The sequence below is a fragment of the Akebia trifoliata genome, chromosome 2, assembly GCF_017979445.1.
Source record: "Akebia trifoliata isolate Shusen 1 chromosome 2, ASM1797944v1, whole genome shotgun sequence".
In the NCBI taxonomy this organism is placed as follows: Eukaryota; Viridiplantae; Streptophyta; class Magnoliopsida; order Ranunculales; family Lardizabalaceae; genus Akebia; species Akebia trifoliata.
In genome coordinates this window covers 1777470-2010395 of record NC_141376.1, presented here as the reverse complement: position 1 = coordinate 2010395, position 232926 = coordinate 1777470, and the positions used below count along the sequence as shown (strand labels likewise).

Genomic DNA, 232926 nt, shown 5'->3' with positions numbered 1-232926 from the left:
ATCAAAAACTAATGGAAATAACCAAAATGCCCTTGTCTTTAAACTCTAGCCAAGAATCCTTATTTTCTCACAAAAGTATGTTGTCTTGTCTTCAACCTCTTATAGAAAATTTTCAAATTTTTTTATCCAAAAATACATCATCTTCTACTTCTAAAATATAATATCTTGTTCATGATGATTGAGCATTGAAAGATATAATTTACAATTGAAGATGAGAAAGAAAATAAAAATAAGCTAAAGGTCGAATTTTACCGATTCTTTTAGAGAAAACCCAAATAAAAATTAGTAGAGATTAAAGACTAGGGTGGTTAGGTCATTTTCTATTAGTTCTTTAAGCAAAACAAGGTCAAATGGGATGCCATCAATTTGAAAACATGCGTATCTCAAATATTCATCAAAATGCGGAGATGTATGTCTAAAACAATGTCATGTATCACACATCATAAATGTATCAAAACTTATAGAAGTAGGGATCTTAATTAATAAGGAGACAATCTACAAATATAATATGAATCATGATAATCGACTACCCTACATGGCACACTCAATCGACTCTCCGTGACAAGTTTGGGAATCATAAATTTGTACGTCTTGGGATACAAAACTGCACTTTTCCATTAAAAAGTGTATCCAAAGTGAACTGTGTATCTTCATGTGTACAACTCTACGATTCCCAAACTTGTCACGTCAGGAGAATTGATTGAATCTACCACGTGAGGTAGTCAGATTATCACGACTCATATAATATATATTCATGGTATCTAGTGCTTGAGCTAAGGAATTTGGATGTGAGGTTGAGAGAGAGGCTTATAATTCACAAATGCAAACATTTGAGTTGGATGTCAAAAAGGAACTAAATATCTCTGCTTGTTGATGTGAACTTCTTGTCATACCATTTCGAGGTAGTCTTCGTTTCTCTTTTATTGCCTTATCTCAAATGGCAATAACAGCAGTAAAATAATATTTTTTTTTAAGCTAAGATGGTAAAGCCGTAAATAGAAGGTAGCCACCTAACTTTTCCAAAAGTATATCAATAAGGGCAAACAGATAAATTTGTAGAAAGAGGTGGATTCATTATATCCAGTGATTCGTTTCCAAATATGGTTCTTCTGTACGTATTTAATCAAAATAAATATATGAACATAAATAAAAATAGACTTTTTTATTTGAAAATTTTCCAAAATTAAATAGTGATTAAAACCTTATCAGATTCAGATCAATTTTCTTTGTCTATTGTCACTCCATTATTCCAATCTTCTATTAGAGTAATTAGTTATGATACATTATGATAAAGTGTACTCTGATACACCATACATCGTATCGTATTTATTGAGATTAGGATAAAGTTAGTTTGATTTGGATAAAATTTCTTAAGGGTAGAGTTTATCTCTAGATGTGATTTGATTTCTATAAAAATCCTATTAGGGTTGTTGTAATTATTATCGAAAGATTCAATCAACCTTAATTTGTCATCATGGTAAGAGAGACTAGTCTCTCTTGATAGATCCGATCTAGTTAGTCCATCTTTCACCGTAGACGAACAATCACTATTTTATTCTTTCATTTCGTCAAATGATTTAAATAGGTTATCGGGGTGTTCTAGAAAATCCTTTGATCTTCTTATATTGTTTGTGATTTTGTTTTCTTCATTTCATAAATAAAATCTTCAACTCCTATTCTACAATTTTCATGTCCTTGATAGTATTCGCTTAATTTTTTTCATTCATACTCTTCACTGAAATATAATGATCAAGTCATGATATACTATCAAATGCTTTTAGGAGAAATCATGTAATCTGATTTAGTGACCACCGACTCCGACAAACTCCATAATAAACATAATGCGACAGTGATGACTTCACAAATGATCAATGACCACTGAAAGCAAAATGGATGCTCGTCAACAATATCAAACATTTAATAAATGAGATCTCAATGATCAATACTAACAAATCGTATGATTCTTATTTAAAGGAACATTCAATTGAGAGACGGTATTAGAGAAATTAGTTATGATGCATGGTGATAAGTTGTATTACCATACATCGTATCGTATTTATTGAGAATAGGATAATGTGACTTTGATTTAGATCATATTTCTTAGATATAGAGTTTATTTCTAAATAGGGTCTTGTTTCTATAAAAACCCTATTAGGGTTTCTATAATTATTATCAAAAGATTCAATCGATCATATTTTTCATCATCATCCAATTTGGTTTTTTTTGCTCTAAAATGGTTTTGAATACCTTTGAATTATTTTCTTTCTTCACAAATTAATTGCAAGAGTATAAGGCACATATAGTTGAGTATTCTTTTTTTAAGGTGTTAGTCACATTTTTTAATCCTATTTGAATATTTCTAATTGAATCCAATTGGATGTTAATAGCTTTCATGGCTGAAATCTTAAAATTTATTTGTCACTCGTAAAAACTTAACTAAAACAATTGTGATCCTCAAAGCCTTATCCCAAAATTCTGGGAGTCCGTTAAACAAATCATGTTCAACCATGTCAAAGATGGTTTTTTTCTTCATTTCTCGGACTTTGCTTTCGTTTTGAGCAATGGGTTCACATCTCTCAGTCAACTAAGACATGAAGTGTAGGGGAATATCACCTAATTCTCTCTTGAAATGCCCAAATAACATGTCCTTCCAATCAACTAAAAACTCATCTAAATCTTAACAAACTCTAACCACACTGACTAATGGTACAACTTACCCAAACCGTGCCCATAAGCCATTCAACCAAACCATGAAAACTTTTGTCTAGGCTAACTACCAGTATTATGGATCTCATCCTCATCATCATTCTTCATCTAGTGTTTCTCCAATACCTACTTAGATATTTCTCCATCACCTACTTTAAATCACGAAGGTCCTAATCTATAACCAATGCATATAATAATGGCGATCGATCGTCTATGGTACTTTAAATCTTCATTATAATCATTGAAGTCTTATCTTAGATTTGGGATCAGTTTAAGGAATCTTGCCCCTCAGTTCAATATGTCCAAAGCTAGCATATTTTAAATCTTCCCTCGCAAAATATAGAGAAACGTGCACTCTGTCAACAACATTGCAAATCTACTGACTTGATTGGTGTTACTAATCAGTATTATACTACGTAACTCAATTTTGAAGCTCATGGCCTATTGATAAAGAATAATGATTTTCTGACACCCCCACCCCACCCTACCCCACCATAGAATCATAGATCAATTGCCTCGGGACACACAAAATCATAATTTTTATTCTTGTGCATCCCAAGACAAATGATCTATGGTTTTGTGATGGGGGCGTCAGATTATCACAACTCATTGATAAAAATAAGGTCCATGCCACAAAACCTCTTTTCCACCCTATCACACTATGTGGACCAATTCAAATGTAGATCATTCTTTCACTTGGAAGCTTCCCTCATCTTTTTTTTTTTTCCTAGAATGGCTTAGAAAAATGTGAGCAAGTAGATTGCGATTACCAGATTAATTTCCCAACTACTTTTATGTAGTTAAGTAATTGAAATATTAAATTAAAAAAATGTGATCTGACCGGAAATCTTAAAATCTATTTGATTAATGTCGTTTTCACGACAGCTTTCATTCTCATTAAATCTAAGTTGGTCCAACCAAATTGAACCATGATGCATGGATCGATTGGATAAATTTTCAATCTAATTATCATTCCAATTTTAAACATTGATAAAAACTAGTTAATGCTTTTAATCAATTAATATGGCGGGGATGGACCAGGTTAAAGTCAGTTTACGGTATCCTCATTCTCAAGTAAGATTACAAGGAACGAAGCAAACTTAACAAGGCTAAAGAAACCCAAATGTTTTGTATAGGAAAGGACTAGCATGAGTGAAATATATTTACTATTATGTGAGAGTCTAAAAGGCTGAGTAAGTATGGATTGAAACCAAATCTTGAAATTGCCCCAACATTTACATTTTATCAAGGTTAATTTTATTAGAAACAAATAAAATTATAATACCACACCATAACATTAGTTAATTTTAATTTTTTTTTTAAATATTTTATTGTGGTATTTTCAAAATTGTGTCAATTAATATTTTAAATCATTAAAGGCCCTTGGAATGTAGAATTACATTCCCACAACCCTTATAATCATGTTATTTAATTTTCTAATATTACAAACAATGCCTTTTTATATTATTTTCAAAATCTCCTTAGTTAAAATTTCAAATTACACAAAGATTATTGCAATATATTAAATGATAAAATATGTTATAAAAATAGATTATCTATCTAACATTTTTAAAATAATTATATATATAGATAGTAATTGTATATAAATCCTAACATGTTATTGACTCTAATCTTTACCATTATAATGAGAGAAAGCGGAATTGGCACCAAAATTTGAGTGGCTATAAATACTTAGAGTCATGTTGAAGTAACATTGAAATTGACATTTATTCTCACATTGCTGATGTGGAGGTGCACATATACCATGGCTGCTTTTCACTCATATCTTGATGAAACGCATCTATTGTTCCATACATACACCCACATCAACAATGTGGGAATAGATGCCAATTTTAATGTTACTTTCGCATTTTCCTCATATTTAAACTCTATATAATTAAGGTCATTTTGGTTAAAAATCAAGAAAATTACAACCAATAACTCCATAATCACATTGCTTAGTCTCCAAAATTACTAAAATTTCCCTTTTTTTACTATCCAATCTTCAAAACCTCTTTAATTAATAGAATTTGGATCACGTGCACCCAAAGTGGATGATTGAAACCCTCCTCCCACACCTCAACCCATACCACATTAGCTATAATTCAAGGAAATTTTGAAAAGAGAGATTTTAGACATTAATTCCTTTGATTGTGTCGTACGTGGCATGCCTTGAGGTGTGGGAGGATGGTTTCAGTCCTCCACCCTAGTGCATACGATTTAGATTCTAATTAATATTTTAAATTACGTATAAACCTTTTGATACATGAGATCTACGGTAATAAATTTTAAAAATTACAAAAATGCTCTTACATTCTATTAAATGATACAAATTGTTGTATAGTTAAATTATCTATTTTAATTTTTAAAGTGATCTCTTCGACTAATTATATAAAAACAATTTTTATTATAAATAAATATTAATTTTTGAAAACTAGTCCGACCCAATAATCCTAAATAAAGTCATAATATTATTTGATTTGGTAATGCCAATGTAGGGTATGGGTCCATATAATTACACATGGACTAATGACTAGGGTTGGCAATGGGTCGAGTTGAGATAAAGATATTATGAAAATTTACCAAACCCAAATCTGACTCATTTAATAATCGTGCCAAAAACTTAAATCCATACCCAACACATTTATAAATAGGTATACCATCCAACCCATTTATAATTTTTTTAATAAAATTTTAATCTTTATTAGAAAAAATAAGTTACATTTCCATCATAAAAATAAAATATCATAACTAAAAGTAAGGTCACATAATTATAAACTAAGTTCAATGGTAAAACTAATGTTTTTTGAAAAAATTACAAACTTTATATAATTTTGTCCTTTACAATCATATGGCATCAAATTCTATTTTTGAATGCCATAACGTGATGTGGTTAGAAAACTCTCCTTATTAATTTAACAAGGAAAGTGTTTTTCATTATTATTATTATTATTGATTAAACAAAGTGTATTTCATTATCACATAGACATACTAGCCTTACTTAATAAGTGTCGTTTTGCCCACATGGATCACCATATTAGGAATCAAACACTACATTCCTCTAGATGTCAATGAAAAAATAGATTAAAAAAATATAAATATATATAAATAAAAATAAATAAATAACTCAGCAAGAAAAATATTTTTCTTTCTCAAATTAAAAACTAATCATTAATTATTTGAAAAATATCTTAAACCTTCTATATTTTATATAATTTAAAATATATATATAAAAAAATTATAGGAAATTCTTGTAAAAAATATGGGTAACTTAAAAAATTGTTTATATATTTAAAATTACATATTAGTGACAAAATAGTTAAACGTGTCAAAACGGATCAAGCGAGTTGATGCCCCTAACCTGAACTCAATCCATTTAATAATCATGTTATATGGATTAACACTATTATAATTCAAACCCAATTAGGCTTGACCAAAATTCACTAATTTCATATCGTTTTCGAGTTGTGTTGGGGGCTCGTGTTAAGATTGCCACCCTTACTAATGACATTGTGCACATGTATAAGGTCCAAAGCAAAGGGGCACGTGTCAAACATCCAAGTATTTCAATTTGGGTAGAAATACACTTTTTTGTTCCTAGATTTGACCAAGAGATGACATGTTTGACTCCCACGCCCACCTGTCATGCATGATTCCAAATTCTAGGTCAAAATACCAATACATCATCACGTAATCACCTACCGCACTCCCATCTCTTTGCCTTGCATCTAGGCTTTTCCAACCTTGATAGGTGGTGCTGATAACTAAGATGATGAAACATAAAAACTTAAAAAATTGAAAAAAGAACCTTTTAAGTTTAAATAAATAAACAATACAAGTTTCGTAAAGGACCAAGGGATCAGTCATCACTTCAGCACATACTTTTCTAAATCCTTAAAAGTTTACTTACATCTCAGCCGTTCATTTGATGTTGAAGTGTCAAAAATAGTTTATGATAGGCTAATGTTAAAAAATTTCCATTAATTAATATATTGAAAATTATGTTGAATTACATTAAATTAGACTACTAATTTGTATTTTGTACAACCCAAACACGCTTTTACTCGAATGCCCCAAAATCTGATGTGGAAAGTCCAAGTTGGAGAAGTCAAACTATAGAGATTTCTTAAAAGCCCAAAATGAAAGTTGATTATCTGGTTCAAGCATTGGCCCACTTAATTAACACAGAGTCGTGATAATCTGACTATCCCACGTGGCAAACTCAATCAACTTTTTTGATATGGTAAGTTCGGGAACTGTAGATCTGCACTCCTCGGGATACATGACTGCACTTCTCCAGAAAAAGTGTATCTCAAGAGAATTGTGTATCCCAAGGAGTGCAGATCTCCAATTCCTGAACTTGTCACGCCAGGTAGTCGATTGAGTTTATCACGTGGGGTAGTCAGATTATCACAACGCTAATACAAATGTTTGGTTTCTCCATAGAATGTTTGTATAACAGGAATTAGCATGATAGGTGATTCCAAGTATGGTTTTTAAACTCATCGGAGACCGAGACGTATCTTCCGAGTTAACTCGATATCAGAGTTGAACGAGACCAACTCACAACATCATTTTTTGACTGAGATTTACGAGTCACAGTTCAATTTATTGATTTGTCTCACAAGACGTCTCAAACGTATTGGAAAACTTATCCGAAACAACTTGGTATCGAAGTTGAATGAAACGAGACAAAATACCGAGTTTAAAAACCATAATTCCAAGTCAATGGATAAGAGCATCTCTTTAGTCAATCAAAATAATTCCTACAAATGGACCTGAATTCTAATGAAAAATAATTTTATAATTTAACAATACATCATATTTCTTTGATTGAAAAACACTCATCGAGTTATTGCTAATTACAATCTCTCTGTGAAATTCATCGTTCTCGCATCCTATTTAACTGAGAGTATATTGAAACCTATAACTCATTAGATCGAGTTCGTCATGATCTCTCCCAATAACATTTGATTAGATTGTGTAATTTAAATCATCTCACAATAAAGATTATAAATGATGAAACAATATATCATTAGATTAAAGATAAGGTTTTTATTCGTAAAATAAAAAAGTTGACGAAAAAGAGCTTAAAAGATAAGCGTGGCCCTACATGGGCATAGTAGTTAGGAGCATAGCCGACTTGCTTTTAGGATCAGACCCAACAGCGACACTTTGGCCGTGGCTTTGATACCAAGATTTCATGACCTTGGGGAAAAAATCATAGTCGCTGAACCACTGTTCCACACTTTTAAGTGGTATTTTCTAGAATACCCTACCTTAACATGTTTATTTACTACTAATGACAAAAAAATTGTCATACTTATTTTGATTGGATCTAAGCCAACCCGATTTTCTTTTATAAGTTGTCGGGATGTTCTTGCTTCATCGTACCCTTTGTGATCTCTCTCGATCGAGCTCTTATTAACAAGCACCCTCTTTGTCTCTCTTCCTCCTTTTTTTCCATGGATGAAAATGTCATTTTATTCTTGAATTTTTTATAATCTCCCTCTAAAATAAATGGGACGCTTTCGAGATATCCCGTGCCCTTAATTTGGTACCCTAAATGTAGTAATTTATAGTCATTTAATTTTTGATCTTTTACCATTATGGTCTTGGAACCTATTATTAATAATTCCTAAGGCCAAAATAATTGGTTAGGTGGCATTTTAGGGGAAGGATTGTATCAATTTTTTTTTTCTTTTCAAAAAAAAAAAAAGGCTAGTTTAGTGACCATATTTTCCAGTCCAAGTTCAGCTAGAGATCAACAATTATAGTGATTAGTGATTTTTGTTTAATATGGCTACTTATTGGTGGGCCAAATTAAATGGACCAAAAGCAGTTCCACAGATGCTCAAAGCCCTGATTTGATTTATACCTGTTAGGCCTTAGACACATCTGGGCCCAACCCATTTATTGTATAATTTAAATACAAAAACTAGATCTTTCTTTTCAACAATAAATTCTAAACTCGTTGAACTCTCTCTCTCTCTCCCCGTCATCTGACTCAGCCCAACCAAAAACTCCAAGGGCTTGATTAGGCATTAGGTGTTGGGCCGGGCTTTATGTCAAGAAATAAATTATTAGATTAAATAGGCTTTGTTTGGCAAAAACTGGACCCAAACAAATTCCAGTTGTAAACTAAGTAGAGAACTGAGATCTTGAAAGTGGGGGTGATGATGTTAGTGTGGTGATCGTTAATTAGGAACTTGAACTCTATCCAATAACTAAGATTTTGGGTGAAAACTGGGTCTTGATTAGATGCTATCGATCTTCAAAGATTTCTCCAACAAACATTCATCCCAATCAATCACATGAAAATACAAAACACATTTGAGAAAAAAGATTGATAAGCACGTCCACGGATTTTTGAGTCATTTTTTTAATTTGCGAAGGTCATTACATTCCTTTTCTCCTACTTCTACAAGTCATATTGTCTCTCTTTAAATAGATTTGAGCAAACGCACAAGAAATAAAAGGGTTTATTTGTAATTTAAAATATTGATTCAAGGATTTTTGAAAATTACATCATAAAAAGGATTTTTAATTTTTAAATTTTTTTTTAAGCTCACTTTGATTATGGGGTCGTGGGTTTCAATTTTTTTTTTTTTTTTTTGCTTTTACCCAAAATGACCCTGATTATATTAGATTTAACGGTGTGTTTACACTGAGAGAAAAGAAAAGAAAAAAAAAATGAGTTTCTCTTGTTTGGAATTTGGATTCTTAAGTGAGGAGAGAAAAGAAAAGCAACTAGTTTTATCTCTCTTTTCTCTTCAAATTAGGGAGATTTGAAAAGACAACAAATGGTCAGGACTAATAATAAGAACACCAAAAATTACAATTCTACCATTTTTTCTCTTCAAACTTAAGTATTTTTATTGTTAAATCAAACAAGATGGAAAGAAACTGGATTTCTTCTCTCCTTCTTTTAATGAATTTCTTTTCTATTCATTTTTCTCAACCCAAATAAAGCGTAAACATGTAAAAGTGGGGGCATGTGTGAGATCCAAATTTTAGTTTCGAACCACTTCTATTCCACCTTCTTTCATTATTATAGTAAAGATAAACATAGCATTCGCGTATCTTCAAAATATGTGTTAATCAACAATCCAGGATTTTTAGTATATCAATCATAGCATTGAGATATGCATTTTCATTTCCATCTGTCCGAGACAAATGAAATATTATTTTACAGTATCACAACTCACAATCATAGTCACAGAATTCTCCAAATTAAGGGTTAGTCGATTAATTCGACGAATTAACGAATTTATTGACAATCCCTCAATTAATCATGAAATATGGTAACATTTTTATCTTTCACTCCAAAAAATTTAGGTTTTTCAACATTCAAGCATAGAGAAGAAAAGAGCTTAAAGATAATAAATTTTCGTAAGAAATCCAATAACATATTTTGTATAATCTCCATTTTTTTTTTTATGATTATTCTTTTGAATTTATTCGAATTAACCAAATTGCACCTTTCCTGAATAATTGCCGAATCTGAATTTTATTATTATGCTCCCAAGCAGTGTTTTAAAAATCGGACCAAACTGATGGTTCAACTGGGTCGGACCAAGTTCTGTTAGTGAACCATAACCATCTGTTTTTGTGAGATTTTTTTTTTTTTTTTTTTTAAATAATAAAGTGTGGCAATTTAAAACATTTTTCACAAGTCAATAAGCCGAAATGAAGAAATTAAACCGAGTGAAGTTATTAAGTTGCGTATTAAGTTTCCAAACATATTGCAGACATGATCATTGAGTAAAATGTGGCTCCAAGACAGACAAACAGACAGCTAGACCAAAGAGATTAGTTTCATTGTCAACTACGTCCCAGTAAGTAGAAAACACTCAAATCAGCCTTCCTTGCAGCCCAAGTTCTTAGCTACTAGCCACTAAACAACATTTTAACACTGTACCACCAAAAAAAAATTGGAATTTTATCATCAGGTCATCATCCCCTTTATAGTTGATATTACTAGCAAACAAAAAGTAAATTTAAAATTATTCTTATTAATTAATATAAGATTATGAAAATCTCATTTAATAATTTATTTTTAAAAGACAGAAATACGTAAAATATAATGTTCCCTGATAAAATTGATGGTGTATATCGTTTTTCAATTCTCTGATCAAATTTATTTTTAGCTTACTCGGAACATTAAACATCTCCATTTTTTTTTTTTTTTTTTTTTTGTGTAAGATTAAGAGGGGGTTAGGCATATCCTCTTGCATCCTTACACATGATGTTCTTGACATCACTTGGCAAATCCATAATCGGCCGCTTGATTACTTTATCTATAGCAGAAGCTGAAGTTAATTCTTTGGAAAAGAGTAGCTTTAGATCTTATTATTTTGACAAGCTCCACGGAATTTCGTTAACCCCATTGATGCAGTTTACTACCACCTTGGAGTCTGTCCTAACTTGCAATGAAAGAATGTTGCACTCAACAACCATTATTATACCTTTTAGCATCACTTGCAGTTCATGGAAAGGATTGTCTTGGCTTAAAATCTCCAAAATTGTAATATATAGAAGTAAGAGCATTAACTGAGCTCCTGGCCTCCTTTGGTAATTTGTAATTCTTAAAATTTATTATCTTGGCCCAAAAATCATATATATATATATATATATGGACTTGGGATTCTTTTACAGGAAAGGATTAAACTAATTTCAATCTTAATAGTTATTTTTCAATTTGATTCCATGCTTACTATTGATATGAGCCACCCCACCCCCCCCCCCCTCCCCAAAAAAAATAAAAAAATAAAAAATTATTTACTCTTAAATAATTTAGCACTCGTGATAATCTAATGCTCTTTTTCACACACCCCCATCACAAATTGCTTGGTCAGGAGCGTATGGGGGACGTCTAAAAGAAAAGTGTCAGATTATAATTAGTTATAATCTAAATACGCAAGAGTAGTAAGGAGTCGTGGCTCATTATTTCCCCTCTTAAAGAAACATAGACTCTTTAGTTTTGGTAAATATTTGACAATCCCCTATGCCTACAAATTGGCATGTTCCTTGACCACAGTCTTTTCTTATAGACTAAAGAAAAATGACTTAAAAATCTTGATTATTTTCCTCTATATCAATCATCTTCAGTCTTTGGAGCAAGATTATAATGATGATAATTTTGATAACAATGGTGATGCTGATAAGGGCATTGAGGTCGCATTTAGGTGTGATAGCGATGTCGATGGTGATAATGATGACAGCATTGAGGTTATTTTTCAACGGTGATGATGATATTGAGATAATTTTTCATTAATTTATAAAAAAAGACATCATGTCATGTCATTAGCATGAAAATATAAGAAGGGACAAGTGTGACAACAAGGGGGAGTCTAGCTAAAATTTCTCAATCCAATTTATCACAAGTGTCCAATGATTTATCAAAAATATTTAAAAGAATTATTGGTACTTATCCTAAGATCTCTTCTCTTGAAATATCAGCACATATTTAAAGGAGAACCTTAGGTTTTGTTTAGATTGGAAATGTCCTTTCATACTTCCAATCAAGTTAAATATATAGTAAGGATATCTTTATATCTTTCAATTAAGACTATCAATCTGGCCTCACTCTTGGGGGAAAAAATGATTTAGGATCTTGATCTTGATCCCATAAAAGTGGGGTTGGCTTCAAAACTTTTTTTTGACTATTAAATTAGAATGTAGTACTTCATCCACTGAGTATATGGTATGTATGCACATATAGTTATAATTGGATTTTATAATAAAATAATTAAAATATATTATAAAACATACACAATTGACGTGGCATGTGTAGAGAATCATTGTTTTTCCTTGAGATACACAACAAAAATATATGGTTTCGTGCGCATTTTATGTCAAATAAATATATTTGAGAATCTTTTTTTAGTTAATTTATCATATAAATAATTAGAAGGCAACGTGTGCAAACACACATGTATCAAAAGGGCTAATTTGTAATTTAAAATATTGATTAATTTTTTTAAAAGTTTATACATAATAAAAGGATATATATATTAATTTTGAAAATTAAGTATTGTGATTAACTGATTATATGTGTGTTTCAATTTTCTAGGATTTTATTTTAATTACCAGAATGATAAAGTAGGGTCATGTATAATCAATCAAAATTTTGTTCTACTCCACCTTCTCTCATTATAATAGTAAGAGGATCTATAATGACAATGCTATATTTTCGTCTCTCAATACTATTTTTGAAATAATATAGTGAAAAATGTCATATTTGACACATGTCTTTCCAAATCTTTATCTCAATCTCGAGGGATTGGCTCAATGGCAATTTAGGACCGATAAACGATTAATGCCCATAGGTCGTAAGTTTGATACTTAATGTAAACATTACAAGGTCATGGTCCATGGACTAGGCAAAGTCTAGTACAGACCCAATACACTGTCTACACAGGATTGCCCGATTATCAAAAAATATAAAAATTCTTCATCTGAAAAAAAAAAAAATATCATTAATATACTTTAGATGGTAATTTGGTAAAATAAACAATTCAAAACAATAAATTTTTTAATGTTTTGGATGATAAATTGATAAAAAGAATAATTCAAAATATATTTTTTTCAATACAAAAAAACATTTTAATAAATTTTAATATATTTCAAAAATAATATTAAATATAACATTTCTTTTAGTATATAATTCAATTTTGAGAGTGTATGGCACATCATAGAATATGTTTACTAGAGATAATTCCAGAATTTAGGCCCGCCAAGATTTTTTTTTTTTTTAATTAAAAATCTGGAGGAGGATGGTGTTGGATTGTGAATGTGTTAATCCATTAGAGCAAAACTACCCTTACGAGTGGGAGTGATAAAAAGTTAGCATCTTTGATGGGTTGTAGACAACGAGGAAGAAAAGAAATAACCTTTGTCGACAAGAAAACAATTTAACAAAAAGCATTAATTACCTTTCGGAATTTTCTACTGCAAATGGGAGGTCGCTTTCATCGGTTCATAGGTCCTCTATTTAACGTGCCCACACTGCCAACTTCACTCGCAGCCACAAACGCCTCTCAGGTTTTCTACAGAAAATATAACCGTTGAAAAAGAAAAGCAGATACCGTTGAAACGAAGTCTCTCGAAACAGCTAGCCGTTAGAGACTAGCAGGACACGTGTCAAACTTTGATAAGTGAACAAGAAAATAAAATAAAATAAAACAAAAAACAATTTTTAAACGAAAATTGATTTTAATTTGAGTAGTTTTTGGGGGCAACATGGGCAGGTTTGGCGCATTTCAGATAAGGATGAGGAGGTATGGGACCCGTGAATATCTTGGTACAAGAATAGCCATGCTTTACAGCTGGTGCCACGTGTTTGCCACCTCGCTGTCTTGAGTCTCGACAGGTCTTTCTCCACGTTTTATTATTATTAATTATGCAAAAGAAGCTTCACAGATAATGGAGTATTAATATCTGTAAAGTTGGTCCTTAACAAGCTAATTTCACTTAAAATTAATAACAGGTTTATGAATAAATTACACAAATAACCCTCTCGTATATGATTAAAAATGGCGTTTTCTATTTTACTGAAGTCGTAATAACGTTATCACTTATAATATAGTAAGTATAGTAAAAAATTTAAAATAGAAAAGCAGAGGGCATTTTCGTCTTAAAAATACTCCAACAGAGACAAAAAGAAACAGTAAGGGTATTTCAGGTATTTCTTCTGACAGTCTTTCCATTGAGCGGAGAGTATTTTTGTCGTATTAGCCTTTATAGAAAGGGGAGTTAAAGAAATACTTAAACAGAGAAGAGAAGAGAAGAAAAGAAGGATTTTTGAATTGGAACTTCTGAATAATGTAACGGCTATAGAGAGGGAGGGGCCTGGTTTAGTTGGATGCCAGGCTGACAATCCGGGTCAGTGTGGGTCTACAAACAGATGATTAGCCCGGTCACATGGTTTCGTTGTCAGTGGGCCAAACCAATCGCACTCTCTCTCTCTCTCTAATAATCTCTCTGTCGTTTTCATTATTTTTATTTTAAGACGTGATCCTCTACTGTCGAGAGTAAAGTTAGAACTCAACTCTTTGGTTATATTTTAACACCACATCTGTTAATTATTTTTATCAAAAATTAACATAATTATCTTCTCATATGTCCTTATCTCATAATTAAGGCTTATTTAACATTTGAAAGTACCATTATTTAATGTTACATAGGAACCGTTGGGACACGTGATGTTTATCATCTTTATTTAATCGACTACCGGTAGTACACGATCAAGGTTTTCATGTTTATAGAATGCCCTAGCCTTCAAGTTTCATCCATAAATTCTCCAGACTCCTCTCTCTAACAGTATCATTAGCGAAGTAGAAAGAGAGAGAACGAGAGAAGTAGTAGAGCTCAGAAACAAAGCGAGAGAGAGAGAGATTTTATAGGAGTTAAGAAATTTAAAATGGCGAAAGATGTGATAGAGGAAGGACAGGCTCATCAACATGGGAAGGATTATAGTGATCCACCACCAGCACCATTACTGGATATGGGTGAGCTCAAGCTCTGGTCCTTCTACAGAGCTTTAATAGCCGAGTTCATCGCAACCCTTCTCTTCCTCTACATCACAGTCGCCACTGTTATAGGTTACAAAAAGCAAACAGATCCTTGTGCTGGCGTTGGTCTTCTCGGCATAGCTTGGGCTTTTGGTGGAATGATCTTTATCCTTGTTTACTGCACCGCTGGAATCTCTGGTCAAAACCCAACTTTTATTTATTTTTGCTTGTTTTTGTGGTCTTAAATATTTTTTGTAGAGATGGGTTTTAAATTTAATGGAGGATCTTGGTTTTCTTGAACAGGTGGTCACATTAACCCAGCTGTGACATTCGGTCTATTCTTGGCTCGGAAAGTATCTCTGATCCGAGCTGTGTCATACATGATTGCTCAGTGTTTGGGAGCGATTTGTGGAGTTGGGTTGGTGAAGGCGTTCATGAAGCACTTCTACAACGGTCTTGGTGGTGGTGCGAACTCAGTCGCTCCTGGTTACTCTAACGGTACTGCTTTGGGAGCTGAGATTATTGGCACTTTCGTGCTAGTTTACACAGTCTTCTCTGCCACTGATCCCAAGAGGAGCGCACGCGACTCCCATGTCCCTGTAAGTAGTTATTAAACACAAATGTCCGAGTTAACTCGGAAGTATACCGAGTCTGACTGGTTTGCTTGTCTTACAGGTGTTGGCTCCCTTGCCTATTGGGTTCGCTGTGTTCATGGTTCACCTGGCCACCATCCCTATCACTGGTACGGGTATTAACCCTGCTAGGAGCTTTGGAGCTGCTGTGATCTACAACAACAAGAAAATCTGGGATGACCACGTAAGCAATTTTTTTGTATCTTTCTTCTTTTCTTTGATAATCAGAGTGGTTGATATTTAGGGTCTGAATCTGATATTGGTTTTGATGAACAGTGGATCTTCTGGGTTGGACCGTTTATTGGAGCATTAGCTGCAGCTGCGTACCACCAGTACATCCTGAGAGCGGCTGCTATTAAGGCTTTGGGATCGTTCCGGAGCAACCCATCCAACTAAACTTGGAAAGAAAAAAAAAAAATCTTATTTGATATTTTCTGTGTTGTTATTTGTTGTGTGTAATAGAGAGAGAGAGAGAGGTTGTCTGATTTTTAATTAAATTGTCTTCGATTTTTCTGAGTTGGGAGGGGGGGAGTGATTTGTTTTCTTTTGTGACAGTGAGTAGTGGTAAAGAGGAGAGTATTATTGGTTTGATTAGTGGGTGGGGATGGGGTTTGAGTTGCTTTTATCACGTTTCTTTTGTCAGAAATATGCCACTATCGACTCATCAATGTCATCTGTATATTCTCCAATCAAGTTGCCTTCTTTTCCTTTCTGGGTATTAATGTTATTATTTTTATCAAATTGAAGGAGGGGACCCCTCTGAAATGTTTGACTGAATGATCAACGTTGATTCATCATCTATAATTTTTGTTGTCTAAGTTAATTTTAGAATAAAATACAAAACTGCGTTAACACTACCCATATTTCAACACTTCCCATATGACATAAACCATATAAGAAAACATTAATACCTACTTCAAAACCCCCAACACCCTCAAAGTATGAAGTTTTGCAAGCTTGTTTTCTCTAGATTACTAAAATTTGAAACCTTAAAGGACATCGAAGATATAAAAATTAATAATAATTTAACGGAATAAGCTAAAGATAGATCCGCACTTGTCTCAAATTTCATGGAAGTGAGATTCTCTTCCTCTTGCTTGTAAAGAAATACCTAGTGGGGAGTCTCCTTTGTACGTTATTTTTTTCACATGCCACATTTCATTATATGATTGTAAGATTGAATGTGATTGATATTCATAAGTGATAACCGTCGACTCACCTTTTATATTGAACGAAAAATTGGTTTTGAGTATCAAAATATCATCGACAAGCATCATCTTAGTGGGGTTGTAAAGGAAAAATCAAACAACTGAGATTAGAACTGGTGCCATGTAACTTGCGGTGTATATCTCTAGGTGTTAGTAAAACTTTTCCCCACCATAATTATTGTGGGAGGGAGGCCAAAAATATTTGTGGCACTTTTCTCTCTCTCTCTCTCTCTCTCTCTCTCTCGATTAAAAGGTTAGTTCCTTAGAACCCCCAAGTTCACAAAATAGTCAATAATAGAAAATGAAAAAATATGTTTTTTTTCCTTACTCAATGTTTGCCGAAAAGCTTGAGTCGACTTAAACCGAGTATCAAAAGTTGAGAAGTAAATAAACAACTGAAACTTTTTACGAGTGATAGCTAGAAATAGTCGATAATAGGAGATGAAAAGATAAGTTTTTTACCTCAATGTTTGTTAAAAAGCTTGAGTCGACTTAAACCAAGTATCAAAAATTGAGAAGTAAACAAACAACTGAAACTTTTTACGAGTGATAATAGGAAATAGTCGATAATAGGAAATGAAAAGATGCATTTTTTTTCCTCAATGTTTGTAAAAAAGCTTGAGTAGACTTAAACCATGTAACAAAATTTGAGAAGTAAATAAACAACTGAAACTTTTTACGAGTGAAATGTGACAAAAATGTGCATGAATCGACAAAATTATCAGATGGCATCGAATTGTGCTTGCGATCAGAGGGGTTAGTCGCAATATTCGTGAATTACACACTTTTTTATAAGGAAGTGCAATCGTGTATGTCGAGGCACTGCCTAAACTTGTCACGACTCTTTTAAATTTTCTTGCAACCTTTACATCCTCTGGCCCCAAGGCAACTGCAAAAATCAAAGATGCGATTCCTCTTAGGATCAACTTAAAAAATGTTAGAAAGTCACGAATTTAAAAAATATGTTATATTAAGTGAACATTTTATTAGATACTTCTCACTGGTATCTCGATTAAAAGCATCTATGGTTTTGACATACATCCACGTCAGAAATGTCCCCCACGATGTCAATTTCAATATAACTCCAACACGACTCTAAACAAAAGTAGTTTCAAAGTTGCCTATGATGTAATGTGCATTCATTTAGGTTAGAAATTAAACAAATTTCCTCTCAATCTATTAAAGTAATATGTCAAAGTTCCAACAAGAGATAATGTGAAATACCATAATACAAGCTATTATTGCAGAGAATTATTCTAATTATAGAATATGAAACTTCAGAGAAAAAGAATGAAATAAAGGAAAGTTTTAAAATTTTCTTCTGATCTTGTTTAGATTCAAACATTTAAGTGCTTCAATTTTCACCAATTTGAAGTTTTAAACATGAAATCTCATGAACCATTAGATTTTTTTTGATAATTGAAAACCCTAACATGTTACGCAACAAGAGCATCCAAAGATTTAGATTGTCAACCTTATAAAAGATATTAAGAAACAGATTAAGGAAGATGGGAGTTCAGATGGAATAAAAACAAATCATAGATTGATTCGATCATAACTTTGAAAAGGTTTCCGTGATGTGAAGAGTTATTTTGATTGAATTAGAAGATTCTTTTTCGTCTAAGAAGGTCAAGAACATGAGAGATATGCAATAGGTTGAACGCTTCTTCTTCGATTGTTTTCGTGAGTGATCAAGAAAGAGTGAGAGGGGGTGGGTTAGGGTTTTAGAGAGAGGAAAAAAAGAAAGGAAATCTCGATTTAGGGTTTTGATATCCTTAACACTTTGCTTGGATTGAGAGAAGTGGAGAGAAGGTAAATCCATTAAGAGAAGAGAAGAAAAGAGAAACTCAATTTCTCTCCACCATGTTTGGATTGATATGAGAGAAATTATGACAACTTTAGAATTTTAAAATGTCTTAAAGAGATCTAGGGGTAAAGTTGAAATTATAAAATATTTTAAAAGAGCTTCTCTCCTTTTCACTCTCATCTTCTTTCCACTATTTGAGAGTAAGAACATCCCCAATTCTTCTCTTCTCTCCAAACACAATATAAGTGTAGTTAGGGAGGTCGCTGCAAGATCTCAAGAGAGTGAGAGAGATTTGAGATAGCCCGAGAGATCGAGAAAGTGATAAATCAAAGAGTTAGGATTTCATTTTTCCTAGTATGAGAGAATGAGAGGGAACAAGAAACTCTTTTTTTTTTTTTTTGTGTTTTAAGTGGTTTGAGAAAGGGCACTGTAAATATTTATAACACTGTGAGGGAGGAAGATGTAAAACATGAGCAAATTTATAAGTTGCTGCTGGGATAATATCACAACGTGATCTAACAATCAGGATTAATTGGTTGATATTGGCTCCCTAACGTTGGCTGCCAATGCGACCCATAATTTATAGTTTTTTCAAGAATAATAATTTTCTAATTAGAAAATCTTCACTTGGCTGACGTGTTACGAACATGAAACCAGAGATCGATTTCCTCGGGATACACAGATGCAAATCTCGATAAAAGATGTGCATTTGTGTATCTTGAGGAAACAGATCTATAGTTTTGGGTTCGTAACACGTTAGCTGAGTATTGACGTGAAGACTTTCTAGTTAGAATATCAACATTCTTTTTCTAACTTCATATTCATACTTAAAAGAAACAGGATAAATCGACGCGGTAAAAGTACGTGGTCGATACATAGCTAACGTAGCAAGGGCAAAGAACCATGGATATTTTTATTTTTTTTGGGATACACAAGAAAAAAGATCTACGATTCCCTAACCTTGCCACGTCATCCACGTACCATTCACCTGGTGGTTTTATTATTAGTCTACTTAGTAACAGTGGGCCTGAAAGTGAAATTCTCTAGGTCCTCCTTTGCTGCCCAACCCTCCTACCTTCACACATCGGAACAGAGGATTAAATTACAAAAATAGGGTCTCAAATGTTGTTGTTACTGAATACTGATTTCTTATGGCAGAGAGAGAGAAGTTAGAACAAATCTTGATTTTGAAACTGAATGTAATAGAAAAATATTACCTAAAAAAGAAATAGTTGAGGCGCGCACAAAGCATTGTCCTAAAACGAACCCACGTATCCAAAAGGGTACTCTAAATTGGAACGTAACTTCGAACTTGATGATGTTGTGTGCTCTTACAACAAAGGTGTAAATTCACGTGAGGTGTAAATCCGAGATTTTGTATCCTCCCTGCGCGCACACGCATTAAGGTTTTCGGACCGGTGGATCCAAATTTCAATTGGAACCTTGGATTTTCCTCTTAGGCCCCCGTGAGCCTGCCCATTACTTCTATCCACTTTAAAACTATTAAAAGCACAACTATTTAAGAATTGCGAATCAATTCTTTTCATAGTTAATGTGAGACTAAAATTATTCAAGGCAAAAAACAAAACTATCAACTAAATTTAAAACAATAAAGTAAAAAACATAAAGCATAAAGCAAACATGGGATTGAAATACCCTATGGTTAATAGATTGAATTACCATATGGTTAAAACTAATTGAATATTAAAGGGTTTTCCAATTCAACCCTCTAAATTCCAACAAATATATCATGATTTCAATTTAGTTAAATAAGTTTAGTATTTTTTCTAATTGGTTATCAACTAATCCATCTTATGTAGAAAAAAAAATCAAATTGTTGGGATTTATCCTCTCAATATAGATATCCTTGGGATATGCATTGTTGCGATGCACATAAAAAATCAAGATCATAATTAATTCCTAATGGATAAAAAAATAAGATCTTATATTAAGAAAAGAAAAAATAATTGAGAGATGACATGCATCATGAAAGTTGGATTTCAACTCCATAATACTTACCATTTACCAAAAAAACAAAAAAATAACCTTAATCTAAATTCTTTACGGTGAAAGGTTTGCGAGAGGAAGACGAACCCAATTGGAGTTCACATGCATTTTCCGCAACAAACTTGAAGGACCTAAGATTTGGAGCATGATCTCAATCTTGTTGTAATTGAAATTATGCAAGCCACACTTTTAAGCTTCTCAGTGGATACCTTTAGGTGTTGTGATGTTGTACAACGTTTCATCTCCAAATTCTCAAGGAGAGGACATTTATCAGACATTTAGGAATTGAAAGATATCGTCTTTAATTTTGATGAAATATAAAGATATGGTTTTGAGACTTATAAAATGTAGGCCACTAGTAGGCATGAACATCCAAGACATCCTTTTTTTCCAACAAATCTTTCCGAATTAATGAATGATAAATTCTCTATTGAGCACACCATGTCTTGATTTTCAGATCTGGGTTCAAATGATTCTTGAACACAATCGATCTCCAATTTCTTTAAATCCAAGCATTCCTCAAAAAATGAGGGATATACATATAGTAAAAGTCTAAGTAGAACAAAAAATCAAGTTGTTGAACCTTATGCATTACTACCCAATCTACCCATACATCGAGTAGAGATTGGATGTGATGATGATTGTAGGACACTTTCCTCACCAACTTTGTAAGATATCAAATCTTTTGAGCTCAAATGGATTATCAAATTGGAAATCCAACACCACAACCCTCTCATTAAATAAAAAAAAATCTTCGTCAATGTTTTTTAACAAATGAAGTTAATGACTATCTTATTGGTTTATTTCATGAAATTTAAAAGGCTTCAAAAAAAAAGATTTTTTTTTTTCTTCAAATCTTTTGATTTGTTAATCTTTCAGAGCGGTGATAATCAAACTTAGGCAAGTGGCATACTCAATCGACTTACCTTGTGTGACAGTCTATCATAGATCTACCGTCTTCCAGATACAAAATTGCACTTTTTTATGGGGAACCGCAATTTTGTCTCCCGAGGACAACAGATCTATGATTTTCAAGCCTATCACATCAAATAAAATCTTAATTAATTTCTAACAAATAATTAACAACCTACTAAATATTTTCTCTTTCTTGTACGTTTCTAATTTTTTTTCACTTAAAATTTAAACAAAAGTAAACACCACCACCCACGTTGGACACTTCCCCAAAAAAAACTTAGAAATTTTAAAATAAATAATTGAAAAAAACATTGACTAAATACCTTGTAAAAATAAAAAATAATATTTACAAACTTCCTTCAACATCTTCCCTAATAAGTCACATCTCTCTGCATTTGCAAGACTCCGTCTCTCTGACTCTCTCAAATCTCTCTCTTATTATTCCATAAATAATCCAACCCTTAAATGAAAAAGATGGAGAAAGCAAAATTCTTAAAGGGGGCTAAGATTTTGCATTGTTTTTAAGAGGGGAGAAAGAAGAGCAAATGAGGTGCACTAATGAAAAATAAGCTATGGGAATCTGCAATTCAACATTTTTTTATTGAAAAATAAGTTTATACTGATGTGGTAATATAAACTCTCTCTCGGATAAAAGACAACGTTAACCAATCAAAACGTGCAACGTCGAACCCACGGGTAGAAATTCTAGGGAGCTTAGTTTATGCCAAAAGATGAAAAGAAAATCCTAGTTACTTGATGCAGCAAATAAAGGGAGCTGTTTGGGTGCCAACTATTTGACCAATGTTTTGATCATCGTATTTTGTCCTACATGGGTTAGAAATTTTATAATGGGCTGATTTTTGGGGACGATGATCTCTATGATGAGAAAATCATTATCACCAAAAATCTGCAAATTCAAAAATTTCTAATCCCATCAAAAGTGATTTAAAAAAATGGATGGTCCACGATTCTTTCACTCATAAACATAAGGTAAGAAGTTTTGGAATTGGCTGATTTTTGGTGAGGACGATCTCCTCATCATAGAGATCATTCTCACCAAAAATAGATTATTCTGAAACATCTAACCCATGTAGTTTAAAACGTGGTGGCCATAGTTGGCATTTGAACGGACCATAAGATAAAACTTATGATGTGTTTCATATAAAAATGGATTCTTATAAAATCTATATTAATTGATTCGTAAGAGACTTTTTCTTTTTTTTTCCCTCTTGTTAGGTAAGAAAAGTTCAAAAAAAATAAATTAGACAGACTTTTCTAACCTAAACAACATTGATTGACGAAAGATCGGAGGAAAAACATAAATTTGCCAAGATCGGTAAATATTTATTAGGCAAACATAAATTTGTCAAGATTGATACATATTTATTAAGCATCCATTCAATTTGTAATCCCTATGAAGCATTTAAGTATCCATTTGAAAATCCATATGGAACATCATCACATCTCAAGCCACTCATTTGGAGAATCAATCAAGAAAGCCACTCTGACTAATAATTTCTTAAAACTGAAATCAGGAAAAAAAAAAAAAATCTCATCAAACATTCATCAAATGTAAAATTCCAAAAACAAGAAGAACATATGTCATAATTCCCTTTCCTTGAGTACTTCCATCGTTGCCGGGCTGGGGCTGCTCTGGCTCAGGCATGGAATCAGGTGCGATATTAGTATTATTTGTGGAACTGCCTTGTTTAACATCGATACCAAATTTCATGCCCCCAAGGCAATGTCCCGCGATGTCGCAAATAAACCAGTACTTCCTTACTTTGGTTAGCATCACATGATCTTGCCCACTCTCATACTTATTTAACACACCAGTACTCGTATCGCATGATCTGTATGTGTCTTCAGTTACTTCATATGCATCATGCTGTCCCTTTACATAATTAAAAACTAACCCAACCACAATACCCAAAACAAAACAAAAAATGCAATTAATAGTGGAAAAAGAGATGACTAATCAAAACCATTTGAGAATTTATGGAATGAAGGATGGATTAATCAGAGAAAAAGACTAACCGAGTACATCTCCGACACTAAAATTGTATTTCTCGGCCCATTGCATATAATCTATCCCACTGCTCCATTCATCGTTGTCTCCTACTGTGTAGATTTCACATTTGACTCGACCTATTGATAAGAAGATTATCAATATGATGTAGAAATTGAGAAAATGAGTTCCTTCCATAGGCTTCAATGATAGAGAGTCAGACTTTTTTGTGATCAAAGCAAACCCATCAACTACACAACTAAGGGACCCCATAGTTATTTATTATAAGAAGACGTTAGCTACAAGTGTTGTTGGTTTCTTAAATGTTATATTTTGGGTCATTTAAATGGGTCAACATCTAATTCTATTTAGACCTTGTCAAAGATGAGAACATATATGAATTACATTATATATATATATATATGTACATCATGATTGATGAATCCGTAGATATGGTAAAAACTCTTCCATCTGGACCTTCTTATTAGACTGACTCTTTGATCAACTTTTCAATCAAAAACTGAAATTTTGATTGGTGTAAAACTTTGTTTTTGATGTCGGGTAATAGACACTTGGTCCACCATATATGCCCTGTTGCCAACAGGAGTGTAGGAGCCTACGAGGTTGATATGGACATGAATAGCTGGACAGTGCCGGCTCAATACAAGTTGAGGCGTAAGGGAAGCTCAAAATGAGGTTTTTTCGATATTCAATATATTTAAAATGAGGCTTTTTCAATTCCACCGTGTGACAGTGCAAGGGAGTTAGGGATTTTTTTTTAAAACACTAACGCTGGAGTGACATTAGATTTATTATGATATTTTACATTTTTGATGTGGAGGTGCACACATAACTGTTATGTAGTCTGTAGATGCTTTTCCTTGTATCTCGAGAAAATGCATTTATGGTTATGTGTGCATCCCACGTCAGAAATATAAAAAATCACAATAAATCCAATGCCACCTTAGCACGACCTTAAAAAAATAAAAGAAATTTACATACTTGAAAGTTTTCAAGGGTTTATTATTAATATTATTATTATTTTGAAGAATCTCCATTTTGTATTATGGATATGATCTATTGAATTCTATTTTATGAACTCATCTTTCTCTTAGAAGGGTTTTTTTCTTAAAAAAAATAATAATAATTGGTGAATTTGAACTATTTTTTTCTATTTATTTTTTTAATCTTAATTTCAAGTGCAGGAGGGATTAGGTTTTGAATAATGATTTTCTAACTGCAAGTCTTCACCCGGTCGATACTCAACTAACGTGGTACGGACATGAAATCATAGATCTTTTTTATCGGGATACACATCCCCATACTTAGAAAACCCACACTCTTAAGTTTTAAGAGTTTGTTCTATTTTGAAAACTAAGATTTTTTAGATATTATTATTATTCATATCTAAAAATCACCTAATTCCAATATGTAACTTAAGGGACTCTTAATTTGACTTACGAGTTTCTAAGGGGTTTTTTTAGCTTTTTATTTTTTGTTTTCACATGTTTAAAGGGACTAAGAATTTAATTTCAAAAATGGAAAATTTTCCATCGATTGGAAGTTTTCAATGGTTTATTATTTATTTATTTATTTATTACTCTAATCTCATGGGACCATCTACAAGGCTTGTGTCAAACTATGTTTACACTCATCCATTAAAATAAAAAAATAAAAAAATAAAGTGTTGAGATGGGAGGATATTCATAGGGATTCTCAATAAGAAGGATCATTATCAAACTTATAGTTTGATGGCTTTGGGTTAGAAAAGTCCATTTTGGAGAGAGATGTGTAACAAGGATGACTCAGATTAGATTGAAAAGCATTTTTTTTTCTCGTTCCTATCCGTGTACGTATTACCTTAGCATTCTATTTAATTTCTACACTCAAAGTCAACCCACGATTGAGGCTCCCCATCACCATCATCAAACTGACGGACGGTTGAGATGCTCTCTATAATTTTGATCTTCATCTCAAGGTTGAGGCAAGTGTTTTCCTATACACAACGACAACGCTACTGATTAATTAGGAACACGTGGCCATGAATCATAATTCATAACCGTGTTGCTTTTCCAATAAGATCACTCCCTCTGTCTGGCTCTAACGCTACGTACGTCAAGCAACAAAGTGAAAAAGCCAATTACACACGTGCCCACATTAATTAGCTAAATTGTGTAATCAATCAGACCATATGCATCGATCCTGACCATTAACTCGTTTGCTAATTTCTTAACCATTTACTAATCACTAAGTTGTCCATCGAAACCGGCTTGTTTGTTTTTATTATTATATATCTAATTGTGTCTGTCTAGGTATCTCCAATTAGAATGTTATTTTCCTAAAAAAACGTGTTGCAGATAATTATTGGGAAGAGTCTTGATAATATAACTCGCGCCGTAGCATACTCAATTGACTCACTGACGTGACAGGTTTAGAAATCGTAGATCTGTAGATCTGTAGATTTGTATGTTTTGAGATACACAATTGCAATTCCCCATAATAAAATATATATACCTAGGAATCATGTATCCTGAGACGTATATATAGATCTACAGTTTCCGAACTTATCAACGTCAAAGGAAAATTGGTTTTCACGATGTGATGCAGTTATGCACTTCGAGGAGTACAAATCTACGGTTCTAGCACATGTCATGTCAAGGGAGTTAAGTATGCCGCGTGGGCGAGTCATGTTATCATGACTCTCTACAATACCAGTTGTTATCAATAAAATACCTACGTATCTTTGATGTTCAAATCACATATTTCCTAAAAGAACAATATGATTTTCTTAGGGATTAGTATTAAGTTTCTAAATCACTATAAATATCCTCCCATCTCAGCCGTTCATTTGATGGAGAGTGACAACTGTCATTTGAGGTTATATATAGTTTTCCATAAAAACTCAAAAGCCATAGACTAAGTTTGCATACATTAACCACAACCTATTATACGTGTTAGTGTAATGATTTTCGGACTCCCCCCACATGGCATACTCAAAATACTCAATCTTCTAATGAGGCATGCGTTAGAACCATAGATTTTATGAAAAAATATATCCTGAGAGGCATAAAATTTATGATTGTAGTCATGCAACATCAAAAGAGTATTTTGAGTATGCCATGTCCGAAGTCAGGTTATCACAACTGGTAAATGTTATGGTCATAGTTTCTTCAAGAGAAGTATAATGATGAATGCACGCGGATTTGGTACGCGGCTGATATGGTAAAGGCACGGCAACTCACTTCTTTTTCCGGTCTATCTCGATGGAAAAAGATGTACGATTATATACCCTTACCACGTCAGCCGTGTACCAACCATCATTCCAAAATAGCGTGCATTCATCACGACTCTAAACGGAATGAACAAAACGCGTCAAGAAACTGGTCCACAGATAATCTGGTCATCAGCCACGTGGGATGGCTAGAAGTAACTTGTAGGATCTTCTCTGTGGGATCCACCATATAACATATCTGACACGTGTACATTCCATGGAGATGTACGCGAGAAGATTGATTGATTAAGTGGAAACTTCTACGTAACTGACGACGGTTTACAATATGATGATTATTTAAGTTCTTACTTCCTATAAAAAAAAAAAACAAATCAACCTTAATGAAGTTGAACGAAAGAGAAGAGTTGAAAGGTTTAGAGACGTGGAAGGAAAACTAGGACAATATAGAAGACTATATATGTGAATTACCCTAACCCAACCCTCGCTCCCATCTACTAGAATAAGACTTGTCCAAAGGGTAACTAGAAAACGTGTTCCAAACACCCAAACCAGCTGTTGCAGTGGTAACAGATTCCTTCTTCTTCCCTTCTTTAACACAGAGAAAAACAAGTTAAGTAGTTTGTTTGGGGGTAGGGTTTAAAGGATTCCTTTGTTTTGTTAATCTCAAGTCATTTTTATGCCTTGGCACATCTCAAATTTGGACTAATTATGTTGTGGCTCAAGTTGAAATCTCCTTTCACAAGGATAGGTGAGTCTGCTAAACTAAAAACTTCTTGATTCTCTTAAAATTTCATAATTTTATTGATCTAAATCAATTTTGAGCCATGAACTCATTTATCTTCTCCTTTTTAATTGGTTTCAAGATATGGAGAAGCCTTGATCCATCCTTCTTGATTATTTTACTTCGTGGGTAAAAAAAACAAAGATTAATGAATAATGATTTAAGATATGAAATTGGCTAGTTTTTTTATTTCTTTTTTTTTGGGTTAATTTGTAGGGATTGAACACATGTAATCTTCATCTCCTTTGATTTATGATGTATTGGTTTCTCTTTAATAGGTGGATCTTCAAAGGAAAGCATTACTAACGTGCAGAGCAAGTCAAACGTTAATAAGGAATACTTGGAAGCATTTAGAACAAAATCTTATATAGAAATGTGGAGTAAGGTTCAATGCCAGTTAAGAAGAACAAGTGATGAGAGACTCTCCTCTATACCTTCTTTTCTTTCATATTCCCATCTGTCCGACAACTTACTCGAACCAAAGCAAGACGACAATCTAATTGATATGATCCAAAGTTCAGATCTTCACCACCTCCTCTTGGATTACTTCGAAGTGAGCTTAGAAGCTTGCAGGATCTGTGGATTCCTGCTACAAAGCATCGATCGAACACGCACGAATTATTCCATAATTCAAAGGGTCATCAAAATATCCAAAATGGTACCTAATTTCAATGATTACACCAATGATCAATGTCAGGTTTTATTCAATGAGCTCGCTACATTCGCTAATCTCGATAACTCACTTGCCACCTCTTGCCCATTGCAATTTGGAATAATTCAAGATCGATATACGTTGATGTTGAATCGATTACTGATGACACGTAAAAAGATTGAGAGAAGAGAGAAACTTATCAGTTTATGCAAGAAGGTGTCGAGGGAAGGGTTGATATTAGTGTGTGGTGCACTTGCAATTGTGACATTAGTCCTTATGGTGCACAGTTTGGTTGGCATTGTTGCTGCACCAGGGTTCGTTACTGTTCCATTAGTTTACTCGAAGAGGAGGATCAAGTTGGCTCGAAGAGGGCTCAAGACAAGGAGGCTTGTAAGGCTTGGTGCACAAGTTGATGCAGCTGTGAAGGGTGTTTATACACTAAATAGGGATTTCGAGACGATGGGTCGGCTTGCTATGAGATTACATGATGAGATAGAGCATGGTAAGTCTATTGCTAGGTTGTGTGTGAGGAATCAAAAGAGGCAGATGTTGAAGGAGGTGGTGAAGGAGTTTCAAAGACATGAGTGTTGCTTCTTAGAGCAGTTGGAAGAGCTTGAAGAGCATGTTTACTTATGTTTTCTCACTATTAATAGAGCTAGAAGACTTGTTATCGAGGAAATAATGCTGCACAGCCATAGCCCATAGACAAGGGCATTCTTGACTAGTCAAATCCTTATGGATGGTGATGATGATGATGATGATGGTGGTAAATGGATTTCAAAACCTGATGGTGATCTGATGATAGGAAATGGGAATGATATCAACGAGACGATCCTGATTCAAACTTAAATGGAAATTCATGCAATTGTAAATCATTTTTTATGGGGTCAGAATTTTCAGATTGGGCTGATTTTTTGTGAGGATGAACTCTTCATCCTCACAAATAGTTCATCCTCACAAAAAATCTGTCCAATCCGGAGGTTATATATGACAAATTTTATTTTCCAATGTTGTCTCCCAAAGATTGTCTGCCATTGCCCTATATATAATAAATAAAAAAAATAATATTCAAATATTATATGATTTTTTCCAGTTTTTGTTTTAAATTTCTATTTTAGGGAGTCTATGTCTTTATCATTTGATTTTGGAGTTTCAGGATTGTAAAGATCCCCCAACCCTATTAAGATATCCCTTCGAATAAATATTGTATTATCCAAGTCAACCATTAATGTCAAATGCTACTCACAAATACCAAATCTTAATTTTAGCTACTATCATAATCTTTTGATCAAAATCAACTAGAGCTTTGAATTATCTTTCAAACAAGTTTGATAGTTTTTTTTTTTTTAGCTTATTGTGGGTATCCCCACTCTTCCGGTGAGACTAATCTAATGGTCACATGCATCGCTCCCTTGAAAAGTCTTAGGTGCAACTAGTTGATCGAGGGTCAATTGGACCATATGGCCCCAAGGAATTCATAGCTTCGTGGGGTTTCGAACACTTAACCTACCTTTCATGTGGAGCTTATCAAAGCTTGGCTTACCACTAGGCCAACCCCTTGAGATTTGGTTTTATGGGAAGTAGGGATGTAAATCCCCAGTACTACCTTTTAAATTCTCGATTGTAGGCAAACAATCACTATACTTCCAATGTCGAATCAAGATCAACTATGAGAGAAATAAAGCATGAATAATGTTGGGGTGACACAACAGTTCTACTGTAATTCCACAATTCTAACGTGGCTTAATATCCACGTCATCCACTTAATGAGTCAGCAGCCACGTTATCTTTTATTATTAAAAAAATAGAAATTTGGTGAAGAAGTTAAAAAAACAGATACTCGAATTAATTGTTGCTATGGTTTAGTGAAGAACAGGATTCATCGTTCATGATAAATGCTTCAAACTTCAATGGAGCTTTCGAGATTCAAAGAGAGGACAAGACGAGAACGAGAGAGAGTGGAGCTTTCATTCAATGTCATTAATAGAGTTTTCAATGGTAAAACCCAAAAGACCAAAAGAAAAGATAAAAAAATACTTGATGAGCCATAAATCCTTGAGTATTTGGACTTCAATCTAAAAAGTAAAGAGAGAAGAGGAGAAGATGTTAGCTCCTTTATCAAGTTTCTAATTTTTTTAGCTTCTTCACCAAGTTTTTATTTTTTTAAAATAATAAATGATGACGTGGTTGTTGAGTCATTAAATGAATGACTTGGATATTAAGCCACGTCAAAATTGTGAAAATCTTGTGTTACCCCAGATTATTCATAAAGCGTTAGGTCGAAATCCTTAAGGTAATAATTATGATAAATAGTCAACTCCTAGGAAAGTGTAGAAGAATGAACCTATAATACGACATATACGATGCATCTCACATATATGACTATTATACTTCAACGAAAAAACATTTACTCACAGAAATCTGGGATCCATCAATCACATGTACCCACATGTCTTGAATGGCATTCCTCATTTACAAAGTACCCTTGTATACTTGACGTGGCAAGCACTGAGCACTGTGAGGAAAAAAAAAACTCTAAAGAGGTTTTAGAGTGACCTCCAAATCGCTCCACTGCATTTTTATGATTTTTTCTTGCCATGCGAAAGGTTGATGCTCCAAATCTGAGATAATAGGGCTAGCCTGACTAACATAGTCAGGTTCCCAGCCTTATTAAGGCTATTGAGCAAGCCACGTGAAAGGGAACCTGCCTGTAGTGTAGTAGTCAGTTATCCTATATGGGGGTGATTGGCTATAGCTGATTTTTTCCTTTGACAATGTACTTTAAAATAAATAAATAAAATAAGAAAAAAAAAAAAAAGGAAACGAACTAAATTTCCTCATCATCACCCACTTTCAAAAGACTCACAATTTCTCTTTCAAAGAAATCCATCTTCTTTCGAAGAGACTTCTCTTCTTGTCGAGGTTTAAAGATTGAAAAAGTATTGAGGTAAAGGGAATATTATAAAATCCAAGGATTTTTGGAAATAGGACATTTTTGTCATTTCATCTTAGTCTCTCCAAGAACACCTCTTACATAAAAAGAGTCATGCTGCTGGAGTGACCTCAAGATTGACTTCATTTCACACTTTCCTAACATGGACGTGTGTACAAAACCATAGATGCTTTTCACTTATATCTCGATGAAAAACATATGTGATTGATGCAGATATGTGGCAAAATGCATAATGAAGTTAATATGTGAGGTCACTTAAGCATTTTTCTCAGAAAAAATAGAGATCTCAACAATGTATGTCTAAATTACAAGGGGGAAAGGTAAAAATGAAAAATAGATAACCATTATAATTTACCGTACATTACAAAATATTTCATTCATACTCATTACATGATTTCACACTCTCTGAAGAAAATAAATAGAACATTAAAGTTCAGATTCCAGAGGATAAAAGAAAGAGGATACAATCATTCTCCATGGAAGTTTTTTTTAGGTAAATTTCGGTGTAAACTTGTGTCCTTCTGGAAATATGGAAGGGAGCTCTTACAGCCAACAAAAGAGTGAAGAAAGAAAAGGAGGTCAAACCAAGACCATTTGATGAAGATAAACATGCAAGATGGCATGGACTCACCTTTCTTTTTCTTCTCCATCTTGTCTTTTTCTTGTGCACTTGAGAGACTTCCATAAAGACCCTAGAGGACTAGACTAACTTTCATGCATATATTACCACTAAGGAGAACCAAAACACACTCTCCATGCAATCTCTCTTTCTCTAGGAAAGAAAGAAAGAAGTGATGGGGATATATAAAGAACGAAAAAGATGTCGTGGAATTGAAGTCTGTGAGATTCCATTAGATACGCTTATTAGAGCTGTTGAGATGGGCAGTCAGTCCCCCCTTAAATAAACTCAGAAGCTTTAAAAACTAGTTTCCCCACAAAGGTGAAAGTTAGAGAATTTTACAGCAAAAGTGGTCGTGGCATCTCTTAACTTTGGAGTGCCACCTTAGATGAGTGAGAGAGAGAGAGATAGAGACGACCACGGTAGATGGGAAATTAAATCCTTTTTTTTTTTTTTTGAATAATATAACGGATGTCTCGATATCTCTTGATGTTTAATTAGAGAGGTTTTCATTTTGAGAGATTCTATTGCCGCACCAACTTTTGCTAAGAGCATTGCTATTCATATGTAAATCACAGGAAGGTTTGCACACATCTTGGTGTGCTCTTCATAAAAGTTGGTGTGGCAATAGAAGCAATCTTTACTTTTGGTCATTTATCGAGAGGCATAAAGCATTTAGAAAGAAACCACAACTAATTTTAGTATAATTTGGTGGAGATCCCTCCTTGCTTGAAATGTCGTGCAATTTCCTCGCTTTTCAAACTTCCCAATGTCACGCAGTTTGTTAAATCACAGTCTATCTTCCCCATTCAACAACATTAAAGTCTATTTCACCATTCAGCCCTATCTGGAGTGTTTTCCTCAATTAGAGCTTCCAGAATATTTTGATGAAACTTCTACAATGATTTGTATGATATATAATCATTTAGTGCAAAATTTCAGAGTTTTGATCATGTTGTGCACCACATAATCTTTATCGCATAAGATTTTAGGGCCCACAACACATTCTCCCACCTCCCCTCCTCTCTTACATTTGGTGGAGCTAAGAATGATCCATCACATGTATGGTCAGAACTACTCCATCCAGTAGGTGACCAACAAGAACCACCAAGATCCAAGAGCCAAGAGCCAAGAGACGGATAACCCACATAAAGGGTCATAAATTACCCTACAGGAACCATCCATAACACAGACGTAAACCATATTTTTGTTCCTGCTTGCCCCCAAGGCACAAACAGAACAGATGCCCGTTCATCTCATTCAGGATTTCACAATGCCAAACTATAGTTTTCAATTAGAAGATAACATTGAGTGAAAGTACCCATGTAAAAGAAAACGAAGGAGGATCTAAGGAACTAAATACTTTCAGGATTTACAAAGAGATCCATAAGTTATATAACACATACTGGTTTACTGTGCTTGTGTGCACACTGCTGAGAGGAGCCAGACAGTTTAGAGTGGTAGAAGCAAAACAGGGCATGGTATGAACTCCGCCAGTAGGTTTGCATCAACATGCTTTGAATGGATTGCTTCCATGCTTATCACTACTAAATCCAAATTCAAGTCATCAGCAATCTCACCTATCATCGCAGTTGGTTTTTTTCCTTCCCCAAGTCGTTCTATTAACTGGAACTCCTGGAACCCACCTAATCAAAAGAAGCCAGTTCAGGACCAAAAAAAAAAATGAGAGTTGGATCGCAAACATAGAATCCCAAATAACACCAACATGCATCTTTCAAACCATATAGAAGACGTAGAAGTTATGTCTACAACTTATGCAGTACAGTCTGAGTTAAATGCTCCTTGATTCAAATGGTTCATGCAAGTAACCAAAGATTTAAAAAGCCAAGGCATATACAAGAACTCAATAAAGCAGACCTACCTTCAGAAAGATGCCAGCGAATGTTAGATAGTTGGGTGTCGTGCTCAGTTAACGACTCTTTTGGCTTCTCATCGATAACTGCAAGAAACATTAAATTTTATATTATTTAAAACCCTGCAGTCAAATGGGTATGACTAGGTTTTCTCTACATTATGGTTCCAAGACCTTGAAAAGTGAATAATAGCTCTAAGAGGTAAAGTAAGCATACCCACGACTGTGATGTTTGCTCCATATTTCTTCGCCAAAGAGGCAGCAGTGGCTGCAGCCTGCCAACAGAGAGAGAGAGAGAGAGAAACATACTAAGAAATGGAAAATGAAGAATGAAATATCATCCAAAGATGGGAAGCACTGTCATATGTGGAAATCTGTAATCTGAGTATGACAGATGGTAGTTAGTGTATAAATGCATCAACATCACCATCATCATCTACGCCTTATCTTGCCCCCAAAACAGGGTAAATGCTCACAGATAACAGCTGAGCCAAAAAAAAAAAATTGGGGTAAAGCATTGACAATGAAGATGATTTAATATTTCTTCTTTAGTAACTCTTCTGCACTAGTTTAGATATTTTTAATAAATGATATTCTCCCGAGCCATATGCAATGCATATCCATAATACCATATCATGAGCACCTTAGGGATGTGATGGATATGATACTATGGCCCACTGTTCAGTGATCCTACTTAGGAGTTGGCATATCCCATATGTAAGAACTCAAAGCTCACCAGATGGTTGCAACCATCCAACTTTTTGTATGTTACATGGATCAATGAAGTAGAAGCTGTCATATAGATGAGTAAAAATTGGGTGAAGTGGAAGCTGTCATATAGACACAAGGAGCACCTGTCTTGTTCCCTCAGAAAGGTAAGGGTTCCGATCTGTAATTGGAAGAAGCACATGTTTGAAGTTTGTAAAAGCATCTGCAGCTAAATAAGGTTCAAAATCTTGCATCTTTGCCCTTGCTGAAAAACAATTGAAGTAGAATCCAGCAATCAATCATCATAAATAAAAATAAAAAAAGAAAGTGATCGACAATATCAAGGAAGCTCCCAATATGATATTTGAGGTAACATGAGAATTAGAATTTTATGAAAATGAATAACACCCACAGAAATTCAGTTCCATTTACTTTGGAGAGCAAAGTCTTAGTGAAAATCTAACATAAGATTATCCATTTTCAAGATCTTGCAGTAGTTACAGTAGGACTAAGTTTTTCTTTCTTTCTTTTTGATAGGTTGCAATAGAACTGATTGTTTTCAGGAATAATGAGCAACTCCCAACTCCCAACAAAAATCTGATTGTCGAAGTTGGCAAGTGCCTGTATAGTTGACAATTTTGCATCTCGGAGCTACTGATTCAAACTCAAACAGGCTTAACTAGAGATCGCAATACCAATTTCCATACTCGCCCCGGAAAAAGAAAAAAAAAAGGTTAGTTTCATCCCTATCATGAAACAAGAAGATGGGGTATTTGTGCGTAGTGCTAGAGAACCTTAAACTTGGTAAGAATGACAGTGATCAACTCAAACATGATCCTAAATTATTTTTGAGCATGTGGTGGTTTATTTCTTTATTGCTTTTTTTTTTTTTTGTGGTTTATATGTCATGACTAGGGTTTTAAAATCCCACCAGTTTCCGTCCTTTTTCCTGATATTTAATTTTGAACATTTTCAGCAGGAGGTCCAATCAGCTTCTATACCCAGGCATATACTCAATGAAGGCAGGATTTGAAGACACAAGAGTTGCAAGATTGTAGCAGAACAGTGTCATCAAAAACAATCTTTCGTAAGGTTCCTCAAAGAGGCAATCTAACAAATAGTAAAGATTCATACACCAACAAACCACGACATACTTCTCACCTGAACAAGTCCATATACAAACATATGAATGTACAATAACTAGCGGTCACTCCCCAATCAGTAGATGAATGTACCAAATTAGCATTGCATGACGTCAATGGTGACAATTGGGGTGTATGATAAATCTTCACCACAAGCACTTCTGCACACCTCCAAACCAATAATGCATGCCAGGTTAATTAATATGTAGGGATCAGATTTCTGCACACTTAATCTGCTGTCCACATGTGGCCTCAATTTCAGTGCCAACGCCACCAGCAATCAACCTCGGCCTATGCCCGTCTGACAACCAATGCTGCCAAAGAAGGCACTTTGGCCTTACTAGCCCGAAGGTGCCACCCCTACAAGGCAAGCACCTAGACCCCTTTACCAGGCCAAGGTGTCCCCCCAAGGAACCAGACACCTCAGCTCCACTTCCAGGAGAGGAATCCCCAAGGGCACTACACCTCGGCTACCGTACTACCAGCGTGTCCCCAAGATTAATGTTTAATGCCCAAAGGGTAAAGACTAGGCCAAAGACTCCCCCAAGCTCTGTAACTCGAACCCAAGAAAACCTTGCAACCTAAGTGCATCCTCGAACCTCTGTACACGAGCGAGATTGCCATCCTTGACTTAGGTAAAACTACCAAAATATTCCACCAGTCACATTGTCCCCTTAAAAAATGAAAAAGTGGGAGGGGGGGTTTAGTCATGTTATCAGACAATTCGATGTCCATCCTCGAAATATTTGAGGTGATGGGCATGCTATCAAGGGTAACACTCACTCATGCAGGGTACAGACCAATGGGTAGTTGATCATCTGTCAAGCGGCTGGCAATCACTTTTCCATCATCAGTTCCCCTTCTCCTTTATAAGAGATGGAGAACACCTTGGGGTCACTTTTTTGACTCATATGAAACTTGACACCTTAGTTTGTTTTTTTTTTTTTTTTTTGCTTTGCAATCTTACTTCCCACCTCATCTCCATCTTCTTCTACTAACTTGAATGTCAAAGTGTCATTGGCAGGCACCAAATTGGTGTCCCAGAAAAGCAACCCGCACCAGAGAGGAAAATCACTACTTGGAGCATAGGTAAGAGTCTGGGGGTCTTGCCGAGTAAGAAGATCATTTGTTGGAACGGAGTGAAGAGCTGTAGGTTTCAATAGGAAATGAAGCATCTTTCTTACATTAAATATCTCGAGGAGGACAGTGTGACCAGAAAATTAGCCACAATGTAGATTTCCCAAAATTTGGAATCAACCAAACAAAATGGATCCCTTTAAATCAGATAACATACTAGGGGAAAAAACAGATTCAGAAAATGAAAACAGAACAGAAGAGCAATTGGTTTTGCCACGTAAAGGACATTGATAGCGTTCTAGATCCATATGTGAGTTTTTTTTCTTTTTCTTTTTTTAAACCTTAGATTTAAAACGATAAAAAGAATCCACAACCTTTTACATCATCTCATTCCCATCCTCATCATTATCATCATCAAAGCCTTATTTACAATGAATTCGCATAAGATTTACCAAAGATTCAAAATTACAAACAAGCCTAAACTTCAAATATGATCGAAAACTACATTAATCTAAATAACGCAAAAAAGATCAATAAATAATCCCTAAATTCATTAATAATCAAGTAATCTTTAAAGATGCAACCTTTATACATTTTAAAAAAAAAAAAAAAATCAAACAAATATCGAAAATCCAGAAAATAAAGAAGAAATAACTGAGAGTGAGCAGTAAAGTACCACCATGTCCGATGTTTCGGAGCTTTCTAGAAAGGATCGAAAGCTTATGTGCTTTGGTCCAAACAGTAGAAGAGAAGGAAAGCGAAAAAAGGGAAGAAGAATTACAGGTAGTATTAGCAAACAAAGAAGAGGTTTTTGGAGGATTTAAACTTCCCGATGGCACTGCCAGTAAATAATGAGCAAACGCCATGGCAAAATTGGAAGAAAAAAATAATCTGCAGCAATCCAGAAGAGAGAGAAGCTCTAGTCGATGGAGAAGGGAAAGCTCGAGAAAGCGCGATCAATTTATTGGATTGTTTCTAACTGACGCATGGGGTGCGTACTGTACCACGGTATGGAATGACGGTTTTGCTACCTTACACGCAGTGCTACTGCTACATAAGCATGCGTAGAAGACGACGAGTGGAACAATCAAGCAAAAGTAGATCAGAACATTTTTGATTAACACGTGGCGCATTGTAATGCTGAGGGCTTTTTTTCGTCTCCCGAGGTGGTTATTGATGCTAATGTACGATGCAAGTGTACTATTTAGGTATCTAGACCCAATCATAACTCTGATTAGATCTAGAACCATCAACAACCTTTCCAAGATTTTTCGATTTAGTAACAGTAATGTATCGAAATTTTACTTCGCATATGATCTTGTGAGATGGTTATCTTGGAAAGATGTGTCAAACATGCAGAGAGTTGGTATATATGGATTATACTTGGACGGCAGACCCATAGTAATGCCAGTAATTCAGACATACCCCTCCATATTTTCAAATGGATGATATGCCCTTCACCTTGGTCCTCTCTAATGAAAGTAAAAGAAAAGTTTAAACTCTCGAGATGTTTCAATATTATTGTTGAGATAAATTATTCAAATTGTTATGATCAATAATTCAAATCATCGAGATCAATAATTTGTATCTCAATTTTTATGATTTGAGTTTCTTCTTTTATCGAGAAAAGGACATTAAAAAAGAAAGATTTTTACTAAGATATTGCCTCAAATCCTAAATTTTACATTTATAAATACATCCTTATTATAGAGTCTTTGAAGTAATTTTTCTTATTTTTAATCTCATCTTCTTTTTTTTTTATCCATCATTTCTAACATTGTTAAATCCTTTTGGAAAATCCTTGAGTTTTCTATCCAAAATTTCATTATCTTCTATTTTATATATATATTTTTGATAGTCAAGTATTTTTATAAAGAATAAATCATGCCCGTCTAGGCTTTGCCCAGTCCATAGACCATGGTCTTGCCTAAGGACTAGTTTCAAGGAATGTGCAATGTCCGCACGTTACACGTACCAAGTAAGTCAGGGTTTGTGTACTTGGTATCGAACTCATGACCTATGTGCATTAAACGCTTATTGATCCAAACTTGTCATATATTATTTATTTTTATTTTTTAAATTCTTGTTGTGTATGTAAATACCTTTGTGAAACTCACTTAGTGAATTGATTAAATACCTATTGGGTATTTCAAGAAACACCTTGTATGCCACACCTAAAACTTTGTTTGATAATGACAATGAAAAACAAACCTAACTAATAATTGCAAATGCAAAGAGAATAAATAGATATAAAAAGAAAGAATAAGAACACAATACCCACAACAAAAAATTTTACGTGGTTCACCCAAATGTTACGTTAACGAAGGTATAAGTATTGGAGATCGATTTTACTATGAAAAAATCGAAGTAAATTGATACAAGTAAACACCTCTATCACTCGACTTCACCTTATTCTAGATCTTAATCTTTTCAAACCTCTCAACCTCTCCTTTCTTGAATTTTCTCTCTTTCTCTAGAAAAGATTTAGACTTAAAGTTAAACTTACAACAAAAAAATCATTTTTAAAAGCATCACATAAGTGAGCCACTTAAATAAGTTACAAACCCCACCCAAATTACCTTGAAACAACCCAAAAAACATACATACTTGAATTGGCCCTAATTGTTTTGAGTTATAATTCAACAAGTATAATCCTGGAGTATGGAAGATTAAAGTAATAAATTATTAATATGAAAGATGAGGGGGTAAAAAGTAACTTTAAGAGGTTGAAAATGAGTGAGTATATATCGGAGGTGAGGATATTTAAGTTATTTTATTTGTCTTTGAGAGAAGATCAAGGTCAAGGGGCATATCATCAGTTTGAAACTACATAGGGCTATATCTCAGATATTCACCCAAAAAGGAGGGGATGTGTCTAAATAACTCCTGAAATTCTGATGGTTTTGGCAGACAGTTGGACTTGAGAGTTGTAGGACTATAGGAGTCGATAAACTGAGAAGCGTTCTGATTCAGAACTTTCCACGAACACCTCTCGCACAGAAAGATCGTAACAGATCGGTTCAATAACCATGGACGAAGACGACACAGCCGTTACATCTACAGATGTACCGGTTCAGAGCATGACGACTATCTCACGCCATTCGTTCGGCATACCTGGACAGACCAGCGAAGGGTTCTCCATTAAAATCATGGAGGTAACTTAAAAGGTTTACAAACGTTCTCACAGAATAAAAACTGTAAAATTTTGATTGATTTTGTGGTTTTGGAGATTTCAGAGTATGGAGGAAGAATACGGAATGTTTGTGTGGCCATGTAGTATTGTTCTGGCGGAGTATGTTTGGCAGCAAAAATTGCGATTTGCTGGGAAATCTGTTGTTGAGGTATCCATTTCAAGATTCTACTTATTCTGGATTACTTTATCCTCTTTTTCTCTTATAGTTGGGATAAGGCTGTTGATAATAAGAATTATGAAATCGCATTTTGTTCCAACAAAAGAAAACTAAACTGTGATCCTGGCCATTGGGGCAAGCCTGATTTAAATTGGTGAAATCGATGCATACTCTTGCCTTAACATTCTTAGGGATTGCCGCGATATTGGCCATCAATTATTGGGTAATCAATTGCATTGATTGTTATTTTGTTCTGATAATTGTTTCTACTTGGAGCAGCTTGGGGCTGGAACTTCCTTGCCCGGGTTGGTGTCCGCAAAAGTGGGGTCCTACGTCACATTGACAGACAACTCAAACAGATTGGAGGTAGTATGTACTGATGGTTCATTATCACCTCATATGAAGCTTAGAAATCTTTCTTGCGAAACTAACTCTATTTACGAATTGAGTATATTATACGTATCGTGAGGTCCACAAAGCGATGTCCTTTAAGCCTCTTTTATTTAGCTTACATTGATCAAAATGGAAAACCTCAATAATACATAAAGCGGATTACGAGTCTCACCAAAAGTTAACTCATTCCAATCCTCCTATGCTTATTTATTTTATTTTTTTGGATAAGTAATCCTCCTATGCTTATCAGAGTTGAACAACTGTGGACCATCCATATCACTATTGTATCTATCTACATATCGTGAATTTCCTTATTTGTATGGTAGACCTACTTGTGATTTATTGAATTTCTAAAAGAATAATGATTTTCTGATGCCCCCTTCTGACACACGTCCCCTGATGTGGCATGTGCTAGAACCATAGACCATTTTTCCTTGGGATACACAACTGCACATATTTATGGGGATGTGCATTTGTGTATCCCGAGGGGGGTGAATTCTATGGTTCTGGCCGATGTCACATATGGGGGCGTGTGTCAAAGGGGCGTCAGAAAATCACGACTCTTTCTAAAAAGAGCTGGTTTTTGTTGTTCTAGTTCTTGCTTTTTTTACTTGCATATAATTTCTTGGAACTGCAGGTGCTGGACAACATGAGAAGAATGTGCGACCTTAATGAACTCAACTGTAAGGTAAAATTACTTTCTCAATGGTTGGCCTCCCAATGACGTCCACCACATGTACAAGCCTCCCATTAGTGTTCCCTCTTCGTGATTTTTTCTGGAAAAGTTAAATAGGTTTCGCCACTAGCAGCCTTACAAGTTTGCTTTACAAATGATGTTGTTCGCTTGTGTAGATATTGGGTCTCACTTGGGGAGAATGGGATGCACCTATATTCAGTTTACAACCAAAGATTTTGCTTGGAGCCGATGTATTGTACGACACAAGGGGTAAGATTACTTTGTCTGCTAGGTTTGTACCCTATCTTCTATCCATGATTATTTTGATGAATATTGACATTGTTTGTGTTGGGTAGACTTTGATGACCTCTTTGCAACGGTGACATTCTTGCTTCAAAATTCTCCTGGCTCAGTCTTTATAACAACATATCATAACCGAAGGTCTTCCTTTATCCCAAGTAATCTAGTTATATTTTATCTAGATATACACTCACTCCAGTACCCATTTCACTAATTAACTGTCATTTATATGACATGCAGTGGGCATCATCTCATTGAATACTTAATGGTTAAGTGGAGCTTGAAATGCACAAAGCTTCTTGATGCATATTCATTTATGCCATCTTGCAAGGCATCTAATCTAACTGGGAACATTCAATTGGCGGAAATCATGCTGGCTGGTTTTTCAGCTTGATGTAAACCAATTGTATAACCTTAGCAATACAAAGCTTCTCAGTTACATGCAACCATTCCCTCTTTCAGATAATTCCCACTCTGATAAGTATCTAGTGGAATTTCAATTGGTTCAACGGTTAGACTCCTTCAGTGGCCTTGATTTTCGCTTGGGAGATGTCTCAGGTGGGATCCATCGAATGGTGAGCGGGGCCATTGTGTGCTTCCATGCCTTTCCCTTAGGTTTGTCCTGTTCACTATTTTTCCCTTTTTTTGGTGGGAAAGCTGGTTTTATGGACTATATCAAATCTAGTTACAAGCTTTAAATTTTTCTTTCACATGTTTTTTTTTAATTAGGTCAGAATTTAAAATGAATTGGATATTTGGATTGTCATCTGTTGATATGCACTTTTTCAGATTAATATTTAGCCTATTGGACAGCCAGTTGTGATAACTCTTCTTGTGAAATTGTTGTTGTCTTTGAAGTTATGCCCTTGATTTACGTACAATCTGTTTTTTTGTATTCTCCGGTGGGCATCTTAATTAAACAGTTGGAGATGCTGGAATGATTAGTGGTACCCGATGCTGATATCAATGTAAAAGGCGAAAGGGAGCAAATGCGGCAAGGAAGGGAGAGAAGGAAAAAAAGATTATAAACTATTTCATCTTCAAACTGAACTATCTAAATGTAACTTATATGGGCAGCTCTATTTCCCTTAAGAGGAAGAGAACAAGAATAATTCTAACTGGAAAATGGTTTCATATTTAAACGAAACATCTGAGTTTACAACTTGAATGCAGTTTTTTTTTTTTGGTTTAGAGGAACAATGATTTTTGCGGTGGAGGTTGAATGTCCATAAGAAACAATGGGGTGGCAATGTTATCTTTTGAAGGTACCATCTAGCATAGTTCATAAAGTCTACAGGTGTTGATACCACAACCAGGTTCAAAATCCACCCACAGTAGAGCAACTAATTTCATTAAAAACAGGCTTATTCCCTGGAAATTTAAAAAATTTGTATGAAGGTGCCATGTTGCTAAGTTTGTTTAAGTTTGTGAGTGTTGATACCACGATGTGGGTTCAAAACCCACCTTCACCTACTAATCATTGACCACTAATCTCAGTTGCCTAGCAAAAGAAAATTTTAGTGGATTATGTCACAAGCTATCTTCAGCCGTTTGAAAGACTCTCTGGCTCTAAATGGGGTAAAAAAAATTTAATTCTTTTGTGTCAAAGGGAGACCAACGAAGATGAGGATTGTTTCTGAGGATGCTAGTGGGCGCTGAACTATAATTCTAGTTCTCTTTGGATTTTTAAAATCTTGCCAGATCTGCCTAACCCATGCTTACCTTCTGAAGGGGAAAAACAAAAAGGAGGGGGGGGGGGGGGTGAAAGATCAAAGGCACCTTCTGGTAAATTTTGATTAATTACTTTCCTGTAAATATTTCTTGGGGAGCTGATACTATTTTTCCTTGTATTGTGTGATTCTCTCGATATCAACCATTTGGTTTGTTGAAGACCACTTGAAAGAAGTTTTCTCCTGCTTGTAAGTTTCGAAATTGAATTCTCTTTTTTTTACCATTTGCTTGTTTCAATTACGTACTAATAACCTTACAGACACAAATGCACAAAAATTGTATGCGTTGGACAAATCAAATTATTGTAATTTATGGTGTTTGAACCTCAAAAAGATTTCATGAATAAGAATTGTGTTTGAGAGAGTAGCCATTGTGTAGTACTGCTAACAATACCTGATCACCAACAAATCTAGCAGAAAAGGAAAACCAAAGACACATTTATCCAAGTACTATTTTATTTTTCTTATAGGTACTTGCATCAGACCCACACATGCAGATATGCTAATTTACAATTATGATCTTGAAATAGATTTAATCCCCACAAAGTTCACCATTTTTGGGGTCATTTATAATAGCTTTGGGTTCCATGGGTTCAATCCCAGCCTAACCAAGGATGCAGAAAATCATCATTGGCATCAACTCATCGAGTACCATGTAAGAATGGCGGGCTGCTTCAGTAAAATAAGAAGCGCGCCTCTGCCGACCTAAACCACGAACCTTAAACCCTTCGTGAGCTTAGAATTGTACAGAGCTAGAGAAGGTCTGACCAAATGCCCAATTAGACGGGACAACGTTGGGGTAGAGACGAGTCTCTCCATCGGTGGTAGTGATCTTGAAGGATATGGATTGACCATTGAGATAGGAGTTGGATTGCCAATTAGCTCCCCAGTTCCTTGACATTGTCATCCACCCAGTATGTGAACCCATGATCGACACAGACTGTATCGATCCACTCCCCGCAACGTTGCTTATCAGGACTAGTTCAAAGTAGTCTCTCCCGTTAATAGTAAACCTAACTCCGCCATGTTTCATGCATGGAACCCTGCACCATCCCAGTCAACACCATAAGAAAAAATATATATAGAAAAAGACAGCAGAGAAGATTCAATAACAAGTTGAGATATTTTTGACTGCGTGATTATTTGTAGAAAGAAACTAACCTTCGGAACAATACAGGAACGATCCCACCTCTATAAATACCGATCTTTTCCCATGCAGGCTGAGCCATATCGAAGTGCTTGAGTGGCGGATTGCACCACCCACCATTGTTATTCGGTAGAGCAAAATTTGGAGGGCAAAAATTAGTTGCGGTAATAGTCACAGACGTCCCTTTCAAACACCACTTGGAGTCCACTTGATAATCACATATGATCTGATAGCATTGCCCACAAGAGGCCCCATCATTGAACAGAGCAGTACTTAAAGCTGCCGTGCTGGTCCCATATCCCGTTGAGTATAAGTTACCATACCCACAAGCTCCCCCTATAACCAATCAGAGATTCAGCTCCATGTCGTACAGATTTGTTATTAAACAACAGAATGAACCAATATTATTAGATAGAGCAAAAGAATCACATACCCATAGTTCCTGAGGCATCGCTATCCCCGTAAAAGGTAGCATGGGCTTTGGTCCATCCAGAAGGTGAAAATGCATCGACATCTATAGATCCATAACTCAATCCAAACACGATGACCGATATAAAAACGAAGCACATCGACATTTCTCTTTAACTCAAACACAATGTAATAAGGAGGAAGAAGAAGATGGTTGAGGTCTTGGATTTGTTTACACCAAATGGCATATGTGTAGAGGCAATATCTTCCTCTTTAAATAGTTGACAGACCCTCTGATGCAACAACCTCACATGTGACAACTGCAACTAGAGAAAACTTGCATTTTTTTTTTTTAATTTATTTAAATCAACGAATGTGTCCTTCAACCATCTGTATTATCTCTGCAACTCTGAATATTTTTGGGCCTCATTCAATTATTCGCACGTTCTCTTCTCACACTCACATGCTTTGCCCAAACATAGAGCCGTGTTTGGATCAAAAACCACAACAAACCCTTTGTTTTCCACTTTTTTACTTTCATGTTTCTGTTTTATATGTTTGTTGATATCTGAAGAAATATATATATATATATCTTGGGTCTATAGAATATTTTGCTTAAATCATCTGGTACACTACACATGGTCTTCCTTTTTGACATTTCTGATCAAAAAGCTGTAAATTTAATGTCCATTCCACATGTCCCCATGACCCCATTTGACATTTACCCACCTAGGGATGGTGATGAATTGTCGAGTCACCCTCTTTTCTTATACGGTTATGTGGGATAATCTCAGGTACAACTGCTAATAATATTGCCCATTTGTATGACCTATCACCATCATTGATTGGTACAAATCAGTCCAATTGATGATATACTAGAATCTGGAAATTAGATCAATCAATCCATGCTGACCATAAGATATTTCACTAATCTTTTTTATGTGACATTAAAAATTAAGAGACTATGGGCAATGGCTAATCTAAGAGATGAAATGATAATCGAACCATCAAAAACAATGGCCACATTTACACATTTGTACTCACAACAAGCAAGTATTGTCATTTGGGTGTGAGAGTATTATACCAAGCATAGGTGTGATCATTTATCACCAATCATACAAGATGTTTAAGACCTATTTGGTTCCACTATCCTTTCAATAGAAATGATTTTGACTCTAGAAAATCATTTTGATAACTCCGAGAGGGTGGCTTAATGCCAATCGTGGGTTCAATAAGTGGTGAGAGTCCAAAGATTGTGAGTTCGATCCCCAGTATGAACAGTATTTTCTTGAGGCCACTTGCAAGGGTGCACCCACACTTACCCCAAGTATTGGCTCTGGCCCTATCTCTTTCGGTCCTTTAGTCAGACATAAGTTTAGACACCCCCATCATAAATAAATAAAATGATTTTGATAGAAATCTCTGGTGATCATGCATGGATCTTGTTTTATTGAATTAAAAAAAAAAATGAACGCTAATGTGATTCTAATGTGAGATGCCAACTTTGAGAAAGACTTGAAAATAATTTAATTTAGATAAACATATAAGAGAGAGAACATCTAGTACCACTCAACCTACCATCTTTAAAATATGTCGGTGGTCCCAAAATCATTAACCTACTTTGGACTTGTGTGATATTTACATCATAATTATTTGTTTTGACCAATACAGCTAGAAAAGATTTGAAGATCCCACATTTTGACAAAAAGAATCAAAATGAAACTGTGGAACGACATTTTTTATCATTGAGAGGAGGACCATTCAACATGATTCAGACAGATTGAACAGAAAGGGCTTACGATACAATTTAATGTGGTAGGTGGCGAGATACCGTATCAAGCCCCATTTACAATGATACGTTGATTCCATTTTCCGCATTTGACGCCTTACGTAATGTCTTAAGTCACATTCTGTACACTCGTTTTATATAATTGTCTTAGTTACAACCCGTCTCCCCCAACCAAAAATAGATAAAAAAAAATACCCCTAGTGAATGAGGCTGAAGAGTTTTCAATGTGAATCATCCCTCACATTAACATTTCGAGGTCCAATATGACTCATTTGACATTTTGAAAATATTGGTCAAGTTAATAAAATTAAAAATTGGTCGCACCCAAATATAAATGTCATTTTTTAAAAAAACTTCTTTATAAGAATACTTGAGGCACAAGCATCCTCATTAGGTTTAGGGGGTGAAAGAGGAAAAATAATAAATTTAAAATAGAATAAAAAGGGAAAAAGAGGAAAAGTAATATAAAAAATTTTACGAGTGTTGCTGGAAATAGGTAGAAGAAAAAAGATAATACACTTGAGAATATTCTTAAGAAGGAGAAGAAGGGAGAAGACAAAAGAGGAGAGATAACTCGAGATACTTTGTTTATGAGGTATAAATCTTGAGATGAAGGAGTGGAATCTATTATTGTGTTTTATTACATATATAGAATTTGTATGTGTCGTAGAAGTTAAATCGTTAAAAGAGGTAAAAGAAAAAATATAATAAAGTTCAAGATGATATCATTGGAAAAGAGGGAGAGGAAAAGAGAGGAAAGACAATATAATTAAAGAAAAAAATATAAGGAAAAATAATAAAGTATGTTTGTGTGAATCCCACTATCTGATCTCAATCTTTATATTCTCAAAACTATAGTTGAATAGGATCTATTGTTGTTTTATAATATATAAACTAGAATTGGCCATTGATGTAGGCACATGCATCCTCTTAGGGATTTAGGGGGTAGGGGTAAAAGAGTAAAGCCAATAAATTTATGAGATTATGAATGAAAAGAGGGAAAAAACATCTTAGAGATGGCATTAGAGATGGCATTAGCAAAAGTTTGTAAGGCAATAAAAACTCTTTTAGAAAGGAGTTGATGAAAAAAAGTCGATGACATGGGTAACGTGTTTAAACTTTGCCTTTCAAGTTATTCTGAACCAATCATCTTCAACAATGGCAATAGGATTAGAACTACAAAAGGACAAGGTTAAGCTGAAAAACAAATGGATTCCAAGTAAGTAAAGTTGTATAGATAAACATGAAATTTATTTATTTTGGTAAACATCCTACATATGGCTGCAACACCCTGACCCCAGGAGGAGGTCAACAGGCCACCCACCCAGTTCCGAAAGAGATTAAGCTAACCCCTTTGGATTTGATTTAACTTTGAAGTAGACTGATGCATTAAGAAGAAAACATGGGCTTCTGGCTAGAGAATAAAAATTGAGAATATTTATATCATTGGACATTTAATGTTACAAGGGAATATCAAGGTAGTGGAATTCAAGGGCTCACATACTCAATAATTTTTTATTATAAAGGGTGGATATTTTGATCATTGACGGTATTTTTGGTAAGAAATTTTTTCTCAAGGCATTTTGGTAGGAAAATAAATTCCAGTATTTATTGCACCCCTTTAGGACACATGTTAACAAAACCCTACACCACCATCACTTCCCTGCAATAACCTTATAGGGACTTTTCTTCAATTCATACCCGTTTTGAGAATTTTTTTTTTTTTTTTTAAGTCCCACAAGTGTGAAGCTCAGTGTTTTTTGACCCACCGAGTCTGCAACCTTTATTTTTATAGGTTCAACCAGTGCAGAGATTCCAGATTCCTGGTATTTCAACCCCCACTGACCTTATCATCCCACCTTCCAGAGGCACAAACCTTTAAAGAGAAAATTAATAAAATTAATGAAAGAATGTACTGCTCGGTTAGAGAAATTCTACACTAGACAAGCATCACCCTCCTCGCCTAACCTCCTAACAAAAATAAGAACATGGCAGGCCTTCCTGTTGCCTGCAACTCCCACATAAGTCACACTCATTTTAGGTCAATACATTCTATGGCGAGAATAATAAAATCTAAAATTAGGTAAAATAAGAAAAATTAAAGATCAAAGAGCAGGCATCCGACGCTTCATAGAGCAGAAACTTTGCAATAGAAACAAGACATCGACCATTTATGCATTTCCCACAACAGCTGCATGGATCGGCTCATTTGATCTATAACTCCGGCCTCTTCCACGTCCTCCCCTTCCACGGCCACGACCTGAGAAACAAACCCAGGAAAACAAAATATATTCAAAACTAAATTAAATAAATTTGCCCATGTTTGTCTGCTAATCCTAGTACTTGCCCAGCCCTCACTGACTAGAGTTCAAAAGCTTTTCAGGCACATAAACCACCGCTGAAAGAAGTACTACCTCGGCCTTGGGCAGGAGCTTCATTATAATATCCTCCTGCATCTTGCTGGGTCTCCACTGGGGGACCACCATATCCACCCCTTCCACGGCCACGAAATCCTCCACGGCCACGGCCACGAAATCCTCCACGGCCATAGCCACGACCCCTGTCCCAACCTCCATCCCCATACTCATTGGGCACAAAGCCATTCCCTGCAATAAAATACAGGTACAATGTCAATCCTTTGTTTATCTGTTGTATCTTGCCCGGAAGATACCAGTTTTTATTCACATTGGAGTTTGGCAAATGGATCATAATCTTCCCAAGGTTATGATATACAAGTGTTTATATCTCACGGCAGCTTTCCACCACCTGTAGGGGATTTTGGAAGGACCATCTTCTAAAGGCTTCCAAAGAAAAAAAAGAGGTACTGCAGTCCCACTGTACTGGTCTCTCGTCAATTTCAAGACATGAAAGTGGAACATTTTCATATACAAGTCAAAAGGAAATGATTTAAGTGCTGCTGTTTATAACACTTATCTTTCCTTTTTCTTTTTTTTCTTTTTTTTCTTTTTAACATCTATGCTGTAATCTTGAAGGGGAATTTCTTCCCTTTTCTGGTTTTACCTCAAAAAAATTCAGTCATTCATCACACACACACACACACACACATCCATTTCTTTATATATATGCACATGGAATATAATATAATTCATATATCTTGGTGCATGCAATTTCTATGGACATAAGTTAAATGAAGAACATTCAGTCAAGGACTTAGTGAATGTAGCCAGTTTCAGTGTGAAGCGACTCTTCCAAAATAACCAAATTATCAAGTAGATAGTAACAAGTAATCATCACTGACTGTAATGTGAACATACAGTTCAACAAACTGAAAGTGGACTCTCTTAAGCCCATTGAACACATACCTCTAGCCCTTCCCCGCCCTCGACCACCACGTCCCCTGCCTGGACCACCAGGCGAACCTTCTGCATTGTGAAAAGCATGATTGAGAAAATGTAAATACTGTCAACTTGAAAACAATTGGAAGCAGTCATATTATAGATTACCTCCTTCTTGATCAAACTCCGTCCATGCCTTCACCTGCTCAGCTGGTAATGGAGGCTGGTACCTACAAAAGATAACAGAGCATGTCTATGAAAAAGTCTGATCTTTGTAGGAGAATGTTCAGCTTGAACCAATAACAACGTTTCTTGGAAGCAAAAGCTATATAAATACAGAAATGAAAACGGTATCTGGGTTCTAACTCACCCAATGGAAGATGTATCCAGCTCCTTCTTTGAAAGAGTTATTGTAATCATTGAAACATGCCTTGTGGTTTCCAAGCTGTAAGAAAAACAAATCATCTTTAACATATCCTTCGAATAAAATGAGAATGTGTGCAGTGATCAACAGGCAAGCAACAAAATACACCAGACTACCTACAACAACAACTAGACAGATTTTGTGTTTAAAACAAGGTTCAAATTACTCTTACGGAAGGAGGCCTTCTTCCAGGGGTTCCCATGTATCTGTTATGTCGGTAGATCCAATCGATGTTATCTGATGAAGACCAACAATCCTTCTCTGCATTACAGGTAAAACAACTATGATACTCAGTTCAAGGAGATAAACAGAACCACAACAACAAAATGGTTTGATAACAAGCATAAGAGAGATTAAATTCAACCAATGAAATTACGTAAATGATGCATAAACTACCTTGATTAACTCCACAATCGTTATTGTCTTATTGATAGCTCTTCCCATCGCCTTGAAGACAATCTCACTTGAACCTTTTTCCTTTCAGCCATTAAATTATAACAGTGTCAAAACAAGTATGAACAAAGTGAGATATCCAATGATCTTAGGATTGACATAAGCTTAACGAACAAGCCAACTTTTGCTTGAAAACAAATGCTTAAAAATTTCAAAACATGATAGTGGTTAGCAAATGAAGTTGGATTCAAGGGGTCTGAACCTAGCAGTCATTAAAGATCAATCTTTATCCTAGCAGTCAACATATTCTTTAAATTTAGTTGTGAAGGCAGGGCCTTGATCCGAGGTCTATGGTAATTGCCTAAGTATTGTGGCATCCACCCTCTATAATCACAGTCATTGGAGAGCGCAAATTTGGATAAATCCAATTTAACAATCCAAAACAACTCCTAAAGATAACATGGATCGAGAGAGAAGCTGCTTCTAATACTCCTCAACCCATGCCCAACAAGAGTTTTATGGAGTAAGAATCATAAAGTAGTGGGTCCACAACAATACACATCATGTGTTTCACCAGCCCATCAATCAATACATCATTCTGTTAGTCAAAAAAAAAATATTTCGCATTCAGATCATCGCCGCCATGGTTTAAAGTGTATCAGTCGATATGTCTCTGTTTCGGCTGAGACCTATACGAAACATTGACCCCGAAAATTTGAACGTATCAGGTATCTATGGGTTTGTACCAGCAGATACCGTATTGGTTTTTTCATTAACCAAAACATTAAATTGAAACGATATCTTAAACCTTAATCGCCACAATACAAGAAAAAAGTCATACAGCCAATTGCTAGAACAAATCCATATGTAGCTTTTCAGAACTTATGTTCTGTAAGTTTTTTGGTAAATCAACCTGAGCACGCGAAAATAGGGCTTCAACTTGAGCGGGACGAACCCAATGGGTTCAACCAGACCTTGGGTCGGGTTTGGCACATTTAGCTAGGGTTCAGTCTGGGTTTGGGCAAACAATTTTGTTTTTGGGTTAGGGCATAGACATTGGGTTGCTCGATTTGCACAACCCCGAACTTAATATGGTTAGATAATTTTAAAATATTTGTAACTTCATTGTTTCGTTCTCATTCACAATTCACATTTCAATCTTTAATTAATCATCATCATATTTTTCTTATAATTTCATGTACATGAACTTTGAAATATATTTTTATGACAGATAATAGTAAATTTTATATTTTTATGGGTTTTGTTAACATGTGCCCTGAGGACGCACGTCAAACTGCATTAAATACACCTTGGAAATTAGCATTCGAGGATATTTTTTGTAAAAAAAAAATCTTTTGAGGGAGTTTTGGTACAAAATTCAATTTACAATGTGTATTTAATGCACTTTAACGTGTGTCCGTGGCACAGGTTAACAAGACGCTTTATATATATATCACTTATCTTCATATGAGTCGTTATCATTACTAGATTATCTAATATTAATGAGGAATAAGCCAATCAAACGCTTGGGTTAAGCATTTCATGCCTGAGGTCGGGTTGGTGTTTGTCAAGTGTGTGTTGGACATGGGTTGATCCCCAACCCACCCGAGTTACACGAAGATAGCAATTTCATCCACGAAAAGATAAAACTTTTAAGAGATCAATATATAAAAATAAAAAAAAATGAAATCTATACCTGAAGCAGACCGGTGGCGTAAGTGATATAGTTGCGCATCCTTCCTTGAGCCGTTATACGTATCTCGTTCTCATTTATTGGTGTTTCTGCTCTTGGTTTCTCCACTCTCTGGTACCGATCCATCTTCTTCACCATCCCCAAACAATAAAATTAAATAAATAAATAACAACCCATAAGGCACAAAATTATTAACACATCAAAATTCTCTTCCTCGCGCAGAAAATACAGAAACCCTAACCCAGAAAATCAAACAAGCAAATATATATAAAATTTAAAAAAAGGGATGAGGTGAGCGGTAATCAACCAATCCATCAAAAAAAAACTAGGGTTTCGCTCGATTTGCGAATGATTGTTGAAAAAAAATCGAAATAAACCATAAATGAAGATAGAGAAAACTGTGATTAGGATTAGGGTTAGGGTTTCGTTTCGGTGTTTTTCCCTCCAATTGTTTTTTTTTTTTACCTCTTTTGGCCTCTCCTCTGAACAGCCCTCTTGTCTGGCTTCGTTTCTTCTTTTCCGCCCTATTCTCTACAAGAGGTTATCCTCTTCTATTTATAACACTTCGTTAGTTCCCAAACTGCCCTAGCGAACCGCTTTTACACGGTCGAACTGTTCCCAAACCGTATGTCTAACCGCTCGTTAGGGTTTTCTAGGGTTACTGAATCGAGAATCCTTTTGGTGAAACTACCATACAAATAAAGATATTTGTATGCACCTCTAAAACTATTCAGATACCCATGATCGTAGATCAGAACCATCCAATCCAACAAACAATGTCGACCATCTTTCAATGAATAGTGTTGGTAGTCTACTTTTGGGAAAACTACACACACATGAAAAAATAATAATAATAATAAAAGGGGGGAAGAGAATCTTAATTAATTATAAAAAGAGTCATGGTAGAGTAACCTAAGCGGGGGACACCTTGACGTGGTTGCATACACATGTCCATAGATGCATTTTACTCTTATCTCGGAGAAAATGCATATGTGGGCATGCATGTGCCACCACGTCAAAATGTCCCTCGTGTGTCCTCCACTGGGATCACTCTAGTATTAATCTTATAAAAAATAACAATTTTAATTGCTAGATTGTCCAATTTTTAGTAATCGTATTATGTTATTTATTATAAAATACAATATAAAATGCTAGACTATCCAACGAGTTACTAAAATACAGGACAGTCCAATATTTTAATTCTTTTTTAGTAAAGTTTAAGAAAATTAGTATTTTCTGATAATTAATAAAATATTTAACCTTTTTATAATTTCTCCAATTTTTTACACATATTTGAGAAAAAGCTTTATTTGATAGAGCAGTCTAATTGTAAACTAAAAACATCTAATGCTAAACTTGGATTTTCACTCAAATCTTTTTTTTACTATCTTCTCCAAATTTTTACTCAAATATAGAATTTGGATAAGGATTTGAGCCTCCCTTGATTTGGGTAAACATCTCAATCTCCCTCAATTTTATATCACTTTTGAGTGAATGAGTGGAGTTTTTTTTTTACTATAATTTGAATGAGTATAGATCAGGGTTGGAGATGTTCTAAGACTCATTACTAACTTGTCTTGAATTCCATTAACTCATGTACGCTTCCAAGATATGGGATCCAACAAAGGTTCAGTACGATGTCTTATTAGTTGATTTCAATCAATTATGACCCGATCCTATGAGCTATCAAGGGAGAGTCATTTTCAATCCTCAGGTATTGAATCTTAACCAATTCGAATGTTTTTTTTTTTTTTCATTATTTGATTGTAATTTTTAAATCAAAAGCTCATGCTACATCTAGCAATCGCGTTGAACTTGAATTCAGTCAAGTGTATGTTCCAAAAATAATTTTTCTAGTCGATTATTAGGCTTATAGAAACTAAAGTCATAAGCCACAATGCAAATATGATTATAAAGAAAATCTGCCCCTTTTGGAGGAGGATAGATAATTACGACAAAGCCATCAATGACAGAATCTAACTATGTTGGGATCCTTTTGTCATTAACATTCTCCTTGTCAACAAATCAGATCAAAGAATTCATGTTCTTGTCAATTCTAAGGATTGCAAAAACTTCTTTCTATCAGTTATCTATGGAGATAATAAAAGGGTCCTGAGAAGAAGCCTATGGGAGGATATTATTGCTACTTCCAGAGTCATGAGAATGCCTTGGGTCCTCATTGGTGACTTCAACTGTGTCAAAAGCCAAGCTGAGGAGGTGGGTGGTGGAAAGGTTAACTTGGTAGTTATTGAAGAGTTCACAGATTGCTTGGACAATAGCAACTTGGTGGACATTAAGGCATTCGGGGCTAAATTCACTTAGAATGACAAACAAGAATATGGAAGGATTTAGTCCAAGCTTGATAGAATCCTCGTTAATGTAGAATGGGTAGATGAATGTAATGAATCTGATGGCATGTTCTTACCTAGTGGGCTATCAAACCACAGCCTTTGCATTGTGTCCACAGCCAAGCCTCCTACAGGAGGGAAGAAGCCTTTTAGGTTCTTCAACTATTGGGCTACTGGTAATAACTTTATTGCTGTAGTTAGGAAAACATGAAACACAAGGGTAGTGGGGCAGCCCCTATTCAGATTCAACCTCAAGCTAAAGGTTGTTAAAGTCAAATTGCGAGCTTGGCGCATGGATAAAAATCAGACCAGGGACCAAGAGCTTAGGGACACTAGAAGTAAGTTGACTATTGTACAGGTTTCTGTGCATTCCCACGCCTTCCTCCCTGGTGTTGTCCAAGAAGAAACGAGGTTGTCTAAAGTCTGTGCAACCTCTTTGAGAATTGTAGAGCCCGAACTACAATAGAATTCCAGAGTCAGTTGGCTTAAGTTGGGAAACCAAAACAATGCATTTTTCCATCACTCCTTGAAAGCAAGAAGGGTCCATAACAAGATCTTCAATATTCTTGACAGGAATGGTAATCCTATCACCAATGAGATTGAGCTTGAAAAGGCAGCTATTAAATATTTCAATAATTTTATGCCCCCCCCCCTCCTCATAGAGATCCTTCCAACTAGGCATCTCTCAACCTTCCGAGCCAACTTGATAGTTAAGACCAAGACCTTCTTGTTGATGACGTCCGTGACTACGAAATTCATTATGCCTTGTTTAACATGGACCCATTCAAGGCTACCGGGGATTGATTGCTTCAATGTTGTCAAGTATTTCTTCCATAGTGGCAATTTGTTGAGGGAAACCAATGCCACGTCCATATCCTTAGTTCCTAAGGTTGTTATGCCTATAAGTTTTTTTCGATTTTAGACTTATATCTCGTTGTAATGTCATTTACAAAATTATTTCGAAAGTCTTTAGTTATAAGATAAGTCAGGTCACTCATAATATTAGTGGGGCTGACTCAATCAACTTTCTTTAACGGTCGAAATATTGCTGACAACATCATCATTGCTCGTGAGTTGGTTAGAAACTATCATAGGAAGATCATGAGCCTGAAAGTTGCCTTCAAAATCGATATCATGAAAGCTTACGACACTGTGGATTGGGGAGTTGTCCATGCTTGCCTATCGACTTTCATGTTCCCCCAGAGATGCATCTATTAGGTCTTCAGATGTGTGACTACAATCTTTTTCAATGGCTCTTTTGTTGGATGGTTCAAAGGAAAAATAGGATTTAGGAAGGGGACCCTCTGTCTCCGCACCTCCTTGTACTCATCATGGAAGCTCTCAACCCCTTGTTTCTAGAGAAAAGTTCAGGCTGGACTATTGGATTACCACCCGAGATGTAGAAAGCAAAACATTACTCATTTTTGTTTTGCGAATGATCTACTCATTTTCTCCAAAGTCAACCGTAAATGTGCTTGGGCCATGTATGATGTTCTAAAACTCTTCAAGGAATTCACCATTTTGGAAGTGAACCTCAACAAGAGCTTTATCTTTCTGGCTGGCAAAGATAAAGGTTTGGAAGATGAGATTGCCACCATCTTAGGAGTTTGGAAAGGCACACTTCTGATCAGATACTTAGGACTCCCTTTGCTTTCCACTAGGCTCTCTTTCAGGCATTGTCAACCCCTTAACCAAGAGGATCTCTCATGTACTAGTAGATTAGAGCTTGTTAAATCGATGCTACTCAGTATCAAAGTATACTTGTGCAATTGTTTTATCCCTCATTCCAAGTATGTGAAGGAGTTGGAAATGATATGTGCACGATTCCTTTGGTCAGGGCCTAACAACTAGAAATCCAATAGCGCGATAAGTTGGAAAGAGAGTTGCAAACCTTACTTCGAGGGTGGGCTGGGCATCATCAGTATCTTGTATTGCAACTATGTTGCCATCACAAGCTATGCTTGGATGATAGCAACCAACAAGGACTCCTTATGGCTCAAATGGATAAGAACTCACATTCTGAAGGGCAAGAACTTTTGGACTTTGAAAATGCCAAAAGAGGCTTATTGGAGTTGGAGGAAAATCCTCAAAACTAGGGAGAAATTTGCTTCTCTTATCTCTTACCTCATAGGAAACGACCAATCTATTAAGCTTTGGGAGGACCTTTGGCACCCTTAGGCATACTAAATTCGAGTACTTGATTGATTTTGAAAACGACTCCAAAGTTGGTTCATATGCGAAGGTTTCTTCAATCATTAAAGATGGCAATTGAAAATTTTCATCCGGTAGAGAAGCTTCATTCTAGAGATCTCTCAATATTTCAATGACGTTCCCATCCACCATGGCATATAAGACATAGTTGTTTGGAAAAGAAAGTTCAATAGCACATTCTCGGTTAGTTCAACTGTTAGGAACTACGTGACTCACTCTAACTCGCCTATCTGGGTTTAGCTTGTGTGGAGCAAATCTAGAATTCCATGACATAGTTTCATAGCATAGCTTATGCTCAAAGGTAGGTTAAAAACCTTGAGAAAACTTAAAGATTGGGGGTTAAGAGTTGAGGCTACTTGCAGACTCTGCGGTACCCATGAGGAAGACACGAACCATTATTCAATGGTTGCTTCTTTTCTAGTCAACTATGGGTTGAAATCCTTAAGAGATGGATGCACAATCGCACCTCAGGTGATTGGGAAGAAGAGATGATGTGCGTTGCATTTAACTTCAAGGGTGACTCAACCATTCAAGATATTAAAAAAGTTATTTTCTATGCCTTCGTTTATCACTTGTGGAAAGAAAAGGTGCAACAAGATCTTTCAAAATAAGTTCAACAACCACACCACTATTATCTTTATTATTCAAGAAGAAATTTGTTTAAAGTTTGAAGATTCGTTGAAAGAGATTGAAGACTCTGACTACAATCGATACTTCCTTCAAGCTTGGGAATTAAGTACAACCTTCTCGCAGCCTAGGAATGTTTATTGCTGCTGGCCAAAGCCAGGTGTTGGCACTTGGGCTCTTAACATTGATGGCTTCTTCTCGGATACTCGATCTGGACTTGGAGCAATCATTCGAGACCATGAAGGAGTAGTGATTGATGTTATTGCAGGTTATGCGAACCTCGTCTCAATCCTTTATCACGAGATAGAGGCTATCCTTGAAGGGCTCAAGTTGTGTATTGCAAAATGTTGCCTCAACATTCGGGTTCAGGCAAACTCCTCAACGGTTGTCAATATCCTTAATGATCAAGGGAGTACTCCATGGAGTATTATCCACTTAGTTCTTTATATTAGAAGGTTTTTTCCTAATTTCCACGAGTACACTTTCAACCATGTTTGCAGGGAAGCTAACCGAGTTGCATATTATCTTACATCCTCCCAATACTCTATGGAATATTCTGAACTAGATAGCGGCACTTTCTTTTGTAACTTCGGTTCTATCATTGATCAGGATCGCAGAAGTTTTCTTTACCTGAGGTTGTAGTTGGTATGAGTTTGCCTTAACCTTGTTGACCTTTAGTAAGTTGGTTCACTAAAAGAAAAATATGGTTGGCATGGTTTACTGAAAGAAAAATATGGTTGGCATAAGTGCACATCTATTTTGAGTACACCTTTTCAAGTTATAAACCTTTGATATACACCTCCTCGTGAAGTGCAATTACTCCATCGTCTTTTGTTAGCAAACAAGCCACCACCACTTTCTATTCTTCATCTAATCTTCTTTGGGCCATGGTTCATTCATCTTCTTTTCCTTATTCTTATTATTTTCTTCTCTATCTCATTATTATTCTTTATTTTTATATTTACGAGGATTTCGTTATAAAAAAGGCAATATCATTAGTATATGAACAACTCAATCCATTTAAAAAAACAATAATTTTGTATGTCTCAACAAGGAAAAGCCATATTGACATTAACATGTCGACAAAGACAAAATAAAAATAAACTGGTTATTATCCATGTCGACAAGCACTTGTCGACATGGCTTTGGTTGTGTCGACAAGAAGTTGTTGACACATAAGAGCTTTTTTTGTTTTGTTTTTAGAACTTGAAGTTGTTAACAGGAAGTTAAACATTTTCATTGATGAACTCTTTCAAAATGTTTAGATTGAATCTTTAAGAAGGAGGAATCAATCGAAGAAACAAAAATACAAGTTGCTTGCTTGGTCTTCCATACATGAGGCATGAACAAGGATTTAGGAATTTTGTGTAAAAGTGGAGGTGCACATAAAAAAACAGAGGGATATAAAGTTTTTTTTTTTTAATGTAAGGTGTCACACTTATGTCAAATGGTAGGTGCAAAGAAAGGGATCCAAAAAAGAGAAATTATATTGGTACCCCAACACTTATTTCCCACAAGTTAACATACCCCCACTTAGAATAGGAGTTAACATCTCTACAACATTTTCTTTTTTTCTTTTCATAACACTTGTAAAAGATTAAAAAGATACAATTTGCCACTATGGATGATAAGCTGTCAAAAAGAATAAGTTTACATCAACAACGATAGTCCACTATTTTGACCTTTTGATGTTGATCTCATCTTATTCTTTCTTCGATATCTCTCCGTAAAAGTGAAGAAATTATCCAAACATAGTAGTTGCACACCACCTAATACCACTTGCACTTAATCACTTAAAAATTTACCCTTTGCACTCCATTTGGACGATTACACTCCAAAAATAATTAAAAAAATGTTGCTCTGTTTTTTCTTAATTTTTTTTCCCTTCTTCCTCAATCATGCCCACAAAAATTATTGTTGGTTTAGAAACTATGCATATTTATGCAGTTGTAGGTTTCAAAATCATTTTGCAAGAAATACATTGGTGTTCCTTTGAAAAGTTGTACAACTTGTAAAAGAAATATAAATGAATAAATAAATAACGGGTAGGAGAGTTAGAAAGAGCATTGTCCTTAATTGTTACAAAATTGAATATGGACTTGAATACTCTGCAACCCAATTATGTTAGGAACACAAAAAATATTTCACTAAAGAAAATCAACAACATACAACAATAGACCTAGTCATGTACAAGTAATTAAAAGACATCTCTCCCCTTTATTTGGAAATTACATGAAAGTGAGATAATAACATAAAAATAGAGAATACGAACAAAATTGATCGCAACAAAATAAACAACGACCAGAGATCATGAGCAAAGTGTAGCACGAGTAAAGTATACGCATGAAGATGACTAAGCTTTAAACCTTAAATGTTAGTTATTGAAGTGCACTAAGAAGGTTAAATAGTGGTTTAAAAAAAAAATCAAGAAATGAAGATTTTTTTTAAAGGTTGGCGTGCAACTAGTCGGTCCCTTAATTTTCTTTTGTTTTTTAAATTTAATTGGAGTGTAAAAATAAAAGTTGGAGCGCCAATAGAATGGTTAGAGACCCCAAAACCCTATATTCATCCTCTATCATCAGCCTTCAGCCTACGAAGTCTCTCGACGATCTTCACCCTCTTTAGCTCACTGACACCAAAGTGTTCGATTAGAACTAAGATTTCCATTCTCAGGTTCGTGTCCTCTTTTGCTTTACGATCTCTTCAAAATTTGAAATTTTTTTTTTGTCTCTCTGTTTCGGTGGTTTCTGAAAAAAAAAGTGGAGGTTTTAGGTACTTTTAGGGCTTCAAAGGTCAGATTTTTAATTTGTATTTGCTTTTAATGGCGATGTTAATTGTTTTTTGCTTTGAAAACTAGGTAGAATCTGATTTTTGGGTGAGGTCTAACTTGCGCTTCAAAGCATTGCTTCCATCAGTCCACGCTAGATTGCGCTGAGGGCGTAGTTTAAGCTGCCATGGGGACGAATGCTGATAAGAACCAGAAGAAGAAGAAGAAGATCAAGGAGAGAAAAGAATCAGTAGGGAGTGCGCAGGTTAACGACACCAGTAAGAAACATGGCATCAAGATCATCACAGATACCCGTTTCTCCACAGTACATTCAGACCCTAGATTCCAGAAAGTTCCAAGGCATCAATCGAAGGTCACAATTGATTCTCGTTTCAATCGAATGTTCTCGGATAAGAGATTCTCTTCATCTTCATCTCGTCTTGATAAAAGAGGAAAACCTAAAGAGCGGAATTCAGAAAATCCTCTCCACCATTATTATCGGCTTGAAGAGGAGGACCACCCAAAGAACAAAGATGAATTTAGCAATGACGATGATGACTTAACTGAGAAGACTAATACTGGGAATTTGCAGAAACTCGATTATAGCTTGTCGGATCCCGAATCAAGCAGTGAATCTGAGCCTTTGAAATCAAGCAGTGAATCGGGTGGTGATAGCTCATCGACTAATTCAGATACAGATGACGAGGATGCTGTTTATTCAGAGGAGGAGGCCGTGGAGCCGGTGAGTTGGGCTCGGTTTTAAAGATTTTGATACTAATTTAGTGGAGAAATACATATTGGTGTAAGAAATACAAAGATTCCTGATTATATCTCGATGCAGTGTTTTACTTTTCTATCACTAATTTTTCGTGGCCGGTTTGATATTTGATTACAGGATGAAAAAATACCTGAAATTGAACAAGAAACTTGTAGACTGGCGATTCTCAATATGGATTGGAGTCAAGTTAGGGTAAGCTCTGTTTTTAACAATTTGAATGGTTTCTATCCCCTCACTCGGGCGATGCTCATAGTTTTAATTATTTGAAACATTTTTTTCCCAACTTGATTCATAAGGGTTTCCTTTTTCAATTATATGGGTATTCATGGAGATCCCTTCAGGAGTGCTTTGGCTTTCGCATATTTGGTGAAATTCTTTAACTATTTAAAAGATGGGTTTGGATCAGATTTTCAGATAGTAGGGATGGGCTTGGGTAATGATTTGAAATTGGAATTGTTTCCCAAAGAGAAAAAGCTTGAGAGACAAATCATCAAGGTTTGGGAAATGAGGGGAAAATAATAGTTGTTTCTGATTAATTGCCGACTTCCTGCTAAATCAAACTCAAAGCAGGGTACATTAGGCATAGATATATAAATTTCATCCTGTATTGTTGCATGTTTGAAAGGCTGTGGATGTCTTTAATTTATTTTTAATGCTTGTTACTGAATCTATAAATAGTAAAGGCAGGAACCATGGAATAAGGATACTTATTTGCATACCATACACCTTACCTACCTGTTGTATGCGACATGGTTTGGGTGACCTCTCCCTCCTGACACTCTTACCAACTGGTCAGATTGCTAGTGCCTTGAGGGCAAGTGTCGCTTGGTAGATGGATGCCTGCCTCCCTTGGCCTGGTAATATCTTTATACACACATGTGACCCACCAATTCTTTCTCCATACCATTTCCCTCCATTAGACCATCCAATTAGTGGTAGGTGATATTTGTTCTTGGTAAAGTATTTTAGTTGGTGAAGTCTTGGCTGAATATTTTGTGTTGTTTTGTAGGCTGTCGACTTGTATGTATTGATGAGCTCATTTCTCCCTAAAGGTGGACAAATTTTGTCTGTGGCTGTGTATCCATCTGAGTTTGGGCTTAAGCGTATGGAAGAGGAAGCGGTTCATGGCCCCATTGGTCTGTTTGACAGTGAAAAAGAGAAGAGTGATGATGATGATGATGATGAAATTGACAGTGTAAAGTTGCGTGGTTATGAGAAAAGTCGGCTAAGGTGATTGTTTGAAAGTTGTAAGCACATTCTTTTCTTTTTGACTTTTTTCCCCTCCTCTTCCTTGAAAATGCTGTGTTTTTTATTCATTTGCAGTTTTGTGTTCTTTATGGATGTTTTCCGTTTGCTCCTCAGTGGCTATGGTTTTGTAGTGGGAAATAGGGAGGATATGTGGATGATGAAATGAGAAATTTTATTGTTTAGGACTTTTGTTTGTCCCCACTAGCAATATTAAGATTTATTTCTAGTGTTAGCATGTGTCTGACACAATGTCCAATGCAAATTCTTAGAAATTGGAGTGCGCTTGTTACATAGCCAGCATTGTGCCTGTGTCTTTGTTACTTTGATTTTAGAATAGGTTCAGCGCCTGCTGATTGAACTATAACTCTAGATGCCCCATGCTTACTTTATGAATCTTTTGACACAGAAGGAATTTTTCTTCACCAGCTGAGCATTTGAAACCATGGGGTTTTGAAAATAGAATCTGAAATGTGCACTTGTTCCAAAGCACTTTCATTGGTTTTGAAACTTGAGCCATTGACAGATTCCATGGATTTGGAAACGTTGTTATGATCCTTGTTTTTCCTGTGGTGCCTGTTTACCCTTAGTAATATGATCCCAGTTTTGGCAGTATTTTTTCATAAGTGTTGGGTGCAATTTTAGCTGTTGAACTGCTCTTGAGTTGCTCGACGCATGGCTCATCTTTCCTTCTTTAATGGGTATTGCTCAGGTACTACTATGCGGTTCTGGTGTGTGATTCAAGTGCTACAGCAGATTACCTTTACAAAACTTGTGATCGCACCGAGTTTGAAAGAACTTCTAATGTGTTGGATTTGCGATTTATTCCTGATTCCATGGAATTTAAACATCCTCCTCGTGATATTGCGACTGAGGTATTTCTTCCTATTCCTTTTTAATAAATTACAAAGTTAGGGAGTTACTATTGGCACCCCAACTTTTACTTATTACACCCCAATTTCTAAAATTATTTATCACGCTCCAATTAAAGATTAAAACACAAAAAATGCTTAATGTTTGGTAACGAGATGTTTCTATGGAACCTTGTTCCTTTTGCTGTTTTCTAGACCCTGCGGAAAGAAAGATATAGTAGAATCTTTGATGGGAAGGAACATTCATTTAGGAGACCATTTTGTGTGTGTTGGGATTTATTATTTATTGGCGTAACCAAAGTACAAAGTTTAGAGGGTTTTCTTTCGAGGATTTCCTTTTTTGGTGGACTGGAACCTAGTTAGTGATAAGAGAAGTTTATTGTTGTTGGCTTGAGTTTATCTAGATAGAGTGGAATGGAGGAACAATATTCTTTTATCTGACTCCAAATTTTTGCAATAAGACTTTGATGATGATGATGATGATTTTAGAACCACTTGCCTCAGAGAGCCCTATTCATCATCCAGTGTTCTGTAGTTATTGGTTGAAATCCTAATGTTGATGAGGGGGACGTAGTAAACCAGTAGAGAAGGGAATATCCTTTATTGACTTTGGAGAATCGGTAGTGGAGATGACTTGAAGAGAGGGGGTTCAGAGTTTCACTTGTCATGGACTGTTGTCCTTGTGGTTCCACATATTCGGAGTTTAGCCTAGCATTAGTACTTTTGGGTAATGCCAACCTTGCCACAATTTCAAATAATCAATTAATTCATAAGTTGTAGTATAAGCACTTTAATTCTTCAGTTGTTTTTTTTAAATAAATTTATTTATTTATTTTATTTCAGGCACCCACTAACTATGAGGGTCTAGATTTTCAAACTCGTGCACTGCAGCAGAGCAAAATACATCTTTCTTGGGATGAAGATGAGCCACAACGTGCAAAGACATTGAAACGGAATTTCAATGCTAATCAGGTTGGTGAATTACTTTCATATTTCCATTTGAGTTGCCTTTGCAAACTAAATGTGTTGCTGTTGTACCTCGTGATGGGCTTATTATGGTCTTCCCTTGAATTTTTAGGGAAGATAACATATAGTTCCAAGGCATTTATAAATACCAATGAAATTTGAGAATTATAAGGATATCATGTGCCCTGATAAGAAGTCTAATGTTTCATTGGTTCAAGTATCATTAGAAAGGAAAGAGGGTATCACTGACATTTTGCATGTAAACATTGCACTAAATAGTATACATGAATCTAGACATGCAAAAATGTGTTTTAGGGTGTATACAGGAAATGTACATATATACATACATATGTGCGTGCTGAAAAAAACATGTTTTAATGCTTATATATTATGATCAACTTATCATCATCTATGCCTTTTCCATTGTTTTGTGTGCATCTAGGCATAGGGGTGTCAGTGGGTGGGTTCGGACTGGGCTTGGTTGAGCCCTAACCTGGCCCTAAAGAGGCTCGGGCCTAAGTCGACTAAGCCCTAGCCTGGCCCTAACGGGCTCGGGCCAAATAAAATGACTAAAGTTCAATATTTTTAGTGCAAAAATTATATTTTTTAAATAATTTTATTATGCATTCTTGAAGACTATCCAATCAAAGTACTTTCAAAAAGAAAAAAAAAGACTATCTAATCAAAGTACTTTCAAAAAGAAAAAAAAAGACTATCTAATCAAAGTTGAAATTAGTGTGTTGTTATTAACCTATAAAGGTTATAGATGAGAGCTAAATTGTAATTAGACGATATATTTTACTTTTATTATAAAATATTATTCTAATTAAATATGTTATCCATATTTTTATAAAATTAAGTAGTTGGCTGGATTGGGCACTGTATGCCCCTAGCCCAACTCAGATTTAGCGGACTGAAAATTACTAAGCCCGGCCCTACCTTTGCGGGCTCAATATGAAGGCCCTACCCCTTGTTTTGTCGGGTGGGCCTGGCTTACCGACTGACGTGCTCTATTTACACCCCTATCTAGGCAGTATCATCTTATCATCACCTATTTTTATGCCCATTGAGGTTGGCAATGTGAAACCTATTTCACCATTTTTTTAGTGTGTGCATACACATCTTCGTATCAATCCATACCTGATGCAGGAGCTTCTGCATGTTGGGCGGGGTGACATGCAAGGTGGTGCCCTGTGATTGTAGTCACCAAGTCGGGGTTCGGGGATAAGTTGACAAGGGGAAAATTCGGTAAAATCAGGAAACATCAGAAAAAAGTCGGGAAAAACCGAGCCAGGTTAGGGCTGTGTAATCGTTCCTACTAGCAGGTGTTTTCATATTAAATCATCGAGTCTCATGTTAAACTAGAATGATAAATCAAGAATTCTCATGTTTATATCATTTTTGCATCCATCCACAACAAGTAATCACAGATTCACTAACATATTCAAGGTTTATAGTAATCAAAATATAAAAAAGACCATAATTATGTGTCGAAATTAGAATTCATGAACACATCAAATCAATGCCATTCTCATTTACATCCGCATCATTTTATGCATCATTCGTGATTTAATCGCAAAGTTCACAAGTCACATATTATTAAAAAAACCGTGATTAAATCAGTGAAGGAAAAAGTCACGATTTAATTACAACTTTTTTAGTAAGTCGGAGGCTTTGGTGACTATGCCTGTGATGGGGATGACCCACGAGGTGGGGCCCTTGATATGGGACCTTGTGATGCGGAGCTCACTAAGGGGAGGGCTTGACCATGTAATCTAGACTATTACATAAAGGAATTAATCTTATGCTCATCAGTCGTAGTTTTTTGAGAGTATTGGTTAATGTCCTGTGTCAAGACCATTCTAATTGACTTCTAAAATGATTGTGCCGATTCCATCAGCTTCGATTCCTTTCAAGAGACAACATCTCATAGTTCTGAAAAGCCGTAGCGCTCCCGTTACACGCGTAGGCCCTGACGGAACTACACTAGACACCTGTTAAGACGAGTCCTGGTATGTCGTACATATTGGCCGATCTAAGCTGACTGATATATGAATTCATCCCCAACTCCCAAATCCAACCAGTAATCTTTCAGCATCAAAGTTAATGATCTCGATTTATCCAGTTGGTGGGAAGGATAAAAGATCATATGTATTTTAATATTCTTGTTGGTTGGTGCTGGATGACCTCAACCTGATTAATTTAATATCCTTCATTTGCTGCTTTTATAATTTGGTGCTCTTGTCAGTTTAACTACTAACTTAAATCATATAATTACCAGATGTTATATATAAATTAATTGTTGCGGGTAGCCCTAACAATATTGAATTATAAAGTTTTATCACATTCTGTTGTGGCAATAGCAGAAAGAAGCACCTTCTTTCTCTCCAACTTTCAATGCTTTTTAAGGTTTGTCATACGTGATTCCTGCTCCTAAACTCTTTTTTTTTGCTGTTTCCATGTCTGCTATAGTTGGCTGAGTTGGAGTTAAAGGAGTTTTTAGCTTCTGATGATGGAGGAAGCAATGATGATGAGAGTGACGAAGCTGTGGATGGCCAATCTGAAAAAAAGCTTGATAAACGGGATAAATATCTCTCTCTCTTACAGGCCGGGAATGGTTCAGATGGAGATGGAGAGGAGGATGACCAGGACATGGAGGTAACGTTCAATACTGGTTTAGAGGATATAAGCAAGCGCATTCTTGAGAAAAAAAAGGATAAAGAGTCTGAAACAGTATGGGAGGCCTACCTCAGAAAGAGAAATGAGAAGAGGAAGGCAAGGAAGAACAGGTCCAAGGACACATCGGAAGATGAGAGTAGTGATGCTGATCAAGAAGCACCTGAACAGCCCGATGACTTCTTCATTGAAGAACCTTCCGCAAAAAGTAATCGTAAAGAAAAGCAGGGAAAAGAAATGGAAAAGGAACAAGAAGCAAGTAGAAGAGTACTTGAATTATTGTTTCCTGGTGATCAAGGGGCTGATACACATAATATGAAAGGATATAACTTGAAACTTAAAAAAGGTAAAAAAGAGAAGGAATTTCCAGCTGAGGACAAGCTACCTTCTATCGATTACGATGATCCACGATTTTCGTCTATGTTCACTTCTCCTCTTTTTGCCTTGGACCCAACAGATCCGCAGTATAAGAGGTATGTAGTTAGAAGTAATACAATCACTGGTAATTTTCTCAAAAAGAGCTTCTATTGTCACACCAACATTTGCTTATGCCAACCCCAAGATGTGTGCCAAGTCTTTGGTGATTTACATATGAATTGGGGTGGCGTTGGCAAAAGTTGGTGTGACAATATAATTTCTCTTTCTCAAAACTAGTCAATTTTCAGATCAGGTATCCTATGTATCTGTCATGTAGATTGCACAACATAACATCGGTGTAGACATGCCTTGGGTGAATCACCTTCATGCTTTTATTAGTTGGATTTTCTTATGCTGAGAGACTGAATTTGGTTGTTGCAGGAGCGCAGCTTATGCTCGGAAATTAGAAAGTAAGCGGCACAATATAGTCGAAGAAGAAATAATGGATAGAGAACAGATGAAACAACCCAGACAAGCTCAATTGGCATTGGATGGAGCTCATTCAAGGAAAGATGAGCAGCTGCCCTCTGACGAGATGTCTTCGAAGAAGAAAGCGAGGCTTGAGCTGTCATCCTTAGTTCGATCAGTTAAGAACAAGGCTCAGCAAGTTCAAGTATCTTCCCATTATAAGGCACCAAAGAAAGATGTGCCATTGCAGTCCGATGGTAGCTTGAAAAAGAGAGGGAACCATGAACTCTCATCCTTGGTTCACTCTGTTTAGAAAAAGTCCAGAACCTTACAAAGCTGAATTCCAAGTGAAAGGAAGTTTTGGCGTTCTAATTTCCTTGATATTTTGCGGAAGAGTTAGAGAGTGTGCGGCTTTTCTTGTTTGTGGTCAAGAAGGTGATGCACTGAGCTTAGAGCAAGAAAGTGTCAAGATAAACTAAAATTTGAAATTATGTTTGGTTGCTGGAACAATTATTATTGTATAAGTAATTCCTAAACTTAAAGCAAGATGGTTGAAGGAAATCTATGAATAATTTGACAGAGGATAGGGCCTCTATTCAGAGATTTTATAATATTTAATAGGAAAAATAAACGTCATCTTTTTATAGCCATGTGGTGAACTGCATTTGATCTGCATCGTTGGAGAGGTGTACACCATGTGAATGGGACTTGGGCTTTATCTCTGCCAAAAATTGGTTTGTGATTGATATAAATGAGATTTTTTTAATTTAGCATCAATTTTCTTTATTTTGTAAGGAAAAAAAATCACGTTTTTATTTATTTATTAAATTTATACTTTTATTTTTTAATTAAGTATATTGAATTAGTTTGAACTAATTTGTTGGTTTTGACTCAGTTTATCCTAATCGAAAATGGGGCACACAATTTTCCTCTTATAATGGGCATATTATATGGTAATAATAAAGTCATGGGGTTGGCCTAATGGCAAGCCGAGCCTTGATAAGCTCCTCCAGAAGAGTAGGTCAAGAGTTCAAACAACTAGTTACAAGTAGGATATTTCAAGGGGATGGTGCATTTGACCGTGGGACTAATCTCACCCGAAGGGTGGGAATACGAATACCCACGATAAGAAAATAAAATAAAATAGTCAAAGGCCAATTATGTCAAGTTCCAATTGACAATAGCTTAGCAATTGAAAGATAGGAGACTATCACTGATGATTGCTTGAGAAAATTGATTTACATAAAAGATATCCGATAATCTCAATCTACTTTCCCTCACTGCATCATATATAAGTTATATTCAAATATTGTTCAATCTATAAATATGTTATTTCTTGACTAGTCAATATTCAGCACCATAAAGTATTATCTGAGTCATTTTATTCTCTAAATAAAATTTTCTTTTAATCTTAATAATTGGGATATGTAGATCACAATACATTCGTAAAGCTAAAAAAACTTCAATTTCATATATTAATATCTGATGGATGGAATTCCATCACCCCCATTGAGATTGAAATCTCTCTTGCATCCAAGTCCTACAAACTTATCCTGAAATCTCAATCGAGGACGCTTCTCAATCAAATTTGACCCTTGATAAGCTTCTTTAAGAAACACAGTGCTTCTTGCCCCTTTATTAGTGAAGTAAAAGATACCATGTTTCTTAACCAAACAAAGCAACTACTTACATGGTAACTGATACTCAGCATGACATGCATCCAATTGAGCAGCTCATGAAGCACTGCAACCGCCCGCTTTCGAGCTTTCGGGTCGATAGGATCGAACCTCCTCGCATTCAAATAAGGTGAAGGGAATGGCAGTTTCTGCCATTTCTGGACTTCTTGTTCGAGGTATTTCATGTTGGGTCTGAAACCAGTAGGATAATTCATCTGAAAAGAAAAAGGACCATAGAAATTACCATCCCTAGAGATCTTGCTTTGCTTCTGATCTACATGAGTTGCTGCAACTACATTTAGTTTTTCTTCGTTGGTGATTGCTAGTGAAGAATCCCAGCTTTCCAAGTGAAGATAAGGTATCCCATTAACATCTTTCACTGAGAAGAATTCTGGGTACTTTGGAATCAAAGCCTTCCTGAAATCTCTGGGCAAACCCAATTCTGATTTGATGAATTCTATCTTCTCGAGTCAGACCCGACAATCCATTGACATCATTAAAAGCTTCCTGAGATTCTTCACTAAAATGGGTTTCATTAGTTCTCGAACATGAGCTTCTTCGGCCGCAATTTTTGCCGCTTTTTCTGTGAGTTTAACAAAAAATGGGGTTCTGTTTCCACCAGTGACATGAAAGATTGAAGTGTATTTTTCAATCAGTCATGAAATTCCATTTTTTAACTAACCCAACTTCTTTTTCAAGGTCTCGAAGGAAGATAGAATGAATTTTGTGGTCGAGAATGATGTTTTTTAGTTGCAGAATGAGGGATGGTTTCTTCTGAAGGCCCATTACTCTGTCGAGATCATGGACTCTGTGATAAATCTTCTTCTTGGGTTTCCCAGGTCTCCTCTCAGACGATTTATCCATGATTTGGATGCATAAAAAACCAGACTTTCGAATTGGGGTCCAAGCAAAGACCATATCGATGCTTAATTTCTTTGTGAAAGGAGACCGTAAGAAGGTTTTCATGGCTCTTCGATGCAAGTTAATAGAGAATTCTCTTTGAGACCAGTGATCGAATGCTAGGAATGCAATTTAATAACGAAAACTCAAAAACCAATCCCTTGAAGAAGAAAAGGGAAATATTTGATCAGAAACCCTAACTCAGAAGCTCAAACAAACATTGAAAAGAGGAAGAATCCAGCGATACTAAACAGTAATCAACCGATCAAAGAAAAAAAAAACAAGCACAGTTGCTTTCGATTTGCAAAGGATCTGAAAAAAGAGAAATCAACAAGAGGAGAACAAGAGAACAAGGATTAAGATATCGTTTTATACTGTTTCTCCATAAATTAGGCGACTTTCTTAGGGTTTTGATTCTTCTCTATCCTTCGTTACGATGTCCATGTAATGGTTCCCACTCCCAATGAATGATGCTCCACGAGAATTAGATATCGAAATGTCAAAGATACAGGCTATTTGCACCCACCATTTATGCTCAGTGCACCCACTTTCTTCTATGGTCGAAACCATTAACATCTAAAAAGAGAAATTATAAAAGCACTCCAATTATTTATTCGGGCCACCCACGTACAAGGACAAGCCATATTATTGGATTACGATTAAGGCAACCCAGAAGATGAAAGCAACCCAATTTTTTTTTTCTTCTGAAATGTTGATAGTTTAATGTTGACATAAAAAATGTCGACAATTATAAATATCAACACTAAACAAGATTTTTTTGTTCTATGTCAACGTAAAAATGTCAATATTTGTATATATGTCAATTTCTGTCAACGTTGATGTTTTCCGTGGGGTGCTCTAATCACAGTAAAATTAAACAAAAATTCACCACTTTTCAATAATCCAAATTGCCTTTATAAATTCGTGGGGTGCCTTTATAATTTCCCAACCTAAAATGTTTTTAAAGTGGGTACAGGGAACACAATTGATGGGTGCAAATAACCAGTCCCATATCAAAATTGTATTTAAATACAATCAGAGAAATTTGGGTAATTTAAAAAAAATAAAAATAGACTTGACTGTTGAAGTAGATAAATTTTGAGATTTCATATTAAAAAGATTATATTATAGTTGATGATTAATTAATGAATCATTGATTATTTCATGGTTTAATCGACTAAGGCTTTATTAGGAGAAGTTTCTGGAAAAGTTGAGAAAAATTTGCCACCATTATTACACTGAGAAAAGGATTGGCATTGTTTTCTAAAATCACTGTTTAGACTTTAGACTCTTCATAAGATACTGTTTGGATTTTAATTTTCTAAGTTTTTTTTTTTCAATCTCTATTTTAAGATAAAAAATGCTAAAGAAGTCTTACAACACTGAACAGCCCCTCCCCCCCAAGCACTGCGCACTAACATGGTGGTGCACAATCAGAAAGGCTTTTCCTCGAGATATGAGTGTCACACACTCAAGGAAAGTCAATAGGAATGATAATGCGGGAAACATCTTCAAGTTAAGTTAATTAAAGATGCTGTTGGAAAGACCCATCTATACAAAGACAAAAGATAATTATAGTAAGGAAACAAATGCTAATATTATAAGCTCAAAATCAGAGCTAACACTGCTGTGTTGCTTCTCTAGCTGATCTATGTATAACAATTACAAGAGCCATATTCACAACCAAAGCTTTTAAAAACCTCGCACAATCATAATAAATAATTGGCAGACAGAAATGCCTCCAATTTAAAATAATAAAAAATTTGATCCCTACTCGTATGACATAAGGTATGGCTCTTAAGTATTTCTGTATGGTAGGCTGCTGCACTAAGTAGCCCGAGGAGAGAGAGAGAGTGTAATCAAACCATGGCTAAGATGAAAAGATAAAACATCAAGAATGTGAAGCAGATGGATTTCAATTGCGATGATTTACCATCTGAAGATGGTGGTGCCCCTGAAGTACGTGAACCATTACCAGTCTCTTTTGTGGCTTCTGGTGTGTAATTAGGTTCGACAGCAGTGGCAGGGGGCACTACGGTGGTGTTCGGAGGTTGTACAGGCATTGTACTGGAACCCTCAATATCATAACCTGGGGTGGGGAGACAACAAATTAGTCCTTTGATATCACTCCAGATGCTTCCATAACTAAGCAGAGAAACAATATCTACTATAATTTTTTTTTTTATCGATAATATCTACTATAATTATACTCACAGTTAGACTCCTTCCACCTTAATACTGATTTCTCGCGATCAAAGACTACTCGCTTACCAGTCATGAAGTTCTCTGCATGAAGATCAATAACTGCACTGTAAGAAAAATATGCATGAAATGCATTTGAGGCATCATTATTAATATTTTCAATCTGTCAACATAAACAGCATAAATGAGTAAAAACAGCCCCCATGCAAATCCTCCAATGTGCATAAATTGAAATTAATCCAGAAGCACGTACATGTCTATGTTAAGTTTAGTATTGAACTAAGGGATCTAATCACCAAGTGCTATTTGAATTGGAAATACTTACGTCCAATTATATTTACATCTGGACTCTTGACAACACCCAAACAATACACAAGAAGTCCCTTCTGAAAATCATGGAACAAAAACATAATGTTATTTTAAGAAAGCTGAAGGATAGATATATCACTCTAATAATATAAGTGAAATCTTACCTCAATAGAGATGAAAACTAATGGGTCAAAAACAGGAAACTGGCTTCCACCTTTCATGATTAGTGTCACATTGGGTGCCAAAGTGCTATTTGCATCCAACCTGCATAATTTATAGAAATTGTTTAAAATCTGAGTGTTAAAAAGAAAGGAAGATACATGTATAGGTGGGGCCTTGGATAAATAACCTAAGATCATAACAGTATTCAAAAGGAATCTGGGTATCAGGTGGATGCCGCTTATCTTTGGTTTGAGAATTGAACTGCAAAAGAGCACAATGTTTCACATTCAGTAATTTGACTACAAACACTACAAGGTGATGGAAGACATACTCTTGAGTACTTACACTCTCAGAAAGATATGAGTAAGCTGGATCATTCAAGTATGTGAACGAGGTACCGGAGTCAAAAATTGCACTAAAATCAATATCAGTGAGATTGGTCCCCAAGCTTAATTGTATCACACTGATATTATATGTTGGGCTGGGGAAAAAATTCCAAGAGCAAAGATCAGAATAAACCACACTTCATTTGGTCAAAGACTCAAAGCTAATAAATACTCCAAATCCAGCACACATCCCATCAGCATTGAGCAATAAAGAAATGACCACTCACTGTAATTGGTTGAGATTAAATGGAGTTTCTTCCTGGTCTGGGCTACCTTTGTCTCCAAAGCTGATTCTTCCAACCCCATTGGGTCCAAAACACATGGAAAAGGAATCTGCAGTGAGGCCTGCACTCGATAGAATGCTAGGAACTGATGACTTATCCATGCCAAGCCCAAATAGACCATTAGGAGCCGCACCATCCAAAAATGAACCAGTCTGATCCTGACCACAACTGCACCATCCAAAATAACACTATTATATAATTAAAAGAAAACTAGATAGAAAACACAAAAATCAGAACAAGAATTGAAATAAACCGGCCAGTCAGATGAAAGTGAAAAAAGCCCATGAGAACAAAAATCCTATGTTCTTAAATAAGTTTTTAATAAATGGAACGAAAATACGAAAGTTAATTTACCCAAATGTGATTGGTGCATCAACAACTGCCGAATGATTATCATGTCCATCTGTTGTCAAGTGCAGAACATCCTCTACCAAAATTCCAGAAGATGAAGTACCATTAGAAAGATATATAACTTGATAAGGGCATTTGGTGGGTGTTCCAGAACATCTTCCTTGGTGTTTACACAAACTGCTGTTGCAGGGGACCTTTTTGCTTGTTGATGATGTAGTAGGACTGTAAATGTTGAGATCCAATTTCTGTGGCAATACGAATCGATTAACAGAAAAATAAACACAGGTTAATAAAGGTAATCACATAGAGATGGAACCGACATCAAGGAAAAACTCAAGTTTCTCCGAAACATTGAGAATCATAAGTTTGACAAGGTAGATTAACCGTGTAGAGAAGGAATAAATACTTTGCAATGCTAGGGTCTAACAATAGAATCAATGTTTATGCACAACAAGTGAGTTACCATTCAAGTATCTCGTAATACGGTATACTGAAAAAGAGGGACCACATGGGCATGAATAATTGCACTAATTGCTTACTAAATAATTTATGTAGTCTAGTGCGTAGAAAGAAAAAAAAAAACTCTAGTCTAGAAACAATTTTTGGTAACTAGTATCAAGCTTGGTACATAAGAGATGTGGTTCCATCAGAACACATTTTGAAAATGTAACAGTCCCCAATGCTAGAAATCCTTGGAATTGGCATATTTAAGCAAATTAAGGCTTGGGTGAGGATGATGAGGCTTCTGAGTAACTATGCCTCAAAATGTCAATCAACATAGTGGTCTAACATTTATGAAGATCGAGTGGAGTTGAGAACTATAGAGGTCTCACTAGTTACTCATGCAATATTCCAAATGCATGTTTCCCCTATTATCTAGAATAGGGGGCCGAGACAGCCACCGTGATACAGATAACAAGAAGTACAATACTTGCCTTGTCTCTCTCTACATAAATAATCCCACCAACCTAAAAAATCATCAAAGAAAACATCCTCAAACATAGAAGACAAAAATACAGCAAACCAAGGACAGAGACTATAACTTCTTCTAGGGCAATCCCCTTCCATCAAAGACACAACTGTTCCTTTCCTTCCGATACCCGAACAAACGACACCCCAAAGGATTCTTTCTCTATTCAAGGTAAAAAGGCATAATTGATGTGATCCATGCAATTGTTTTGTGAATAAGAAATTTATTAATGGAGACATTAGGCCTGCTTTATTATTGGAGCAAGTTGAAGGAAGAGTTTCACGTGAGTGATTCGAGCAAGTTGTATTCAAGTGGGAAGCTTTATGTAACATGTGATTGGGTTGGGAGTGATTGTTCTTCTTTGTGGTGTTTTCTTTTGATTTTTTTTCCTTTTGTTTTCCTTTTTGCTTTGTAAGGGGGCTATCTTGTCCTCCTGTTTCTTTTTTCTTTAATTTATACTAATAAAAAAAAACATTAATGGTTGGTAAACATTCTAATAATATTTTGTAGTTCCCACTAGACCCAACCATTTATTTGTAGCAGTTATGGGGCCTTACGCATGCACACTTTGAGGTCTACTTCTCCTGGATTTGGACCATCCAATTTATCATGTTGTGTGTGTGTATATATATCCGCACTCATACAAACTTAGAGATAATCAAATAACCATTTCCAGTAATTTCTTGTAGAAATAAAAAAACGGCATCAGGTAATCAAAATTCCTATAAGCAAATGATAAAACCCCCTTGACCAATCAAAGTTTAGACTCAAGAAACCCAAAAGGCCACCATTCATCTAAAAATCGACAGAAGCACCAAAAAAATTGGAAAATTCCAATTACCAACTGAGCAAGAAACAGCAATTAAATAAATTAACATACAGAGCCATTGTTTGTCGACAAGGCCTTTATGCAGCTTTTGCAGTCACATGGAATCCAAAACAAGTCGCTCCCGGTGTCTAGTGCCACCAGAAACCATAAACTCGGCGTCCCCAACGAAATGTTAGCATAATGCAAGCTGGAAAATCCCACAATATATTGAATTACTAATTAAAAAAATGCACAACGATCCTAAAAAAAATTAATTGATAATAATTAAAGAATCAATTAAGCTAATTAAGCTATTTCCCTCTTAGTTCAACAACGTATTGAATTAATAATTAGAAAAAAATGCAAAAAGATCCTAAATTTCAAACAAATTATGAACCGAATTAAAGAATCAAATAAAATGTCAACCGAATTGTTAAAAACACATACAATCCCAACGGGTTGATGCGGAATGTCTCATTTCCATTCGAGAACGTGAGGAATTGAGCTTTATCTCCAGCGAGTCCACGGCCCCGAATAATCCGATCGCGATGAGCCATGGCTGCGTAATACTCGAGACTTCCCATCTTCGGCAACTCATCAACGTTGAGGATTCCTTTAACCGAATCAGAGTATCTGTGATGGATGTCGAAGCCGAAAGTCCGGAATCCATGGCAACTCAGCGAGCTCCACGCGAAGATCAAGAGCACTAACAACACAAAAGCACTAGAATCCATGGATTGTTAGATTAGAAGAAAGAATCTGTCTGGAAAAACCGAAATCAATCGAAGATAAACCCTCGAGTGAGAGGAGAAATTAGGGTTAGGGTCTGAGAAAGAGAGAGGTTCACACCTGGGCTTGAACTGGAGAAGGTCGTCGTCGATTCTTTTAGTCAAGTGTTCTTTGTGAGGACGAAAGCGCAACGCAGACCGTTGTTAGGTCAAAAGTCGGCAATGTGGGTCCCACTTACTAGAAGGTTGATTGCGGTCATTGATTGAATATATGTGGTAGTGTAGTCCCCATATCAACACCGTTGGAGATTCCTCGAGATTTATGCTAATGAATCGTTAGGACATATATAGTGGTAAAACCGTGTGCTTATGTCATACTTTTGTCCATGTTTAACTTTGTTTGACGAAGTGTTGGCTTTTGATTTATTAATAATAATAATAGTGGATTGGGACCCACAAAGTGTGTGAAACGTGGGGACTTGGTCGACGAATACTAATTTAAATTGATCATCTGGACCGTCCATCTGTTTATCATTCGTTGGCTCCCATCAAATTCTACTCGAAAACTGCTGGAAATATACGATCAGGATTACAACATTCATGGTGGGTGAGTGTGGGACCTGTTAAAGAGGTCCACGTGGTGTAAATGATAACCAGGAGTTACTTTGCTAAAAGACTTCTGTAGATATAATGACACCTTCTAATGTCGCGTCCCGAACCCGAACCAGATTCGTTTAAAGACTAATCAGAAGTTGATACGACACTTGCGGAGTATATTTATGCTCCAATCTAAAGTCAAATTAGATCAGATCACCCTATTAAGTGATCGCAAGAGAAACACGTGACCCCAACTATATTGTCCACGTGGCATATCGAGGTACTCTATATCATCAGGAGCGTTCAGAAATCTGTTATCTTCTAACTGTTACATTGTAGACTAAATTATTATTAATTTATTTAATATCGTCTTTAATGTCTTGTACTAAATTCTTGATTTTTAATGTTTGTGGGTGTGAACGCAATTATGTCTGATAATGTGGATTAAGAAAATAATATCACATGACCACTAGTGCTTGAAAAATCTAAGTGAGGAGACAAGACGGAAATGTGTTATATCATAGAGTTAATGAACCCAATCAATGGATGAGTAGTTCTAGCAAGAACCTTACGTGTCAACTCTCTTGAATTCAGATAAGAACTCGTTTAGAGCGGCATATGGCAGAGTCAAAGTACTTAACTTAGTACCGATGATTTTTACTATTAAGAAAAAAGTAGTGACAATGATATGTGAATTCATACAAATCCTAACAAAAGATTTTCAAGTCTATTTAGGATTCTAATTACAATTATATTCTCAAATCAAATTAGAAACAGGCTAAAATAAATAAGAATTGCAATACAACACCGTTAATTTCCATGATATAAAGAATAAAATGATTCTAATCACAAAAGAATAACAAATATTAACAATATTTTTACTTAGCTAAAAAATATTAACAATATTTTTGTGAAGGAAATTACCAAACTAAGATGGCTATTTGATTCTATAAATATCAAATTGATCACATTGGTAAATAACTTTTTGATTGTTTCTCTAACTCAATTATTCTTGATTTGGTTGCTAAGTTGATAGCTAGAGGGACTTGATATAAGAAAACCTCATAAATTTGAGACTTTTAGCAAGATGAATATCTAAATCAATATCAGTATCCAAAGTTTTATCTTTCTTTTTTTTTACTTCTCTAAGAATCTTATCATGTTCTTCAGGTTTGAAAGGTGAAGGAGATAAAATCGTACAGTTGAAGGGGAAGAAAAACATTGATCCTAAAAATCTATCATCTTCTAGTTGTTAACCTCTATGTTCAATGTCTCATAAAATTCATTGATTTTTCTACCCATAAATCCATCATTCTACTCATAAAAAAATCCTATCTTGTACTTAAAGTTAAAAAGTTGAAGGAGATAGAATCTTATAATTGAAGATAATTTGTCGACGGGAAAAAATAAAGATTTTTATCTAGATTGAAAACAAGAGCATTTGGGCCATTTGTATTAGTATCTCAGAGAAGACCTAGGTTGATGTAACACAAGTGGCAGAGGGTTTCATGGAACGCTTGGATCGCCAAAAGTCCAAGCAAGAGAAAGCCTAAATGCATTAGTAGAACACGGAACACAGAGTCAGAATCATGTGACAAGACCTATTTTTTAATGAAACCATCAAGTTCTTTAAGATCCATGACTTCTCCATGTACTTTTCACTTTTAGGCATGATTTCTTCGTTTACCCCTATTGTTAGGCAATTTACCATTTTAGTAAAATTTTGTTTTATTAATAACTTTAGTATTATCTATTATCATTCTTAGGCCAAACTTACTATATTTGACAATTTTTTTATATTTATATTTTGACCATTTTCATGTTTTATTAGGAATATGGTTGTTCTTTTATAAATGCTATTATAACTCTTTAACATAGAGACATCTTTAATTCATTTAAATTTATTGAGAGTTCTCTATTTTCTAGTGTATTCCAATTCTTTCTTTTTGATATTTATGTTATTTATATCCTTTCTTTGATTCACGAATGTTGCGTCATAGGTCAAGTGGCATGTCATCAGTTTGAAGAACTAGTCCTCAAATTTTTGTTTTTGACACGAATTTAAGATTTTAGCATGCACAACAAATATGGTTCAACAAAGTTTCACCTATATGCCATGTAAGAGTGTTATTCATTCAATCTTACAAAAAAAAAAAAACCCCTCTATTTTAATCTACAAATCGCACTTCAATATGTAAATTTTTAGGATTTAAAATTTATCCATCTTCTTCTAGCTTTGTATTCTGTGCTTGTTCTCTACTTTGCTCGTAATCTTCACTAGTAATCTATTTTTCATGTTCTCTTTAGGTCTAATCTCATATCTTATTCCTGATTTTCCAATCTCTGTCTAGATTTTATTTAGAAATTAGTATGAACCTATGTTTAGATATCATCTCTTGGATTTCCATGATCTTTAATCAACCCGAAGGGTCGACTCATATGTTTTTTGTTGAACTTATATATTGTAACATCATCACCGAAGCCTTTTCATAAAGGCAGCAATTTTTTTGTTGAGCTTCTATATTGTGGCATCAGCAAAGCCTTTTAATAAAAGTACTAAAAATGAGACTCGTAACTTTTGTGTGGGGTTTTCTTTAGCAAATCCAGCAATATATATCTTAAATGACTCTGGATTAGCCACACAAACAATGCATGTCCACACCATGGCTATTTATTTTTTCTACGATTTGCAAAACAATGATTTTAATATATAAAACCAAAAAAAGGAAACATGCCCCCTTTTGTCGAATCTACATTTGCATGTGTAATCAACAATAATTTCAGTGGTCATGGTTGAGGAAAACTCTCTTTTTTTTGTGTGTGTGTGTGTGTAGTGCAACATTTTTTCAATTATTTTTGGAGTGTAATTATCCAAATGGGAGTGCAAAAGGGAATTTTAAGTGATGGAGTGCAATCGATAATGTGTGGTGTGCAACTAGTTGATCTTTTCTTTTCTTTTTTTTTTTTCTAAGGAAAAAAGAAAAAAGGAAGAATTATGAACTTGGCACCCAACTATTGCCCTGGCCCTCAAAGAATAGAGACACTCAAATCCAATGACTATAAATCACCAATCAGGTTGACCTTTGTTGTTTTGGATATAGTGGGCCAGAATAGATGCATTGTAAGCTCACAATGTTGGATATAAAACTCAGCCTGATTGACGATTTCTAGCGTTTGATCTAAATGTGGTTGAACGACTTAAACATCAGGTATAGCCATGGTTTTAACGATTTGTTCGATACGTCTTGGTATCGTCCACTAACGAGACAGGGATCGACAAGTCAAACATATCGGACGAGATTTCAAATCACAGCTCATTTTTTCATTGTTGAATGAAACGACTCAAAACATATCAGAAAACTTGTCTAAGATAACTCGGTCTTGCTCATGGATGAGACGAGACGTCAAAACGAGTTTTAAAACCATGGGTATAGTTGCTTCCCACTAGAAATTTTGTAATCGTCCCTCATGATATACTAATCCTTGGTATGTACTACAAATTTTAGTAATTTTCACATCTAGAGCAACAGGTTTTAATAATTTTCACATTAAGTAAAGCATTTCATTTTGTGCATTAGGATTATCACAGGATTCTATACCTTCGCAGGTGTAAATTGGTGTGGCCAAACAGACCCTAAATCATTTGATCTATAAAACTCAAATATACCTTATTCTAAAACTTGTAAATGAATTATTTTAATGTATCAGTTGTGATAATCTGGCGACCCCCCCCCCCCCCCCCCTTCTTCACCACAGAACTGTAGATCATTTGCATTAGGATACACAAAAATCATATTTATGATTATGTGTATCCCAAGGCAAATGAATCCATTACACTTAAAGTGTATTGGTTCAAAGGAGGTCCAGAATATAATCATCCATTAGGTTATGAATCTTATAAAAAATTCTCATTTTTTGTTGATTTATACGTAAGCAATTAATGTGCATGAAACAAGCATGATTTTTGGGGTGATTGTCAGGGCATTCACAACAACTCAACTTTTCACCCTACAAATTTATTATCTTTTGGGAAAATTAGTAAACGAGTATTAAATATTTTAACATTTATGAAAAAGAATTTATTTTTTAAAAAAAATTATCAAAATGAATTAAGTTACTGAACAGTCTAGTGTTTTAGTAATTTGTTAGACTATTCAGTACTTTAAGTGGAGATTAAATTATTGAAATGTTAAAACAAATTATTAAAACGTTGGACATTCCAAGGTTTTAATTATTCCAAGGCCTTTTTTTTGTTGTTGTAAAACAATGTATTTTTAACACATTAAACTAGTGGACTGTTCAACCACTTAATTCATTTTTGATATAAAAAAAATTTAAATAATAATAATTTTTAAAAAATATTAAACTATTTAATCCTCTTTTAATAATTTCCCCTTTATCTGTTTTATTAACTCTTGTGGGAGTAACGAAAGAATAGGCCTCAGTCACATGTTATAGTACTTTTGTCCTATATATTGGTGGATGCAATAATGACATTGTGGTCCTGTTAACACTCCCATGTTATTTTGGTGCCTTGTCCATTGCCTCGGGGCCCAAATAATCATTTATTAGTACAGGACCTAATAGACAACAACCATACATGAATTTTTCAATCAAAATTACTTATACAAATATATACATTTCACGTCACGGACTCCATGACCTTAATATTTACAAGGAAGGACAAAAATGAACTATTGACTACAAAAATACCCTGAAGTTGTGATTTTAGTGTAAGAAAACCGTTTCGCGTATGAGATGCAACATTTTAGATTGTTGGGTCGAAGTGCGTCTTATTGTTTTATTTGTTGGGAGTCAGGGATTGTTGGGAAGAAGCACTAGGGATTGAATTATTGATAGCGGAGGTAAGGTGTGCCTCTATGCATAAGAGACGCCCTTTAGACCGGGGAGGTAGAGATTAAACCAAAATGATTGGATAACTTCGTTCTTGTGAATGGCGAGAGAAGTTCCATTTGATGAATGAACTCCACATCGTGAACCAATGGATTACCTGATCTACTCGGAGGAGACCCAGAGTAACACAAAGGAGAGCACCCTGTACACACAAACTCACGAACATCTTCACTCTGTACCCAAAGCATTACAAAATATTGTCACATTTTTGGGGATGATGTATTAAATCAATTAACAAAATATATGACTTTAGACAAAATGGAATAAATGGACAATATTTATTCAATAAACCCCGAGTTTTTATTTTTATTTGTTATGATAACGTAAGTACATCTTATTAGTCCATACATTCAGATTTTGTCACCTATACATACGGTGGATATCACAAAGGGATTGCATAGGTGCCCAAATTTGAATTGCACGACGAGTGGAAACCCAATATTTAACAAGTCCTTTATCTAGATTTTTCTAGGTTAAAAAATAACCCGATCAAATGATGATCAAGTGAAATAAACATACAATAAATTCCTAAATAATTACAAAAGTTTTTGATATTTTCGAAATATTGTTAATGTTGTCAAAGTCGTCACGTAATGTTGATAATTTAATAGCATTTTGTCAACATTAGCAACATTTCAGAAATACCGAGAACTTGGATAACTATTTGGACCCATAAATATAGACTTATTTTAATGGTTTTTTGTGACATGGGATTTGGAATCCTTACCTTGCCAGTAATAATGTTGATAATTTCACTTCTCCCTTCAGTGTTTAATTGGCTGATTTCACAGAATAACAAGTAAAATTCTTAGTAATTGTCAAAAATAAATAAACAAAATATACTGTTTTTAAACAAATTATTTTTATTGATGTAAAATTTAGTGATTTATATGTATAAAAAAGGCAAACCTGTGCTTTGAGCACTTGTTGGGCTTGAGAAACTCTGGTAAGGCCGCTCTGAACCTGCGAGGTTTGGGACATATAGGCTCTTCTTGATTTCCAAACCTGAGGTTCGGCAAATCCGAGCCAGAATCAAGTAGACTGCTTTTGAATGCTGAACGATGCATCTCCTCTCCAACATATAAAACACAGACAAATCACAAGCAATTAAGTACTTGTGAGTAATTCATTAAACACCTTTATTTAATAATACCCATTCAAATGGATTATTAATCACAAAATTAGAAGAAAAATAGAGAGAAATATATAGATTTTGAGTAGGAGAGAGAGCGAGAGAGCAAGGCATTTGGTTGGGAGTTAAGTTCGGATGGGTTTTACTAGGTGGGAAGGGATTCTCATTCCTGTTTTTTCTACTAATTTCTTGGTCCAAGTAAGCACCAAAATTTCATGAATTTGTAAAATGTGTTTCATAATGAACCAATTTTTGTTGCATTTTTTACGTGACCTGGTCGTATTTATGCTGCAATTTGCTGGGTTTTCGTAACATGCACACAAACTGGTTGGTTGAAGTTGCTTTGCAGTTTGCACAACTGAAGTCATGCATGCCCGCCACATCAGCATTTTGAATACAAGCTCCACTACTTAGATCCTAGATCCTCTGCTAAATGACTTAAATACCCTCATCTTCATCATCTTTAAAAAAAAAAAAAAAAAAAAACCCTTCTTTTTCTTTTCAAAATCAGTCATCGAATTTAATTAATCAATTTTTTTTTTTCATCCCAAGATTGGTCCTTTTCCTTCAATTTTTATTTTCTTCCTTAGAACTAATGACCTTAAATGTTCGAATTTTCATCTTCACAATCAACCTTTCAATGATGATATTTGATAGACAAATATAGAGTTTTCTACAATGGATTAATGTTAGGTTGAAAAGGATAGATTCAAAATAAGATTGATTAAAAAAGTTAATTTACCAAAACATGCATTGAAAATCAATTAATTCTCAAAACGGTGTATCATTGAAAAAATGGTATTTTATCATTTTTAGAAATAAGTTTTTTTTTGTTGTTGTTGTTGTCAAGATGATGAAAAAATAAAATGAATAATGTTTTTTACATTTTTCATATCGAACATACCCTTTTCTCTCTCTTAAGCCATTTTTACCATAAAACGTTAAAAATGGAAAAAGGGTATTTTCGATATGAAAAATGTCAAAAAACACTGTTCATTTTTTTTTTTACCGTTTAGATACAATAACATATTTCCGAAATGGTAAAATACCATTTTTGGAATTAATTTCAATAGTGGTCCATTTTTGGGATTTAAACGATTTATTTTGGGAATTTCCTCTTAAAAAATACATGAAAGAAAATGAAAGTGTCTAATTTTAAGAAATAAAACAAATGTTCATTTTTTTTTATTTTTATTTTTAATTAAGGTTGAAGATGAAGGTGTTTAAGTTATTTACATGGAGAAGCCCTTGGACATGAAGCATTGAAATTAAGAAAATGATGTGATAGGCATGAACGGTTTCACACAATTCTCACTATGAATGATCTTATGTGCGAATTTGGAGACCCATAAAATCCCTCACATTCCTATTGGCCCACATGTATCGAAGGACACCCTCAATTTACAAAAATACCAAGTATGGTCTAGGCATTAAACGCATATAAAGGGAGTTGAAGTATATTATAAACAAAATTATAATATAAGTAATTAGATTCTAGACATTAGAATAATTTCCTATTTCAGGCAACTCAGTGAGAGACATCAAGTTTGTATATAATGGTTGAACATTGTTGGAGTCTTCTCCTAATCCTTGAAGGCAGAGTCTCGATCGACAAATTAACTAGTATTGGGCGTAATGACCAGGGCATCCCTCCAAAAAGGGAGAGGTCTTGAGTTTAAGCCCCCTTGTTGGACACTCACAAAGATTTTTGCCTACTTACTTGGCATATATAATTTATGAGGCATTGCATGTACCTTGGGAGATTTGGACGAGATATGGTGCTCTGAGAGGTCAGTTGCCTCACCTTTGCTAATCGGGCCTACGGGTTTGAAATCCTATCATAATAAATAAATAAAAATAAAAATAAAATTTGGATATAATTACCGGGCATTAAATATGTGAAAAATTACTTAAAAGACCCTAGTGGATGGATTTATTTCTAAATAGTCTATAGGTTTTGGACGATAGCTAGATAGGACAGTTAGTAAACTTCTTATTTTTTTAATGGTCCCTCATTGTTGGGGAACTCACCACTTTTTTATTTACTGTCGAGTTCACCAACTTTTATTTACTGTTGAACTCGACGTTTTTTTTATTATTTATATTTAGTGTCAAATTTACAATTTTTACTATCGAACTCACCACTACATATTGTCGAGAAAGTGGTGAACTTGATATTGGTAAAATCCAACCATTTTCCAATTTTGAGTTTTTTTTTTTTGTTTTTTGTTTTTTTACTAAAATACATGAAAAGGTCGACTAAAAATTTTAGATTATGATTTGTTATAAATGATTTCAACCTAAAAGAACCATTCTTGTTCGATTTTCATAAAAAAAAAAAAAAAAAGAAAAATCATAATTTTTTTACATACATTTTTTTAAATCCCTTGAAAATGACTTCTTCTTCATTCTTAAATTCTTTCCAAAGGAATAGAGTATTTGAAATTCGGTTGAGATGTTAAAACTTCAAAGTTTTTGGATGAAAATGATTCTTTCAAATGGTTAGGACATTCAATCGTGAGAAATGTGGGAGATGAGGTCGAGCACTCTCTTAACAAAAGAAAAATTTACTTACATGGACTATTAAGAGACCATCCAAAATTTAGGGATTATTTAAAAAAAAAGTCTCTCCAGCAGGGTCCTTTAAATAATTTTACTTAAATTTGCTCTCAGTTTCTACTAACTAATTTTGGCGCCACGTTTTGATTTCCGCTGCCTTCAATTTGTTTGATGGGAAACGGACAGAGATGGGGAGAGCCTTGGTTTTCCCTCTGGTGCTCAACGTATAAACGACCATAAAATCTCAGATCTCAAGCTTCAACTTCAATGGCGGCCATGCTGGTACTCTCTCTTTCTTTCTATCTCATTTTTCTACATAAGTCGAAGAATGGATGCTCTGTGAAACCCTAATTTGATTCTGAACCTGTTTTTGTGTGTGTGTGTTTGTTGGTTCGTGGAAACAACAGCAACCCCAGATCATATTGTTGAAGGAAGGAACGGATACATCTCAAGGGAAGGCACAGCTAGTGAGCAACATCAATGCTTGCACAGTAGTTTCGGATTCGGTGCGGACGACACTTGGTCCTAGAGGGACGGACAAGCTCATCCATGACGACAAAGGCAACACTACCATCTCCAGTGATGGCGCAACCATCATGAAGCTTCTCGACATCGTCCATCCTGCTGCCAAGCTCCTTGTCGACATTGCCAAGTCCCAAGATTCTGAGGTAATCCAACCCAACCAGAGCTAATGCCCTTTAAAGTGTGTATTTTTTTTTTTTTTTTTTTTGAGACATGGTTGTAGTTGGACCCACTCTTTGAAGTTTATTTGGCTTAATCTGGTTTGTTCTTATTTCATTTATGCCCTTTAAAATTTCCATTTTTTTTAACTGTTAGTGCGGACTGCGGAGACATGGTTGTACTCGGACCCATAGTGAAAAAGTTGGGATTGGATAAAATTCGGCAAGGGAAAAGGTCTGGAAAAATTGGGAAAGTGGAAAAAATAAATAAAAATATACTATTACTTAACATAATCTTATGTAAAATTATCAATAAAAAAAATATTAAGTAAAATTACAAAATGGCATATTAAAATATAATATAAAAAATAATTTTCAAAGCTTTGTGAATTAATCCCTACTTTTTGAAAAAATCAGTGATTTTTTTCGCTATTGTTGGATCCACTCTTTGAAGTTCTTTTGGCTTAACCATGGTTTTGTTGTCACCAGGACAATTAACAATTTCTGTGGCAAGAGATGATCCTCCAAAACCAACTATTTCTTATTTGATTTCGTCCAAAAATGTGTTCAGTGAGTCTATGAGAGGCACAATGTAAATCTTACGTTACCTGTGTACCCTGTAATATCAGGTCTATATCGAAAACCCCGTAAAATTTATTTGCAGTTAAAATCAGCATCACACAATGCACTACACTTAGATTTTTTTTGGTTTTCTATTGTTGGACATGTGGGTAGTTGATTTGTCTGTAGCTTTTCTCGTGATTATGTATATTGAGAATGAGAGTTGTTTTAATTTGTACCCAATAATAATGGTTATAAAGTAGTGATTGAAAAGTTATATGCAGAGTTCACACATTAATACGTTTGGATTTTTTTTTTTGTGTCGTTATGTCCAGGTTGGTGATGGAGCTACAACTGTGGTGCTTCTTGCCGGAGAATTTCTAACGGAGGCAAAACCTTTCATTGAGGATGGGGTTCACCTTCAGAATCTAATACGGAGTTATTGGACCGCATGCAATTTGGTAGAGAAATTGATTTTCTTATTTTGTCTTTGTTTAATTGTGATGCCATGCCAAATTGTTCATGCATCCTGGACTATGAATTTTTTTGTTTCAGGCGATTAACAAAATCAAAGAACTTGCTGTAAGCATAGAGGGGAGAAGTCTGGAGGAAAAGAAGAGCTTGTTGGCAAAATGTGCTGCTACAACACTCTCCTCAAAGCTCATTGGTGGAGAAAAGGATTTTTTTTGCATCTATGGTTGTGGAGGCTGTCATTGCAATTGGCAATGATGATAGACTTAACCTAATCGGGACAAAGAAGGTACACATTTTCCTATTGGAACCTATAAGTTCTGTTATCTTATTGTTTTACCTGTATTCTTCATGTTTTGTGGGAATTCCTCACTTTAGTAAGCAATAACTTTAAACATTTATACTGGTTTGACACACATTCCTGCTTCAAAGTTGGAGTAGCTTATTGTCTACAATTCTCTCTTTCAGTTCATTTACCTAGATAGACTCAAAGCTGTCCTCTAGAAAATCAGTTCACTTGAAAAATAAAATGCTGTCTAACTTAAATAAGTTACAATTTTGCGGAGTTAAGGGTCCGAACCAGTTTGTGTCCAGCCTTTCTTTTCTAAATATAATTTAAAAGGTGATTCATTTGCCATCTGATTCTAATCACCTGGCTCAATTATGTTCACCTGTTCAAGTTCCTATTTGATTTGGCAATGACTATATGCTTTTATGTATATGGGTGTTTTTGTCAGTCTTAAAAAAAGAAAGACTTAGTGTGTGTTTGGTTACACTTCTGAAGTCTAAAAAAAGGTGGTCCACCTTTAAAATTCAGACTTCAGAAGCTTAATTGTTGTTTGTTTCATTTCAGATTTCAGCCTTAAGAACCAAAATTTAGAACTTTTGATTAAGAAATGGGGGGATGCTGGATGAAACTTCTGAATTCTGAATTATTAATTTTTTCTAAAGTACCCTCCTCAAAATACTGATTTCTATCACTTATCTCTTCTTTATACAAACCCTAAAACCCTTATTTTTAACTTTTCTACTTTTCCTTTTTTTTCTACCCCTTCTTCCTCTACAATTGTGTTGTTAAGGTCTCCCCACTTTTCCTTTTGATTTATTTGTTAAATTTGTAGGTAGTTCACATCACTTTACGTGATCAGATTGCAATTGAACTAGAAAATACATGATTGTTTATTGTTTGAGTATTACCTTGTTAGAATATAATTTTTCAAGTATGAAATTAATTTGAAAACAATACTTTTGGGGTCTTTAATTTATTAGAAATTGAAATTAAATGTGTGAATGGTTTCATTATGCATAACATGTTATATTTTTCGGTTAACAATTTATTAGAATTACAAAAGGGTAATCTTGTCAAAATGACCATTATGTTTTAAAATTCTGTTTGTAACCAGAGGCTTTTAAAAATGATAAACAAACAACTTTTTCAGAACAAGACTTCAGATTCTAAATTTCAGAAAACAGAAATTAAAATTCAGACTTCAGACTTTAATAGAGACAATTCTTTTAGATGACTTTAATCAACTCTAGTAAAGTCAAGTTTCTACATTTTCAAGTGCATTATTATTTCAAGTGGTATCTACAAGTTTTAATGTTGGATTTTTTTTCCTTTTTCTTTTTTTGGTTCTTTGTGCACTCATCGAGTTTTTGTAGTATTTTGATATTGACTTGAAAGAAGTTGACCTGAGTTGTGACTTTGGTTTTTTTGAACAGCAACCAAAGAAGTTTTTGAATCCAAGGATACTCTAACTTAACATTGAACTAGAACTCAAGTCGGAGAAAGAAAATGCAGAGATAAGGTCGCAGTTAGTCCTTTCTATTCTTCATTTGATGTTACGAAATATTTTTGCCTAATTCTGTGAATTATTTTGCAGACTTTCTGATCCGTTGCAGTATCAGTCAATTGCCGATGCTGAATGGAATATTATTTATGATAAATTGGATAAATGTGTCCAGAGTGGAGCTAAAATAGTCCTTTCACGATTAGCAATACATGATCTAGCAACACAGGTAACTTTTCTAACATGCGACAAACATCTCTGCGTTTTTTAAGATCTTCAGTACCTCTTTATCGAGATTTTAAAGACGTGGTTATGTTGCAAGAACTTGATCTGTTTTGTTTTTCTTTCAAAAGTTTCTTGGAATAGTGAAATGTTCGTGGGATTTTGATGATTAACCTAGATAAATTTATTCTTTTTTACCCTTAAATTTGTTACATTTCTTGATTTTTACCAATAATATTTCAGAAAGAATAGTTTACACTATCCCATAGATTTTTTTTTGGGGATAACTATCCTATAAAATATCCTATTCGTCCATCATCTGGTTCGTTTTCGTGCAGTATTTTTGCAGACAGATATTTTCTATGCTGGTCATGTAACTGAAGAGGATTTGCAACGGGTTGCTGCAGCAACTGGCGCAACTGTACAGACTTTTGTCAATAACATTGTTGATGAGGTTTCTTTTATGTCCTCTCTTGATCCTAATGATATATTGGAAAATATAACTTTATTGATGACATTATTGGTGCACCTTTCTCAAATTTTAAAAGAATAGGTGGGCAGTTGGCCTGATTACTGAGCACGGGTGTTTATCTTTATCATCTTTTGCCATTAAAATGAGTGTTTTGGTGTTGTGAAGGTTCTTGGATCCTGTGAGCTTTTTGAAGAAAGGCAAGTTGGAAATGAGCGTTTTAACATATTCAGTGGATGTCCGTAGGTTCAGACAGCAACTATTGTTCTTCGTGGTGGAGCTGATCAGGTGTGTCAATAATGCACAATGTGAATCATGCCGTGTTAGTCAATCATGCACTTCATGTTTGCATGTGCTTCAGTTCATTGAGGAAGCTGAGCGGAGCCTCCATGATGCCATTATGATAGTTAGAAGAGCTGTAAAGAGCTCCACTGTTGTTGCTGGTGGTGGTGCTGTAGATGAAACTTTTATTCTCATGGCAGATGGAGATAAGTCGGTACTTGATACAGCATGCACGCACAATAGCGGGGAAGTCTCAGCTTTTTATAAATTCTTATGCGAAAGCACTTGAGGTAGGATTCATGATGCTTCCAGTTATTTTCTCTTTCCCTATTTTATTTCATGAATGTTTTCTTTATATATTTCTGTTTTTTGGGCCATCTGAGCTGTCATTTTGTATCAATTTCCAAATTTTGGATGGTTCACTTGACCTTCCCTCTGTATCCTTCATTTCTTCTTCTTAATGAATTTTCTTCATCTATTGGGGTAAAAAAAACTGAACATTGAAAAGGGGCACTACTGCGCTGTGAGGAGATGGGGGGTTGAACTTGATGCATTTATACTTGCTTGCCTATAAACATCTTTTTTTCTTCCTAATGCAATACCAACAGTGGCATATTTTTTCAGGAAGTTCTTGAAACTGAGGTGGCCTTGCAACTTCTGGAATAAACATGCATAGGGCTGTACTGAAAAGTATATTAGCATTAACACCATTACGTGCATGCATATTGTGATTGTATCTGATGCAAACGTAAGCTATTAATGAACTTATTCACATAGTGCTGGTAATACAAACAAAATTTGTACTGTGGTAATTATATACACTAAATCAGTATATAGGTTGACAGACTGCTCCACCACCATGATGTCGCATGTTCAATCCTACCCTATGTTAGACATTTGATAAGGTAGTCATAACTATTCAATGTTTCACATGCTTCTTAGTGCTCCCTCAAAGTAATGGTAAGTACAGAAGGTCCATTGAGTGGATGAGTAAAATCATCCAGTAGAGTCAAGTTTTGGTATATGGGGCACATTTAATATGTTTGACATATTCTTCTGTATGTGTGCATATGTATGGAGTAGGGACGATTATCATCCCCTATGGGGCATCCATTGAGTTCCTCCTTTCTATTTGTGAAATGAGAACATCCTAAGGTGGCATAACTTTCCATGAGAAGAGCCTTTATCATTTGCATGCTTTATGACTCTATTGGTGGTTTTTTACATTTTCATTAAATGGTTTAAAGGATTTGATCTTGGTTGAAAAAAGGCAATCATATCAGGCAGGCTAAGCTTGCATTTTTTTTTTGACCCATCTACCGTGGATCCCCTATTAAAATTCTCACTGTTCGACATTGTGTAGATTATTCCAAGGCAGCTCTGTGAGAATGCAGGGTTTGATGCAACTGAAGTATTGAACAAACTTATACAGAAACATGCTCTTCCATCTGGTTAGATCCTTCTTCCATTTCTAGGGCTGGGACACACTACTTGATGATGGTCCCATATATAATAGCTATGGGAATATTCAACATGAAGATGATGGTAACCATCAAAACCAGAAACTTCTGGATTTCATGCCATACTTCCCTTTCATCCAGAAGGATGCATTAGTTCTAATGGTTGTGATCATTGGGTCAGTTCTGGTGGGGACCCTACTTTGGCTAAATCGTTGTCAGTAGCTATCTATTTCTGCTGATAATAATAAGGCTTATCACAGGTGAGGGTGCCCTGTATGGGTTGGATATCAACACAGGTGGAATTGCAGATTCATTTGCCAACTTTGTATGGGAACCTGCAGTTGTGAAGGTATTCTTTGTTCCCTCATGTTGTTCCTTAGTTATTGTTTACATCATTCCACCGGTCAGATTTGAGTGTTGGTTATGTCTATTTAAATTATACCCCAGATAAATGCTATAAATGGGGCAACGGAGGCAGCTTGACTTGTTTTAAGTGTGGATGAAATGGTAAAAAACCCAAAGGTATGTCTATTTTTTTTGGGTGATAGAATGTCAGGCTTTGTTTTCTTTTCGAACATAATAATTTCTACATCTTAAACATTGCTCTAAATTCACACTGTTGAGCCATTCGTCCTATTTTTTAGAATTTCTTTTAGTAGGTCATGCACCTCTTCATGGTAAGGCATCTTAGGCTTGAATGATGGATCAGTTGTTTATGGTTCTTGATGATATTGATAATGCAGTCAGAGAATGCACAAGGAGAGGCTGCTGCAGGTGTCATGGGTTGAGGCCGTGGTGGAGCAGGTTTCCGTGGCCGTGGACGAGGAATGCGAAGGTGATGGACTATCGAGATTTTTGATCCCGTACTCTTGAGATATATGTTTGGTCAATTGCAGGCAAGATTTTGACTGCGAAACAAACACAGTATTTTTTTTTTGCTTAATTTTTACCCCTTGTCCATTTTAATTTGATGTATTGGATCCTGTTCCAAATTTGAAGCAAAAGAAATGCTGATCTACTAGATGAAGTAGGAACCTGGACAGTCCTAGGCATCTCATAATCTTATATTTTTAGTGATTCTTAGTTTTAGAAAGCACACTTGTTGCTCCATTGAGTTGGCATGCAGATTTGGAAACACATCAACTTTTAAAAATGTTGGTGGTCATGTCTAACCCTGGGTCGATGATTTGGATTTCAACAAGGATCTGATTCGATAGCTTATTGGTTTGGTTTTGGATCTATAATGTGCCCTATATATTTGATAAGGTGCCAACTTAGCGGATGTGCGTCTCCATTGATAGCACAACTTAGGTTCAAATCTTGTTGAATCACCTTCACGTTGACTACTAACCACTTCACTTGCTTGACAAAATATATTTCTTTACTATTATAATGAGAGAGGCGGAGTAAAAGTAGTTCAACCCAATATTTTTTTTTTGCTAGGCAACACCAAAATTTGAATAGCCAAAAACCATCCCTACCATTACATTTAAACTTAAGACTATCAAAGGTTGTTTTGTCAAACTCAATAAATTATAATCCCATTCCCCTATAATCACTTTAGTTGGGTTTTAAGAGAATAATAATTGTCCTCCTCCCCCCCTCCCCTCCTCCTCCTCCTCCTCCTCCTCCTCCTTCCCTTCTGACATACTCCCTCATACTCTCCTGACGGGGCATGTGTTAGAATCATAGATAAATATGTGCAGTTGTGTGTCCCGAGGAAACAATCTATGGTTCTACCACATGCCACTTCAGGAGAGTATGTCAAGGGGGGCGAGTCAGAAAATCACGACTCTTTTTAAAATTGCAAAACATCCCTTTTCAGTTTGTAAAGACGGGTATCTCAAATATTCAATGAAACATGGAGGATCATGTTTAAATGAAAGCTTCCATTTTTGTTAATTCAAGTTTTTCATATTTGTTCTTATTAAAATGTTAGAATGACTTAAATCAGGTATAATTTAGCTGAAAGATGATGCTACTTAGATATTTCTGCAAGCTAACAGAGGAGCAACAACAATACAATCTTCTCATTGCTTCTCCAAAATTGTTAGACTTTTTACCGTTAAAACACTTCAAATCTTACTACAGGACTGACATATATGTTTTTATTTTTTGATAAACCAACATATATGTTCATCATCATTAGATCTTCATCCGGAAAGGCAGCAAATTTTTGGAATCAGAATGGTGTTAGATATGGGCCATATGGCTGCATTATTTTATTGACTGTCCGATTGATCCAATCACACCGCTCCATCCTTGGTAGAATAACCATTCTGCCATTCACACACAAGAAGAAACAGCTTAGTTGGACACATTAGTAGAATAAATTTGAGGTATAAACTGAAAAAAAAAAAAAGCATCCTAGAAGTGCATCATGAGTATGTTGCATTGAAGATTACAGTGTTGATGGTTTCCACTGGAGGGTCTACAGATCCACCCCATTGCCTAATTCGAGAATCTGCCAACTTAGCCTGCAAAACAAGAACAAGAAGACTTTTAATATGTGTGTGTGTGTGTGTGAGAGAGAGAGAGAGAGAGACAGAGAGAGAGAGAGAGACTTCTTTATTCCAGTTTGTTCTAAGAGTTATGCCAGTGAGAATCAAGGTTTGCAGGCCCACTCCTGTGAGCATCCCAGTCCATATTCCCTGCCATTTTAGAAGTCCCACATATATTAATATTAACTTGCAAAAAAACAGGGAAAGAAAGAAAAGAAATTCAAATGTGTCCCAAGTTTCAGAGTTGCAATTTTATCAAATTTGGGAAAATTCAAGAAATTAAGACAAAATTGAATGGAAGAAAAAGATTCAACTCTAAAATTTGGGATAAGACTTAGACGACGACAATGATAGTGACACATAATAAGGCATGGAGATGCAAACAACAGGAAAGCTCAACAAGGATTACCATTACTCCCATGTTCAATTGAGAACCAAGCAAGAACCCAAGTGGAAGACCAACAATGTAGTAACATCCGATGTTCACATAAGCCACCAGCCACTGCCAACCCGCTCCGACCGCCACACCTGAAACCCCCAAGATGTGCAGAATTACTCTTTAATCCAATATTATATATACTAATAATGCTTTTTAATTTCTATTTTCAGTAACAACATTTCAAACTGTGGTGCAATCTCGGGGTGTTGTTTAAGGTTCTGACCTGTTAGAACAGGTTGAATGCTGTTGAGTAACAATGTGAAGGCAAAGATGACCCCGAGCTTAGAGACAGCATCAACTACCTCTGGACTGTTTGTGAAGGGGACAGCATAAACGTTCCTTAAAGCCAAGACGAGGACCAGGAATACTACACCGATCAATGCTGAAGATAGCACCACTACTAGTATGGAGAATTTGGCTGCCCTTGGCCTCCCTGCTCCAAGTTCATTTGAGATTCTCACACTACAATCAAAACAACGTCAACAAGATCACTGAAAATCATTAATAATGAGGCTATAAGTTGAAAAAATTATGGGATTTCAGGACAAAAATATCTTTATTTAAAAAAAAAAAAAAAAAAAAATAATGATGAAAATGCCCTAGACTAAATATTTCTAAATTATGGAATTACCTGATTGCTGCATTGAACCCTAAGAATATCATGATCTCCCATCCATTCAGGTTTGTGCTGCAAAGGATTAACAAAAATATTGTCACCAAATTAAGTTTGTACTGGCAAACAATGCATGCAAACATTTACGAGAAGTTTACCAGATGGAAATGGCAGCTACGGCTATCTGAGCATTCCTCAGGCGGCCCGCCAAGACGACAAGGAGCATGTAATACCAGAATTCAAGGCTGCAGGATCATAAAAGAAAAAATATCAATCTTACACCACCATATATTGCAACATGTGATTGCCAAAGCCAAGCCAAGGCTGGGGCTGGAATGGTAAATGTGGTTAATCTGTTGCCCTAAACCCAAATAAATGCACGGATTGGTTGGTACATACCACATCATGATGGCCGAAGCAATAGAGAGCCGGGCAAATGCTCCCAAATCACGGAATGCGCTCCAACTGAAACCAGTCCAAGCCCCGGGACAGTAGCCCATAGCTATATAAGCAAACTGGCTCAATACATTAACCCACCAAGATATATTAAGTGCTACAGCTGCACCCACTATCCCAAGCTTGAATTGCACTATAAGAAGCCAGCTCAAGAATACATGGAACACAAGTGCCATTCCTGCTATCCATGCCATGGTCATGACCTTGCTTTGTGCCTGTAAAAACTTTTGTATCGGGAAATTGAACCCGTACGAGAATAATTGAGGAATCATGTAGAGCGAGAACTTCCCTGCAACCTTTGAGATCTCTTCGTCCTGCCCGAAGAACCTCAATATTGGAGTTGCCCAAATGTAGATGGGTAGTAGGACGATGCACGTGATGTTGAGGATGACCCATGAACGTTGCATGTACACACCCAACATGTGTAGTTGCTTCGCCCCAAATGCTTGTCCACATAGTGTTTCCAGTGCACTACCCATTCCCAACTACACAATTTTAAAATAAGATTTACATCAATGGTTAATTTTGATAAAGAGTAGGACTGTCAATGGATCAAATTCGGATCAGATCGAGGGTAGATCCAAGACTGATCCAATAGTAGGCCTAATTGTTTCCATACCCAATCCAAATCTTTTCAGGTTTTGGCCCAAGGGATGAGCTACCAAAGCTTATAATTTGGTTGTACAGATAGATTTGCATTTATAAATTGACTTCGAATAACACTTGACTTAGCATTCGAGTGTGCATAAAACCATATATATTTTTTCTCGAGATTCAAATGTCATACACTTGAGGACAATCAATGGTTCCTGCACACTCGAGTGCTATTTTGAGTGTTATTTAATGTCATTGTAGAAAGGCTTCTTTAAAAAAAAAGTTTGATTTGTACTAAAACATTTTCTGTTAATGTTCCATAAAAATAAAAAAAACATAAAATTTGTATTATTAAATAATCTTTCCATAATCATAGAAAGTGATACCATGATCCCGAAAGCGAGCCCCGCAATGACCATGTTCTCCGTGGATACCGCATCAAGCTCGAGCGTTGTGAGGTGGCCCGCGAACACTTGTGTGATTCCTCCTAGTGAGTATTGAGCAATTGCAGTGAAGATTGCTGGACCAGCCAAGTACCATAGCTTCTTGTTCTCTATTACTGCTTCTTTCATGAATTGGCCACAAGTCTTGATCTCATCTATATCGGCTTCTCGGTCTAGTAGGGAATCGTGCAAGTAGTCACCACCAGCCATGACTCCCTCGTCTTGTGTTTAATTTGTTGGTACACGAGAGGCTTTAAAATCTTGAGCAATAAACAATTCTATATAACGAGTCTAGCAGACGAGAAGCACGTGGGACACGAAGGTGACAGACTTCTCGTGGGCTTTAAAAGTTCAAACGTGGTTCCATAAAATATTGTTCGGATTTTGTCTCGTGTGGAAAAATAGGTTGAGTAGTCGCCTATTAAGTGATGGGGTCATGGTTTTAAGAATCAAAATTTTGGGTTGGAGCATAAATAAGAGTTTTAGGAGTGTACAACAAGAGTGTGATTTTCTGACTCAAAAATTTTCACTCGCTGTGCAATCTGTCTACATGACGACAAGGGCACAAAACCATAGATATTTTTCTTTGGGATACTCAAGGAAAAGAGCAACGGTAATGTGCTTTTGCCACATCAGCCGAGTACATATCGAGTGAAATATTTTCGAGTCAAAAAATCATTAAAGATAAAATAAATATGCCTAATAAGAAAATCACCCAACCCAAGATTTTATTATTTATAGTATTTTGTTGGACAATCATTATATTGACGTTGTCTTCGGTATTCAGTAGAAAATATATATCTACATAATAACAAAATGACTTCCTCTTTGAACAATAAAGAGAGAAACCAAAAAAAAAAAAAAAGGGTCGATTGTTCCTTAGTAGAGGCCCAGTCCAGTTTGGTCTAGATATAGGTAGTAACCCAATTGTTTGACTCAAATGATCCAATCAGATATATTGGTGGGTCAGAACTTCACAAATCAGTTCAGACAGGTACAAATACAACTACAATTACGAAATGGACCGTGCTATTTGCACCCACCATTCGTGCTCTTTTCACTCACTTCGTGCAGCTACTCAAAATTTTGAAAATACTCATTTCACCCACTTTTTTTTTTTTTTTCAAATATTCTTTACACTCCCCATCCCAACATAATTTCATTCAATCTTTTTCTTTGCCCATACAAAAATTTCAACAACGATTTTGTGGTACAAGAAGCAATACTCTCATAATTTGCAAAGTAGGTTAGTTTTAGTTCAAAGATTGTTAAAAAATTTCTACAACAGAAAAAAAAAATCAAATAAAATTTCATTCGATTGGTCAATACATGTAAACATGTGATTTTCATTAAGAAAATCTCAATACTATGTGGTTTTGAGTTGTCATCGCTCTTTTTTGGAAATAAATGTAAACTGATATCTGAGATAATTTTTTGAAAAAATCATTTTTTACATGACATTGTAATGACTCTCATTCATGGAAAGTAGACATGATCTACCTAGGGTGATTACCTTTTGACTTGGTATTTTTTTAAGATAGTGAAAATAAAACACAATAATGAATGAGATGCATGAGGGTAGGTATGTGCAATAAGTGAGCAATGAGAGACATAAGGGGTTGTCCCAAGGAGAAGGACACCCCTATTCAAGTCTTCACTTCAAAAAATTGGCTTAGGTGCTTTGGGAATGTTCCATAATTGAAACTCCTCCCATTCCTTGGCCTTGAATGCATGCATATTATAGTTAGAAACTTTGTGTTTCAACCAAAAATAGGACACATGTCTTTATCATTGCCATGCATGTGTAGGTGTGTAAGTTGTAAACATTATGATGTATGACAAGGTTAATAGGGCTTCAATCCCCACCTTTTTTGGTAAACCACCTTGTTCATTCCATTCACAATGTTGAAGTCTAACTTACTAGAGAGGGAGGAGAGTGCATTAGAACATCTTATGATATTTTAAAAAGAAAATAAATGAGAGTAGTAGAAGAAGGGGGAGAGAGGAATGTAATAAATTTGAAAAGTAAAACTACCCTAACCCACCTTATGTACTTATGGTTTTTCTTAGCTTCTTTCTTCAAGTTGTTTAATGAAGTCTTTTAGAAGGGATGAAGAGAAGAAGATAGGTTTTAGGATTCTTTAAGAATGAAGGCTTAAAGAGTGGTGTAGGGATTTTTGATAAGACTTAACGTTAGAAAAAAGTTAAGAGAGTTGAGTAGGAAATTGGGTAAAGTTTAGGATTGAGATGGATACTTGATAACATGTGATTTCTCATGGAAAATGAGACTTTTTATAGAGGTTTTAGAAAACTTTTGGAGTATAATAGTTTAGACCTAGGGATTTTGAAAAATAACATAAGATTTGTATGAAAAAAACCTTTTGATTTTCAATTTTCTTGAAGGCAAGTGATGGAATTTGTCATAAAATTTTAGGATGAAGTCATTTGGCCAAACACATGTGGGCAAGGTTATCTGACATGATCTTGATGGTTGGGGAAAAATAAAAAAGTGATTTTTTTTTTTTGTGAAAGTGAATGAAAAGAAGAAATGTGAAAATGTGATATTTGTATTTCTTGTAAATATCTCAAAAAGTAAGGGATAGATGCATAGAGGTAAAAAGTATTGTTGGAGGCTAAATGACTAAGTGACAAACGTGAATGTGTGATGTGGTTGGTTAAAAATAGATTTTGATTTTCTTGTAAATAATCCAAAAAATAATAATAAATATATACATTTGAAATTAGGCCAATTAGAAGGTTATATTTGTCTACTTTTGAGAAAAAGTGTGAGATCACAAGCTTTGACTTCTTAAGTCATGACATAGGTAATGACCTTGACTTTAAAGGTTGGATATGAGAATGGATTAGCCTAAGGAGTGAGCTTGGATTTAGATTAAGAATAGTGATGGATTTAGATTAGGACATAGATTTTAGAATGAATTTGGGTTAGGAATTGTAATGGGTTAGGGTTTGTGTTAGGTTGGGGGTTTGAACATGGGTTAGGGATTTAAATGGGCTTGAGTTGGAAGTGGTAGTGGATTTTAAAAATAAGAATGGGTTTATGTTAAGATAATAAAATGGGTAAAGGGGGAAGCATGCATGAGACTTTGACGAATGACATTTATTGGGAATCTAATGACCAATTAGTGGCCTTTAGGCTTTTATTTGAATACTTGGGCTTTTCTAGTTTTGTTGGCTTTTTGGACTTAGATTGAACTTTTGAAAATCTTTCTTGAATGGGTTCATGTAAATTGGGGTGTATATAAAATCAAATTCTTCAACATAGACTAAAAAGACTCGCAAATTTCTATAATTAAGTCTTTTCAAATGAATTTAATAGAATCTTTTCAAGTTTTAATGAAACTTTTCAGTTGCTTCCTATTGAAAAAATCATTTTCCAAGTAGGTATAAAGAAATTTTTTTAGTAGGACGACCAATTTAGTCATATTCTCACCATTTTTTCTTTTTATATTACATTTTGTTCCTTACATGCATGCAAATAGCTCACCACTTAAAAATGGGATACTCGCATTCTTCAAACTTTTGAATTTTTCAAAATGCATTATTTCTTGCATTTTCCTTTTGCAAAAGCACCTCAATGATTGAAGATGTATAAATTAAACAATAATTAAAATATAAATATTGATGGAAGCAAGAAAGAAATAGAACAAGACTTGTGTTGGACATAATAGCCTTAAGGAAGATTTTGCCCCCTATGGTGCCAACAATCTCTAGACGTTGATATTCCTGGATACAACATTCCACACATACACAAGATAGCACACCTAGTGTATACATACTTGCAAATTGTTATTGCAGTCATACTCTAAAAGATGCACAACAAACTTAAAGAAAACAAAGCCGAGAATGCAAAACCGCTCCAAAAATTCAATAATTCAAGTGAGAGAATGCATGTGCATTTGTAGAGTTGGACGAATCTCTTTGAACAAACACCATGTCTATTAAAGAAATGTTTCTCTAAAGTGCTTGTTCTTCAATAATTCAAGTGAGGGAATGCATGTGTATTTGTAGAGTTGGACGAACCTCTTTTGACAAACACCATTGTCTATTAAAGAAATGTTTCTCTAAAGTGTTTGTTCGAATAGACATACTGATTGGAGAGGTTGAGTTCAATTCATTGAATAAACTAATTGAAGAAAAAAGATGGGACTTTCAAACACACTCACGTGAACATACACTAAGGGTTTTCGGAGGATTTTACTCATATTTCTCTCACATTCACTACATTATGCGAGATCTTTCATATAATAGTTAAACTCTTTTCTTGTCTTCATCCGATGTGGGACTATCTAAAATTCACCAAATTACAAAGAAATTTACACATACAAATAGGGGTATTTTAGAGTGTATTTTTCATTCAAATATTAATGATTTACGACAACCAAATATTCATCTTGATTCTCCTCAACGAGGAAAATACATTCGGACACACCCAATATAATGCGTGGACCTCACTTTTATTTTAGCCCAAAGTGACCTACTTGATCATGGTAGATTTTTTGTCATAAATTGGATTTTTCCAACACTTTTCTCTCTCATTCACAAGAGAGGCAAAAGTGAAATCCTTTCCTTACTAATATGGTAAAATTTTGAGTCTTACTAAGGGTTGTTTAGCTCAAATGGATTATCACATAAAAAATTCAACACTACGACCCTCTAAATTTTATCGAAAAACTCATATAAGAAAAAAAAAATTAAGTTTGTTTGATAACACTTCAGAAGTCAGAAGTCTAGAAACATCTGAAGCCTGAAATTAGAAATCAGACTTCAAAAGTTTTCATCCAATGCCCCCCCTCTCCCCCCTTTTGAATTTGAATTATGAAGTTTGTAATCTGAACTGAAACAAATGAAAATAAAATTTCTGAAGTTTGAAAAAATGGATTACCTCCATTTAGACTTTAGAAGTGTTATCAAAACACACACACTTAAAAATGAAATTGAATGGTAAAAAATAAATTTGTTTTTTTAAATTCATAGATTTTCGTTATGTACAATCATGAAGCATCATCGGTCATGTTTTTGGATGCCAAGAGGTGACTGAGGGTGCTTGGGCTCATCTTATAGCATCCAACAATATGATCTGATACATCTAGGTTGTAGAGGAAAACATTCTATGAACTTCCCAAAAAAAAAAAAAAATTATTTTTTCACAGTTGAATTTCAATTTTAAGTTTTTGGAAGTTACGTGGAACTTCCGTTGCCATCCAACATCAAAACCTTGGATCAAGCTCAAAACAGCTAGATTTTTGAAAATTTTATTTTTGATCTGAGTTTTTAGAAGAACTTAAAAGGGTGTGGCGTTGAATTGCTGATGTGGTAATCCATCCATTTGAGCAAAACGACCCTTGGTAAGGCTTAAAAGTAAGGAAAAAGTTTCTCAAAAAATATGCAAAAATTTCCCTATATTTCTGTCTGATTTGTTTTGGATATCCAGATCAAACGCTTTCATAATCTCATGGACTGCTCTCTCTTTTCAGATCTTCGCCGTCTTCAGCTGTGGTAGCGAAACCAACTGTGAGAAAACTCTGTTTTTTATTTTTATTTTTTATTGGCGAATATTAGCAAGATTTTGTGAAATTTATATGATATTGAATGGCTATAGAGAATTTTGGTGTCTGGGTTTTTCTCAATGTGTGAAAATGGAAATTGGTTTTTGATTTTAGGAAAGGTGGTTGACTGAGCTACACTCCTCGTTGTTTGTGTACCCCCAGCCCCAAACAAATTTAGTGGCTGTTGGTTACTGTTTCAAGGATAAAAATTTGACGAGTTCTAGATTTCAGGCCTTTCTTGGTTTGATTTAGGCTGATTTTTAACTGAAATAAGTAAAAGAGAATTTGGGTTCTCCTCATTTATTTGATGTCTTCTCTTGCCAAAACTCTGTGACTTATCTTTAATTTTTTCCTCCTTTATTGGTTGGATTTCGTTTGGGGGTGATGCAGATGTAGTGTAGAAGAAAAAGGTTGGTGGGGGTAGGATTTCTGTTGTATCCTTCTTGGATGTGGAGATGAATTTTCTGAGGGCCTGGTTGCAGCCATCATCGGATCGTTACGGTCTGGAAAGCCAAGATGGGCTTCTTGATTTCTCGATGGCTATAGAAGAGGCCAACAATGTGCTTGAGGTTCATTTACAGATTGAGTCAGGCCCTTTGAGCTTTCTTGATTCAGGTCCACACGGGACCTTTATCGGGATATACGACGGGCACGGTGGGTCTGATGCATCATGCTACATCCGTGATCACCTCTTCCACCATATCAGGAGTAAGAATCCTCAACCCCATTGTAATTTGAAACCCAAAAAAAACTCAACTTTAGTACATAAGTGAGGTGAGGGTAGATTCTCATTCTATTAATAGATGTAAATTGTGTTTTTAACTCAATCCATATTCTTTTGGGTCTTACACTCGCTTTAATACTTCACTTCAAACTGCTGCTTTGCAGGGTTCACACATGAGCAACATTCCATGTCAGTGGATGTGATACAGAAAGCATTTCAAGCAACAGAAGAGGGGTTTCTCTCTCTTGTGACCAAACAATGGGCAACGAACCCTCGGATTGCCGCTGTTGGGTCTTGCTGCTTGGTTGGCATTATCTGTGGTGGGACTCTTTACATTGCGAACCTTGGTGATTCCCGTGTTGTTTTGGGGAGTCTTGTCAAGGCAACTGGGGAAGTTCTGTCGCTCCAGCTGTCAGTGGAGCACAATGCCAACATAGAGTCTGTGAGAAAGGAGTTGAAATCTTTGCACCCAGATGATTCGGATATTGTAGTCTTAAAACAAAATGTATGGCGCGTAAAGGGCCTCATACAGGTAAAACTATTCGTCACATTGGCAATCATGATCGCTGTTTAATTTTTATCATTGAGCCTGCCTAATTTATCTTATGGTGGCTAATTCTAATTTTCAAATTGTTTTTGTTATAGTTTTCTCTGATTTACCAAGAATACCTCAGACTGTAGTTTCAATGGTTAGTCCTCCCTCTTTCACCGAGCTAGGGCACCAGTGTGGTACCTGCCAAACAGACGTTCATGTTAGACTAGAAATTATAGGGAATAATAGTTAGCAAATTAAACCACCTTCCGAAAAGTCCTTTCCTTCATGCCCCCCCTCTTATTTATAGGTTGATCTCTTCCCTTAACCTCCCCCTCAAACACGTCACCCCTGTCCTTTCATGGGGGATTTTGGGTGATCTTCTTCTAGATTTTAGGATTAGTTTTCAAAAAGTTCTCACAAGATAGGAAGTTATCTGTTTAGGAAAGAACGGGATTGACCTGGTCAATAGTTCCTAGATTGTTGCGATACTCTTACAGTCTAGCCTGAGAAATAACTGAGCTCGTCCCAAATATCTACTCTGCTCCACTCTTCTGATAGATAATCAACTCGACTCATCTATACTGAGTTGAGTTGCTAAGCACCTCAGGTACCATGGAGTTGAGTTGTGCTAGAACACTGCTATGCCTAACCCCTTGGACCCTCCTCAGATTATGCCACATGTAAAGCCAAGATTTAATCTGGGTTTTATCCTATACAGCTTTCTTGAAACTTCTCATCCACTAATTGAAAGTTCACAGCATTTAGTAGACTAGATGAGTTGCAACTGCCTTGTAATATTGGACATTTGGTAGTGTGCTGTTATTTATCTCCTCTACTCTCACAGATTTTTAACTTTTTTTAAATTTTATGTTAAACTCATTTATAAGTTTGAAGCAAATTCTAGTTTCCCTTTATGTTTACTTGTTTGTTTTTTATCCCTGATGTACTACTATGAGTTGATAGTGTGGGGTCACATTATCTATAGGGCTTAAAACGGGTCGGATTCGGTCCGGATATGAGTATGTCCATATCCATATCCGATTTTTTTTATCCAGATTCATATCTGGATCCGAATCAGATCCTACAAACTAAAACCATATCCGATCTATTTTACTTTCATTAAATCTTTATCTGGATCCGATCTAACTGAATTAATTGATTCGGGTCGGATACCGTTCAAGGTTATTTTGAATAAAATTGTTAAAATGTGGTCAAATGGTGACTTGAACTCAAGATCTTTTCATTTTGTTTGATGAAAGATGGTTTGAAAAATATAAAAATAAAACTTGCAAGGTAATATATCATTTGGATCTTGGCAGATATAGGGATGGATCCGTATCCGACTCGGATCAATGGACATCAACTCATATCCGAACCATATTTTAATTCGAATATACTTGATGGAACGAAACCCACTAAATTCGGATTTGGATCACTCGAATTTCAGATAAAATCCGTCCCATTTTAATCCCTAATTACCTAGTTATGAAATTATTGTTTCCTCACTAATATTAAATTTTTTCTTATTTTTTCCTCAACTCACTGAATATACCTTTCTAGTTCAATGTTCCAATTGCTTCCGATATTTTCCTATTTTATTTTGTTCCCTGATTGGATGTGTCATGGGAATGCTTGCATGCATGTGCAAGGCACCGATGGACTTATTCCATATAGGCACAATTCCCTTTTTATGGCAGACAACTGTGAATATGATTGAAAGTTTGGGTAAAGGTGCCAACTTAGATAAGTAGGTAAGGCTTGTGGAGTGTTGATACCATGACCTGGATTAAAAACTCGTTGAACTGGTCTTGACTTCTGTTGACCTCTAACCCTTACTTGCCTAGCGGACAAAAAAATGATTAAAAGTTCTGGTGAAGGCTGGAAATCAATCTTAAGAGGAAGGATTGGTACCAAAGATTCTATTGGTTGTTGCATCTGGTGGAGTTATATTGGGTTTTTTTGGTGTGAACACGTTGAGTTGACAGTGTTCTTATGATACCTGGATGGCTTGGCCAGGTCAAATCAGTATTGACTCTGTTCTTAAGAATCTTTTCTTCACTACAATTTGACTTGACTACAACTTGCTCTCATTCCTGCTCTTGCTTATTACCCTTAAACACTGATAGCCATTATGACTCTGTCAAGACTCAAAGACACTGATCAGGAAAAAAAAATTAAAAAAAGCTTTGTTTGAACCCACATTTACTCAATAATTATTTTTTTCCTTTCAGGTTCTTTGTTTCATATAATTGTAATTAAATGGGTTAATTTCTGTTGTTTACTGATGGGGACATCATTGGAATCATTTGGGCCATTTTATTACATATATTTAGCCCAATAAGGGGATGAGCAATCAGCATAGTAGGTAGGATTTGTTTTGTTACTTATTTATTTATTTATTATTATTAAGGGGTAATTGGGTAATTTAGATGTTTTATATAATTATTGAAAATTTATAGGTTTGCTTAATAATTAAGATTAATTCTACTTTTCGCAGGAGTCTAATGAATTTGAGTTTAAGTTAATGTCATATTTTAATCTTAGCCTTTGATTTCATAAATGGTTGAGATTAGTTAGGGTTTTAGAATTCTCCATGATGTGAATTTTCTTTATGTGATTCAATATGAGTAATTTATTTCTTCTTCTTCTTCTTTTATAGATTCTTTGTTCTTTTCTTGATGTTCTTGTCACAAGAACTTGCTGTCCAACCAACTATTTGTAGCCACCATTCTCTTGTTTGAACCCTTTTCAAACCCTAAATTCATCATTAAGAACCCTGTTTCTCCTAATCTACATACCATATAGCGCTCGCTGATTTATACATCTACCCACGGGCCTAATTTTATCTTCTTGTCGCCCAATTATTCCAACTCTACAATCCTCTTAATCCATCGATAATCCTCTAATCCAAACAAGAAATGCATACAATCCTTCCAACACCAAAAAACCCTAGCCAAACCCTATACCCTATTACTTATACCCAAATCAACCCTAACACTTTTACAATTACCCAATTTTAATTTCTTTCTTTCACAAGATTGAAAATAGTACTACTAGGTTTATTGTGAATGCATAAAAGCCACTCTATTGCGAAACTTCACGTATCCAGTTGGCCTTGGGGAAACCTTTCATAATGGCAGATGAAATGCTGGAATGTGGTTGATTAGCACATTTTTCCTTTTCCACTGTTATAAATCTTTTTTTTTTGGTTTTTTGTTTTTGGTTGTTAAGCTGGGCTTGAACTCACGACCTCAAAGTTGCATGACAATATCTCAACCAACTGAGCTATGGGTCCAAGTTTCACTGTTATATATCTTATTAAACATCAGGAAATTTTACATTGATATCAATGGACCCATCTTCAACATATTAGCTTTGGCAATTGTGGTTTTATATCTATTTCGTACTTATCCAAAAAAAAAAAAACTACTTTTCAAAAAAAGTTTAATATTTGTTTCCTATGGTTTGCCAAGATTTAATACGGTAAGTGCCCTCCCTTTAATTGTACTCTTTGTTTAGCAGGTTTCTAGATCTATTGGCGATGCATATTTAAAGAAGGCTGAGTTCAACAGGGAGCCTTTGAATGCGATGTTTATCCTTCGTGAACCTTTCAGAGAGCCAATACTCAGTTCTGAACCATCAATTTCTGTGCACAAGTTGCAACCACATGATCAATTTCTTATATTTGCATCCGATGGGCTATGGGAGCAACTTAGCAATCAGGAAGCAGTGGATATAGTTCAAAATCAGCCACGCAGCGTAAGATATCTCTGTACATATATACTTGTACCAGTATGTTTTCTTTGTTTTGCTTTAACTAATCTTAAATTCACAACTGGACTTGCTGACTTGAAAACCCAAGCAATAGCATATAGTATGATGCCCATTTTGGATGTTTGGACTTTGCCCAACGTTATTAAGAGAGCTGCTATTGGCACCCCAAATTTTACTTGTTACCTTACACCTCAATTAAAATAAATAAATAGTTGAGAATAAGTAAAAGTTGGGGTGCCAATAGAAACTCTCTCTCTCTCTCTCTCTTCCCTTCATTTAGATTTCTATTTGGTAGATTTATGATTTTATATGAGCCTAATCCTAATTGTAAACAACTGTTGAAGTTGTTTGAATGTGTTTTAATGCTTTGTAATTGTTAAGGTAATAACTTGAATCAAATTTTTGTAATGTTCAAATGGTGTGGCGAAGAGGATACTTCCTATGTATAGAGATGGTTGCATGAGCGAGACAAATTGGGACCTGGACCATAAATCCAGGGTGCAGAAGGACTACTAGTTACTCTTGGAATAGTAGTGTGTGATAAATAATTGAAGATATAGGGGTGTAATAAGTAAAAGTTGGGGATGCTAATAGCTTCTATCTCTTTATTAATGAACTTTTTTGTGTAGAACTGCTGCTAGCAAGTGATTCATCTCTTCTATCTTTTGCATCTCCTACTATACATGCACATCCCATTGATTTACCAATCTGGACGATTCATATTGATGAACAACCTCTTTGATGGACCTATTCCAAAAAATGTACCCTTCTCAGACAGCTCGGAACATGTATCTCAGACACCAAATTCTTTCTTCTTTAGAAAAAAAAAAAAGAAGTTATTGGTTGCTGTTTGTGCAGGGAAGTGCCCAGAGGCTTGTGAAGGCTGCACTCCAAGCAGCAGCGAGGAAAAGGGAAATGAGGTACTCAGATTTGATAAAGATCGATCGTAGAGTCCGCAGGAATTTCCACAGTGACATCTCTGTCGTTGTTGTGTTTCTTGATTTTAATCTCGTGAGCAGGGCTAGTACGGTTAAAGGTCCAAAAGTATCGGTAAGAAGTTAAGGTATATCGGTAGTTTGGCAATATAGATGGTAATAAAAGACTATGTTAAGAAGTGAAACAATGTATAAATATTATTGATTTAATCCATCATCTTCCTCTCTTTTATATATTTTTTGGGGGTGAGCAAAATGTTTGTTGTGGCCACACCAGGTAAGCTTCAATTTGATGAGGGTTCGAATGAGTTTTGAACCTAAGCCTCATATCTCCACAATGCAAGTCCTTGCCAACTTAGAGACGACTAGGCATTTTTGCTTTTTAAATTCCTTGTCAAATCCGTTCTACTAAAGTGATGGATTGCTTATCTGTTGTACAATTTATTTGTATTGAGGGTTCAAATCCCTCTTTTTCTATTTCATCTGATCACTTGAGATTCTTTTCAAGGATTTTTATAGGCATCAAATAGGCCAGATTGTGAAGGCTTAGAAATGAAAGAGCGTGAAACAGTAGTACTAAAATAAATCAGGATCGCCAAGCCAAATGCTGCTTCGATCTTGGCCTCAGTGACATGAGATGAGGCATTTTAACATAGTCGAGGCATAAACACACAATTAGGTCTCACAAATATGACTAATTCACAAACCCATATTGAAGTTTCATAGTTTCTACTAGCTTCGAAGTGCGAACACCCTACTAGGACTCCAAGTAACCAACTCAGATCACAAACTCAAAAGTCCAAGTGAATTTTTTTAGTTTCTCTATTGGTTCTAAATAACCAACCAACAAGATCACAAACCCACAAACATAAATTTGAATTTAGTTTATCTACCAGACTCATAACTAAAACACATGAGAAATTCATTACATACTGATTTGGATTAGAAGACGTGTACGAAAACAGTAACTCTATGAAATTGGCACCAACCACGCCTAATCCCATGTTTACCATCCACACACATCACATTAACTGTTTTCAACTTATTGAGGATACAAAAATCCCAACCGACAAGGATGAAAGGTGTTGATTGGGATGTTTGAATAGTGACTTATCAATGTACGACACACCTATGAATTCTACTTGTATTTTTTATTTAGATTCATCGTAGACTTTGACATCAAGTGATTGCTAGTCCTTTCAACAATATCTTTGGTTGATTTTCTCTCATTACGACTTCTTTATCACACGTCATGAAACATGTGTGTCTTTGAGGTAGTTTAACTGGTTAATTTTCAGGTTGATTAATTTTTGCTTAAAAACATTATTTAAGCAAAGAGAAAAGAACCTAATTCCAATATAATAAGAAATTAAAATGGATGGGTGGACAATTTAGGTGATTTCTTGAAAGACTGTCTAATTGAAAGAAAATCCCATACAAGTTATTATGAGGGAGGCCTTAACTGAGCTTAGTTTTGAGGTTCTTCTGCATCTATCTTCTTTTGATATTAGTTCTTTTCAAAATCAATCATGTCCCCATCCAATAAATAATATGTGAAATATACATAAATTATATGGTGATTGGTGAATATTTGAGATACCCTCCTGTTTTCAAACTGATGACATACCTCTCTGGACCTTCATCTTTTTTCCAAGATAATTGAAATGACCTAAAAACCCTTGATTCTTCTTTTCAAAATCAGCCAATACACTTTTAAGAAGGTAGAAGACAATGGAAATTGAAGAGCTTGAAAAATGATGGCTTTTGGGGGAGAAAAATGAAGTTTAACAGTTGAAGATGAGGGTATCTAAGTCATTTTCTATTATTTTACACCCTAGACCAAGGTCAAGGGGCATGTGATCATATTAAAAACAAAGTCCGACTTTGAAACAGGCGGCCGGCTCCAAATTTTGAAGGAACTCCTTCGTGGCTTTTTGAATTTATTTCACACCCTTACATTTCAGCTAAAACTTGAAACACCTCCTGCCATCTTCAAAGGTTTTTCCTTAAAAACACAGATTATTTCAAATATTCATCAAAATTTTGAAGGGCCGTGTCTAATCATCCTAAATTATATAGATAATATATATAAATTGTTTATCAACTCAGATGCAATTTTCTTATTTGGGTCGAAGTTGGCTTAGTTTTGGTTTAAGGTTTCTTATTGTCTTCTAATTTTGGTTTTAATGTTTACTGGTGTTGATATTAAGATATTTTTAATTTTGTTCTAAAATGTTATTTAGTTATTTATTATTATTATTATTGATAATTTTGTTATAACATGTTGTGTTGATATAGTTTTCAGATTAAAGTACTGTTTAATTTTGTTATAAAATTTTGTTTGTTTAATTTATTCCAATTTACCAATTATTTAAATGAATAAAATAATTTGATCAATCAATTCAGTCTAGATAAACTATGTTCCAGTGCCAAAATTAAAATGTTAGGTAAAGGGGCATATCGATCTCTTTATAGAGATTATATATTATCCATCAATCTATCATTCCACATCTACCAATAATTGAAAAAAAAACAGAGATATTTAAGGAAATGGACCCACCATTATTTAAGAGATTCAAATAGTTTGTCTATAGTATTTTTCTATAGATTGCTAAGCAAGAGATTTAAAAACTGTGTGGGACTTCCACATGGGGAAAAAAATTTGGTTGTTTGTTATTTTTACATCTATATGGATTGAATTAGAATAAAATAAAATGTGCAATGTTGCAAAGTATTTGGCCCACCTTTTTAGAATCTACAAATTGAAAATCATTTGATTAGTGATTTCTGATTGTTGGATTTGGATATTTCTCATCACGGATTTTAAATCCAATGTTTTTCCTTATCAAAGATCTGGTCTACCATTAAAATATATAAGCTAAAATCGAATGACTACAAACATGGTTTCAAAACTTGTTTTGACGTCTTGTCCATGAATGAGATCGAGTCGTCTTGGATGAGTTTTCCGATATGTTTGACTTGTCTAATTCAACAATGAGAAAAATGAATCATGCTTTTAAATCTCGTCTAATATATTTGACTTGTCTATCTATCTCGTTGATGGACGATACCGAGATGTATCGGAAGAGTTGTCTCAATCTGAGACAAGGGGGGTGGGCCAAAAACCTTATGGAGTTTGTGGACTTGATAGGTTTGGAAAGATTGTCGAAAGAGATATCATGTGCATGGAAAGTGACCAAATTCGTTTTTGAGCTATGTTGTTGTGAAAGACATCTTTTTTGGTCCTAGTCATCTTGATTTGTACTTGATAAGTTCATGTATTATACATTTATTGTATTTGAATTTTTGAAAAATCTGGAAAAATATCATAGGGCCAACCAATTCAAGGATTTAAAATAATTCACGAATTTTTAATTAGATTGGATCCAATAGCTACAAAATATGCACTATTATGTTGATACAAAAGAGAAAGATACTAGAAGATTGGAGGAGATAAGGTCTTAACTATCATTAAATGTTATGCTGTATATGGAAGGTGATGAGTCAAAGGTGTTGAGTGTATAATTTCCTCCTCTCTCAGTTGTTTCATACTCCAGTTAAGCCCAGTGTGACCCTCTTTTATTCATAGTTCTCCCCTCTCCAACACGTCGGTCTTTTGGAGTAGTTGGTTGGTTAACAAAAGGTACCTTGGATAATATAATCCCAGCGTGCCATCTAAATCAAGTTAAAGGTCATTCCAACATTACTATAAATGGCCAAGCTAAGCCTTACTCATATGAGAAATCAAAAATTTTCTTGAACTTTCTAGAGGGATACCGTAGTCGAGAGGGTTCATATATATAGAATATTCAAATATATGCAGTCGTGCACATGGAATGTATTATAAAAATCCTAGAGAAATGTCTAGGACTCTTCTACCACCTTTAGTGTATCGGATTGTTGTCATTTGTAATGATCTCAATTGTTCATTCTTCCTCCCAAAGCTTACAAAGTAGGGAGTCTTGTGCATTTGTAGACATCCAAACATGTGAGTGATGCAAGTATTCTTTTGCATGATTTAATGCTTTAATGTTTTTTTGTGTGTATAATTTAGTGCCTTAATGAGTTCGGATATCTCTTATGTTAATTTGGAAAAGGTTTACAAAAGCAAATATTGGGTGATTACGCGACTACCACTTCAATGTCAAGCCAATGAAAAGGCTAAGATTATGAAGAGGCACTGGAAGCAAGAAGGAGAAAATGTGAAAAAAAAGTTAATGCCCTCGCATTGTGTGCGAAAGAAAGAAAACTATTCTTCGTTATGGTATCAGAATAAAAATGATGTAAATGAATGAAAATTCCCATCTCATAATAAAAATTCCATACTAGATGTTAAGATTTATTTAAATATATGATGCAAGTGTCAAAATATGTAATGACACACATATCGGACTTGGGAGAGTTGTCGGACAATGTTCTTTCCACCGTGTTCCCTCATAATCTGAGACAAATTCCCCATAGTAAAGGAGTTCTATAAGAAATTGATAATGAACGACTTCCTCCTTCCAATAACCTTCGTACCTTTGATCATTGGTATTTTCTTATAATTAGCAAGATAACACTCATTCTTAGACCACTAGAATTGATAACCATGTAATTATGTAGAACCCTATTAACTTTCATGTACTTACAACGATCTATCATTTTGACAATTGATGATAGTCTACGACTACATATTTCTTGTAGTGCTCACTTAGCATCATCTACAACTCAAATTATTTGAAAATGATTTTTTATATTGTATAAAATGATAAAAATCATTTTATATATGAAAAATGCTAACATCCAAGACCTCTTGGCAATGTTAGCATTCTTCACCGCATTCACTTTTTAATAATCCTTATTCATTTTGTCTTTTAATTAAAAAAAAAATAAGAGGATAATAGTCTGTGTAAAGATATAGTTGTAAATATATATAAATAAAAAAATTGAACATATATATAAAAGTGTTTTTAGCATTGATTGTCAAAACATTCACTAAAATAAACAAAAATATTTACATTTAAAGACTAAAATGCCCTAAGTATTTATTATGTGAAAAACATACATTTATTAAGTAAAATATCAACACATGATAATTTATTTCCCCAAAAAACAATGATATTATTGAAAATTGAATATAATGTAGAATACTAAGATTCCCATGAGATCTTAGATATTAGTATTCCTTATTATTTTTATTTAGAGTCGTGATAATATACTCTCCCCCCCCCCTCTCTTACACATGCCCCCTTATGCCCCTATCACAAAATCGTAGATCATTTGCCTCGGGATACACAATAAAAATTTACGGTTATGCATAACCTGAGAGAATGATCTACAATTCTGTGATAGGGGTGTGTGTCAAAGGGAGGCATTAGAAAATCGTTAGTCTTTTATTTATTTTTGACTAATGACTACGAAGACTCCATCACTTTTCTCATCCTAAACTTTTCACTGTGAGCTTTATCAACTATTGTTCGTGCATTTAATTTTCCTAGGGATGGTACGGGGGATTCATATTAATGTCTAAATCGTGTCACGAGTTACCTTTTATCCAATCCATTGGATGGTACAAGTACCTGAGGTACATAATATAGCTAGCAAACACACACAAATCCCAAGGATCACACAACAAATGGAATACTAGGGAAGACATCTACCTCAGATGCCCTGACATATTTAGGTGTCAATAACAAAACTTGACCCACCATAGCTGGATCAAAGTTCAATAATTGGATTGCCCATGAAGTAGTTCATCCCCCCCAATCATCAAGTTCTTCAAATGTATCATGAACCCGTATTAGAAAGATCTTTAAAGGAAAATTCCACCTTACCCTATCATGATATATGTGCTAAATTATTCTAACATTAAATGCTTTATTTCTAACATTATTCAATCATTCAAATCTAATGGATAAAGTTGCCGCGCTTCACGTTGTTTTTTTATGGGTAAAATAATACAGTTTTGAGGCTTTATTACTCGAAAATTTTACTGTGACACTTAGAGGATGATGGTACATGTAAAATTACCGTATTTTGTGAAGTTCAAAATATTGCTCATTTACCATTTCATGGTGTGATTAATTAGGGAGTACATGATTGTATGGAAAAGATTTTCTTGAAAAATTAACTTACTAAAAATATAAATTTTCTCAAAACATTTTTAATAGGACTTAATCGCATCAACAAAAATATTTAAAAGAGAGTTGGTTTTAGGTTTGGGTTAGGGTAATTGTCAGGGAACTACATTAAGACTTGTCCAATTTCTTTAGGGTTTGAATAAAGTTTTCGAACAAATTCTATTTTGAAATATCAAAATCATTCTCACTTTCAATATTATGAAGAGGTTCATTAGGGAAGTCTATGATTACATAGACAATAGTTTCTAAGGGAAAATTAATTTTTCTTAAAAACATTTGCCAATATTTGAATGAATCTAGAAAAATATTCAAAAAATAATTGATTTTTAATTTTAGATTATGATAATCGTGAGAAAGTAACATTAAGACTTTTCCAACTTCTCCAGGGGTTGAAGAATGGACTCCCACTAATAAGCAATGAAACATTATCGTAAAGATGTGTCCGATTGTTGAAAATTTCTCGAGAAAATCATTTGCCGACATTGATTTGTGCATGAAAAATAAAAAAATATTGAAAATTTATCAGTGTCCATGACAGACACCTAAAAAAGAGTCAACCTCGTGTTATCTTACACTAGAAAATCATTTTCCCATGAAGGAAGAATATGCATTTTTCCATCAAATCAATTTAAATGAATAAGCAAACAAGGACAAAATAATTTTGTCATAAAGAAGAAAATGGTTTTCCCATGCAATCAAAATTTTCCATCAAATCAATTTAAATGAAGAAGCAAACATGGACAAAAGCATTTTCGTTCTCACAAATCGATTTTCCAATTATTTTTTTTCCCAAAAATCAGAATAAATGAATTTGTTTTTGTTATTTTATTTTGTTAAAGTCCTTGGTGGTTGGAGAACAGCCACAAGAATTATGGAATAAATATTAAAAAAAACTAAAAACAGGATTACTTAACCCAAAGAGGGAGAAAGTCACTGTAACGTTAGCAGCCAAAACAGAAGTTTGACTCTCACTCTTTCTATGGTGGAACCCTCCATTGCTGACCATTTGCTTTGCTGGCTCTCTCTCTCTCTTTCTTTTGGTGGGTTTTTATGGAGTTTGTCTATTGAGAGAGACGAGAGCTTATCAGTTTCCCCACTCAACCCAAATACGGATTGAAAACTCCTTTTCTTCTCCTCTGTTTCTCTTTGATCCTTACCCACAAAAGAGAGAAAAGAAAAGTAACTAAAAACTCCTTTATATTTTTATCTGATTTGATGGATTTCCAGATCTAGCGCTTTCATGACCACATGGACTGCTCTCTCTTTTCAGATCTCCTCCGTTGTCTACAGCTGTGGTAGCTGATCCAACTATGAGAAAACTCAGTAAGCTTTTTTCTCTCTTTTTTTATTTCTATTTTTAATTTTAGTATTTAAGTTAGATTTTGTGAAATTTGTGTGGTATTGAATGGGTGTTGAGATTTTTCTGTCTGGATTTTTCTCAATGAGTAGAAATGTAAATTGGGTTTTTGATTTTAGGTCTGGAGGAAGAGAACTTCTGGAACTCTGGGGGATGGTTAAGCTAACTCGTCTGAGAAAAAAAGAGTGAAAAAGGTGAATTTGGCCTCTTTTTTCCTACACCCCTCGTTGTTTCCGTCCGTCCGTCCGTCACCCCCCCCCCCCCCCCCCCCCCACAAAAAAAAAATCGTGGTTGTTGATGTTCTGGACTACTGTTTCAAGGAGAAAAAGCTATGGGTTTAGATTTCATGCCTTTCTTGATTTGATTTAGGCTGATTTTTAACTAAAATAAGTGAAAAAAAAAGTGGGATTATCTTTCATTTATTTGATGTCTTCTGTTACTAAAATTCTCTGACTTTTCATTTAATTTTGTTTTTTGTTTTTTGGGGTTTTGTTTGGTGGGGTGCAGTGTAGAAGAAGAAGGGTTTTTTTTGGGGGGAGTAGGATTTCTGTTTCATCCTTCTTGGATGTGGAGAAATCTGAGGCTGGTCAGGGTGAGATGAGGGATGTTATCAGGGTTGATGAATTTTCTGAAGGCCTGCTGGCAGCCGTCCGATCGATACGTTCACACAGGTGCAGATGCCGTGGGCAGGCAAGATGGGCTTCTTTGGTACAAAGACAGTGGGCAGCACTTGAATGGCAATTTCTCGATGGCTGTAGTTCAGGCCAATAATTTACTTGAGGATCAGAGCCAAATTGAGTCAGGCCCTTTGAGCTTGCTTGAGTCTGGCCCTTATGGGACCTTTATCGGCGTATATGATGGGCACGGCGGGCCTGAGACGTCACGCTACATCAATGATCAACTCTTTCATCATCTCAAGAGTAAGAGTCCTCAACCCCATTGTAATTTGGAATAAAAGACTCAACTTTAATACATAATAGATGTAAATTGAGTTTTCAATTAATTCTTCTTTTTAAGTTGTTTCTCTTTTGATTTCAATGTCTGTTACTCTATGTATTTCTATGACAAGGTTGTTCGAATTAGAGTTCTGGTTACCATCATCTAAGTCTCATCCCTAAAATTTAGGGGTCGACCAAAGCTATGTGTTATACTATTGAAAGTTTGTAAATCAATCAATGTTCTTATGGGTCTTACTCTCTCTTTAATACTTCCTTTTGGATTGTTGATTCGTAGGGTTCACAACCGAGCAGCATTCCATGTCAGTGGATGTGATACGGAAAGCATTTCAAGCAACAGAAGAGGGGTTTCTCTCTGTTGTCACCAAACAATGGTCAATGAAACCCCAGATTGCTGCTGTTGGGTCTTGCTGCCTGGTCAGCGTTATTTGTGGTGGGACCCTTTACATTGCGAACCTCGGTGACTCCCGTGCTGTTTTGGGGAGGCTTGTCAAGGCAACTGGGGAGGTTCTAGCGGTCCAGCTGTCGGTGGAGCACAACGCCAGCATAGAGTCTGTGAGACAGGAGCTGCATTCTTTGCACCCGGATGACTCTCATATTGTAGTCTTAAAACACAATGTATGGCGCATAAAGGGCATCATACAGGTAAAGCTATCCTTCACATTGGCAATCATGATTGATGCTTAATTTTTTTCATGCTTAATTTTTGTCATCTCGGCCCTGCCTAATTTATTGTATTGTGGCGAATTTCTGAGCTATTTTTAATTTTCAGAGTGCTTCTTGAAAATTGCCTTCAACTAATTGAAAATTCAAAGCATTTAGTAGACTAGATGAGTGGCAACTGCCTCATAATATATCACACCCTCGCCAGTGCGCATGATCACGCCGGTGCACCTACCCAAGACAGGGAAATGGCTGCTGAGACTGAGGGGTCAAAGTGGAGCCGTCCTGTGTCCTGGATAGAATGGCAGTGAGAGTTGTGAGTTTAGTCCCACATCGACTGGGTAGACGTCCAAAACCTGGGCTATAAGGGCAAGCTTGACACCATCATGTAGGATGCATTTTAAAGCCGTGCGGCCTTTGGCCCAAAGCGAACAATATCTTACATGTGTGGACCAGGGGCGCTACATAATATTAGTTTCATTTGGTAGTATGTTATTTATCTCCTCTACTCTCACAGACCTATAGGAAAAACAGTTTTATTCTCCTTTTTTTCTTGTTTTTTTCTTATTATGTTAAATTCATTTAAAGTTTGAAGCAAATTCTAGTTTCCCTTTATGTTTTCATTTCGTTTTTGATCCCTGAGGTTCATATAAGGCAAGTTCTGGAACTACCATGAGTTGATAGTATATAGGACACATGGCTGAGGTCCTATTTTATTTTTTTCCCAGATAGGGTTATGTGTCATGAGTATGCTTGCATGCATGTGCAAGTCATTGATAAGCTGACCACTGTGAAATATGATTAAAAGTTCTGTTTTCTTAGGTTCCTAGTTTCATATTATTGCAATCAGTAAATGGGTTAATTTCGGTTGTTTACTAAGTAATGGTTTCTGATACCAACTTTTGGATTATGGCGTTGATGACGATTAAGTAAAGAAAAATGGTTTTAGTTATTCTTGTGAGTATCTCAATTGTCTTTCCTGGCATGTTATGCTGTACAGTCTCATCTTTGTTAATTTCTATGTAATGAACAGGAGGACAGCTAATTGAGTGCAGTAAAATATGATACTGAGGTCAACCTCATTACCTGTCTAATTGATAAATGGGGTTGGAATACCATAATGTGTATGATTTGGCAGATGGAATGCTAGAATGTGGTTTATTTAGCCACTGTTTTTTTTTTTTACTTTTTCACTGTTATAAATATATATATTTTCTCAACCGACTAAGCTATATGGGTTCAAGCTCCACTGTCATAAATCTTATTATTGGACAATGTCACATTGACAACAATGGACACATCTTCAAGATATTAGGCTAGGAAATTGTGTTTTCAAAATAGTTTCTTATAGTGTGCCAAGATTTGATAAAATGCTTGCCCTTTAATTGTACTCTTCTGTTTTGCAGGTTTCTAGATCTATTGGTGATGTATATTTAAAGAAGGCTGAGTTCAATAGGGAGCCTTTATATGCTAAGTTTCGGGTTCGTGAACCTTTCAGAAGGCCAATACTCAGTTCTGAACCTTCGATTTCAATGCACCAGCTGCAACCAGATGACCAATTTCTTATATTTGCATCCGATGGGCTTTGGGAGCAACTTAGCAATCAGGAAGCGGTGGATATAGTTCAAAATCATCCACACAGTGTAAGAGACTTCGTACATACTTGTACCAATATGTTATCTTTATTTTTCTTTTAACTAGTCTTAAATTCACAAATTACAACTGGACTTGCTGACTTGAACACCCCAAAGAATAGCATAAAATGGTGGTGCCTATTTTTTGTAGAATTGTGTCAAGAAAGCGATTCACCCCTTAATTTTAGTTTGGTAGAAATTAGCTCGGAACACATTTATCATGTTTTTGCTGTTGTTTGTCCAGGGAAGTGCCCGGAGGCTTGTGAAGGCAGCACTCCAAGCAGCAGCGAAGAAAAGGGAAATGAGGTACTCAGACTTGAAGAAGATCGACCGTGGGGTCCGCAGGCATTTCCACGATGATATCACAGTCATAGTTGTGTTTCTTGATTCAAATCTTGTGAGCAGGGCTAGTACGGTTAAAGGTCCAACAGTATCTGTAAGAGGTGGCGGGATCAACATACCTGCAAACACACTCGCCCCTTGTGCCACTCCCATGGAACTTGGTTCCACCTGATGAGGCTGGCTGGCTGGCTGGCTGGCTTCTTGTGAAGGATCTCTGCGGTGATGGGTTCTTCTCTAACACAGATCCCATTAGGATCTCGTGTGACTACCATACTTATCAGGTGGTATCGAAGAGTGGTAATGAAGGAGCAGACCTTCAATTCTTTGATGTACACTGTAACATTTAACTTGGAAGACTGGTACTTTAGTTTCTAAGCAAGAAAAAAACAAGGAAAGAGAGAGCTTCAAGATGAAAAATTATTCCCATATTAGTGTAGTTCTTTCTTCTATTCATTATCCTTTTTCTTTTTATTTGGTTGGGGTCTTTTTTTGGTGTTTGTAAATTTGTGTGAAACATCATCCTTGACAATCCAAGTTTCCTCCTCTTTCAATAACACTTGTGGTGGGTGTCTAACTGTTTAGAGTAATTCAAGAAGATGATTCAGATACAGCTTTGGGCCCAGATTTATGGTGAATGATATGGAGATGGAAACACTTATTGTGTGGGGACGGATGGAACTGGTGGATTTTCAATCTGTTTAATTTATCAACTTAGCTCCCTCATTAAATTAGTGCACAGGCTTTATTGACTTGGGTGGGGCCACATCGTAAAAATTACTCATGATCATAGGTATGATTGGTGTCGATTTGAATGTGTCCCACTGGATTAACGGGTTTCTATCCCCTTTGATAATTGACCATAAGGTTAATAAAATGATATAAATGTCCTCATCTTCAATCTCTTGCTAAAACCCAATTGTTTTCAATCTCTGTTGTAGGTTTAAACTTTAAACCATCACTTTTTCTTCTCAAACCCATCGCCTTCAACCTCAATGAAACCTGTCTTGAGCATATATATATATATATATAGGGAGCAGTTCCGCAGCCCTAAAGTTTGCCAAATATTGTTTTGAAATTTTTAACCCTAGTTTACAAGTTGATGAGGAGATCATCCTCACAAAAAATCAGCCTATTCCAAAACTTCTAACCCATGTTTTGAAAAATGTTTTGCAAACGTTAGGGCTGCTGAACCGCCCTTATATATATATATTTTGTAGATGTTGAACATGAGGGTACTTCAGGCATTTTCTGTTAATATCTCACAGAGGACTAAGGTTAAGTGGATTTGTAATGAGTTCGAATGCCGCGGGCACTCTAAATTTTACCAAAATCTAGAAGGCTACCTATAAGTTGCCAAAGATTTTATTGTCACTTACAATATTTTTAGGAGTAATTGTCAAATAAGTGATTAAATGCTACAAAAATAAATTTCATTTTACATGCAATTTTATAATAAAATCAATTATGGTGGTGTGAATTTATATTACAATGATGTGGTAATATCACGGCCCTTTTTTTATCCTACGAGACCACATCATCAATCTATCATCTGAGGGCATTTAGGTTATCCTTTGTTCTTGCCATTTCGTTATGGGAGTCATGTGACGTGAAGGCAATAAGAACCCTATTGCATGATAGTTTTTAGAGATTGGATTTCATTGATTGAAATTTGAAAGAGAATGCAGAGCATGATTCTCGAACACACCAAGCATGATTCAGTGATAATGAAGCCATAATTCAAAAATTAAAAATCGGATACTGAACCTTATTATACAAATAGTTTTTTAAGGACCCAAGCATGTTTACTTAAAAGTTGCAATAATTTACATGATACTTTATATAGTATCCCACAATTTTGAGCCAGTCTGGCACAGGTCTTTATATTTTATAGAGTAACTTTAGGTTACTAGAAAATTTTCACCATCCAAAAAAACAAAAAAAAAAAGATAATTTTAAGAAATTGACTTTTTTTCTTGTCTAGCTTACGGAGAGTAAAAGCTCTACATACCACTTGAAATTTCTCAAGCAAAATCCTTGAATGATTTTATCTCTGGCACATATATTTTCTATACCACGTGATTACACATCTTAGGCATGCATGGCATCATAATGATCATGCAAAAGAATACTCCACCCAAGGAGTTAAAATAACACTTGCAGCTATTGGAGTCAAGTTACAATAGGTCCAGCTCTAAAACCTACCTTAAATACAGGGAGACCAAGAACTGAGAGAAGAGTATGAATTCGCTTACTACTACAGCAGGTGAGTGTATGCCAAGGAATGGGACGATGTCTACCTGCAACAAGTTTTCAACGGCTGATCCCACCACCGCACCCACAACTAGTCCCCCAATAGTTATTATAGTTGCTTTTCCTGCAAAGTACACGACATAGCAATTCTTAGATTCTTTCACCATATTATAGATCATGGTAAACCAGATGTTTCATGGAAAAATAAATACTAAAAAGTTAACACAACCGGGCACAAGATCAGCCCATGAGAGAGGTTCTAGCCTGATTACTGTACTTCTCTATGGATGATAACATGAAAATACCAAATTCCTAAATCAAATTTTTTTTTTTTTTTTTTTGATAATCCCCACCATATATATATATATATTTTATGTTGATGTAATCACATATAGCTGCCTTGTGAAATCAGTACCATGTGACATGGTAGGTGGTGCACTACCTAACACTGCTGGCGGCAGACGAGATATTAACACTACATTGGTGCCATGGACACACAGATGGGAAGAGTATACCACATGTCATACCAGACTGGCACCATGAATATCTGCAAAGGGCCATAGTTGTCTTCTCCCATGGTGCACTAGGTGCCAACATTTGCCATACCACGTCAAGTGCACTTTTTAGCTCCAGCATGTTGGGAAAACTACATGGGTTGAGGGTTGAAGAACATGAGAAGATTTTTACGAAGGTATTCTAATCTGCAATACTACATCTGTTTCTTCTATAATTTTGAACATGGATCATTTCACCTCATAAGATCTTAATCCCTTCATAGCAACTTCAACCCAAGGCTGCCAATTTTTTCCTCAAATTGGCATCTTCTTCATTTGAAGACTCCGAACCATTTTTGAACTCCAAACAGCCCCATCTGCAAATCACTTTTCATTCTCTAAAACACTATTCACTCACTCACAAAAATAAAGGGAATATAATAGGTAGGGGTAAAAATGGTATTTAAAACTTGTACTATGAAAAAAGGTGGTCAAAATTGGCATTTATGGAAAAAAGGGATATAATAGGTATTTAAAAAAGGTGAACAGTGATAGAGATAGGGCCTTAAAAAATTCTCTCGGTGCTCTATACATGAAGACATGAACAATGATATAGAGATGAAATCTTCATTTTGAAGCCTGGTTGGAGTTGCTCTCAGATGATTGGTAAGCAAAAAAATAAAAAAGAATCCTCCATACCTAGTTTAATCTTCTTTTTGGTCAAGAAGTACAATGAAGCTCCAAAGCTAGTAGCTAAGATTAGCCCAGGAACGTCAGACCCAGCATATGGCACTGCTGAAGACGTGGAGGCTCCATTGGCATATGTTAAGACCATTAAAGCTCCATAAACCCCTGCTTGTACGCCCACGTTTCCAGCAGATGGTGCTTCAACTGAAACAGGTGGATTCTTAACCGTAGACTGTAGCCACTGAGGCATTGAACCCATTCCTGGACTACTTACAGGTTTCACATCGGCATAACGAATGCTGCTACTTACAACCTTTCCAGCCCGGCGTTGCATTAAGCTCTGCATAAGTAACATATCATATGCAGCTTCTACCTGAAACACAAACAACCACATTACTTCCATGGATGACATGATGCAAACATATAATCATTATGGTATTTGGCAATTGTTGACCGAATTTCCTCTAATATGGTCACGAAAACAACAATGAGTATCAGAAACAGAACATACAGTACTAATTGATGAACTTAAAGACAAATTTTAACTTCAGATCGTACATAAACAAAAACAACTTAAATAAATATAAAATGAGTGGTGTACACAGAATGTAAAGAACAACAAGAAAGAAAAAGTCTTGGAGTATTTCCTAACTGCAGACCTGTTAAAGGACTGAAGGGAGATGCAGAATAGAGCGATCAAATCCATCAATTAAAATACTTACAGTAAAAGGGTAATAATGGTACGTTATCTAGACCATACATGTTTCCTAGTAGAATAAGTGGTACCTGGAGCGAGCCAGTAAATCCAATCCTGTCCAACAGCAGGGTAGACCAAGTTAGTAGTGTCTGGTCTGACTAGTAGGGCAGGACAACATAAGTAGATACCTGGCCTGCTTAACAGGGTAGGTCTAGTCCGAATATCTGCATAATTCTGGATTACGCTTGTCAAGTCCGGAGATCTTGGAAGAGATCTCCGAAGAATCTTGGATTAGAGATTAAAATTCTGTTTAGGATCCTTGCAATTAGGGGATTCACCGTAATCGACTCCCGATTAAAAGGGAAACCCTTATTTGAAGGAAGAACCTATAAATAGAGGAATAAGGGAGGAGAAACGATCTTTGGGCCGAGAGAACAAAGAAAGAACCTATTAATATTGTTATCTCTACAAATCTAACTTGAGCTTCAGAGATTTATTGGCAGGTACCACACCGGTGCTTATAGGAGGGATTCAGGAACTACTTCAGATCAGTAGAGCAAAGTCAATCAAGGTAAAACTCGATTCCGCCTCTACACTTAGTATAGCTGAAACTTTTGATCCTTATTTCTTCTTTCCATTTGAATAGGTGAGATATGGTCAGGTTCCCTAAAACTTGTGATATTCTTCTGATCAAGAAACCTTTCAGAATCCAGCAAACAATACAAATCCTTACCAACTTAGACAGCTAGACATTTTCACTTCATGAATTCCTTGTCAAATCTTTTTAAGGGATTTTATGGGCATGATATAGGCCATATTGTGAAGGCTCCAAAATGAAGAACATAAAATAACAGTACAAAAAAGGATTGCCAAGCAAAGTGCTTCTTCAATCTCGGCATTGCTTAAACAAATTTTGGCATTTTAACATAATCAAGGCATAAACACACAATCAGGTCTCCCAAATATGATAAATTCACAAACCCATATAAAAGTTTCATCTTTTTTCTACAGACTCCAAAGCGCTCTCCAAGTAACTGACTAAGGTCACAAACTCAAAAGCCTAGGTTATTTTTTTTCTTTTTCTTTACTGGCTCAATCACTCAAACACATTAAAGCATCTACAAGTAACCAATTCAGATTACAAACTCAAAAAAACCCAATGAAAATTTTGTTTCTCCACTAGAACCATAGCTCAAACACACTATGCTAGTCTCACTGGTAACCAACTCAGATCACAAAATCACAAACCCAGATGAAAATTTTTAGTTTCTCTACTGGGTCAAAGCTCAAACACTGTTTTGGGTTTCCAAGTAACCAAGTTGATAACAAATCCAAAACATAGATTCGAATTTTAGTTAGTCAACCGGACCCATAGCCAAAACACACAATTAGTACAACCATCTCAGAGTCTCAGATAACAAATTCGATAACCCATATTGAAAAATCCAAAAAATAATCTAAACAAATAACAACTATGAACAAAACCCATTAAATCAAATTCACACAAAATGAGAAAATTCGTGAAGGATTAGGCAAAGGGATGATAAACCTGCGCCACAGCTTCTTGGTCGTCCTTACATGAAGCAAGGATTGAATTCTTAGCGCGAAGGATGTCGTCAAAAGAAGCTCCTTCTGAGACACCCAGAAGTTTCAAAGCGTTCTCCAAAGTCATCTCGAAAGGAGCTGAGTCGTCCGCTCTTGACCCAGAGAGGACAAGTGTGGGGGTTCGTGCTAATGTGAGCCGGGAGGGGTATGCCACTCCCCACCACTGGTGATGATGGTAGTTGTTGTTGTTAATTGTCCTCTTAAGCAGAGTAGTTGTTGCAATTCGACGAGAGAAGGATCGAGAGCAGATGAATCTGGTTGGGTTACAGTGGAGGATGAGTCGGTTGGGTCCCAAGGAGAGAGAAGCTGCCATTTGCTTCATTTCTGTTCTTTCTGGTTTCTACTTTCTACCATAAAGCCATCCTCTCTTAAGAGAGAGAGAGAGACTTCAGTGGAGTTGAAATTTCGTTCGATCCGGTTGGGTTACTACTGTCCGGTATAGTTGGTCCGGGCGGCTCAACCACCCTATCTATAAATTATAATAGTATTTTGAGAAAATCACATAAAGGACCCTAGAGAAGGGTCTTCTTTCTGAATAGTCCATAAGTTTTGAATAATTTCTTAATAATTCATTTAATAAACTTTTCTCTTTCTAAACAGTCCCTGGACCTCATCTCCCGCATTTCTCACGATTGAATATCTTAATCATTCAAACTCACTGTTTTCATCCAAAAAATTAAAATTTTATTATGCCAATCAAATTTTGGAGATTCAATTCTATCCGAAATGATTTAAAAAGAAAGAAAAAATCATTTTCAAGGATTTTTTAAAATATTTTGAAAATGCCTGTAAAAAGTTATGATTTATTTATTTATTTATTTTTTCTTAATTTATGGATGAAAATCGATCAAGAATGATTTTTTTGGGTTGAAATCATCTAAACAAGTTGTTATCTCAAGTTTTTAGTCGATCTTTTCATATATTTTAATAAAAAAAACTCAAAAATAAAAATGGGGTGAACTCAACAATAAATAAAAAATGTCGAGTTTGACAAAAAATAAAAAGTGGTGAACTCGACAGTAAATAGTGGCGAGTTCAACATAAAAAATTGTGAACTTGACAGTAACAAGGGACCATTTAGAAAGAAACCCTTCTGTAAGGGTCCCTCAAATAATTTTTTGTAGTATTTTAGTAAAGAAAGGGTTTATAGGCGTAAATAACCGTACACAAGAGAATGAGGGCATTTCGGTAACTTTGATTAGTCTTTTTGTGTAGACTGATGTGAATGGTTTACAGATATTATTGGTAAAGTATGTGGTTCACGATTCATACGTAAAAGAGTGGAATACACCCTTTATTGGCCAAAACAAAACCACTTGGCCATCTTTTTTTTTTTTTTTTTTAACACTTTTTTAAAGCACAAATATGTCAAGGATTGGATGGTTGTGATCATCCTTTCACAATACTTGGTAGGACCCATTGAATGTGGGCTTTTGAATCATTTGTTTGTATTATGACTCTGACCTTTTCCAACTTGTACAGGGAGAAAAAAGTCAAAAACTTTGAAATCTGCTTCAAAATTTTGGAGTAACTCTCTTATTTTAATGAATATTTGAGATACTTTTATATTTTCTAATTGGTGAAATGCTCTCTAATCTTGAGCTTCTTATTAATAGAAAATGACTAAAGAACTTATTTTTTTTCAAATATTAGTAATCTTCTTTTTTTTTTTTCAACTGTGATTTATGTATTTGATTATTTCCAATAGATTTACTAAGTATTGAAGTTGAAAAAAACAGAAGAAAAAAAAATGAAAAATATGATTCACATTGTAGTGTTGAGTTTGTCATTTAATTGTAGTCAAACTTGACAATAATAAAAACAAAAAATAGTGAATTAGAAAATAAAAATGGTGAATTCAACACGGTAAATGTGAACCATATTTTTTATTTTTTCAATTTTGATATTAGGTAAATCTCATTAAAACACTCCAAATGCATAAATCATAATTACAAATAAAAAATTACAGTTTAATCATAAATATAAAAAAATATGAACATCAACTTCGTTCTTCAATTTTTTTTCTTAGTTTTATAAATCATTGAAATAAAAATAAAATACATCTAATTTTCAAAATTCAGAGAATATCATTATCCATTCGTCATTCATGATATATATATATATATAAAAATCATCGAAAATAATTGTAATCATGATTGAAGAACCTAACTAGGTGAAAAAAATGATAAAATGGTAATTTGGGTATTTCGAAGATCATATACTGGTGAGATGAGGTCCACAGAGACTGTTAAGCAAAGAAAAGCTTACTAAAAGCGTACTAAATAGATTATTAAGAAATCGCTCAAAACTTAAAAGACTATTTAGAAAAAAATCTCTCCACCAAGGTCTTATTAAATAATTTTCCCTATTGTTTATAATAGTAAAGACACTAGGTAGAGGCCAAAAAGAAAGGTATTTGTTAGAGTAGGACAATACTGACATAAACATTTAAACAATGCCAAGTGGTTTCGTTCTTGTGGATTCACTAGCCATGAAATTTATACATAGTTAAGTAACAAACAACAAACAGTATTCAACACAGTAAGAATGACAAATCCAAACTTAGAGAAGCCCAATCTCCTTTTAAGCCTATATATAACAAGTAGCAAAAGAAAAAGCCCTTGCAAGTAAATCTTGCCCTGTAAAACCATAAGCACAAGAGATTGTTTAATTTTTATAATAAATAAAATATGATTAATTACGCGTTAAACTAGTATCATTTTCTGCACTTGTTTCTTCACTTATTCCTCTCAAATTGTTTTTATCGACGTCGATGCTGACACTGTTGTTCTCAAAGCACCTCAAGCTTGTACTTTGGAAAGAGAGGCTATCCATCTCTACATGAAACCTCTGTAGTTTGACGCCATCTATGCTCACAAAGCTTTGAGACCCCCTCGATGGTCGCTTGTGGACGAAACTATCTGTGGAATAGAGAGCTTCCTCTAGTTCTTGCCACACTTGAGTCATCGTCGGGCGCTGTTTGGGAATCTTCACAACGCATCGTAAACCCAATTGTCCCATCTTCAGCATCATTTCCATGTTGCATGGTTCAGTGAGTAGATTGACATCTAATATATCTTCAACATTACCTCTCTCTAAGCTTGGTCTTGCCTGAATTTTAATATATGTATATAAAAATGCGAAGTATTAAAGAAAAATTATTTACCAAACAAATGAGGAGAAATAAACAAGTAAAGATCTCTTACCCACTCAATTATATGATACCGCGAATGATTTCGACTTGTATCAACTGCAGGACGAGCAGCAACAAGTTGAAGAAGTATAACTCCGAAGCTATATACGTCGCTAAATGGAGTTAAGTGAAAACTAGTACAATAAGCAGGGTCTAGGTAGCCAGGAGTCCCTTTGATCTGGCTACTAACATGAGACTGGTCTCCTACGGGTCCAGACTTCACCAACCCAAAATCTGATACCTTAGCCTCATACCCGTCCCCGACTAAAATGTTGCTTGGTTTGATATCTCTGTGGATTATGCTTGGTTTCACGTCTTCATGGAGATGAGCTATGCCTGTAAATCAGCAAGTAATATTGATTATAAACTTGAATATTATAGTACTTTATAGTGATCATAGTTGAGGAACCAACCTTTAGCAGCTCCAATGGCTATGTTTACTCTTTGCCTCCAACTTAAGGTCTTTCCCTCCCTCCCTATAACATTTTATATGAATATTTGGTAAATTTTATGAAATTAAGGATAATAACTTCAAGAGAGTTACAAAGGAACGTGTAAGTTAAAGGTTCTTATATCAACATATCGAATCCAGATAGAATTAAAAATGCAACAAAAATAAAAGGAACACGTACAAAATACGACAAAAAAAATTATGTGGTTTTCAGTGCCTAGATTCAAGAATGAAAGGATACTGATTCGCTAAGAGCCCATTTGGATACACATAATAAAGTAACTTTTATTATTTTTGAAAGTTAAAAAACTTATTTAGATTCATTTTAGAAAATTACTTTCAAGAATAAAAAACATAACTTTTTAAAAAGCAGAAGGAAGTTACTTTCTACATTTTAAAAATTACTTTTTATTTAGATGGGCTCTAACTATGAAAGAGAAATTATAGTTTCAGATTGGTGCCTCTCTCTCTCTTTTGGACCTCTAGACCAATGAAACCATGGAATTACCAACTAAATTTGCGTATACATGCATAGTAAATCTATGGTGGCAATCAATTACCAATTAGATTCGAGACATTTGTCACAACTATTCTAAAAATGTGACATAAATATAAAGAAGATTGTCGACTGAGGTAGCATGAACACATTCTAAAATGTTAGAATTAATTTTTTTTAAAAACATAATTTTAAGAAATTTGAATGGAGGAATCAAATTCATTAAGGTGACTCCAACTTTATTTTTTATAAGGATCTGATGATGATGTAAAAGTAGGGTTAAAGAGAATCTCACCCACAATATATTCAAGTAGTGAACCATTGGGTACATACTCGTAAACCAATATTTTTGTCGATTTTGCCCCTGTTTGCATCACAAATTAACCTTGTAATTAGGACAGGAATCTGCATTTAACTGTTCCTAAAAAAAATTGAAAAAGAAAGTGATACTAGTCAATTTCTTACAGAATCATGATAATTTGAAAACCACCCCCCCCCCAAATCGTATGTCATTTACCTTGAGATACACAAGAAGAAGATTTGTGATTCTGCATATCCCGAGGCAAATGATCTACGGTTCTGTGATGGGAGTGTCAGAAAATCATTTTCAGTCAAATGATCTTAATCATTGTTACCAAACAAGTTTTGGGCCATGCAGATTAAGATTTTCATCGATGGATGGACCAGATTGATAGGCATCAATATAAGATGTTATCCACTTACCAGCTTCTTCACAGTAGCCCACCAAGCCCACAAGGTTCCTATGCTTTACTCTCGAGATCAAGTCTACTTCTGTGTCCTCGAAATGGGGAAAAAAAAAACTCATCAGTACTAATATCTTCATGAGATTGTCATTTATAAATGTTAGTATTACATTTTTATACTTCACAATAATTATAATTATAATTATAATAAACCAAATTATTAGGGGTAAGACATGGTCAAAGCCTTATCCCAATTTTTTTTTTTGAGAGGTGTTATAAGACTTTTAATTATAAAACTTATAGTAAAATTAATTATTACGAAGAATGGCTAAATGACTTTGTGGATTCCAGAAATAAATTTCTATAATTTGATTTTGATAATCCATAATCAAATCAGGAATGAGGTTCTACAATTTGAGCTAAACGTACATGTGGCACAGATCGAAAACTTGGAATTGGGTAATTATCAAACTCCCCTGAGTAGGGGATATGCAATCTACATGTAAATGCATGGTTACCATTTCTGAATTCTTGGACACTTTGATAAGAATCAGCGTGGGCCTTCTTGATCGCAACTGTTCCTTCTACATCGAACGTCCCTTTGTATACGTTCCCAAATGCCCCTGACCCAAGCAAGCAAACTTGACTGAAATTATTGGTAGCTTTCTCTAGTTCTTCCAACTGGAAACGTCTCAACTTCACTCTCTTAATATCCAAATCACCTAGTTTTATTTCCACAAGAATTAGTTAATTAGAATTGCTTATAATTATATTTAAAAATTAGTTAATAAGTACTTAAATGGTCCAATATACCTTTTTGTATCCATCGTTGCTTTAGAACATCGAAACATCGTCGCTTGACACAAAAATATGCCATGACACAAACCATTACTGTTGCAATGCCTATTGTGAAACCACTCCAAAGATGTTTCTGCAAAAATTCCATCTTTGGAGGATGTTGTGATGGAGGTGCCAATGCAGGTGAAAATGCCATAGGGTACATATTTGTAATTACTTCGTCGTTCTTAGTAACAGAAATTGTGAACCTGAAACCACAACAACAAAAAACATAAAAAAACGTGATTCATCGATTCTAGGAAAAAAAAGTTATAGCCCGGACTTTCCCATAAGTTCTCTCAGACCTTCTGAGCCCAGTAACTGAATTTTTCCGTGTCGGGTATTATAAGTATACTATACTTCCCTAGTAATCAATCACCAATCAGATTCAAGATATCCATCACAACAAAAATTCATGAAGAACACTTTATACTCTCACTCACCTCATCTCTTTTCCATTCTCTATAGGCCTTTCATATGTTCTCATGCTCCTTTGCATGAAAATACTTCATTGAAGTGTGTGTGTGTGTGTGTGTGTGAGAGCGCGAGAGAGAGAGAGATTAGAATTTAGTGTTGAAGTACAAAAGACTGATCCTTTGCCGGCAATTCAAGTATTAAAGAGTCAGACTCTTTCAACTTAATTGATCTTTCTACAAACATGACTTGGTCTTCTCTTGGGACGGCACATAAGTTAATAATTGAAGGGAATTATATATTACATGATTCTAGACTTCTTCAAATTATAATACAAGTAATATAAACAATCTTCATTAGTCTTTTATTAACGTGGACTCCTTTGTTGATGTAACCCTTACATGTAGATTATTCGTGCTTAATTAATTATTAGCACCTCGAAAAGAAATCTATACACGAGTTATGTATAAATTATTTGTGTGAAAGAGATCGATCAGATAAAGATTAGTGTCGCAGCTTATTATTAGATTTTTTGTTATAGAGGGCCTAACCCATGTCATAAATTGTCTTTTGTTGTTGTCTCTCTCTTTGTTGACTCAATTAGTCCAGTATTTGAGTAACTAATTATCCTTCCTTAATTACTGATGTTAGGATTTCGGCTTGGGCCACGCTGACAATTAACTTGGCCCAATGCAATCAGTCCGGTTATATGTGACCTGGTCTTGGACGTTGGTCACTTATAAGGCTTTGCCTGATCCGACCCAAACTAATTATAAAATAGGTCAGGTTTGGATTTGGGCTTTTCTGATTACAAGTCAACCCATTTAAGGGCCCATCCATTATGAGTATGATATGATTCTATACATGGTAAACTGATGAAATCACTCATACATCACCTAAGGAACTAGGACTATCAACCCATTGGGTTCTGATTGGATCAAGATCGATCTAAAACTAATCCGATATGATTCAGAGCGGATCCATAATCTCGATTAAATACTTTCTTTTTTTGCTGGGCAAGCAAGGGTTCATGATCAGTGTGAAGGCTGATCAGATTCATAACATTTCTCATTATTTGGATTCAAAAGGATTCGATAACAATTGGTTCAAATCAAATCCAATTGAGACAACATATATATATATATATATATATATATATATATATATATTATATATATATATATATATATATAGATAGACTAGCACTCATGGCGCCCCACCCTTTCTCAAAGATCCTTCTTTTTCTTCTTCACCACCACGCACCAATCCTACTCTCTTTCTTTCTTTCTTCTTCTTCTTCTCTTTGCACCCCCCACCCCACTTATCACTCGGGTATATATGTTTTATTAAATCAGTTTTTATAAGCTTCAAATCCGGTTGATAAACATCCTTTGTGAAGGAAACTTGACCCAAGTTTTAGAAGGGGTCCAATTCAGGTTGGTGATGATTGGATCAAACTCAAAATTTCACTCAATTAAATCTAAATGAGCTATGAACTTGATTAGGGATTTCAGAAGCAATACTTTGTCAAATCATTTATGAGTCAATCAAAAGTGAGAAAATATATTATGTAACTTATTAAGCTATATGATTTATTTTATATTATTTATCAATTCTAACATGCCTGAATTCAGTCAATCCATGAGATTTGGATCCAAATGTCTAGATTTGACAACGATCCAATGTAATAAGATGTAAGGTCAAATCTAACATGTGCTATGCATGTGCTCGATGTATACTCTTTTAAAATCGTGGGTTCTTGGCATTGTAATACCTTATTACTTTTTAAAATAATAAACTTTACTCATGCCTACCAACAAAGCATCCTCTTTGGAGCCAAGGGGTAGAGAGAGGAAAGGTAATAAAATTAAAAGGTACTACTGAAAAATGGTGAGAAGAGAAAGACCATAAAGTTAGAGGAATATTCTTAAAAATGGATGATAGAAGAGAAAACGGGAATAAGTTGGAGGGGTATTCTTGAAAAAAAAAGGGAAAGAGAAAATAAAAATAAAGTAAAGAATTGTAGAAATATTAAATCCCAATCATCCTTTGCGAGAGGATCCGTTATATTTTATTATATAGATTTTTAAAAGATAAAAAATAGATTTCATTTTATATTATTGCTAGAGTTTGCCCGTGCCTACAACAAAGGGATCCTCTAGAGATAAATGGGTAAAAGATGAAAGATAGTAAAGTTAAATGCATATTATTTAAAAAGTTGAAAAAAAAAAAACAAACAAAAAACAATGAAGTGGGATTGTGTGAATTTCACTTCTTTGTTTCAATATTAATACCCCGCAAAATTATAGTAATTACAATTTTGTGGGGATATAAAGAGATTGGAAGTCATTGTTGTGTTTTATTGTATAGATTAAATTTTGCTTGTGTCTACACCATGGTCATCCTCTTTGGAGTGAAAATGTGTGAAATAGGAAAAATAGTAAATTGAGAGATATTATTGAAAAAAGAGAGGGGGAGAGAAAATACAATAAAGTTTAAAGAGGTAAAAAGAAAAGACGAAAAAAATGGGGTAGTGTGTACCCCACTCTATTGTAGTTGGAGTAAAACATTTATACCTCACAACTGTTATAGGAGTAAGATCCACCGTTGTGTTTTATTAAAATATAAATAGATATCTTAGTTCAAATGTATTTTCCACTCTTAGGGCTATTATGTCAAAGCCTGACCTACATACAGTTGGGCCTATTGTAAACAATACGACAAACATATTTTTTATGTTTTTCTAAGGTAAAATGAGTCATATTAATAGTACAACAAACACTATGGTCATGCTATTGAACCAGACATATTTTCAATGTTTTAATGTGTAAATATATCATATTTTAAATATATATTATACATAATTAAATGAGTTGGGTCAACGAATCTTAAGGACAATTATTAATTTTATTGCATTTTCTCTTCTTTCTATTTTCAAGAATTTCCATTCTACTTTATCACATTTTCTCTTCCATTCCCCCTTTCTTAGAATATCCATCCGAGAATTCTAGTTACTTATTGCATCCAAATATAGAGTTATCTTGTTAAATGTTCCCTAATTTTATTTAGAATATTTACGTACTCATTCATGTATGAAATCTTACTTTGTCTCCTACCTTGCCCAAGATTTATAAAGATTATTGTAATAACATTCTCCAAATTGTAATTGCGAATGATACACTCATCATTTTAATACGAGTCGTGATAATCTAACTTACCCATGTGACATACTCAAATGACACCCATGACATGACTTATTTCGGAACGATAGATTTGCACTCCTTAGGATATATAACTGCATTTTTTTTTTATGGGGAAACATAGTTTTGTATCTCGAGGAGTGCAAATCTACAGTTCCTGAACATATCAAGTCAATGTTGTCGATTGAGTATGCCATGTGGGTAAGTCAAGTTATCACGATTCTTTTAATATATTTAATCTTGCAGTTCTTCAAAAGGATAAATTATTTATCAATTTTTTTCTTCAAAAAATACATTTCATTTTCCACGAAATAATGTCATTTTACACGATGAGCCAACTCCACTGAGAATCAACAAAAATTTAACCCTTCACTCACTCTTCAATTGGGCAAAATAGGGGCCAGTGGCCACTTTGGACAAATAGATGGTTATGTTAAATCTGGTCCATATAAGCCGAAAACTTCACCGGTTCGGTTAGTAAACACGACCCTTCTGCTATCTAAGCAAACCGCTTTGGTTCATTTGGCCATTTTTTTCCTTCGCTGACTGCTCGCTCTATCGATCGACGAAGGACGGAAAGAGCGAAGAAGAAGAAGAAGGGATGAGTGGGCACGATTCGAAGTACTTCTCCACCACCAAGAAGGGAGAGATCCCTGAACTCAAAGACGAGCTTAATTCCCAGTACAAGGTAATCCCTTCTGTATGCTTTTTTCGTAATCGAAATCCATCTCGTATGCGAGATTTTGTCTCCGATCTACCTGGATTAGGGTTTATTTTCATGGATCTTATGGTCTTGTTCAGACAATCAAAGAAAATTACTCCACATCTGATTCTTCTGCTTTTTCTTTTCTTGGATGAGTAAGCTGGAATTGAAACCACGAAACGATGTTCTATGATTCTAACCTCTCTTTTTTCTGGAATAAGTGAGAAATCTATGGAACACGTTGATAGATCTGACTGAATCTCTCCTGATTGCTTACGAAAGATAGTGCTGGATGTGGTTTTGTTTTAGTTATAAATTTGCAGATATTAGAAGTTACAATTGAAATCGGATAATATTGATTTCATTTTCTTAAAATGTTAAGAAATTCTCAATTTTGAACAAATTTAAGAAGCGAATCAGTTTTGTGAATTTAGGTTTGTGTAAATCTGGAGGTGAATTTTTGAATAGTCTAGGTTTTTTTTAATCAATAAGTAAAGTTATATAATTAGGTAACTTATAAACCGCTGGATGTATTTCCTACCAATAGGGCATTTGATTTGCACTGGTTTTTCTGTAACTTAAGTCAATTGTGTTGAAGGTTATTACATATATTGCAGGATTGATTTGGGATTTAGGAAAAAAATTTGCACGCCAATCTGGTATTCTGTTTACTCTGCAATGTGGAAAAAAAGAGGTGCATATAAATAATTAATAGATTTGGATACATAATATGATTTTCGTCAAATCATCAAAGCCTTGTTGCAAAATCTTTTGGGGACACATCATGATAAAATAAAAGTTTATCATGAAGACAACCGTAGAGGTGGAAACCATAAAATAAAATAGAAAAAAATTCTAGAATATATTTGGACAGATTCATATTCTTTAAGAAAAAATAGTGGGCACTAGAAAATATCACTATAAACTTCAAAGATTCACACTACATATGATATCTAATGTGTACTGGTGATGTCATAAGTCGAAATGTACCAACGATGCATATTGATAAATATAAATTTGTATCATTCAGTAAATTATGATACTTTTTTATGGAACTTATTAGAACAAAATTCCCTAAAAACACCGATGAAAGAGATACATATTATATGATAAATTACTGCACATATTCATATTTAATACCAATATACAATGGCTTCTGTTTTTAACAACTGAAATGTCCAAAGGAAGGTCTATATTTCTCTATTGAGATTTACAAATGAATTTTCTAGAGAAAATTTATCCTGTTTAGAAGGGAGAAACCTTGTCTCGGATTGCATTTATTTTACTTGCTAGTTCAACATTTATAAGAGAAGCTTTTCGTTGTAGAAGTGGTTGTTCCTGTGCTTTTGATTTTGTATTGTGTGTGTTTGGTTTTGAATGGTATTCTGAATTCATTTGTTCTTCGGCCTTTCAGCATTAGATTACTTGGTCACCTTTTTTGGTCTCTGCAACTTGATATACTGGATTTGTTCATACTGCATAATTTATTTTTACGAAGCTTACTATTTTCATTATGCCTTATAGGATAAGAAAAAAGATGCTGTAAAGAAGGTGATAGCTGCAATGACTGTTGGGAAGGATGTCTCATCATTGTTCACAGATGTTGTGAACTGCATGCAAACAGAGAATTTGGAGCTGAAGAAGCTTGTCTATTTATATCTTATAAACTATGCTAAAAGCCAACCAGACCTAGCGATTCTTGCTGTAAATACATTTGTGAAGGTAAGAGTTGCTACAAAACTATCTTCTTTCGTAGTTAATATTGTTGTTTAAATACTTCTATGTATCCCCGCTGACTTTTATGTTTCTGATAATATTTGCAGGATTCACAAGATCCAAACCCCTTAATTCGTGCTTTAGCTGTACGAACAATGGGATGCATTCGTGTTGATAAAATCACAGAATATCTTTGTGATCCTCTTCAAAGATGTCTCAAGGTTGATCTTTCTTTAAGAATAGCATCCCCTTGCTCATTCGGATGACTGTTGGAACCTCATGTTGCTTGTTATACTATTTTAAGCAAACATTAACTTTTTTGTCCTATTGAGAAAATTTACAAATTCGGTGGCCTATGACACCCATTTCATTGTTGAGCTAGTGCCATGTTCTCATAAAATAAATAAAATAAATTCTGGTCTGTTAATTTGTGACTCTTGACTATCTGACAGGACGATGATCCCTATGTTCGGAAGACGGCTTCCATTTGTGTCGCCAAACTTTATGATATAAATGCTGAACTAGTGGAAGATAGGGGATTCTTGGAGACTCTTAAGGATTTGATTTCTGACAATAATCCAATGGTTGTAGCAAATGCTGTGGCAGCTCTTGCGGAGATCCAAGAGAATAGCACTCGGCCAATCTTTGAGATCACTAGTGCCACACTTTCAAAGCTCCTTACTGCTCTGAATGAGTGCACAGAGTAAGTTTAATTTTTGAAAATGTGTACCTTATTTTAACATTTGATCTGCAAGCTTCTTTCTTCATGGAGACATGCATGTGCATCATGCAAAGTAGGACTACATACTCTATCAGCACATAAAAATCCATATGTCACGTGATCTGACATGGTACATATTTTTTCGAGTGGATAACTTTGTGTGTGTAGTCTTGACTCTTAAGTTGTGTATATGTAATGAGGGAATTGGTTCTTAATATACACCCTTTTCAAATGGGCTTGGTCAGTATACCTAGTCACTTATGTTTTATGTGTCCCATGCTCCCGAAACATTTCTTATTTTTTCCTTTTAAAGGCAAGAGGGTCTGTGGTTAGTTGCTAGTAGGCGAAGGTGGGCTTTTAACCCAGGATGTGGTATCAATGTGACCAACTTAGCTATCTTGCATCTTCAAAAGGGCAATGATTTGATGTTTGGGCCTGGGTTTGAATTCAGCACCTCTAATGTGTAACTATCCAAATTCCCTCCCCCCCCCCAACCCCAAACCACAAATTTTCTTTAAAAAAATAATTGATTCCTGTTTTATAGTATATCTTCTTTTCTTTTCATCTGTTTTTCTTTTCATGTTTTTTCCACAACAACCTTGACTTTGATTCTGATTTGGATTTCATGTTGTGCAGGTGGGGTCAAGTTTTCATATTGGATGCTCTTTCCAAGTACAAGGCATCTGATGCTCGCGAGGCTGAAAACATAGTGGAGCGAGTTACTCCACGACTGCAACATGCAAATTGTGCAGTTGTACTTTCGGCTGTTAAGGTGACATATTTGTTCTCTTTGATTAATTCAAAGTACTAACTCTATTAGTTAATACTTTCAATTGTTGTCCATTTGTTGACTCAAATCTTCAATTATTCTGCTTTGTTTCTGAATTCATTGGTGCATAATATCATTTCATGAACTGGCTGTTGCAGATGATCCTTCAACAAATGGAACTCATCACTAGTACAGATGTTGTCAGGAATCTTTGCAAGAAAATGGCTCCTCCTCTAGTAACACTGCTTTCTGCAGAACCTGAGATACAATATGTTGCATTACGAAACATCAACCTCATCGTACAGAGGCGACCTACAATCCTTGCCCACGAAATCAAGGTGATTTTGAGTTTGAATCATCAAACCCTTATCCCCAATGATTTGGGGGCAGGTTGAATGATTCCTGTTCATTCAATTCTTGTTTTTTGGGTCTTCTTCTCACTCTTTTAGAACCTTTGATATTCCTTCCAACTGGGGCTGTAGTCGGCCTTTGTTCAAAACGTGCCCAAACCAACTCAATCACTTAGGAATGTGACTTAATTATTGAATTTATTTATTTTTGAATAAGGGTGCCTTTTGATCTTTAAATATGTATCTGTAACGTCTGTTTCTAGGTTTTTTTCTGCAAGTACAATGATCCAATTTATGTGAAGATGGAGAAGCTAGAGATCATGATTAAGCTTGCATCTGATCGGAACATAGACCAGGTACATAAATTATATAAAGCAATTTCTGATATGTCAGTGCAAGCTTGAGCTCCTGCTCCTTATTTCTAGTTTCTGTGTTGGTCACCTTGACCACTCTTTAGCATATAATGCATTTACATATAATAAAAAAAATTCAGTGCGAACTTCTAAAACTTTCTCGGAGCATACTATTTACAGGTCCTATTGGAGTTCAAGGAATATGCCACAGAAGTAGATGTTGATTTTGTTAGAAAGGCTGTCAGAGCTATTGGCCGCTGTGCCATCAAGTTAGAGAGAGCAGCTGAGCGCTGCATAAGTGTTTTGCTTGAGCTGATAAAGATAAAAGTAAACTATGTGGTTCAGGAGGCTATTATAGTCATCAAAGACATATTTAGACGATATCCTAACACGTGAGTTACTAGTTTACACTTTACATAGATGAGCCATTCGTCCATATGGTTCAAAGCTTATTTTGCAATGGTGTTTTTCTCTGCAGCTATGAGTCCATCATTGCAACACTCTGTGAGAGCTTAGACACCTTGGATGAGCCAGAGGCAAAGGTATACAATTCCTCACTTAAAGAATGGGAAGGGTAGAGCTACCTATTTGTAGTTTATCGATTTTATTCAATATCTACCAAATTTATTTTTATTCTCACAGGCATCCATGATCTGGATAATTGGTGAATATGCGGAAAGAATAGACAATGCCGACGAGCTCCTTGAAAGCTTCTTGGAGAGTTTCCCGGAAGAGCCTGCACTAGTCCAGTTGCAATTGCTTACTGCAACTGTCAAACTGTTCCTTAAGAAGCCAACTGAAGGCCCACAACAAATGATTCAGGTTCTTTGTTTCTAAGAGATGCCCTATTCTAATCTTGTGATGTACTTGTCATTCTTTTCTAGTTTTCTACCTCCACTATTCATGATAAACTTAGGAGTGCCGTGTCAAGCTTTTGTGCATTTTTCCCCCTTTTCTCCGTTCTGGCTCCTAGAATTGCTTTCCACACTATTTCAGAGTTATTTATGTGTATGTTTTTTTTTCAATTGCACCAATTTCCCTGATGATGTTGTGACCATGCTTTCCATGCTGTAAATCATCTGCAATGCAAATGATTTGCATGAATCAACAAAGATTCTCATAAATCATTTGCATGGGCACAACATTTTGGAGCAACATATTTGCTAAAATTTGCAGCCAAAAAATGACTGCAATTATTTGCAGACAAAGATCAGGCTCAACCCACCCTCTTTTCTTCATTGCTGTTGCTGTGCACTTGGTATTATCGGGTATATGATGCAAAACTATCTATGAAATTTAGCCATCAGAAAGAAAAGTTACCTTAGTTTCCTATATATATATATATATTTTATTGTTTTTAATTTATTATTATGTATTGGTATAGGGCATACTTACTTTTATTATATATTAATATATTATATTAATGAGACTAGTACATCTTACAAGTAATGAGAAAGTCGCATAATTGCCGTTTAGGACGATGATCCATCAAGATTATATACGTCTAATGAAACCACGATTAAAGATAAATTATAAGCTCTAGTTTCTTGAGGTTAGTACAGATCAAAATATATACAGAACTTTCACTGCTTCAAAATTGATACCGAAAGTGTTGAAGATAATTATTAGTCAGGAATACTTTTTCACTTTTTTTTTCCTTCATGTTTTTGTTATAGATAATTCCTTTATTTATGATTATTTTGAAGATATTTATATCTCAGTTGTGTGAAGTGAGAATAAATAGCTCATGTTTCGTCATTTTACTGACAAAAAAATAGTCTGTACTTCAGTTATGGTGAGGAAGCAAAATATCAGTAGGAACTTAGGAAGTGATACTTACAAAGCCACCATCACAGTAAAGAACATGTGTAGCATGATAAAACTAACTGTAGATTATGATGTTAGTCTTGCTCAGTATAGGGAAGAATGTTTTATCGTTTGTTTTAGAAGTCTGGTGTTAAAAATTTTACATGCAAATCTCGGTTCTTCTTCTTGATTCTTTCTATCTTTGCTGTTGAATAATTATAGTGTCTAACACCATTGGAGTGTTCGCTTCGACTGCTTGCTCACAGGTTGTCCTGAATAATGCCACCCTGGAAACGGACAATCCAGATCTGCGTGATCGTGCCTACATATATTGGCGACTTCTTTCAACTGATCCTGAGGTGCAATTAATAATTTAGACACTTATAGGGCTCTATACTTTTAATAAAGTAGTTAGAAACTTGTAAGATTTCCCTTTGTTTACTCATGAATGATGAATTTCCTATGTTCAGGCAGCTAAAGACGTTGTATTAGCTGAGAAACCTGTGATAAGTGATGATTCAAACCAACTCGATTCATCACTTCTTGATGAGCTTTTAGCGAACATTGCTACCCTGTCTTCTGTGTATCATAAGCCTCCGGAAGCATTTGTAAGCCGTGTGAAGACTGCAATCCAGAGATCAGAAGATGATGAGTATGCTGACGCAGGTGATTCGGGGTATTCTGAATCTCCTGCTCATGCAGACAGTAGTTTTTCTGCACCAACTAGTTCAAGTAATGCTCCATATGCCACAACAAGGCAGCCAGCACCTGCCCCAGCAACCCCCACACCCGCCGCTCCTGTGCCAGACTTACTTGGCGATCTGATTGGCTTGGATAATGCACTTGTTCCAGTTGATGAGCCAACAGCACCTACTGGGTGAGGAACATGAATTTTCCAACTTTACCAGTAATTAGAGCATGAAAATGTTTCGAGGACAATCCACACATTCCCTTTTCACCTGATACGCTTCTTTCCATGTTTTAGCAGTCCTCCTTTACCTGTTTTACTACCAGCATCAACTGGTCAAGGCCTGCAGATTAGTGCCCAGCTTACACGTCGTGATGGGCAAATATTTTACAGTATGCTGTTTGAGAACAACTCACAGGTTCCTCTTGACGGGTTCTTGATTCAGTTCAACAAAAATACGTTTGGTCTCGCAGCTGCTGGTCCTCTACAGGTTGTTTACTTGGCCTTGGATCATGGTCTTTTCTAACTTCATCTGTGTGCCAAGCTTATCTTGAATTGTGATGTTTTCTGTTTGTTAGGTCCCACAAATGCAACCCGGCACATCAGCAAGAACCCTTCTGCCCATGGTGGTGTTCCAGAATATCTCCCCTGGTCCTCCAACCACGCTGTTGCAGGTTGCTCTGAAAAATAATCAACAGCCAGTGTGGTACTTCAATGATAAGGTTTCTTTGCTGGTGTTCTTCTCTGAGGATGGCAGAATGGAGCGTGCAAACTTTCTTGAGGTTAGTAACTCTTAACTCTAGATCCACTTCTGCTTCATGGAAATTTGATGATGGATCTATTATTCAGTTATGAGGGGTTCATTATTTCCTTTCCTACCTTTGTGGTTTTAGTTATTCTTAGGGTACTGGTGGTTCAAATCCTCCCAAATTGTATTTCATTGTTTGATCTCCCTTTGGATTGTTTCCTCTTTGCAGACATGGAAGTCCCTCCCGGATTCAAATGAGGTCACAAAGGACCTGCCAAGCATTGTGGTGAACAGTGTGGAAGCCACCCTAGACCGCTTGGCGGCATCCAATATGTTCTTCATTGCCAAAAGGAGGCACGCAAACCAGGAGGTGTTGTATCTCTCAGCTAAGATTCCTCAGGGGATTCCATTCTTAATTGAACTTACGATGGTTGTTGGTATCCCTGGTGTCAAGTGTGCTATTAAGACACCGAGCCCTGAAATGGCGCCACTCTTCTTTGAAGCCATGGAGAATCTTCTTAAGAGTTGATATGTCTTTTCTGGTTCTTATGCAAGTTTCTGTAAAATATGTGATGGGTTGCTCAGATTTTGATTATTTTCATTCTCTCCTTTTTCCCCCTTTTTTGTGATGTTGTGGTGATTCAAGTGGCTGGAGTTGATAAGAGTTTTGTTGCTGGGCCTTCCCTTCTAACAATAGCTTAATTGAATTGTTTGTGATGTGCCAGAGTCTCTTATTGTTTTAGGTATTTTTGAGTTGCTTTCAACTCTACGACGAAAACATTGTCACTTTTTTCCTTTGTGTTACTGTTAATGCTCTATTATTGTTGGTATTACGTCTTTTTTGATTGGTGCCAGTATTACATCATCAACGTTTGGGGTCCGTTTAACAAATCTTATTTCTCCGTTCAATTTTAATTTAGTACCAATGGTAGATCGTGTGTTTTGCCGTACTAGTTCTGAAGATTGGCCGTGTTAGCAGGAAAGATGGGTGACAAACTACTTAAACTCTACCAATGTAGCATGCTAACATGACCCAACCACACTGATTATTGGTCCCATTGAAGTTGGTGATTATAATTGATTCTTCGTTGTCTACACCTTGTTCCAAACTTAAAGGTTGACATGGAAGTGCAATGTTTGCTATTAAATTTTATCATGATCAATTGGGTAATAATAAAAAAATTCCGCTCTATCCATGTCTTTTTGATGCCTTTATTTATTTATTATTATCTTTAACTGGAGCTATTTTCAAAGAACTCATTTTTTAGGGACCAACTAGTTGCACATCACCTAGTGCCCACTGCACTAATATAAAATTTGCTTTTTTTTTTTTTTTTCAGGCTACTTCCCTATTCCTACTTTTTATATCCCACGAAAGAAAGTTACAGTGATATTAAAAATCAAGACCCATCATCAGTAGGTGTTCTTGCAAATTTTACAGCAAACCTATCATTATCAAGAGCTCCTGCTGATTTTTACCATCCTTGTAGATCATGAAACTTTGAAAATTAAATCTAGAATTTGTGAAGTTTTGGTGCCTTGGTTCCTCTATGATTTTCAAGTAGAAGAAAAGTGCAATTTTTTGTAATTGAGGTGCAATCAGAATAGGGAGTACAAGTAAATTTTTTAAGTGATGGAATGCAACCAGTACAAGGTGATGTGCAACTAGTTGGACCCACTTTTTTTAAAAAGCTTACTATGTATTCATCTTGACATTCTTTATGTTACATTCATTTTATGAACATAATTTTGTTATTACTCAACATTCAATTCCATATAAGGTTGGTCTCATTGTCACCTTACAAAAAAATTTCGATGGTTTATATAGTCCTCAAATGTAGCTATAGAAGTTCTTTAATTTATCTACCCAACTACAATTTCGATCTTCTGGTATTTCTTCGCTGTGAATCTAATCCTCGTGTCTCCTCTCAAGTAATGCTCTATACTCTTAATTATTTCGAAATCCTTGATTTTGTTGTTTCTCTCCATAGTTCTGATTTTGAAGTTACTAATATTTTTGTTTGGATAATGTAACTTGTATTTGCAAATACCATGTTAAAATTATTCATGATTTAAAATACCTAATATCGATTGGGTTTTCAAGCTTGAACTTCAAGATTTAGATTTTTTTTTCCCTCTTGCGGTGCATGGTTTTAGTATATTGGAACGGTGGTAATATAAAAGCCCAAACATAAGTTTATTAAAGTGCTTAGCCTCTTAACAGAAACACTGAGAAAGTAGAGTTCTTATTACAGCGCTTATATTCAGAAACTACAAGTTGGCACTTCTTTATTATAAGCTACATATCTGTTCCATCACTTGGCAACTTCGGTCTTCATTCCATTGCTGTGAAACATATTTTCCTTATGAACCCCACCTGTTCCATTACTAAGAGGCATCTTTTGCAACTGAAGCTTGGATGGAACCTTCACATCGGATGCTAGCCCAAGAAATTCAATCAACTTCACGACATAGTAAGCCATGTCGAATTCCCACCATTCGAGCCCATGTCGAGCTGAGAACTCAAAGGCGTGGTGGTTGTTGTGCCATCCATCTCCAAACGAAACCAACGCAACCAACCTGAGCAAATACAAAACTTAAGTCCCGTTAAAATGAAGAGGATTATGTCAGGTCGGTACATAGTTTATGTAAAAATTTCACATAATATTACCAATTATTTTTGGATAGATCTCCGGTGTTCCATGACTGGTAACCCCAAACATGACAAGCTGAGTTCACAAGGAAAGTTATGTGGTACACCCAAGCGATCCTCACACCCTGCATTAGCAACATATTAGTGATACACGTAGTTCCTTTCTTTATCTCAACATGCCATGTGTTTGGACTATCCAAAAGGAACCACACCCCATAATCTTCTGAGCCATATATATTGATAGAAAAGTGGTCCAACAATTTAATGGTCTAGATTGATTTGAAGGGTAAGACCACCAAGCCCAAAAAAAAAAAAAAAAAGTGGTTTCTACATCATTATAAAATAAGATTGGTTGAATCATAGTTACCATGCCCCACACAAGGTAAGGAAATCCTCCATAAGCATATAATAGAGCCCCAAGTATAATTGGGTGAGCAATGTAGGTATCTTGAAGAAACCTGTAGTAGGCTTGCTCCTCTAAATCCCTAACGTTGCTGACTTCTCCACGCTGCACATGTTTTAACCAAATCAGCATAATCATCTATAGAGAGAGAGAGAGAGAGAGAAGAGAGAGAGAGACCTTTTGTTTGACATAATTGGAGTCAAAGATCCAGTTAATGTGACTGTGCCAAAAACCTTCAGTTGGGCTGTGTGGATCCTTATCGGAATCCGCAAATTTGTGATGGTTTCTCTGTGTGCTCACCCAGTCCATTGGTCGTCCCTGTCACACCCATATATAAACATAAAATCAAGCATGAGAGCTGCTATTAACACACCAAAATTTACTCATATATTAGCCTTAAAACACTAATAGCCACGCATGCATGCGTACGTACCTGGACTGCTTGGACTCCACAGTAGGCGAAGAAGTACTCGAGCACTTTGGGAAGCTTAAAGCTCTTATGGGTGAGGTACCTATGGAAGCACAGAGTGATTCCTAGGAGTCCTGTCATCACATACAGAGTCACAGCCGCCATGAACGCACCCCAGTTGAAGGTGAAAGGTGCAAACAAGCACAAAACGTGCACCGCTACCATCCCCACTACGTAAGCCGCATCAGCAGAATTCCATTTTTTACTCCTCTCAAGAGCCTTCCTCTTGTTCTTCACCTCCACATCAGAGAACATTATTTTGCTCTGCTTCGCCTCCATCACTTCTCCTCTCCTTCTCTCCTTTTCTTTCTTCTTCTTGATGCTCTTTCTTCAAAGGAACTGAGAGTATTTATAGACGAAGTAGCAGAGAAGACGACGAGGCTTGTGTAACCGTTCTCAGTCTGTTACTCTGTTCCATTTGCCACGAAGAAGGAGAACTCTGAAAGTTGGTGTACCTGACGAATATTCCTGAGTGGACTTTTATGGAGTACAACGAAGTTGGACGTATATATAGTCCAACTAACAGCTCATTGGAACAACGAAATGGGTCTCTGAATTCTTTCTATCTCTGCGAATCTGATGGACACTCGATGTCCAGCAACGTTTGACGCTAGATTTTTTCACAGAGGATTCCTTTTATATTGGACCCCTGAGTAACAAAATATATTTTTCTCGCCTCCTTACTTTTTGGAAAATTTTGACTTGCCTCATTACTACTTGGAAATTTTTCACAAAAGGACATCCCAATATTGTGGACTCAAGCCCAAGTTTTTCTCTGGCTGGTAATGAGACATCAAAATTAATTGTGATCCAATAAAGGGTCCGATCCAATTACCATGGCAACGAAATCACGCATGGGTGCCAATGGATCCGGTTGGGATTGTGTTGGGCCTTAAACGGATCAATATTAATTGGGCCTAAAATACAATCCAAATCTGATCTCATTTAATAAGTTAGCCATCAAAGAGACAAATCTTAGAAAACCGTCAAAAAAGGATTCAGGCGCCCAATCCAAATATTTTCTCATCTAATTACCAAAACCAAGCCCAATCTAATGGCCCGTTCACAATGGGGAGGAGACCTCAGTACTATTTTTCTCCTCTAGTACTCTTTCAATGGAGGCCATGTTGAGAAAGAAGTCCAATGCCAAGTTGAGGACGATATAACAATCATCCTTGGTTCGGTTTGGTTTGATTTAATTTGGAGGCAAATTGGAACTGAGTCGACATAGACCGGTTCCACTAAATAAAAATCAGTGCTGAACCAAATCAAACTAAGGTTGGTCTGGCTCGATTCCATGGATTCCTAATATTCTATAAACACGTTTGGAAGTAACAATTTTTTATTTTTTATTTTTAAAAAACAAACAAACATATAATAGAGAGTGGTAGGGAGATCTGCCACCTTCACAATATCAATAACACGAGCCAGGATTTTCTTGTAGTGGGGGCAAACTATGGTTAGTTGTATAGTGAAGATGAATAGTTTTAGGGAGAAATTAAGAGGTTTTTAGTTAGAAGTTGAAGAAAATGATATTTAGGTCATTTCCAATTAATATATGAGAAGTCCTAGTCAATAGGCAATGTCATCAACAAAAAATTGAAGAGGTGAGGGAGTGGGTCATCAACAAAATCAAACCGAATTGAGATCAGTTTGGTTTGGTTAAATTCGGTTCTATGAATTGCCAATATTCTACAAACTTGCTTCGAAGCAACATATTTTATTTAATCTTCTGGTATTTCTTCGCCGTGAATCTAATCCTCGTGTCTCCCCTCAAGTAATGTTCTATACTCTTAATTATTTCGAAATCCTTGATTTTGTTGTTTCTCTCCATAGTTCTGATTTTGAAGTTACTAATATTTTTGTTTGGATAATGTAACTTGTATTTGCAAATACCATGTTAAAATTATTCATGATTTAAAATACCTAATATCGATTGGGTTTTCAAGCTTGAACTTCCAGATTTAGATTTTTTTTCCCTCTTGCGGTGCATGGTTTTAGTATATTGGACCAGTGGTAATATAAAAGCCCAAACATAAGTTTATTAAAGTGCTTAGCCTCTTAACAGAAACACTCAGGGACTGGTGAATCTGAGAAGATAACAAAAAATAAAAAACAATGGTTAGGGTACGAGATGATGCCACAAGTAGTGGACGACAACGTGAGATTGGGGGGATTGGGTGCCACAGAACAGGGCGGATTCCTACAGCTTCTTCAATCCGTTGAAAGGTCGAATCGACGAAGGGACTGCTGGAGCAGTGGGGTGCCTGTAGAAGGTGAAAACATTGCTATGCTTGCTAAGGAAGGTATGATGCAGGAGGATACAGTTATAGAAACCTGCCCCCTGGATATGACAGAGTTTGAGGGGAATTCGAGGAGTTGGGGCGGAGGGAGATCAAAAGTTCAGGTTGTGGAAGTTTTAGCAGACTGGATCGTTAATAATCTGAACGACATTAGTTGGTCTGCCGGGTTGGTGGCAGAAAAACAGACGGAAGGATCTGGGATTTTGCTGGAACTGGCACTAAAGAAACGGGATGAGATTGGGGACAAGTACGCTTCAATAATTAGAGAGGAAGAACCATTAGACGAAGAACAAGTTAGTATTCGGGATGAGGTAGAGTACATCCTCAGGGCAGGGGAAGATCAGGAAGAAATGAGACAACAGGACTGTTTGGATAAAGGGAAAGAAATAGAGGTGGGTGATGGTAGTAGAGTGAGGAAATTAAGGGCCAAGTTAGCTAAAGGGGTTCACAAATTGCAGAGATCAAGGAATATTGTTAAGGTTGGGACATCCTCAGGCTTGAGAAGTGGGAGGAATATTATTGTTAAAAATGTCGATTAGGCTCTTATCATGGAACGTGCGCGGGATTAACAATAAGACCAAAAGGGCTTCGATTAAGTCACTGCTTCAATCGTACAAACCTCATATTGTAACCTTACAAGAAACTAAGTTGAGTCAAGTAGATAAGGCGGTGCTTCGGGATATCTGGAGTGTTCGGAACATGGGTTGGAAGTATCTATCAGCGAATGGGACAGCAGGGGGAGTGTGGGTGTTATGGGACAAGAAGCTGATTGAGGTTGAAGATTCTTTAGTGGGGGCTTTCTCGGTTTCAATTTTGTGCAGGTGTGTAGGGAAAGAAGATAGTTGGGTGTTCTCAGGGTTGTATGGTCCTACCAAGGAATGGGAGCGTAAGCAATTCTGGGAGGAATTGGATGATGTAGGAACGTACTGGAACCGTCCGTGGTGTCTGGGGGGAGATTTTAATGTCATTAGATTCACTTGTGAGAAGAAAGGGGGGTCGAGGATAACATCAAGGATGAGGAGATTTGGGGAGTTTGTGAATCGGAATAATTTAGTAGATATTCCTCTTCAGGGTAGAAAGTTCACATGGTCTAATCATCACGAGGTGCCCACCCTCAACAGATTGGACAGATTCCTTGTGTCAGACGATTGGGCTCAGTTATTTTGTCAGATTGTTCAGACAGCCATTCCCAACCCAGTATCCGATCATTGCCCTATACAGTTAGAAGCAGGGCCTTTTAATAGGGGTCCTAGCCCGTTCCGATTCGAAGTTATGTGGTTGAAACAACATAATTTCAAAGAATTGGTAGCTGATTGGTGGGGAAGTTTTGTGTTCGCAGGAACAGCAGGGGAAGTGTTCAGGAAGAAGTTGAAAGCTCTAAAGGAGACTTTAAAAAAATGGAACAAGGAATCAGTTGGAAGGGTGGATGTACAGAAGAAAGAGGCCCTATTAAGAATCGAGGAGTTAGACCGAATTGAAGAGTTGAATTTGATTTCGATAAGAGACAAGGCAACAAGGATCAATCTTCGTGAGAAGTACCAACGATTGGCTCTTATGGAGGAGATTAGTTGGAAATAGAAATCAAGAGTTAGATGGCTCAAAGAAGGGGATGGAAATACGAAGTTCTTCCATAGTATGGCAAATGCTCGTAATAGAAACAACCGGATTACAAAACTAAAGGTGAACGGAGAATGGATGGAAGGGGAAGAGACGATTACTAGAGGAATCGTAGATTTTTACTCAAAACTATACTCCGATGACAACTGTATCAGACCAAAACCAGACTTATTGCAGTTTGATAGAGTCACTGAGCTGCAACGCGATTGGTTAGAAAGGTCGGTTGAAGAAGAGGAGATTTGGGAGGTCATTTCAAGCATGAAGAGCGACAAGGCACCCGGGCCAGACGGATTTCCTATAGAATTCTACAAAACATGTTGGGAGATCATTAAGAGAGATTTCATCGCGGTTATAGGGGAGTTTTTTAGAGACGGAATACTTGACCCCGGATCTAACTGTACCTTCATTGCTTTAATCCCTAAAGTGATGGGGACAGAAGACATCAAAGATCTAAGGCCCATCAGTTTGGTGAATACTAGTTACAAAATCATCACGAGCATCCTTGCTAAAAGATTAAAAGGAGTAATTCAATGACTGATAGGGTATAATCAGAGCGCGTTCATTAAAGGGAGACAGATTCTAGATGGGGTCTTAATAGCAAATGAATGTATTGATTCTAGATTGAAGTCAGGTAAAGCGGGGGTGGTCTGCAAGGTTGATCTTGAGAAAGCTTATGATCACGTTAACTGGCAATTTTTGGAATACATGTTGGGGAGAATGGGCTTTGGTGGAAGATGGATCGCGTGGATTATGATGTGTGTGTCTTCCCCATCCTTCTCGATTTTGGTGAATGGGTCGCCTTGCGGCTTCTTTAGGAGCACTAGAGGTCTCAGGCAAGGGGACCCTCTATCCCCCTTCTTATTTATCATTGTGGCAGAATCACTCGGGAAGATGGTGGAGAGAGGAGTGGTGAATGGTTTTTTCTCAGGTTTCTCAGTGGGAGCAGGCAACGTCACTGTTTCCCATCTCCAGTTTGCAGATGATACATTAGTCTTCTTAGATGATTCCATGGAGCAGACAAGAAGATTTGGTGGTCTGTTATGTTGCTTTGAAGTAGTGTCAAGCATCCCATTTAATATGAGGAAAAGCAAGGTACTCCCGGTCGACAAGGTCAGGTGTGTTTCCTTACTTGCGGTCTCGTTGGGTTGGCATGTGGATAGCTTGCCCTCTTCTTATTTGGGGATTCCGTTGGGGGCCCCATACAGGATGGTGTCGATTTGGGAGCTCATAGTAGAGAGAGTTGAGAAAAAACTCACGATTTGGCAAGCAAATTATTTGTCCAAGGGGGGCAAGTTGACTTTGATTAAAAGTGTCCTATCTAGTATCCCAGTCTATTTTCTATCTATGCTGACTTTGCCCCGTAGTGTGGAGCTAAGGTTGGATAAGTTGTTTCGTAATTTCTTATGGCATGACAGAGGTGGGGGTAGAAAGCATCATTTAGTTAATTGGAAGCAAGTTTGCTCAAACAAAAACAATGGTGGCCTCGGGATTAGAAGACTCGGAATAATGAATCTAGCGTTGAAGGGGAAGTGGTTATGGAAGTTTGGGTTTGATGACAATAACTTGTGGAAACAGGTGATAGAAGGAAAATATGGGGCCAGGCGAACATGGTGGGAGAGTGGCCCAGCTAGACACCCATATGGTTGTCGGATGTGGAAAGGTATTATGAAGACCATTTCTCTATTCAAGTCGAGGCTTAAATACAAAGTGGGTCAAGGGAACAAAGTTAGATTCTGGGAGGATATTTGGTGCAACAATCAGCCCCTTATGGAGTTGTTTCCTTCTTTGTATTCCATATCCGCGAAAAAAAGGTTTCCTATCATAGCTTTTCGAAGATTGGTAGGCGACGAATGGGCTTGGGACTTTGGTTTCAGAAGGGGTCTTGACGACTTGGAATTGGCAGAGGTTGGTAGAGTAATTGATGCTGCTTCGTGCTTTGAGCGCCGTAGGGATCGGGAGGATGAGAGAGTATGGATGGCAAGCAAGGATGGTAGGTTCTCAGTATGCTCTTTTTACCATTCCTTGTGTAATGATGATGGTGATATCTCTTTCCCATATGCATCAATTTGGGGCCCGAAGGTGCCAAGTAAAGTGACTTTCTTCACATGGACAGCTTCTTTAGGAAGAATCCAAACGACGGATTTTTTGATGCGGCGTGGGTGGTATGGGGCAAGCTGTTGCATTCTATGTATGGATAGTGGGGAATCTTCAGATCACCTACTCCTTCATTGCAAATTCACGTATGGAATTTGGGCACAATTCCTTAAGTTATTTGGTATATTAACTTGCTTGCCCAAGACAATAAAGGACCTTTTCACGAGTTGGACATCGAGTGGATGTTCGTTTGGTGGCATGAAGAGGTTACTTTGGAGTATTACACCACTCGCAATTTGTTGGGGGGTGTGGCGGGAAAGAAATGGCCGTATCTTTGAGGGGAATAAAAAAAATGGCACAGAAACAATTATCTCCATTTTGGGCCTTTTGTTTTGTTGGTCCAAAGTTTTTAGAGAATTTATGGGGATATTCTTCGAGGATTTTATTTATAACTGGGATGGGATGCTTTGTATTTCTGGTGAGTAGCGTCTGTTTGTAAGGTCTTGCTAGGTTGGTCACCTCGACTGGCCTAGTATTATTTTCTTTTCTTATGAATATATTGCTACTTATCAAAAAAAAAAAAAAAAAGTAGAGTTCTTATTACAGCGCTTATATTCAGAAACTACAAGTTGGCACTTCTTTATTATAAGCTACATATCTGTTCCATCACTTGGCAACTTCGGTCTTCATTCCATTGTTGTGAAACATATTTTCCTTATGAACCCCACCAGTTCCATTACTAAGAGGCATCTTTTGCAACTGAAGCTTGGATGGAACCTTCACATCGGATGCAAGCCCAAGAAATTCAATCAACTTCACGACATAGTAAGCCATGTCGAATTCCCACCATTCGAGCCCATGTCGAGCTGAGAACTCAAAGGCGTGGTGGTTGTTGTGCCATCCATCTCCAAACGAAACCAACGCAACCAACCTGAGCAAATACAAAACTTAAGTCCCGTTAAAATGAAGAGGATTATGTTAGGTCAGTACATAGTTTATGTAAAAATTTCACATAATATTACCAATTATTTTTGGATAGATCTCCGGTGTTCCATGACTGGTAACCCCAAACATGACAAGCTGAGTTCACAAGGAAAGTTATGTGGTACACCCAAGCGATCCTCACACCCTGCATTATCAACATATTAGTGATTCCTTTCTTTATCTCAACATGCCATGTGTTTGGACTGTCCAAAAGGAACCACACCCCATAATCTTCTAAGCCATATATATTGATAGAAAAGTGGTCCAACAATTTAATGGGCTAGATTGATTTGAAGGCTAAGACCACCAAGCCCAAAAAATAAAAAAAAGTGGTTTCTACATCATTATAAAATAAGATTGGTTGAATCATAGTTACCATGCCCCACACAAGGTAAGGAAATCCTCCATAAGCATATAATAGAGCCCCAAGTATAATTGGGTGAGCAATGTAGGTATCTTGAAGAAACCTGTAGTAGGCTTGCTCCTCTAAATCCCTAACGTTGCTGACTTCTCCACGCTGCACATGTTTTAACCAAATTAGCATAATCTTCTATATATATATATATATATATATATATATATATATATATATATAGAGAGAGAGAGAGAGAGAGAGAGAGAGACCTTTTGTTTGACATAATTGGAGTCAAAGATCCAGTTAATGTGACTGTGCCAAAAACCTTCAGTTGGGCTGTGTGGATCCTTATCGGAATCCGCAAATTTGTGATGGTTCCTCTGTGTGCTCACCCAATCCATTGGTCTTCCCTGTCACACCCATATATAAACATAAAAAATCAAGCATGAGAGCTGCTATTAACACACCAAATTTTACTCATATATTAGCCTTAAAACACTAATAGCCACGCATGCATGCGTACGTACTTGGACTGCTTGGACTCCACAGTAGGCGAAGAAGTACTCGAGCACTTTAGGAATCTTAAAGCTCTTATGGGTGAGGTACCTATGGAAGCACATAGTGATTCCTAGGAGTCCCGTCATCACATACAGAGTCACAGCCGCCATGAACGCACCCCAGTTGAAGGTGAAAGGTGCGAACAAGCACAAAACGTGCACCGCTACCATCCCCACTACGTAAGCCGCATCAGCAGAATTCCATTTCTTACTCCTATCAAGAGCCTTCCTCTTGTTCTTCACCTCCACATCAGAGAACATTATTTTGCTCTGCTTCGCCTCCATCACTTCTCCTCTCCTTCTCTCCTTTTCTTTCTTCTTCTTGATGCTCTTTCTTCAAAGGAACTGAGAGTATTTATAGACGAAGTAGCAGAGAAGACGACGAGGCTTGTGTAACCGTTCTCAGTCTGTTACTCTGTTCCATTTGCCACGAAGAAGGAGAACTCTGAAAGTTGGTGTACCTGACGAATATTCCTGAGTGGACTTTTATGGAGTACAACGAAGTTGGACGTATATATAGTCCAACTAACAGCTCATTGGAACAACGAAATGGGTCTCTGAATTCTTTCTATCTCTGCGAATCTGATGGACACTCGATGTCCAGCAACGTTTGACGCTAGATTTTTTCACAGAGGATTCCTTTTATATTGGACCCCTAAGTAACAAAATATATTTTTCTCGCCTCCTTACTTTTTGGAAAGTTTTGACTTGCCTCATTACTACTTGGAAATTTTTCACAAAAGGACATCCCAATATTGTGGACTCTAGGCCCAAATTTTTCTCTGGCTGGTAATGAGACATCAAAATTAATTGTGATCCAATAAAGGGTCCGATCCAATTACCATGGCAACAAAAATCACACATGGGTGCCAATGGATCAGGTTTGGATTGTGTTGGGCCTTAAACGGATCAATATTAATTGGGCCTAAAATACAATCCAAATCTGATCTCATTTAATTACCAAAACCAAGCCCAATCTAATGGCCCGTTCACAATGGGGAGGAGACCTCAGTACTATTTTTCTCCTCTAGTACTCTTTCAATGGAGGCCATGTTGAGAAAGAAGTCCAATGCCAAGTTGAGGACGATATAACAATCATCCTTGGTTCGGTTTGGTTTGATTTAATTTAGAGGCAAATTGGAACTGAGTTGACATAGACCGGTTCCACTAAATAAAAATCAGTACTGAACCAAATCAAACTAAGGTTGGTTTGGCTCGATTCCATGGATTCCTAATATTCTATAAACATGTTTGTGGAAGTAAAAAAAAAAAAAAAAATTTTTTAAAAAACAAACAAACATATAATAGAGAGTGCTAGGGAGATCTGCTACCTTCACAATATCAATAACACGAAAGACTGAATTGGCATAATACAACACTTCCAACTAGCGGCGGAGCCAGGATTTTCTTGTAGTGGGGGTAAACTATGGTTAGTTGTATAGTGAAGATAAATAGTTTTAGGGAGAAATTATGAGATTTTTAGTTAGAAGTTGAAGAAAATGATATTTAGGTCATTTCCAATTAATATATGAGAAGTCCCAATCAAGAGGCAATGTCATCAACAAAAATTTGAAGAGGTGAGGGAGTGAGGACAAATGTCATCAACAAAATCAAACCGAATTAATATTGATTTGGTTTGGTTAAATTCGATTTTATGAATTGTCAATATTCTACAAACTTGTTTCGAAGCAACATATTTTATTTAATAAATAAATAAATAATGAACATAGAATTTTATGTAAGGTCAGGATCCCTTGAATAACCATATCCATATGATTATAATAAATTATCCAAACTAGGGTTTCTCTATATATGCCCTCAAGATGATGAGATTCTTTCACTGTTCTAGGGTTGGAGTTTTTGTGAAGAAACTAAAATTAAAACTAGCAAGAGTGGATTATTCTAAATTGAGAAGAAATTCTCGATGATAAGGCAAAGCGAGAAATGGGTGCAAAAATTCATGGTCTACATAGTCACTATTCGGCTTAGCTCTTATCATAAACTAGACAAAAATACTTATAGCTTACTTTACTATTCTTTCTTTAGTCAATGTGGAACTAAATTTCTTATAATGAAATACAAAAAATAAAAATCAAAAGCATCAAAATAATTTTCTTTGGATTTTCATATTTCATTTAAGAATGAGTCGTGATTCTCATTTAAGAGGTTTTTAGTTAGAAGTTGAAGAAAATAATATTTAAGTCATTTTCAATTGATATTTGAGAAGTCCCAGTCAAGAGGCAATGTCATCAACAAAAAATTTGAGGACAAATGGGGCATGTAATTTGTTAAAAATATAGGGATGTCTCAAAGCTCTATGGGGGGCAAAAATTGGAAGGAGGTGAGGGTGTGGGGGCAAATGGAGAGAGAGGTGAGGAAATGGGGACAAATGGGGCATGTAATTAGTTGAAAATATAGGGGTGTCTTAAAGTTTTGTGGGGGCAAAAATTGGAGGGAGGTGAGGTGTAGGGGCAAATTAGGGAGTGGGGATAAATGAGGCATGTAATTAGTTGAAAATATAGAGGTGTCTCAAAGTTCTATGGGGGCAATTGCCCCCACTAGCTCTGCCCCTACTTCCAGCCAAACATATTAAGCTCATGAAATGAGGGTAATGTTAACCAGACCGTATCTAATCTTGAAACCAAACAATCTACTTAGACTAGTCTACCATCCAATTGAATATGACTCGACTCCGTTCATCCAAATCCATGTCTCCGCATCATGGTGCGTATCACACTTAGTAGGGATATGCGAATTTAACATAACTGCTATTTGACACCCCAACTTTTATTTATCACACCCCAATTAAAGATTAAAACATGAATCGTGTTGGAGTAACATTGCCTAGGACATTGTTGATATTGATATGTGTCAAAATGATAGATGTTTGTCATCGAGATACGAGTGAGAAGCATTGAGATATAAGTGAGAAACATTTATGATTTTATGCACACCAATATCTCCGACAATGTCAATTTCAATGTTACTTCATCACTTTTTTTTAAATATATTTTTCAAATGTTATAAAGATTGGGCTCAAATTATAATTTTAACAATACAAAACATTATAACACTCATTTCAAACAATTTCAATAGTTATATAGAAATATGATTGGTTCCATATAAAATCCTAAACCCAAAAATAGATTTTTAATGATAAAAATAAGAGTTTCTATTGGCACCCCAACTTTTATTTATTCTCAATCGTTAACTTATTTTGTAAATTGAGTTAAGTAAAATTTCAACAATACAAAACATAATAACACTAACTTCAAACAATTCCAATAGTTATATACAAATATGATTAGTCAGATATACAATCCTAAATCCAAAAATAGAATTTTAATGATAAAAATGAGAGCTTCTATCGGCACCCCAACTTTTACTTATTCTCAATCGTTCACTTATTTGTAATTTGGGTTAAGTAAAATTTGTGGGACCAATAGCAACTCTCAATGAAAGGTCGTGATATTAACAGACTATTTGGGGAAAAATATATATATATATATATAATTAAAAACATAAAACGATAAAAAGGTCGAAAGAAATAAATTGAGAAATAAAATATCCATCTCTGTACCGCTCTCTCGGATCGAAGGTAAGTTCCTTCCCAGATCTTTATCCAATTCTGATTTGATCTCAAAATACTGCAATCTTGAACTCATTTTTCGATTTGATTTTAACTTCTGTTCAACTCAAAAGATCGATCGGATCAATTTCGAAGTTTTTCTTAGTTTGATCGAAAAGTTGGATTAGATTCGATCTCTAGAGATATTCTGCAAGTATTGTTGAAAGAAAGTAATCTTTACTTAACCCATCCAACTCCAGTTGAAAAACTTCAGTTTTTAGGGCAAATTCTGAAGATTTCTTTTCGTAATTAGTGTCCAATTCCTGTATTTCTTCTGTTCAATATTATTTTGGTTTCCAAGCAAGTCGTAAGCAATTCGTTTCATGTTTTCTAATATTTTTGCATTTTAGTGCCTTGGATTTCTGATTACTTTGTTTTCACTCTTGGATCGGAAAGAAAGTTTTGGTCTTCAGTGTTTTTTTACTCAGTTTCTGTATATTTTGATCAGAATTAACTGTACATAGTTGCTCTTAAGCTGATTTAGGAAGAATTTATATCTGAAACTAGGATGTTTGGGCAAAGTTTTCCATAAGATAATGATTGTGAACTTTTTTTTTAATACTCTAAATATTGATTTGATTAAATTATTTCATTATTTTGATGCATTTTATTATCAATAAGAATCCTACTGCCAAGTAAAGATCATTATTTTGCTACCACATTTAAAAAAAATAAAAAATCAGGTAAGTTGTTTGAAGATGGGTCTGGCACCAACCGACATGGAGGAGGGATCGCTTGAGATTGGCATGGGTAAGTTGTACTCCATGTTCAAACTTCAAAATATACTGATATTTGATATCTATGAAGTTCATCAATGTTATGCTTATCAAGTCTCCATGTTAATATAGGTGACTCATGTACAAGGTTTGCCAGTGTAAACCTTGTGATTAAATTTCTTGACTTTGTATTACTCAACTCTTGATATTAGCTGTATGAATCTGGCTAGGTACCTGCCTCTGTGAGTCTAATTTACCTTATTTATGCATTAATCCCTGCTTGGTAAACCTACAAAAGTCTGTACTTTTGCAATGTTTGCGCTGCAGTTTGTGCCAAGTTTTGAAAAGTTTTTGTGATTTTTTTGCTTGGCATAGTTTTGGAATTTTTTACGAGAAACCGTGGAGCATGCACAAAAACTTACTGTGATTTGCACTAGTTGACTTGCAACACTGAGGTTAACTTAACGTCCCTCCTTGCTAGATTAGGCATCTTTGGTTTTGTGCTACCTATGTTGTTATTGTTCAAATGAATAATCATCTGCCAAGGATGAAAATGCCTGTAAGATTAATGGTGGTGCTCATCCATTTTTTTAGTGGAGATGAATGTATGACTTACAGTAGTAAAAAGGAGTTGGATTGATGCTGTCGCCTTTTTTGCGATTAGCAAAGCAAAAATATGCTTCAATTAAAGGGCTATGTTAATTGTAGTTTAGGTTATATAATTTTAATCAGTGAGCTTATCCTTTTAACGTATACGTTGCAGAGTATAGAACTGTTTCTGGCGTTGCGGGACCATTGGTTATCTTAGAGAAAGTCAAGGTAGACTGATTTATTTTCTCCTTTAGTTTGTATCTCTGGCTTTGCTGTCTTCCCAATCGCATGTTATTTTGACTAAGAATATACTGTTGTGCAGTCACTGATTTCAGGTCATTGTTGCTAAAATGTTTCAGGGCCCTAAATATCAGGAGATTGTCAACATTCGTTTGGGCGATGGTACAACTAGACGTGGTCAAGTTCTAGAAGTTGATGGGGAGAAAGCTGTTGTGCAGGTTTTCATGCCATTTGCCACTCCTCATTATTGGAAGTCGGCACATTTTTCCAACTTTATGTTTTGTTCATTTTGTGTTCTTGTTGCCAGGTTTTTGAAGGAACGTCAGGAATTGACAACAAATACACAACTGTACAATTTACAGGGGAGGTAGGAAATCTTTTCTCCTTTTGTATATTCTTTTGTTATTCTATCATTGAATTAGAATGTAGTAGTACAAAAATGCAAAGATTAGAAGCTAACCTCTTTGAAGGAAATGGCATTTTCACTATAAAAAGTGTATAAATTCCCTCTTTCTACTGGTGAGAAGATGTCTTGGAGGGACACAGTTGATATATGTATACAATCTAAAATTGTTATCATGTATGGGTGTATGGATTGGACGATTTAAGGTTTATTACCATTTTCCCCTTATATTAAAGAATTCACTACTACAACCCCAAAGGCTGAAATAATTTCTTTTTTTCCTCTCTAGCAAAGATTTGTTTTGTTTACTTTTATTTTTTGATTGGTTTGTGTTTTCTTTTAATACTTATTCTCTATTAGTGTTCATGATTGACCTCACCTACAGGGCTCTGGCCTTCTTGGTAAACCTCAAATGAAAAGCACTGAATCTATTTGTTTTTTCTTTTTCCTTGTTTTTTTTTTTGGCAGGTTTTGAAAACACCTGTCTCGTTAGATATGCTTGGGCGCATTTTTAATGGATCAGGGAAACCGATTGATAATGGCCCCCCTATTCTACCTGAGGCTTACTTGGATATTTCTGGTGAGTCATTTCAAGGAACTGGTGGTATCAAATCATCAATAGCTTGCTTTGGATCTCGAAATGTATGTGGTTTCAGCATACCTTATGATTTTTTTTTTCTTTTCTTTCAGGTTCATCTATCAACCCTAGTGAGAGAACCTATCCTGAAGAAATGATTCAGACAGGGATTTCAACAATTGATGTCATGAACTCCATTGCTCGAGGACAGAAGATCCCCCTTTTTTCTGCTGCTGGTCTTCCTCATAACGAAATAGCAGCTCAGATCTGTCGTCAGGCTGGTCTTGTAAAGCGGTTGGAGCAGACTAAAAATCTAATGGAGGTATTTTGACCTTATGATACTTATCACTTTGATAATTGACCTACTATACCCTTGAAAATTAAATGGATGAAAAAAAGGCAAGTGTAATTTATAAAGTTTATTTGGAGCTTACACTATTAAAATTAAATCTCGACTAGTTTTTTTATTTTTATAAACTCATTGTTGTCGAAATTAAATGATTTTTCTGAAATGATTCTATCAACCTGTGCTTGTCACAACGAAGCAAAAACCACACGATGATTCCAGATCTAATTTCATGCAGTTTAATATCATTGAGTTGAGGTTGTGCTTACTTATTCATGATCATGTGAAATTTTGAATGAATTGAACTGGCCTAGATTTGGTTTGAGGCTCGACTGGCTCAAGATGAATGTTGTGGCATGTTGCTATTAACACAGCAATTTGTTCTCTAATTTCTCCGTTGGGTTCAAATTTAGTTAAACTATTTCTCTTCTATTTGTTAGAGGACCTGAACTCACAGTAATATGACTTTTCTATCCAATTTCTTGAATTTACAGGCTGATGAGGAGGACAATTTTGCCATTGTATTTGCTGCTATGGGAGTAAACATGGAAACAGCACAGTTTTTCAAGCGTGACTTTGAGGAAAATGGATCAATGGAGAGAGTTACCCTTTTCCTAAACTTGGTATTATTTTATTTACCAAAAAAAAAGGAATTATTTAAACTCACCCGCTCTTTTCCAATGTTTAAGAAGAAGTATTGTGGCTATCTTAAAAATACAATCTGGTAACAAAGCTGAACAGGGGCGGGGCCAGGATTTTGTTTACGTGGGGGCAACTAAGACCCTTATAAAATGGCAAAATTGTGGCGGATTTTGTTTTCTGCTGCTATTATCAGTTTGCAGTAGCATATAAACTGCTATAGTTTTTAAAAATTCTTGTGGGGTCAAGTGCCCTCATTACCCCCACTATAAATCTGCCCCTTAAACTGAATGTTTTTCTTCAACTCTTTCTGATAGAATTTTCATACAGGCCAATGACCCAACCATCGAACGCATTATCACTCCTCGCATTGCTCTCACCACGGCAGAATATTTGGCTTATGAATGTGGGAAGCACGTCCTGGTCATACTAACTGATATGAGCTCTTATGCAGATGCACTCCGTGAGGTAATAAATATTCTATTTGTATAATTGGTAAGGTATTCTTTGTTCAACATCATTTTACCAGTTGATAGTCTGATTCTTGTACTGTATTGCTTGCATTAGTTGGCCTCTTACCAGTCAAAGTCACTCCTCCTAGTTTACTATATATAATATATAAACACGGGACATGCCATGTTAGTATATAAAGGAGACATGCACTCATCCTGGATTTCAGGCTTAATTACTTGGATCTAATTTTCTTTTCTTTGTAAGTTTTAGTGCAGAATTTTCTAAATAAAATTCAACAAAGAAAACAAGCATATTACAACTCAAATTTAAAGTTAGAAGCCCAAACTATTGGTAAAATCCATGGCCAAATTTGGCTACATCTTTCACTGTGTTTAATCAAATACAATAAGGAAATTTGGCAACTTACGAGATAAGAGAGAACAACAATAAGCTGAGACAGCACAAAAAGTGCGGCCAAAAAGTCCCTAGAATATGCTTTATTCCTTTTTTTCTATTATTTTTATGCATCTCTCTCACCAACCAAGAGAACCCACCACTCAAAACAAAAAGTAAGGAAATGAAACCATAAGTCTCCTTTTTTCTCTTTCTTTTGCCAATTTTTGTATCATAGTTTCGTGGGACATGTACATAGAACAATGATTTCCACCCTGAACTTTAATGCAAACCTGAAGTAAACTTCAGATGACCCTACATATCTGCAGGCCGATTGAATAATTCACGTGTAAATAATTTTCCCAAGTGCATGGGTAATGAACTCTGTACGACTCATCTAATTGAAGGGTATGATGGATGTCATGCATATTGTAGGCATGGTGTATGTAACACTACATGCCATATATCTGTGCCTGTGTAGATTTTCTAGGAATGCTTATTTACTGTCTTTTGTGATTCTAACCTCTTGGAGATGTACAGAAAATTTTAGATTTATTTTACAACATCGTACTTGAATATCTTGAACTGGATGAGGATCCATGTCTTTTTGAACTTTTTAACTTGTTCAAGTGCATAAGGTTCTTTGGTACTTTACATGAACAGTAAAATGTTTATAACCTGTATCCTCAAATTATCCATTTTGGCTTCAGGTATCTGCTGCCCGAGAGGAAGTGCCAGGTAGACGTGGGTACCCTGGGTATATGTATACAGATCTGGCAACAATCTATGAGCGTGCTGGGCGTATAGAAGGGCGAACGGGCTCTATCACACAAATTCCTATTTTAACAATGCCCAATGACGGTACTTTAACAACCCTCAAACCCCTACGTACATTCTCTTGGGATGCTAATTTTTATATTAGTGATCTCACACTGTTCATGACTGATTTCACATTGACCAGATATCACGCATCCCACTCCGGATCTTACTGGTTATATTACTGAGGGGCAGATATACATTGATAGGCAGCTCCAAAACCGACAGGTAAGGTTATACATTACCATTTTGCCATCCATGCCATAAATTGAGTGATTGAACTGCCATTCTGAAGCATGGCAAACTCGAGATCCAAAATGTGACACAGATATGTATGTTAAATAAATAAATGTTAAACTATTCACTATAAGGAAAGTAAATAGAAATTAGAATCAATAATGATGGATATATATGTTTCTAGAAGTTTGAAGGGTGTGGGCAATCGATTCAAGAGATTATAATTTGTATCATGAGGTTACCTTTTCTTTTGGTGGGAAATCTTCAAAGAATTTAAGGTGGTGTGGCTGTGGCTGTGGCTGGGGGAGACCTTCTAGTGTTTGTTTTGTTTGTCAATTTCTCCGTGTTTTTTCCTTTTACGTCCTTCACCTGTATCGGGTCATCTTGATACCTCCCATTTTCTTAATAAGATTTTATATTTATCAATAAAAAATGTTTCTAGAACTGACCATTTTCTTCTGCTTGTACTATGACAGATATATCCACCAATCAATGTCCTCCCATCACTCTCACGATTAATGAAGGTATCTTATGTTATTCAATAAAGCCCATGTTTAATTTGACCGCTCCATATACAGCTGCTTACTCCTTAATAAAGAAAATAAACCAGGATGAAAAGTGCCAACTCGACAAGTTGGTAACATCTGTGAGTGGTAATACCAGACCTGGGATCGAAGCCAGGATTTTTCTTAAACAATATGGTTGAAAATTTTGGGGAAAAGTTTGTATAGAATTCAAATGGGTGTTCTTTGAAGATTTCTTGGTTAGATGGGAGTGGTTTTGTAATTTATCCCCGGTGTAGCTTTCTGTTGTTTGGGTTCTTGTTCCAGTACTTGGGTGTAGCTTTTTGTTGTTTGGGTTCTTGTTCCTGTGCTTGGGCTTGGCCTTCTTGACCTCTCTTTCTTTGTTTTTCTGAATGGAAATTTTACTTATCAAAAAATAAATTCTTGCAGAGTGCTATTGGTGAGGGGATGACTCGCCGAGACCATGCTGATGTTTCCAACCAGGTCAGTGGTGTTACAAAACTTCTTATTCATCTCAATTCTAGGACTCCTTTGGTGCTCACTTATCCTTCTAATGTTTTGTGTTCAGCTATATGCAAATTATGCAATTGGTAAGGATGTCCAGGCAATGAAAGCTGTGGTTGGAGAAGAAGCACTTTCATCTGAGGACCTGGTCTGTCTTTCATCCGAGAAACCTTTGTGCATGCACATACATTTTTAATAACCAATGCCATAATAGATAAATTTTTCTTGTAAAAACAGCTCTATCTTGGAAGTTTTTTAATAACCAATGCTAATATTATATTATTTTTTTTCTTGAAAAAACAGCTCTATCTTGAGTTTCTAGATAAGTTTGAGAGGAAGTTTGTGGCCCAAGGAGCATATGATACGCGCAACATCTTCCAGTCTCTTGATTTGGCATGGACACTACTTCGTATTTTCCCCCGTGAGCTCCTCCACCGTATACCAGCAAAGACCCTAGATGAGTTCTACAGTCGAGACACAGCTAACTGACCAATTCTTGATCCTAGTCTTTGCTAAAAATCTGTAGCCTGAATCTGTTTTTCTGCTTACTTCATCCCCAATAGGCCACATAGTTTGTCAGATTCGGCATAAATAAATGTGGAGTTTCTCCCAAGTTCCCATATAAAAAGCTGTTCTAGGTATTAATCACTATTATTTTCTTAGAGTCGTTGAGTTTTCTGTAATCTGTACTAATATTTCTTTGAGTTAATCAAGAATGGCATGGGTAAGAAACAATTAGGGCTTTTGTGATATTCCAGGTATAATGCACTTTTGTGTGTCGTGCTTGTTTGGTTTGCCTTTCTTGAATGTATTGAGATCTTTGGAAATTATTTTTGTTTAAAAAATCAAAGATTCATTTGGATGCAACAGATCCTTTACTTGTACATTAATGGTGGTTGCGGCTATTTTACAATTTATTTGCATACACTCTGTTTCTTTGAGATAATATTTTTTTTTTGTTATTGTATACATGTACATCTTTAAAAAAAGTATGATAAAGTAACAATCAATGCATTTCAAGTTAGGTTCTCAATGTTTGTGTGTGTTTTAATTTGTTTTCTGTTAGACCCCTCTGAATAAGGTTTAAGCCTTTGAAAGTATTTAGATCCTTTTCTCATACTGGAAAGATTTATAAAATAGAGTGTTTTATAATTTTGTCTTGATTTATTAATTTATCTATTATGTCAAATTTAGTTTCATTTTTTTCTTAGGTTTTACGACCGTTTTGTGTTCTATCAGTGATGCACAAAATAAAAAGGGATCAGTAACAGCTCTATGGAACAGCATGCACGTGCATTGCACGTTTAGGATCCACTAGTAAATATTGATAAGATCTCACTTAAACGAGAAATTTAAACCACCCAGGCGAGGTAGCATCATATTTCTTTGAGAGTCCTTAGTTGATGAGTCATGCTGGAGTGACCTCGGGATTGTATCTCTTACTTGACAGGGAAGTGTGCAGAGATGCTTTTTCACTCATGAAGCATCTACAATTCCTGCAGACTTCCCCGTTAGGGATGTGTGATATGAGGTATAATCTTGAGGTCAATTCAGTTTTATTCTTAGTGTAATGACTTTCTAATTCAATCTAACAAGATCACTCACCGACGTAGCATGTGCAATTTTACCTTGGGATAAACATGAGTTGTCTATCCCAAGGCAAAAAATCTATGATTCGATTTTGATACCACATCAATGAGTTTTTGAGTTATTTTGTCAAGTTTGAATTATAAAATCAATACTCTTACTCTTAAGAGTCGTGATTTTTTTACTCCCCCTTCTAATATATTCTCCTAATGTGGCATGTGTTAGAATCATAGACTTTTTCCTCAAGATACACATCCCTATAAATATGTGTAATTATGTCTTGAGATAAAAAAAATTTATGGTCCTAACCCATGCCATGTCAAGAGAATTTGTCAAAGGAGGGAGTCAAAATCATATTCAATTCTTAATTGATTTATTTATGAATAATGATAAATTGATTCCCCCTATGACAAACTCTTCTCACATGGCTGTGCATGGAACCATAAATTTTTTTCCTCGCACATTATTATAGAGATGTGAAGTTGTGTGTTCCGAGAAAAAAATCTATGGTTCTTTGCACAACCACGTGGGGAGTTTGTTGGAGGGAGAGTTAGAAAATCACCGCCTTGATTAATTGGTGGTAATAGGACGCTTGTTGTCAACCTTTTCGTTCAATCTTACATTTTTGGTTTGAAAGTCAAAGAATGCCAACGCCATAAAAGAAAAAGTCTAATTAATATTTGAGGAGTCTTAGGAATTGGGTCGTAAGCAAAATTACATTAAATGTGAAGGTGACTCATAATATTTCCAATAGCTTTGCAAATTGGAAAAAAGAAAGAAGAATATGATGATGCAGCAAGAGATGGGATCATTAATGACAATGGAACCCTCACTTTTTCTTGGTTTTAGTCTGGACCCATTGAAGCCTTCATCAACCATGTACTATAATATATATGTATGTATAAGAGTAAGAATCATAATCGATATTTTTGTATTTCCAAACTTTTGCTATGTTGATACAACTACCTTGTAATGTCAACGTTACATGACGATATTGTCAACATTAGCAATATTTTGAAAATACCAAAAACTTTTGTAATTATTTGGGAATTTGCCCTTCCAAAAACTAATATTTACTGATATTATTGTATGTGATTGAGCTGAAAATGCGAGTCCTTGCTTCATGATTGTAATGGAACTCCAGTTTTCTATTACAGTTGAAAGTTTATGAGAACCCCAAACAAGTTCCAGAAGATGTCTTTGGTCCAACACAAAAAAAAATTCACAAATGTAGACTAGACTTGGTCTGCTAAGCTACTTTTGATCCACAGCTCGATAGAAAATTCAATCAAACAAATGGATAGCCTAGTCAACATTTGCATCCATTCCCTTCTTGGAACCAACCTTATAGCCTAAAGATGACTAGACAATCAAATGGTAGAAAACACATCTAAGATTAGTCTTTCTAACTCTTCATAGTGATCATAGAATGTTAATTTCTAACTTAATGAGGAGAAATGAATGCTCTTTGTGGAAACAGAAATTAGTTGAAAATCTTGTAGAAACAATGAAAAATGGAACAACTCTAAACAATTTTATACATAATTTCTAGCTATTACATATCAATGTTGACATTGTATACCTAAAAAATTTAGTTACAAACAGGGTAGGTATTGGGTAACAATTAAGAATTGAATCAATTAAAAGAACCTCAAGATATTAGTAGAAAAAAAAAAAAAAAAACTCTTGATATTGTAATTTAGAATAATAATACTACAAATCCCTTCTGCACAGTGGGCAAGAACCTTGCTTAAGGAGCCATGTATCAATGCAAGGTAGATGAAACATGTGGTGACAGTGAGGCAAGCTTCGAACAGTCTCTCCCACTTGGAAATCCTGAAAAAAAAAAATTATATCAGAGACCCAAATTTATAAAGTTATTCATATTTGTCTAGATAAGAGAAGTTGATTAAGAATTAAAGTTGAACCTGAAGGCACACCGAACATGATATTTTCTCCCCCGAGGCATCCACATTATTCTTGGTCGTGATTTTAATCTCTGGGATCTTCTCAACTAAATCTCCTGACAACCCCTTGGCCTCACTAATCTCGAATATACTCGAAACATCTTCAAAACTTATTTCAATGGCACTCATCTGATAACAAACATTGAAATTTTAAATTTTTAAGTAAATTGTGATACATGATCTTTGGTATTTCAGCTTTCAATATTCATAATTCGATTCTAGATGTTGTGCTATTACCTGACTTTGTACTGCATTTAGCATCGCCGGACCCATCTGTTCTCGAACTAATCTTCCACTTAGAAGACTTGCAATAACATCTATCTGTTGGAAGTAAAATTAAAACATGAGAATGGGTGGAAATTTGCGAATATTCATGTTGAGCAAACAAGGAAGGAATTGAGGACCTAAGAAGTTACTCACCAAATAGAGGAGACAGCCAAGTCCTGTCTCGTCGGATTGCCAAAGACGAAGGGAACAGTCAAAGACCTGGATTGAGAAAACCGCTCCGGAAATGGATCCGATTGCTGCCCCTCGAAAGAATCCACTTTCAGTTTCTTGCCCTATTAAAGCTCCAGTCATGGCACCAAAGATAGAACCCACTACAAATAAACAGAAACACATGTTTGTTCCATTAATAACAATTCGAAGAAGCCTTATCAATCCTCCCAATTTAGATTCTTAATAACCTCTATTCTTACGAATTTAACAACATTGAGGACTACAAAAACTTAGACTAAAATCTAAACCTTATTCTGTTAAACTAACAAACTGTTTTTTCTGTAATTCTGTTATAAAATTTCCAAAATTCAACAAAAAGGTTACCCATATGGGTAGATAGTTATAACAAGGTGGTTGAATTGAGTTACAAAACATTGAAAAGGAAAAGTGAACAACCACTTTTGCATTTATAATAATTTAGAATTGAAAGATGATTAAAAAGCATGTAAGGAAAAAAAAAAAAAAACCACCCATATCAGAAAACAAAAGAAAGATCTAGAATCAGTACCCACTTCATCAAAAAAATGCTTTCGAGAAAAAATCATTTTGGAACAAACGAAGACAAGAACCCATTTTCTCTCCAAATTCAACAAAAAAATAACATTTTTTATATGGTGTTTTAGCCCTGAAAATTAATGAAGGAATAAGGAAGAAGAGACTAACCCAATGCAAAGAAGAAGGTGAAGATTGCAGAGATAAGGTTCCCAAGAACTGTAGAAGCTACAGAGCTACATATCTCTCTAACTCTATCAACCCAAACCCCAAAAGATGGCAAATTCGAAGGAGGAAACGAGTAACAAAATTCCATTTTGGACCTAAAAAACAAATCAAACTTTGGAATGAAGGAAGGTAGTGTTGATAGAAACCATATATATATATATATTGTATAGAGAGAAGAAACAGATATGCTTAATCGTTAAGGCTAGATGACAATGGAAACCACATGAACCCAATTGCATTTAAAGCTTCTTTTTTTTTTCTTCCTTTCCGAAATTCAAACCTCTCGCTCTCACATCAAAGAAACTGTGGACATCTTCAATTAAATGGTGATTTAGGCGTACTCCTCTTGGTGAATCGACCTCGGTCTACTCTAATAGATTAAGAAAATGACTTAAAAGCCCTCATCTTCATCTTATAGAAAAAAATACACAAAAAAGTTCTGATTTTTCTTATCAAAACCAATTTACATTTTGACCTATTCCGTAAAAAATTTTACTTTCATCTTCAATTTTAAGATTATATCTTTGAATAATAATTTTTTGACGCCCCCCTCTAACAAATCCATCATTGAATCGTAGATCCTTGGCCTCAATTTATGTCAAAACAAATCTTTTTCTTGTGTATCCCAAAGTAAATTATCTATGATTTTGTGATAGAGGCGTAGGGGGTGTCCAATAATCACGACTCTAGCTTTTTTAACCTTGGAAACTCAAGAACAAAATATATATATTTTTAAAAGAGAAGATGAAATATTATATAGAAAAATCAAAGGTTTTCTACAAGGTTTAAAGTGAAGTTGAAAACATTGAATTGAAGACAAGGTCAAATAGATTAAAAATAATTTATTATGTAAATTAAAAGAACTTTAAGATGACAGATATTTTAGAGGAAATCAAGGACTTTTTTAATATTAAAGATTGAAGATGAGGGTATTTAGATCATTTTCATTTGGTCGGTAAGAGAAGACCAAGAGCAAGGAGCTTCTCATTAATTTGAAAACATACGGGGTGTATCAAATATTCATTAGGGGTATGTCTAAATCACACTTTAGTAAATATTAAATATTAAATAATTATAATTATATTTTTGGTCAGAGTCTCACTATCACGGGCGAGCGAGACAGACAATGAAGCTTCTTTTGGAGAGTTGCTATTGCCACCCCCATTTCTACTAGTTATAACTTAATTAATTTTAAAGAAAATAAGTGACTTAATTAATTTTAAAGAAAATAAGTGAATGGTTCAGAACAAGTAAAAGTTTGGGTGCTAATAAAAGTTCTCTCGTTTTCTTTTTGCTAGTTTTATATTTTTTTAGTGTAGAATTTTATGAGTCTAATTTTTATTGTAGAATCTTCATGTTTTGTATTATTGAGATTTTATAATTAAATACTAATGAATGCACGCGATCTTGATATGTGGTTAGATGCACGCGATCTTGGCATGTGATTAGGTATGCAATTGACATGACAAGAGTACAATACCACAAATTTTTTTTTTTTTTTGTGTGTATCCTAATGAAAATGATCTATGATTATGTACCCTTGCCACATCAATCACGTACCAAGACCACGTGCATTCATCACGACTCTTTATAATTTGAGCCAAAACTTTGTAATGTTTGAAGAATACGTATTAAATTGGGGAATGATAAATGATTTAAGAAATTGGGGTGTCAATAATATCTTTCTTCTCTCATTTTCTATCTTTTCGAACCAACTTTTGACAAATCAACCCTTACTATGGTGAAATTGGAGGGTGATGATCTTCGGGATTTGGTATTGGGACCCACGAAATCTTTCATATTCGGTAGAGAGAGATATTGAACAAAGATGGAGGAAAAATCTTGGGATGACATTGGGATTTATTGTGAGTCTCACATTTATGACGTGGAGGTTCACACATAGCCATACATGTGTTTTCTTGAGATACAAGTAAAAAATATCTACAATTATATACACGCTTCCCCATCAGAAATGTGAGAATGGTAGTAAATCCCAATGTCACCCCAGCATTATTCAAGATGGAATTGAAAATCGTCATTCAACGCATAGACCATTTGGATCACCTTATGTCAATTGTAGAGGATCCTTCACAATTCATATAATTCTAACTTTATAAATTTAATTAATATATTAAATCGACTCACTCTAAGTTTAAAAGAAAAGGAGGACCAAACTCTAAAAATGTATTGAAATAAAATAATATAGTTGGTAAGAGATGTTGAACTCGAAGCATGCATTCATCCCCAAAAGGAATGTAAATTCAAGTTTGCAAGAAAGACTTCTACGAAGCATCTCTATGATACAATAAATCCAAACTCTTGATGATCATAATTCATTGATTTATGAAATCGGAGAACTATCAAGATAATTCAACTCGATGAGTCGCGTTGGAGTAACATTGAAATGACATCGATTCACACATTTGTGTGCACAGAATCATAGATGTTCTTATTTGTATCTCGATGAAAGCATCTATGGCTCTATACACCCATACACTACTTTCAATACCCTTCACTCCCATCCCATCGACATTGCCTTTGCACCTATGTCACTGCAATGTTACAACCATAACCACTGCCAAGATATGATGCCATGGCCACCCTCACTATGACCATCACCATCGGCACCATATCATGGTAATTAAGCCATATGGACTTTTGATATACATGTTTTATATAAATAAATAATATTTTAAAAGAGTCGTGTTGGAGTGACCTCAATTCACACTTTTCTAATGTGAATTCCGCACGCAACCATTCCACATGAGCAAAGTGTGAATTGAGGTCACTCCAACATTATTCATTTTAAAAATACTAATTTGAAACAATGAAAAATATTATTTTGTTGAAGAAATTTTATGAATACTTCGGATAACACGACCAAACAATATTTTTTTTAAATGACATTTTTTTATCTGTTGAATTTGAATTTTAAATTTAGAAGTTCAATGGCCGTCCATTGTCAAATCCTTTGATTCATTTTTGAATTTTTATTTTTTCAAAAAAATTATCTGATCCAGATCTTGAATAATAGAGGGCAATGATGTTATTTGGCCAACATGATCCATGTGGACACGAGGATTGTGAGGGTGACAAAGTTAATTAGGCAGCCAACCCCTAAAATAATAACAAATAGAAAGTGTTGTGTGTGACATATGACATAACCTAGATCACCCATTTACTATTTTAATCAAATACTAACATACAAAATAAAAAATTAAAATAAGTCAACTATGGGTTTTGTCAAATTTCATTATCATCTTAATAAAATAAGTAAAATATTAAAAAAAAAAATAGAATATACGTATTCCAATAATACATGAATGATACTTTTCTCCAGGATAAGATCTGACCATTGGATATTCTAATTACATGGTTAAGATGGCGTTTTTTTTTTTTTTTTTTCTTGTGAGTCAACAGGATTCGAACCTAATGTAATATATAAATATTTCTCTTTTTCATTTAATACTAGAGAGATGCCCGTCCCACCATCAATCAAGCCAACTTTCGGGGTCAATAGCACATATTATATTTGATATTATGAAGGCGTGGATAGGTATTTGTGATCAACACCTAATGATCTAGTCTAGATCAGACATGATGAGATCAACCAATTGGATTCAATCATCACTTACGACATCTCCAAGGTTACATATTCTCCAATTTTTAGTTTCCCTTGAAGTTGAATTGATTTCTGTTTCTAACCTTAATTTTTTGGATTAATATTACAATTTATGGGCTTGTATGGGTAGGATTCTTTCACCATAGGAGTATTACCCTATTTTCTATAATAATAAAAAATTGAAAAACAAAAATAAATTACTTTTTAATGGAAAATATAATGAAATTGATGAATTTCTAATATATGGTATTTGATCATTATATATACTCAAGGTTGGCCCGCTTTAATAGTTGTAGATGTTGTAAGATACGCCACAATGAGGGAGGCATCTATGGCAACATACATGGTGCCGAATGGTCACACAGATATTACCATTGCAATGTTGGCACTGGAATGCTTATTATTTCGTAAATTTGGTGTCATTGTATCTATGTTACTGCAATTTTTCTCCTAATCCCCTATCTACAAAACCCACCTCCAAGGGCGTGCCCTCATTTAGTGTGTGTGATGTGAGGGCATTACATGAGCCCAGGACAAGACCATGGTCTATGGACTGGGCAAAGCCCAGATATAGACGCAGTCCGATGGCTACATGGATACCTGGTTATCGGAAATAATAATAATAATAACAACGATTAAACAGTCATTAACTTGGTTTAAACAGTTCTTCTTTCTTTGTTTGGTCAACAATATGTCTATAAAAAAAAATTAGGACAAAAAAGGTTATTAATAAAATAAGAACTAAAAATTTACTTTAAAGTGAGATTCATAGATGGAATGAAATTGTTTGATCTTCCTAATGTTCCCACACAGATTTTATAGGTTTCTAAGAAACTAGGTTGAGTTCCAAGTAAATATCAATATTGGATGATAAACTTATATTTCTTTACCTTTTTTTCATTTTTGAAAAGATACAAATTTTTCTCTTAGGGAGATTAAGACACATGGTTTTATAACTCAGTTTCACATCCGGTTTTGTCCATGCCAGATACCTAATCGTCTTGAATGAGTTTTCCAATATATTTGAGACGATTCGTCAATAATGAAAAAAATGGACGTGGGGATTTAAATCTAGTATGATACATTGATTCCGTCTCGTCCATGCCTGATACCAAGATAACTTGGGTGATACGTCTCGATCTTGAACAAGTTTTGAAACCATGTTTAGACATGCTCCTCAATGTTTCATCATACCAGTGTTGAAAAAAAAATGACTCTTGACCTCAATTTTCTCAGAGAGATTGGTAAAATAATCTAAATACCCTCATCTTCAACTTTTAGTGAAAAAACTCTTTATTTTCCCTCCAAAACCAGTCGTCTTTAACTTGAAAAATAAGTTCTTTTTATTTTTTTATTTTTTTATTTTTTTATTTTTTTATATACAAAAATAAACTATTTTGAAGATGGTTGATTCAACATAAGATAGAATAAGTTAAAGGGTAGGTCAACAGTTTCATTACCCAGTGGGTAATAAATCCATGACATAAGAAAGTACTCCAAACAATAAAGCAAATGAAACCCAAACTAAGGAATTCTTATTCTGCCATGTTGTTGAACGGAAGATAATAAGCATATTTTTCATTTGGGGTACAATATTATATTATATCTTTTGCACTCAGAAGCACATGTTCTCTTCTTGTGATCGAAAATTGTATTGTTGGGGCTCAGGTTTTCCTTTTCGCTAGTCCTATGTAACCGTTCTTCAGGTTTGTATTTACAATTGTAAGCGCATTCAAGCTAGCAGTTTCCACTTCCCCCTCAATCGTACCCGACCTATACCGTCCTTAGCCCACACTAGTAAGATATTATCCACTTTGGAATGAAGTCCGCACGACTTTAAAATGCATCTTACATGATAAGATCAAGTTTGACCTTATAACTCAGGTTCTAATGTTTATTCAATTGATATGAGATTAAATTCGTAACTCCCCCTACCATTTCATTCAATATATTGGACGACTCCACTTCGACCCCTCGGTCTTAACAACATTTTCCCTGTCCTACATAGGCACACCGACAAGATCATGACACCACCCTAATCCTGTTATATTTGGATCTAGACAGAGGGGAATGGTGGAACATGATTCATTTAGTCGACCCAAGATATTTGTAAAAAGCTTTATTTTGGAGTTAAATCTCTTGTTTTTCATTATACATTTCTTTGTCTTATTTTTTACCCTTTTAAGGCTCTCTTCAAAAATCATTTTCTTTTAGGGAGAGTGCTAGATAGGATTAAGGAAGCACACAAAAAAGTATAGAACCGAACCAAATCAAGAGCCGAATCCTTATAGAATAAATAAATTTATTTTCAATTATTTTAGGAGTTAGGACATGGATTACTGATTTTTGTTATATAGAAATATAAATAAATTAATGGTTTTTTAAAAGATAAATTAATATATAAAAAATTGGATAGATTAAGGGCTCCAGCTTATAATATTAAATTTGAAAATAACAATTACTTTTTTTTTTTTTTTAATCAAGGTTTTTCTTACTAGCATTTGGTCATTTTCAACAAATCTCTTAAGATCATTATAGGTATAAATTACCCAAAAAATTAATATAGTTGTTTGGAAAACGTTCCACCATGTTTCATGATGAGGGTTTAGTCACCCATATCCACCCAACTAAGACACTGGCATGGAAAACGTGGGTTCGTTGAGAATCTAGTCGAACTCCCACTCGAATGATTATGAGCCATGTACTCCAGGGAAAAGGATAGCTATCTAACTCTAGGCCAATTATTTTGCCACGTGTTACATATTTTGTCCCATTGAGGTTGATCCACCCTTTCTAGAAACCTATATACTTGAAATCAGCATATATGATGATTTATCACCATACATCTAAAGATTACGTTGTGATGAGAAATCTAAACCATTGGTTAGGAATCACCTATATGGTTGGCTTTTGAAGTTTATGTGTTCAAAAAATAAGTAAAACATGTATCAGTCAAATGATTTCAAAAGAATGCATCATAAATTTAAAAATTATGGTCTGGTGTTGTAAGGCTAAACTACTCCGTGGAGCACAGGATTCGAACAGCATTATTCGGTGCCCACTATACCTAACAATTTAAACGTGATGTGCAGTTAGGTTAACCTTTATTTTATGGATGATTTGATATATCCTTCCACATTTTTAGTGAATATTTAAGATAACCCCTTATTTGTTCGAACAGATGACATGCACCCCTTGACCTTGATCTTCTCTAACATATTAATAAAAAATGACTTAAATACCATCCATCTTCAATCTTTAGTAAAAAAATCCTTTACTTTTCTTCTCAAATTCAGTCAATTTCAACCGTTTGGGAAAAAAAATTACCCTTCTCATCTCCAATCTTAAAATTATTTCAACCTTCAAATATCAAGAACAAGATGAGAATTTTTATAAAATTAGAAAAAGATGAAATTTTAAGTTTAAAAAAAAATGTCTATGATTTTTTATAAGGAGTTACAAGTTGAAAACAATGAATCAAAGATGAGGTTGAGGTAGAATTTGCCACGATAAAGAGTTTGAATATATACATGAGAAAATGTTGCATGGATCGATAGACCATGCAAGGTTTGGACCCAGATCTCTTCACCAAGGCCATGTGGGTTACACATTGGTCCAAATGACATATCAACCCTCTTGATTTTATGGTTTAGATAATGTTTTAAGAAAAAAAATTTGACGGTGAGATCTTGACTTTAAAAACAAATGGCAAACAAAAATGGTAAAAACTCCGCCTCTCTCTCTTATTTTTTCATGTTTCATAAATTTATATTCTTTCATTCTATTTGACATATAATCATGTTTTTGGGATACCACATAGACATAGACTCCATATAGATTGGTTGTCTTTCAATCCATATAATTTCATCTATATGAATAGGATTTTGTTAACATGTGTCGAAAATGCCCCTATATTCTTATTCCCAAGGTGTATTTATTGCACTTTAACGTGTACCCTTAAGGCACATGTTAACAAGACACATGTAAATATATACTAGAGGATAATCTTGCCATAAACTATACCCACGCCTATGGCACAATCATTCTCTTTAGAGTTAAATGGGGTAAGGAGAAAAGACAATAAAAAGTAAGGGCATTATTTAGAAAATGGGGTAAAAGGGTTAAAGGCAATGAAGTTAGAAGAATATTGTTAAAAATGGGTAAAAGATAAAAGACAATAAAGTTGAAAGAGTATTTTTAAAGAGAAAATAAAGTTGAAATTATTTCTCGAGATGCATAGAAAATTGAATATGTACTGCTCTTTGTGTGAGGATAAACAGACAATCGTTATGTTTTATTAAATAGATATTTTGTTAGAGGTTGAATATGGAGGCATTTAGGTCATTTTAATTCATTAATAAGAACAGACCTAAGTCAAGGGGGGCATGTCTTTCATTGGAAAACACCAAGTGGTATTCCAAATATTCATCAAAACCTGGAGGGTATGTGTAAATCTTCTTTATTTCATTTAGCTAGTCTTAACTATTTATTAATTGGTTTAGGTGACCTTTATTGGTTCGAACTTCGAAGGCGAATACAAATACAAACGTTGACCGTTTCTTTCAACGTTACAGTGTCCAACTAGGCGTGTGTGAGAAACACGTCAGGTTTAACAGCAAGTATCCTCATTGTATTCTCCGTTCCGCCATTGTTCTTCTCCCTTCTTCCGATTTCTTTCTCTTCGTTTCTTTTTTGATTTTCGCTCCAAAGCTTTTTTTTTCGTTGTTCTTTAGAAGGATCTCTGGTTTCGGCATTTTCGAAGATTAATTTGAGAGGTATTTGATTGATTTTTTGTGTTGTAGTTCCTGTTTTCAGATCATATATGTTGTTTGATTCTGTTCTAGAGTTATGGTTTTGATGGAAATTGTTCATTAAAGATGGGTTTAAGGCTAGGGTTAGGGTAAAAGTGAGGATTTTGGTTTGTTTAGATGAGTTAAATTATGGAAAAGTTGGATCTGAATAGCTGGTGTTGGGTTCAATCAGGGGTTATACGGTAGAGAAACCAAAAAAATTGATATTTTTTGGAAATTTAGGGTTAGTTTTTAGTAAATGAGGCTATAATTGGGGGCTATCGAGTCTGAAATTATAGGAAAACCTTACCAAGTATTTCAATCCTACTTAGAAAAACTAGTTAACTCTTGTTTCTTCAACAACAACAAATCTAGGAATTCTAATGCTTTGAATTAAGTTGGAATTGATGTTGATTTTCTGTTTAGATTGATGATTTGTGCTGATTTATAGGATTCATATTTGTCAATTACATTCTTGTTATTGTTTTTTTAATTTTGTAAGGCTTGGGGCTACAATTTGTTTCGACGTCTTGATTGTAACTTTTAGTTTCTTTGAAGATAAGCAATTGTTTCATGATGGTGGTTTTTGGGTATTATAGGGTTTCATCGTGCACCAATTGCTGATTTTGAAAGACTAATGAGCTATTATTTTATTTTATTTTTTTCATGGGATTCTTTATTTCTTTCATGAAAATTTCAGGAGGATAAGACTTCTAGGGTTTTGGTTTATGTGGTGCTTTCTTTTTAAGTTTTTATCATTATTATAATTTTTTTTTTTTTTGGATTCTGTATTGGGTTTTCTTTATAGATGCCTTACATTTTAATCTCATAAAGATTATGATTATTTTCACGAAGATTAGCATTATTTTCGACATTTTATATAAGTATTAAATTAGCATTAAACCCAAGTCTTAATGAGATCATGATATGGTGTATCTTTTTTCTGTTTTTTTTTTACAAGTAATCGTAATATGGTGTATCAATATGCACAATATATACTATCTATAATACTCTACTGCTTCTTTTTTATGATTGAAGGTGTTGGATGTAAGCCGTGGTAAGTTTGTAGCTGAACTCTGGGTTTATATTTTTGTGATTCTTTTCTAAAGACAAGCATCTGTTAGTCGATGTTCTCTTAAGGCAGCTTGATTTGGAACTTCTTTAGGGGGGCTTATTAGTACATGGTTGGCTCTCTTCAATTTTTTTGTTTTTGAGTTTGAGCTTTGATTTTGATAGACGGATTTTCTATGAAATGCTCAAGGTCATGTACTTCTCTGCAGTTCCAAGAGCTTAAGAGTTAGGGGTATTGATTTTAGTTCTAGGGCTTATGGATCTCCTAGTTACATGGGTTTATTCTTTTATTTAATTTTGAAAATTGATTTTTTTTACTATTTGCGGGATGTTTTGTACTTGTTGGTTTTTTCTATTATGCAAGTTTTGTATGATTGTCTGAATTAAGATGCTGTGAAGATTCTATTGTTTACGTTTCTATTGGCTCTGTGCAGGTAAAGCTGCTTTGTAGAAATGGAGATTTTCTTTAGAGGCCTAAACAAGGAGTCTTTATCATCTGAATGTCCCTTTGATCGTCCGGGTATCCAAAGGTGTCCATTTCTGAGGAACATCAATGAAACCACCAACTTTTCCTTCTCCTCACCGGTGAATTTTTCAATGCCGGTAAGTTCACCTCCCTTTCACCCTTCCCTTCTCTTTCAAAGATCCTTTTTTTTTACTTGTCTTCGTACGTCATTTTGTTATTTATCTTAAATGCCAAGATAGACGACAACATAATTTCCCAATGTCCTTGCCAGTTTGTTTTCCCATATTCAGAGAATGTTTTTATCTATCAAATGATGTTTTTGAGCCAGAAAAAATACTGAGAGCTGCTATTGGCACCACAACTTTTACTTATTACACCCCAATTAAAAATAAAGAAAATAATTGAATGGTTGACAAAAAGTAAAAGTTGGGGTGCCTATAGAAGCTCTCTAGTGTTTTTTTTTTTTTCCTTCTAATTCTATTTGTTAGGTTTAGAATTTTATATGAGTTTATCGTAATTGTAAACAACTACTGAAATTGTTTGAATGAGTGTTATAATGTTTTGTGATGTTTACGTTATAATTTGAGCCAAACCTTTGTAATGTTTGAAGGGTGTTTTAATCTTTAATTGGGGTGATAAATAATTTAAGGAGTTTGGGTGTAATAAGTAAAAGTTGGGGCTGTCAATAGCAACTCTCTGAATATTTTGCTCCATCTTTTCTTCAGGTACGGGGAGCAAAAGGTCCAATTTTTGAAGATGGTCCCAATTTTGATATGGCATTTAGGCTTTTCCATGGGAGCGATGGAGTGGTCCCACTCTCAGGAAGATCATTCTTGCATTCAGAGAATTTGGAGTCTGAGCCTACCCCACCCAAGTTCAATCCCTTAGCAGCAAAGGCGGCTACCATCAGTCTTTCAGCCTTCGGACCAGGAGGACCCTTCAGCTTTGATTCGTTCTCTGAGAATTGGAAGAAACAGAAAAAGAAATCCAAATCCTCCAAGAAAGATCCTTCAAAGGTAGATGAACATCATCGTTATAAACGAGACCAACGTTTTCAAACCATGCTTCAAAATCTCGTCTGAGTCATCCCTTTATCTTGCGAGTTTCTGCACAGTTGAGACACTACATCTATCCGTCTCGCTCATGGACAATACCAAGATGACTTGGTCTAGTCATCTCGGTTGCTTCAAACTTTTGTTTTGCTCATCTACTAATTGTCATAGTGACAAAGTTGGGATTCAGGAATAACTCGGCAAGAGAAAATTTCAACAAAAGTCGAGAAAACATCTGATAAATTAAAAATAATTATTTTAAATATTAAAATAATCTGTGATTTTTTCTTCAAAATTTTTTTTGAAAAAAAAAAAACCGTGATTTATTCCACAATTATTAAAATAGTGATTTAATCATGATTAAAAAAAAAAATTTGCAGATTTGTGTCACCATGCTAACAGTAGCTCCTTTATCTTTCAGGGTGGAGATTCATCACACGAGGCATTAGGTAATGAGTGGCTGGAAACAGGAAACTGCCCGATCGCAAAATCTTATAGGGCAGTCAGCGGAGTACTTCCACTAGTAGCGAAGGCTCTACAACCCCCACCAGGAATGAAAATTAAGTGCCCACCCGCAGTGGTTGCGGCTCGGGCAGCACTCGCCCGGACAGCCCTTGTGAAGACCGTTCGCCCACAGACTCTGCCCACAAAGATGCTAGTGATCGGTGTCTTGGGCATGGCTGCCAATGTCCCATTGGGAATATGGAGGGAACACACGAAGAAGTTCTCACCCTCATGGTTTGCAGCGGTGCACGCGGCTGTGCCCTTCATAGCCATGCTTCGGAAATCTGTCTTGATGCCTAAGACAGCGATGGCTTTTACAATTGCGGCCTCAGTCTTGGGACAAGTCATAGGGTCTAGAGCTGAGCGGACTCGGTTGAAGGCAGTAGCAGAGAAACAAGCACGGATGAGAGCCAAAGTTGGTGGGTCAAGTCAATTTGAAATTGGTGAGCTTAAGAATAGACATTGTAGCGAGATTGTGGTGTGGGATCCACTTTTGCTCGAGGCTAATGGGCCTTCTTCAAAAGGTGAAGTTTGTTATTGATGTTGTTTTTGTGATCCGATGCATGTTCTTGTAGTGTTTGTTTTGTAAGACTTACATGCGTTTCATGTTATATTACGTTCGTGAGAGTAGTCGAAGAAACCCCAAAAAGAGTATTTAAGGGGAGGGAGCAAAAAAGAATTTGGAAATTGTTTACATTTAATTATGGTATGATTAATTTGTTTATTAATGGGATACCATCTGTGATTATGATCTTCACTCAAAGATTAACGTAATTTTTCGAAAAGACTAAACTCCCCCCCCCCCCCAAAAAAAAAAAAAAAAACCAACCATTTAGTCCACTGTTTGGGTATTTCCTACCAGGCAGCGCTCTTAAACCCTAACCAACTCCAATTTCCACCAATTCTAGAACCAGGGCCATGATTGAAGGAGATCATGGGTTAGAACTAGAACTAATAAATTACTCCTAAGTCAAATAGAGAATCCCACTCAACGATCTCTCGGCATGTAGTGCTCTTGCTCTAATTCAAGGTGACTTCAAATAAGATGGCTATTGTTGATGCAAATCCACATAAATAATCCACTTAAGTTAATATTTTTAAGAGAGATTTACCTAGCAGACCTATTTGTTATAATTTTATTACAAAACTCTCTTATTTTTATCAAGTTTGTTATTAAACATGCCTTAACTTACTAATCATGTTAGCATGACTTAGTAAGATTTCAAATCTCACTTAGGGTTGTTAGGCCGACATGAATTATAAAATTGGCAATCCAACACCACAACCTCCTAGATTTCATGAAAAAAAATCAGAATCAGAAGAAGGAAAAAAAAATTAAAACAAAATATTTTTTTTTACTTCCTCGAAAGTGCTAAAAGTTGATAACTACCAAACTCCCAAATTTAAAACTAAGATTTGAAAGTGAAAATATACTTTTTTAAATAAAAAAAAAATTGAAGTTCGTGAAAACTGGGGTGTCAAATCATGTTTTGGGATGTCACAAATTGATGTGGTTAGAATCCACTCCAAAGTATTAAGTAATAAATTAACAGCATCAATTTGAATTTTATGATGTAGATTCCAAAACAAAGTAAATCTCTCTATCCTTAAATCATGAAAGAGTGCTGCTATTGGCACCGCAAGTTTTAGTTATTAAACTCCAATTTCTTATTTTATTTGTCATACCCTAATTAAATATTAAAATACACCATTCAAACATTAAGTTATTACTTCAACATTACAAAGCATTATAACACATTCAAACAACGCTCATATAAAAATCCTAAATCTAACAAATAAAAATTAAAATTAAAAAAGATGGCGAGAGTTTCTTTTGGAACACCAACTTTTACGCAATTTCAGCCAATGACTTTATATATATATATATACTTAAATTGGGATGTAATAAGTAAAAGTAGAAGTGCCAATAGCAATTCTCTAATGAAAATGCCCCCCTTCATCACGGTTGTTGACCCAACACTTCTAAACAAAAAATTGAAGGAGATTAAAATTTGGAAAAAAAATTGGCACCAGTAGAAACTAATGGTTTGCCTCTGCTAAATTTTACGGCCCACATCGTTCAGCTTGTATCCTAGAGTGTTGCTTGGTGTTGGGTGTTACAACTGAATCAAATTTGGGCAGGATTCAAAATTGAGAATGTGATTTCAAGCAACCAATTTGAACAACTGATGCAAGCAGATCCAACATCTCCAAAATATTTATTTCCCATTTGGGGGTGGAGGAACATGTTCTTGTTGAATACTGCTTTCCTGTATTTTTTTCTTCTCTGATCAACAAGGGGAGGAAACCGTCTTAAAACTCGTTAGGGAAGAATGAAGAGATTTAAAAAAAAAAAAAAAAAAACTCCATTTGATCTTAAACTCAGCCTGCTTGTGAAGTTCTTGCAACCGGTGGGAGATAAACTGAGTCAAGGTTCCCCGGGTAAGGCGTCCACAGCCCCAATCCCCCCCTACTCTCCTTCAATCCGGTGCTGTTCTTTCTGAACTCATCCAAAGACTTCACCCACTCTACAACAGAAGAATGCTCCCTAGTATGACTATGCAACACAAATATCGAGTTGTACTCGCAGTTGGGAAACATGTAAAACTTGAATGAATCTTGTAATCTGTAAACAACATAACCGAAGCTCAGCTGGTCTCTTGGTGTGAAGAGGTTAACCTCATTGAACCACAGACAGCTAAACAAGTTGTTCAGTGCAGTGTGCTCCCGTATGATAATGGCTCCTTCTGGCACATCTGCATTATATCGTTTTCAATTAGTATTTTGAACAATGCCCCCCTCCTAACATTATAAAGAAGTGGTCTCACTAAAAATCCAAAAGGGTTGGGTCACAAAAGTGAAGGGTCTCTCACAAAGGAGAAATTCGTTGGAATGGTTATGGATATCCCATAGGGTTGTATTTTAAAGTGTGCTCCAGTTGTTCTCGGATGCAAATCCCAGTTGTAGAGTCTAAAGTTTAGATCAACTGAGAAAAATAAACATAGACCAAAGAGTCGGCAAATTTCTTTTTTCTTACCACTGGTTGTCTTTTTACTCAGACTCCATGGTTCCATTCCTTCGTAACGATATATTTTCACGTGGAGATCAATAAGAGGTCGAGCATACCGCTTCCTCCGTTTGATTGCATCGGCCTCTTCATATATACTCCGGTGGTGTTTGTGACAAGCAATGGCAAATGTGTGCCCCCCACGCCATAAATACCTGCAAATCACATAGATGGGGAAAAAAAATTGGTTTCCCTATCAAGAGTCGAGACCACTTGCTTTAGGAATCTAGAATAAGAAGGATAACATAGACATTCACAGTGCTGCTGGGTCAGCATTCGAAGGGTCTCCCCATGTGGCAAAACATGGGATTATTCACCTTGTAATCCATTTTTCATCGCTAGAAAAGTGGATTGGATAAGTATGGGGTAAAGGGATGGCATAGACATTCACACCAAGATGGCTCAGAATTACAATGGTGCCCCTGAGGCAAAACATATCATTCACCTTGTAATCCACGATTCATAGGGCAAGAAATGTCAGATTGGGGAAGACAAAAATCAGCACCACACCACACATGTATCAAAATCGATGTCGGATAATCTATTCTTTGCCCAGACAAAGAAAAGAAGAAGTTTCCACCGTCAGGTAGGGTACCAATAAGGTCGTCTAGGTGTAGTGCCACCTCCTCCCATGTGGCAAAACAAAATAAATCATTTACAGTGAGAAAAGTGAACCGAGATTTGCTGTTAATAATAAATGGCACTAAGCTGATGAACCACTGAATTGATGCCACATGCATTCAGAAGACATGAAATCCAAGCATCAAAATCGCTGAGACATATTCTCCCGCAATTTTAGCACAGCTAGCCAATCACTTTTTCTGTTTTTCAATACACATGTCATCAAGCCATTGGTTCATCAGCTTAACACCCATTTTTCGTAACATCAAATCCATTCGAGAAAAGGGCATATTTTTTTTTTTAATCAGGAAAAAAAAATTAGTAAAGAAATCTGCCTCTTCTGGAACATGGTCGAATCCTATTGGGACGAATTGACACATGGAGGAGAGGTGACAAAACACAAGGAACCTTTTGAGTCACCACCTCAGCTGTCTCATGTAAGAAAACCCAATCGTGGAGACTTCTCTCTTCCTGTGTAGGAAACCCTCAGCAGCAGTTTTTCAGGAACTGCATTAGAGTAATCTTCTCTTTAGTGCATAAGATTTTTTTTTCCTACATTGATCGACATGACCATATCCAGACCATCCATCTGACAGCCACTCCAAATTGGGAATTTCCTAGACTATGTCATGCCCATAATGTGCCTTCTATTGTACTTTAACCTATTCATTATACCACAGAATGTTAACAATTTTTATATGATAAAATAGAATAAAAGCAGCAAGCCCCTCTTCACAACATGGCAGAGTGCTAATGGGTTGAAACATGCCAAAGGATGGGTTGCTGAGATAGCAAAATCCAATACGCCAGAGAAAAAATTTAAGTGTGTAAAATATTGGATTGCAACTTGACCGATAAGAAAGGGAAGAGACAAGATCCTACCAAACCCACCTTTCTAGAATAAGTAAAGGGTCGACTATAAGCTCCATCTTTCCATCAATCCAGATACTGTACTGTGCTTGAGGAAACAGTCTGTGGGTTAATATCTTGGGAACCTTACCATTCCTTCTGGGCTCATCATAGGGCGGATTGTGAAGTACAATGAGGCGCCAAATGCCCACCCATTTCCCCCCTTCACCATCCTCTATGACAGTAACATTTTTCTTAATGAAGTTGAGAGACTTTTCATCCACAGCCATAAGAAAGCAGAAGAGCTTTTGGGATCGGAGGGATATATTTGAAGGTTGATGGGGCGTATCATACCCATCAAAAATGCCTGACGCAACCACAAACCTACATTTCTTGGCATATTTCACATCTGCAGGGTCCATTTCTGCACCTCCACCGCGGATAAAACCACAGTGCACCTGAAAGCCACAAAATATAATGAAGATGAACAATATGAAAACAGCCCAAACTTACAGAAAAAACAAAAAAAGAATATCACAAAAAAAAGTTAGAAGTATTCACAGGCGGGACTGCAAAACATGTACGCGCTCCTTCTAATGGAAAAATCAAATTCAATGAGGATTTGGTTCATCCCACACGTACACGTCACGGACATCCTGCTTTTCTATGTTATATAGACCTATATGTAATTGTTGAAAGTCAGGATATTCTCCATAATGTGAATATTCCACCAAAAAGTTTTCTTTTAGTTCAAAATGATCATCTAATAATTTTGTTATGCTTTGTTAACATACTAAATTTAAGTGCATGGTAACTAATATAAAGAGCACAGTTGAATTCCACAAGCCTGACACAAAAGCCTTTCTTATCAGTTACTTTGCAGATGACAGAGAGAATTCATCCAATAAAAATAAGGACTCTCAATCCAGGAAGAAGTGGACTGTTTGCATATAGTGTTCAGTTTACCTTCATAGTTGAATTTAATTTGAAACTATTCTCTCGTTGAGTCCAAGTTTGATGCCCTCCGAATAGTGGAACTGCCTGAGATTTGTTATTTACAGAATCATCCTCCAAAATATAGGACAAATTTTCAACAATTTTATCTGGAGTTCTTCTCTTTGGAATGACTATAGAATCTGGGTCATCAGCAAGAGGAAGTGGACAGCCTAATTGCATGATCAGCATAAGCAACATTAACAAAAGAAACTTATATTTTAGAAAAATACGTAAGTGTAGAAAAGGTCATAATCTTACGGTGCTGTGGTTTTGGTACAAGTCCCATCGTGTCGAGCATGATAAATACCTTGCTGTCTTTATTACAAATAGCTGTACACGAAACAAAAAATAAAATTGTAGAACCATTATACACTAATGACTTCAAAAAGAGAAAAGCAGAATAAATTGCACTGAGTGAATCATCTTGTAAATGGTACAATCAGCAATTAGCTATCCATACGTATCTTGTCAATCCAGATTCCAGACCAACTAATTTATAGGCCAGTTCTTGGAAACTAGTTACTCGACCCTAGAAGTTCATTAGAGATATGAGCAACTTTCAGCCAAAAAAAATGTATCATTTGGATGATTAGGATCATTTGAGACGGTTAGATGTTGAGTATGTGGACCACGGAGTGGACTATACAGATAGCTGGCAGGCATACCTATACAATAATTTCAGCATTACCATGATGAGAGGCCTTAATTTTCACATGAATGGACAACAATTTCCTTCAGGAAAGAATAAGAAATGGAGATCATCACTTAGAAAAATAAGAGGATATCATCTCTTGGGCACATATTGATGATTTAGATTTAGGGCCATGACAAAACATATATCATCAAAGGAAAAACGGTGGAATAATTTTAGTCCTTGCAAGGTCGATAAAAAATAGTTTTCTGAAAAGAAAAATGAATATGGAAAAATATGTAGGTTGACCAACTTATCATACTACGGATTTCCTTCCACATGATAGCTAGTTTGGGGAAAATTTAAGGAATATAATTCCACCAAGAACTTTTCTTGCTCCAAAGTTTGGGAATTGAAGTTTTCTACTCAGAAGAGATCACCAATTCTAGAAAACCCATTGAAATTCCCATATTCAATAGAATCTAGGTTGTGTATGCAAAACTAAATGGCCAAGACACTACTAAAATTACACATAAGTTGATAAGGCTAGGGTGAGACTGAGATGAGATAGTTGACATGAGAGGTGGCTTACTAGAGGTCATGTAACTAAAGCCATTATGAAGGCCTAGCTAGATCAAGGTGGCAATTAACTGGATTTTTGCTAATTTTCCCCTTATCTTATCAAGATCTTTACACTAATGAAAACCTCAAATCTAAACATATTCTCTGCAAGCCATTAGGAGATTGTAGATCATACCCATTTTAAGGGAACTTAAGTTGAATCATACCCATTTGGAGAAGGATTGACAAATGAAAGTATTATCAAGACGTTTATGGACTAGGGATCTTTTTTACTTCACCAGGGTGTTTGTTTCATCTAATCTACGAATGATTACAATTGCAAATGCAAATGCAAACAATAGATTAACAATACAGGAAAGAAAAAACAAAAAAGATTTAATGTGTGAGCAATCTAAAATAAGCTTGAACTCATATATTTCATCATGAAAGGTAAAAGAACTACTCTAATTATCCAAAAAACAAAAAGAGAGAAAGAAAAAAAAAACTACTCTAGATACTAATAATACCATATAACACATCCACAGTTTTGAATCCATCTCTAAAATGCCAAGAATTTCAATAAATAACAATGTAACAGAACATGTATAAAGAAAAACATTCATAAAGAATGAAATTTAATAAAAGTAATCTCATGTTTTGAAGAATACCTGAAAAGAAAGTTAGAGAAGATTGGCAAGACCATGCATGAAATAATAACACAGTTAGAATGATTAACATCCACAAGAGGCCCAGAACAAAAACCAAACGTATAAACCCCTTCTTCCAAATAATCTTCATCGGATAATCTTGCGACATCCTTCCGGAGGGGGAAAAGGAATCATCTGTTTACACATTTTAAACTCAAAGGCATCAAAGTGAGCCCAGAATCCAAAAAAAAAAACACAATTTTTAAATTTTTAAAAATGAAAAATAAAAGACCTATTTTACCTTTAATCTGCCGAGTCTGATTATTCCTGTCTGATCTACGGTTTGCCCGTAAAGAGATGGAGCGTTGGACTTCACTCTCCATTATTACTATCTTGCATTTCCCATCTTTTCTGTAAAGATGAAGAATTCTACAATCAGCACAAAACTTGCTTAATGTATCAAAGTATTAAATCTCCATAAGTCTTAGGACCGACAATTTTTAAGCAAAAAAGAAGGATTTTTTTTTTTTTTGGAGCTAAATAGAGTTCTCACTTCTCAAGAATATCTTTAAAAGGAGATCCAAAGTACAAATCCAAACAGCCCACTCAGATCTAGCTAAATTATCAAATTATGGAATTAAAAAGCAGCGTTTTTTCGAGAGATCTAGATCTGTAAAAAACAAGAAACCAAAAAAGAATTTTTCAAAAACGATGAAAGAACACTTAATTCTTCTTGAGAACTTGTGAAAGAAAGAAAAACGTACCTCAGTCGAGAGCAGATGGCTTAAAGAATGGAAGATAAAATCTGAAATTGTTAAGAGGAGAGGATTACAGTACGAAGAAGCTCTTCTTTCTCAACAGATCTCAGATTTGAAGCAAACGAAGAAGAAGAGGGGTAGTTCTTGGGCAGACGGATTCTTCTTTCTTCACCGCTGCAGTGAAGTTTAAAAACTCGTTTTGACGTCTCGTCTCGTTAAGGGACGAGACCACCGACTTGTCTCGGACGAGATAGACTGTTTAACTCGTTTTACAATAATTTATTCATATAAATTTGTATAAAAATAACTATAATTTTTTTATTATAAAATAAGATAAATTAGAAGATGTTTAATCAGTAGATTACCCAAGCAAAACATCATCAAATAATCAAAATGACTGAGATAAAGTGGTTTTCTCAAATAATCAAATACTCATTAAACCTTTATGAAGTTTAATCTCCTATTTGATGATTGTCCAAGCAAAAAAATATATCAAAACCAGTGAGATAGAGCAATTCATTCAAAATATTCATCAAATTTTGAAAAAATAAATGAGTATGTGAAGGATTTTGTACTACAATGGATATTGCTTCAATCTCCTATGCTTCTTCAACATTCATCAAATCCAATACTTCTTTTTTTCTTTTAAATTGTGTTTGTTGAATTTTTAAAGAAGATTAATTAATTTGTTTCATCCTAATCCTAGTCTTCTTGAGAGGACATGGTGTATCACAGTAGACTTTATAATTATTATTATTAACCCTAAGGGGTGGGCCTAGTGGCAAATCGAGCATAAATTCCTCAGGAAGAGTATGCGAAGTATTCAAAACCCCCACGAAACAGTGAATTCTTTGAGACCACTTCCATGGTCCGTTTGACCCTTGACCCAATCAGTTGCATGTAGGACTTTCTAAGGAGGCGGTGTGTGACTGTGGGATTAGTCTCACCTGAAGGATGGGGATACCCACCATTGGGGGGGCGGGGGGAGTACACCTTATTACAATGTATTATATGCTAATACTCTTAACATTGAGAAAACCTTTCCCACTTAAAAGATTGATTTTGGGAAGAAAAACCAAGAAAATTTTAGACATTTTTTTCCCAGAACTTAGGTATTTGTTTCTCTTATAGCACGGCTAATTCTCATGGAACGTGCAATCCTCAACCACATGAATCAGGTAATTTTTTAGTTAAATCCCTGAGAGTGACCCGTAAGGGGGATTCTAACTCATGACCTCGGCTTCTCTTGGCCATCTCACCAACAAAGCCGCCATATTATGTGCTCGTTCTGAAGTGTAGATCCAGGTGGTTGAGACTTGAAAGAGATTGGTTGAGTGTTATAGCGTACAATGACATTGGACAAAATATATTACAGCAAACATCTTAATTGTGCCATTTACTGATCCGCATTCAAGTACATATACAATGATTGAAGTGCGCATCATGTAGGCCAACAACAACAAAGCCATTTCCCCAATATTTATTAGGGTTATGGCTAAGCAAATCATGTTCCTCCATTCCATATTTTTTTAATTGAAATTAAAGTTGATATTTCTTTCACCACTTCATCATTATTTTGAGGTAGCAGATGCCCATTCATTATCAACTTGTTTGGGAAGTTTGATCATCTCCAAATCAATGTTGATCGATTTCATATACTGATCTCTGCCAAACAAACTTAAATATTTCTTCTAATAGAGACTATACAGAGAAAATAGATTAAGAAGAATAAGATGGGAAAAATGAAGATCTGCATCATATTTGGAACTCCCCTTAATATTCCTTCCTTCATCCCTGATAAGAAGTACTATAATTTAGCTCATACTGAAACTTAAAAACTTCAAGCAAATTAATTTTCTATTGATAAGTATATCTTCTAAACCTCCTTACCTTCTTAAGCAAATCCAAAACTCATTGAAACCTTCCACAAGTTAAATAATAGAAAATTTATACTACCTAAAAATAACAAAATGGGATTTTATTTAATATATTAACCATGCATTATACCCAATATAGCAAATTCATAGGTACTATTACCATACCACCTGAAGAATTCTTAAATTAATTTTTTCTATACCTTTATCAGCCAAAGAAAGAAAGAAAAAAAAGCAAAATTGATAATGTTCTATTAATTATGACAACCAGTCATCCTTGGTAGATATTGATGATTCTATGAGGCAAGTCTAGGAGCTGAGCTGAGCTGATCATAGCATTCACTTAACTTTGGATTGATGGCCAGCTCGCAAAGGAAGGAACAAATAAGGCTCTTACCATTCACTTGGGAGACCTTCAGACCATATTATAAGCATAACTGCATCTCCAAAGAAAATGGTAAAATCTGGTATTTGCTGGTAAGTAATGATCAACATATTCAGTGCCAAGTCATTTTACTGAAGCTTACATTATAACAATAAAGAAGAAAAAAGAAAAAAGTAAGGCATTTCTATTAAAACATGACAAAAAAAAACAAAATTTCTATGCAACGGCAACAACGCATTGCAGTTTGAATTCTCCAAGCCCTGCAGATTTGCATCTGAGAAAATTCACATATACTGGATGGACCTGTCTTGAGTTTAGTAAAGATCAATCATCATCAGAAGAAATATCGTGAGACATTTCACCAATATCATCCTCCACGGTTGTGACCTAAAATGAACATAACAGCCAAAAAAGGTTTAAAGCAATTGGTACCAGCAAATGGTATAAATGAACATCTTGCGCACAAAATTGATAGGGGGCAATCAAGTGGTACACAAATATCAGATACTTACTGGCATTTTATCCCAATGTTTCAACTTCGAACTTGTTAGCATGTAACCATCACGTAAAGGAGCCCAAGAAGGCCCTTCATCATCCTCTGCACCTATGGATTTAGAACCCTGCACAATATAAAATCGTAAACAAAATCTTCTAAAGTATTTTAACTTACTGGACTGAAACAGGCAACATATAGCTTGAATCCTGTGATACACAGTTCGTTAAATGACCAGCAGAAGAAGTGCATATTTGTATGGGGCATTAGATGATAAGAGATGTGCATGTAACCTTGGGTATCAGAATATTTGATGAGAAGGCCATTCACTTTTGGTGTAAACTTATTTGCCTTGGATACAGAAGGGCGTCAAATATTTGTCAGCACAAGAGGGTAAGACAGCTGCCTGTGTGGTAGCATAACCAAGGGACAACAGAACCCACATGTCCCGCAAAGGAAATCATTCATAGAAATGAAATAGGAATGGGAAATTTCATTTTGTACCGCTAAAAAGAAATGTGATAGATCAGATGGTTATAATCATCTGATCTAGTTATCCTGATCAGATTCACCCCAAGCATAAGCATCGGGACACCTCCCTCCCTGGATACCTCATACCCACCACACCACCCTCGCCTGGCCTAAGAAAATAAAATGTGAAAGAAACCATGCATGTACATTTATTCAACAAAAAAAAATGCCAGTAGTATGTGATTTGTTCTCCATAATATCTATGATCTAAAATATGAATATATATTTTGACCTTCCCTCTACATATACAGTCTTGAAACTACAAACCAATAATTCCTCTAATTGATTAACTGTACCCAGTTGTTAATGTCTCTTCAGAAGTTAAACACCCAAGTGTTTTTTCTAACATCTGATCCATTATTTTTTAAACTATGGACCGATACATCCCATAATCATCAATTGACTCAAATAATTACATCTTTCTGAAGTGTTGGACATTCAAGTCCTTTCACTCTCATACGTGTGAGATTCTTCTCTTCATAAAAGGTCCTCATAAATGTAATCTATTCAACATTTTGATCGGAAACCATAAGAGATTTTTATTCAAAGTTAACCATAAGAGATTTTCTATCTTCATACCCCCAAAAAAAGTTATGATCCTATACTCTGAGGACCCCCCTTCTCCTTCACATGGCATTAGAAGATATGAGATGTATGTAATCATGGATATCAGGATATAAGAGAGCACATAGACTTTTGCACCTTGTATATGGACTATATAAGGAATGTTACAATTATATCCGGAAACAAAGTCATGAGCAAAATTTATGGCACGACAAGAGGGCAGGAATGGTTATAGTGTGTATTTATACCCACAGGGTGGCAGAATCCACCACCCTGACGTCTCCCACCAGGGAAATCAATATAACAAAAATGTAATAGGAATGAGATGCACATGACCATGAGATGCATCAACTTTCTTTTTGGGCCACTCAAAGGCTTGTGATAGATCAGACAAAGCTATGATTATATGATCCAGTTATTATAATTAGAATCTTCTAGGTGTACCAGTCAACTCCCTAGATCCCTCTATCAACAACCCTACACCTCTTGGCCTAAAAATATATATATAATAATAACCTGCACGTACACCACCGGTATGGCAATCATAATTTTATAAACCATAAGATGTGAATAAATGTTTTAAATTTCCCTCTATATATACATTTTTTTGGCATCTACCTACCTGACTTTCCATCGTGTAACAGACATTAAAAAAATATATTTTTTTTCAACTTTAGTTGTAGATGCTTGAAATGGTGGAAACATACAAGTAAAATCAACAATCAGCTACCAAGACCACTTTTAGTATGAACCAGATAGAACCAAGATTATGTAGCACACCTTAGAAGGAATGTCAACAGCATGAGATGGCTTCTTGTGTAACTCTGCTAAAAATGCTTGTCTCCTTCTTTTCCCTAATACTGACAACATTGAAAGTGTATCGAGTACAGCTAGATTTCAGAGCACAAAATATTTGAACACAAGAAAAGAATACAAATGCAACAACATCCATCTATAATCTTCTCTTATATGTTTTCAAGAACTATATATATAATATACATTATGAAGTCATTATCCTTCTTTATGGTACCAACATTGAATGGGGTGCATGAAGGAACATGATATGTTCATCCAACACCAAATTTTTAGGATAAGGCTTTGACAACGATGATGATAACAATGTTGTGCCAAAATTCAACCGCAAATGCCAAATAAAAACAATAACATTTGTGTCAAGCAGAAAAGGATGAATTATTTCTAATCTCAGATAAAACTTTTGACCCACCAAAGTTTCATGAATTTCTCATTTTCTATTACCGTACCTTTTGCATCTTTAGACCTTGAAGGATTTAATCCTTTCTGAGCATTTTGTGCCTTGTTGACCTGCACCAACATAACATCATAATTCAAAAGATATGAATAGGATCACCAAAAAAAAAAAAGATTGTATTAATTCCAAATTCCCAAGGAATAGAAAGGTCAAAACATCAGCCAAGAACTTACCGCATTAAATAGCTTAACCACTGTAACCCCAGCATCAAACATGAAGATAAGACCTCAATTAGTAAGTGAGGCAGTAAATTTCATGAAAACAAGTGCACTTCTTGCATAGGTTTTGAACCACTAAGAAAAAATAATACCTCCTTTTGTAGCAACACCAATAAGGAATTTTTCGTGTGCATCCAAGAAATTAGCAGGCTTCACATGCCCTTTTTCCGCAACCTGGTAAATTGGAAAAAGTTCATAACAATATGTAACTATAAATATATTTCCAATAGGAGAAATTGAGAGCCACTACACAGGATGCAACTTAAATCACGATAAGCAAAATCAAAATGGAGAAGTAAAGAACTAAATACCAAGTGCTTCTCCTTCTTTGCCTCCCCTTTAACCTTTCGTTCTACTTCTTCCTCGGCAAGCTTCTCTACAACAAGCTTCTTGTGACCTGATAAAACAGGACCCTGCAAAGACTTTGAACCTTAGTCATGTTTGTTTTATAAAAATAATAATAATAAATCCTCTTACCAGTGGATCATCAGACACATTCTTCTTTGTGATCTTCTTGAAGGCTATCCTGAATGCTCTACAACCTTGTGTGAACTTCGTAATTCCTAGCTGAATTCCATCTCCTTCATCTTCAGAATCACCCTTTTCTTCATCAACATCTGGAGCATTTTCTTCTTCCTCTCCACTAGTATTCCCATCTGAACCCTCTTCATAATCAAGAGGACTCACATTTGCATTTGCAACTTCGGGTGCAGACTCATCTTCATCATCTGAGTTATACTCTCTCGCCCTTTTGCGAAACAATCTTCGCATTTTATTATCTATCTTAACTTTTTCTCCAGTACCCGAAAACACTTGTGATCTCTTCTTCGTCTTGCCACCTTTGTTTTGTTTGGATTTCCGCTTATTTGGGGCTCTCCTTCTTTCCGGCACTTGGGTTTCTGAATCCATGGCCTAAGCTTTCAAAAGCTTATTCTTCTTGTCTCCTAGGAATTTTCCTACAAATAAAACCTGATTCTTATAAATAATCTAACGAGAAATGGTGCTTGGATACAGCAGAATTGATCACCGAAAAAAATCAACGGGGCTAGGGGGCTAGTTCATTCTTCCTAACCCCTTAGATAAGAGGTTTAGTTGGAGAGGGAAAAGAGGAGGCGAAGCCGCGAAGGGTCTTTTATTTTATTATTATTATTATTATTATCATCGTTGAATCGGATTTTATCGGAGTGGATACACCATTATCTGAATCCGTATCCGCTAAGCATTCAAATATAGAATAATATCCGAATTATCGAATCCGAATTCGGTTTCGTATTTGGACTATCTATTGATAACACTCTACAGCCCAATAGATTTCATGGATAAACTCAGACCCCGAAAAAAACAATTGTTTAAACTCGATCCAAAATTTTGAAAATGGATAGCTACTGAAATTTCACTAAATATTCAAAAAATAAATTTTTTTTTTTTTAAATAAATCAAATTTCATAGAATTTTTGTCCTCTACAACCCTGAAGTATCAAATGATGGCTTTGGATGCCCCAAGTTGAACCCAATAATCAGACTCAATTGATTAAGATGATAAATATTTGAATTTAAAAAAATATATTTATTTTAATTAAAATATAAAATATCTCAACTAACCTAGATAAGTTTTATTAACTCGACCGAGATTTTCAAAATATTATATAAGTCATCTCATTTGTCTCATGAGATTTTGCACGTGTGAGTGCTCTATCTATCCATCTCATTCATAGACGATATTGAGTTGACTCGAGCAAGTCATTTTGGTCTCGGACAAGATTTAAAACCATGATATAACCCTCACATTCTAACATATTAGCAAAAGAGAAGTTTTATTGACATGCTACAAAATTTTGAGGGTGAGCCAAAAAATAATAATTTTTAAAGGTATACCCGAACTTAACCCTCTCCTCAACACCTACATGTCTTCTTCAATGTACCAACACACATTTGCATCTTTTCTGATAAACCTCATGAGCAACACCGACCATTCTCCGATTTCTCTCCCTTTATCTATTTCTATCTTCTTCTTTGATCTCTCGCTCTTTCTATCATCTTGTTATCTGATCTCTCTTCTCTTCTTCTTCTATTCTTCTTTTCATCCTCTAATCACCATCCAATTCGATAGAGTTGTCGAAATCGTGGGAGGATGAGGAGAGTGCAAGAGGTACCCTATGACATGGAGTGCTCAAAACAATTGTTTAATTTTTAGAGGTGCCCCTAAAATACGAAGGCCCTTAAAGTTTCTTGGCATATCAATAAAATTTTCCTTAACAAAAACATCTAGCCAATTGTTTCTATTTTATTAATTGGTTGGTTTCCCGATGTTGTTAGTGTGAGTCAATTGAATTTTTTGCAAAATGGTACATGTAGTCTAAGTATAGAATTTCGAGTCTTGTTGCTTCGCACAAAACAAAAGGTTCTTGGTCATGGTATGTAGTTCACTAACGATATCGAAAGTATTGTGCACAATGCACTGATTGGTCTGTCTGACCTAAATTGTTGAATGGATCCTCGATATCTTAGTATTTTTTAATTTTTGTTTCAAACTCGTTTCTTTTTTTGTTTCATACATAACTATGAAAAATTGTTTTTTTTTTTTTGTTTAGTTTAGGTCAAATTTCTTTAGATGCACGCGTTTCTTATTCAACTTTGACACAATTTTTTGTGAATCAACCTTGACTCCCGGGCATTTACTATTTCGCTACACACCTGCACTTGGGATTATTAATTTACACTACTTCAGTTATAACAAGCATAAATTTTCTTAAATCGGTATTTGACTTAATCATCATATAGTCTTTGAAGGTAAAACCATAGAAAAATTAACCAAGGTTGAAGGCAAGATGCTATACGCATGGGATCGTTTCACAACTCTAGGTTTTTGAAAATGCCTTTGAAATACATGTATTGCAATGTTCATGATCATAGTCTGTAAGACAATTTAGGGGTGTTTTTTTAATTTTGGGATGATAAACAGTGTCTAAGTATGAACGGTTAAAACTATTATAATGTTTGAAGAGTGTGTTTTAAACTTTTATTAGGGTGTGATGAATAATTTAAGAAATTGGGATGTAATAAATAAACGTTGTGATGCCAATAACAACTCTCTAAAAAATTATGTATTTGGTAAGTACTCGAAGAGGAGAGTATAAACAAAGAAACATAAAAGGAGGAAAAGTCAGACAAGTAACAAGAAGTGGGAGGAAAATGAGTTTTAAGCCTTACTAAGGGTCGTTTTGCTCAGATGGATTACCACATCAGCAATCCAATACCAGCCTCTTAAATTTTGAAAAAATCAGATCCATAAACTAAAATAAAAATCAGTTTTTTTCTTTTGAGCTTGATCGATGGTTTTGAAAATGGACGGGTACCGAACTTCCACATAATTCCCAAATTTAAATTAAAAGTCAACGGTGAAAAATAAGTTTTTTTAGATTCTTTTTTATAAATAAAAAGAATTATATAAATTTTTACTCTACAACTCTAAAGCATCTGATCATGTATTTGAATGTCACAAGGTGAGCCTAAGGACACTTAGTAGGGGTGAAATCCTTACTAACTTGGTAAGACTATTCGGACTCTTAGTAAAAAAAATGCTTTTCCTGCAGTATTTGTTGGATTCACTAATGCTATGATATCCAAATCCTAATTAGGAAGATGTGAAAAAAATACTCTATATAGACGTTATATTTGAGGAACAAATCTAATAATTATGTCATTAAACAAACTAAATAGTATATATAAGGCAGTGTTTTAAATTTTAGATGGGAAAGATGATTCAATCAAATTTGGTCCGACATTTTTATAAAAAGTGATCCAATTATTAAGAATCGAGAATTAATTTAGAAACATTTTTTTTCTCAAATCAATGGTTCAATCGTCCAAACATTCTGTTTATAAGTATTGTTCTTGGAAATTATAAAAATATCTCCATCAATGGTTCTCTTTCATTGTAAAATCAATAAATGAAAAGAATCGTGCTAGAATGACATCAAGATTGTACCTCATATCTTACTTTCTTGACGTGAAGTTTAGGAAGTTTCAGATTGAGCTGATTTTTTGCAATGATGGTCTCTATGACGAAAAGATCGTCCTAAAAAAATTATTAGCCCAATCTAAAACTTCTAACCCCATCTAAAGTGATTTAGAATGTGGATTGTCAATTTTTTACCAATAATTTATAAATCACTTTTGACGGATTTAGAAGTTTCAGATTCAGTTGATTTCTTGTGAAGATGAGATCATCCTCACAAAAAATAGCTCAATCCAAAATTTCTAACCCATATTTTAAAAAATCATCGTTTTTTACTTATGTCCCATGATCCATCTCCCCCCCATATATATAATATTAAATTAATTTGGGTCCAATTGAATTGAACCTCAATCCATCTATTTGGTTTTTAAAAAGAGCCTTGCTGGGGTGACACAGGATTTACTGCAATTCTCACAATTTTGATGTGGAGATGTGTACATAATCGTAAATTATTTTTGTTCATATCGTGAGGAAAGACATCTACGGTTATGTGCACACCCCACGTTAGAATTGTGAGAATCGCAATAAATACCATGTGTCAACTCAGCATCAGTGTTTTAAAAATATTGGTATTAGTATAAATTCATGAGAAGATCTAATTAGGACCACTAGGGAGTTGGCTCAACAGTACATAACGACGAAGGTTTACTCTCTTTTATCATGTGTTTGGATGGCTTTCCAACTTATTCTATTGCATGTTGAGAAATTTCATTGGGGGGAGGAAGAGATATGATGCTCAAAGAGATCAATTGCTGCCTTAATCGAGCTTATGAGTCTAAATACCCTATAAAAAAACCTTTTGTAGGTCCAAACGTGAGATCATAGGAATATACACCCCAAATTTATTTTGAGATACCATGCAATATCAAATGAAAAAAAAAAAAAATACAATTGGATGGTTTTAAATCTTACTATTATAGTGAGAAGAGGTAGAGTAGAAGTGGTTCCACACCAAAATTTTGAATTCCAAAAATGTTTTCACCTTGACATTTAAACTTTAAAATAATCAAGGTCATTTTGATAAATTTTTTTAAATTACAAAAACACATACCCTAAAATCACACCAATTAGTTTTTAAAATTATAAACCTATCCTTTTTTTTACCCTTTAATCTTAAGTCATCCTTTAATTCATACTTTAAATGACAAATAATACCTTTAAACACATGTGCGTTTCCACATGCCATCTTCTAATTTGAGTGTTGATAATATGACATTCTTGATAATATAGACGTGGAAGCATATAACTTATTAAAAAAAAAAAAAATTTCTCTCTTATTTATTCTCTGTCCACATATTTATTGTTTTAGATTTCAAATATTAAAAATGATCATTGGCTCACATTGCTTATCACATTGACAAGCCAACAACACAGACATTTAGATTTTATGAAAATATTTATATTAAAAAAAAATTTAAAAATAATTATTTTTCAAGCTTGATTCATAGTATATAAAACAGATCACAATGAGTATTTGCATAGGAAAATAAAATTTAATGGTGAAAATTAATTATTAAATTTTTTTTAAATTTCATATAATTTTTTTTTCTTCTAAATTAGTTATATACTTTCACGTCAGCGTACGTCAAGTCAGTCATATCATCTAATTTATAATAAAAAATTTAGGCATCAAAATTAGGTGTGAATAACAGCAAATTCGTAATTTTGATGACGTGTAGATTTCCGCGCGCTCCTTAGCTTCCTAATCCGAAGAAGTGGCGTCAAATTCGGACTCTGTGAGGTAGGCTGGAGGCGACATCGATGACCATCTCAACGCACATTATTTTTCATCCTACAAAAAGGAAGAAAAAGGTTCTCAAAAATTCTCATGGACAATCATCATCAAATTCTCACAGATAATAATTTCTCTCTCATCCATTAATGGGAAAAATAATATAGTAATTAAGAATAATATAATGACGCCAAGCTCAGCGGCTCACTTTATTAGAGCCTCTCGCTTCTTTCCTCCTACCCTTCTCCCACTCTTTTCCTCCTCATCCAAAATTCACCAACTCCACGGCACTACCTCTGTTTCTCCTTCTTCTCTTCCCCCACCAAACCCTAATTCCAACCCTAGATCTCTTTCTCGTCACTTTTGCTACTCGCGATCTTCACTCAGTCATCGAGTTTTGTTCACATCTTCATCCGACGCACTCCAACGTTTTGAAAGACGGATCACCACAATGGGTAACGTAATCCAATTTCGAATTTCATGTTCGTTTAATCTCCATTGTTGATCTGATATATTGTTATTTTTGATTTGTTTAATGGATTTCTCAGCTACTAAGAATGCTTATGAGAGTATATTGAAGACACTTGAGAAACCTGGAGGTGGTGAATTTGGGAAGTACTACAGCTTGCCTGCTCTTAGCGATTCGAGGATCGGTGAGTGATTTGTTCTTTTATTTTTAAATCGAATTTTTTTTTGGTGGAGTTGATTGATGAATTTTAGGATGTTTTTTTGAAGTGTTAACGTCATGTTTGTGATTAATTATGATGTAGATAAGCTTCCTTACTCGATCAGGATTCTTCTTGAATCTGCTATTCGTAACTGCGACGAATTTCAAGTTACAACGAAGGATGTTGAGAAGATTATCGATTGGGAGAATACTTCTCCGAAACAGGTCGAGATTCCATTTAAGCCCGCTCGGGTTCTTCTCCAGGTATGAAGTTGTAATATTTGATCTTACTATGGCTAGGTAGGATGATTGTCATTTGTTCCATTCTGTAATTGTTTTGTTAGACTAATATAATATGTTGCTCTGGTTTTAGGATTTTACTGGTGTTCCAGCTGTGGTTGATCTCGCTTGCATGCGAGATGCCATGAACAGACTTGGCAGCGATTCAAACAAGATTAACCCATTGGTAAGCAGTTTCATAGAAGAAAATCTTGCTTATTTGCTTCTACAGGTTTTTTGTAGAATTATCTGTTTGTAAATATGTGTGGTTGCATATATTTTAATACAATTGGAATTGGAATTACTTATGTGTATCAATTGAAATCCAATACTAGAAATGGGGTACGTGCAGGTTCCTGTAGATCTCGTCATTGACCATTCGGTGCAGGTTGATGTGGCAAGATCAGAAAATGCAGTACAGTTAAATATGGATCTTGAGTTTCAACGCAACAGAGAAAGATTTGGTTTTCTGAAGTGGGGATCCAATGCATTTCATAACATGCTTGTTGTTCCTCCAGGTTCTGGGATCGTTCACCAGGCAAGACAAGTTTTGTTTCTTTAGGGGAGAGCAGAATTCTTGTATTTGTGTTTCATTAGAAATTTGATTATCTTTATTAAAATTGTAAATATTTAGTCCTGCAATTTGTATGTTATTTCTTTTTCTGTAATTCTTATGTTGGAAAAAAGAGAAAGAAACAGAGTTTTTACATGTTGATCTGCAGGTGAACCTAGAATATCTTGGTCGTGTTGTGTTCAACACTGAGGGTATGCTTTACCCTGACAGTGTAGTTGGAACTGATTCACACACGACTATGATTGATGGGTTGGGCGTTGCTGGCTGGGGAGTTGGTGGAATAGAAGCAGAAGCTGCAATGCTTGGCCAGGTAAATGAATTTGCACCTCATGTAAAACTCTATTTATGCTACTTTCAGCTTCACACTTGTCTTATGCTAGTGTACTCACATAGCAAATAAACACACAACTGAGTAACCCGAGAATCAAATGAGAGTTAGTGTACCATTTTGTTATGAAGTTTATTTTTTCTTTTTATATCACGGATGGATTTATTTCCTAAACTGACATTATTGTAAGGTAAATAAAACCCATGCTGGTGAGTACTGGTTGATGTCACTTTGACTGTGGATGCTATAATATTTATTTCCAAAAAATAATCTTCTTTTCTATACAGCCAATGAGCATGGTTCTGCCTGGCGTTGTTGGGTTTAAATTATTGGGGAAACTGAAGAATGGTGTAACTGCTACAGATTTGGTTTTGACGGTAACCCAAATCCTACGAAAGCATGGGGTTGTGGGAAAATTTGTAGAATTCTATGGTAAACTCATTAATGGATCTATATTCGATTTGTGCTTTATTCTAGGCTGAGTCCTTTTGATGTCTGATATTACCATCCTCCTCCTTTGAGACATAAAATTTATCATTGTGTACAGGGGAAGGCATGAGTGAACTCTCTTTGGCTGACCGTGCTACTATTGCAAATATGTCTCCTGAATATGGAGCAACAATGGGTTTCTTCCCTGTTGATCACGTGACACTGCAATACTTAAAGCTGACTGGCAGAAGTGATGACACTGTGAGTCATTTATTAATTTCACATCAAAATCTGTTGTTTTGTTATGAATTTTGTTTTCATATTATCTAATTATTTTAATAATTTGTAGGTTTCTATGATAGAGTCCTATCTACGGGCTAATCGGATGTTTGTTGACTACAATGAGGTACAGTTATTTCTCTTGCATTGTTAATTTTCCCTTTTGCATGCTTTTATCAAGCATGATCATGTTTATGGATTTCTAACTGAAACTTGTTGCATGAACGCAGCCCAAGACGGAGAGAGTGTACTCTTCTTATCTGGAATTAAATCTTGAGGATGTGGAACCTTGTGTATCAGGGCCTAAAAGGTAAGAATTTATTTGAGTCATCAATTTAGTCTATCTCGAAGATAACATTTTTTTTCATCCACACAACCCCTTACATGGTTTGTCTGGTTTAATGAGTGCTCATTTGAGACTTGTTGCTTGGCAGGCCTCATGATCGAGTTCCCTTGAAGGAAATGAAAGCTGATTGGCATGCTTGCTTAGACAACAAAGTTGGATTCAAGGTAGTATAATGTGGTTTCTTCTTTTTATTTTATTTTATTACATATCAAGTCTTTGGAAACTGGTGAACATTGTAGGGGCATCATATGAGCAGTGATGTGACCTTACTTTGCAAACCATCTTGTTTTGCTTTGCCAATCGCCACTCATAAATTGTACAACAGAGCTCTTTCTTTTCAATTTTCTTTTCCAGCCATTGTTGTTTTGATCTATGTTACTTGACTTATGGGTTCGCTTGGTTTGAATTCTAGCTCGCGATTCATGATTCGCCACTCGAAAATGAATCTGGTTTGTAGGGGTAGATAGAGATGAGGGCATTTGAAGGTTGAAGAGAGGAGTAGGGTAGAAAGGAGTTGAAGAAGATGGCAAATTTTGGGAAGAGATTAAATCTTTTTTTAATTACAGGTTGAAGATGAGGGTATTTAGTCATTTTTCATCAGTTTATTCATAAAGACCAAGGTCAAAGGGGTTTACTATCAATTTGGAAATTTAGGGGAATATCTCAATTTTATCAACATGTGTAGGGGGGTGTAAAACAATTAAGGTAAAATAATGCAAAATTCATCTGGTTCGCTGCACTTCACGAACACGAACTGTACCGCGAATTGGTTTGGTTCAAACTGGTTCACGGTTCGGTACCTTAATAGCGAATCAGGTAACCAAAGTTCTGATCTGTTTATTGTGCTCAATGGATCATTAGATTTCTTGCCTTAGCTTGTGTGACTTTGCAAACGTCACTTTTACCGTGAAGTTGTTGTGATTGCTACCCATATCCATATCCATTGTTTTTGGGCAAGACTTGGCCATCTACTATCATTTATGTCATGAGATTCCACATTTTCTACTCAGCTGTTCTATCTAGACTTCTTTTATGATTGTTGTTTGATCTTCCATGGTTATTGATTTTGCGTATTTTTCTTTCAACTTGCAACATAATTTTAATTTTTTTCCTGTTCTAGATAACCATTTTGGTTTACTTGGAAATGAAAATACTCAATTTCTCTAAAGTTTTGCCAAGGCAGTGACTGCCTTACTTAGATATGACTTCTATCTCCTAGGCCATTTGCAAGATGGGTAAGGACTCTTAGTGCCTTGGCTAGACCATGGGTGGCCCCTAATTGCTAGGAGGTCAACTGTGGTTTTCACTTTAAAATAGCGTAGATAACTTCATATAGATTGTACCGTTGGTATCAAATTCTGGGTTATCTTATATCCACAATTAAATCCCTTAATGATATATGCTTTATGTAATATTTAGGTGATGTCCACATTTGATTTATTTGCAATTAAAATTTGTTGCTTACTTTCCTAATATGATACTGTAGGGATTTGCCGTAAAAAAAGAATCTCAAAGTAAAGTAGCAGAGTTTTCTTTCCATGGGACGCCAGCAAAGATTAAGCATGGCGATGTCGTTATAGCAGCTATCACTAGCTGCACAAATACCTCAAATCCTAGTGTAATGCTTGGAGCTGCTTTAGTTGCAAAGAAGGCCTGTGAATTGGGTCTGGAGGTTAGAGTTTTCATCCCTTTCTGTTCAGGCATCAAGTTATTTTCTATTTATCCTATATTCCTTTTGCATTTGAGTGATGATGTCAAGTCGTTTAGCCAAAGATTGTAAGCCTTGCAGTAAACTAATATCTGGATAAGACTGAATAGTTTTAAAGAATCCAGATATGAATACTCGGTCCCTAGTTTCACTCACTGAAATTTTTTCCCAATATTTATTGGTGGCTTCGCTGAGTGAAGTGATCTTGATATATATATATAAGTCTCCATTTTATGCTTTGAAATACCTCTTTATATCTTGCTTATAATCCTGATTTCATCTTATATCAGGTGAAACCGTGGATCAAGACAAGTCTTGCACCGGGTTCTGGAGTTGTAAAGAAGTATTTGGACAAGAGGTATGTTATACGGGTCTATAAATGCTTGTTTTGTATTTGGAGTTCTCTTTTTATTTAGTAGTCCTAAATCCTAATAGGTCCCTGCCTTTTGCAGTGGCTTGCAGAAGTACTTGAACCAGCTGGGCTTTCATATTGTTGGGTATGGGTGCACCACTTGCATCGGGAATTCCGGAGATCTTGACGAAGCAGTGGCTTCAGCAATTTCTGAAAATGGTAAGCTTCTTCATAATTTTCCTACGATTATATGCTTTTCTGTTAGTGCTGCTGACGATGAGGATGATTTTTGTTCTTTTGTATGTATATTTCAACGATATTCTTTCTTTGCATTTGTTTTGAAATTTGAGTTATGTTCACAGATATAGTGGCCGCAGCTGTGTTATCTGGAAATAGGAATTTTGAGGGTCGTGTACATCCTTTAACCAGGGCGAATTATCTTGCTTCCCCTCCCCTCGTGGTTGCCTATGCTCTTGCTGGCACGGTATGTATTTGTTTAATACACACACCTATTTATATATGGGTTAGGTTCCGGTGAATCATGGAAAAAACTCATGATGCCGACTGTCCAAACATGAAATACAACAGTTGGGTTTTTTCCTTGGGATAAGTATCCCCTAGATTGTGTCATCGGGATACATCTAAATCCTGACCATTGGATCTTGTGTTTACACGATTGAGATTCGGAATCATGTGTTTCTCACAAGTCATTCTTCATTAGTCACCGGAATCTGACCCTTTATAGATTTGATTGATATCTCACCTTTGAATCATTCTCTCCTGTGAACTTTATGTGATGAATACTTAAAATGCAGTAGTCTGAAAGGTAGTTTCTGATTCCATCTATGCTGGAGTGTCATCATTTTTTCTTTTCTCACTTGGAGAGTATCCTGCAGGTTGACATCGACTTTGAGACAGAACCCATAGGAACAGGTAAAGATGGGAAAAACATATTTTTCAGGGATATTTGGCCATCCAATGAAGAAGTAGCAGATGTGAGTTTTTCTCAATTTTCTCTTAGGAGATCTCAAAATATGGATTGAAGCATTTATATCTTTTTCTTCTGTTTGATATTCTACAGGTTGTGCAATCTAGTGTGCTGCCAGACATGTTTAAGGGTACATATGAAGCAATCACCAAAGGAAATCCCACGTGGAATCAATTATCAGTACCATCTGGCACTCTCTACTCTTGGGATCCAACATCAACTTACATACACGAGCCTCCATATTTTAAGGACATGACTATGTCCCCTCCTGGCCCACATGGAGTGAAGGATGCCTACTGCTTGCTCAACTTTGGGGATAGTATTACAACTGATCACATCTCTCCAGCTGGTAGCATCCACAAAGACAGTCCAGCAGCTAAGTATCTCATGGAACGTGGGGTTGATAGGAGAGACTTCAACTCTTATGGGAGTCGTCGTGGTAATGACGAGGTGATGGCAAGGGGTACTTTTGCCAATATTCGCATTGTGAACAAGCACTTGAAAGGGGAAGTTGGGCCCAAAACAATTCATGTTCCCACCGGGGAGAAACTATCCGTGTTCGATGCTGCCATGGTATTAACATTTTCGGCATTTCCCTTATGTGGGATAATTAATAGTACATAACACATTTCATCAGAAAAAAATTGACAATAAACATCTAAGGTAGGCAAGAAGGATACTCTACCAGTAGCATCGCAATTCACATGCAATAACTGGTCTCGTCTCATCATTCCACATCTTTAACTATCCAAAAGAAACTGATAGATTGCATGGTTGGTTGCTTTCAATTAAGATTGGTTATTGAGTCGTTCAGTCTTCCTGCTTGCCACCATCAAATGATTTGCTCATTTTCCCCAGTATGTGCAACATGACGTTCTGTGGTGCCATTTTTTTATTGTATATCATCTTTATAAATTATGAGCCAAGTTTTACAGAAAGGTAACACATAATTACGGTGACTAATATTTGTACCTCATTTAAAAAACCAATGGTTGTGCATATCACATCTTTTTTTTTCTTTAGGTTGGTTGGTCAGGACAATTAGTAGATGATGTTATGGATGTAAATTTAGGAGACTTTTGTTGTTGCTGTAAGTCTCTTATTTTTGTTTTTTTGTCAATAGAGGTACAAACATGATGGAAATGACACAATTATATTGGCCGGTGCCGAGTATGGAAGTGGAAGCTCTCGCGATTGGGCAGCCAAGGGCCCAATGCTGCTGGTACACCCCTTAGAAGCTTATCTTTAATATGTTTTTATTCTCTTATTCTCATGTTCAATTGCCATTGATACATAAATTTGATTGTTTCACCCAGGGCGTGAAAGCAGTAATAGCGAAGAGTTTTGAGCGGATTCACCGTAGTAACCTGGTGGGCATGGGTATTATTCCATTATGTTTCAAGTCCGGAGAAGATGCCGAGACTCTAGGCTTAACTGGCCTTGAACAATACACCATTGACCTCCCAAGCAATGTGAGTGAGATAAGACCTGGTCAGGATGTCTCTGTTGTCACTGACAACGGAAAGTCATTCACATGTACCATCCGATACGATACAGAGGTAAATAACAACTCAGTTAATCATTTTTTGTTTCTCTGCTATGGTATTTCATGTACCATCTTTTGTTGTCTAGTTCCTTGCATTTGTTTGACAATTGGTTTTGTTCTTGGCGCAGGTTGAGTTGGCATATTTTGATCATGGCGGTATCCTGCCATATGTCATTAGAAACTTGATCAATGTGAAGCATTAGATCAATCAGATTTTTCTTTGAGCAATGATGTGGGTTTTCAGTCCTAGGTCCCGTATTTCCTTTTTCTTCCACCCAAATTTACATGTGGCATGGTTGCTGTCTGTTATGGAACAAATTGTTTTGGCATTGATAGGCCTGTATTGGGCCACTCTGAAAGACGTTATGGATGATAAATGCAAGAATAAGAAGGGAAAAAAGAAGGTGGTGGTGGTCGTTTTGTGGTATTGTGTGTGATTGTTGTTGTTGGTGGGTTATAAAGGAAACTATAACTAGGTTCTTCCACCATTAGTTGATTTCATTATTGCCTCACGTATTCTACCATTAGTTGTAGTTAGACCATAGTTGTCAGATAAAGAATTGAGTGTGAGAAACGATGTGAAGAATGGAAGATGTCCATTAAAAATTATAGCTGAAAGAGGAAAATTGGATAAGAGTGTGGCTTTGTTTAGAATAGCTAAAAGGTGCATTTTGAGGCCCAGGGGCTGGACAAGCTTAGAGGTGGTTCGATGTGTAAACCACAATTTTCAAATGCTATGGATATAACTATTTTGGCTTGTCTTAGTCATTATCACTTTTCGAAAGTTTGTTAAATATAGGCACTATGGATATGTCACATTTCCAAATATGTTTCCAAGTTGGGCCAATAGACTGCGATTTTAGATTTAGATCAATGCACAATTCATTAATAAATTGAATGATGGTTCAGAGTCCGTGATTATTTATTTATTTTTTTTATAAAAAAAAAATTTGTAAATAAATTAGTATTTACGTATTAATATTTTTTTTTTCCAGTAAATTAGTCATGTCTAACTCCCCCGAAAGCTAATTTATGCACACCTTATCTGCATGTAAAAGGTTTCTGAATAGAGACATTAACTGGGCAGACCTATCTGTTGTAATTTTATTACAAAAGCTCTTCTTTATCAAGTTTCGTTACTTGGGCAAGCCTTACTTATGAATCATGCTACCATGGCTTACTTGGTAAGATTTCAAACCTTACTAAGGGCCCGCATGGATAATCAAATTAGCAATCCAACAAAACGGCCTTCTAGGTTTTAGTGGAAAAATTGAGATTCAAAAAAAAAAAAAAAAACACCTTTTTTGAATTTGATCGTAGTGTTGAAAATGGATGGTTACTGAACTCCAAAATTTAAAATTAAAGTTAAACAGTGAAAACAACTATATTTTTCTTTCGAGGTTCTTAGAATTTTGTCCTTTATAACCCAGGGACATTAGATCATATTTATGTTTGTCACAAATTGGTGCAGTTAGAATCCAAGCCAAAGCATGTTAAGTAACAAATTAACATCATAAATTTGAATTTTATGACGTGGATCCCCACTCCAAGGTTTGCTCTGTAACAAACTTGATAAAGTAAGGTGAGTACTTTGTAATAAAAATTCAATAGTTGGGTTCAATTACGATGACTCATGAGAAAATGCATGATCCCAACCATCTCGAGATGTGTACTTTTGGGATACAAAAACTTGACCGTTGGCTTTCATGCTTACAAGGTTGGACCAAGTGTTTTTTCAAGGGTCATTGGATTCCGACCCTATAAATAAAAGGACCAGGATCCGGTCGGTGTCCTGCTCTAAATTCCTATAGGATAGGAACATCATCTATGTCCCACTTTTTGGTTGGACATTAAAGCACAATGGGCTCTTAAACAAGACATTTTCTATGTAGCACGGAGTCCAATGTGTTTAATCTCCAACAAAAATGCCATGTAGAAACCATTTATTGCTATGAGTCCTCATAATATGACTTGCCAGGTGGCATACTCAAATGACTTCATGACGTGAATAAGTTTGAGAATCATAGGTTTGTATGCATGAGGATACACTTTTTTAATAGGGAAGTGCAATCGTGTATCCAGAAGCATAAAGATCTATGTTACCTGAACTTGTCACATCATGGAATCATTTGAGTATGCCACCTGACGAGTCATATTATGATGACTCTTATTGCTATAAGAACGGGACACCGTTTTGGACCGTGATTCTAAATAAAATTAGACATCCCATTGCTATAGGAACAGGAGACCGGTTGTAGTCATTCCATGCAATTGTAAATGTAAGCCCCGGATGAGTTAGGAGGAAGAGGTAGAGGTAGGGCGTATGAAGAGAAGAATTTTTTAAAGTCAGCTTCCTCATCCATGATTTCCATTTGGCAATTATCTGCTTGAGAAGCAAAGCGGAGTGATGAAGCCATCTTCACTTTCAAGAAGGCCATTGCTTTATTAGGGAACAGCATTTGGACAATTGGACCCATAGATCACATGAAATTTTGCATCGATCAGGGCTAGAGTGAACATGCCTCTAAGAGCAAGAGCGAGAACGTGAGAGTGCTAAGTTCAATATCATAGGACGTCAATCACATTCGAAGCACTACATAATATTTATTATCTAAAGATATGTCTTTAAGACATCCAATTTGCTTTATTTTCTAACCCTATTCAAATATCAAATTGTTTGTACCCTTTCCTCTCACTTAAAATAAGAGTATCTCTTTTCTTCTCTAATAACTTAAAATTGACCATCTTTGAATAATACATTTAGAGTATGTTTGGTAATACTTTTTAAGTTGGATAACTAGTTTTTATTTTTTGATTTCTAGTTCAAAACTTCTAAATTCATCCAACGTCCCCCGTCACTAGTTCAAAACTTCTAGATTTCAATTATAAAGTTTGGAATCTGAAATGAAACAAATGAGGCTAAAGCTTCTGCATTTTAAATTTGATGTTAAGTTATATTTGCATTCCTCCCATGCCTACATCTTGAATGTCAGTGAAAGATTTGGAATCGGGAGTGTCCAGTCAATAAGTTCTAACTTTTTCATGGACCTGTCTAATTGGTAATTTATAGTCATTAAATTTTAGCCTTTTAAATGGAGTTTGGTTAGCATGAGTGCACAAACGTCAATTTCTTTAGTTTGTCCAAAAATATCATTTTCATTCATGGAGAAAATTAGTCTAATTGGTGATTTTTAGCCATTGAATTTATTTTTTTAATTTTAAACATATAAACCAGATATTTTATACTTATGGGTTCAATTTTACGAAAAACTATACTTATCAGAACAACTCCGACCCACGTTTCTAGAGTTTGACTACAAATTGATATCTTCTCTAAATTTAGATAAGATACTCTCCTCCGAAAGAATTTGAATTCCAACTGATCACCGAGTGGAGTTGCTCTCACTTACCTACATCATTTTTAAGCAGAGATTACGGTACCTATACGTATTTCATATTTGTACTATAATATCAAATGCAACAAAAAAAAAACTAATAATTCAAATTCAATAAAGGGAATTTTTTTTTGTTCAGGACACTTTAGGGGTGTAGATAGTTTTAATTGTGGATTAACTATTAATATGTTAATGGCCCCAAAGGCAACGCTGCTGGGTGTTGGATTGTAATCTAACTCTCAGACGTATACGATCCCCACTCTATTAAATATGTCGAACTACGCGGTTTCACTACTTCAAACACCGCTTCACAAACGTTGGGCTACGGCAGGTGGTACCATCAAAACTTAGACCACATCTTTAAAATGACATAATCACCCTTCGTTTGACAAAACAGCAGAAGCGCGGTTAACATCGGTGTCTTCGTTATTATGTAAATATCATAGGGTCAATTTAGTAATTTAACCAAAATAAATAAATATTGAAGAAGAAACTGTTCGAAGAGGGAAAGAAAATAAACGCCAACGTGGTGACAGTAAACACAAGAAACGAGTTACAAAAGTGGTTTCTTTGTCTTTCTTCGATTATTCCCCAATTTTTCTCTTCTTAACAGACAACGAGATCTTATTCTTCGAGAATTAGAGTTTCTTCTACTGATTTCTAGGGTTTTGTTTCGATCGAGCTGCAACAATGGCGAAAGCTGTGAGACATTCTCGGATGCTGGTCAAGAGATCGTCTTCGTTTACTCTTGTTCTCTATGTTCTTCTCATGTTCTCGTTTGTTCTCCTCATGCTTCTTGCTCTTGGAATTTTCTCACTTCCGATCAACTCCGAAGACTCTTCAAGAGCAAACGATCTCAGTTCGTTCGTGCGTCACACTGCAAAGAGGTGTGTTGTAGCGTTGAATCTTGTTTTTGATTAACTAATCTGAAGAAGATCAATCGCTGATTTGGTCGTTTTTTTTTTTATGTTGTAGAGGCGATGGAATCACGGAGAAACGACAGCAATGGACAGAAATTCTTTCTTGGGAACCTAGAGCCTTCATTTATCATAATTTCCTGGTGAGATCTTGTTCTTCATCTTTTTGATAATTTAATCTTTGTATTTTTTATTATAATTTATTTTATGAGATAATTTGATCTCGATTGAGTATGATAGCGATTGGTTTGATGATGAATTCTGTAAAGATCTGAGTTTGTTTTCTATTTGTGAGAATTAGATATGTAATATGCTTGGAAGGAATTGAAGTATTAAAAAACCTCTCTCCGCATACAAAATAAATTGTATAGAAGTGCTGGTGTGTTGGGTTTTTTGGGGGTATCAAGCACTGACATGTGTCCTTATCTTTGTTACATAGCTGGCAACTCTTAGTTAAGTTATAGATACAATAATCCCAATCAATAAAACATGTTTCTCTCTTCTTATCCAAAAGAGAAAAAAAAAAAAATGCATCTTTCTACATATAAAATAGACCGATTTTTTTTTTCCCCATAAGTTTCACTCTTTTTTGAAGTTACTGTATTGGTGATTCACTTTTAGTATTCATCTAACAATGCATCCTCAATATTCAGAAAAAAAATTGTTTTCAAGTCAATAAAGCAAACATTTTGATCGTTTAAATTGGTCTTGCTTTATGAGTAGTTACTTCTATGGATAATTATTGGACTTCACAAGAACCCTTTTAATTCATATGACACATGACGATTAGAGTGGTTTATTGTCCACTTCCATTTCTCTCTGGCTGTATTTACTTTATTTATCTGTATTTTGTCGAGACTGTATATGGTTCCTATATGTCATTGTTTGTCAGTGTAGACATATTACTAACTATCAAACATAAATCAATGAGAGTTAAGGATCACAAAATATTGACTTTGGCTACTTTATGGGCAGTCCAAGGATGAATGCGAGTACTTAATTAATCTTGCCAAGCCTAATATGGAAAAGTCAACTGTTGTTGATGGCAAAACTGGTCAGAGTAAAGACAGTAGGTTTGCATTCCCCGCCTTCATTGTTCCACTTTTAGTCAAATATGGAAAAAGGATGTATGAAGGCACTTAACATGCACTTTGACCTGTAGGGTACGTACAAGCTCTGGAACATTTCTACGGAGAGGACAAGATAAAATCATCAGTAACATAGAGAAAAGAATTGCAGATTTCTCCTTCATACCTGTAGGTATGTTTTTAAGAAAATACTTATCTGATGGCTGGTGCTTTTTTATTGTTCTTTCCATTTTGGGACTATGGTATCCTTAAATGTGTGATGTCCTATTAGATAGCTCTTTTGATGTTTTGCTATATGTCTATCTCCTTTCTTTAATCTGGTTTTTTCTTGGAATAGATTTTGGGTGGTTGTAATTGAATTTTTTTAGGATGCTGAATCGAGTTCTATAACTTGGAGGCTTTATTTTGTGGTCCAGGACTGTGAAAAAACAATCACCAAAAAGCCTCTAAAAATTGTAGGGATGAAAAGAATAATTACTGATCTGAGGAGACAGCAATGTAAATGTCATCCAAGAAGAAATAAGCACAAAATTCATATACTGTCCACAGAATGATCTAGAAACTCTCTTATTAACTCCAATTCTCAAACATTTCTATTTATTACCCTGTCGATGTCCTTACTTAAGCAATTAAGAAAGGTTTCTGGTATTTCCCTATTTCTAGTTAAAATTAAACATTTTCTAAGTCAGCTGGCACAGAACTTTAGAACTAACTAATCAGCAGCTGATGTCCTGTTATAAACTAATGATGGACCACACATGGTTCCTTTAAGGAGGGTGGCTAATACAGTGCAACTTTCTACCATGACTTTATAACACCTGATGACAATACTCATTTGCTGAAGTTGGTTGGTTATGCTTCGACATATTTATGTTTTAATTTCAGAACCACAACCTTCGTAGCATTCAATGGTATTCCTATTCTACCAGTTCCTCAGAATTTTTTTTTTTCTTATCATGATCAAATGGAAGAAGTAACATAAAAATTGGCCAGATATATTTTCCTATAGGGCCTGAAATTGATATTTTCAGGTAGAAAACTTTATTCTTGAACTGATTTGTGTTCGTTTAGATGTTGTATTGGTGGGTTATACACTTAAACTACTTTTTTTTTTGGATACCTAGACTTTTTCTAAATGGTACTTCCCCCCTGCATACTTCTTCTAATGAGTTTGTTTCATAGATCTCATTTATTCCTTGATCAACAATACTGATCTGATTCACAGAGCATGGGGAAGGACTTCAAATTCTTCACTATGAAGTTGGACAGAAATACGAACCTCACTATGATTACTTCCTTGATGAATTTAACACTAAGATCGGAGGTCAGCGGATAGCTACCGTTCTGATGTATCTGTAAGAGTCGAACTCTCTTGGCATGCAGTGTTTTTATTCTTGCAATCCAGTGTTTCTTTAGGCTGCATGTAATGTAGGCCAACTTTGATCACCCCCCTCCCCCTCATTTTTTCCCCCCTTTTTCCCTTTCTGCTATTGTTACAGCTCAGACGTTGAAGAAGGAGGAGAGACAGTCTTTCCCGTTGCTAAAGGAAATTTCAGTTCTGTACCGTGGTGGAATGAGTTATCTGAATGTGGAAAAGAGGGCCTCTCTGTTAAGCCAAAGATGGGCGATGCATTGCTGTTCTGGAGCATGACGCCTGAAGCTATTGTTGATCCATCAAGTTTGCATGGTAAGTGTAGTTCCTTATCAATTAAAAGCTTACTTTTCACGTTGTAATTCTGCAGACGTGTGTTTTAGTTTTGAGATAGAAACCGAGTTGAGTTTCACAATTTATACGTTCCAATTGACAGTTAAGAGATGCATTGCACTCTGGCACAGGGGATGTCCTCCATGGGTCCGGGACTGAATTATTCAGGATTCACACTCACACTGCACTAGTCCTCAGGACCATCTAACAGTTTGGACCTAGGGATGGTATCCTTCTGAAGCAGACACCAACCTCTTTCTTCAAATAATTTGTTCATATTGAACAAAAGCAGGATTCTCTGTGTCTCCAAATATCATTTAAGTTTACGAGTTCAATTCTTATGCTTGTCTTCATTCCAGGTGGTTGCCCTGTGATCAAGGGTAATAAGTGGTCAGCTACGAAATGGATGCACGTCAACGAGTATAAGTTTTAATCTACCACACTAGAAGGTACTTCTCTTGAGAAAATTTGAAGCAGTCATTGGGGGTTTATTTGTATTCCTTACTATTATTGAAGCTATTCCACCTGTCATTCATTTGCTATCTAAGGTTCCAATTTTGTGAGTGTCTTTGGGTGGGAGAGTGAAGTTGTCTTATGGATTTAGCACTTGGAAAGTCATTGTAAAAGTATTACCAGAATTCATTGCATTTTGAGAGTGCTTGTTGGAACTCTATCAATTGGAATTTGTAGAGATCAGGGCCACAAGATAATGTGATAGTTAAGGACCTTCCTGTAAATTAAATGTTATAACATGGATAGCCATATAATTGTAAGGAATTTGGTAGTGATTCAATAAAAACAGAGTAGAGAAGTAATACGACCCATCCCCGCAAGGCACCAAAATAGTGTGCATGTCCCCTAAGGTGTAAGCTTTTTCAATGCATCTTTGAATAAGGCATGAAAGACCAACAAAAAAGGACATTCCTTAAAAGCCTGAAGCCCTTTCTTTCGAAGTCTCCCTAAGACGAGCATCAAGGCATAAGCCTCCCCCTTTATGCTAGTGATAAGTGGCCCAAAGTGGATTTTTGACTCATTCCATAACAAGATAATGGCTGGAAGTTTTTTTTTTTTTTTTTTCCTCCCCTTGTTTGATGCTACATTTCTTGTAGCTACCGGAGTCATGGAATTTCTTCTGTTTTCCATATTGAGACCAAGGTGACTTGGCCTATTGACTACCTTTCCTGTTTCTTCTCTCAAGCCACTTTTTGTGTAACAATGGATTTTTTTTCTTTTCTGTTAAAAGTATTTTACTGCACCGCGTCCTATGATGTTTCGTCCTCTTAATTGTATCATTTTCTTTTGGCAGGTTGTTAAGATGAGCTTCCTTAGGCAAGTTTAATACCTATGTATTTTGTAACAGAAGTTGTTCAAATGTCAACCAGAGCTCTCCACCTAGTTCATGTTGCAGATTTACAATGTAACATGTGTGGATTTGTTGCCTTTGTGCCTTCAATTTCGATAAACTGATGTATCTCTTCTAATCAGCATTCAGGTTGCCAGACAATCATCCTTTTTCCCCTCTGGAACAATAAAAACTGGTTTCTCTTTATTGTTACTGATGTGTTATCGTGGTACTCGATTCAAATGTAAAACTAAATAATATTTTAGAGGAAAAAAATACAGCAATATAGAGGTCCAATTTGCTTGTGGATGTCATTTGATGGAAGTTTCTTCTGTCTTGATACCAATTTAATTTATTATTAAGTGGTTCACTTTTAACAATTCTATTGGGTGCTGAAACCATTAAAAGAACCACAACAACTTGCAAAAGATTTGAAATACGGGGAGAGAGTTTCATTCGACGGATATTTCCTATTTACAGTTTTATACTCCCACTTGTAGGGGTGTACTTGTTGGATGATTGGATTAGTCATCGATCATCATTTCCAACATTGGTCTGTCCTGACATTACTAACAATATCAAAAGTTGATCAGAAGTAACAATTCAAGTTAATGATTTTGATTTCTCAAATTAAAGGCCAATTTTTTTTATTATTTATTGCGATAGTAGCCCCCCATTTCAAACTATTTGAAATTCATTGAATAATTTTGATTTTTTTGAAATGAGAGATTCTAGGTGGTTCTGTAGTTCCTTCTTCCATCAGTTGCCAATGTTCAGGTCGTTGAGATTCATGTGCAATTTTGATGAATCTTTGTATCCATTGATACAAGTCTAGATACGTATGATGTGCCCCATAGGCTCATGAGACTTTTGTACCATTTTGTCCCGAAAAATGACTCTTGTAACCTCAACTTACCCAAAACCAAATGAGACTTTTGAGCCAGTGTAATGGCTTTCACTGAACATATCCAAACCATCTTTAGTTGACTTTGTCTTAGTATATCACCTAACTGCATGTGATCTTCTGAACCAAAATAACATAGTTACAGATACATGAGCCCAAATCGTCATTAAAACTAACACTTGTAACTCCCATTTCAATGTTGTCAATTCAACCAACACTTGCTTTGGCGTTCTCCATGTTATGGTTCTGGGTAAATTAGAAGTTAAGAGTTTATATGAAGCCAGTAAGCAAACAGCAAATCCATTGGTATTTGAACCCGAGACTCTGAGAAAAAGCAGGATATTTTATGGAAAAACAGGAGATCCTTTTGAACAACCTGTTATGAATCTCTCTCTTCTCCTCTTTGCCACTAAACAGAATTCTTATGGAGAATGGCAGGATATGTGAAATTACAATGACCTTTGCATATGATTCGATCAGGTCCTGAATAATCCAGAATCCTCTTCGCCTTTTTACCAGAAGGATCCGAACGAAACAATTTATGTCTCACTTGATCATTAGTCACTGAGAGGTTAGAAATATATCTTCGTTCGAGAGAAAAAGAATTAACATTCATTTGATCTTGATCCTTGTGGAGCTAAAAAGGAACTTTACCATTTCTGCCTCCAAAAACAGAACTAAAGATCACCAAATGAGAAAACATTTGAATTCCCCAAAAAATAGGTTCAGCTGTGATCAAACGCTAATTTTTGAATTAAAAGCGATTGAATGAATTACAGACCCCAATACTCAATCCTTTTTTCTCTTCTTACAAAGATCTCAAACAACATACTTTCACAGTGTTTGAACCCATGGTTCAATTACACCTAGTCCCAGCTCATCGACGATCTTGATCACTTTGCTCCTGTGCCATCTGTTGTTTGTGCTTCTCGACAAGCTTGTCTAGGGCAGATTGCACGGCGTCCCTGCCACCGATGAGCAACTTGGTGACAATTTCTGGGTCTTTTTCGAACCGTGCTTCTTCGAATTCTCGTCGAGCATTATCTCTGAGGACATCTCTCCACAAGATGCCGCGTGCGTCGGGCCAGGCGAAGAAGCGCGTAGCCCTGATGATGTCTCGATAGAGACTCAGAGCCTCTCGACGGTTGCTGGTAAGGCGTCGACGTGTGGAGAGCTCTTCTTCGTCAGAGTCATAGCTCTTCTCTTTCTTCACTAAGTGCCTCTCCAAGAGCTCCTCTACTGTGTCTGGGCCGTGGTGCAAAAGCTTTCCTTGAACAACAATACTGCCTCTAATGCTGTTGGGGACCAGAGAGATCGCTAGAATTCTCAATTTCTCTACCTTGATGGCCATCTTCACCACCTAGTACTTGTTTGTTGTCTCCCTTCACAGTTGGGACTTATCAGCACAACATTTCCATTAAGATATCAGTAGTTTGTACATGTTTCACTTCATATGAGTGGGTCTTACTCCCAAAATTTCTTACGTGAGAAAGTGACTTTCTCTGAAAAATATTTGCAAAATGATTCACAAAACAAATTCAAATTTATCTTGAACTAGTAGAATGCATGTGAGTAGAACATCGTAAACAAAACAACTCAAGTTCATATAAACTTAATTTCAAAATATAAACTTACAAAATCCTAAGATTCCAAGAAATCCTAGCAAAAAAATTGTTGAAACAACTTATCTCTAAAAATGCCAAGAAATCTAGTCCATAAATTCATAAAGCAAATAAGTAACTAAAAAAAATAAAAATAAAAAACTTCAAACAGGATTTGAGGCCTGACAAACATACTCCTAAAGAACTTATTTATAAAATAACAGAAAAGAAGCCACAGATTTAATATGGGATGCCAATGCCATGATGAATTGTAAAGGACTTTTGATTTCTTATTATCAATTGAATTTAGATTATTATTAACTTTTGTTGTTCATAATCAAACTATTATTCAGTTTTTTCTTGTTCACTTGTACCTTTTTATATATGATTCCCTTTGTTTAAATGACTGTCTTTTAACAATATCACATAGTTTATGACCAATGAATGTAAAACTAAGGAAAATATCGGGCTTTAATACAAAAATGATTAGAATTCAAACAAATCAAACCCCTTTGGAGGGTGAATCAGCTTCTCAACAAACATGCTAAGGCACCTCGTTCCCCAAAACAAGATTACAACATAAAAAATACTATTTGAAGATAATTAAAAGGCAAAGCAACAAAAAACTCTCCAACCAATCAAATAATTCAAGATATCTAACATGCAATTTAGCATAATCGATGGAAGTTGATACTGGGAGGGTTGAAATTTTCTTTTCGGGAATCCAAATTGAAATTAAAGAGCACCACGATCTTTACCAGGTTGAGGAAAATGGCAAGTATCTCGATTTCTCCTTAAAGAGAAACTTTTTGTCAAATCCAACTCAAATTACTTACCAAAGAGCCAATTTTTTTCAAAACCCAATACCTCAATTTTCACCAAAAATTCCATTAATCCCTTCAGCTTCTCAAAAAGATTAACGAATCAGACATGCAAAAGAGACAAAATTCGAATGTAATCTCTATTTGACGAAGGAAAAATCGAGAGCATACCTCAGTGATCTGGTTGTTTTAGGGTTTCAGCAGAAATTCCCCGCTAATTTGGATTCACGGTAGAATAGATTGATTTACCAAATAGTTTCGACCATTCTTTATTTATTTTCTCTTCTTCTTCTTCTTCTTCAGAGAGGGAAAGCAAGCATGTTGACTGATCCAAGGTTAGGGTTTTTATTTTTAGGATTCAAGAACAAAAACAGAGACGAAGAGAAAATACAAATGAGAGAGGCGAGGTCGCGAGGAGGTATCAGAGATCTTGAAAAATAAAAGAGAGATTTACTGGCCAGACTATCTGTCATAATTTTATTACAAAAACTCCCTTACTTTATCAAATTCGTTACTGAACAAACCTTACTTTAGATAATCATGTTAAGCACGACGAATTTAGTAAGATTTTCCAATCTCTCTTAAGGGTCATTCGGCTTTAAATTGTCAAATTTGCAATCCAACACCACAGCCTTCTAGGTCTCATGGAAACATTCAAATTAAAAATAAAATCATTTTTAAGTTTGATTGAAGGAGTTGAAAATGAATGGAATTAATATTCAATGATGAAATTTATTTATTTATTTATTTTTATTTTTTTTAAATTTGTAGAATTTTGTATTGATTAATCTTAAAGTGACCTTAGTGGGAGACACACTAAGGACATCTTGATGTGGCGGTGTGCGCATGTCCATAAATGCATTTTACTCATATCTTAAAGAAAATGTATTTACGGGCATGCACACTCCACCACATTAAGATGTCCTCCGTTGAGGTCACTTTAGCATGACTTTTTTTTTTTTTTTAATACTTAATAACCCCATGGCATCAGATCATGTTTTTTGGATGCCACTAATTGATGAGATTAAGATCTAATACTAGGTAAGAGTTGAGTAACAAATTAGGAAAAATTACTTAAAGAGCCCTCGTAGAACGATTTCTTTTTAAATAGTCCTTAAGTTTTCACCGGTTGTTTGGCAGGACATTTAGTAAATTTTTTATTTCTAAATGGTCATTGGATCTCATCTCCTCATCTCCTACATTTCTCACGATTAAATGCCCTAACCGTTCGAACTCATTGTTTTCATTCAAAAATTGGATTTTTGACATCTCAATCGGGTTTCAGAGACTCCATTCCGTCAGAAAGGATTTAAGAAAGAAGAAGCCATCTTCAGGGGTTTTTTCACATTTCTTTTCTTTGTTTTTTGATAAAAATCGATCAAGAATAGTTCTTTTGGGTTGAAATCATTTAAGCAAGTCATTATCTCAAGTTTTTAGTTGATCTTTCCAAGTATTTTAGTCGAAAAAACTTGAAAATTGAAAATGGGATCCAATAAACCTCACTTTATCAAGTTTGTTTCTGAGAGCAAACCCTGGAGTGGGATCCATGTCATAAAATTTAAATTTATGGCGTTAGTTTGTTATTTAACATACCTTGGAGTGGATTCTAACCTCATGAATTTGTGGCATCTAAAAACATGATCTAATACCACAAGGTTATAAAGGACAAAATTCTAAAAATTTAAAAAAACTACGAAAACAAAATAATTTTTCATTGTTGAATTTTAGTTTTAAATTTGAGAGTTTAGTAGCTACCAATGAGACGGATAGATAAATCAAATATATCGGACGAGATTTAAAACTACAGTTCATTTTTCTCATTGTTAAACAAGACAACTCAAACTTATCAGAAAACTCATCCAAAACAACTCGATTTTGTTAATGGACAAGACGAGACGTCAAAACAAGTTTTAAAGCCATATTATGCTTCCAAAGGAGGTTTGGCAACTTAAGTCTAACTCAACCCAAACTCACGCCCAATTTGCCCAATGGGAGCTTGTCGTCAAACCGTCCTAGTAGAGCTTAAATGGGATGGACTTAGATTGGATCTGCATATATCCATATTAAGATCCAACTTGTTAAATTGAACTAGATCCAAATTCAACTTGGATCTTACTGACTAAAATCATATCCAAATCAATTTAGATTCATTAAAACAGGATCAGACCCGATTCAAATTGTATGATTTAGTTTGGGTCAAATAATTTAGGACCGTTTGTCCTTCTCTTCCCTTTTAATTCTTTTTTAATTAGAATATTATTCTATTTTACCATTACAATCCTTTCATTTCATAGGAATTCAAGTTGTAGAAAATGATATTTTAAAAAAGTATAATTTCCAAAAGCAATGTATCATTCAAATCGGATTTGAATCTGATTCAGGTTAAGGGACATTAATCATATTCTATCCATTTTTATTCGGATCTACTCTAAGGATTCAAACCCGTTATTTTGGATCACTGGAATCTCAGGTCAAGTCCGATCCATTTTATGCCCTAAATAATTATGGGTCAAAGTACGTCGTATAGTTGAAGAAACTTCCTGGATTGACTTCAAAATCTTTGAAAACTCCTCCTCGCCTTGTTTTCTATCTCAAATCTCAATTCTGAGTTCTCAAGGGTTGCTTTGAAACTTCTTCTCCTATTTGTATATTAATTATTATTTATATATTCTACTATCTCTCCTCTCTTTATCTCTCCAGATCATCAAACCTCATCAATGGCTTCGATTTACAGTTGTACGGAATGCGGATCAAACTTGAATCTGCACACAATTCATCTCTTCCCTTCTGATTTCTACTTCGAGGCTGGAAACAAGGGGACCCTTTCTTTCTCTTCGGTAGATGAAAGCAAAGTAAGATTTGAAAAAGAAGACAAGATCATGCCTTTCTTTGAGACTGTTAATTACTGGGGAATTCAAAGGAAGAGAACCAAGATCAAGTGCAACAGCTGTGGACATCTTGTTGGGTATGTTTATGATGATGGGCCTCCCCTCACTGACAGTCCTGGGCAGTTTCATATGGGCCCCAGCCAGGTCATCCCCAGGGCTGCCAGGTATAGATTCAAGACTAAACATCTCAAGATCACATCAGAGACTTAAATTTTCTTTCTGGATTTCATATTTTAGACATGGGTTTTTGGTATTTCTCTGTGTTTTTGTTTTGGAGTATGTGAAAGACAAGGAGACTAGAACTCATGATTGGGTTTGTGAAGTAATTTGTTCTTGATTTTGTAATTATTGGCTGTAATTTTGATCTGGACCTTTGGTAGTTAAATCTAAATAAATATAAAACAAGGTTGGTTTGTTGGTGTACTTATATTTGTTAGAATGTTGGTATTGTTTTGTTTCTTTCTTTATTTTGTTTAGTTTAATCTTAAGGGATGCTCTTAATTCCATTCATCATCACTGTTGTGCAAAGAGAGAGAGAGAGAGAGAGAGAGAGAGAATTGTGACCCTGATGAGAAGACTAAAGAATTAGAAACGGTGATTTATTTGCTAATATGCCACTTCAAGGGGCAACCTCCATAGAATACGTAGACTGAAATTCTGTTATGTGGTTCTCCTCCTTCCCTTGCAATTTATACAAAATCCGGCAACTAATCCCACTTTTATAAATTTAAATTGCAACTGCTATTGTGTTCTCATCAGGACCCCATTATATTTGGATTCCGAATTATAGGTTTTTAGGGTATGTTTTGTGTCATAACGGTTTTTTTTTGTCGTCTATTCGAAGAGAATCTCTTATGGTTTGGTATTTTGTTTGGTTTATATAAATCTTTCTCTGTTTTTCCTTTTGTTTATGTATGGATTTGGAAGAATAGGGTTGTTTTTCATTTATAATGAAGTTTGATTTTCATTTGATTATTAATTTAGGGATTTCTAACATCGGATAGTTCAAACCTATGGTTGCTGAATTAGATGGTCAGCTTAGTGCCTTAGACAATTTTACTTAGTTCCGACATAAAAAACAAACTAGTACTGGATTTCAAACTATGTTGGCCGATCAACTACAGATCAGATAAATATTGTTGAAAACCAGGAGTCATTTTGGTGGAGGTTCAATTTTAGTATACACTAGACTGTCCTTCAGAAGCAAGTTGGTTCGGATGGGATTGAGCTTTTGTCGATTGGCTTATTGCAGCACAAGTTTGTTCTCAGCTTACCTACCAAAAGGTGAAAAAAAAGAAAGAAAACCTGGGTTGTATTTTTTGGGCTGAATAGTTGTAAGGGTGTGGATCTTTAGCTTTCATTGATATTGTCTACATGTGAGTCAAGTGAGAAGGTGGAGTCAAGAATTTCAACAGCTAAAGGTCTCAAAACCTTAGGTTTCTGGCTGTCACGTTCAGTTTAAATTGTATTTTCATCGGGAACGTACTCAGTTTGTATAATGTTGGGTGAAAAATTATATGTGAATCTGAACTGAGCAAGAAAGAAAATGAAGAAAAGAAGAAAGAAATTGTGGTTACCAATAAGAAGGATTCTGTAGAATATATGATTTTGTGATCTAGTTGTAGTGAAGTATGCTATGATCACGAGGAATCCGAAACAATAGGAAAGGCGTAAGATTTAGGATCCTAAATGTATGTATTGTTGGGTTTAAAACCCTTATAAACATGGATCTTAAGCCAACACATTCAACCGTTCTAACAACTCATGATATCGAAGAGAGTTCAGATTACATACATGTAGTAGTCTAAACTCTTTGACAGGAAACAAAGGAATATTGAAGAACAATAACGATTCCTTGAGCTCCTTAGAACTTGATTCTTCAAGTCTCAATAAGTTCCATCCCAGCAATAATAGAAAACCAAAGAGCCTAATTCTTCAGCCTGTAACACAAGGTTAGCATTCACGTCTCAACACACGACTTTATTAGATGGGGTAAAAAACTAGAGAGAACGTGTGAAAGGTGGTGACGGCCTCCACTTTAAATTATAATAAATTGGACTCCAATTCAACCCAGGTGGAGGATATCAATCCAAGTTGATTTGGGAAACCACTTGCCCATAGAAATTGGAAACTTAACCGATTGCTAATTACCTTTCCAATTTTGAGAAACCAATAATATAGTTGGACCATAAATAAATTTTGTTTAAATAACGAAACAAATCCCTTTAGAAATCTAGTTTGAGAATAAATTTTCCAACATGTGTTACTTAAGTACGTTTAATACATGGAAATGAAGGAGATGAAAAAAGGGAACTCTTTGGCTAGAGAAATGCTACAGAGTAATGACAAATGCTGACAGGGTTTCAGGCATTGTTTGAAGTTTCATATAGGCTGAAAGTTACTGAGTTACAGTAAAAAGAACTTTTGAGTATTTTTGTTAGATATCATAGATGTTTTTTTGCCATTTCTTGATGTCTTCAGTCTGCAATTTGTGTCATGTGTGTAATTTAGGATAAATAGGTTTAATTCCCCTGGTAGCTTTAGTTTAGTCTTGATAGTTAATATTTTGGCAACTATGATGAAAAAGAACTTTGGATGTAAACAAGTGAAAGCAGATAGGAGCATGGTTTTTAAATTTGTCCGAGACCGAGATGTATCGCCCAAGTTAAGTCGGTATCAGAGTTGAACAAGACCAACTCACAAAGTCATTTTTTGACCGAGATTTATGACTCACGTTCATTTTTTTGATTTGACTCACAAGACATCTCAAATGTATTGGAAAACTCGTCCGAGACGACTCAGTATCAGGCTTGGACGAGACGAGACGAAATACTGAGCTTAAAAACCATGGATAGGAGTAGAAGATAGCTATATCTCATTTGAAAAGATAATATATCAAACCCCTTTTGAAGGTTCAAGGTGTTGATTTGGACGTCCAAATGTGATCTTTTGGAAGTATCTTACAGTCATATTTTCGGTTAAGAGAACATTTATTTTTGTTAATTGAAATCCACATATTTGTTGAAGATACTTGTAATTCAAGAGTTGTTTTACTCTTGATGTTGGTGCCATCTAGTTTTATCTGCGGATGGCACTTTTGTAATCTCATCATTCACATGGTAAAATTTTATTATTTAGACTAAGTTTTGTGATTTTTTTTCTTCATATTAAAGTTTTATGTAAGAATCATGGTGGTTTCTTGTGTGACTTGTTTGTATTATTTTGATTGTATTTTATTTAATTCTAAATTTTATATTGTAAGTAGTGAATATAATTAATTTGCACATGGAGGGAAAGATAAAGTGATTTCTCTATGAAATAATCATAATAGCAAAGTTAACACAATCACATAAAATACAAGGATTTATGTGATTCGGCAGTGTTCCTACGTCCATGGAACAGAACAAGAACAATCACTATTTTCTCATAGGTTTTTACATACTTAGAGATTTCTATTTATATAACCGAGAGTTACCAAAACATGTAAAACTCCCAAAATAGAAAATCCCATAAGAAAATATTACACGATTGTCATTTTCATACCCATTAGAAAACTCCTGACAGGAGGCGTTGCCTCTTACACCCCCGCAACTCAGCGTAACGCAATAAAATACAAGACATTTACATAATATTCTCAAATATGAGTTATTTCGTTATCAGTATTTATTAAATCTATTCATACCTAATTGAGTACCATTGGATCAAATGAGAAAGAGATTGTTGAGAAAGAGAATTTTTTTGCGGCCGGCAAACAATGAAACCCATTAAGAAAATTTTTCGTACTTAACCATCTAAGGATTGGCGAGATGGCCAAGATCATACCAGGAGAAGTGGAGGTCTTGAGTTCCAATCCCCCTTTAGAGGCCACTCTCAAGAATTTATCCCAGAAATTATCTTGTGCATGTACCGCTCGTGATTGAGCAGGCCCGAATACCTTAGTTCAAAATAAAATAAAATATCCACACTAAAATCTATTCGATGATCCTAATGACGCAAGTGAATGTATTCTTTTTGGATGGCCAAAAAATACAGGTGAAAGAACCTTAAGGAAAAAATGTTGTATTTTAGATGGGACCATAGGCACGTGGTCAGTTTGATTTTTATTCCTAAAGAACTCTTAGGTGGAATCCACTAATTAGATAGTCCAAAATTAACAAGAGACAATTCTCCATTTGTTGGATGTGGACCGTACAACACATGTACCAGGAGGACTACATGTATTGTAAGGTAACATTTGATAAGTAATGGTGGAGTTTTTTTTTTAGTAATCCAATATTTTAGATTACTTAAAAGTATTAAAAATATATTAAGTTTATAAATAAAGAAGTCAAATGTAGAGCTTCAATTCTCCGAATGCAACGGCAACACTATTTTTAATATATATTTATAAAAAAAGACTTGAGGTATAAAAAAAGACTTGGGTCAAGCTTCAATTCAACGCTTACAATTTTTTTCTTAAATCATTTTTAATATATTCAACTATATTTTTAATTCATTGTTTTCAAAATTTGATTTTTCTATCTAAAGTCTATGATAGTCTACTTGAAAAATTCAATATCGTTCCTTCGATTGAAAGGATGAAATAGATGAGTTCTTAAGGTCAATGAGTAGGGTTAATTTTTTTTTTTTTACCCATTCCAAATAAATATTGAGTGGTTTGGACTTCTTTCCAAAGCCAGTCTTTTCTCAAAATTCTATTGTTGTTTATTATAAAAAATAAAATAAAATCCAATTTTAAGGTCATTTTAACCATTTGAAAAGAATATATTAAAAAGTTTTGGTTATAGATGGAAGATGAGGGCATTGAGATCATTTTTTTTAGTGTGCTAAAGAAAGATGTCATGTCACACAAGTATCTCAGAGAGTCCGACTAGTCTTTTTAAGTTAGTAAGAATTTCACCCCCCCGCATCCTTGGGTTCACTGTATGACATCCAAAAATATGGTCTGATGCTTTAGGGTTGTAGAGGACAAAATTCTATGAATTTTCAAAAAATAAAAAATTCTATTTTTTGCATCATTAAATTTTAATTTTAAGTTTAAGAGTTATGTGAAATATTGATAACTGTCTATTTTCAAAATCTTGAATCAAGCTTAAAAGACATTATTTTTTGAAGTTTTTGAATTTAAGTTTTTTAAGAAACTTAGATAGTTGTGATGTTGGATTACTGATGTGATTATTAATTTGAGCTAAACGACCCTTAGACACGTGTAGGGTCCAGATGGCATACCGAATTTACCTTCTGCACTATCTTAGTAAGAAAAATGTTTCTCTATAAAATATTCTACCAAACATGGAGGGGGGAGGGGGCATCTCTAAATATATAATAAATATGTGAGCACAAAATTTTCCCTCTAAATCAACCCTCTTTTCATTGGCTACTTGCAAGTCTTCCTCCTTTTATCTTTCTTTTTTATTTTTTTTAATCAACTTTTTAACTTCTTCAAAACCACGGTTATTTACCATTTTGCCCAAATTGTAAGAGATAAAAAGGGATCGGGCATGAACAACAACGTATAACACTTAACAGTCGGCCTATATGTTTGATTGTTAGGTTGGATTAGTAGATATTGAAGCTGGAGGTGAGGTTGTTGATATAGTTTCCAATTCCCATCTTATCTTCTCTCTTCATTCTTACTAATAATTCCAAGACAACAAAGAGTTGAAAGATGAGTAAAAACACGAGTCCATCACCTCCACCCTTCCCAAATTACTACTGCATAAGATCTTCGGCGAAGATTATTAGAACAACAACACGGAGCGTGACGAAGGAGGAGATCGCTAAGTTCTGGAGACACAAGAAGATGGACGAGGAAAATCACCTCCTCGCCGCTCTCAAGGCCGCTGCTCGTATCCGAGCTCGAAATCTCACTGTAAAAATGTTTCCTCTCTCTCTCTCTCTCATCTCAATTTAATTCTTTTGTTTAATCAGAGTTCAAGTAATGGGTGATTTGTATTGTAGATGATTTAAGTGTTCATCTATCTCATTCTCACCAAGGATATAAGAAGATTGGGTTAATCTGTAAAATTCTCTCTTAATTAATGAGGATCAAAGAATGGTTGGGATTCTCCAATCATCAACTTGAAAATTTGCCTACACTCTATGAATTTGATTCTGTTGAGTTCAGAAAGCTAGAATTGATAGCTAATTAGGTCCAGTCACCGATTGATTGAATCGATCTACATCAATAGCTGGGCCGGGCCAGGGCCCTAAAAACTATTGTTTTACTCCTGGCCCGTTAACACACGTGTAGCTGACTTTGTACAAAAAAATGTGCACCACACGCGTCACTAAAGTGCTTAATTTTGTTGGTTGTGGATAGGAGGAAGACTACAGGCAGTTTGAAGAGTCGCTCAAGGACAAGAGTAGTGAGGTTGATGACAATAACGAGAACATCAAAGAGTTGCGCACAGGAATAAAAAACTGGTTCGTTATACACTTGTGTACTTAATACTTATTCCACACCTAGATATGGTTTTTCGGTCCTTATCACGACACCCCCTCTTGACACACACCCTCATCATAGAATGGTAGATCATTTACCTTGGGATACACAAGAAAAATATTTATGATTTTACATACCCCGAAACAAATGATCTACGATTCTATGATAGAGGTGTCAGAAAATCATTATTCTTTAGTTTATTATGCATAAAATTGTTTTTCATGGAATTTGGCACAATTTTAAACTCTGAGATCATGCATTCTTCAAGTTCAGCTCTCCTGACTAAACATATTTCGTACAATTTAAATTTTAAATGCCCCCAAAAAAATCCACCTTCAACAACAAGAAAACTTTACCCTAAAGATTTGGTTAGGCTAAAAGTGCTAAACTAATATTATTTCTTCACTCAACTATCTATGGAAAAAGTCTTACATCATTGAAAGTGAATCCATTTTAGTTTCACTACTTCCATATGTGAAAGCAAAAAAATAAATCATTATGATCAATCTCCATGGTACATTATTTTCTCATTGCTTTCTCACCCAGAGAGAAGGGTGGGTTGTGGACATGTGCACGATTAGTTTGTATGAGCTTACACTAGTCTTATTCCCTCTCTTTCAGGTGGACTAAGAGCAAATATGCTTATCTCAACCAACCAGACATTGGGTTCAAGGATTCAACCACCAAGAGAACCTCCACTTCCATTCCCAACTTCTGCTCTTATAAGCCCCATCCACCCCCACCCCACACTACTTCCTTTGGGGTTTTCTAGATGATTGGCTTGGTGTTAAATGAACAATTTATGGAGCTTAATTAGTCCTGTGAAATTTCTAGTGCTCTATTTAAATATCTTGCTTGATTTTTTTTGTTTTAAATTATTTAAGCATCTTTGTCTGTTATTGTTGTAAGAGTGTACCTATGTAATGGTGATGAGTTTGCCTAAATGTTGTTACCTTTTATCTTTTGTAACGATTTCACTTTTGTGATCTTTGCTATGGGGGATTGTATCCAATAACGCAATATGAATAAAATTGTAGAAATTGAGGAAATGTTGGTTGTAGGGGATGCCTCTTTCCTGGTTTAATGGAATCGATGAGAGCATATTTGACTTTAAGTTTACTAGAAAATAGAATTGTTATTATCAAAGGCCTAGTGAAAGTCAAGACCATGAATTGTATTTGTGGAACGAGAAGACCCTAAGATTGTTAAATATTTAAAAGTAGGTAAAAATCAAATCTTACACACAAAATGCATATCTCGATGTTGATCTTCTCTCATAATCCTACGAAAGTCTCAAAATTGGAAAGAGAAGGGTTCTCAATCTAAAATCCTCCAACAATCAAGTTAATGAAATCAGAGGGATTTCTATCTAGAATGAATCAAAAGATCTTTACCTTAATGTTTCCTTTTCCTTTTAGGTTTCTTCCTTTCTCATTTACTAAAATCTTTGACACACGATCTCGTTCTTGAAAATTTGAGAGATGATCAAGGATACAATACAAACGTTGTCTTATAAATAATGATAACTTGCAATATTTAATTTTTTAAGCTTATAAATCTAAATTTGGCATAAGACTTTTTTTTGGCAAGTACCACACTAATGATCAGACCAAGATATTGTGAGAGGGTTGGATTTTTTATAGATCTCAAGGGATGAAGGGAACTTGAAAAAATTTCCTTTTAAGTATTAATAAACACAAGAAATAAATTATCTTATAGAAAAAATTTGACATCTTGTGATATATATATATATATAGAGGGTGGGGTTCCGTGTACACACATATCTACTCATATATCTACAACGTGTTTTGTTGTAGTGGTTAAAAATTTCGGATTGAGTTTATTTTTGGTGAGGATGATCTTTATGATGAGGAGATCATTCTCACCAAAATTCAGCTCAATCCGAAACTTTAAAACATGTTGTAGATATATGAGTAGATATGTGTGTACACGGATCCTAATCCATATATATATATATATGAGTCGGGTTCCGTAGACCCCCATTACGACTCACATTGCGACACACCTTTTTGTCTTATATGGGTAAAAATGTTTGGAATGGGCTATTTTTTGTGAGGATGATCTCTATGGTGAAGAGATCATCCTTGCCAAAAATCAGCTCATTATGAAACTTCTAGCCTCATGTTTACAAGTTGAAAAATTTTAGACCGTCCAATTTTTGTAAATCAATTTTGATGGGGTTAGAAGTTTTGGAATGGGATGATTTTTGCAATGATGATCCCCTCATCATAGAGATCATTCTCAGAAAAAATCAGCCCATTCCAAATAATTTTGCCCATATAAGACAAACGGTGTGTCGTAATGTGAGTCATAATGGGGGTCGTAGGAACCCACCTATATATATATATATATATAGGGAAATGTTCAGCAACAAACATTTTTCAAAACATGGGTTAGAGGTTTTGGAATGAGCTGATTTTTGGTGAGGATGATCTCTACCGTGAGGAGATCATCATCATCAAAAATCAGTCCATTCCAAAACTTCTAACCCCATCAAAATGATTTACAAAAAATGGACGATCCACGATTTTTCAACTTGTAAACTGGAGCTAAAAGTTTTGGAATGAGCTGATTTTTGGTGAGGATGATCTCCTCACCGTTTAGATCATCCTCACTAAAAATCAGCCCATTCCAAAACCTCTAACTCATGTGTTTGAAAAATGTTTGTTGCTGAAGGTGACCCATATATATATATCTATATATATATATGGTCCCCTTCAGCAACAAACATTTTGGCAAAACAATTTTCAAAATATGGGTTAGAGGCTTTGGAATGGACTAATTTTTGGTGAAGATGATCTTACGGTGAGGAGATCATCCTCACCAAAAATCAGCTCATTCCAAAACTTCTAGCCCCAGTTTACAAGTTGAAAAATCGTGGACCGTTCATTTTTTGTAAACCATTTTTTATGGGGTTAGAAGTTTTGGAATGGGCTGATTTTTGGTGATGATGATTTCCTCACGGTAGAGATCATCCTCACCAAAAATCAGCTCATTCCAAAACCTCTAACTCATGTGTTTGAAAAATGTTTGTTGATGAACATTTCCCTATATATACATATGGGGACGGTTCAGCAACCCTAAAGCTTGCCAAGTTTGGTGCCAAACATTTTTCAAAATATGGGTTAGAAGCTTTGGAATGAGCTGATTTTTTGTGAGGATGATCTCTATGATGAGGAGATCATCCTCACCAAAAATCAGCCTATTTCAAAACTTCTAACCCCATCAAAAGTGATTTACAAAAATTGAACGGTCCATGATTCTTCAACTTGTAAACTAGGGTTAGAAGTTTCAAAATGATCTGATTTTTTGTGAGGATGGTCTCTTCACCGTAGAAATCATCACAAAAAAGTAGCCTATTTCAAAACTTCTAACCCCATCAAAGTGATTTACAAAAAATGTTTGGCACCAAACTTGGCAAACTTTAGGGCTACCGAACCGCTCCCTATATATATGGGTTCCGTTCAGCAACAAAAAATTTGGCAAAACATTTTTCAAAACATGGGTTAGAGGTTTTGGAATGGGCTGATTTTTGGTGAGGATGATCTCTACGGTGAGGAGATCATCCTTATAAAAAATCAGCCCATTCCAAAACTTCTAACCCATGTTTACAAGTTGAAAAATCGTGGACCGTCCATTTTTTGTAAACCATTTTTGATGGGTTTAGAAGTTTTGGAATTGGCCGATTTTTGGTGATGATGATCTCCTCACCGTAGAGATCATCCTCACCAAAAATCAGCCCATTCCAAAACCTCTAACCCATGTTTTGAAAAATGTTTTGCCAAAATGTTTGTTGCTGAACATTTCCATATATATATATATATGTATATATGGGGGCGATTCAAGGGCCATATGAGAAAACATATGAAAAAACTTTTGTTTTTCAAAACAAGAGTTAGAGGTTTTAGATTGAGCTGATTATTTGCAAGAATGGTCACTATGATGAAAAGATCATCCTCACAAAAAATCAGCTCAATCAGAAACTTTTAAATCCATCAAAAGTGATTTACAAATGAGTGATAAAAATTGGTAAAAAATCGACGGTCCACATTCTAAATCACTTTTAATGGGGTTAGAAGTTTCAGATTGGGCTGATTTTTTTTTTTTTTTGATGATCTTCCCATCATAGAGATCATCCTCACAAAAAATCAGTTCAATCCAAAATTTCTTACCTATATTTTAAAATTTTTTGAAAAACGAAAGTTTTTACATATGTTTTCTCATATGGCCCTTGAACCTGACCCTATATATATATATATATATATATGAGGAGATCATCATCACCAAAAATCAGTCTATTCCAAAACTTCTAACCCATGTTTTGAAAAATGTTTTGCCAAAATGTTTGTTGCTGAACATTTCCATGTATATATATATATATACACTTTGTTATGGGTCCTATTAATAAGTCTAGATGTCAAAATAACAAGAGATGAAATTTCACATATTTAAATTGTTTTAATACTAAATTTGGTAGATTGAAATTACGATAAGTGGATCTCATTTTGCCCAGTTTAAGAAGGAAGTAATTTCCATCTCTTATGGAAGATGAGAATTTTTCAAAGAAAGGAACACTTTTAATAGTAAAATTGGGATGAGAGCGAACAACAATATTCTTTTCCTTGTTAGAATTAGAATAATTTCGCTTATATTACCAAACAACCCTCTTAACAATTCACGTGGTCATGGGCATTTCGCGTTGGAGTAACCTCAAGATTGGACCTCATATCGCACATCTTGACATGAAAATGGATAGGAACCCTATATGCATTTTCACTCATACCTCGAAGAACAATCTATGATTCCCATACACTTTCATGCTAGAGTGTGTGATATGAGGTATACCCTTGAGGCATGGTTTCAAAACTAGTTTGAGATCTAGATGTATCGCCCAAGTCGTCAAGGTATCAAGTATGAACGAGATGGATGGACAAGTCAATTTTTTTGGACCAGATATTAAACCCCATCTTCATTTTTCATTGTTTTGAACGTGACGCCTCTAATGTATCTGAATATCGTCCGAGACGACTCGGTATCGAACATGGACGAGACGAAACCGAGTTTTAAACCATGCCTCGAGGTTACTTCAGCATTATTCCTTTAGGAA

The 232926-nt window shown here is 35.3% G+C and overlaps 28 protein-coding genes and 3 pseudogenes across 44 annotated transcripts; 15 read left to right on the top strand and 16 right to left on the bottom strand.

The window, feature by feature from the left end:
- Positions 1-15001: 15001 nt before the first annotated feature.
- LOC147408695 (aquaporin PIP-type) lies at positions 15002-16565 on the top strand. The gene is made up of 4 exons (XM_086420858.1): positions 15002-15419; positions 15525-15820; positions 15897-16037; positions 16130-16565. The coding sequence occupies exons 1-4, from the start codon at positions 15131-15133 to the stop codon at positions 16247-16249; spliced, it is 846 nt and encodes a 281-aa protein (XP_086276984.1). The 5' UTR covers positions 15002-15130; the 3' UTR covers positions 16250-16565.
- A 6780-nt stretch (positions 16566-23345) lies between these two features.
- Positions 23346-24071, bottom strand: LOC147408694 (mavicyanin pseudogene; annotated as a pseudogene).
- A 3342-nt stretch (positions 24072-27413) lies between these two features.
- Positions 27414-29497, top strand: LOC147408693 (transmembrane protein (DUF677)). Its single transcript, XM_086458939.1, has 2 exons — positions 27414-27778; positions 28090-29497. Exons 1-2 carry the CDS (start codon positions 27739-27741, stop codon positions 29166-29168), a joined length of 1119 nt encoding a protein of 372 aa, XP_086315065.1. The 5' UTR covers positions 27414-27738; the 3' UTR covers positions 29169-29497.
- Positions 29498-33168: 3671 nt separating this feature from the next.
- On the bottom strand, positions 33169-37914 carry LOC147408692 (cell wall integrity/stress response component). Of its 2 annotated transcripts, none has more exons than XM_086420847.1 (5): positions 37515-37914; positions 34763-34881; positions 34126-34183; positions 33918-33995; positions 33169-33681 (listed from the first exon to the last, which is right to left on the bottom strand). In XM_086420847.1, exons 1-5 carry the CDS (start codon positions 37699-37701, stop codon positions 33488-33490), a joined length of 636 nt encoding a protein of 211 aa, XP_086276973.1. In that variant the 5' UTR covers positions 37702-37914; the 3' UTR covers positions 33169-33487. The 2 variants fall into 2 exon arrangements, with proteins under 2 accessions (XP_086276973.1, XP_086276964.1); XM_086420838.1 differs by having other exon boundaries at positions 37512-37911.
- Positions 37915-39714: 1800 nt separating this feature from the next.
- Positions 39715-42722, top strand: LOC147408691 (Putative methyltransferase family protein). Of its 4 annotated transcripts, XR_015171282.1 has the most exons (8): positions 39724-39990; positions 40072-40176; positions 40465-40551; positions 41216-41266; positions 41431-41524; positions 41611-41695; positions 41795-42169; positions 42478-42722. XR_015171282.1 is itself a non-coding variant. In XM_086420816.1 (7 exons), the coding sequence occupies exons 1-7, from the start codon at positions 39865-39867 to the stop codon at positions 41946-41948; spliced, it is 702 nt and encodes a 233-aa protein (XP_086276942.1). In that variant the 5' UTR covers positions 39724-39864; the 3' UTR covers positions 41949-42264. The 4 variants fall into 4 exon arrangements, 2 of the variants coding, with proteins under 2 accessions (XP_086276955.1, XP_086276942.1); XR_015171284.1 differs by lacking the exon at positions 40465-40551 and having other exon boundaries at positions 39717-39990; XM_086420816.1 differs by lacking the exon at positions 42478-42722 and having other exon boundaries at positions 41795-42264.
- Positions 42723-43695: 973 nt separating this feature from the next.
- LOC147408690 (expansin-A11-like) lies at positions 43696-45361 on the bottom strand. Its single transcript, XM_086420801.1, has 3 exons — positions 44865-45361; positions 44446-44767; positions 43696-44327 (listed from the first exon to the last, which is right to left on the bottom strand). Exons 1-3 carry the CDS (start codon positions 45004-45006, stop codon positions 44021-44023), a joined length of 771 nt encoding a protein of 256 aa, XP_086276927.1. The 5' UTR covers positions 45007-45361; the 3' UTR covers positions 43696-44020.
- A 3144-nt stretch (positions 45362-48505) lies between these two features.
- LOC147408689 (uncharacterized) lies at positions 48506-53058 on the bottom strand. 2 transcript variants are annotated; one of them, XM_086420790.1, is made up of 9 exons: positions 52900-53058; positions 52438-52560; positions 50745-50825; positions 50521-50609; positions 50295-50369; positions 50093-50154; positions 49952-50011; positions 49043-49234; positions 48506-48888 (listed from the first exon to the last, which is right to left on the bottom strand). In XM_086420790.1, the coding sequence occupies exons 2-9, from the start codon at positions 52558-52560 to the stop codon at positions 48800-48802; spliced, it is 771 nt and encodes a 256-aa protein (XP_086276916.1). In that variant the 5' UTR covers positions 52900-53058; the 3' UTR covers positions 48506-48799. The 2 variants fall into 2 exon arrangements, with proteins under 2 accessions (XP_086276916.1, XP_086276907.1); XM_086420781.1 differs by having other exon boundaries at positions 52438-52563; positions 52900-53053.
- Positions 53059-60137: 7079 nt separating this feature from the next.
- Positions 60138-68393, top strand: LOC147408688 (pre-rRNA-processing ESF1-like protein). The gene is made up of 8 exons (XM_086420732.1): positions 60138-60293; positions 60478-61129; positions 61283-61357; positions 62175-62395; positions 63123-63285; positions 64126-64254; positions 66721-67397; positions 67723-68393. The coding sequence occupies exons 2-8, from the start codon at positions 60575-60577 to the stop codon at positions 68060-68062; spliced, it is 2160 nt and encodes a 719-aa protein (XP_086276858.1). The 5' UTR covers positions 60138-60293; positions 60478-60574; the 3' UTR covers positions 68063-68393.
- On the bottom strand, positions 66955-71753 carry LOC147408687 (protein WHAT'S THIS FACTOR 1 homolog, chloroplastic-like; annotated as a pseudogene).
- Positions 71754-71897: 144 nt separating this feature from the next.
- LOC147408686 (Eukaryotic aspartyl protease family protein) lies at positions 71898-76783 on the bottom strand. Of its 3 annotated transcripts, XM_086420757.1 has the most exons (11): positions 76647-76783; positions 76245-76520; positions 75870-76005; positions 74023-74264; positions 73612-73836; positions 73344-73479; positions 73186-73259; positions 73001-73100; positions 72853-72913; positions 72540-72611; positions 71898-72414 (listed from the first exon to the last, which is right to left on the bottom strand). In XM_086420757.1, exons 2-11 carry the CDS (start codon positions 76379-76381, stop codon positions 72185-72187), a joined length of 1413 nt encoding a protein of 470 aa, XP_086276883.1. In that variant the 5' UTR covers positions 76382-76520; positions 76647-76783; the 3' UTR covers positions 71898-72184. The 3 variants fall into 3 exon arrangements, with proteins under 3 accessions (XP_086276883.1, XP_086276867.1, XP_086276875.1); XM_086420741.1 differs by having other exon boundaries at positions 76245-76696; XM_086420749.1 differs by having other exon boundaries at positions 72853-72910; positions 76245-76696.
- A 4940-nt stretch (positions 76784-81723) lies between these two features.
- Positions 81724-83605, bottom strand: LOC147408685 (uncharacterized). Its single transcript, XM_086458926.1, has 3 exons — positions 82946-83605; positions 82764-82815; positions 81724-82209 (listed from the first exon to the last, which is right to left on the bottom strand). The coding sequence occupies exons 1-3, from the start codon at positions 83101-83103 to the stop codon at positions 82021-82023; spliced, it is 399 nt and encodes a 132-aa protein (XP_086315052.1). The 5' UTR covers positions 83104-83605; the 3' UTR covers positions 81724-82020.
- A 2090-nt stretch (positions 83606-85695) lies between these two features.
- Positions 85696-92758, top strand: LOC147408684 (T-complex protein 1 subunit eta-like; annotated as a pseudogene). Its single transcript, XR_015171270.1, has 14 exons — positions 85696-86009; positions 86135-86395; positions 87304-87429; positions 87524-87756; positions 89124-89247; positions 89323-89458; positions 89801-89905; positions 90089-90208; positions 90282-90374; positions 90409-90492; positions 91566-91653; positions 91923-92011; positions 92110-92184; positions 92406-92758. The product of XR_015171270.1 is annotated as a T-complex protein 1 subunit eta-like (transcript).
- An 893-nt stretch (positions 92759-93651) lies between these two features.
- On the bottom strand, positions 93652-96971 carry LOC147408683 (protein DETOXIFICATION 33-like). Its single transcript, XM_086420702.1, has 9 exons — positions 96652-96971; positions 95615-96156; positions 95374-95460; positions 95234-95290; positions 94826-95064; positions 94573-94691; positions 94227-94313; positions 94068-94139; positions 93652-93941 (listed from the first exon to the last, which is right to left on the bottom strand). The coding sequence occupies exons 1-9, from the start codon at positions 96916-96918 to the stop codon at positions 93909-93911; spliced, it is 1503 nt and encodes a 500-aa protein (XP_086276828.1). The 5' UTR covers positions 96919-96971; the 3' UTR covers positions 93652-93908.
- Positions 96972-101839: 4868 nt separating this feature from the next.
- LOC147408682 (putative protein phosphatase 2C 60) lies at positions 101840-108483 on the top strand. Its single transcript, XM_086420687.1, has 6 exons — positions 101840-102077; positions 102207-102243; positions 102669-102986; positions 103167-103534; positions 107060-107296; positions 108170-108483. The coding sequence occupies exons 3-6, from the start codon at positions 102734-102736 to the stop codon at positions 108371-108373; spliced, it is 1062 nt and encodes a 353-aa protein (XP_086276813.1). The 5' UTR covers positions 101840-102077; positions 102207-102243; positions 102669-102733; the 3' UTR covers positions 108374-108483.
- A 6855-nt stretch (positions 108484-115338) lies between these two features.
- LOC147408681 (putative protein phosphatase 2C 60) lies at positions 115339-119930 on the top strand. The gene is made up of 6 exons (XM_086420662.1): positions 115339-115691; positions 115845-115919; positions 116233-116645; positions 116959-117326; positions 118751-118987; positions 119223-119930. The coding sequence occupies exons 3-6, from the start codon at positions 116330-116332 to the stop codon at positions 119490-119492; spliced, it is 1191 nt and encodes a 396-aa protein (XP_086276788.1). The 5' UTR covers positions 115339-115691; positions 115845-115919; positions 116233-116329; the 3' UTR covers positions 119493-119930.
- A 1506-nt stretch (positions 119931-121436) lies between these two features.
- Positions 121437-125506, bottom strand: LOC147408680 (protein CHAPERONE-LIKE PROTEIN OF POR1, chloroplastic-like). The gene is made up of 3 exons (XM_086420675.1): positions 124998-125506; positions 122764-123124; positions 121437-121694 (listed from the first exon to the last, which is right to left on the bottom strand). Exons 1-3 carry the CDS (start codon positions 125373-125375, stop codon positions 121519-121521), a joined length of 915 nt encoding a protein of 304 aa, XP_086276801.1. The 5' UTR covers positions 125376-125506; the 3' UTR covers positions 121437-121518.
- Positions 125507-127747: 2241 nt separating this feature from the next.
- Positions 127748-131221, bottom strand: LOC147408679 (putative serine/threonine-protein kinase PBL22). Its single transcript, XM_086460149.1, has 7 exons — positions 131178-131221; positions 130711-130943; positions 130416-130619; positions 129489-129557; positions 128660-128722; positions 128260-128582; positions 127748-128164 (listed from the first exon to the last, which is right to left on the bottom strand). The coding sequence occupies exons 1-7, from the start codon at positions 131219-131221 to the stop codon at positions 127748-127750; spliced, it is 1353 nt and encodes a 450-aa protein (XP_086316275.1).
- Positions 131222-134777: 3556 nt separating this feature from the next.
- Positions 134778-143045, top strand: LOC147408678 (beta-adaptin-like protein B). Of its 2 annotated transcripts, none has more exons than XM_086420628.1 (15): positions 134778-135036; positions 136576-136773; positions 136875-136988; positions 137220-137470; positions 138125-138260; positions 138416-138595; positions 138871-138963; positions 139141-139352; positions 139439-139502; positions 139603-139782; positions 141033-141125; positions 141237-141643; positions 141752-141944; positions 142033-142236; positions 142432-143045. In XM_086420628.1, exons 1-15 carry the CDS (start codon positions 134950-134952, stop codon positions 142729-142731), a joined length of 2712 nt encoding a protein of 903 aa, XP_086276754.1. In that variant the 5' UTR covers positions 134778-134949; the 3' UTR covers positions 142732-143045. The 2 variants fall into 2 exon arrangements, with proteins under 2 accessions (XP_086276754.1, XP_086276762.1); XM_086420636.1 differs by having other exon boundaries at positions 134780-135036; positions 141755-141944.
- A 1335-nt stretch (positions 143046-144380) lies between these two features.
- On the bottom strand, positions 144381-146059 carry LOC147408677 (palmitoyl-monogalactosyldiacylglycerol delta-7 desaturase, chloroplastic-like). The gene is made up of 5 exons (XM_086420647.1): positions 145692-146059; positions 145436-145576; positions 145223-145363; positions 144874-144980; positions 144381-144782 (listed from the first exon to the last, which is right to left on the bottom strand). The coding sequence occupies exons 1-5, from the start codon at positions 146004-146006 to the stop codon at positions 144518-144520; spliced, it is 969 nt and encodes a 322-aa protein (XP_086276773.1). The 5' UTR covers positions 146007-146059; the 3' UTR covers positions 144381-144517.
- A 2670-nt stretch (positions 146060-148729) lies between these two features.
- LOC147408676 (uncharacterized) lies at positions 148730-149608 on the top strand. Its single transcript, XM_086460129.1, has one exon. It carries the CDS (start codon positions 148730-148732, stop codon positions 149606-149608), a length of 879 nt encoding a protein of 292 aa, XP_086316255.1.
- Positions 149609-152315: 2707 nt separating this feature from the next.
- Positions 152316-153978, bottom strand: LOC147408675 (palmitoyl-monogalactosyldiacylglycerol delta-7 desaturase, chloroplastic-like). The gene is made up of 5 exons (XM_086420617.1): positions 153608-153978; positions 153350-153490; positions 153102-153242; positions 152764-152870; positions 152316-152672 (listed from the first exon to the last, which is right to left on the bottom strand). Exons 1-5 carry the CDS (start codon positions 153920-153922, stop codon positions 152408-152410), a joined length of 969 nt encoding a protein of 322 aa, XP_086276743.1. The 5' UTR covers positions 153923-153978; the 3' UTR covers positions 152316-152407.
- Positions 153979-157114: 3136 nt separating this feature from the next.
- LOC147408674 (V-type proton ATPase subunit B2) lies at positions 157115-164456 on the top strand. Its single transcript, XM_086420607.1, has 15 exons — positions 157115-157235; positions 157949-158015; positions 158745-158800; positions 158932-159030; positions 159120-159179; positions 159684-159795; positions 159906-160114; positions 160633-160761; positions 161108-161245; positions 162334-162484; positions 162585-162667; positions 163153-163200; positions 163630-163683; positions 163769-163852; positions 164008-164456. The coding sequence occupies exons 2-15, from the start codon at positions 157964-157966 to the stop codon at positions 164191-164193; spliced, it is 1461 nt and encodes a 486-aa protein (XP_086276733.1). The 5' UTR covers positions 157115-157235; positions 157949-157963; the 3' UTR covers positions 164194-164456.
- A 2367-nt stretch (positions 164457-166823) lies between these two features.
- On the bottom strand, positions 166824-168753 carry NIP2 (NEP-interacting protein 2). The gene is made up of 5 exons (XM_086458914.1): positions 168420-168753; positions 167679-167857; positions 167496-167579; positions 167220-167387; positions 166824-167127 (listed from the first exon to the last, which is right to left on the bottom strand). The coding sequence occupies exons 1-5, from the start codon at positions 168562-168564 to the stop codon at positions 167005-167007; spliced, it is 699 nt and encodes a 232-aa protein (XP_086315040.1). The 5' UTR covers positions 168565-168753; the 3' UTR covers positions 166824-167004.
- Positions 168754-176616: 7863 nt separating this feature from the next.
- Positions 176617-180709, top strand: LOC147408672 (uncharacterized). The gene is made up of 4 exons (XM_086420596.1): positions 176617-176873; positions 178394-178562; positions 179151-179441; positions 179899-180709. Exons 2-4 carry the CDS (start codon positions 178413-178415, stop codon positions 180520-180522), a joined length of 1065 nt encoding a protein of 354 aa, XP_086276722.1. The 5' UTR covers positions 176617-176873; positions 178394-178412; the 3' UTR covers positions 180523-180709.
- Positions 180710-182013: 1304 nt separating this feature from the next.
- Positions 182014-188307, bottom strand: LOC147408671 (Sept9 (DUF616)). 3 transcript variants are annotated; one of them, XM_086420584.1, is made up of 8 exons: positions 188118-188307; positions 187655-187782; positions 187375-187548; positions 185773-185844; positions 185485-185684; positions 184561-184976; positions 183019-183203; positions 182014-182737 (listed from the first exon to the last, which is right to left on the bottom strand). In XM_086420584.1, exons 2-8 carry the CDS (start codon positions 187734-187736, stop codon positions 182364-182366), a joined length of 1503 nt encoding a protein of 500 aa, XP_086276710.1. In that variant the 5' UTR covers positions 187737-187782; positions 188118-188307; the 3' UTR covers positions 182014-182363. The 3 variants fall into 3 exon arrangements, with proteins under 3 accessions (XP_086276710.1, XP_086276699.1, XP_086276716.1); XM_086420573.1 differs by having other exon boundaries at positions 187655-187764; positions 188118-188306; XM_086420590.1 differs by lacking the exon at positions 188118-188307 and adding an exon at positions 187907-188032 and having other exon boundaries at positions 187655-187764.
- A 2122-nt stretch (positions 188308-190429) lies between these two features.
- LOC147408670 (uncharacterized) lies at positions 190430-194563 on the bottom strand. 2 transcript variants are annotated; one of them, XM_086420559.1, is made up of 8 exons: positions 193924-194563; positions 193758-193859; positions 193539-193620; positions 193402-193421; positions 193221-193281; positions 192739-192812; positions 190883-190990; positions 190430-190757 (listed from the first exon to the last, which is right to left on the bottom strand). In XM_086420559.1, exons 1-8 carry the CDS (start codon positions 194353-194355, stop codon positions 190695-190697), a joined length of 942 nt encoding a protein of 313 aa, XP_086276685.1. In that variant the 5' UTR covers positions 194356-194563; the 3' UTR covers positions 190430-190694. The 2 variants fall into 2 exon arrangements, with proteins under 2 accessions (XP_086276685.1, XP_086276681.1); XM_086420555.1 differs by having other exon boundaries at positions 192739-192818; positions 193924-194562.
- A 4626-nt stretch (positions 194564-199189) lies between these two features.
- LOC147408669 (aconitate hydratase 1) lies at positions 199190-207120 on the top strand. The gene is made up of 20 exons (XM_086420542.1): positions 199190-199651; positions 199745-199849; positions 199967-200127; positions 200237-200329; positions 200495-200680; positions 200865-201026; positions 201332-201476; positions 201592-201734; positions 201823-201879; positions 201983-202062; positions 202187-202262; positions 203585-203770; positions 204097-204164; positions 204259-204377; positions 204521-204642; positions 205055-205153; positions 205240-205719; positions 206270-206368; positions 206463-206705; positions 206821-207120. The coding sequence occupies exons 1-20, from the start codon at positions 199381-199383 to the stop codon at positions 206893-206895; spliced, it is 2970 nt and encodes a 989-aa protein (XP_086276668.1). The 5' UTR covers positions 199190-199380; the 3' UTR covers positions 206896-207120.
- A 3473-nt stretch (positions 207121-210593) lies between these two features.
- Positions 210594-215463, top strand: P4H5 (2-oxoglutarate (2OG) and Fe(II)-dependent oxygenase superfamily protein). Of its 3 annotated transcripts, XM_086420484.1 has the most exons (8): positions 210596-210974; positions 211063-211147; positions 211980-212077; positions 212167-212264; positions 213318-213447; positions 213592-213779; positions 214157-214246; positions 215104-215463. In XM_086420484.1, exons 1-7 carry the CDS (start codon positions 210778-210780, stop codon positions 214228-214230), a joined length of 870 nt encoding a protein of 289 aa, XP_086276610.1. In that variant the 5' UTR covers positions 210596-210777; the 3' UTR covers positions 214231-214246; positions 215104-215463. The 3 variants fall into 3 exon arrangements, with proteins under 3 accessions (XP_086276625.1, XP_086276618.1, XP_086276610.1); XM_086420492.1 differs by lacking the exons at positions 214157-214246; positions 215104-215463 and adding an exon at positions 213901-214137 and having other exon boundaries at positions 210595-210974; XM_086420499.1 differs by lacking the exons at positions 213592-213779; positions 214157-214246; positions 215104-215463 and having other exon boundaries at positions 210594-210974; positions 213318-213451.
- Positions 215464-216721: 1258 nt separating this feature from the next.
- Positions 216722-218988, bottom strand: EMB1793 (LYR family of Fe/S cluster biogenesis protein). 3 transcript variants are annotated; one of them, XM_086420529.1, is made up of 2 exons: positions 218637-218988; positions 216722-217425 (listed from the first exon to the last, which is right to left on the bottom strand). In XM_086420529.1, exon 2 carries the CDS (start codon positions 217392-217394, stop codon positions 216921-216923), a length of 474 nt encoding a protein of 157 aa, XP_086276655.1. In that variant the 5' UTR covers positions 217395-217425; positions 218637-218988; the 3' UTR covers positions 216722-216920. The 3 variants fall into 3 exon arrangements, with proteins under 3 accessions (XP_086276655.1, XP_086276648.1, XP_086276639.1); XM_086420522.1 differs by having other exon boundaries at positions 216722-217439; positions 218637-218986; XM_086420513.1 differs by having other exon boundaries at positions 216722-217545; positions 218637-218983.
- Positions 218989-221022: 2034 nt separating this feature from the next.
- Positions 221023-221776, top strand: LOC147408666 (methionine-S-oxide reductase). Its single transcript, XM_086420478.1, has one exon. It carries the CDS (start codon positions 221183-221185, stop codon positions 221561-221563), a length of 381 nt encoding a protein of 126 aa, XP_086276604.1. The 5' UTR covers positions 221023-221182; the 3' UTR covers positions 221564-221776.
- Positions 221777-226877: 5101 nt separating this feature from the next.
- On the top strand, positions 226878-228858 carry LOC147408665 (Big1). Its single transcript, XM_086420464.1, has 3 exons — positions 226878-227225; positions 227676-227779; positions 228420-228858. The coding sequence occupies exons 1-3, from the start codon at positions 227022-227024 to the stop codon at positions 228568-228570; spliced, it is 459 nt and encodes a 152-aa protein (XP_086276590.1). The 5' UTR covers positions 226878-227021; the 3' UTR covers positions 228571-228858.
- Positions 228859-232926: the final 4068 nt, after the last annotated feature.

Coding starts and splice junctions, on each gene's coding strand:
- LOC147408692 (XM_086420838.1), bottom strand. CDS start 37,701: ATGGCGTTTGCTCATTATTTACTGGCAGTGCCATCGGGAAGTTTAAAT. Junction 34,882..37,511: donor CCGAAACATCGGACATGGTG/GTACTTTACTGC, acceptor ATTGTTTTTCAG/CAAGGGCAAAGATGCAAGAT. Junction 33,996..34,125: donor AGCAAACATCACAGTCGTGG/GTATGCTTACTT, acceptor TGTTTCTTGCAG/TTATCGATGAGAAGCCAAAA.
- LOC147408665 (XM_086420464.1), top strand. CDS start 227,022: ATGAGTAAAAACACGAGTCCATCACCTCCACCCTTCCCAAATTACTAC. Junction 227,226..227,675: donor TCCGAGCTCGAAATCTCACT/GTAAAAATGTTT, acceptor GGTTGTGGATAG/GAGGAAGACTACAGGCAGTT. Junction 227,780..228,419: donor CGCACAGGAATAAAAAACTG/GTTCGTTATACA, acceptor CCTCTCTTTCAG/GTGGACTAAGAGCAAATATG.
- LOC147408695 (XM_086420858.1), top strand. CDS start 15,131: ATGGCGAAAGATGTGATAGAGGAAGGACAGGCTCATCAACATGGGAAG. Junction 15,420..15,524: donor CTGCACCGCTGGAATCTCTG/GTCAAAACCCAA, acceptor TTTCTTGAACAG/GTGGTCACATTAACCCAGCT. Junction 15,821..15,896: donor CACGCGACTCCCATGTCCCT/GTAAGTAGTTAT, acceptor CTTGTCTTACAG/GTGTTGGCTCCCTTGCCTAT.
- LOC147408683 (XM_086420702.1), bottom strand. CDS start 96,918: ATGGCTGGTGGTGACTACTTGCACGATTCCCTACTAGACCGAGAAGCC. Junction 96,157..96,651: donor GGCTCGCTTTCGGGATCATG/GTATCACTTTCT, acceptor AAAATTGTGTAG/TTGGGAATGGGTAGTGCACT. Junction 94,314..94,572: donor AATTGAACATGGGAGTAATG/GTAATCCTTGTT, acceptor CTAAAATGGCAG/GGAATATGGACTGGGATGCT.
- LOC147408679 (XM_086460149.1), bottom strand. CDS start 131,221: ATGAGAACATATGAAAGGCCTATAGAGAATGGAAAAGAGATGAG. Junction 130,620..130,710: donor GCAACGATGGATACAAAAAG/GTATATTGGACC, acceptor AAATAAAACTAG/GTGATTTGGATATTAAGAGA. Junction 129,558..130,415: donor TGTCCAAGAATTCAGAAATG/GTAACCATGCAT, acceptor TGATGCAAACAG/GGGCAAAATCGACAAAAATA.
- LOC147408682 (XM_086420687.1), top strand. CDS start 102,734: ATGAATTTTCTGAGGGCCTGGTTGCAGCCATCATCGGATCGTTACGGT. Junction 102,987..103,166: donor CCTCTTCCACCATATCAGGA/GTAAGAATCCTC, acceptor GCTGCTTTGCAG/GGTTCACACATGAGCAACAT. Junction 107,297..108,169: donor TTCAAAATCAGCCACGCAGC/GTAAGATATCTC, acceptor CTGTTTGTGCAG/GGAAGTGCCCAGAGGCTTGT.
- LOC147408688 (XM_086420732.1), top strand. CDS start 60,575: ATGGGGACGAATGCTGATAAGAACCAGAAGAAGAAGAAGAAGATCAAG. Junction 61,130..61,282: donor AGGAGGAGGCCGTGGAGCCG/GTGAGTTGGGCT, acceptor ATTTGATTACAG/GATGAAAAAATACCTGAAAT. Junction 61,358..62,174: donor TGGATTGGAGTCAAGTTAGG/GTAAGCTCTGTT, acceptor GTTGTTTTGTAG/GCTGTCGACTTGTATGTATT.
- LOC147408675 (XM_086420617.1), bottom strand. CDS start 153,922: ATGGAGGCGAAGCAGAGCAAAATAATGTTCTCTGATGTGGAGGTGAAG. Junction 152,871..153,101: donor CTTACCTTGTGTGGGGCATG/GTAACTATGATT, acceptor TTGATAATGCAG/GGTGTGAGGATCGCTTGGGT. Junction 152,673..152,763: donor GATCTATCCAAAAATAATTG/GTAATATTATGT, acceptor GTATTTGCTCAG/GTTGGTTGCGTTGGTTTCGT.
- LOC147408676 (XM_086460129.1), top strand. CDS start 148,730: ATGGGTTGGAAGTATCTATCAGCGAATGGGACAGCAGGGGGAGTGTGG.
- LOC147408689 (XM_086420790.1), bottom strand. CDS start 52,560: ATGGATCGGTACCAGAGAGTGGAGAAACCAAGAGCAGAAACACCAATA. Junction 50,826..52,437: donor ACGCCACCGGTCTGCTTCAG/GTATAGATTTCA, acceptor AATGGCTGAAAG/GAAAAAGGTTCAAGTGAGAT. Junction 50,370..50,520: donor CTGGAAGAAGGCCTCCTTCC/GTAAGAGTAATT, acceptor TTTTTCTTACAG/CTTGGAAACCACAAGGCATG.
- LOC147408672 (XM_086420596.1), top strand. CDS start 178,413: ATGGAGATTTTCTTTAGAGGCCTAAACAAGGAGTCTTTATCATCTGAA. Junction 178,563..179,150: donor CGGTGAATTTTTCAATGCCG/GTAAGTTCACCT, acceptor TCTTTTCTTCAG/GTACGGGGAGCAAAAGGTCC. Junction 179,442..179,898: donor CCAAGAAAGATCCTTCAAAG/GTAGATGAACAT, acceptor TTTATCTTTCAG/GGTGGAGATTCATCACACGA.
- LOC147408674 (XM_086420607.1), top strand. CDS start 157,964: ATGGGTCTGGCACCAACCGACATGGAGGAGGGATCGCTTGAGATTGGC. Junction 159,180..159,683: donor CTGTACAATTTACAGGGGAG/GTAGGAAATCTT, acceptor TTTTTTTGGCAG/GTTTTGAAAACACCTGTCTC. Junction 160,762..161,107: donor TTACCCTTTTCCTAAACTTG/GTATTATTTTAT, acceptor ATTTTCATACAG/GCCAATGACCCAACCATCGA.
- LOC147408685 (XM_086458926.1), bottom strand. CDS start 83,103: ATGCATCGTTCAGCATTCAAAAGCAGTCTACTTGATTCTGGCTCGGAT. Junction 82,816..82,945: donor AACAAGTGCTCAAAGCACAG/GTTTGCCTTTTT, acceptor CTGTGAAATCAG/CCAATTAAACACTGAAGGGA. Junction 82,210..82,763: donor TCAACATTATTACTGGCAAG/GTAAGGATTCCA, acceptor CTTTGGGTACAG/AGTGAAGATGTTCGTGAGTT.
- LOC147408666 (XM_086420478.1), top strand. CDS start 221,183: ATGGCTTCGATTTACAGTTGTACGGAATGCGGATCAAACTTGAATCTG.
- LOC147408680 (XM_086420675.1), bottom strand. CDS start 125,375: ATGAAGCAAATGGCAGCTTCTCTCTCCTTGGGACCCAACCGACTCATC. Junction 123,125..124,997: donor ACCAAGAAGCTGTGGCGCAG/GTTTATCATCCC, acceptor TTTGTGTTTCAG/GTAGAAGCTGCATATGATAT. Junction 121,695..122,763: donor CAAAAAGAAGATTAAACTAG/GTATGGAGGATT, acceptor TGTACTTTGCAG/GAAAAGCAACTATAATAACT.
- LOC147408693 (XM_086458939.1), top strand. CDS start 27,739: ATGTTGTGGCTCAAGTTGAAATCTCCTTTCACAAGGATAG. Junction 27,779..28,089: donor ATCTCCTTTCACAAGGATAG/GTGAGTCTGCTA, acceptor TCTCTTTAATAG/GTGGATCTTCAAAGGAAAGC.
- LOC147408681 (XM_086420662.1), top strand. CDS start 116,330: ATGTTATCAGGGTTGATGAATTTTCTGAAGGCCTGCTGGCAGCCGTCC. Junction 116,646..116,958: donor ACTCTTTCATCATCTCAAGA/GTAAGAGTCCTC, acceptor GTTGATTCGTAG/GGTTCACAACCGAGCAGCAT. Junction 118,988..119,222: donor TTCAAAATCATCCACACAGT/GTAAGAGACTTC, acceptor TTGTTTGTCCAG/GGAAGTGCCCGGAGGCTTGT.
- EMB1793 (XM_086420529.1), bottom strand. CDS start 217,394: ATGGCCATCAAGGTAGAGAAATTGAGAATTCTAGCGATCTCTCTGGTC.
- NIP2 (XM_086458914.1), bottom strand. CDS start 168,564: ATGGAATTTTGTTACTCGTTTCCTCCTTCGAATTTGCCATCTTTTGGG. Junction 167,580..167,678: donor TTGGCTGTCTCCTCTATTTG/GTGAGTAACTTC, acceptor TACTTCCAACAG/ATAGATGTTATTGCAAGTCT. Junction 167,388..167,495: donor TAAATGCAGTACAAAGTCAG/GTAATAGCACAA, acceptor GTTTGTTATCAG/ATGAGTGCCATTGAAATAAG.
- LOC147408669 (XM_086420542.1), top strand. CDS start 199,381: ATGACGCCAAGCTCAGCGGCTCACTTTATTAGAGCCTCTCGCTTCTTT. Junction 202,263..203,584: donor ACAACAAAGTTGGATTCAAG/GTAGTATAATGT, acceptor ATGATACTGTAG/GGATTTGCCGTAAAAAAAGA. Junction 206,369..206,462: donor CCAAGGGCCCAATGCTGCTG/GTACACCCCTTA, acceptor TGTTTCACCCAG/GGCGTGAAAGCAGTAATAGC.
- LOC147408678 (XM_086420628.1), top strand. CDS start 134,950: ATGAGTGGGCACGATTCGAAGTACTTCTCCACCACCAAGAAGGGAGAG. Junction 138,261..138,415: donor TTGTACTTTCGGCTGTTAAG/GTGACATATTTG, acceptor TGGCTGTTGCAG/ATGATCCTTCAACAAATGGA. Junction 142,237..142,431: donor AGCGTGCAAACTTTCTTGAG/GTTAGTAACTCT, acceptor TCCTCTTTGCAG/ACATGGAAGTCCCTCCCGGA.
- LOC147408671 (XM_086420584.1), bottom strand. CDS start 187,736: ATGGAGAGTGAAGTCCAACGCTCCATCTCTTTACGGGCAAACCGTAGA. Junction 187,549..187,654: donor TCAGACTCGGCAGATTAAAG/GTAAAATAGGTC, acceptor ATGTGTAAACAG/ATGATTCCTTTTCCCCCTCC. Junction 182,738..183,018: donor GAGTAAAAAGACAACCAGTG/GTAAGAAAAAAG, acceptor GATATAATGCAG/ATGTGCCAGAAGGAGCCATT.
- LOC147408670 (XM_086420555.1), bottom strand. CDS start 194,355: ATGGATTCAGAAACCCAAGTGCCGGAAAGAAGGAGAGCCCCAAATAAG. Junction 193,422..193,538: donor TGGTGTTGCTACAAAAGGAG/GTATTATTTTTT, acceptor CTGGGGTTACAG/TGGTTAAGCTATTTAATGCG. Junction 192,819..193,220: donor AAGGTCTAAAGATGCAAAAG/GTACGGTAATAG, acceptor CAATGTTGTCAG/TATTAGGGAAAAGAAGGAGA.
- LOC147408677 (XM_086420647.1), bottom strand. CDS start 146,006: ATGGAGGCGAAGCAGAGCAAAATAATGTTCTCTGATGTGGAGGTGAAG. Junction 145,577..145,691: donor GTGGAGTCCAAGCAGTCCAG/GTACGTACGCAT, acceptor TGGGTGTGACAG/GGACGACCAATGGACTGGGT. Junction 144,783..144,873: donor GATCTATCCAAAAATAATTG/GTAATATTATGT, acceptor GTATTTGCTCAG/GTTGGTTGCGTTGGTTTCGT.
- P4H5 (XM_086420484.1), top strand. CDS start 210,778: ATGGCGAAAGCTGTGAGACATTCTCGGATGCTGGTCAAGAGATCGTCT. Junction 211,148..211,979: donor TCATTTATCATAATTTCCTG/GTGAGATCTTGT, acceptor CTTTATGGGCAG/TCCAAGGATGAATGCGAGTA. Junction 213,448..213,591: donor GCTACCGTTCTGATGTATCT/GTAAGAGTCGAA, acceptor CTATTGTTACAG/CTCAGACGTTGAAGAAGGAG.
- LOC147408691 (XM_086420816.1), top strand. CDS start 39,865: ATGGACGAAGACGACACAGCCGTTACATCTACAGATGTACCGGTTCAG. Junction 41,525..41,610: donor TGTATTGTACGACACAAGGG/GTAAGATTACTT, acceptor TGTGTTGGGTAG/ACTTTGATGACCTCTTTGCA. Junction 41,696..41,794: donor ACAACATATCATAACCGAAG/GTCTTCCTTTAT, acceptor TATGACATGCAG/TGGGCATCATCTCATTGAAT.
- LOC147408690 (XM_086420801.1), bottom strand. CDS start 45,006: ATGTCGATGTGCTTCGTTTTTATATCGGTCATCGTGTTTGGATTGAGT. Junction 44,768..44,864: donor CGATGCCTCAGGAACTATGG/GTATGTGATTCT, acceptor GATTGGTTATAG/GGGGAGCTTGTGGGTATGGT. Junction 44,328..44,445: donor GTTCCTGTATTGTTCCGAAG/GTTAGTTTCTTT, acceptor GGGATGGTGCAG/GGTTCCATGCATGAAACATG.
- LOC147408686 (XM_086420741.1), bottom strand. CDS start 76,531: ATGGATTCTAGTGCTTTTGTGTTGTTAGTGCTCTTGATCTTCGCGTGG. Junction 73,837..74,022: donor GATGCACCAATCACATTTGG/GTAAATTAACTT, acceptor TGGATGGTGCAG/TTGTGGTCAGGATCAGACTG. Junction 72,612..72,852: donor AGATGTAAATATAATTGGAC/GTAAGTATTTCC, acceptor ATCTTCATGCAG/AGAACTTCATGACTGGTAAG.